The 254093-nt window shown below is 37.3% G+C and overlaps 3 protein-coding genes, 1 non-coding gene and 3 pseudogenes across 12 annotated transcripts; 3 read left to right on the top strand and 4 right to left on the bottom strand.

Moving 5' to 3' along the window:
• Positions 1 to 20378: 20378 nt before the first annotated feature.
• CPNE3 (copine 3) lies at positions 20379 to 68548 on the bottom strand. Of its 5 annotated transcripts, XM_060127600.1 has the most exons (18): positions 68485 to 68548; positions 62544 to 62837; positions 61714 to 61977; positions 52152 to 52291; positions 51701 to 51880; positions 50216 to 50290; positions 48821 to 48892; positions 44805 to 44888; positions 42726 to 42815; positions 38643 to 38741; positions 35936 to 36022; positions 34965 to 35024; positions 34282 to 34415; positions 30171 to 30225; positions 30037 to 30088; positions 27146 to 27279; positions 25410 to 25646; positions 20379 to 23806 (listed from the first exon to the last, which is right to left on the bottom strand). In XM_060127600.1, exons 4-18 carry the CDS (start codon positions 52281 to 52283, stop codon positions 23696 to 23698), a joined length of 1602 nt encoding a protein of 533 aa, XP_059983583.1. In that variant the 5' UTR covers positions 52284 to 52291; positions 61714 to 61977; positions 62544 to 62837; positions 68485 to 68548; the 3' UTR covers positions 20379 to 23695. The 5 variants fall into 5 exon arrangements, with proteins under 5 accessions (XP_059983583.1, XP_059983581.1, XP_059983582.1 ...); XM_060127598.1 differs by lacking the exon at positions 61714 to 61977 and having other exon boundaries at positions 68485 to 68546; XM_060127599.1 differs by lacking the exons at positions 61714 to 61977; positions 68485 to 68548 and adding an exon at positions 68161 to 68176.
• Positions 68549 to 68721: 173 nt separating this feature from the next.
• Positions 68722 to 106652, top strand: RMDN1 (regulator of microtubule dynamics 1). Of its 4 annotated transcripts, none has more exons than XM_060127269.1 (10): positions 68722 to 68964; positions 83651 to 83768; positions 88896 to 88992; positions 90621 to 90780; positions 96582 to 96671; positions 100601 to 100656; positions 102014 to 102101; positions 103563 to 103593; positions 105991 to 106085; positions 106522 to 106652. In XM_060127269.1, the coding sequence occupies exons 1-10, from the start codon at positions 68836 to 68838 to the stop codon at positions 106570 to 106572; spliced, it is 915 nt and encodes a 304-aa protein (XP_059983252.1). In that variant the 5' UTR covers positions 68722 to 68835; the 3' UTR covers positions 106573 to 106652. The 4 variants fall into 4 exon arrangements, with proteins under 4 accessions (XP_059983252.1, XP_059983251.1, XP_059983253.1 ...); XM_060127268.1 differs by having other exon boundaries at positions 68723 to 68964; positions 105952 to 106085; XM_060127270.1 differs by lacking the exon at positions 68722 to 68964 and adding an exon at positions 68998 to 69188 and having other exon boundaries at positions 105952 to 106085.
• Positions 86142 to 87151, top strand: LOC132508085 (L-lactate dehydrogenase A-like 6A; annotated as a pseudogene).
• A 6330-nt stretch (positions 106653 to 112982) lies between the features above and the next one.
• Positions 112983 to 230479, bottom strand: WWP1 (WW domain containing E3 ubiquitin protein ligase 1). 2 transcript variants are annotated; one of them, XM_060128606.1, is made up of 25 exons: positions 230287 to 230479; positions 206681 to 206775; positions 197604 to 197694; positions 187027 to 187165; positions 186255 to 186379; positions 177091 to 177228; positions 176928 to 176994; positions 173698 to 173882; positions 165316 to 165652; positions 156049 to 156144; positions 154524 to 154698; positions 144993 to 145047; positions 144824 to 144908; positions 144566 to 144694; positions 139351 to 139426; positions 139171 to 139242; positions 136717 to 136805; positions 132528 to 132687; positions 128835 to 128968; positions 128609 to 128749; positions 127784 to 127904; positions 122521 to 122625; positions 119898 to 119994; positions 119410 to 119482; positions 112983 to 113672 (listed from the first exon to the last, which is right to left on the bottom strand). In XM_060128606.1, the coding sequence occupies exons 3-25, from the start codon at positions 197671 to 197673 to the stop codon at positions 113573 to 113575; spliced, it is 2769 nt and encodes a 922-aa protein (XP_059984589.1). In that variant the 5' UTR covers positions 197674 to 197694; positions 206681 to 206775; positions 230287 to 230479; the 3' UTR covers positions 112983 to 113572. The 2 variants fall into 2 exon arrangements, with proteins under 2 accessions (XP_059984589.1, XP_059984590.1); XM_060128607.1 differs by lacking the exon at positions 230287 to 230479 and adding an exon at positions 224432 to 224682.
• LOC132508451 (U6 spliceosomal RNA) lies at positions 193130 to 193239 on the bottom strand. The gene has a single exon (XR_009536590.1). It is a non-coding gene; the product is annotated as a U6 spliceosomal RNA (small nuclear RNA).
• Positions 199597 to 201841, top strand: LOC132507950 (eukaryotic translation initiation factor 4B-like; annotated as a pseudogene).
• A 10436-nt stretch (positions 230480 to 240915) lies between the features above and the next one.
• Positions 240916 to 241929, bottom strand: LOC132508091 (malate dehydrogenase, cytoplasmic-like; annotated as a pseudogene).
• Positions 241930 to 254093: the final 12164 nt, after the last annotated feature.

Raw genomic sequence — 254093 nt, 5'->3', positions numbered from 1 at the left:
TGTTCAAGTATCACAGAAACATGACAACTTTTACAAAAGGTTGGGTGGTGTTTTTCAGGATTTAAGGGAATGGAGAGAAACTGTTAAATAGTGTTTACTTTATAAATGGGAGTTTATCAAGAGTGATTAGAAGAGCCAGAAAGAAAAGGTAAAAATAGGGCCTGAAAAAAGTCTGATAATAGGAAAAAAAAAAACAAAGGAGAAAAGTCCTGAACTTGTGAATAATATGTTCTCTTCTTACATTCTATGTTCTTCCCCTGTCATTTATTTCCCCTCCCAAACTATCCTTTTTTAGATATCTTCATTCTTCCAGTCTCTCAGACTCAAATCTAAGAATAATTAGTAACTCTTCCTTTGCTTAGTGTCACCAAATCCTTTTTCTTTCTTAAATCTTTCTGATTGTCTTTTCTTTTTCAACTTCAATATTAACAACTCAGTTCATATTTTCTGTTCAATTCAAATAGATGATCACTTTTTACCAACTATCAACTCTAATCACTTGTCTACCTTTCTCAATCCTTTTGCCATGGGTAAAATTAGAGCTTTATAAAATACAACTATCTTAGTCCATTCAGGCTGCTATAACAAGAATACCACAGATTGGGTATGTTATAAACAACAGAAATTTACTTCTCACAGTTCTGGAAGCTGGGAAGTCCAGGATCATGGCCCAGCATGGCTCACAGCAAGCTCCTTCTCACTGTGACCTCACATGGTGGAAGGGGCAAGGGGTCTCTCTGGAGCCTGTTTCATGAGGGCAGAACACCTCCCAAAGGCCCCACCTCCTAATACTATCATCTTTGGGGTTAGGATTTCAATACATAAAGTTGCTGAAGAGGGGGAGAGGCAGAGGTGAGGGACCCTAACATTCAAACCATAGCAGCCACTTTTGACCATGTTACTTCTCTGCTCAGGGACCTATTAATCCCTCCTAGTGATTAAATCTTATTTGTCCAAATTTAATTACCACTATCCCAACCATACCCTCCACTGAAGCTGGTCGTCTTGCTTTTTCTGGAACCACCACCTACCTTTCTTCCTCTGGCATTTGTCCATGCTACCTACCACAGTATAGAGTGTGTCTCTCCTCCATCACTCACCTCTTTCCTATGCTTCCAAATCTCTCCCACTGCCTCTAAAAACATCAACCCATGATAGTTCTAATTTCAAGGGATTATCACATAGTACAGCATTCCACTGTTCTCTAACTTCTGCTTAATTTTAAATTATAACAAGGCAAAGACAGCTCTTATGCTTTATTTGTAAATATAAAGATAGAAAGCCCAGGGTTTTTTTTAAAGGAGCAAGGATAGTAATAGTCAACTCATGGAAGCAAAATAAATAGGATACCAACATAGAAAAGATGCTTGACTTTACTTGTACTTAAAGAAATACAAATCAGAACAAAAATGGAATACTGGGCTTCCCTGGTGGCGCAGTGGTTGGGGGTCCGCCTGCCGATGCAGGGGACGCCGGTTCGTGCCCCGGTCCGGGAAGATCCCACATGCCGTGGAGCGGCTGGGCCCATGAGCCATGGCCGCTGGGCCTGCACATCCGGAGCCTGTGCTCCGCAGCAGTAGAGGTCACAACAGTGAGAGGCCCGCATACCACAAAAAAACCCAAAAAAACAAAATGGAATACTACTTTATACTTATCAAACTGGAAAATATTTGAAAGTAGACAATAATACCAAGTGCTGGCAAGTATGTAAATTGAAGTGACTATTCTGGCAGTACACCTTAGAACTTGGCAATACTACTTCAGATACATATCCCAGAAAATCCTCAAGCAGGGCCGTAAAAGAAAATGCAAGAGGAAGTGCATTGTTTGTAGTACAAAGGAACGGAAGGCAACTGGGGTGTCTACACTAGGAGAATGGATAAAAATAATATGGCATGTGGCATATGGATGCGTTTTTAAGATGAAATTCTATTCAGCCATTGGAAATAATGAATTAGATTTACACATAACAACATGGATAGATCTCTTTGAAAAACTAGTGTGGATTTTCTTAAGAAAAAAGAATGAGATCTTTAGTCATACCATGCATGTATATTTTTATTAAGCCTATCTGATCAAGACTATCAGGCACAAATCTGTAGCCCAACAAAGCCAAGTTTATTAACCTGCGGCAACAAGGGAGACCGTTCACCAGAGGAAATGTGAGTGTCCCACCGAACACAGGAAAGGACAAGTTATGATAGGATATTGGAGAAAGGTAGAGGTTAGGTAGAGTTTAAATGAAGTGATGTTTTGAGAGGCTCAGATTAAAGCAAGACTGTACGTAAAGGGGTTAACATCAGCCCTGGGCCAACAAGCAGACTCAGGGGTCCTGTTTTCTTGGAAACTACTCAGTTAAGATAAACATAGACTGTTGTGTCCAGAAAACCCTTATCTGAAGGAGTATACCTGGCTGCTTCTCGTGTCAGAATGACTTAGATTCTCCAGGCAAACGTGGAATGTTTCAGTCTGACTGATAAGATTTCAAATAGAAAAGTTTCTAACAATCTGTGATTTTAGGGAACAAAGTTTCTCAGCACTGTGTCTCTTTGTTGATTAGCAAAAGTGGTGTTTACAGTTTCACAATTTAAAAATATACAAAACACTATGTATTTCAAAAATATATACATGTCTAAGAAACTATGTTAAATGCATTAGAGATGATGGCCATGGGGAGAAAGGAACGTGGAAGTGGTAATAGGAATAGATGAAGTGAGAAAAAATAATAAATCAAGAGCCTCAACTAATGAGGATAATGTGCCATGAACTGAGAAGCACGATTAACTCAATTTTATGGACTTGAGTTCAGTGTTGTGTCTAGAAATAGGCTAGTGGAGAAGTGAGACCCCCATTAATCAAGGGTCTTGCCTTCAGCCTCTGTTACATCTGAGCCACACAGGCAGCCACTATAGATACAGCTGCTACATCATCTGCTCTCTGGGGCCTGTCCTGCCAATGAGGCTTTTCTTCTGCATGTGGGCAGGTCTCCACTTGACCCCAGCAGAGACTACTATGCATGCTTAGGGACCAGCAGAGACTACTAACCATGCTTAGTGTTAGGGACTGAATTGTATCCTCTTCAAATTCATGGGTTGAAGGCCTAAACCCTAATGTGACCAAATCTAGAGACAGGGTCTTTAAGGAGGTAATTAAGGTTAAACTAGGTCATAAGGGCATAAGGGTGGGGTCCTAATCCAATAGGATTGGTGTCTTTGTTTTTATAAGAAGAGGGAGAGATACCAGGGGTGCTGGTGCACAGAAAAAAGGCCATGTGAAGACACAGCAAGGGAACTCCCTGGCAGTCCAGTGGTTAGGACTCCAAGCTTCCACTTCAGGGGGCATGGGTCCTCTGGTTGGGGAACTCAGATACCACATGCTGGGCCATGCAGCCAAAAAAAAAAAAAAAAAAAGATACAGTGAGAAAACAGCCAGTTGCAAGCAAAAGAGAGAAGCCTCAGGAGAAACCAAAACTTCAGGTATCCTGATCTTGGACTTCCAGCCTCCAAAACTATGAGAAAATAAATTTCTATTGTTAAATACCTATTTTGTGGTATTCTGTATGGCAACACCAGCAGACTAATACACTTAGTTTCATGAACTATGGCTGAAAATAGCTGTTGGTTGGAGAAGCAGGAAACTAGAATGAGGAATACGTTGTGGAGATTCAAGAGGCAGTGATAAGACAGGCCCACGGAGATGTAAAATAACCATACCCGGGCAGGAGCTGTGAGTGACTGTACTGAGGCCCAGCCTTAAATTATATCAGCTCATTTGTTAGGTACGTGCCAGAGTTCCCAGCAACTTTGCTATGAGGAAGAACAATAGTTGAAATATGGATTTGCAACCTCCATAGATGTTGACCACACTTCTCTCAACAAATCTTAATATTACATTCATTCATTCTTCATAAAACCCCAGGGTATTATCATCTATTTCCTAATAGACTCCAAGCCCACAACCCACTCTCGATAATATTAACTTCATACTTTGCTTAAAGATGTGAAATATGTGAGGGGGAGTGTGGGAATATGGTAAAACATGGATGGGGTAGACATTTTCCCCTATGGATTTCAAAAATATTTTCTGATTAAAAATGAAAATTTTTTATAAGGTGGGGTTCCCCCCTCCTCCCCACGATAGCATAACTAACAGTGTGTATTCAATAAAAGGTAGCTGAGTGAATGGAATCTCCAAAGTAAATGTGGTACCCCTCTGCCCAGTGCTGGAGCCAGCCCCAGTCTCCCTGAGTCTGCCTTTATTACTCTGCCAGTCCTCAGTGTTACCTCTGAGTTTTCTGCTGAAATAATCTGGCTTTGCCACACATGGAGTCCTCCAGGTCTCCTTCTTCTATGTTCTCTTCACTTTTCACAGCTGAGGATTTATAAATTCCCAGGAACTGCTCACCCAAGCTTTCTTTTCCTCATCCAGATCCCCTCAAAAGGGAGGGTTGATCTTCCAGCATTCTGTACTTGATTTCAAGTAAAACTAAGTCTCACTTCTGTTGACCAAGTCTTCTAAATGCTATTGGTGCAGAACATCAACACAACCTTGTCCCAAAATTCACCAAGGGTGTGCTGTCTCCTGCCAACTATCTGCATTAGTGATGCAGCCCTGGTTTCCACTTGCTCGGTATGAGTTAGCACTGAGATCCTTCCCTGCAGGACCTCCTTCCTCCACCCATCTCCTTGCCTACACAGTGTGCTCTCCAAGGAATTCAAAATAAATCTCACATTAGCTTAAATCAAATATCATTAAGAGGGGGCAAAGTCAAGATGGTGGACTAGAAGGACACGGAATTCGCATCTCTGAACAGCTAGGGCACCTACCTGGCACTGGTGGGGGACCATGGCACCTAAGAGGACCGGATGAACCCCCAGCAACCGGGTAGGATATGTGGCATGCAGGGGAGTGAGGGGGGAGGGGAAGTGGAGGCGGGATGGGACTGGCGCCCCTGAGGGGCAACTGGGGGAGGGAAAGGGATCCCATGCTCGAAGGGGGAAATTGGGGGACTACTGGGAGGACAGAGGATCAGAAGGGAGCATGGCCAGGCTTCCCCTGCCCACTTGAGCTCCTGGGAGGCTGCTGAGATCCCAGGCCTGACCCTCTGCCCACCTACACCCCCTCCAACTGCACGGGTCCTGAGGGAGTGGGAGGGAGGGAAGGGGGAGCAAAAGTAAAGGCCGGACCTACAGGACCGGCACCCCTGAAGGGTGGTTGGGGGAGGGGAGGAGTTCCTACACCCAGCAGGGCCCACCCACGGTTAGGGGTCCAGTGGGGATGGGGGAGACGGGGGTGGGGCTGGGGGCAGTGCAGAGGAACAGAAGAGAATGCTGCCAGCGCTCTCTCTGTCCACTTAGGCACCCAGGGAGCCTATTGGGCTCCCAGGCCTAATCCTCTGCCTTTGGAGCCTCCCTCCTGCCACGCAGAGCCCAAGCCCCGCCCCTATACCCGCACCCAGGGCCCCACCTCGACACTCAGAGACCCCGTGAGACACCCTCCAACACGCTGGGCCTAAACTCCACCCACACACCCTCACCCAGGGCCTTACCTCCAAACTCCGGAGCTCCACACTCAGGAGGCCCCCCCGCCCTTGGAAATGCTGCCTCTCCCCTTCCACGCAGGTCCTAAGCAGAGGCCCCACCCCACGCTTGAACGTTGCCCTGCCTAGGCCCCACCCCCAAGGCCTTTTCCAGCTGCGTGGGTCCTTAGCCTAGGCCCAATCTCACACTCAAATGTCACCTCCCACCAGCCTAGGTCGTGTCTCACCCTAAATCCCACCCCTGCCTAAGTTCCACCCCTGCCTAAACTCCGCCCCCATAGCCAAGGCTTTTTTTTTTCTTTTGGCCTCTTTTAGATGGGGTTCTGTTTTACCTTGTTGATTCATTTATATTTTTATTTTTTCTAATAAATCTTTTATTTTTCTAATTTTATTTTATTCTTTGTACTTTGTTATTGTTCTGCTCCTTTTGGCTTGTTTCCCTCCCACCCCACCCCCCTTTTTTTTTTTTCTGTTGTGGTTTTATTTTACCTTGTTGCAGTTGTTTCAATTATATTTCTATTTTTCCTAATATCTTTTTTAATCTTTCTAATTTTATTTTGTTTTTTATTCTTTGTTATTGTATTGCTCCTTTTTTACTTTTCTTTCTTTTTTTTTTTTCCGTGCCACATGGCTTGCAGGATCTTGGTTCCCAGGCTGGAGGTCAGGCCAGTAAGACAGGAATACAGCCCCACCATCAAAAAAAAAAAAAAAAAAAAGAAATGAAATAACAAAAATATACATTACAGACGAAGGAGCAAGGTAAAAACCTACAAGACCAAATAAACAAAGATGAAATAGGTAACCAACCTAAAAAAGAAATCAGAGTAATGATAGTAAAGATGATCCAAAATCTCGGAAACAGAATGGAGAAAATACAAGAAACCTTTAATGAGGATCTAGAAGAATTAAAGAGCAAACAAACAGTGATGAACAACACAATAACTGAAATTAAAAATACTCTAGAAGGAATCAAGAGCAGAATAACTGAGGCAGAAGAATGAGTAAGTGAGCTGGAAGATAAAATGGTGGAAATAACTGCAGGGAGCAGAATACAGAGAAAAGAATGAAAAGAATTGAGGACAGTCTCAGAGACCGCTGGGACAATATTAAACACACCAACATTTGAATTATAGGGGTCCCAGAAGAAGAAGAGAAAAAGAAAGGGTCTGAGAAAATATTTGAAGAGATTATAGTAGAAATCTTCCCTAACATGGGAAAGGAAATAATCAAGTCCAGGAAGCGCAAAGAGAAACACGCTGAGACACATATTAATCAAACTATCAAAGATTAAATACAAAGAAAATATATTAAAAGCAGCAAGGGAAAAGCAACAAATAATATACAAGGGAATCCCCGTAATGTTAACAGCTGATCTTTCAGCAGAAACTCTGCAAGCCAGAAGGGAGTGGCAGGACATAGTTAAGGTGATGAAAGGGGAAAACCTATAACCAAGATTACTCTACCCAGCAAGGATCTCATTCAGGTTTGATGGAAAAATCAAAATCTTCACAGACAAGCAAAAGCTACGAGAATTCAGGACCACCAAACCAGCTTTACAACAAATGCTAAAGGAACTTCTCTAAGCTGGAAACACAAGAGAAGAAAAAGACCAACAAAAAACCCCCAAATCAGTTAAGAAAATGCTAATAGGAACATACATATCAATAATCACCTCGACTGTAAATGGATTAAATGCTCCAACCAAAAGAAACAAACTGACTGAATGGATACAAAAACAAGACCCTTATATATGCCGTCTACAAGAAACCCACTTCAGACCTAGGGACACATACAGACTGAAAGTGAGGGGCTGGAAAAAGATATTCCATGCAAATAGAAATCAAAAGAAAGCTGTAATAGCAATACTCATATCAGATAAAATAGACTTTAAAATAAAGAGTGTTACAAGAGATAAGGAAGGACACTACATAATGATCAAGGGATCAGTCCAAGAAGAAAACGTAACAATTATAAATATATATGCACCCAACATAGGAGCACCTCAATACCTAAGGCAAATGCAAACAGCCATAAAAGGAGAAATAGACAGTAACACAATAATAGTGGGACTTTAACACTCCACTTACACCAAGAGATAGATCATCCAGACAGAAAATAAATAAGGAAACACAAGCTTTAAATGACACAATAGACCAGATAGACTAAATTGATTTTTTTAGGACATTCTACCTGAAAGAGGAAGAATACACTTTCTTCGCAAGTGCACATGGAACATTCTCCAGAACAGACCATATTTTGGGTCACTAATCAAACCTTGGAAAAGTAAAGAAAATTGAAATAGTATCAAGCATCTTTTCAAACCACAACACTATGAGATTATAAATCAATTACAGGAAAAGAAAACAGTAAAAAACACAAATACATGGAGGCTAAACAGTGCACTGCTAAATAACCAAGAGATCACTGAAGAAATCAGAGAGGAAAACAAAAAGTACCTAGAAACAAATGACAACGAAAACATGACAATCCACAACCTGTGGGACACAGCAAAATCAGTTCTAAGAGGGAAGTTTGTAGCAATTCAAGCTCACCTCAAGAAACAAGAAAAATCTCAAATAAGCAATGTAACCTTACACCTAAAGCAACTAGAAAAAGAAGAACAAGGAAAACCCAAACTTAGTAAAAGGAAAGAAATAATAAAGATCACAGCAGAAATAAATGAAATAGAAACAAAGAAAACAATAGCAAGATCAATAAAACAAAAAGCTGGTTCTTTGAGAAGGTAAACAAAATTGATAAACCTTTAGCCAGACTCATCAAGAAAAAAAGGGAGAGGACTCAAATCAACAAAAGGAGAAATGAAAAAGGAGAGATTACAACTGACACCACAGAAATACAAAAGATCTTAAGAGACTACTTACTTCAAGCAACTATATGCCAATAAAACGGACAACCCAAAAGAAATGGACAAATTCTTAGAAAAGTATAACCTTCCAAGATTGAACCAGGAAGAATTAGAAAATATAAACAGACCAATCACAGGAAATGAAATTAAAACTCTAATTAAAAATCTTCCAACAAACAAAAGTCCAGGACCAGATGGCTTCACAGGCCAATTTTATCAAACATTTAGAGAAGAGTTAACACCTCTCCTCAAACTCTTCCAAAAAATTGTAGAGGGAGGAACACTCCCAAACTAATTCTACGAGGCCATCATCACCCTGATACCAAAACCAGACAAAGATATCACAAGAAAAGAAAATTATAGACCAATATCACTGATGAACATGGATGTAAAAATCCTCAACAAAATACTAGCAAACAGAATCCAACAGCACATTAAAAGGCTCATACACCATGATCAAGTGGGATTTATCCCACGGATGCAAGGATTCTTCAATATATGCAAAACAGTCAATGTGATACACCATATTAACAAACAGAAGAATAAAAACCATATAATCATCTCAATAGATGCAGAAACAGCTTTTGACAAAATTCAACACCCATTTATGATAAAAACTCTCCAGAAAGTGGGCCTAGAGGGAACCCACCTCAACATAAGACAAGCCATATATGACAAACGCACAGAAAACATTATTCTCAATGGTGAAAAACTGAAAGCACTTCCTCTAAGATCAGGAACAAGACAAGGATGTCCACTCTCGCCACTATTATTTAACATAGTATTGGAAGTCCTAGCCACAGCAATCAAAGAAGAAATAAAAGTAATACAAATTGGAAAAGAAGAAGTAAAACTGTCACTGTTTGCTGATGACATGATACTATACATAGAAATTCCTAAAGATGCCACCAGAAAACTACTAGAACTAATCAATGAATTTGGTAAGATTGCAGGATACAAAATTAATGCACAGAAATCTCTTACATTCCTATACTCTAATAACGAAAGATCAGAAAGAGAAATTAAGGAAACAATCCCATTTACCATCTCAACAAAAAGAATAAAATACCTAGGAATAAACCTACCTAAAGAGACAAAAGACCTGTACCTAGAAAACTATAAAACACTGATGAAAGAAATCAAAGATAACATAAACAGATGGAGAGTTATACCATGCTCCTGGATTGGAAGAATCAATATCATGAAAATGACTATACTACCCAAAGCAATCTACAGGTTCAATGAAATCCCCATCAAATTACCAATGGCACTTTTCACAGAACTAGAACAACAAATTTTACAATTTGTATGGAAACACAAAAGACCCTGAATAGCCAAAGCAATCATGAAGTAAAATGGAGCTGGAGGAATCAGGCTCCCTGACTTCAGACTATATTACAAAGCTACAGTAATCAAGACAGTATGGTACTGGCACAAAGACAGAAATATAGATCAATGGAACAAGACAGAAAGCCCAGAGATAAACCCACGCACATATGGTCACCTTATCTTTGACAAAGGAGGCAAGAATATACAATGGAGAAAAGACAACCTCTTCAATTAGTGGAGCTGGGAAAAATGGACAGCTACATGTAAAAGAATGAAATTAGAACACACCCTAACATCATATACAAAAAGAAATTCAGAATGAATTAAAGATCTAAATGTAAGGCCAGACACTATAAAACTCTTAGAAGAAAACATAGGCAGAACACTCTGTGACATAAATCACAGCAAGATCCTTTTTGACCCACGTCCTACAGTAAGGGAAATAAAAACAAAAATAAACAAACGGTACCTAATGAAACTTAAAACCTTTTGCACAGCAAAGGAAAACACAAACAAGACGAAAAGACAACCCTCAGAATGGGAGAAAGTACTTGCAACTGAAGCAACTGACAAAGGCTTAATCCCCAAAATATACAAGCAGCTCATGCAGCTCAATATCACAAAAACAAACAACCCAATCCAAAAATGGGCAGAAGGCCTAAACAGACATTTCTCCAAAGAAGACACACTCATGGCCAACAAATGCATGAAAAGATGCTCAACATCACTAATCATTAGAGAAATGCAAATCAAAACTACAATGAGGTATCACCTCACACCAGTTAGAATGGGCATCATCAGAAAATCTACAAACAATAAATGCTGGAGAGGGTGTGGAGAAAAGGGAGTCCTCTTGCACTGTTGGTGGGAATGTAAACTGATACAGCCACTATGAAGAACAGTATGGAGGTTCCTTAAAAAACTAAAAATAGAATTACCATATGATCCAGCAATCCCACTACTGGGCATATACCCTGAGAAAACCATAATTCAAAAAGAGTCATGTACCAAAATGTTCATTGCAGCTCTATTTACAATAGCAAGGACAAGGAAGCAACCTAAGTGTCCATCATTGGATGAATGGATAAAGAAGATGTGGCACATATACACAATGGAATATTACTCAGCCATAAAAAGAAACGAAATTGAGATATTGTAGTGAGGTGGATGGACCTCGAGTCTGTCATACAGAGTGAAGTAAGTCAGAAAGAGAAAAACAAATACCATATGCTAACACATATATATGGAATCTAAGAAAAAATATAAAAAGGTCATGAAGAACCTAGGGGTAAGACAGGAATAAAGACACAGACCTACTAGGGAATGGACTTGAGGATATGGGGAGGGGAAAGGGTAAGCTGTGACAAAGTGAGAGAGTGGCATGGACATATATACACTACCAAACGTAAAATAGATAGCTAGTGGGAAGCAGCCGTATAGCACAGGGAGATCAGCTTGGTGGTTTGTGACCACCTAGAGGGGTGGGATAGGGAAGGTGGGAGGGAGGGAGATGCAAGAGGGAAGAGATATGGGGATATATGTATATGTATAACTGATTCACTTTGTTATAAAGCAGAAACTAACACACCATTGTAAAGCAATTATACTCCAATAAAGATGTTAAAAAAAATGTAAGAAAATCTACAAACAACAAATGCTGGAGAGGGTGCAGAGAAAAGGGAACCCTCTTGCACTGTTGGTGGGAATGTAAATTGATACAGCCACTATGGAGAACAGTATGGAGGTTCCTTAAGAAACTAAAACTAGAACTACCATATGACCCAGCAATCCCACTACTGGGCATATACCCCAAGAAAATCATAATTCAAAAAGATACATGTACCACAGTGTTCATTGCAGCACTATTTACAATAGCCAGGACATGGAAGCAACCTAAATGTCCATCAACAGATGACTGGATAAAGAAGCTGTGGCACATATATACAATGGAGTATTACTCAGCCATAAAATGGAACAAAATTGAGTTATCTGTAGTGAGGTAGATGGACCTAGAATCTGTCACACAGAGTGAAGTAAGTCAGAAAAAGAAAAACAAATAACATGTGCTAACGCATATATATGGAATTTAAAGAAGAGGTATGGATGAACCTAGTGGGAGGGCAGGAATAAAGACGCAGACGTAGAGAACAGACTTGAGGGCCTGGGCGGGAAGGGGAAGCTGGGATGAAGTGAGAGAGTAGCACTGACATATATACACTACCAAACGTAAAATGGATGGTTAGTGGGAAGCTGCTGCATAGTATAGGGAGATCAGCTCCGTGATTTGTGACAACCTAGAGGGATGGGATAGGGAGGGTAGGAGGGAGGCTCAAGAGGGAGGGGATATGGGGATATATGAATACATATAGCTGATTCACTTTGTTGTACAGCAGAAACTAACACAACATTGTAAAGCATTTATATTCCAATAAAGATGTGAAGAACAGAAAAAAACAAACAAAACCCCCCACAAATATCATTAAGAAAGCAATAGTTACCCTAGTACTATTTCTCTGAACACACACAAGGGCGTTTGAATGTGACCAATAAAAATTCTAATGTTGAATTGCAGAAAAACAATAAACTAATTTTTAATTATTATGTGCCCCATCACAGGGTGACCCACTAATATGAACAATTAAGAAGCAACTATTTTCAAACATGATTTTTTAAAATAATACATGAGTGAACAGGAAACAATTACCATATACACACACATGAGAAAAAAATTTGAGGCAAAAGTAAGTCCTCCATGTTAAGTTTTCAGATAGGCTGAAACTAATAATATAGCATTTACATTATTTATAGCATTTATATGTGCCAGATATTGTTCTGTGTGCTGTGCCTTTATTAACTCATTTAATCTTAATAACCTTATGAGGTAGTTATTATTTTTATCATCCTCACCCTTTTCCAGATGAGGAAAATGGGACATGGTAATCATTAACTTGCCCTGGATCATTGTAAGTACAAAGATTTCTAAGTTAGGATATTGGAAAGGGCTCATCACACTCCACAGAGCGTACTCATACTCAATAGGGATTTTATTTAAAGGTAATCAGTACAATGCAGAAAGAGAAAAAGAGCCCAGGCAAGCACTGAGGGGTCTGGCTAACATCCCATGAACAAGCTCCCAGTGTCCTTAGTCACACAAGGATCTGATCACATTGTTTCAGGACTGAACTACCCATACTTTGTAAGGAATCTAGGCTTCAGGAGAGTTCAGAGCTGAGGTTCCCAGTGGGGGTCTTATACCCCTGGAGCCACAGATTAAAGGCAGGCCGACTAACCAGTTAGGCCACTTGAAATCCTTCAGTGAAAACCGATTCTGGGGGTCACCAGCAGAGTTCAGCACTTTAAATACCACCTCAAAAATCCTACTGCCCTTTTCTTGACCAAGAGTCAAAACCCAGACATCTAGGGGTCTCCGGAGATAAAGACTGAGCTTTTTCCTATTTCTTCTTTCTTCTCCTGCTACTGCTAAGACAACTCTCTTCTCTGGACCCTTGAGAGCCCATGTTCATTTATCATTTGACTAGTCAACAAGTAGCTGTTGACTAACTGGCTAACTGATGATGCAGTGATATATGAAAGTTCTTCCCCCACCCCCACCTGGATGTCACTTCAATAATCAGTCACCAAAGGTGTAATGCAAAATAAGCTGGTTAAAAGGAAGGTATCCTAAAAGGTCTTCAGAGAAGGAACTAGAAAGTAGGGAGGCACTCAGCAGACGTTCTACACTTTATAAACATTAAATGGTTAAAGAAGCAAAACAATGTCTCTGTACAGAAGTGATTTTTTCCCCCTGTGGGCCCAAGTGTTTACTCAACAAGCAATTTCCTCTGATTACAAGTGTTATTTGCTCAAAATGGATTACAAAAATTACCTCTTATATTACTTTCATCTGTGACCCTCAAAACTCAGCACAACCTATGAGCTGTTCTGTAGTCTTAAAAAATGCCCAGCTCCACTTTGCATTGTTAGACTGTATCAATTTGCTTTGCTAACTAAAACTTAAGGACTTAAAATAGGAATCATGATTCTGTAGGTTGCCAATTTGGGTTCAGCTGATGGTTCTTGTGGTCTTAGCTGGGGTAATTGACGCTCTATAGTCAGCTGCTGGACTGGCTCAGGGGTGCTGCTCTCGGAAGTCTCACATGGGACAGCTTGTCTCTAATCCATGTGGTCTCCCATCCTCCAAAAGGCAAGCCTAGGCCTGGAGCCTGCACAGGGTTCCAAGAGGGAGAAAGCAGAAGTGAGCAAGCTCTTGAGATCTAGGCCCAGAATTAGCACATAATTACTTCTGCCAGATTCTACTAGCCAAATCACAAGACCAGCCTAGATACAAGGGGTGGGGAAATAAAATCCACCTCTTGAGAGGACAACTGCAAAGTCACATTGCAAAAGGGGTAGATACAGACAGAGGAAGGATTTTGGCCATTTTTACAATCTGTCACCCAGGTAGATTGCCAGAAAAAATACAGTATACCCAGTTAATGAATAATTTTTTAGTATAGGTATGTCCCATGCTATATTCAGGACATTTCTATACTAAAAAATTATTCTTTGTTTACCTGAAATTCAAATTTAACTTGATGTCCTGTATTTTTGTTTGCTAAATCTGGCAACCCTACACACAGACCGTGTAAAAAATAAATAAAACCTTTCTTTATCTAAAGGAGAAAGAGAACTTTGAACTTGAAATTATTTTTAAAATGTACAACTATACCAAATGCTGTGTTAAAATGAGCCAAAAGCTCTAAGTATACCCACAGGAAAGGAGTAACTTGGCCCCTCTCCACAGTCTAGGAACCATCTTGGCTTAACTGGTATTAACTACCCCTAAAATAAAATATAACAGACTATGTTTCATTTCAGTTATGCATTAGATGAAAAAAATGCCACATTGAACACTAACAAGAGAAGAGTCTGTACTTTCTGTAATTTGGACCTCTTCTATACTTACAATAATTCTTTTACCTACCTAGGAGGAATTTTTAAAAATCTTCAGAAGATATTAATCATTATGCTACCCTGGAATTTATTATATCTAATCATACCAAAGATACCTGAAAGTCATATTTTAAGCACCTTACCCATATACTGTAGTAAAATTTGACGCTTTCCTCTATGAGTTTTTATGACTGGCTCATTTTCTCTCACTATAACTTTTGTAACTAGAAGTGACAGTGCAAAGGTCAAATAAATGTGCATCATTAAGCAATACAACCTGATATTTCTAGACAATAACTCCCTCAGATGAGGAAAGAGAAGCATACCTGAAAGGTCACAGCCCTTCTTACTGTCCCTTTGCTCCTCTGGTCATCTCTGCCCACTACATGCAATGACTGTGCTACAAATTTACAAGGACTTTCTGTGCTGGGACTCCTATGTAATACAGGATTCAGCACACAGTGTGTGCTAATAGTTGTTAAACAGGCTCGTGATGTAGTTTCTTGCACCTAGCTCTAAATAAATCAGGCTCTGTTGTTTATTCCAAAAACCTCAGACTTGAAGAGAAATTTAGAGATTCCTACTCCATGCTGCCATTATACAAAACACAAAACAAAATACTGTGTCCAGGATCACATCAGCAGATGTTTGTGTGTGATGGCAGAGCCCAAGAGCAAAGATACCACACTGTTTTTCAAACATGAAGATGATGGACAAGCTCGATCAAAGTAGCATCCACCTGAAGAAGGACTTTTTCCAATAAACAAGTACATTTCCTGAGATTTTATGGAGCAAAGTGATCGTCAAGTCTACCATGTTAGGACCATATTTATATTCCAAATTTGACAGGAAACATTAAGATTTAGCTTGTCCTTCAGAAATGGACTAACCACACATTTCACTAAAATAGGGATGTGAAAGATTAATACAGTTGTAATTTTGATATGCCATTTGTAAAAGTGAGTAAAGAGATTCAGTTATGAAATAAAAGGATTATTACAAGTACATATTCATTTCCCTGTACCAATAATGTTCCCAGCTCACCCTACTTCTACCTACTTACTACTTTCACCCTACTTACTACCCAAGGCAATCTACAGGTTCAATGCAATCCTTATCAAATTACCAATGGCATTTTTCACAGAACTAGAACAACAAATTTTACAATTTGTATGGAAACACGAAAGACCCCGAATAGCCAAAGCAACCCTGAGAAAGAAAAACAGAGCTGGAGGAATCAGGCTCCCTGACTTCACATTATACTACAAAGCTACAGTAATCAAAACAGTATGGTACTGGCACAAAAACAGAAATATAGATCAATAGAACAGGATAGAAAGCCCAGAGATAAACCCATGCACCTATGGTCAATTAATCTACAACAAAAGAGGCAAGAATATACAATGGAAAAAAGACAGTCTCTTCAATAAGTGGTGCTGGGAAAAATGGACAGCTACATGTAAAAGAATGAAATTAGAACACTCCCTAACACCATACACAAAAATAAACTCAAAATGGATTAAAGACCTAAATGTAAGACTGGATATTGTAAAATTCTTAGAGGAAAACATAGGCAGAACACTGTTTGACATAAATCACAGCAAGATCTTTTTGGATCCACCTCCTAGAGTAATGAAAATTAAAACAAAAATAAACAAATGGGACCTAATTAAACTTAAAAGCTTTTGCACAGTAAAGGAAACCATAAACAAGATGAAAAGACAACCCTCAGAATAGGAGAAAATATTTGCAAATGAATTGATGGACAAAGGATTAATCTCCAAAATATACAAACAGCACATGCAGCTCAATATCAAAAAAACAAACAACCCAATCAAAAAATGGGTGGAAGACCTAAATAGACATTTCACCAAAGAAGACATACAGAGGGCCAAGAGGCATATGAAAAGATGCTCAACATTACAAATTATTAGAGAAATGCAAATCAAAGCTACAAAGAGGTACCACCTCACACTGGTCAGAATGGCCATCATCAAAAAGCCTACAAACAATAAATGCTGGAGAGGGTGTGGAGAAAAGGGAACCCTCCTATACTGTTGCTGGGAAGGTAAATTGGTACAGCCACTGTGAAGAACAGTATGGAGGTTCCTTAAGAAACTCAAAATAGAGCTACCATATGATCCAGCAATCCCACTCCTGGGCATATATCCAGAGAAAACCACAATTTGAAAAGATACATGCACCCCAATATTCATTGCAGCACTGTTTACAATAGCCAGGACGTGGAAGCAACCTAAATGTCCATTGACAGAGGAATGGATAAAGAAAGTATGGTACATATATACAATGGAATATTACTCAGCCGTAAAAAAGAATGAAATGCCATTTGTAGCAACATGGTTGCAACTAGAGATTATCATATGAAGTGAAGTCAGACAGAGAAAGACATATATCACTTACATGTGAAATCTAAAAAAATGATACAAATGAACTTATTTACAAAACAGAAACAGACTCACAGACTTTGAAAACAAATTTATGGTTACCAAAGGAGAAAGGTGTGGGGAAGGGATAAATTAGGAGTTTGGGATTAACATATTAAAACTACTATATATAAAACAGATAATCAACAAGGACCTACTGTATAGCACAGGGAACTCTACATATTCTATAATAACCTAGATGGGAAAAGAATCTGTAAAAGAATGGATGTATGTGTATGTATAAGTGAATCACTTTTCTGTATACCTGAAACTAACATAATATTGTAAATCAACTATACTCCAATATAAAGTAAAAATAAAATTAAAAAACAAACCTAAACAGGGAAGAGGGAAGGAATGTCCTGAGGAAAGAGGTACAATTTTGAATAGGGTGATCAGCAAAGGACTCACTGGCTGATACTGGAATGAAGACTTATAAGAGGTGAGGGAGCAAGGCTCACAAGTGATCAGGAAATGTTCTTTTGGAAGGGGAACAGCAAGGACGTGCAAAAGCCCTTAGCTAGGAGGATGCCAGGCACACTCAAATAAGAGCAAGAAAGCCCAGATGGTTGCAGCAGAATGGCCAAGGCAAAGACTAGCAAGAAAGAAATCTAGGAAAGAAGTGGGGTGGGGGGGGGGGTGGAGGTCACACCATGAAGGCCATTGAACACTTAGGTTAGTGGATTGAAGGTACTGATGGAGAATGATCTGTTGGAGTTTTAGTACAGAGGGAGTAAATTGGAAAGTGGATTCTTACTGGAAAATGGAATACTTGAAATTGAGATTAGGGAGGGATTTGCAATCAATAACGATAAGGTCTAGTATATGTCCTTAGGAGTGAGGGCTGAGGTAAGGGGGAGAATAAGATTATTAGGAGGAGGGATAGAGCATGGCCTAGTCTAAGGATATGATATTCAGAGCCGGTTGTTTTAAAGAGTAGGGAAAGTTTATCTGAAAGAAGAAAGGAGGACACAGGGCGACACTTAACCTGCTTCCAAGCCCAGTGGTGGATCCGGAAGAGAAAATAACCACTTTGAGAGGGTTGCAGAGGAAGTAAGGTTCTTCAAGAGAGTCAGGTTTTAATTTGAATAGAAACATGAAGGGATTGTTCAGAAAAAGCACTGATATAAAGATTTTGCTAATGAATGACTCAGTTCCTAAGGGCAGAGTGAAAGTGTTTGGGGAGTTTGGGAGAAGTAGGGTGTGGTCAGAATATGGGTTGCACAGAGGAGCCATATGGAGATTAGAGGGAGGCAGATCATGACCGAGCTTCTTGTGAGGACAGGCAGGCTCCATCCTGGTGGTCCTAGTACTGTGGTGGGGGGCAACGAATGCTGGAGGGCGGGCAGGGAGGAGCATCTTGCCAGAAGCAGTGTTCAGGGTCCCTTCTGTACTCTCGACCATAGATGACTGAAGGCATAAGGTATAGTCTCACTCTAAGCACAAAAGACTGCCTCACCTTGCTCATTCCTTCTTGGTTTTAGCATCGTATACTGCCTCCTTTTTCATATTAGATCATAAGCTCTTTAAGGTTAGTAAGAAATTTTACTCACTTTGGCTTCACCTGTTGATTACCAGTACTAAGCTATTCAATAAATATTTGTTCAAAAACAAGTAAATACTTTTTACTGGATGGAAGGCATGGCTGAAAAGACTAATAATTTCATATTTAGTCTTGTCTCTGAGAACTCTCTAGAGCTCCCCAACCCCTGACATTCTTGAGTCCAGTCCTAGAAGACCAAGTGCTGTTATAAAACCTGGCACACTGTGAGTTTACGAAAAAACCAAAGATATTAGGGCTCTCCCTTCCTATCGTAAGAAGTCACAATTCTGCTTGTAATATTTGCCTCACTGATCATTTCCTTTTAGAAAGAAGAGAATCAGTGCTTCCCTGGTGGCGCAGTGGTTGAGAGTCTGCCTGCCGATGAGGGGGACACGGGTTCGTGCCCCGGTCCAGGAAGATCCCACATGCCGCGGAGCGGCTGGGCCCGTGGGCCATGGCCGCTGAGCCTGCACGTCCGGAGCCTGTGCTCCAAAACGGGAGAGGCTGCAACAGTGAGAGGCCCGCGTACCGCAAAAAAAAAAAAAAAAAGAAAGAAAGAAGAGAATCAATAGCCAAGACAAAGTATAATTCTCCAAGGACACTACAACCTGCTGTGAGTAGTCTGGAGAATTTGGCCGAACACAGCCATGCTTAGTGACAAATGACAATGGTGATGGTCTTGCTACAAGCAAGGGTTTGGCAATCCTGCAGATCTGTGTCATCATTAGGTGTGAGCGAGCCTTGGAACCATTAAGGAATTGATGATATGGGGCTAACAGGTGATTTGATGTGGAGGCAGGGTTGTGGCAGGAAAAGCCCAGAATTCAGAAACTGACCTAGAACCAGAACTTAGCAAGTGTGTAACCGAACAGCTGAGTTTCTGCCATAAGGTGACCACCACCAAATCCCACATCAGGGCTTCACCAAGACAAAGCCATTTTGGCCATGCAACTTTGGCAACAGGATCCCTCCTATCTGCCCTAAAATGTAAGGCCCTCCAGTTTTTCAAAAACACAACTCTGATCACATCAGTCCTTTGCCAAGTCCATTCAGTGGCATTCCATTACTTTTAGCCTAAGTATGAACTCCCTGTATGCCCCAGAGGCCCTCACAGGATGTAACATCTACCCACCACTCCACCTCACCTCTCCACTCCTCTCACCACTTTCCCTCTTGCACTTTGTATTCCAGCAAACTTAAATTCTTTCCATTCCTGAAACATTCAATGCCATAGTTCATAGATGCTTTAAACTTACTTTATCCAGTGAACTTTCAGTTCTTATCTTTCAGCACATCCTCAAGAAAGGGCTCCTTGACAGCTAGATGGTTCAGGTCTCCCCCCTACAATATGTTATATCACACACTAATCTCATGACTCTCAATTACTCATTTAATGTTTTCTCTCTCCTCCAATCCTTTATTTCTATGAAGATGGCAACTTTGGTATGCGAGAGGCCCACATACCGCAAAAACAAACAAACAAACAAAAAAAGTTAGGTGAATATACTGTCCTGCTTAACACAACTGATAAAATGTGAGCACCATAATTCTCCGGCTGCTCTCGTTAAGCTGAGAACCTTTCCCTTGGTTCCTCTGCACCCTGAAAAATATCTTGAATGCATTCAATATCTTTTAAGTGAATACATCCCATAAAATAATAAAACACCCCAAACTGTTTAATTCAGTAAAATATGGAATACAGGCTGATTAAAATACTAACTTTATTTCTAACTTTTCAATGAATAACATTTAGAGAAAGAATAAAAATGAAAACAAGGCACTACTGTCTCACACCACAAAATAATTTTATCCAAAGGAAATTCAGATGCAAGATACATTTAACATCAATTCATATATTAGTAACTTATACATTTATTATCAAGTATGAGATCCATAAAAGCATAAAATAGTCTCTCGAGATCTCAACCAAGCTTCTAGCTTACCTTATGTGTCCCTTCCACGACTATCAATCACACACATAAAGAAACTAGGAGAGGGCTTCCCTGGTGGCGCAGTGGTTGAGAGTCCGCCTGCCGATGCAGGGGACACGGGTTCGTGCCCCGGTCCGGGAAGATCCCATATGCCGTGGAGCGGCTGGGCCCGTGAGCCATGGCCGCTGAGCCTGCGCGTCTGGAGCCTGTGCTCCGCAACGGGAGAGGCCACAGCGGTGAGAGGCCCGCGCACCGCAAAAAAAAAAAAAAAGAAACTAGGAGAAATTGACTGAAGATGACTTTCCAGAAAATTTACAAAATGAAAAAGGCAAAGTATGTCAAATAAGGCAGAGGCAGCAACACAGCCCTGAATTTACTCTGGAAAGGCTGCCTAAGGCACTACCAAACGGATAGTTGTAAATCCCTAATCTGACTTTAAATTTTTATGATCTTAAACTTTTCAATTCTAAGCACAAGGTGACATGACCATGCTAATTGCTATTTTCTCAGTACAGGCAGATGTGAGAAATATTACATCTATCCAGGGCACTGTCACCCTAATATATGTTTGTAATATATCTGTTTATATGAAGTGTGAAAGTAAACTTGTTTATTTTTTCTTTAAATGCATTTTAAGAACTAATGCCAAAAAAAAAAAAAAGAACTAATGGCACTTGAATGAATGGTGGCACAATAAGGAAAAGGACTATTTTAATATAAAACAATACTATATCAGCATGTGATGAGGTAAAATGTTGAAACTATAAGAATTTTATAAAATGATAATTTGGAAATTATAAATGCTTTTATTCAAAACTGCAAAAAGGTATCAGTTACTCTAAGTTGCTGGAATCACAGGTCTTATGAATAATAGCATCTACTGATGAACCAAATCAAGAATGCATAATACAAAATTAATTTTCAAAAGGGAACAATTCTGGTTAAAATCAGAATATAAAATTATGAAGAACAAATCAATGTGACAGTGGTGACAGAAGTATTGTCATTTGGCCAATAAAAACAATGAATGCTCATGACCAGTGGTTCCAGGTGTCCTGTGCAGGTGACTCAGGTGCTGCCAGGATCTGGTTCCCGAGAGTGGGGAGAAGGCCCAGTGAGTGGGGCTGTGGACCCTGCCCCAGCTTCAAACGGAAAACCTCTACTTCTGTTTTACCATACATTGAGAACATATGTAATCGTTTCTTTTAAAGGCTTCATGTGTTTAAAAAAAAAAATTCTGAAAACCACTGTAACATATATATGCTGTTTCCAAGCACACAAAGAGAACTGAAATTAGGACATCTTAGACAACAAAGGCTCCGAACTATTGGAAGAATCATCAGTTCTTTTCTCGCCTAACTGATGTCAAGATGACTTGTCAACTAATGAGACATACTATAGAGCAACAGACTACTAGTTAGGTACCTTCAGGTTAACAACACATATCCAGAGGAGAGCTAAGTGGGAAAATGTTAACTGCTCACCTGAGCTAGGCAACCACTGTGGCGAGCAGATCCCCTCTCAGACTGACCTTGGCAATGAGCAGTTTCTGAGAAGCCAAAAGCTGTTCGTGGCTGAAAGCTCACTTGCTTCAGACATTTCAGTGAACAAGAGACCTGAGCTGTGGTGCAAGTTTTCAGTAAGACCGATAGGCTTAGGGTGCATCCATTTACAGATCCATAATAAACACGTAATTCTCAATGTTAAATTGTTCAAGATGACTGGCCAATACACAGATATGCATAGTACTTGGCACACAGCTCCTCAATAAAACGTTACTGAATCTATTCTGAAAAGGTAATGTTTGCTAAGTATTATGTTCTAAAGGATAAAAATCAGGAAAAAAATTCTACTAAAAAAATAAAAACGCACTCTATCCTATGCAGCAACTGGATTTTTTTTTAAAGTTATAACAGGTTTTATGCTTAATACAATACATTCTGGATTTAGGAAATAGCTCATTATTAAAACATAAGATATGATTTTGATTAATAACCACTATCATGAGTTTAAAAAAATCAGACTAAAAATGTTACTTAAAAAAAAAGAGAGAATATCTAAATGAATCTACACAAATGTACAAATCAATATATGGGACCTTAACAAGGAAAGTATAAACATTGCCTTTTTTAATAAGTAAAGTCTTTCATTGATTAAAAGGAAATAGAATTCTGAATTTCCCCTTATATGTTTGGTTCTTACAGTTTTCCTGGATAAACCCATCCTAACCATTTTAACAAACTCCAATTAAAATAATCTAATAATGTTGAATCTAGGGCTACCTATCATCAATGCAGATACAGAATCCTGAGTGTCACATACAATCAATGAAAAGGTCAAATCTGACCATGTTTATGGTATTCAATAATGAAAAAGAAAGATCTAGGAAGGCAAATAAAAATGGCTTACTTACATGAGGTTCCTTTTACTTGTTGATTGTACAATTTTAAGAACTGAATACGTGCCTTTCCTTCTCATTCGGTACTTTTCATGAAGTCCTATAAGGATGCATGCTGTTTTGAACTGTGCATGTCTAAATTGCAGCAAAATTCAGGCACAAGTAAAGGTAGTTTTATCCCATGGAATAGCACTAAGTATAGTTCTAGAAACAAATTCAATATCATCTAATTTAAGAAGCCCTTGTTGTCAGGCATGGACATTGGCTTATAAAACATATATTGCCTAGAGCAAAGCACAGCAACCTTCGCATCATTCCAACAATTTTCCACTCTTTCTTATTTACAAACATTCAAAAACAACATTTTCGTCATATGAAAGTAAACAACCACAAGAACAAAATCCGCTTTTCTCACACCAGTTTCTAATCCAAATAGCCTCACTGCAATTACTGTAAATCACTAGCAATCACTGAATTGATTGGGCAAAGATTAAGTTAGCACTTTCCTCCAAAAAAAGTAAAAAAGAATGCTTTAAATAGACATAATCCATAGAGAACTAGGTTTGCATCATAAATGCTGGGGTTCGTGAGAAGTGTGTAAAATGACAGATGCATGATTTGGGGTCAGAGGGAAATCCATTGCTCCACACAGCACAAAAGACTTCTCTCTGCTCAGGCGACCAGAGCTCCTTTCATTTCGTAGCCGGGTTCTTGGGAGGAAGGAGTTTGTATGTGTTGAAGTAGCCTACCACCTGCTGGGGGATCTCCGCCAAGACACATTGAGCAAGCGCTTCTTTTGGAGCCTTGTGAAAAAACAAAATCAAAGCAATTTTATTAGCAACCAAATTTTTACTGGCACTTTGATAAAAGACTAGGAAAAAGCAGTTAGTTCCCAATTCCTAGCTTGTATCTTGTCTCAGGTACTGTCCATGAAACATGGAATAAACCAATGTTACTTAAGAATGCTTGAGTATGCTCACGAACATTTATCAAGTACTTTTGTGCTGCCCGCATTTTGGCATCTAATGATAATGTTTTTGCTCTTTAACTTTTAAATGTGCGCCTTTCATTCACTTGGTATTAAATTTTTTAACTTTTTATTTTGAAATAATTACAGATTCATAGGAAGTTGCAAAAATAGTACAGAAAGGTCCCACGTACCCATCACCCAGTCTCCTCCAAAGATAACATCTTATATAACTTTAGTACAATATCAAACCAGGAAACCAACATTGGTATAGTTCACAGAACTTATTCAGATTTCACCAGTTTTACATGCACTCATTTGTGTGTGTGTGTGTGTGTGCGTGCGTGTGCACACGTGTAGTTCTATGTAATTTTATCATCTGGGTAGATCTGTGTAACTACCATCACAATCAAGATACAGATCTGTTTCATCATCACAAAGATCCCTAACATTACCACCTTTTTAATACACACCCACATCATTCCCCACACCCACCCCCACTCATACATTGGTTGGTGGGAATGTAAAATGACATAACTGTGCCAGAAAAGTTCAGCAGTTTCTTTAACAACTAAAATGCAACAAGCATACAAGCCAGCAACTGCACTTCGGGGTATTTATCCCAGAGAAATAAAAACTTATGTTCACATAACAACCTGTACACGAATGTTTACAGCAGCCTTTGTACGTGATAGATGAGAACTGGAAACAACTGAAGATGTCCTTCACTGGGTGAATGGTTAAACAAACTGGTAAACCCACACCATGGAATACTACTTAGCAACAAAAAGGAATACATTTAACAACTGGGAAGACTCTCAGAGAATAAAGCTGAGTGAAAAAAAGCCAGTGTCAAGGTTATATACTGTATGATTCCATTTATATAACATTGTTGAAATGGCAAACATATACAAATGGAGAACAGACTAGTGGTTGCCAGGGGTTAAGGAGGGAATGAAGGTGGGAAGGAAGTAGATGTGGTTATAAAAGGGCTACATGAGATAGCCTGCTATATTGGACCTTGACTGCATCAAAGTCAATATCCTGGTTAGGATTCTGGACCTATAGTTTTACAAGATGTTACCATTAAACTGGGTAAAACAGTTTACTGTTTACAATTTTCATCAAATCAACTTGTAGTTTGGTAAATTCATCATATACTTGCATAGAGTTTTTCTGTTATTACACAGGTAAGGATAAAATATATTCTAAAACATTCACAACAACATCTTTTTAAACAATTTATCACACGGACTGCAAGAGGCACACAAGTATACAACCTGAAAAAAAACTGCCAAATTTAATCAAGGGTCTTCAAATGGAAAATTCACACACTCTAACAACCCCTGACACCTACTCAACTGCCTGGTTATGGACCAGCAAAGGTCTGTTTTCAAACACCTTAGAGTGCATGAAGAGTAGGGAGGAGTGGTACTCACGCTCTGGAACTGTCTGAAAGGCACAAACTGGACAATATCCCTGATGGCTACCTCACCCGACGGGGAGCGGAGACTTCCACCATCACCATCCAGAAACTCCATGGCACCAAAGTCAGCATCTCCGACTCCGACAATGATGATGGACATAGGCAGCTTGGCAGCGTTAACGATAGCTTGTCTGGTCTCATCAAGGTCTGTGATCACGCCATCGGTAATGATTAAGAGCACAAAATATTGCTGCCAAGAAAGACAATTATGTCCACTGAGCCAGCCGAGCTCCCCAACAATAAAAGCAATGGTTAGACTCTAATAAATACCATATGCTAACATGGTATATATGGAATCTTAAAAAAAAAAAATGGTTCTGATGAACCTAGGGGCAGGACAGGAATAAGACACAGATGTAGAGAATGGACTTGAGGACACGGGGAGGGTAAAGGGTAAGCTGGGACGAAGTGAGAGAATAGCAATGACATATATACACTACCAAGTGGGAAGCAGCTGCATGGCACAGGGAAATCAGCTCAGTGCTTTGTGACCACCTACAGGGGTGGGATAAGGAGGGTGGGAGGGAGATGCAAAAGGGAGGGGGTATAAGGATATACGTATGCATATAGCTGATTCATTTTGTTATACAGCAGAAACTAACACAATACTGTAAAGCAATTATACTCCAATAAAGATGTTAAAAAAAAAAGCAATGGTTAATGACATCTCCAGCCTGATGAGTCATTTAGTCTCTTTCTTGCTCATTTTCCTTGTCAGTCTCTACCCAGGATACCATCTATATGAAATATTCTAAGATTCTCTGATGACAAGGAAATTAACTGATATAAAAACTGTAGTTTCATTAAAAGTGCAACAGACCACAAAAGAGGGCTGGCATAAATACACAGAAGCAAGACACCTAAATGTCAGAGATTAAACTTTCAGTTAGCACTGAAACATTCTGATTTAACTGAAGTACTGAATATGTCAAAGTACCTATCAAGGGAGCAAGTGGCAACTCCGTTCTTAAAAGATCAAATACGGAGGAAGTAGAATCGTTCATCAAACTAAAACATACTTTTTAAAAAATGGATATGGCTCAAGGTGGGGAAATCTTTCTCTCAATCCCATCATCTCTGATGAATCATTTTAGAGAGTGGTAAAATGTTACATAAAGTTGTACTCCATCCTTTGGGTCATTTAAGTCTAAAATGGAAAAAAGATTTATAATAGTAGCTATCATGTGCTGTGTGTTTACTCTGACTCAGGCACTGTGCACTTTATATGAACTATCTTCTCGCACTCTTTCAACAACTGCATGAGGTACTTATCGCTTATTTCTGAGGATACTGAAGCTGAGTGGGGTTTGGTATCCAGGGTCCAACAGGTAATGACTCTCTAATTCAAACTTCTTTAGTATGCTAAGTAATTTTGCAACAGCAACTGAAGTGGTAGGTCTCCTGAAGCCTAAACTTGCTAAGGCTACTTCAAAAAAATTTTTGAGAACCTACCTGAGAAAATTCTTTCAAAAGACAGAGAAAAAACTTATAAGTATACAGGTTGTTTAGTTGTTGTCTTGTTCTTAATGGTCACTAATTTAACAACAGATGTTACTCCCAAACCAAGGATGATATATCATTGCTTCATGCCCTGTCTCTGTATCTCAGCAGACCAAATAAACAGAAAAATGGCTCTGGGAACAACAACCAATCCACATTCTCCCTGCCCCCTGGCGACAGGGCACTTACAGAAGCTGTCTGTTGTTGTGTGGCTGCAGCAGCAAACCTGGCCACATGATTTATGATTGGAGAAAAGTTAGTTGGTCCATAGAGTTTTATCTGAGGAAGGCAGGCCCGATATGCCTCTATAATGCCTTGAATTCCTAGACAAAAAAAGCAGGATTAAAAATTCTCAAGCACAATTTAATTGTTTACTATTCACCATACTGGCTAATTTAATTTATATACCAACATACAGTGCTTTAAACAGTCAAAAGTTCTATATTCAGGAGTTCTCTAAGGTATACAATATTACAAAACTCCATAGCTATGCTCTATCACAAAAAAACCCTATAAACTTTACTCTCCCCCACTAGAAGGCATTTGTTTTCACCTCAGCCAAATTATTCATTAGTCTAAAGTAGGGTTGTTATATTGCTTAATTTTGATATGTTTTGGGAATAAGACTGATGGAAAAAGAACCATACAAAAGATGCTGCAGCATACAACTGATGACAAGGTAAGAAAACGTAACTGAAAAAATGGAAAAACCTTTGCATATATGACCAGAGGTTCTACAGAAATATCATATAAGGTTAAGCATGGTATAGTAGACTCTATTAATTGCAAATATTCACTTCCAGGTTATTTATCACATTTTGCTGCAGAAACACTAAAGCATTTGTTTATGGGGTGCACCTTAGGCCTGCTGGGCATTATGTAATGGAAGACTGGGCAGGCCCATTTGACTAGCTTTGTCCAGTGCATATGAATGGATATGACATTCATGTCTAAGCAGATGTTTTAAGACTCACGGTCTGTTTTTGCCAGCTTTCTTGCTTTTTCCCCTCTGCCATGGGAACAGCATATCCCAGACAGCCCGAGACCCAGAATGAGTAGAAACAGAGCAGCGCAGCAGTCTAGCCAAGCACCAAGTGATTTGTAAAGTCACTTTACAAGAAATAAATTATTGTCATTACAAGTTACTGAGATTTAGAGACTGTTGATTACAATAGCACAACCTATCAAAAGTTGAATGGCATTCCTGATTAAAGCACTGCTGATGAATCTGCCCCTAATACACAACAGAGTGTCTGGGATGTAAGTAAGAGACTAGAAATCCTAGAAATTCCCAACAGTGCCTTGCTAAGATTAATAAGAAAATCTTAAAAGACTTTTAATGTAAACCAAAACAGGTCTCTTGCTTAAAAAATGTCCAGCAGGACATAGATCAATAAGGAGGAAAAGCATATACTTGGTTTAAAAGCTTCACAAGACCAAGTCTCTCCACTTGCCAATAAACTCCTCTTAGGCACTTTGAGTTTAGGAATAAGTGGTCTTATGAACAACCTTTGAGAATGTAACTAATTTATACGTAGAGGTGATTTTACATGCATAAGGTGAGGCTGAAACTAGAGGTTAGTCAGTCCAGTAGTTACAAAAATAATATTAACATAGGCCAGCAGCAGGATCTTACTGTAATGATATATGCTATAGAAAAATTTAACCCATAACCACAGCAATAGTAATATTTTCTTCCATTTTTATCATCTAGCTTGCTTGTCAATCTCAAGGTATACAAAACTGTTAATTAAATTTCTTCATAAACATCAATTGCCTTCCATTCCTCAACTAAAACTAAATTATGCTAAAATCTTTCCACTACATCAAGGGAACAAGTTAGACATATTCTTTCTGGGCAACTAAGGTGGATGATTAATTAGGAAAACGGGATTAAACTTCCTTGTCTTAAAATAAGGCTGTATTTTTTCTGTGTAGTATTTCCTCTGTCTAACATCAAATTGATTGTTTTTTCCAGACTAAACCAAAAGCAGAAAAGCTCTGCTTGGTGGCAGCCCAAAGATGGGCTCATGTTACTCACAGAGTAAATGAACTTCTAAAATGAATTATCCCATGGTATGTCATCCATATTTACTTGCAATAAATAAAATCTAATTACAACAAATTCCAAAAATTGTTCCAATTTCATCATAAGCATGAAGCACATTTCTTGAAAAGAAAAAGATTCCCAGTTTCATATGCCTAGGGATACAAAAGGTCACAACCAGCCACTGAAAGTGCATAAAAGAACACTGAATTAGTACAAGAAAAGAGTTTCAGAAAAAAGGAGAAAATCCTAATACAAACTACTCCCAACAAAATGGTCAAGCTCTTCTACTTTATGGATATTATTTAGGAAGGGAAGGAAAGAACACTCTCTTCTGTTTTATAATTGTTAAAAGGACCCTTTGCGGAAAATTAGCTTATTGTCTACAATTTTATGCCTCTGCCCCTATATCTTTTCCTCCTCCAAACTGTTCAGTCTTACATACTTTTGTGGGAGATTTGGCATTTTAGGTTGATTGCTCAATGTGGCAAAAAGGAAGAGGCACTGGAATATTTGAGGGATAAACAGAAAAGTGAAATGAAAGAAATGCCTGTCCCTGTTTTCCACACAAAGGAAAGCTACTCTTGGAGCTTAGTTCTGTGTTTCTTTAGCCCACCCCATCTCCTTACAGAACCCTGTGTAACAAGTAATTTGATGCTAGACACTTTTTCTTCAAAGGGAGTTAACTGCTAATCTGAGAAAAGCATCTGTATACTGAATGACCTGTTTTCATTGAAGGTTTATTTTAAAATCAACTTATATGTGAAAATAATATGCATATTCTTATGGATCTACCCTCAAGATTGAGAATCTTTTGTTCTAGTAAAACTCTTAAGGTAGAAGAATTTAGCCTGCAATCTTCATCATCATCATAGTGATCTGCATTATTATCATTACCATGCTAACCACCAACTTGGGGCAAAATTCTACTACTTTACATGATAGAAAATTCAATGTGTCACAAAAAGAAACCTAGAGAGGAAATTTGAGTAGCTTTTTTCAGTTTAAAAATTCATGTTTATTTTTAACTTACCATTACAGTAGGGATTGGACGGATTAAAGTTTATTGGAAATTCATGAGAAACCTGTCAAAAGATGAAAGAAGGACTGATGAGGCTTGTTTTGCTTTGCTAGGAGGCAAAGCTTCGCAATGAGAGTTCCTCTTACCTGCCACTGAGGTGGGATCTGAGCTCCAAAACCAAAAGCTGGAAACATCTTATCACTGAAAAGAAAATTTGAAAACAGAAAAAGGTCATTTTTATCTTTATTCATAATAAAACCAATATGAGCTTATTTTCTAAAAATTTGAAATCTTAGAAAAATATAAAACAAAGATTAGAACCAATGTTAACATTTGGCAGCTCTCATTCTAAATATTTTTCTGTGCATTGAAGGAGAAAAATGTCTCTCTATATATATTAAAATGGACTTTATATTAATATTTTATAACATACTCTTTTTTATTTATACAGTTTATCGTTTCACTAGATAAATATATAAATAAATCCGTAAAGTTTTAAAAAGCACAAGTTTTTTCATTTGTTTACAAAAACACTCATTTGGCAGCAAAACCTGACCTCAACTGACATGAAGTTATCTATAGCCTTTACTTATGCCGCTTAATATGAATATTCATACATTTATAGCCACAGAAACATGGTACAAATGCCATACATTGTAAAACTCTCACATTTCTGCAACAAAATGTATGAATATTCAGCCCAAGTGTTTAGAGATAATTATGGACCAGAATATATAACACCATGTGAATGGCTGTTAAGTATTCCACTGTATAGATATTCTCCCCCAAATGATAGACACCCTATGTCTTGCCATTATAAAACACTGTAATGATTACACTAATTTTTCTACTAGGGATATTCTTTTTTATATTAATTCTTAATGGTTCTTTTTGCATTGAGGATAGAACCTATATCTTATATGTCACGATATTTTTCCCGGTTGATAGTCTGTCTTTAACTTTGTTTAAAATATCTTCCCTTTTTTAGTTATTAATATTAATAAATGTGAACACATAAAAATTCTTTCATGATTTTTGCCTTCTCTGTCTTGCTTAAAGGCTGTCCTCACTGCAAGATTATAAACAATTCATATATATTTTCTCCTAGAACTTCCAAGCTTTGCTTTTGATGTTAAACTTGAAATTCATCTGGAGTAGGATATGAAGCAGAAACTGCTACTCTACACCAGTATCCATTCTCTTCCTTTTTAATTATGGATCCCCTGGGCTACTGGCAACCACACTAGCTGTACTCTAGCTTCTCTGGGCTGGCAGTGGTTAGGTGGCTGGAGGTGTGAGTAGAATGATTTGTCAGCCACTTCTCAATCACACTCTAAAAGGGAAAGCACATGCATTCTCAGTTCCTTGGTCCTCTTCCCACTGGCTAGAGAGGATGAGAATCACAGCAGCTGCGTCGGACCCAGGGTGGAAGCTATAAGAGGCAGAACTGTCCTCTCAGTCCTGAACTACTTACCTCTAGAGATGCAACATGAAAGAGACATAAACCTCTATTTTGTCAAAACCACTTTGTTTTGGGGTAGCCATTTCAGCAATTTTGTCTATAGTCTATACAGAATATTATCCTAACTTACACAGGTATGAGTCAGGGATCCAAATCCAGTTCCTGTCCTGTTTGACAGCTGTTACAACCCCTTTCCCCCCAAATGCCATCTCTATCATATACTAAATTCACATACACTTTTGGATCTATTTCAAGACTGCTTACTTGTTTTTACTGGTCATGTACTAGTCCCATACTCAATTAATATATAATACTGTATATATGAAACTGATATAATGTTATAAACCACTAAAAAATTAAATTAAATTATATATATATATATATATATATATATATATATAGCTTTAAAATAAATTTTAGTACCTGCTAGAACAAATTCCCCTTCATTCTTCTTCCCTGAAAAACTTCTTGACTATTCTGATTCATTTTACCCTCTAGAAAATTTTAAGAATCATTTTGTCAGGGTTTCACTGCAATTCTGATTAAAACTGACTAATACAGGGAGAAATGTTATATTTTACATCATTGTGACATCTGCCTATCTAGAATCGTGGTATATCTTTCCATTTAAACAAGTTTCCTTCTTTGTCCCTCAGTACAATTCTGTAGTTTTTCCTCACTAAAGATCCTAGACCTTTTACTAAATTCACTCTCATTTTTTTTTGCATTATGAATTGTGATCTTTCATCCACTATAATTTCTTCATTTGGTTTTTGCTGGTTAGTGAAAACTTGATTTTTTATTTTATGTTTTATCTGACCACCTTTTAAACTTTCACACTTTCTAATATTTTTCACTTGATTCTCTCAGGTTTGAATTCATTCCTCATAGGTTTGGTAGAATTTATGGTTGTCTTGGCCGGTGCCTTCGTGAGGAGAGGCTCTTTGACCAGCCACTCCATTCCTTCCACGGTTCCTGGGCTATACAGGTTCTCTGCTTCTTTGAGTCAAATTTGGTAATTTACTGCTTTCTAAAAAAAATCATCCTTTAACCTAGATTTTTCAATGAAATAGCATAAGCTTTTACAGAACATTAACATAATTTTTTTTCTGAATTTATGCTTATAATCTCTGTCTCATAACTAATATTCTACACATTTTCTCTTTTTCTCGGGGGGGGTCAGTGTTGCCAAAGGTTTGCCTAAGCTTTGCTGAACTTGCAAAGAATCATCTCTCCATTTAATTTATTAATTTGGTGACTTTCCAAGTCATTATTTTGTGTGTTTGGAGGAAGCAGAGCACAGCAGAGTTGTGAGGGCATGTCCCTGGAGCCAGACAGCCCAGGTTCAGTCCTGTCTCTGCCAGTTACCAGCTGAGTAACCCTGGACAAGTTACTTTATCACCTATGCCTCAGTTTTCTCACCTGTAAAATGAAGATGATAACAGCACCTATTTCACAACTAAGTATGAGGATTTGATGAATACCATATAAAAAGGATTTAAAATTTTCTCTGACACATAATAGCTAACATGTATGTGGAATCTCCTACTATTGCAATATCTATATTTTTCTTCCTATTCTTTAATTTTATTCTGTTGAAAAGCTAGTTCATTCTATATTCAATTCTTGTTTAAAAATAAAACACATAAAGCCAGAAATTTTCCTCTATAAAGACAGGACCATGTACAGTCGTCTCATTACCCTTTATTTCTAGATAGTCTGTTATTACACTTTGATTTCCTCTTTGATCTAAGAACTACTTAAGAGTTTTTTTAATTTCCATGTGGTAAACTTTTTTTAGTTAACCTTTTGTTTTACCTTCCAGGAACCAGGCTGAGAAAGTAACCCTGTAAATTTTCTACTTTTTATCTAAGTCCCATTACAACTGTGTTACTTTGAAATTTTTATTATATTTCTAGCTATTTTCAATTGAAATATTTTGATAGTCTGTTACTAAACATGTCTACCGTTATATTTTCATTTTGGATTATATAATAAGGTGTCCTAGAAAGTAATTTTTAAATTATATTTAATGAATTTTGTCTTAAATTCTATTAGGCTGATACTGAAACTGCTACCCCTGCTTTAGACTTGTTTGCATTTGCCTGAAAATTTCATCTCTTTAAATGTCATAACAAATTAATGAAAAGCTCCATCAAATATGTAAGGGCTTTTATCATAAAATAATAGGTGAAAATTTTTACTGTGCCCTAATAGATTGAGAACAAAAAGTTAATAATGTGGATTTTTTTCCTATTGTTTACTAAACCTTCAAGAAGACCTATTTAAATCTATTCAAAATCTATCCATTGAGAATCTATTCAAAATATTTTATAGCAATTATGTCAAGTTATCCTTCAACACTTGTTGAAAATCACCATTAAGAAAATAATTTGACAATGACTGCCAAGGAAATAGACATGTTAAGAAATAGCATCTATGACTGTTTACAAAATGTGTCTTCTGGACTTCAATTACACAGATAACTTATCCCAAATGAGTAAACCCCAAGGAAACCAGATCAAAGAAACTAAAAGCCTTGCCAACTTCAGTCAGCTGTTAAAGAAGCAAGCTATATATAATACATTACAACTAATCACAGCCAGAGATTAGAGGTCAAAGGTAAACACTAACTAAGACTGTCACAAAGGGAAAAATAGAAAAGATAAGACAAGAAATTTTAGGGAGAAGGCTATTCCTCCCCAACATCCTTATCCCATCAACTACATCAGAGAACCAGCAGACGATACAGAAACTACCCTTTCTGGGGAGTTATGTGTTGGAGTCATACTCACGCATCATAATCTTGAATGACCAGTCCCACAGACCAGATTGCAGTCAAATACTCATTAACACCATTGGGGCTGATGTAATGAAGGGAGTCGGGAGACCTTGGATCACCATTGGAGCCAGTGAAGTCCACGCCCACCTGCCAAATAACAAAATTGCAGCCCTTACTGAGATGAAGGCAGGGACACCCTTGCTTGATGTCCAGGAAAACACAAACATTGAATTTTGAGACCGAAACATTCATCCCAGAGCCTGCTACTGCCATTTCCTAACAAATGCCTGAGCCTATGGGTATTTCCAGACACAATTAAACAATTAAAGCCACAGCATGAAGCAACCCGCTACCCCTATTTTTCTAGATGTCTTAAATCATGGATTATTACATCCATGGCTTTAAGCATAGGGCTTGGTTTTTTTGTATGTTTGTTTGATTATGCTTTTTATTATTTAAATTACTGCAGGATAATCACTGATTTATACATATCTGCTTTCTTGCAGGAGAAAATATTTAACAAGGCCAAAAGCTTCAGGGTGAACCTAAACAAACTCTCTGAGGAGACCATACTCAATAGATTGTATAAATTTCATCACAAAGTCAATTTGGCAGTGAAAGAAGGAACACTGCAAAATGGAGGGAAAAAAAAATCACATTACAGCCCTATTTTGAAAAATTCAGTGTGTTACTCACAGTAAAATTCAGTTGACATCCTCCCATGATATAGTCAAGGAATGTACATTCCACTGTAATCTAAAAACAAATAGTAAACTTAAAATTAAAACTCTCCTACTACATAAGAAAAGCAAATAGCTCTCCGGCATTTTTTTTTTTTTTTTTTGCGGTACGCGGGCCTCTCACTGTTGTGGCCTCTCCCGTTGCGGAGCACAGGCTCCGGACGCACAGGCTCAGCGGCCATGGCTCACGGGCCCAGACGCTCCGCAGCATGTGGGATCTTCCCGGACTGGGGCACGAACCCGTGTACCCTGGATCGGCAGGCGGACTCTCAACCACTGCGCCACCAGGGAAGCCCTGGCATATATTTTAAACCATCTATAAACTGAACAGCACATGATATAAACATATGGAAAACACCCCTGCATTTGAATTTAAGGCACCCTGCCCCTACATGTCACGAATCTGTAAGATTTTACTTCAAGATAATTATAGCAATGTGAAGATTAGAATATTAATGGCCAATGATGAAATACACACTCTGTAAGTTTTAAGAAACTAGTAATGAGTCTAATATGTTGAGAGCTTTAATTAAGTATAATAAGCAAGATTAAAAACAAAAACTCCCATTTGTTTATAAGAAATCTCTTGGATTTTTTCCCCTTCACTCATAACATCTCATCTTGAAATAATGACCAGGATAGATGCACTAAGTCAAGCCATTTCCACTAATGTGCTGGAAAAATGCCAACGGTGCCTTATATTTCCTAAGATAATGAAAAACTTTGATATTCTTTGTCCTTTGCTAAAAAGTTGTCAAACCTTGGAAGCAAAGTTACTTGGAAGATTTCTCTACTATTTCCTATTCTCTTCTTTTCCCTAAAGGTGCCCGGTTGCTCATGTAATTTTCAACTGTCCACACAAACTGTTTGTTTAGAAGAACTCGAAATGTGATCTCATTACACTATAAGTGGTCAAGAGAAACTGACCTCACACTGTTTCACACTGATAACACCTGAATTCTTGTAGCTTTTCTTCTTTTGCCTCTTTTTTTCATTTATGCACTCAAATTCAACCTGTAGGAAGAAAGACAAAAATGTTCATTATTACTAGTGATATAAGAAATGTCAATGTAAATTTAAATGAATGACTTTTTTCTCTTGGAATCAAACCACCTACTGATGTAGGTCTGTTATAAAACACAACTCTGAAACAACTGCATACTATGTCATATATATGAAATATTTATCAGTGATATTTCCAAAAAGGACTTCTAAAATTGTGTACCTTTTAAAATAGTTCCTAAGTATAAATTTTGCCTCTGTAGATCATTTCCTTATAAATGCTCCAAGTAATAACCTTTTTTCTTTATAATAAAGGATATAAAACATTACTTCTAGCTGTTACCCACACAAAGTACAAAAATACACTGCTTAGAAAAGAAAAAAAAAACAACCATCAGAAAACAGAAATATATGAAGCCCAACTCTATGGTAAAATATGCAGCAAAGATCATCTCTTTCCATTGGGAATATGTGTAGAAATCGATCTAGTATCTTACATCTTCTCAGTATAGTTTCTTCCTCCAAACAGATCATCTTCCTTTCCACCTCCTATCCAGTTATCCCTCTGTAAGGCTTGGCTAAAGTTATCCTCCTCTATAACATCAACTCCTGTTCTAGGCTTCTCTGATCTCCATCTATCTCATTAAACTTCTACAACCACATAAAATTTAGTTACATACTTGGTATTGTTGTCAATTATTTCATTTCATTAATTTTTTTCCATGGCTAGGGTATAATCACTTCCAAGTTATACCTTCAAATTCTCACTGCCTTGCCTAATAATAAGAGATACTCAATGAATACTGGATAAGTCACCTCTTCTGGTTAACAGAAAGCAACTTATATACTTTGGACAGAGGCATTACTAATTTTCAAAGAATCAAACATTTAAAAATACTTTTGATACAAAACAAAATGATGTTAAAAAAACTCCTTGAGGGGCTTCCCTGGTGGCGCAGTGGTTGAGAGTCTGCCTGCCGATGCAGGGGACACGGGTTCGTGCCCCGGTCTGGGAGAATCCCACGTGCCGTGGAGCGGCTAGGCCTGTGAGCCATGGCCGCTGAGCCTGCGCGTCCGGAGCCTGTGCTCCGCAACAGGAGAGGCCACAACAGTGAGAGGCCCACTGAAACCAGTGAAACAACAATCCAGATCACTCTTCATATTTAGTTCTTTTAGGTAGCTTGCTTTATTTTAAATGTTCAGATTTTCATTATTTTCCATTATTTCTGCCTTTAAAAATAAAAAAAAAATCTTTAAATAGAATATTTACAGCTGAATTTTGCTGTTGTTTTAATTCAAACTGTTAACCTAATTCAATCTCTGCATTTAAACCACTGAGTGTGATTTGAAAGCCTTCCTTACTTCACACAAGCACTTCTGTTATTTCTAGTATCTGGGCTTTGTGACCAGGGTGTAGGAACAGGACTAGAGATCTCTACATGACCTACTGAAAATTCTAGTCCCACTACGTTTGTTCAAAACTCATTTCTCCCAATTATTTAAATCAAATAGCTGATAAGGTTTATTTATTCATTTAGCTTTTACGTTTTGATCTAAAACTATCAGTATCCTCTTTTGGGTCAACTCACCTACATGACTTCGTAAAAAAGACCTTCCCACCTGACCATAATCTCTTACCTTTTAAACCTCATGTTGAGATTTTCAGAAGCAAATGCTATATACAGGAGCATTATTCAGGTCTCTAAGCAGGTAATAAACATTTCATATTATTCTAAGTAAGCTATAAAGAGAATTAACAACTTATTTCATTCAAACTAGAAAGGTAAGTAAGAGGGAAACAACACTCTGGAATAGTTTTTAGGCACTCTGCCTTACAGACAGAAAAGTTTCAAGAAGCAATCTTAGAAATATGTGGGGATGATAACTAATAAACTGAACGTAGGGCTTCCCTGGTGGCGCAGTGGTTGGGAGTCCGCCAGCCGATGCAGGGGACGCGGGTTCGTGCCCCGGTCTGGGAGAATCCCACGTGCCGCAGAGCGGTTGGGCCCATGGGCCATGGCCGCTGGGCCTGCGCGTCCAGAGCCTGTGCTCCGCAACGGGAGAGGCCACAACAGTGAGAGGCCCGCGTACCGCAAAAAATAAATAAATAAATAAACTGAACGTAGTTAAGGCAGACAAATGATCTTAACAAAATTAGTACCATTAGATGGCAGCTTAATATTACGTAATTTGAAATAGTGTAACTATGCTTTTATCATTCCCTTGGGTGAGGACAAGTCAGAGGAAAGCCACAGGCAGAATGTAAAAGCCAATTTGTAAAATGTCCAAAAGGAGAATAAATGAACCCAATTCAAGTCCAGGTACTTGTCTAGTGTAGATATTAATTACTGTGACCAGTGAAATGCCAAGATCTTTAAAACAAAGGATTTTCAATCAAACCATATAAACTGTCTGAAGACAAAGGAAACCAAACCTCAAAACACAAATGAAAACTCATCCCAAGTAAGAATTTTGGATCATCCAACTACTAAACAAATAAAATCCACAGACTTCAGAGCATTACATAATATAGAGTAAAAGCATGGAAAACTATTTTCTATGCCAAGAGAAAAAATGAATAAATACAGGGCCAAACTATAAGGTATATGCAAATGACAAGGATGCAACTTACAGGTGAATTTCTGGAGGCTTCTTTCAGTTTTGTCATGGTGGTTTGAAATGTTCCAATGAGATCATGGGACCCATCATTGTCATAATCATAACACTCTACCTAGAAGTAAGTATAATAAAAATATATAAAAATCAATATAATTTTGTTAAAAAGTATTGGCTGCAATAAATGGGACTTACCAAGAAGTGTACTTTTAATTAAAATTAGTGAAAATGTTTAACATACAGTCCTACTTGGAGAAGTAGGAACTAACTTCCTAGAGGAACAATACTGAAACACTTTCAAACACTCGCTATCCTTGGAATGGGGTTCTAGGACACATCACAGGCAGATGAAAAACACAAATACTGTTCAAATTCCACATTAAGCAGTTTCCAGTTCCTGTACATGCCCTTTACAAGTGCCGATAAAATCAAAATGGAATTAGACCTTCTTTCTCATCTGCTTTTTACCTTGTTATCATTTTACAATGGCTAAAGCCACTATCTCTCTGGAGGAAGAAAGGAAGTCAGTATCCTAGGCAGCTAAAAATTGTATAATTAAATTCTAGATGATTAGTAACTACGGAAAACATATTTCATTAGTTGCAGTTTGGTGAGGTTAGGCTTCTATTAGGAGTTAGATATGATGAAGTCAGATTTGCATCATTCTGAGGATCACAACTCTCACAATGAAAAGGAAAATTCCAGGAAAACAGTTTTTTATACACTGAGGAAGTATCTATACTGGGTCATAATTATTTTATTTCCACGTAAGACAGGAATCTTGGCTATGGCTCACATTAAAGGCTCGCTCTCTCTTGAAGCAGACAGAAGAGAGCTGAGGGTATTTGATTTCCATACAGTTTTGCACCAGGTTGACAGATGTAGCCAAAGAGTAAATATTCACAAGAATACCTGAATATTCATTGCAATGAGAAAATAAGGTGATGTGAACTCTTAGCAAACAGAGGTGTTCACTGTGATCATAAATAACCGATTTTTTTTTTTTTTTTTTTTTTTGCGGTACGCGGGCCTCTCACTGCTGTGGCCTCTCCCATTGCAGCCTCTCCCGTTGCAGAGCACAGGCTCCGGACGCGCAGGCTCAGCGGCCATGGCTCACGGGCCCAGCCACTGCGCGGCATGTGGGATCTTCCCGGACCGGGGCACAAACCCGTGTCCCTTGCATCGGCAGGCAGACTCTCAACCACTGCGCCACCAGGGAAGTCCCGATGTTTTTATAGTGCTTTGTAATTTCAAACATTTCTTTCTGCAAACATTTATTACATGCATTGCACACAATATTTACTGAGGCTTGTCAGGTAGGAGAAGAATTAAATAGTCTTAGAAGATGACATATCTTGTGTGGTAACCAACAATGTAAATCTGTTCCAAGGAAACTTTTGAATCCTTCTATAGCCTATGATTTAAAATAAAAGCCTGTACCTTAGAAGCAATTTGCATCTTACCCTATGCCAGTCTTCCATCCTGCTATAATCCTTTACAAAGTTATATTAATCACCAAGCTAAAATGCTCAGGATTTATATATATTCACCTAGCAAACTGATTTATTTTCTTCTCAGTTCTCTAAGAGGTGAATTGAGTGCTTATCATAACAGGAAGTCTTTCACCCCTTATATTTTCATTATTATTCAGGAAGACTAAAAATCAAACAATCAATAAATAAAACAAACAAGGTCTAGAATTGCAATTTTGAGCAACAGTAAGGGTTTTTATTTGTTCCCAGCACTTCAGTCACTGATCAATTCTGACCTGCTAACTCTTGCCCTACATATCCGATACTCAATTTTTAAACCAAAAGCCCTTTATCTGACAGAAAAGAAAATTAATCACCTTAATAACTTTTTCTAGAGGAACTAAAATTAAGATAAAGTCAAAACAATCTTAATATTTTAATAATTTCATTTTTAAGAGTTTTTTTTTATTATGGAAAACAGAATGTTACATTTTAGACTTGCACTCAGGAAACTCCAATTTATACCTAAGACAACAAGATCAAGCTCTGATAAGGCCAAGATTTTATTTAAACAAAGCTTATGCAGGAGCTAAAACTATTCATGTTTAGACTGTCCGAAACTTCAGGGAGTGTAAAAACATTTTTAAAATGTAATTCCCAATAACACTACAATAAATATATAAGAAAAGTTCACTGTTGCCTCATTAAAGGCAAATGTTTGATGCTAAAGGAAAATGTGACATTTATAATGCTGGCATATGTTCAGATACAGCTTGAGGTAAATGATGTAATGATTTGTGTCATTTAATTTCTCTTCTCAAGAATTTAAAAACTAGTAACATTGGCTGTTTTAAACAACACCATCAGCAATGTTTGTGAAACTGAAATGTATGCATATACACATATGTGCATATGTATACATGTAAAAGAATGCACACATCACACAATACTACATTCACTAAGGCATTCCCCATTTAGGCATGCATGATTATTTTTCTTACTTGCACGATTTTATGAAAATAATAATACATGCTAGAGTGATAACACTGGCACATTCATACTGCAGCAAAGAAACTGATGATTCTGACTCTACTCTCTGCTCTATAACTCTTTACTACACCTCTAACCAGTTTCCAAATACCAAGAGAATCACTGATGTATGACTTTCTGATATTGCAAAGAAATACAGAACTAAAGAAATAAAGACAGTGATGGTGTGGCAAACCAAGTTGTATATAGTCAAAACAAATGGAGAAACTTTTAAGAATTGGAAGACATTCATCAGAGAAAGCTCAGAAAATCAATTTACTTACTATAACAAAATAGCCCTGTAAGCATGCCACTGTGCATAAAAAAAAAAGTTTAAAAAAACATTGTTTCATTGTTAACATATTATTACAATCAGTCAAATAGTTACAGTTTAGGCATCTTTTTTCCCCAGCCTTTCTTGCTTCTGAGATCTAATGAAGCTTCAATTTACTATTTTTAATGTGAAAAGCAAAAGTTCTAGATTTAATAACAGTAAAAAGTAATTTGTAAAGCTACTTTTCTAGTATTTACTTTGTACCTAGACATTCACTGCTATTTGAAATATCACACAAATCACACTCATTGATTTTTAAAGTTCTCTGCAAAATGAGGACAAAATTTATGGATCTAAGAAATGAAGTAGTTTTCAATAATAACAGCACCTCTACTGTGTTTAGGAGTTTATAAAACTTTTCACTTTTATTAATATAATCCTTATGTTATTTTGTTATGTAGACATTATTTTCTCTACTATATAAGTAAAGAAGTTAGATAACCTGCCCAAGAACCCTTAGCTGGTTAAGGACCTAAGTCAAGTCTTGGACTACGGTTTGACTCTTTAAGTCCTTTGCTTGTTCCAGGCCATCACCTTTCCTGCTTTCACCATACTAATTATCAAAAAAAAACCACCAACAACAAAAATGAAACAAATAAACAAACAACTCACCTCAGTTTGCTGACTTCTGAACATAAGAAAGGGGTTCTACCTGGAATCTTACGTAACAAAGTGACTCTAGTATAAAAGTGTCTTAAAAATAATGTATCTATTTTGATAAACGGCTATAAGTGAAAACATTAAAAGAAATTCTTAGCTATCTGCTTCTGCTCCCTGTTTCCGCTCTGCTTTCCTCTAAAATCTCTAAAACTAAAGCCATCCAAATGTTTTAATAAATTTTACCTTACTCTTAAAATATCAGTGACAGAAAATGTCACCACTATTCTGCTCTGTGCTAAGGGCAGGAGGAAGCTCTGGGTTCTCAGTTAAAGTAACATCTTTTTTTATCTGCAAAGAACACACCGAAGGCAAAGAGTGTAGTTAAAGGTTCCTATTCACAGAGTAGAGGAATCTTATTAAAAGGAAGACTTAAATATTTTATTTAAAAAAATAAAAATCACAATGTTTGATTAAGGATTAGGTCAACAGATCACTCAAAATGTCTGCTCCTTCAAACTGACTACTTACCAGAAACATTTCTATGTTATTATTCATAATGTAAATAAAATTCAAACATTTCTTTCTTTAAATACTATTTAATGAAATAATTTATAAAAGCAGTGAGTGTGTGTGTATATATAATATATGTATAATTTCAAATTACCTTAATAGTTTTATCCATATCTCCATAGCACAGGGAGTTAAGAGAGATTTTAAAAGGCCTCCAAACAGGATTCAAGTTGTTTTTAATAACCTATAAAAAAAAAGATTTAAAGACAAGTTAGAAAAATATTCCATTCATTAATGCTTTGTTCTTGCCTCTCCTAGATTCCTACCACTCTCATCATTCATCTTTCACCTCTTCACCCACCCAACTTTGTCAATGAAAACCTAGCTAGGATAATATTATACACCTGTTATATGAAAAATGTGATAGATTGTCTAATTGTGATACACTGTGAGAAAGAAAAAAACTGGGAAATATATCCACTCTTTATAAGGTGCACTTAAAAATTAGAGAAGATTATTGGTTTTGTTGGAAACCAGAGTTTTCACAGCAGGACATAAGATTCAAATATGGAATAAGAAAGGCTCAGAAAGAACCTTGCTATGTTGGTTGTGAAGTGGAAAAATAGTCTAAATTCATAATTTAAAAATTTTAAAATATGTATATATAATAAACATCTATACACAAATATACATATTTCTCAGTTGTGTCCATTGAAAAGGTCTAAAAGCAATGACATCCCAGTAGAATGAGCACTCATATACCCTACTGTCCAAATACTACTACACTCTTAAAGGAATAGGGTTCCATAAGAGAAATAGCTCATTCCAGACTTGGGACAGGTTAGGTACATGTTGAATTAAGAACATAATTTCACATAAAATAAGAGACTGCTTAAAGACTAATGGAGTCCTGTTAAAAGAACCCAAGAACCATTTGAAGGAGCTCTTCCTGGTCAAATTTGGATTAATATGAGCAGCAAAAGTCATGACAGTAATGAATTATAAACACAGTGAATATACTATAACAATCCATGGGTCTATAATGATTCTAAAAATAAAAGTGAGAGAAATAAGAGTATCTGCAACCTCCAATATAAGTGATTCAGGTATGGATCATCAATGGATGCTAAGACCACTGGGCGAAATGGAGGTTAGTCATGCAGTCTCAAAGAATCACACTGCAATCATTTATTAATTACAAAGGGAAAAAGGTGAGACTTTATCATGGCACAGTCTGGTGGTCACCAGATTAACCTAGTAGCCCAGACTGGAATCATCAGTACTGGGCATCCTGACACACCTTGATGATGGAAGATACACATACTGTGTTCTAGATGGAAATGTTTGATCTGGACCTAATTGTGAGGAAACAAAAGAATCCAGTATGTTAGACATACTGATCTTGATTACTCAAGAGATTCATAGCCTGAAGGTATAAGGGAGGTAGGGAGAAGAGGACTATTTTGGGAACGTAATAGCCAAATGCAAAACGTGAACCTTGATTGGATCCTGTATTAAACAAAACAAAACATATATAAAACGTGGGAAAATTGGGGAGATCTGAAGATGAATGGTATATTAGATGATGTTACTAAATCAATGTTAATGCTCTCAGTTATGGAGGTGTAGAGAAATGCCCTTGTTCTTGAGAAATACCTACTGTAGCATTTAAAGGTGGAAAGTCATGATGTCTGCAGCCTACATTAGGATAGTTTTGCAAAAGGGCATGGATATGTGTGTGAGAGAGAGAGAGAGAACACACATGTATGCAGTTATGACCATTTGATCAATCTAGGTGAGGGATACACTGGTATACATTTTAGTGTTCTTTATAGGGTTTTAAAAATTAAGCATAGTAGCACCTCCTCATTAAAAGAAAAAAAATGAGCATGCTGACTTTGTGTCTCTGGCAATTATATGTATCTGAACTCAGATTAATATTTTTATAAATACATAATTTTTCTTTTTTTTTTTTTGCAGTATGCGGGCCTCTCACTGTTGTGGCCTCTCCCATTGTGGAGCACAGGCTCCGGACGCGCAGGCTCAGCGGCCATGGCTCACGGGCCCAGCTGCTCTGTGGCATGTGGGATCTTCCCGGACCGGGACACGAACCCGTGTCCCCTGCATCGGCAGGCGGACTCTCAACCACTGCGCCAATCATAATTTTTAAAAATTCAGATTACTACAATTCCAAAGGAAACCTCAACCCTACTTTTCAAATTCAGATATTCACCTCTGTTCGATGAACCATTAGCCAGTTTCCATCAGACATCTGCTTGTGGAATTCCAGGTATGGATCTGACTTTCCAAATAGATCCTACATTAAAATAAAAAAGCAATTATTCTCCTCCTAAACCATGTGAAACCACACTTTATACATGTTACATGTCAGCAGTACCTGAAGTTTAACTCTATAGTAAAGATATATACAGTACAATACAGCAGTAAATACAAATCCCAACACCTTCCTCACAAACATATGAGCCTGCTCAAGTCTACCAGGAGAACTTTTAAGGCACTTGTGATAAATGCTCATAATCCTGTGTATCACACCCTTACATGATGGCTTTAAAATACAGTGATCAATAGGACCCGTTATCAATACAATATGTTTTTAGCTTGTTTTCATTATTAACAGTGTTCATTCATTCACATAGCACTGAGTAGTTTTATATAAATGATCCCATACATTAGTCATACTAACTCCATGAGAGACAGAACGAGAAAATGGATTCAGAGGAGTTAAATGACTTTGTCAAGATCATACAACTAATTAATTGATGGATCTGAGCTTTGAGTTCATATCTTACCCTTCTATGTCCAATACTCCTTCAGCAATCCCGCACATTTCTTTACACACACAAAGGAGCACACACAAGTAGATATGTGGAATGCACAACAGAAGTACTTCAAGGGCACAAAGTACATTCCCTATTTCCTCTGTAATTCACCACATCACAGCACTCCTGTATAATGCTCAAGTACAATGAGTGTTCAAAAATACCCTTATCGCCATCTTACACACACACACACACACACACACACACACTCTCTTACATAGGGAGATAAAATTCTGGAAGAATGTACAAATCGTTCCCAGAGGTAAAACTCAGATAGTAAGATTGTGGATGATTTTATTTTCTCATTTTTATTTTATCTTCATTTTGAAATTTCTATACTCCTTAGCATATATTACTTATTATTTGTGAAACAGAAAGGACACCTGTTAATCTCACAGTAATATACACAGATATGTCGCTAAATTGAAGATTTTTTTCAGTCCTGAATTTACCTCAGTATTAAATTAAGAAGATAATATTACTTCCTTCCTCAGCACAATCTAATGTTAAGAAAGTAACACTATCGGCACAGTCAAAAATGTAAACAAAAAGACTAAGCAGAACTTTTAAAATTTAATCTTATCTTCAAGAAGAACCTTAGGTAATGTAATAAGCCTCTCTATGCCCCATTTTATAAAACTAAGAACAGCATTATACATAGAGGAGTTAACTTTCCAAAAACACATTAACATGCCCTGTCTCACTTATCTTAGAAATAATCTTTTGAGAAAGGCAGAATATCATTATTACCATATTGAAGGTCAGAAAACAGACCTTGTTTGAAAGTTCATTAATATGACAGTAGTAGAACTAAAATAAGAATTAAAAGTCCCTGACTCTGGGATAAGTTAAGTCAAAAAAGCAAGGTAGAGGAACGTATGCATAATATATTATGCTACACTTACTCATGGGCTGAGGCTGGGGAATATAAATACAAATACATACATACACACATGCACACACATATCTATGTATATAGATATACACATGTATGTCTATTTGTATGTTTATATATACACAGAGACATATACACACAGACATACATATGCATATGCACATGTATAGACACACACAAAACAACTTAGTTTTTTTGGAAAATGAAGGATTAAACCATAAAATATAAATTTTAAAAAAGTATTACATACAGCCAGGAAAGAGAAAAAAATATAGAGCAGACAGGGAAAGATGCTAAATTTCTTGAACATACCTTGTTTTGATTAATTCTTATTGATGCCTAATGCCTACTGATGCCTAGATTTGGCTTTGGAACCATCTTATACATGATTGTAAAACAAAATTAAATCAAAAAAAAATTGTAAAGCAATCCCTAAATATCAAAAGCAAAATTCGATTATGTGTTAATGTTACAGCATAACCATTCAGAGAAGAATTATTTGAAACACAAGAGTTGAACTGTAGAACTCAAGTGGAATATATAAGCCTAAAGACAAAAAGAACTTCAAAGAAAGCTCAAACTGTTTTCAGTAAAAATATTTTAATTGTAACATGAATATTTATATTCTTAAACTATTAGATATTATATAGGACAAAACAGATAAGCAATTATGTTAGTATCTTTGGGAATCAACATTTTTGACGTAAGTGAAAAGAGGTGCTGACTACAGAATTAAAGAAATACAGCCTTGTAATTCTACATCTAAATTGGAAATCGTTGTACAAATTTATGATTTAGTTTCCCTTAAAAAAGAAAAGACTTTCCTATATCTGTCCACTGAAAAATCCTAGAAACAATGAGTGACAACAATCAATAAATGTTAAGCACTTCTAGTACCACATTGTGGACTCATCGTAGAAAGGCTCCCTTTGATCTGTCAATCTGGAGCAGAAATCAGATAAAATAAGCCTGGAACATTTGTCATGCCACAGAGCAGGAAGCTATCCAGAGACCTCTGGGGTCATGCCAAATGGTCTCATGAACAAACTTAAATAGGTTCCCTCCCATAGGCTAAAGTTGGGATACTTTAGGCATCAATAAGAATTAATCAATATAGTTCACAGCAATACTAAAAAAATTTTTTAAAGTCCTCATTGGTCACATATAGAGGAATTTATTATTTTGAAAAATGGTAAATATGATTAAAAAATCACACATTTCAACTTGCCTTTTCTGGACAAACTGTATCTCAGAATAAATAAATACCTAATGTGAAGAAGAATATTTCTCTCTGTAGAAGTATTCTCACAAGTAAATGAAGAAGCGATGATAGCATGAGAATATCACTATTTTAAGACCCTTAATAAAATAATATATCTAGATAGTTGTCATCAATGGTCACTAATACCCCAAAAGACAGAACTTGACAATGTGTGCCTCTTGATGGAATTAATGCCACCACCTATGAAACTCATACCAATTCAAGATACCACCAGATCATACCTCTAGATTCAATTCCAGCTTACAGAAATCAGGAAATAAAGGTGGAGAGATGAACATGTTACATGACACCACAGGGATTTAATTAGCTTATACAGTGTGTGGAAACTTCTATAGGACAAAGGAGTCAGTTTATTGAATAAATTCCATGGATGGATAGGAGGGAGGGGGAGAGAGAAAGGGAATAAGAGAGGAAGAGAGGGAGGAAGGGAAGAAGTAAAAGGAAGAGAAGAATTTATAGATTAAAAAAATTTAAGAGACATATTAACCAATTATATTATTTTAAAAGTCCTTAGAGATACACCAAAACATATATGGATGAAATGATGTGACGTCTGGGAGGAGAGAAAGTAGATAGGGGTAGGGATGAGACAAAATTGGTCATGAGTTAAAACTGTTAAAGATAAGTGGTGGGAACATGGGATTTTTAAAAAAATACTTTTCTATTTTTGTATATGTTTAAACTTGTCCAAAAAAAAAGATACTGGCTACTAGTCTAAGATATGTGCACACTGAATTGTAAGGTATATGAAAATGATGAAGACTAATGATTGGATTACAGGATTACATACAAAAATCACTCAAGGAATTATTCCAAACCATGCTATAAACGAAACTGCTGTGTTCTTATGTACTGGTACTCATTCTTCAAGAAAAATTGACTTTTGAACGCAGAGAGGAAAGTCTAATTAATAAAGCATGGAATTTTCACTTTTTTCCTTAAGTAATCCAAATACACTCTCAAATGCCTCTTACAGTAACATTAATGATTGTATTAATTCTTCTTTTAAGCTATACAAACACTTTGATTACCTCTAGAGGAAAGAGGTAAAGAGAAATGGCTTCTGCTTAAACACACACACAAACAGAAAGCAGAATTCGGAAGTAACTAACACTCAAAGTGATGCTTAGATGACAGAGTTCATAATATTAATTCCATTATTATTTTCTCAAAAAGGAATCAATGTGAGGCAAAACATGATACCCTTGTTGAAATCTGCATCACCTACCTACCTTATTATCAAGTTTTCTTGCTTCCATTTCAAACAAGACAACTCTGTTATCCTTTATTTCTTCAGCTGAAATCTATGAGTAGACAAGGTAAGTGAAAGAACATGTTTTGGGGATTTTGATATACTCAGGAAGTACAGAATTATTCTGTTATCTAATGGTATATAAAGTCTATACTAATATGTGAATTCTAAAAGGTTTAATAACAAAATGGTACCATTAAGAAAGATTTATCACTATTTCTTTTATGCATGTGAAATAAATATTTTCCCAAAATATGCCTAGTCTGCATTATGCAACTTCCTTTTTAATGCTGTTGCCCAAACTGGATCTTCCCTCTTCCAGTGAAAAATCAAAGCCCTGGAAGATTGCACAACACTAGTGAGAGCTCTCCAAACATTGAGAAGCATGAGTAAATCACACACTATAAATTCAAATATCGGATCAATATTTTCATCCAAGGTAACTGAAAGACTTATTCTACTAAAAATAAATTCCAGGCTATCATGACCCCAAAAGCAATAAAGCTAACTACTGATAATGATCTCTGTCCCACACACAGAAGTCAACACCCTCAAAAGACTGAACATTCTTATGCCTCAGGAATCTAAACTAGGGCAAAACAGCTGCTCAGAGAAATGTGTTTGATAATCGCAATAATCTTCAAACACGGTTTTCTCAGAGAGCCAGCCTTCTCAGGCAGAGCTAAAGTAAAACAACTATCTCTTCAGGCAGTGATTACCTGGACAGAAACTCTAGAAGATAAAATATGTAAAAGCATGGCATTATGTAATTTGAAATCTGAAACAAGATAATGCATATATTCATTTGCCCAGGTCCAGTAATCAGCAATGGAAAATTTGGACAGCAAAGTGCAAGCACAAAAGAAACATGGTTAAGAGTTAAGAGGTTCAATGGCCATGTCATAATACGAGATCATTCTGGAATCAAAACCATTACGCAAAGTCTCTGCCATGTTTGCTTTGTTGAGAGCCAAATTGATCCATTCAGATTATTAAGTAATTTGCTTCCCACTTGGGAATTTACGCTTCCATCGGGAAGAGGCAAGCATTACCAAGATGTGCCTGACTCTATAGGCAGCTTAAAAAACTCAAAGAAGGGATTCCCACACTGCATTTTTCTTTCTTTTTGGCACAACACAGTTTCCAGTTGTGATCACTTTAACGCAAGGCAACATTCAGGATCAAATGATAAAGCATGGCTGTGGAATATTTGTCTGATATACACAGTTTCCAGTTGTGATCACTTTAAGGCAAGGCAACATTCAGGATCAAATGATAAAGCATGGCTGTGGAATATTTGTCTGATATACACAGTTTTAGCACGTCCTATTATGCTAAATCTTCGGAGGAAAAAAGACAAAAATCTTATCGTTACCGTAATGCTTCCTTTCCCTGCAGGTCTGCCATTTTTAAGCACCAGTGGTCGAGTTAGTTTCTTACTGGAAACAATCTGTTAAAATTGGAAAGTGATAGAAAGAGCTATTTCACTTCAACATGTGAATGTTTAGATTGAAATGGTTTCAAAAAGGGTTGAGTATAAAGTTCACTTAAAGTCATTAGAAATGGAAACATTAAGTCCATTCCTTAAAGACTTAGAGATTATAAAACACATCTACACCCACTGCAAAAGATTTCCAAGGAGCCAATCCGGATAGATAAAATCTCCCCACCCACTAGTTTCTTTATCAACTACTTCAAAGTTAAATCCTTCCTTGTAATGAAAAAAGAGGGCCAGATTCTCATCATATACAAATCACTGAGCTGAAATGAAACCCCTGTAGGTAAAACGTAGGTCTTAGAATACTCAATAAATGGGATTCAATTTTTCAGCTGAAACATAACTTCAGTATATAATCCCCACAAGATATCATTTTGATTAAAATAATATAGTAGACCTAGGTACTCTCAAATAGATCCATTTCTCAAATTTATTATAATTTTAGATACACTGTGATTTTTTCCCAATCAATACTTCTTTAATTTTCTCTTTGATACTATTTATCAAAGTTTGAGAAAATTGATCAGCTCCATGTTGTCCTTGAGACATAGGAAATAACATGATCTCCAAAAAATTCAACACTAAAAAATAAACTCATAAAAGACAAATCTTAGAAATAGATGTCACCCACTGAAAAAAAATGACTCCTCCCTCCTGAAGCCTTCCCTATTCTATCATAAATGGTCATGATCTCTCCTTACAAGTCAAACTGAGCTAGAAGCACAATGGTGAGCCCACAGACACACCCCTGTTCTGACCCAACCTGTAATGTCCTAAAAAAACAGACAATTAAGCAACTACAATAAAATATGGTCAGTGTTAAGGTAGAAGCGGTAGAGAGGACCAAGCGAGCACACGGAGGTGATCCAAACTACTCTAGGGCGTCAGAGAAGGCTTGCTAGGGGGAGTAAGGTCCATACCTAAGGTTAGAGGAGGAGCAAGCCAGGTAAAGGGATGGTGCTGGGGCCGGGATGCGGGGGGGGAGGTGGGGAGGGTGGGCTCAAGGGGCACCAGTCATGCTAGTTAGAACATCGGAGAAGCTGCTGTTACTTTGACAGCATTTATGACTTAAACAAAAGAACAATACTGTACTGAAATCTGCAAACAGCAGACAAGCAGTTAGAGCAATGGTATTATTTATTGAAATGTTGAATGAAACACCCATACACGCATGGTCCCTATCCTCATGAAAAATAAGATAAATTCTATAATGTTCAAGCAAAACATACTAATATATGAACTCAGTCTTTAAAGTAATTACAGCGTTTTTCAACTTTAGCAATTAAACTAATGAGCACTTATCAGAAACACCCAATTCTTTGGTTCAAATTTAGACAAAACATTTATACTATATATACTCACTTGTCCAAGGGTACATTCACATTCTCCTAGGAAGTCATCATCACTCAGCTCGATAGTTTTGTTGTCAATGTCATAAATCCCAAATTTCAATTTCTGAACCACTTCAAAGTAGTAATCAATAATAAATGTCTTGGAAAATTTGGGATTCAAGCAATTCTTAATCCTTTCTGTGCGGTCAACCTATATTCACTCCCCCAAAATAAAAAAGTTTCTTCAGATCAAAAGTGCATGTGTTTAATATCTTTACTACTACATGTAACTAAATACAGGCATGGTAGCTAAAGGAAGTGTTTATATGTGTATGAAAAATTTCACAATCAAGGACAAACTTGCCCAAAAAACTGCAATAACAGATGAGATGGTTTTATTATTTTTAACATTTTTAATAAACTCTTCATATTATCAAAAGAGCAATACAGATTGCTTTTCACCTACAAGTATTTAACATTACCTCATACCACTGTTGACCACTCGTATTCAAAAATAACACACACAAAGGGTCTGACTTTGACCCTACATCTTTATCCAAAAGATTGTCACAGGAAATATTCAGTTCCACCTTTGTGACACACTGGGCAGCCATCTCTTGAGCTGTAAGAAAAACAAAGAAATGAGAAAGCTGGTGAAATGGTGCCTTTAAGAAGCACATGCATTCCTTGGGAATTCCCTGGCAGTCCAGTGGTTAGGACTCGACACTTTCACTGCCAGGGCCTGGGTTCGGTCCCTGGTCAGGGAACTAGGATCCTGCAAGCTGCGCGGCATGGCCAAAAAAAAGAGGCACATGCATTCCTAATGAAGTATCTGAATTCTTAAGACAAATTGTCAGAATAGGATAACAGAGTGAACTTGCTAGAATAAGACTTTGTTATATGTGCTTCCAGGCAATTCAGATGTCTTATTAGCCCATGCCAGTGATATTGTTTCAGTCAGATTCTCTTGCTGGGATAAAACTCATTTACTGTGTGACAATAAAATGAAGCTTTGAAGATGGCAAAAAAGACATATTAATCTTTTCATCACTACAAATTTTACCATTCAGAAAAAGTCCAAGTATAATCTTGATCCTTCTTTTAAACATAGCCTTCTGCTATAAAACAAAACAGATTAAACCTCAACCTTAATTTTATCTTTGTTTATCTGACAAGATACTGAGTAAGATATTTGCCATTTTCAAGGAAATTTTGGCTAAGACCCAAGCCTGGGGAATAAAAGACCCCAAACACCCCTCCCCTCCTCACCCCATCCCCGCACATTTTACAGCAGTGGTTCTCAAGCTTTGCTGCTTTTGGAATCACCAGGGGAGCTTTCAAAGCCACGGATGCTGGTGTCCCACACAAAGAGATGTAATCTAATTGGTTTAGGGTGCAACCTGGGCATTGGCTCCTTGGATGATTTCCATGTGCAGACAAGGTTGACAAACCCACCATCCTACAGAGAGCATCCAGCAAATAGGCATGGCTCATCTTTCGTCAAGACTTGCTAAGAAAGACCAGAGTTAGCCTAACTTTCACCCAGCCCTCCTTGCCCCAACCTCCAATCATTATATGAAGAAGACTGGGGAGACGGAGGATTAGCTGGGGGCTGGCCCTGAGAGATGATGCAGTGTTGAGGGTGATCTACTTTCCTTCCTGAACCCAGGGAAAGAAAGGGCCTGCAGGTGTCACCAAGAAGAGGAAGAAGACATTACATGCCCCAGCTGGAAGTCCACTTAGCCACCTGTCTAAAGCAAAGTGGAGGTTGCAGGTTCTGGAGGCAGAAAGGTACCTCCTCCCCTAGAGCTGCTGGCAACATCCTTAGAATGTGGAGTAAGTAGTTAGTGCCCTTGTCTTCCACTCTGAGATTTAGCTTACATTCTGGGACTACAGGAACAAATCTACTCATCATCTTGTTAGATTCAAACAGGATTTCTGTGCTGTACAAAATGTGTGATCAGTTCTGAAATAATAAGGATCACTATTAGAAGAGCTCTTTGGCAGTGTCAAAAAACAACTCATATCTTATAGAAACTAAATACTCTGTTAGACTCTAAAAACAGCAGCAATCCTCAATGTGTGTCAAAAAATGCAATACTAGCATTTAAGATTCCTAAATTAAACAGAATAATAAGGTAGGTTTTGTAGTCTTAGTAGCTAAAAATTCCTTTTAAAAGCCATGATATATGTATGTCCCTTCACCTGAGAAGAGAATTATTCCCTAATAAGCAACAAACTTCACAAATTCCCAATTTGCTTCCTAAATTCCCTACATAGGGATGTTGTAGTAAGACTAAAACTACTATGGCCTTTTACTATGAAGTCAGATTTTTTTTTTTTTGGCCACTTTACATGCATCAAAATTATTAAGTGGTAAAATACACGGTACTGACAACCTGTACGAAAGATACTAAGGTCAAGGAGAAATCAATAAAGCAGACAGAGGAGAATTAACAGTACTAAGAGTGCAGGTGAGACTGACACTGCCCAGGCTTTGAAATCTCATTTAAACAGATGAAGAGGGAAACAGCACAGGGACAGGAAAGAACAAGACAAGAGAAGCGAGCATCTGTGTCGGGGAAAGCCAAGCAAGACAGAAAGCAGGGCAAGTTTAGAGTGTCCTGAGAGCCAGGTTGAAGGACTCAGTAGGTGCGTAAGAAGGCACCACTGCAAGTTTTCAAACTGGGGATAACAGGATGAAATGGTTTATTTTAAAATAAAATAAATAAAATAAAAGTAAATAAAATAAATTCAACAGACAAATGGATAAAGAAGATGTGGTACATATATATAATGGAATATTACTCAGCCATAAAAAGGAACAAAATTGGGTCATTTATAGAGACGTGGATGAATCTAGAGACTGTCACACAGAGTGAAGTCAGAAAGAGAAAAACAAATATCGTATACTAACGCATATACACAGAACCTAGAAAAATGGTACAGATGAACCGGTTTGCAGAACAGAAATTGAGACACAGATGTAGAGAACAAACATATGGACACCAAGTGGGGAAAGCGGCAGGTGGTGGTGGTGGTGGTGGTGGGATGAATTGGGAGACTGGGATTGACATGTGTACACTGATATGTATAAAATGGATAACTAATAAGAACCTGCTGTATAAAAAAATAAATAAAATTCAAAATAAAATGTCACTTGTGTCAAACCTCTTCTAATTTTATCTTGGAATTTAGAACACTCCAATATATAAAGAAAGTCTCTTCATCTGGTAATACGCAAAATACAGAATTTACCAAAATTAGCATGTCTTCACACCAATTTAATTCAGAAGATTAGTTATTTATTTTCTGAAATATATACAATACTAGAGGTATTTGCAATAATAGTGTGAATACAATCACCATTCTTTCTCACTTTGATTTATGAAAAAAGAAAAAGTGCTAAAAACATAATAAGAGGCAAGAAGAAACTAGTAGGAAAGGGCAGATACCTCAAAACTCAAAAGCACAGAGACAATGGTCCAGGGACTTTGAAGCTATGCACAACCATGAAGTCTCTGGCATACTGACACTGGGGCCTCATCCTCAATCTCTTCTTCCTTTAGATTGTGCATGCCTAATTCTCCTCTTCTGTGCCTTTGACTAGTACCTCTTCCCCTCCCATCCAAGAAACTGTGAGCATCCCTTTAGGCTCTGTCACCTCCTGACCTTTGGCTACCTTTACTTCTCTGACCTGACCCCTCTCAAGGCTTCAGCCATCCACTTGGCATAAGGTACTCCCAAACCTATATCTTTCACCCCTGTCCCTATGCACAATTACTTTTACCCTATTTTACATCTACTGTTTTCAGCCCTGAAGCATCCTCCTTTGATTGGCCCCTTCCTCTTCATTGCCTCATTTCATAGGCTCATATGAAGCGAGCTGGGGTCCCCCTGGGGCAGCTGGAATGCGGCCCAGCAACATCAGCAGTACATGCCTACAGTGTTTCTCAAATTGTGTGGCTCACAACAGTAATAGGTATCTCCCTCCTAAAAAAAGTGGGAAAAGGGTAACATGTCAGTAAATCCAAGAGCTGCTACACTACTTGTAAGTCCCAAGTCAAACCAACAGGTGTATATATTAAGAGGTTACTGTATACCCATTACTATGCTAAGGATGGGGGTGAGGGGCATGATACAACAATAGAAGACCTTAGTGCTCATTATAAGTGTACCAGGTGATCCAATCACTCAACACTGAATATCTTCTATGCGTTGTAAATACAGAGGGTGGAGGGATGCAAAAAAAAAAAAAAAAGGCGAAATAAATACCTAGCTATCTCTATATACATAGAAGTATAAAACTGTATGGGGCAGACAGAGAGCAACAAAAGGCCTCAGAGGTTTTGTTTGGTTTTGTTTTTGCGGTACGCGGGCCTCTCACTGTTGTGGCCTCTCCCGTTGCGGAGCACAGGCTCCAGACGCGCAGGCTCAGTGGCCATGGCTCACGGGCCCAGCCGCTCCGCGGCATGTGGGATTCTCCCGGACTGGGGCACGAACCCGTGTCCCAAACCCATGTCCCCTGCATTGGCAGGTGAACTCTCAACCACTGCGCCACCCGGGAAGCTCACATCACTATCTTTCTTAAACAAATGTAACCAGAATAAGAGCTGAATGGTTTATATTTACATCACAGCAGTTCCTCTTCAAGAGAGCCCATTAGATTGTAAATTACTTAAGGCTAAGAAAGTATTTGCTCTGTGCTAGACAGTCTCCACACACACAGATTTACATGGGGGTCATTGGATCTCAGTGTTCTCTGAGCACACTGCTGGACCATCTTAAGGGAGCAAAACTAATTCTCAGGAATACACCACACTTAATATCCAAGACTCTGGTATCAAAAAACTTACAATAAAGAAAATTACACTACGTTTGACCAGTATTCAGAAGACAGTGATGCCCACATTGTTACTTAATCCCAACCATGGGATACTAGAGATGGGCATAGGGAATTAGGTCAAATACAGAAGCACAAAAAACAGAGAAAGGGGCATGCTTTCTTTTCAATGTGCAAAAGGGACCACAAGAGGTCACTGGCTCAGGAGTCAGAAAACCTGGACTACAGTTCTGTGTCAGTCACACCATAGGTGGGTAAATGCTGCAGCTTCTCTAGGCCTCAGGGTTTTTCAATCGTTAAATCTAAGAGTGAGTCAATCACTTTAACCTGTAAGGCTGCTTCCAGTTAGTGTTCTATGACCTTAATTTAATTACAGTGAACATGACACTTGTTTAGGAACTGGTAGTTAAGGAGTAGGAAAAAAAAACTTTTTAAAAGGGGGGAAGAGAAAGTTTATAATAACCAAGGAGAGAAATAAAAGGAAAAGGATAAAGTTTTCCAAACTCAGCCTCTATCTCCCACTATTGAAAAAGCTGTATCTGAAAAAAATATTTATTCAGTTACTCTCGCACTGAAGGAGGTACCTTTGCTTGAAATTGTTATTCAATCCCCCAACCCAAGATGACTGGAAAAAATAATGCATATCAACAAACAAAACAGAGGGCCCAGTCTATTAAGTACATGCAGCATAGTAAGGAAGTAAATTTTACTACCATCCATGGAATTTCACATTATTAAACTCTCAGTTCATATCATGGCAGCAAAGGGAATCAGCTTTTGGCCACCGTGTGTTTTTTAAATGAATTTCCAGATTCTTCAGTTATACTGAACAAAATCTAAATAGATCTATTGCTGATACCTGAACATGCAGAATTGGAGACAGCAGGAGTTAATATGAAAGTGTTGACGCTTGATCACTCTTTTCTTCCTTGAACACAAGGAGTAAGTGCAGTTCTACCCTGTCCTCATTGCTACAAAGTAAGCAATCAACTAAGGCCCCTTCCTTGATTTCTCTATGAAATCTCACCTGTTCTATGATTCATAGCAGGCGACAGAATTTACTTAACATGTGTTTCAGGTTATACTGCTTTACTAATCCCTTGGCTGTTGTATATACATTTTAGAAATTAACTGATTATATTTTCAAGCGTATCAAATGAACAGTTCATCATAGGTGCACTGAGTGATGTGTTAATAAAAGTTAGAAGCAGTGGGCTTCCCTGCTGGCGCAGTGGTTGAGAGTCCACCTGCCGGGGACATGGGTTCGTGCCCCGGTCCGGGGGGATCCCACATGCCACGGAGCGGCTGGGCCCGTGGGCCGTGGCCGCTGAGCCTGCGCATCCGGAGCCTGTGCAAAAAAAGTGACAACATCTCAGTATTGCCTCACCTTACGAAACATGCATCTTGGCAAAGTTAGCTACACAGTACCTACCTCACCTACTTAAGTGAATCATCTTTTACCAAAAACTGCCTTGATAAAAATCAGAGCTGCATCCCCTAGGAGAAAATTCCAGGATGCTCAATTGAAAATTTTGTTAAGTTACAATAAAGACTCAGTAAATCTGCTGGCCAGCTGTGCAGCAGGCAGTTAGACATTATATTAAGGCACAGCAACCTGCTCAGATTGAATTCCCTTGGGGTTCTCATTCCCCTCACGGCATTTTAAGAACTTCCCACCTTCTGCAATCTCCCAGATGTTGGACCAGAAATCAGAACGTCTCACCTACCCTTATTATCCAACTGTGCCCAACTCTGAAAGAATGCTTTCTAAAACTTGGCTCCCTCCTCTTCTCAGCTGGGCACATGTACTATCTAATTGGGCAAGACAGGCATTTCACATTTTAATATTACATGCTCCTCTCTAGTTCACGGTGAACAATGACATGAAAATTCTTTCCACTTAAAACTGCAACAATTACAGAGTTTAAAAGCTTGGTTTGTCCTCAGGGTTTAAAAGTTTGTATGTTGAGAAAGAACTGTTGAGATGTTTATACACTTCCTGATTTCAAGAATATTCATTTTATGTTTGCTTAGTATACACATTCCAGCTGTTTTTAACTTTCTGGCAAATCGCTTTATATTTCCCAATCATGAACAGTTTAATAGTACTATTCATTCACTCAACACTCATTCAATAAATACTTACAGAATGCCTGTGTGTCAGACACTGTTCTAAGGGATTAGGAGTCAACAATGAACAAAACAGACAAATATCCCTGCCCTCATGTGGTTACACTGTAGGGAGATATATAGTATGATAGGTGATGGTAAGGGCTAAAGAGAAAAACAAAGCACAGAAGGGAAGCAAGAAGTATTGAAGGTGGAGTGTCATTTTAGTATTTTATCGACTTATTTTGACAATACCATTGAAAAATACTTCTTAAAATTTTCCCTTCTTTTTAAAAAATTCTGACCCCTAAGCAGATTGTACATTGGTTTTTCCACTAAGTGTTTCTAGAGAAGACAAAAGCTTAAACTTGGGGTGTGGATAAGTTAGATTGTGTCTACCAAGCAGTGCATTATGAAGCCATGCGATAAAGGCCCTGATGGTGAAACGACCTGTTGGAAAGTTGGAGGTTTGGGTGAGCTTCCTGCATGGATTGCTCAAGGGGTGTTCTTCCTGTGGACCAGGAACACAGAATCTCTAAAGAAACCCTTTGCTCTTAAGATGTAATTTACATATTTGCTTTCAGTTGAAATAACTGAAAATATTAAATCTAACAGTTGTTTGTCTAATATAGAGAGTGTCATACGTATTTAAGTTGTGTATTTTTATAAAGTAAGCCAAATACCAAGAAAGGGGGGAGAGGGAGCAGAAAAATTTCTCCTTACAGTTGCAGATATCTATTTTAACATCTACTATCACCTTAGGGTCTAGAGGCATGGTAAGCTAAATGCTCAGAGTATTCAAGTAGCCTGATGACAAGGTATATTGCAACCACACTGCTGCTTTGGTAATTTTCACAGGAACCAGACATAATACATCCACTTGGTAAGAGGATATTTCAAAATTATTTGCCAAGATTAATAGGCAGTATGTCACATTTTTCATGGAGAAACAGCGTTAGTATGCTATCCATCTAATTTATATTGGTAAATTTGACTATTACATTGACTATTTTAATGTCTTTTTAAAAATTATGATTGCATACTAATATGCTGTTATATATTAAAAGAATAAACAGTCTCTCCAAAAGAATCCCAATACCCTGCCCCCACAGCTTCCTCAAATATATTTAAACCAGCATAACTGGCTTAAATGTAGTTATCATAATCTTATCAAAAAGTAGAGTAGTGATCATTCTGTAAAGTATAAAAATATCAAATCATTGTTGCACCTAGAACTAACATAGTATAGTAGTACTTCAATTTAGTAGCACTTCATCATATTGTAATACTTCAATTGAATAAATAAATAAATAAATAAAACATATACATAATGTCTGCCTTCGATCATCATATTAGAAACTTAAATAATGTAGTCAAATAAAATCTATGATACTTTACTTTTAGGTACTAATTTGAACCTCCTTCTAGCAGTCTTTTAACAAATCTTCTACCAAGTATTCTACCTAATTGTTTGGACTTTAACCCGATTAGCAATCCTTATAAGGTAAGTAAGAACATAAAGGGAAAATATTGGTGGGAAGGAAGCTGGCCTGTAGGTAATAATGGGTACATTAAAGGAATGGCCAAGTTTGGACTCTTCAAACTTGTTGAGTGCCACCAATGAAAGTAGTATTTATCCTTGCTAAAAGATCCACCTAAAAGATCATGCTTTTGATGAGCAGTGGTGGCTAGTCACAAATCCTTGAAGGTCAAATGTTATTTAATCATATTTCACATCCTACACTAACTCTCTTGGTTTTGCTGACAGGCATACTTTCTAGCATAATACATCACTGGCTAAAGAAAGTTTTGAAAAAGAAAGAGAAAAGAAAACTCTAATAGTAAGAAAAAAGCACAGCAATAACCAAGAAAGAAAGAGGGCAAGGAACACTATGTCTAAAGCTATACCAAAAACTGACAGGAGTTAGGGTACAGTATGAATTTGGTATCTGAACCCAGGCTACAAAGGAAGTATTCAGGGCAAGAGTGATACCACTGTAAAGAGTATATAAAAATACGTAATACTTAGGTTGCCTTAAATTTATGTGGAAATGAAGACCATTGTTTATAAAGTGTTCACAGCTATAGGTAAAATTAGGAGAGGCGTTCAGTCATTAAGCAACCCTTAAAAGGCAAAAAACCATTTTGTTTCCCCCGTCCTGAAATCTCCTGTCCTTCTCCTTTCTTAGGGGCTCAATCTGAGAGAAGAAATCCTGAAAGGGAACTGCACACTTGACTGTGGGGTTATGCCAGGCACTGTGCTGAATGCTGTGCAGTGCTGAAATGCGGCTCCCCCTCAGAGGCAGAGAGCCTCAGCATGGTCCAGTCCCAGACACCTACGTCTCAGAATGTTTTCAGCCCAGAGTGGGATGCATTTCTCCAATTCATCAGCTAAAAGGAACTGCGTTTTTAAAAATTCTCACAAAGGCAAAAGAGTGGCCCTGGGTACCATAGATTAATCTATTGATGTGCCTATAATTGCCATCATACATGTCATCTGTTCTCAGTTCTCCATTCTTTTCTTATCCTTTTCTGCCTCCCTCTACCTATGCTCGAGGCCCACACAAATTGTGTTTGGCTCTAGCTGGCAGCACTCAGAGCTGGAGTTTGCTGTCCTCAATTAATGACAACAGCAGGATATATGTAGCTATATATAGCTTACCACTATGTGCCTGACACTTTGCTAAGTGTAGTCCAAAAATGATCTTATTTAATCTTTATAACAACCCTATGACAGAGGAGGTATTTTATCTCCATTTTACAAATGCAAAAACAGGCCCTAAAAGATTAAGTAACCTGCCCAAGGTCATACAGCTAACAAATATCAACGTATAGATCTCATACCTAGAGTAATAATGTTCTTTACATTAAGCCATAAAGCCTGTGCTCAGAAATCATACAAATGTGAATTTCAACTCTAATGCTACCACTTACCATTTGTGAAGTTTGGTAAATTATTCAATCTGAGTTTCCTCGAGTATGAAATGTAATAGCAATACCACTTAAGTTGGCGGCTGTGAGCACTACTAAATGAGCTAACATATATAAAAGTTGTCGGGCAGTGCTTGTGGGATACTGTAATCAATACTCACTGCGTTCAATCCCACCCTTCCTTCTATTTGATTATCAGTTATAGAGGCAGCCACGAAAAGATAACACCAAGGATAAGCAAAAATTGTGGATCATCATCAAGCACAACGTCAGTGGTAGGCTTGCTCGGTCTCCCAGAGGTTCTGGCACTGCAAAACTAATGTAACCGCACTTCCTCCACGCCCTGGTGCGGTGAGCCCCAAACAGAAGAAATTCGTAGCTGGAGCCTGAACTGGAGCCGCTAGGATACGCCATCTCGCAACCTCCTGCTTTACACCAAAATCAAGAATCACCTTTGCCCACCCCACCTACCTAGCAGCTTCCCCTGGGACCATCGCCTACTCTGAGGCCCACCCCATTCCTCTGGGTATTCGCTAAGGCAGAGCGGGACGCGTGACCCAGTACCTCTCCGGGCTAGGAGCTGCGGCAATTTCTGGGCGTGTCTCCCTTCCCTGGGCCGCAGGCCTGACTCCCCGCCTGGAGGATCCCGGGCACCGCCCGCCCAGGTGCACTAGCACCAGGTCCAAGAGGCACCTCGCGGCCCGGAGCTGAGCCCGGAACTCTGGCTACACCGGGAGGCGCGGGGCAACCCTGGGTCTCGGCAGGCCGCCGACCTCGAGTCCAGCGGATCTAGAGGCCCCGCGCGCCCCGGCCTATCCCTGGCCGCGCGTAGCCCAGGATGCACTTACAGCGCGAGGTCAGGGCGGGCCGAGTCGCGCGGAGCCTGCGGGCCCGATTCTCCCGACCCGGACTCTTCTCCTGCCCCAGTGGATCGGTGGGTTGCGGGTGGCCCGCCACTCCGGGCCCGAAACAAAAAGAAGTCCGCACTCACTTCTCCGTCTAAGGTGTAGAAGTCGCTCCAAGGTAGAGACCAGGCAGGTACACACCGCGGAACCTCCCGGTCGCCTGGGATTCACGGAAACCTGGGGCGGATCCGGCTGAGGGGAGGGGCGGGGCAGGGCTGAGGCCGGCTCCGCCCATCCCGGCCACTGCCTGCCCAGAGCTCGTAGACACTGATCTGTTCCTGTAGGTTGATGCTTCAGGGGTAGTAGATCGCTTGCTTACCGAAAACTCCAAGTTGACTTAAGGCGTTTAAGTAAGTTATTTGGTGCACCAAAATAAGTTCCTGAAAATAAAAGAAGTTATATTTGAGAAAATTTATACCACAAGCTGAACCAGGAAAGAACCAGCTTCAGCATGAAAGTAGTGAAATGCTAACTACTAACCATTCTTATTTAGAGCGCTTTCAATGTGCAACTATCAGAGTCATTTGATATTCTTAATTTCATTTAATCCTCACAAATTTGTAACGGATTAGTGCCATTATCCCCATTTCGCAAGTGAGAAAAATATGACTAACTGGAGATTTGATAGCTAAATAATTGGCCTATTTGCCCAAAGTCACAGATTCAGAGTAACCTCTAAGCGCCCCACTTGACTGCGACTTGATGCTGCTTGAGATTAAACTACTATGGAAAATATTGCTCCATCTGACTGCTTGAAGTTTGAATTTCTGTCCAAAAAAACAGGGACAAAATCAATAGGCAAACACATGGGAAAAAATATTTGCCACAAACCTGACATTCAAAAACAAGGGTTAGTATCTTAAGTATAATTGCCTTTAAAAATTGAAAAATGGGCAAAAGATAACTTTTTTAATTACAGAAGAAATGGAAAAATGAACCAAAGAAGAAATATAGACTTTTCTAAGCCAAACTTTTCTTTTAATCCAAAAAAATGCAAAGTAAACACTTTTAAGTAATCGTATCAGTGCAAATGAAGATTCATTCCTTTATTCAACACCTCCTGGGTGCCTGTTATGTGCCAAACATTGTTCTATAAACATTGTTCTATAGAGACTTGTGATAAAACAGTGACAGACAGAAGCTTCTACCCTAAAGGGAGAACAAATAATAAGTTATTAAAAAGAAGCAAAATGATTTCAGATAGCCATAAGTACCGTGAAAGGAAAATCAAAATGGAGTCAGTATTGCTAAAAGAGCTTTCTAAAATGGAGCCAGGAGTCCACTGAGGGAGTGTGACTTATGCACATCTCAGCTCAGGTGGAATCTTAATAGGCGCATCCAGAACATCTGCCCAATGTTCATGAAAATCAAGATATTTATTAGACCCTTGTGATAGCCTATCCATTAAGAACAATTATCTTCTTTTCTGCATCAGAATCAACCATAATTCTTGCCAGACAACTTTAACCACCTCGTAGTTTCTGCCTTTATAAGCCCCTGTCTCTTTCTCTTTCCAGAAACACTCTTCCGGTTTTACTCAAGTCTGTATCTCCCAAATTGCAATTACTAAGACCCCCAAATAAAGCTCTTTGTTCATTGCAACCTTGATATTGATTATTGTTCACAGTACCATGAGGAAAGTAATACAGGGAGATGTGATAGAAAGGGACTTGGGGATAATAAGAAACTTTTCAGACAGGGAAGGTCTCTCAAAGGTGGTGATATTTTAGGCTTCCCTAGTGGCACAGTGGTTGAGAGTCTGCCTGCCGATGCAGGGGCACGGGTTCATGCCCCGGTCCAGGAAGATCCCACATGCCGCGGAACGGCTGGGCCCGTGAGCCATGGCCGCTGAGCCTGCGCGTCCGGAGTCTGTGCTCCGCAACGGGAGAGGCCCACATACCGCAAAAAAAAAAAAAAAAAAGGTGGTGATATTTTATGTGAGAACTGAAAAATAAGAAAGACCCAGTCCTGCAAAGATCTGAAGGCAGAGAAATGATAGCAGGGACAAAGGCAGGAATAGACTTAGCAAACTGCAGGAACAGAAACAAGGCCTTTGTGGTTGGAACATAGTAGGGAGGAAAGAGAAGTGTTTTATTTTGTTTTTACTAAAGGTTGGTAAAAATAACCTTTTTGTTTTATTTTTGATTCTGTTTTTACATTAAAGCAAAGGTCCTCAGGTACCACTAATTTAGTTACAAGTTTCAAAATTTCCAGAATACATAGTATCAATACCCAATTTTCATCACCTTTGTCTCCACTAAAATAGGGAGTAGAGACAATGAAATGGTTTTGTACTTTTAGTACCCAATAAGCAATCTCGCAATTAAATAGACAGTGCCATAGCTATTCAATGTACTTATTCATTTTCCTCAAACTATAGTCTAAATTCCATTCTACTATTTTACTTATTCATTCGCCCATTTATTCAACACATACTGAATGCATACTATGTATCAGGCATAACAAGGTTCTAGAAACAAAGAACAAATAGGCATGGGACTTAACACCTGGTGGAGATTTAAAGGGATGCCAGAATGAATGAGATATTCACAAAATAGTCTCTTGGCGTTCTTCTACCTCACTGGTTGTTCCTTTTTATCTCCTGTGCTTTTTGATCCTCATATTCCCAGTTCTTACACTGGAGTACCCCAGGGTTTAGTTCTTGACTTTTCTTTTTTCTGTCTTCATCCACACCTTTAGTTACTTCATCTAGCCTTACAGCTTTGAAATTCATCTATATTCTAAAGGCTCCGAAATTTCCAAATCCTGAAACTCTAGATTCCAACTCCCTACTTGTGAGTTGTATTAGTTATCTACTGTTCCATAACAGATTATACCAAACTTAGGGACTTACAACTAAGTAGCCATTTATTATATATAGCCTCTTTGTTTCAGGAATTTCAGAGAGGCTTAGCTGGGTTCTGGCTTATCATCTCTCATAAGAGTTGCAATCAGGTATTATGCAGAGTTGCAGTCATCTTATGGGGCTGGAGGATCTACTTCCAAGGTGGCTTACTCGCACGTTAACAGTAGTGCTCTTTGTTGGTGGGAGACCTCGGTTCCCTCTCCAACGTGTACCTCTTACTAGAGCTGCTTGAGTACCCTAATGGCATGGCCTCTGGCTTCCCCCAAGGCAAACAATCTGAGAGATCAAGGGAGAAGCTTCGTGAGTTTTATGATTTAGCCTCAGAAGTCATATACCATCACATTTGCAGTATTCTACTGGTCAAATAGATAAGCCTATATCTAATGTCAGAGGGAATTCCACAAAGGAGTAAATCCAGGAGGTAAGAACCACTGGGGGCCATCTTGAAGGCTGGCTACCACAGATGCCTAATAATCATTTCAAATTTCAATGTACAAGTAAACCCTCCTGATCTTCCTTCCCAAATCCGTATCTCCCACAGTCCTCTTTATCTCAAGTAATGGCAAAGCTTTTTCCAGTTGTTTGGGCCAAAACACTTGGAGACATCTTTGCCTCTCTCATACCCCACCCTAACTGGTCCACTGTGTTGGCTAATCCTGTCAACTCTACCTTCAAAATACACCTGGACTCTGACTACTCCTATTTTCCAGCCTAGCCTGAGTCACCTCTATTTCTTTCTACATTTCTGTAATACCCAGTAACTGCTTCCCTTCCTGCTCCCCTTCAGTCTATTTTCAAAACAGTCATAAGGATCTAATTAAAATGTAAATTAGACTGTGTCCCACATGATCATACAAAGAACGAAAGCCAAAGTCCTTACAATTGCCTACAAGGTCCTACATTACTTGGTCCCCATCTTCTCTCTGACCTTGTCTCTTAAGGTCATTCAAGACCTTAAGAGTCTCCTTCTTGCTCACTCAATCTAGAGTGGATTTATGTTCAGAGAAAATGCCACTTGCCTTCCCAATTTATGCCTTTGCACTTTCATTTCACTTGGCATGATATGCTCTGTCCCCAGATATTTTCATGGCTCATTCCCTCTTCCCCCTCAGTGAGTTCTTCTGTGGCCACCACCCTATTTAAAACTGTAATGCCTACGCAGAAACACACTCTATATCCCTTTCTGCTTTATCTTCCTTTTTCAGCATTTATCATCATTTATTATATCTTTTATGATTTATTATATCATTTACCTTGCTTACTATCTTTCCCCAACTGGAATATATGCTCCACTAGGAATTCACATCTAGAAGAATACCAGGCATATTATAGATAAGCAAAATATATTTCATTAGTGAATGAAGAAATTGTGCCAGGCCCTGTTATAGGCAAAAGCAGACATGTCATTGAGTTTATAGTACAGTGAAGGCACACATTACTAATGCTTATCAACTCTACCTCTAAAATATACTCGATTGACAAATAATCACAAATATAAAAATGAAATTATAAAATGTGCTTAGAGCTATAAAGAAAATGAAAATATATTAAGGGGAATCAAGAAAAATTTCTCTGAGGAAGTAACGTTTGGACTGAGAGCTGAAAGATGAATAGGAATCAGCTAGGTCAGGAATAGTGGAGTGGGGTAGGGGGAAGGGGGAGAGTGCTAGGGTAGTGAAATGGGAAGGAATCCTGAAAGAAACAATATCACATAGGGAAGTCTGAGGCTCATGGGAGGCAAGAAAAGATACTGTGCCTGGAGCCAAGAGAGAAATACTACAGACTTAAAGAGACTAAAGAAACAGGACAATTAAATGCAACACATAATCAGGATTTGAAATGAGTTGGGGAAAAAATGGTTGTTATAAAGGACAGCATTGGGACAATAAGCAAAACTTGTATATTAAATAATAGTATTCTATCAATTTCAATTTCCTGAATTTGGTAACTGTACTGGGACTAAATAAGAGAACATCTTTGTTTCTGGGCAGGAAGAGTCATGATATCTGTAATCTATTCTAAAAAGGTTCAACAAAGGAAAATGATAATAGGAATAGAATATGCATATTATATGTAAAGAAAGATAAAGAAAATGTGGCAATATGTTAACAATGGATGAATCTAGGTGAAGAATATATGGGATTTCCTACAACTTTCCTAAGGATCTAAATTTTTTTTCAAAATGAAAATTTTAATTAAAATTTTACTCTGGCTGACAAATTAGAAACTCAGTCTCATGATTATGATGGCATTCAGTGGTATAAACATATTATTTAGCAATACTGAGAAAACTACCAGTAGAAATATGTAAAAAAAGAAAGTTTGGAAGATGATCTATATATCTTTTAAAATATATGTTAAAAACAAAGAAAATAGGGATATCACTGATGTAATCCTAAAGAAATATGGTTGATTTAACGGGAAGTGGTGGAAGGAGCAATCAATAGAAGAAGCATTGGACTAATTGTTAGAAGACATGGATTCTAGTCTTCTACCAATACCTACCAGCTAGGTAACCTTGGTTAATAAATCTCTTTGAGCTATAGTTCACTTGTTTATTAACTTGGGATACCACTTACTTCACAAAGTCGTTGGGAAGATCAAATGAAATAAAAGTGTTTGTTAATTCACTACATAGTATTGAAAGTACTACATAAATGTAACCTATTTTTTAAAAAACTATAACTATCTTCCCTTATTGCCCATAAAAAAATTTCATATAATCCATATAGTAGGTTTGCAGCTTGTGTTTTCTCCCACATCAAATCTGAAGTAGGATTCAAAACCTCTTCATCCTCTCCAAAAGAATTCCAGTCCAGTGAAAAAGCAATACCGACCTTACTGAATATTCTGAGGGGAAGCCAGGGGTTTTATACGACACATCCCAAAGCATACAACGCCATCAACCTTCTGTCAAGAGGCCTCCTCTCCCTAGTCTTTCTTGTTGGATCACTGTGGGCTGGTCATTCTTTGCCCGTCTCTGGCTTCTCCCTTCTCCCTGAGAAACTCCCCCTCCAGTCTCTTAATCTCTTCCATTCCCTTCTTTATGTAGAACAGTTTAATTCTAACAAGCGTTTATTTCCTAAAAGGACCCTCCAGTACCAGGATTCTCCCCACCTTAGAAGGCAGCAGAGAACTATAAATAACAAATCATTATTTACTTGCATACGGAAATCCTTGGGTCTGTTTCAGAGCTTTCAAGTCTGTTCTGGTGATCTATCCTTTAGCCAAAGCCAAAACAGACCCCCAGGACGGCTAAAAGCCAGCAGCCCGAAGGGCGCTATTTCCCTGCCCTAGTCCACTCGGCGCAGGCGCAGCAAGGCCACTAAGTCCCGCCCAATCGAGGTATTTCCCGCCCCCAGAAACCGTGGACCGGAAGCTGCGGAGAGGAAGAGGAGCGGGGCCGGAAGCCAGCCGACGCTGCTCTCTGTGGAGAGACTGGGGAGCCTTTCGCTCCGCCCCGCTTCGTAGAAGCCAAAGGGGTGAGGGGTCAGGCCTGCGAGCTGCGGATCATGGCGCTAGCCTTGCGACTCTGGCGCTCCCTTCCTTTGGGACGTAGCGCTGCTCCGGGATCTCGGCTCCCGACGGGTGCTGCTGGCAGCAGGGAGCAGTGCGTTCTTTGGCGACTCCGCGGCGCTGAGGTACCCTCGCCGTCCTGGCTCCCGCTTTCCTTGCCTACCGGCTGGGCTCCGGCGGCCCCTTCCTTCTTCAGGCTCGGTGGCCCCGTGTCACCTTAGGGTATGTGGTGAACTGAGGAAGGAGTTCGGGGCCTGGTGTGCCTGGAGCTCTCCCGGTGACCGCGACGGACAGGTCCTCTCCCTTTCGCAAGCCCAGTTCCTCTCTGAAAACTGGGGTCGGAGGAAGAGTGAGTTCCCCCCAGCCCCTCCCATCACTCCGGAGAATCTGCCTTATGCCTGTCTTTCCTGTGTAAACGCAAGGAGAACTGTAGGGGGGAAAAAGACCTTGACCTCTGTGAGATAATTTTAACTTTCGGTGACGGCCAGATACGGTAATAGCACCTGAGGCTGGCAGTCTACAGGACTTTGGGAAGTTTGCGGTGTGATCTTGAAAATTCCTACGGCTCAGAACCAGAGATTTATGCACTATTTAGGTTTAAAAATTATTTTTGAGTTTCTTGTTTCATCTGCATAACGTTAAGGAAGGATGTTGGGATGTTAGCTTGTCATCCCAATTTTCACATTTCTGTTAGACTGATTGGCCTAGGTTTATCTCTGAAAGGGAATTGAAGGGTGAGGGTGTGCATTGGATATATATCATTTGAACTAGGTGCTTCATTATTTTAAATTATTTTAAATATACATTTTTGACTGCCTGCTATGTGTTCAGAGTTGTGGGGTGGGGGAGGGTTGAAAGACAGTAAGGCTTGATCCCTTTCCTTGGAAGAGCTTATAGCCAGATGGGTTGATGTTAGATGATATGAGCAGAGGAATGGGAGGAGTACTAAGTATGAAACTAGCCTCAAGTTTCCAAATTAGAGCTTTGGTGAGTTAAAAATTTCATTTTAGTGGAATGATCCACTATTATTAGATAATAATAACATTTATTGAAGGCTTACTATAACCAGGCATTGTGTTAAGCATTACCTGGTTTAATTGTGTACTGAAATGTTTCCATGCACCCTATGAAATAAGAACTGTTATTTTATCCATTTTTTTAGAAGAGGAAACTGAAATAAGCTTAAATAATGTATCCAAGTCACACAGCTAGAAAGATGTATCTCCAGATACTCCGAGTATCTACAGAGCACATGAGCTGCATATGGCCATTGTGCTAAAAAACTGAAAACTAGAGAAGCAAGATAGAAAAGGACAGAAAAAAATCACAGTAACGAGATACTAGAGAGACTTGTAGGTAATAAAACTCTGCTCTAAGCCAAAGGCAATAATGAAAATTCTTTCCTCCCTCTAAGTATTTTGAATTTTTACGGAGGTGGAACTATTTATTATTACCAGATTTCCAATTTTTCATGTGTTTTCATAGCCTTATCATTTCTGTTTTTCTTTTTCCTAGACCTTCCTCCCTGCTTGATGTCAATAAGTTGAGTTTGAGGTATTTATTCCCCAGGGGTTTGCAGAGATTGGGGGCTACTTTTGAGTAGCTCAGACTTCATTTTTCTGTCTTTTTCAATTTGTAATCTACACTACAAAACACTCATCTCTGAACGTTTATTTTTCAGCGAATTTGTACTGAGTGCTTACTATGAGCAAGACTATTCTAAGCTCTGGGGGTATATTGAACGTGAGAAACAACCCTTTTCTCACTGATCTGACAGAAGGAAAGGTAGTTATTGAGTAAATGTAATGAATGCTAAGTGTTAGGAAAAGGGAAGCAAAATTACACCTAATCTGATCTTAAAGGGAAAAGGGAAAGTGTGTAAGCGGTTAGAGATGTGATATAAAGACTTGATAAAGGGAAGATGAGGACAAAAGAATATGCCTGTAGAGAGAGTAGCATGAGGCTTTGAGGTAAGAAAAGGTGGCATTTTTGAGGAACTGAAAGTATGACTGAAGCCTGGAGTGGAAGAGTAAACTGAAATAAACCAAGGCTGAAAAGTTAGGCAAGTACCAGTTTATTAGTTATCTATTATTGATAACAAATTATCACGAAGCATAATGTTTATTATCTCATGGTTTCTGTTGATTAGGAATCCACATGAGGTTTATCTGGGTGCCTCTAGCTGAAGATCTCTCATAAGGTTGAATCAGCCTGTTCAGTTGCTAAGGGCTCCTGCCAAGGCTCAACTTGAGGGTAAAGGGAAAATTCTGCTTCCAAGCTCATCATGTGCCTGTAGGCAGGCCTCTGTTACTCACCAGGAGGGCTTCTTCTCAGGGCTACCTCAAGACACAGTAGCTAGATTCCCCCATGGCAGGCATGCAGTCAGAAGGAACACGTGAGAGTGAGTATCAAAGATGAAAGCCACAGTCTTTTTATAACCTAATCTTAGAAGTAACATCTTTTCACTTCTGCATATTCTATTTCTTACAAGGGAGTCAGTAAGTTCAGTCTACATTTAAGGGGAGGGGATTGCACAAGGGAGTGAATAGTAGAAAGCAGGGCTCATTGAGGGCCATTTTATTTTATTTATTTTTAAATTGAGAGATAATTGACATGTATTAGTTTCAGGTGTACAACGTGATGATTCAGTATTTGTATTTGTATATATTGTGAAATGATCACCACAATAAGGCTAGTTGATATCAATCTCCACACATAGTTACAATTTTTTTCTGGTGATGAGAATTTTTAAGATTTCTTCTCTCAGCTACTTTCACATATACAATACAGTATTATTAATTGTAGTCACTGTGCTGTACATTATATCCTCAGGATGTATTTATTTTATAACTGGAAGTTTGTCCACCTTCACCCATTTCACCTACCTCTTCCACACACCCCCAGCCCCTCTTCCCTTGCCTCTGGCAACCACCAAACTCTTGTATATGAGTTTGGATTTTTTTTTTTAGATTCCACATATAAGTTAGATCATACTGTATTTGTCTTTTTCTCTCTCATTTATTTCACTTAGCCTAATGCCCTCAAGGTCCATGTTGTTGCAAATGGCAAGATTTGTTTTTTTTCCAATGGTTGAATAATATTCCATTTTGTGTGTGTATCATTTTGTTGTTGTTCATTCATTGATGGACACTTAGGTTGCTTTCATGTCTTGGCCATTGTAAATAATATTGCAGTGTAACATGGGGTGCATATATTTTTTAAAGTTAGTGTTTTTGTTTCCTTTGGATAAATACCCAGAAGTGGAATCGGTGGATCATATTGACGTTCTATTTTCAATTTTTGGAAGAACCACCATACTGTTTTCCATAGTGGCTGCACCAATTTACATTCCCAACAGTGGCGCACAGAGTGCCCTTTTCTCAAATCCTCTCCAGCACTGGTTATATCTTGTCTTTTTGATAATGGCCATTCTAACAGGTGTGAGGTGAGATTTCATTATGGTTCTGATTTGCATTTCCCTGGTGATTAGTGATGTTGAGTACCTTTTCATGTACCTCTTGGCTCTCTGTATGTCTTCTTTGGAAAAATGTTTCTTCAGATCCTCTACCCACTTTTTTAATTGGATGTTTGTTTTTTTGCTGTTGAGTTGTATGAGTTCTTAATATATTTTAGATACTAACCCCTTATCAGATATATGATTTGCAAATATTTTTTCCCTTTTGGTAGGGTGCCTTTTCATTTTGTTCATTGTTTCCTTTGCTGTGCAGAAACATTTCAGTTTGATGAAGTCCCACTTGTTTGTTTTTGCTTTTGTTGCCTTTGTTTTTGGTGTCAAATTCAAAGTCATTGCCAAGACCAGTGTCGTGGAGCTTACCCCTATGTTTCCTTCTAGGAGTTTTATGGTTTCAGGTCTTACAATGAAGTCTTTAATCCATTTTGAGTTAATTTTTGTGTATGGAGTATAAGGTAGTGGTCCAGTTTCATTCTTTTGCATGTGACTGTCCAGTTTTCCCACCACCAAAAAGACTGTCCTTCCCCCATTATATATTCTTGACTCTTTTGTCAATAATTACTGACAACATAGGCGTGGGGTTATTTCTGGGCTCTCTACTCTGTTTCATTGATCTATGTGTCTGTTTTTTATGTGAATACCATACTGTTTTGATCACTATAGGTTTATAATTTAGTTTGAAATCAGGGAGCATGATGCCTTCAGCTTTGCTCTTTTTTCCTCAGGATTGCTTTGGCTATTTGGGGTCTTTTGTAATTCCATAAAAACCTTAGGATTGTTCTATTTCTGTGGAAAACACCATTGGAGTTTTTATAGGGATTGTACTGAACCTAAAGATTGCTTTGGGTAGTATGGACCTTTTAACAATATTAATTCCTCTAAACCATGAGCATGGAATATCTTTCCATTATGTCCTCTTCAATTTCTTTCATCAGTGTCTTATAGTTTTCAGTGTACAGGTCTTTCACCTCCTTGGTTAAATTTATTCCTAGGTGTTTTATTCTTTTTGGCGTAACTGTAAATGGGATTATTTTCTCAACTTCTATTTTTAATAGTTTGTTATTAGTATATAAAAACATTTTTTGTATATTGATTTTATATGCTGCAACTTTACTTAATTCGTATATTATTTCTAACAGTTTTTTTGTGGAGTCTTTAGGGTTTTCTGTGTATGCCGTCATGTCATCTGCATGTACTGATAATTTTACTTCTTTTCCAATTTGTATGCCCCACACCTTTTTTTCTTTTCTTGCCTAATTGCTCTGGCTAGGACTTCCAATACTATACTGAATAAAAGTGGCAAGAGAGGGTATCCTTGTCTTGTTTCTCATCTTAGAGGAGAAGCTTTCAACTTTTCACTATTGACTGTGATGTTAGCCATGGATTTGTCATTTATGGCCTTTATTACGTTGAGGTACATTCCCTCTATACCCTCTTTGTTCAGAATTTTATCATAAATAGATACTGAATTTTCACAAATGCTTTTTCTGCATCTATTGAGATGATCATATGATTTTTTGGCATTCATTTTGTTAATATGGTGAATCAGATTGATTTGCAGATGTTAAACTGTCCTTGCATCCCTAAAATAAATCCCACTTGATCTTGGCTTATGATTCTTTTAGTGTATTATTGAATTTCATTTGCTAATTCTGTTGAAGATTTTTGCATCTATGTTCATCAGGGATATTGGCCTGTACTTTTTTTTTCTTGTAATGTTCTTTTCTGACTTTGGTATTAAGGTAATGCTAGCCTCATAAAATGAGTTTGGAAGTTTTTCCTCTTCTATTTTTGAAAGAGTTTGAGAAGCATTGGTATTCATTCCTTAAATGTTTGATAGAATTCACCATTGAATCCATCTAGTCCTAGGCCATTCTTTGTTGGGAGGCTTTTGATTACTGATTCAATTGCCTCAATTGGTAATTGGTCTGTTCAGATTTTCTATTTCTTCATGATACAGTCTTGGTAGGTTGTATGTTAGGAATTTATCCATTTCTTCTAGTTTGTTCAATTTGTCGGTGTATAATTGTTCATAGTAGACTCTTATGGTCCTTTGTACTTCTGTGGTATTGGTTGTGCTGTCTCGTCTTTCATTTATAATTTTATTTATTTGAGTCCTCTCTTTTTCACTTGGTGAATCTAGCTAAATGTTTGTCTATTTTGTGTACCTTAAAAGAAAAAAAAACCCAAAAAACCCGGGTCTTCATTTTATTGATCATTTCTCTTGTCTTTTTAGTCTCTATTTCATTTGTTCCCCCTCTGATTTTAGTTTTTTCCTTCCTTCTGCTAATTTGGGGTTTTGTTTGTTTTTCTTTTTTTTTTTCCCCAGCTCCTTGAGGTGTAAAGTGAGTTGTTTAATTGAAATCTTTCATGTTTGTTAACATAGGCATTTATCACTATGAACTTCCCTCTTAGAACTGCTTTTGCTATATCCTACAGGTTTTGGTATGCTGTATTGCCATTTTCAGTTTTTTCAAGGTGTTTTTTTAAAAAATTTCTCATCATTTCTTCTTTGAAGCATTGGTTGTACAGTAGCATGTTGTTTAATCTTCATATATATGTGAATTTTCTTCTTGTAATTGATTTCTAGTTTCATACCATTGTGGTTAGAAAAAATGTGTGATATGATTTTAATCTTCTTACATTTATTAAGACTTATTTTGTGACCTAACATTATGATCTGTCCTGGAGAATGTTTCCTGTACGCTTGTGTATTCTGTTGCTTTGGGATGGCATGTTCTATATATGCCCATTAAGTCCATCTGGTTAAACATGTTGTTTGAGGCCAGTGTTTCCTTATTGATTTTCTTTCTGGATGATCTATCCATTGATGAAAGTGGAGTATTGAAGTCCCTTACTACTATTGTATTGCCATCTATTTCTGTGTTTAGATCTGTTGATAATTGCTTTATATATTTAGGTCCTCCTATGTTGGATGCATATTTACAAACCTTATATCGTCTTGTTGGATTTAGCCCTTTATCGTCATATAATGACATTCTTTGTTTCTTATTACAGTCTTTATCTTAATGTCTGTTTTGTCTGACACAGCTACCCCAACTTCCTTTTGGTTTCCATTTGCATGGAATATTTTTACCATCCCTTCATTCTTCATTTTCAGTCTTTGTGTGTCCTTAAAGCTGAATTGTTTTCGTTGTAGGCAGCATATAGTTGAGTCTGTTTTTTTCTTTTTTTTTTTTAATCCATTCAACCACTCTGTGTCTTTTGGTTGGAGAATTTGGTCCATTTACATTTAAAGTAATTACTGATAGGTATGGATTTACTATTGCCATTTTGTTAATTGTTTTTTGGTTGTTTTGTAATTCTTTTGTTCCTTTCCTCTGCTTTTGCTCTCTTCCTTTGTGATTTGTTTATTTTCTGAAGTGGAATGCTTATTCTTTTCTCTTTCTCTTTGGTGTATCTCCTATAGTTTTTTTTTTTTTTTTTTTTTTGCAGTATGCGGGCCTCTCCCATTGTGGAGCACAGGCTCCGGACAAGCTCAGCTGCCATAGCTCACGGGCCCAGCTGCTCTGCAGCATGTGGGATCTTCCCGGACCAGGGCACGAACCCGTGTCCCCTGCATCTGCAGGCGGACTCTCAACCACTGCGCCACCAGGGAAGCCCTCCTATAGTTTTTTTTTAATTAATTTATTTTCTTTTTATTTTTGGTTGTGTTGGGTCTTTGTTGCTGTGCACGGGCTTTCTCTAGTTGTGGCGAGCGCAGGTTACTCTTCGTTGTGGTACACAGGCTTCTTATTGCGGTGGCTTGTTATAGAGCATGGGCTCTAGGCATGCGGGCTTCAGTAGTTGTGGCACGCAGGCTCAGTAGTTGTGGCTCGCAGGCTCTAGAGTGCAGGCTCAGTAGTTGCGGCGCAGGGGCTCAGTTGTTCTGCGGTATGTGGGATCTTCCCAGACCAGGGCTTGAACCCGTGTCCCATGCATTGGCAGGCAGATTCTTAACCACTGTACCACCAGGGCAGCCCCTCCTATAGGTTTTTGCTTTGTGGTTACCGTGAGGCTTACATAAAACATCTTAGAGTTTTAACAGTCTACTTTAAGTTGATAGCAACTTAAATTTGAATGCATTCTAAAGCTGTATGTTTTTACTTCTCCCCTCCCCCTACATTTTATGTTTTTGATGTTGCAGTTTATTTCTTTTTATTTTGTGTGTCCGTTAACAAATTATTTTTACTACTAGCTTTATAGTCAATTAACTCACCACCTTTACAACATTAGATTTTCCCAATTTTCGTATGTATTTACCTTTACTGGTGAGATTTGTACTTTCATATGTTTTCCTGTTACTAATCAGCACCCTTTCATTTCAAATTAAGGAAGTCCCTTTAAGGTTTCTTGTAAGACCATTCTAGTGATGATAAACTTCTTTAGGTTTTGCTTGTCTGGAGAACTGTTAATCTCTCCTTCAATTCTGAAGGACAACTTTACCAGGTAGAGTGTTCTTAGTTGGCAGTTTTTCCTTTCAGGACTTTAAATATATTGTGCCCAACTCCCTTCTGGCCTGCAAAGTTTCTGCTGAAATATCTGCTGATAAGTCTTGGGGTGGGAGGGAAATCCCTGGTATGTAACACGTTGCTTTTCTCTTGCTGCTTTTAAGGTTCTTGTCTTGACTCTTTAATTTTCATGTGTCTTGGTGTGGGTCTCTTTGGGTTCATCTTTTTTTGAATTCTTTGGGCTTCCTGGATCTGGATGTCTGTTTTCTTCCCTGGATTAGGGAAGTTTTCAGCCACTGTTTCTTCAAATAAGTTTTCTACCCTTTTCTCTTCTCCTTCTGGGACATCTATAATACAAATATTGGTTTGTTTGATGTTGTCCCTTAAGTCCCTTAAGCTATCTTCACTCTTCTTTATTCTTTTTTTTTTCCTTTGTGCTGCTCTGATTGGATGAGTTCCATTGCCCTGTCTTCAAGTTCACTGATACTTTCTTCCACTTCTTCTAGTCTGCTGTTGAACCACTCTGTTGTATTTTTCATTTCATTTATTGTATTCTTCAGCTCTATGATTTCTGTTTGGTACTTTCTTATATTTTCTGTCCCTTTGTTGAAATTCTCACTTTGTTCATCATTCTTCCTCTGAGATCAGTGAGCATCTTTGTGGCTTATTTTGAACACTTTATCAGGTAAATCACTGGTTTCCATTTTATTAAGGTCTTTTTCTGAGGTTTTATAATTGGAAAGGATTGTAATTGGCCCCTAATATGTGTATTTAATTAGCAACCTTCCATTTAGGCCTAGCTATGAAGATAAGTTACTAGGCCTCTGTCACAGAAGGCCTGGAGGTGCATTTCAGTCTGTTTTCTCTGTACAGTAAGTCCCCTACATACGAACAAGTTCTGTTCTGAGAGCACATTCATCAGTTCAATTTGTTCGTTAAGTCCACCAAACTTAGCCTAGGTATCCAGCTAACACAATCGGCTACATAGTACCGTACTGTAATAGATTTATAATATTTTTCACACAAATAATACATAAAAAACAAACACAAAAAATAAAGAAAACATTTAAAATCTTACATTATAGTACCTTGAAAAATACAGTAGCACAGTACAACAGCTGGCATACAGGGGCTGGCATCGAGTGAACAGGCAAGAAGAGTTACTGACTGGAGGAGGGAGAGGAGGTGGGAGATGGTAGAGCTGAAGGATCATCAGCAACAGGAGACAGAGGGCAAGCTGCAGTTTCACTCATGCCTGCCATTGATGGCACATGTTCTGGTTCCTCACTGGATTCAATTCTATCTACCCTTTTGAAAAAATTATCCAGTGATGTCTGGGTAGTAGCTCTTTTTTTCTCATCATAAATGACACGGTAGCACTGGATTGCATTCTGAATGGCTGCTGCAACCTTCATGTACTGTTCTGTGTTCGGGTCCTGTGCCTCAAAAGCTAACAGTGACTCCTCACATAAAGAAAATCCCCTTGCCATTCCCTGCATCGTGAATCTCTTTCGTTCTTCAGTTACTTCTTCCTCTTGTCTCTCTTTGTCCTTCCTCTGGGCCTCCAATTCCATCAGGTCTTCGTTAGTAAGCTCCTTGTGTTGCACAGCAAGGAGCTCAGTGAAGTTGTCCTCTTGCAGATCTAGCTCCAGCTTCTCACTGAGAGTCACTAAGTTGCTGAAGACCTCTTTGGACTCCTCATCCACCTTCTCAAATCCATGAAAACCATGAACAAACTGTGAGCAAAGGTTCTTCCAAAACCCCATTCATGATGACGGCCATAACCTCATGCCCAGCAAAGTCAGTACTTTTTATGGCCTTGTAGATGTATAGTCCTTCCAAAATTGTCACAAGATTGTTCCTGATTGATCACGCACCTTTACTGCCTGACAAAAAGTGTGACGTAGATAATGTTTCTTGAAAGTCACTGTAACTCCCTGGTCCACAGGTTGGAAGAGTGACATAGTATTTGGTGGCAGATGCAGTACTTTGACTTTGGGATGAAAGTCACCCATGAATGGGGGGTGGCCTGGAGCATTGTTGAGCAACAGAAGAATGTTGAATAGGACATCCTTCTCCAAGCAATATTTCTCTACCTCTGGGATAAAGTGGTGGTAAACCAATCCTGGAAAATGGCCTATGCAACCTGGACTTTGGAGTTACTCTTCCACACAACAGGAAGAGAGCCCTTGGCTATATTTTTAAGGGCTCTTGGGTTCTCTGAATGATAAACTAAGAGAGGCTTCAGCTTCATATCGCTGGAAGCATTGCCACCAAACAACAGAGTTAGCCTATCCTTTGTTGCTTTACAATCTGGCATCAACTTTTCCTCCTTACTGATGTAATTTCGGTCTGGCATCCTCTTCCAGTACGGTCCTGTCTCATCCACATTAAAAACCTGCTTGGGTAAATATGTACCTTCATCAGTAATTTCTCAAAGCATTTCAGGAAATTCCTGGGCAGCTACCGTATCTGCACCCTCTACCTTGCCACTTACTTTTATGTTGTGAAAGTTGGCTCTAGACTTGAACCGATGAAATCAGCCATGGCTGGCATTAAAAGATGTGCCCTCTGGTTCTTTGCCATGTTTCTTCAAGTCTTCATAAAGGCTTTTACATTTCTTTTGAATAAGCATTAAGCTTAATGAGACTCAGTGCTGATGCTGATCCTGCGTCCACACACTGAGAAGTTTCTCCATCTCCTCCATCACTTTTCCACGCTTCTTCAATATTATCGTTGATATAATCGGCACAGTGGACTTCATATGTTCCACGATCTTGTCCTTGTTCTTTAGAATTGTGCCAATGGTTGAACCATTCGGGTTATAAGAATGAGTGATGTCTACAGTTTTTTTGCCTTGCTCCACTGTCTCAATTATTTTCACTTTTGTTTCCATTGTTATTGCTTGGCACTTTTTAGCAGTACCAGCTGCATAATTGCTGCTTTTACACTTGTTTCTGGACATCCTGGGCTTGAAATAAAGATCCTGTACTTCTGTATTGTGTACAGTACACAACCACTTGTAGAGGATGCCCACACATGACAATGTACGCCAGACATGTGAACTAACTTACATGATTGGACATGAGAACGCATGTTCGAATCTTTGAAAGTTCTCAACTTGAATGTTCGTATGTAGGGAACTTAGTGTACTGTGCCCTGTGGGGGTGGGGAGTTAGCCACTTCAGAACTGTTTTTCTGTTTGTTACAGTTATGTGAAACTCATGAACATAAGCCTCATTGGTCACCAGAGTCAAGCGAACAGGGGTTGTCCCCTGGTGGCAGCTGCAAAAACCGGAGCATCAAAAGTATGCACAAACGCTTTTGGGGGAGATACTGGTTACCTGGAGCATGGCAAAGCAAGAGTGCTTTGATAGTGCCCACCCTCTGAGATCTCTGGAAATGATTACTGTGTGTTAAGTTAGATACCTGCTCCTCTGGCTGAAGATAAGATAAGCAAATAAGTGTCTTTCACAGAAAGTCTGGGTGCTTTTCAGTTGACTGTCTCTGTGCTGGGCTCTAGGATGGGTGAGTTTGCGTAAGCGCTTAAAGAATTGTTTCACAGTTTGCTATAGCCTTGTGGGTCTCATGGACACAAGCTCCACTGGCTTTCTAAGTTAGATGTTTTGGGGTTCACCTCTCAGGTACAAGTCTTTAAAGTTGGGGTGCCCAGTGTGAGGTTCAAACCCTTTGCTCCTCAGGGAGAACTCAGGATTGTGAGTTCACTCCCAATACTGGGTCTCCACACCAAAGGTGTGGTTTACGGGAAAATTTTATCTCAGCCTCTCTCCTACCTGTTTTGATGTGTTTTTTTTCCTCCTTTGTCTGATGTGGAGGAGTCACTCAGCTAGTTTGGGGGTTTCTTTCAGAGGAAATTGTTCTATATGTAGCTGTAGATTTGGTGTGTCTGTGGGAGGAGGTGTGTTTAGCTTCCTCCTATGTTGTCATCTTGAACCAGCACCCTTTGGGACCATTTTAGAGGCTGCCTACCACAACTAGACTCTGAAAACCTTGTAGACCATGTTAAATATTTTTTATTTTATTCTAAAGGTTATAGGAAATCATGAAAGAGTTTTAAACAGAGAATTCATAAGATCAGATTTGAGTTAAAAAATAACTTTTTCTGGTGTCAAGAATAGATAGGCTAGAGTGGATGCTGGAAACCAAATAAAAGATCATCGCTACAGGACAGGTGAGATAATGTGGTGGTTTGAACTTTAGTGGTAGCCATGGAAATGGAAATAAAAGGATATTAATGATGTAAACTAAGTGGACCTGAAAGATAGCTTTGATGTGGAAGTTCAAAGGAAGAAGTCAAGAATGATTCTCAGTTTTCTGGCTACTCTAGCAGTGTGGATGGTGGTACTCTTTCCTGGGATAGGACCAAAGAAAACAATTTGGAGGGTTAAAGGAGGAGGTGAGTTACCTTTTGGGGTAATTAAGGTGAATATGATGAGATAGCCAAGTTAAAATGTGGAATAGACAGTAGTTTGATAGGTCTGATTTTTTCCTTCTGATCCCTGGGCTGGAGATCGAGATTCGGAGACTTTAGCATATGGTTGTAAATGATGCCATGGTAGAAGTTGAAAGTACAGTTGACCCCTGAACAATGCAGGGGTTAAGGGTGCTGGCCCCCCAAGCAGTCGAAAATCTGCTTATAACTTTACAGTCCTCTGTATCTGTGGGTTCAACTGTTTAGTACTGTAGTACATATTTATTGAAGAATATCCACATATAAGTGGACCCGCACAGCTTAAACCTGTGTTGTTGGAGGGTCAAATGTATTTAATAGTAAGATGAGAAGAAGGCCTATCACAGAGGAATTCCAACATTTAAGAGGAGGAGGAGCTGGCAAGAAGTTAGTAGAAAAACCAGGAGATGGTGGTGACACATTCCTTTCCATCTAGTGATGAGTTTGTATATTTGAATTCCTTCTAGCTTGAAATCATTATAAATCAGTGTTGAAGAAAAGACATATCTAAGAGATAGCTTGCTTCTTTTGTTCAACAAATTTTTTTTTCAACAAATATTTTTTCAGAATTCATTGTATGGAAGGCATTGTGCTGAGTAATGGCTAAATACCATGAAGGGGAAAACTGAGTGAAGTGGGCTTGAGGGAAACAATAGCTGTTATGGCTGATACTTGAGATGCCTGTTATACTTCATGTGGAGGTAAATGTTTGGGCAGCTGAATATATGATTCTGAAGTTAAGTGGAGACCTCTGGGCTTTTTAAAATTTGCATGTTTTTGGCATGTTGATGGCATTTAAAGCCATGAAACAAAATGAGATTACCAAAATGATATGTATAGAGAAACGAAGGTCTGGGATTAAACCCAGGACACACCTGGGCAGTGAGGTTTTGGAGATGAAGAACCAACAAAAGAGAAGGAGCAGTTATTGAAATAGGAGTAAATTCAAGAGAGTAGTATTACAAAAGCTAAGCGAAGAGTGCTTCAAGAGTGAGAGAACACAGCAAGTACTGAGGAAAGGGATTGGATGAATTATAAAATGACGAGGAAATTTGGGGGATTGACGGATATGTTCATTATCTTGATTGTGGTGATAGTTTTACGGGTTTACATATATCTTAACACATGGTACACATTATGAATATGCAGTTTATTTTATGTCACATATCTCAATAAAGCGATATTTTAAAAATTTCTTATATTAACCATCCATTTATGATTTTTTTTTTTAAAGGAGGGAGTGAACAGCTGTCAATTGCTGTTGATAGATCAAGTAAGATGAGCGTTTACTAGGAAGTAGCATCCTTGGTTGCCTTAACTAGAATACCATCAGTGGAGTTGTGGGGATAAAAGTGATTTGTGTGAGTTCAAGAGAAAATGGGAAGAGAGGAAGTGGAGACAGAGCTCTAGAAAACTTTTTGAAAGAGTTTTGCTGAAAAGAGAATTTGGAAAATGAGACTGAAGGGAGATGTGAAGTCAAAAGGAAGCTTTTTGTTTTGTTTTTGTTTGTTTGTTTGTTTTGCGGTTTGCGGGCCTCTCACTGTTGTGGCCTCTCCCGTTGTGGAGCACAGGCTCTGGACGCGCAGGGTCAGCACCCATGGCTCACGGGCCCAGCCACTTAGCGGCATGTGGGATCTTTCCGGACCGGGGCACGAACCCATGTCCCCTGCATCAGCAGGCGGACTCTCAACCACTGTGCCACCAGGGAAGCCCTGTTTTCTTTTTAAGAAGGGAACAATTACAGCTTACAAAGATAGTATAGCTTGTTTTTATTCAGATGGGAATAAATTGACAGGAAAAAATTGATGCTATGTGAAAAAAAGGGAAGAATTGCTGCAGTGATATCCATATACTCCTTTGCCATTGGTCTTGAGAATTCTGGCCATAATTATGAAAATTAATTTCTAAATCTGTTTTGATATGCTCTTTATTTTATTCATGGTTTATTTTAAAACTGGGTTTCATGGATCACTTTTGAAGATAGCTTTATTTAAAGCCATGTATATTTTTTATGTGTAATTACCATATTTGATATCTTTCATCTTATCTGTTCTTAAGGTTGATATTAATTATATTGGTGTCTCTTATTTTATTTCAAGAAATTATAATATCCATGCTTCCTCAAATAAAATGTAGATATTCTAGTCCAGCACTTATCAGCATAACTGTGATTGTTACATAAGCTACCAGTATCAGCTGTTGTTAAGAATCTTTACTTAGCAGGATATGCTCTCCCTATGAAGTAATTATGTGAAATAGTTTCACTGAAGAATTTGACAAAGTAAATTTTGAGCTTCCAATACTCTTAGGATTGATTGTGTTGGGGGGTAGGAGAAAATTGATGTAATCTTTGCTTGGGATAGCAGTTTCTTCAAATTTTCTAAGTTTGTTAACCCTGACCATAATTCTTTCCATAGGTGATGGGAAACCCAGGAGCTTTTAAAAGAAGTCTTTTATTCTCTGCCTTGTCTTATTTGGGTTTTGAAACTTATCAAGTCATTTCCCAGGCTGCTGTGGTTCATGCCACAGCCAAAGGTAAGCCTAAGGTAAACATCAGGAACACTTAGAGTTGTTTGTGTTTGTTATATTTTGTTAATAACTTATTATTATTATTATTTTTGCGGTACGCGGGTGTCTCACTGCTGTGGCCTCTCCTGTTGCGGAGCACAGGCTCCGGACGCGCAGACTCAGCGGCCATGGCTCATGGGCCCAGCCACTCCGCGGCATGTGGGATCCTCCCACACCGGGGCACGAACCCGTGTCCCCTGCATCGGCAGGCGGACTCTCAACCACTGCACCACCAGGGAAGCCCTATAACTTATTATTTTTGAATAGATAATGCAGCTAACATGTTAGAGGCTAGATTATTTTCTGCTTTTCTCTACTTGTCTCTACTTGTCTATATGTCTCTATTGTGGACAGACATATATATATACACATATGTATATGTATATATATCAGACTGACAACTAGAGAAAAGCAGAAAATAATCTAGCCTCTAATATGTTAGTTGCATTATCTATTCAAATATATAAAATGTCTTCCGGCAGCTAGAGCTCCTTCAGTGAGAAATACTCAGTACTTTATAGTTTTATAGGACCCTTGGGCTAAGAATGTTTTTTACATTTTTAAAGGGTGGAGGGGTTGTGGGACTGGGGGGGAAGAATATACCACAGAGACCATATCTGGCCCACAAAGAATATTTGCTCTTAAAATATTTACTCTCTGGATCTTTATAGAAAAAGTTTGCCAACCTCTATTTTTTTAAATATTTATTTATTATGTATTTATTTGGCTGTGCCTACTTTTTAATGATACAATGATTCTTTTGTTTCCTTAATGCCGAGGTGTTAATTCTTCTTGATGTAGTTAAGAAAAGTCCAATTACTTTGAAATAAAAACATTTTATTTATAAACAGAATGCAATTTGGTACTAAATATCAAGTAACTGGCTGAAAAATAGAAAAATTCCATCAAATTTTTTATTTTTTAATTTAGAAAAGTATAGATATGTAAACATAAAATAAGACTTGCCATATTTAAAAAATTAAATTTAGTTAAACCAGTTGTGTATGTAGACAGAGCCAAAATTCAGTCTATTAGAGAAAAACTTTTTTTTTTTTTTTGCGGTACGCAGGCCTCTCACTGTTGTGGCCTCTCCCATTGCGGAGCACAGGCTCCGGAAGCACAGGGTCAGCGGCCATGGCTCACGGGCCCAGCCGCTCTGTGACATGTGGGATCTTCCCGGACCAGGGCACGAACCCATGTCCCCTGCATCAGCAGGTGGACTTTTAACCACTGTGCCACCAGGGAAGCCCCAAGAAAAACTTTTAATTTATGAGTTAATAAGCCTTTTTGTTTTTCACAGTCCTCACTTTTTAACTATCAAGAAGGTACTTGGGAAAGAAGAGACTTGATTTTGAATAGATGTTATTAAAGTTCTAGTAGATGAAGAATTTGAGAATAGCTAAAGAGTACTAGTTATTTGTTGATTTCATTTGCCCATGACTATTCTTATATTTTTAAAAAAGCAGACGCTTGAATTGCTACGTTTTTGTTTTATCTTTTCTTTCGTTTAATGTATCATTTATTTTCATGAAAGACAAAGTAGAGGACTTGGTTTTATCACTGGCTTAATGACATATTTTGGCAAATACTTAAAACTCAGCTTTTTAAAGCTCCCTAGACTTTTCATCATAACTTTAACTCTCACAGCAACCTTGTAAAGTAGTTAGGAGGAGCCATATTTTCACATTACAATATTAATTTTTTTTAAAGCATCCTTGAGAGATGTGCCCAGTCGTTGCACTTTTAAGATTTTTCTGTGTGTGTGCCCCATTATATTAATTTTTGAAAAGGAGCTCAAAAAGTTAAACTTCTTCAAAGTACCAGAGCAGAAACCTTACCTATTTCTTTTCATGTCTATCACACTTAGTTTCAGTGAGCTTTAGCACCATTACAGAAATGAGTGCAAAGTTTTAGGGCTTCCCTAGGGAACAAAATATGGCACTTTGAAAGGCAAAGTCAAAATTATTTATAGCCTTAATGATCATAGTTGGTTTTTTCAGAAGTGTCCTAATGCCAGAAAATTACTGCATATTTGGTAAGGTGCTAGGCCCCTGTGAGGCCTGCATGATCTGGGCTGTGGCCTTGCACAGACACAGTAGTAGAGGGTAAGGGGGAGTGTCAAACGGTCAACTGTTTCCTGACTTTGTACTTCAAGGTACTTTGATGTGGCTTTCCTCCATTTTCTTCCTCCACCTCTTGAGTGAATGGCCATGAACTGGGCTACAGGAGTCCTGTGGATCACCAAATGGGTAGGCCCCCTTGCCCAGAGATTGCTCTGTGTCCTAGCCAGACTCACACATCCTGCTGAGCAATGGCTGACCCTTCACTCCCGTTTCCAAGATGGCTACTGTCAAGTGTGAACTTATTAAGAATTTCACTTCAGAGGAAACCATTCATCACAATAAGATCTCCATTATAGGAACTGGATTAGTTGTCATGGCCTGTGCTAATAGCATCTTATTAAAAGGCTTGAGTGATGAACTTGCCTTTGTGGATGTTGATGAAGGCAAACTGAAGGGTGAGACACTGGCTCTTCAACATGGCAGCCCTTTCATGAAAATGCCAAATATTGTTTCCAGCAAAGATTACCTTGTCACTGCAAACTCCAAGCTAGTGATTATCACAGCAGGTGCATACCCAAGAAAAAGAGAAACACACTTTGATGTAGTCAAGTAAGATGTGCCCATCTTTAACATAATGATTTCTTGTATTACCCAGTGTAGTCCTGGCTGCAAACTGATATTTGCTTCCAATCCAGTGGGTATCTTAATTACGTAGCTTGGAAGTTGAGTGCCTTTCCCAAAAACCATGTTACTGGAACAACATGGTTTTTGGGAAGTGGCTGTAATCTGAAATCTACCCATATCCATTTCTTCATTGGGCAAAGGCTTGCTATCCACTGTGAAAGCTGTTGTAGATGGATCTATAACCATTGGTAAACATGGAAACTTAAGTGTACCTGTGTGGAGTGGAGTTAACATTGCCGTGTCCCTCTGAAGGATCTAAACTCAGATATAGGAACAGATAAAGATCCTGAACAGTGGAAAAATGTCCACAAAGAAGTGATTACCTATGGCTATGAAATGGTTAAAAGGAAAGTTTATATTAATTGGGCCATTGGCCTAACTTTAGCTGATTTAACAGAAAGCATTTTTAAGAGTCTCAGGAGAGTTTCCACCGTAAGTAAGGACCTCTATGGAATAAATGAAGTGTTCCTTAGTGTTCCTTGTATTCTGGGAGAGAATGGTATTGCACACCTTACAAAGATAAAGCTGACCTCTGAAGAGGAGGCCCGTTTGAAAAAGAGTGCAGAAAAACTTTGGGAAATTCAGAAGGAGCTCATGCTTTAAAGTTGTTAAAGCTACCATTCTGAAGTTACTGAAGAGATGGTAGTTATAGGATTGTATAACAAACTTGAATAAACCTGAATTCGTAAAAGTTGGAAAAAGGAAATGGGGTATAGTGACTCCCCTGTTTATTTAGCCCTCCAGCTTTTTATTTAGCATCCAGATGGTGGATGATACTTACATTTTTTTGTTTTTACTATTCCTATTCCTAAGTAAGTGTATCTGACTTTGTTTCCATTGTCATACCAACTGTGACTTGCTTCTTCTGCTTCCTGCTTCTGCTTATAAGGACTCTTGTGATTATACTGGACCCACCTGGCTAAGATAATTTACTATTTTAAGGTTAGCTAATTAGCAACCTTAATTCCATCTACAAGCTTAATTCCCCTTTGCCCTAGTAACCTGTACATTTTCACAGGGCCAGGGGTTGAGATATGGACTTGTCTGGGGCCATTATTTTGCCAACCACAAATATCGGCTAAGAATGCTGAGACTATTTACTTCCTACTACTTACTCTTTAAGAATCTTTGGCTTTTTATAACCCAAATATGGAAAATCAGCCACTGATAAAAATATAGAATAGAATGAAAGCAAACTTAAGAAAATTAACCGGCCATGAGAATATTACTAAACTATAGCACCTAACCAGACTGAAGTAGGATTATAGAGGAAAAAAAATCTTTATTTTAGGGTTTCTTTGCTGTTGTCATTTAATTTTTCTTAAATTAGTATAATTACATGATGATTTTAACTTAAAAAATACTTCGTTTACATAGTTGTGTCATATATTTATGAGGTTATTTTTGCTGGTCTAGATTTTAATTTTTCATAAACTTAAAAAAAATTTTAGTGCACATGTAACATATAATATTGTACACCAACTATACTTCAATGAAAAAAAAATTTTTTAGCCCCATACACTATGATTAAAGCATACTAAGGTAAATAATAAAGTAACTTTACTGAACATATTGGAATGTTGGCTTATACATAAGACTAAGTAATACAGCACCCTTATAGAAGACAAAATTAAATGTGTATGTTCATTAGTAATAATTGGAATATCTGAAATTCAGACTAACTGGGTTTTTTAGTAACTAGTTAACTTTTTTAGAACATTACACTGTCTATAAGTTTTATGGTTTTTGTTGTAATATCTAAACTCATTAATGAGTTGGTTGGAGCATAGTGCCTCTAATTTAAGTTTCAGATCCTCTGTGTAGTTAACTTCATCTAAATTTTTTGATGACAGATTTGACTCTTTTTCCATAATAATGTCTGTATAAGTTAGATCATAAAAAGAATCTAGTAAAACAGTGTGTTGCATTCCACTCAAATTAATAATTTTCCGTGCTGTAAGTGGATATCATATCATTTTCTGCAGTGGATTTTTACTTCACAGCGGCAACAATAACAAAGGCTTTGTGTGGAGGGTAAGGGTACTATAAATTCCTCACAGAAAATTACTTTTTTCATTTTTTAAAATGTGTCATATTAAATTAGTACCAGAATAAGTTTTCTAATTTTTTATTTTCCAAGGTTTTAATAAACCACTTATTATGTGTGATAGCTTCATACTTATTTCTACTATACTTACATCTCAGTTGTTCATAATTTCTGATCTTTCTTTATAGGTGATTTCTGTATCTAATTTCTTTTGCTTCTATATAAAAGTGTTCATGTTTCTTAGAATTATTGCCATCTGGCTTGGGAAGACCTACTTTATTGAGCCTTTTTCTTTTATAGTCTTCAGAGTTGAAGAAATCCTTGAACAAGCAGACTACCTATATGAAAGTGGAGAAACAGAAAAACTTTACCAGTTGCTATCCCAGTACAAGGAAAGGTGGGCTATGTATGATAGGCCTGGGTTTGCGGTTTCCTGAAATTTTTTGTTATTTAACAATTAAAATATTCTTGGTGCTTGGAATTTTTATAGTTTTTACAAGTTTTTACTTCAAAATAATACTTCTTAGAGTTTAATTTATAGTATGATTTTTTTCTTAATGTTAAGTGACTCAAAAGTGCTACATATATCTCATTGATTCAGAAAAGGTGGTTCTGCCTATTCTAGTTGAATGTTGAAATTTTTTTTCATTTTGTTATTTTGCTTTGAATACAAGGTAGTCATTGAATAGATGTTTATCTTATCTATATTGTATATTTCTCATTTATTCTAAATTAATTTCATATTGGTTTAAGATTTGAATGAGCTAGGATGATTTTTTTGTCACCATTGAATGATATCTGTGTTATCACTGTGAAGCACAGTCTCATAGAGGAACTAAAAATACCTCCTTTTTCTATTTTTAGTATTAGCTTACATGCTTAGTCTGGTGTATTAATGTGACCTCATTTTTGGGGGAAGGATGGAGAAGGAGGGAGACTCAGCCCAATAAAATAAGTCAAATCAGGCTAGATGGCATTTCCAGATCACTGATTTACCTCATCTCCTGAACTAAAAATATTGAGTCATTTTCAACTACCTTTCTTATATTCCCCAAACCAGTTTTCCCCCCAAGACCCATCAATTTTACCTCCTAAATATCTATAGGATCCAACTTTCCTTCTCCATTGTCCCCTGAGTAACTTGAGGTGGTTAGCTTGGCATTTTATAGTCATTTTAGTAATTACTTGAAAAGTAAGCTACAAGGTAGTTATTCCATATTCATTGAATTATAGATATACTATTGCTACCTTTAGTTTCATTCAACTTTATGTGAATAGTATTTTTGTTAAGAAATGTATAATGTAGTAGGCTTAAAGACAAACATTTAATAAAAAGGAATTTAAGGTTAGTTTTTCAAGAAATATTCCTAACTTTTAACCTTGGTTTCTGTTTTATTTATTAGCCATTTCAAGTCTTATATAACTATATTTAAGTGGCAGTTTTTCAAGGAGTCCAAAGCTGTAAATATTTCATGCATCATGGCATGGATGATACATTCAAAGTTAAGATTTATTTTGAGATTACATTATATTTAATCATTCATTCATTCACAGATATTTATCGTATATTTTTTGTGTGCCAGGTACTGTATTTGGAGCTGTGGATACAGCATTTTGTTTATAGAGCATGATCTTGTCTATAAATTTATGTATTTTATAGTACTGTCTGAACCAGTTAGCTGTCTGAAGCACAGTGCCACTGAAGTCAAGCTTTAAGTTATATGTTGAATTTTGTAGGGAAAGTGTTCAGAGAATTCAAATACAGATATTTTCTAAGGAAGTTAGTATTTTAGATATTATAAGTTAATGTTTATGTATAATATTGGATATTTTATAGGAAATTTTGTCAAATACAGTTTTTGTATGGTAGAAAATAATAAATTTAACATGAAAAATGGATTTTTATATCATATTGCTCGCTGTATCCTCACTGACCTGAAAGGCCATATGTATTCATTAGTGATATGAACTTTAACAATTTTAAAATTGAGCTAAAATGGTTGTTTTATAATTATTTCAAATCAGTGAAGATGCAGAGTTACTGTGGCGTTTGGCACGGGCATCACGTGATATAGCTCAACTCAGTGGAACCTCAGAAGAGGAGAAAAAGCTCTTGGTGTATGAAGCCCTAGAGTATGCAAAAAGGGCACTAGAAAAAAATGAATCAAGTTTTGCAGCTCATAAGGTGAGGTGCTTACAGTACTGTAACTGTTACCATGTACTGAGAGCGACATTGGTCTGTACTTATCTATTGTCTCTAATTTACATAGGAAAGAAATAGTTCTCTTTTAAAGAAGTAGGGAAGAGGTTTATTTTTATAACATTTTTTTAAAAAAGAAGTAGTTCTTTGCATTCTTGAACATTTATTCTAAGTTCATTAGTATGTTTGATAAATTACTTTTGTGAAGGCTTATTTTTAAACCAAAGTGTTAGTAGTTTCATGAATTACCTCTGTCTTTATTTCTAGTAGTACAAACACTGGACAAACGTTTTCTCTTTTTCCTCACATTATATTTGTTTTATGTGGAGGTAGGAGTATAGCAGCTGGACAGCTGAGATCTAGTATAACTTTTTACATGTAACTCCACTAGCTTCTGGATTTCCTGACTGGTTTAGAATGTTATTCAGTGGATACTGTGGGGAGACTAGGGGACATTGTTGGTATTTTGGATTAGGACATCACTTTATCATAGTAGACTGTCCTCAGTGGAGCCCCCAAGTCATTGTGACAACCAAATTCTGTCTCCATGCATTTCCAGATGCTCCCTTTAGGGGATGGTTCTGTCTCCCCCCCACCCCCCACTTCCACCACTACTTGTTCATATTAAGGATTAAACATATAGACCCTTTAAATTTGCTGAGACTTGTTTTATGGCCCAGAATATGGTCCATATTTGTAAATGTTCTTTTTGCACATGAAAAGAATATTTATTCAGCTGTTGTCATTCAGGTCAAGTTGGTTGATAGTGATAGTGGTGTTTGAATCTTCTATATCCTTACTGATTTTCTGTCTACTTCTATAAATTATTCACAGAGGGATGCTGAAATCTCCAAGTATAATTGTAAATTTATCTGTTTCTATTTGCAGTTTTCTTAGTTTTTGCACCATGTATTTTAAAGTGCTGTTATTAGGACTATAAACATTTAGCATTGTTATATTTTCTTGATATGTTGACCTCTTTATCATTGTAAAATGATCTTATTTATCTCTAGAAATATTCTTGGTTTTATAGTCTACCTTGTCTGATATTAATGTAACCACTCTTGTTTTCTTTTGATTGTTAGCATGTTACATCCTTTTCTGTCCTTCTACTTTTATTTGTGCCTTTATATTTAACATATACTTCTTGTAAGGAGATGCTAATTCTTTCTTTTATTTTTACTTGTTTTATATTCTTCACATTATATAAAATTCACCATTGCAATGTATACACTTCAGTGGTTTGTAGCATATTTTACTATGTTGTTCAACCTTCACCACTATCTAATTCCGGAACACGTCAATTACCCCCAAAACAAACCCCATATCTATAACCAGTTAGTCCCAGTTGTCTCCTGCTCCTGTCCCCTGGCAAGCACTGAGCTACTTTCTGTCTCTTTTAATTTGCCTATTCTGAACATTTCATGTAAATGAAATCATACAGTATGTGGCCTTTGTGTGTCTGGCTTCTTTCACTTAGCCATGGATGAACAATGTTCATCCATGCTGAGTATATGACAGTACTTCATTCCTTTTTATGGCTGAATGATACTCCATTGTATGGAAATACCATTTTTGTTTATTCATTTATCAGCTGATGGGCATTTGGGTTGTTTCCACTTTTTGGCTATTATGAATAATGCTACTATAAATAATTCCGTACAAGTTTTTGTGTGAACACCTGCTTTTATTTATTTTTTTAATTGAGGTAAATTCACATAACATAAAAGTAACCATTTTATACATTTCACATTCTTATACCATTGGCATTTATACATTTACAGTGTTATGCAATAGTTACCTCTCTATAGTTCCAAAACATTTTCATCACCTCAAAAGGAAACCCTCTACCCATTAAACAGTCACTCTCTATTCCCTCTTATTCCCAGCTCCTGACAACCACTAATCTGCTTTCTGTCCCTATGGCTTTACCTACTCTGGATATTTCATAGAAGTGGAATCATACAATATGGGATAATTTGTGTCTGACATCTTTCACTTGTTTTTGAAGTCCATTCACCTTGCAGCATTTATCAGTACTTTATTCTTTTTTATGGATGAATAATATTTCATTGTATACCACATTTTGTTTATCCATTCATTAGTTGATGGACATTTATTTCCACATTTGGCTATTGCTTATAGTGTAGCTATCAACATTCGTGCACAAGTATTTGTTTAAATATCTGTTTTAAATTATTTTGAGTATATACCTAGTAGTGGAATTACTGGTTCATGTGGTCATTCTATGTAATTCTTTTTGAGGAACTGTCAAATTATTTTCCAAAGTAGCTGTACCATTTTACATTGCCACGAGCAGTGTATGAGGGTTCCAGTTTTTCCACATCCTTGCCAACACTTGTTATTGTCCATTTTAAAAAATTATAGCCATCTTAGCAGATGTGAAGTGGTATCTCATCATGGTTTTGATTTGCATTTTCCTAATGAATAGTGATATTGAACATCTTTTCATATACTTATCGGACGTTTGTATATATTCCTTGGAGAAAATGTCTATTTAAATTCTTTGCCCATTTTTATTTATTTATTTTTTTGCGGTACGCGGGCCTCTCACTGTTGTGGCCTCTCCTGTTGCGGAGCACAGGCTCCGGACGCGCAGGCTCAGTGGCCATGGCTCATGGGCCTAGCCACTCCGCAGCATGTGGGATCTTCCCAGACCAGGGCACGAACCTGTGTCCCCTGCATCGGCAGGCGGACTCTCAACCACTGTGCCACCAGGGAAGCCCTTTGCCCATTTTTAAACTTGTCTTTTTATTGTTGAATTGTAAGAGAATATTTTCTTTATACTAGTCCCTTGTTAGATATATGACTTGCAAATATTTTCTCCCATCCTGTGGCTTGTCTTTTCACTTTCTTAATAGTGTTCTTTGCAAAAGGTTTTAATTTTGATAAGGTCCAATATATTTATTGTTCTTTGATTGCTTGTGCTTTTGATGTCATATCTAAAAAACTTGCCCAATCCAGTGTTACAGACGTTTTCACCTATGTTTCTTTCTAAGAGTTTTATATTTTTTAGTTCTTACATTTAGGTCTTTGGTACATTTGGACTTAATTTTTATGCATGGTGAGAGGTAGGAGTCCAAATTCATTCTTTGGCATGTATATATCCAGTTGTCCTACTACCATTTGTTGAAAAGATTATTCTTTCTCCACTGAATGGTCTTGGCATCCTTGATGAAAATCAGTTCAACATAAATGTATGGGGTTTTTTTTTGTTGTTTTTTTTGTTTTTTTTTTGCGGTACGCGGGCCTCTCACCGCTGTGGCCTCTCCTGTTGCGGAGCACAGGCTCCGGACGCGCAGGCTCAGCGGCCATGGCTCACGGGCCCAGCCGCTCTGTGGCACGTGGGATCCTCCCGGACCAGGGCACAATCCCGCGTCCCCTGCATCGGCAGGCGGACCCTCAACCACTGCGCCACCAGGGAAGCCCTGTATGGGTATATTTTTGAGCTCTCAGTTCTATTCCATTGGTCAGTGTGTATCCTTTTGCTAGTACCACAATGTCTTGATTACTATTGCTTGGTAGTAAGTTTTGAAACAAGGAAGTGTGAGTCCTCCAACTTTGTTCTTCTTTTGTTTTGACTTTCTTTGACTATTCTCAGTCCCTTGAATTTCCGTATGAACTTTAGGATCAGCTTGTAAAGTTCTGCAAAGATGCCAGTTGGATTTTTCAAAGAGATTTCATTGAATTTGTAGATCAATTTGGGGAGTATCACCATCTTAACGATATCTTCCAATCCATGAACTTATGCATTCTTTCCCTTTGTTTAGGTCTTTTTCCTTCACCAGTGTAATTTTTCAGCGTCAAGGAACTGTCAAAGAGGATCTTCAAAGCAGCAGGAAAGAAGGCAGGACTAGAGTAGCATTTAATTTGGAGGGCTTTTTTGTTGTTGTTGTTTTCCTTACAACTGATATTCCTAGATCTTTGTGAGCTCTTGATTTCCAAACCTTTTGGGTGGTTCTTTTCTCAGCCTTGGATAGTCCCTTCATATGCAAGCGATGATCTTTACTCAGCTGAAAAGGGTGACCCTCTGCAGTTCTTCATCTGGAGTTCTAGCTCCGGTCAGCTGTTTCTTCTACAGTATTCTGCTCTGTGAACTCCAGACACCTGGGCTTCCCCAGACTCCCAGTTCCATCTCTTCAAAGCAGAGACACTGCTTGGCCTATTTTGCCTCCCTGGGCTTCAACCTAGAAATTTCTCCAGGGCAGCCATAGGGCTCATCTCATTTGTTTCTCGTCTGTGAGATGTCACTGTGTCTGATGTGTATAATATCTTGAGAGTCTTTATTTCTTATATTTTGTCTGCTTATTTTAGCCTTTCAGGCAAGAAGGTAGGTATAGTATCTATTACCCCTTCTTGGCTAGATTATCTGTTATAAAAGAAAAGTTTTCTTTAAAAATAATGTAAACTTATTACAGAAAATAGACATTTTGGAAATTGAAAAAAGTACCAATATGGAAATAAAAATCACCCATGATCACAGCTCCTACCATCAGCTCTTGCTAGTATGATCATTAATTAACAGTCCTATGGGGCTTCCCTGGTGGCGCAGTGGTTGAGAGTCCGCCTGCCTATGCAGAGGACACGGGTTCGTGCCCCCGTCCGGAAAGATCCCACATGCCGTGGAGCAGCGAAATAAAATAAAAATTAAAAAACAAAACAAACAAAAAAAAACAGTCCTATGTAGTAACTAAATGCCAATCTAAGCAGAATGTTTAGGATTCATCCATAAGTTTGTGTTTGCTTTGATATAGATGATAGTTAAATGCATAAGAGAAGGTGATTTTATCTAGAGCCCTGATAAGTGGGAAGAGATCAGAGCACCAAATTTGAAACCCTGTATGACACCTCTAGTCATCTGAATTTGGGCAGCTGGGTGACTGTCAATGGAGATTAAATGAGCATAGTCAGTGTGGGTTTTAAATTATACTCTTTTATTTTCAATAAAAATATCAAGATACAAAAGATTTTGGTGGAGAATAGATTTAAACAGAAGTTTAAGTATTAACGTTTTTATGGTTAGAATTATTAAAATTTCACAGATGTAAGCACAAACAAAAAGAAATGGTGCGTGTTGATAAGAAACTATTGTATCTCACAGAACCCAAAGGCAAGATGCATTTAGGCTTCAGGAGAAACTGGCTCAATTGCTCTGAGGCTTCATTGTCTTTCCTCTTTGCTGTTATCTGCAAATCTTTTTTTACTTCAGTTTTTTTCTCATCCTCAGTTTTGTGACTTTCCACAGCATCTGGGTTTATGAAGCTTGGATATTTTGGTTTTGGTTCTTAGGGAAGAAACTCAGATTATCTCAGTTTGGGTCTGTATCCAGCTATGGGTATGGGGACAAGGTCACAATTGACAAATGTGGCTGTTATTACTATAACAATGCAGGTGTGGGAGAAGCAGCAGCTCCAATAAAATAGGATAAGAAAATAAAATGATAATTATTAAATTGCACATTTCTCTAAATTTATATTCATACCATAAATATGAATTGTTATCTCCCCATTGTGTTGGTAACTTTCTTAGAGATTCACTACCCTCTGCCTTGTATTATAGTTCTCTAAAAACATGTCCAAGTTCCTTAAGAGCCATGTCTACTTTTTCTTGTATATTCCAGTATATTTAATACAGTTTTTGTCCTCTGCTTTTTGTTAAATGACTACTGAGGAATAAATATCAATAGTTACTCAGTTTTACCTTGTATTGAATGGAATACTATTGAGTATTATTATTCTTACTCCTTTTTTTCCTTCTATTTTTAGTGGTATGCAATCTGTATTAGCGATGTTGGAGATTATGAAGGAATCAGGGCTAAAATTGCAAATGCCTACAAGATCAAGGAGCATTTTGAGGTACTGATGAACTTTAAAAGTCATTAGTTTTCTGAATTGATTTCTGTTTCACTTATCTCTTGCTGTATAGCAAACCACCTAAAACTTAGTGGCCTAAAACAATGACTATTTATTTCTCACAGTTCTGTGGATTAACTGTGCACAGTGGTGCTTCTGTTCTGCTTGTTGTGGCTGAGGTCATTTAGAGGGCTACATTCACCTGGACCCTCAGCTGGGACAGGAATATAGAAGATGCACTCTCATCTACAACAGTTTCTCTCTACTTTTCTTCTCATCATTTAGTAGTGTAGCCCAAGCTTCTTTATAGCATGGTAGCTGGCTTCCAAGAGTGAGCATTCCAAGGGAAAATTTCCATTGTGCAAACTTTTATCAAGCATGTTTGCATCATGCTTGGTAATAACCTGTCGACCTAAACAAGTAACGTGGCCAAGACTAGAGAATGTGGGAGAGGCTTATACAAAGTCCTGAGTGCCAGGAGGTATAGTCTCATCTAACAATCTAATATAATTGACATACCACTCCCAAAGGTAATAGTAGTGTATATGATTATGATCTCTGTGTGTGTTTTAATATTTCCCCCAAAGTTAATTTACTTATTTATAGTAAGCTCTTCCTTAGGTGCCAGAAATTCTCCAGGAGTTTGTATATTTCATGATGTGCATACACACTATTCCATTGTCCAAAAACAAACAACAAAAAAACTGCAGCTAAAAAACTGCAGTGTATTTCTTTCTTTCTTTCTTTCTCTTTCTTTCTTTCTTTCTTTCTTTTCTTTCTTTCTTTCTTTCTTTCTTTCTTTCTTTCTTTCTTTCTTTCTTTCTTTCTTTCTTTCTTTCTTTCTTTCTTTCTTTCTTTCTCTCTTTCTCTCTCTCTCTCTCTCTCTCTCTCTCTCTCTCTTTCTCTCCCTCTCTCTCTCTCTCTTTCATTTTTGGCTGGGTTGGGTCTTTGTTGCCATGCACAGTTGCAGCAAGTGGGGGCTACTCTTTGTTGCGGTGTGTGGGTTTCTTATTGTGGTAGCTTCTCTTTGTTGTGGAGCACGGGCCGTAGGTACACAGGCTTCAGTAGTTGTGGCACATGGGCTCAGTAGTTGTGGCTAGCGGGCTCTAGAGCGCAGGCTCAGTAGTTGGGGCGCATGGGCTTAGTTGCTCCGCGGCATGTGGGATCTTCCCGGACCAGGGCTCGAACCCGTGTCCCCCGCATTGGCATTTGGATTCTTAACCATTGCACCACCAGGGAAGTCCCTGTCTTTTGATATTATAGACCATCTCAAAAACACACAGGAAGAGAAAGTGATGAAAACAAACATATTTATCATTATAGTCTCAATTCCTAGTTAATGTAATGACTAGTGGAAAAGAACATTGGACTAGGAGTCAGGAGACCTAGCTTCTTATTTGGGCATCAGTAGTGTATATATATACACAAACACACAAACACACATACATACGTATATATTGATACACATACATATATATTTCAATTTAATAACATACATTTTTCACGTTTTAAGACCTTTGAAATCAGATTGCATTATATATAACCAGTGGTATCTTATAATTGGCAGTGCTTTTTTCTTAGTGGTATATAAAATAATGATGTGTCATAACGTTTATGGTATCTTAGATTCAGTGAAATATAGTAATTTACTTAGTGTCATTAGATAAATCATTTAAATTACTTGTACCTTGGGATGTAGAAATACCTGACAGATAACTTCCAATGTGAATAATGAAATGCTGCAGAAAATATATAATGTATACTTTAAAGAAACAGTGAAGGCTATAGATTATTTAAAAATAACTAATGTTTTTCATAAGTTTTCAAATGAGTATGTGTTATTTAAAAATGACAGTGTTAAGTATTTACATGCTAAAAGATCATTTATACTACTCCTATTCAGATTCCATTATTACATCTAAAGTCATAAGGAATTATTATCTTTGCATTGTTTTTGAAGATGTTTAAACTAATGGCAGAAAGAATTACAAAAGAAAAGGTTTGCTTGAGAGTAGCCCCTCTCAATCCATCCCAAAAGAAAATTAAACTGTAATGCCCCAAGGCATCGATTGTATATGATGAATTAACTTCTCTTCCTTGCATCAAAATGGACTAGCTCTGTACCATTCTTGGTAGAATGGAAAATGTAGTTACTCATATAATTTTTTGTAGGGCTTAATTTTCTAGTGGAACGCTGATTGGGAAAGGTTGCTTTGAATATAAGTTGTATATACTTTAAAATATATTTTGCCATGTAAATCATATCTATTTATAGAAAAGTAAAAATTAGGTCAGTGCTGATTCTTACCCATATTGTTGATAACAGGATTTCTGCTAAGTCATACTTGATTAGCCTTATTTTAGCTATTATCTCTTCCGTTACTAACATTATGATCAGTGGTGGTAATAAAGAGTCTGAAACTTATGAAAGGTAAAAATAATGATGATCCTGATGATAGAAAATATTACTGTGTTAAGCACCTCCTGTTACTTGTTCATTTAATTTTCACCACAACCCTATAAGGTAGGTGTACTGCTTTCTTGATCCTATGCAAGAGCAAACTCAGGCATGGAAAGAATATAGAAATTGCCAAGGTCAAAAAGTAAGAAGTCATTGAGCTGTGATTTAAACCTTGGTGGTCTGGCTTCAGAACCACTCTGGTAACCAGTACAGATATTTGAAAATGTGTATCTCACACATTATCAACTGAAAGTGAAAATATGTGTCTATAGAAAAGCATAAGCTAGGGAGTCCTAATTTTTTTAAAACTTTCTTTATCATTAGTAGCATTAACATTAATCTATGAGATTTCCTGAGTGGTTTTCAACAAAATAATGTAAAAGGAGGAGTCATTTCTTTAAAGTTATTCTGTAGTTTATGCTTTACATTAGTTCACATAGGACTTTCACATAGTAAATAGAAATTAGGGAGACTTTTATCAATATATTTTATATTATACATAATTAATAAATTCTGTGAACAAGTAGTATTTATTTTTCCTTTGTTAAGTGTAGATGGGGAAGTTAAACAAAATTTGCACATAGGAAGAGACTTTCTAAAATTATTTTGTATTTTGTTCTTTTAACAAAGAATACTTTTACTCAATAGTGATACAGGATTTGCCAAAAAGGAACTTTCTTATTTATTTTTCCTTTAATCTAGAAGAAATATTGAGAGCTATAGATTATTAGTTTTCAAAATTAGATTTGTTTACAGATTTTGTATTTTCTTCATCTTGATAAATCCTATCATTTTCTGAGTCTTTTTTTTATTTTTTAAAAATTTTATTTATTTTATTATTTTTGGCTGTGCTGGGTCTTTGTTGCTGCACACGGGCTTTCTCTAGTTGTGGTGAACGGGGTGCTACTCTTCGTTGCAGTGCATGGGCTTCTCATTGCGGTGGCTTCTCTTGTTGCAGAGCATGGGCTCTAGGCACGTGGGCTCAGTAGTTGTGATGCATGGGCTCAGTAGTTGTGGTGTATGGGCTTAGTTGCTCCGGCGGCATGTGGGATCTTCCCGGACCAGGGATTGAACCTGTCGCCTGCATTGGCAGGCAGAATCTTAACCACTGGACCACCAGGGAAGTCCCTCTGAATCTTATAAAACAGTAACCTTAGTATAAGGCATTGATAGTGTACTGAAATAAATTTAATTAAAAAATTAGGAGGGATGCAAGAGGGAGGGGTTAGGGGGATATATGTATACATATATGATTCACTTTGTTATACAACAGAAACTAACACAACACTGTAAAGCAATTATACTCCAATAAAGGTGTTAAAAAAATTAGGAAAAAAGTTGCTGTTGATTATCAGAAAAATTAAAATGCAGAGTTGCAATTGTTTTTAATCATGGTTTCTTCAGCAAACATAGTAAAGTACTTATTGGTGTTTAGGAAACAAATATGATTCATTTTCTCATTTCTTGTTAGAAAGCAATTGAACTCAACCCTAAAGATGCTACCGCAATTCACCTTATGGGTATTTGGTAAGAAAATTTCTTTAAATAAATATTTCAGTGGTTTTTAGTATGATCTTATTTTGTAGTATGTATACATATCTTGTTTGGTAGTATATAAAAAAGCAAAATATAAAATGTTTAAAAATATTATTTGGCAGTCAGGAGTGTTTAATCCATTATATTAACTAGCAGTTGTACTGGTTATTTAGTGTTTAGTATTTAGAAAATAACTAAATTTGATTGTGATCTTGTTAAACATTGTTATTCAGATCATTTAGAAACGTACTAAGACTAAAAAGGCATTGAAACTTTTCATTAGACCTTTAAATTCCTTTTTTTGGGAAAGACTATTCTTATTTACCAGACTAAATGGAATTGGATTAATCTAACTATAGTAATACACTAGGATGCCCTAAGAGGGTCTTGGTATCTTCAAGGTGTGTCAAATACAGTCTGATTCATCTGAGGTATAATATAATCTGACTTTCAGTATCTTTCCATTTTTATGTAAGCTTTGTTCAGAGCACATCATTATTTTGCTGGTATGAGCGTAAACCAATGTGTTAAATGCTTACTGTTTTGAGAGTCTTTCTTGAGACAGGTTTGCCACTGTTTTCTTTGGGTGTAGTCTACAGAGCTGAGTATTTATTGTCTTCTATGAGGGGTAACAGTGCAAAGTCCCATATCAAACTCTTTTAAAAGAGAAGTAAATATCCTTCAGGATAAAGGACACATTCAACTAAGAAAACACTTACTGAGAATTAATGACAGTTGAGGGACAGTCAGTAATTAAGATGCTGGCAAGCAAACATGAATGAAATAGTTTCATCCTCAAGGAGTTCAGACCCTAATCAAAGATCCAACATTTTTTTTCCTACTTATTTCAGAAAATTGTCAAGAGCTTTGGATGGTAAATATTTGCCACACCCTTTCAAATATGTAGACTTTAAATTGTTGGTTGCCATTGTTATTTAGGTATATCATGTTTAGTTTTGTTATTTTTTTTTAACTTCTCTGAGTTAATTTTTATGTAAAAATATAGGGGTAACGATTCTATTTCATTTAGTTATTGTAAGGAGTAATGAGAGAATCACTTAGCTCAGCACTTGGCACAAAGTGAGCACTCAAAAGGTGAATGATGTACTGTATTATCATTATTGTTATAAATATTACTTACTATTTATACTGTCACAGTATACACTGTAATTGATGGATCAACATAAATCAGTCCCTAGATAATTCAGTACAAATATTAACCTACTGGATATTATGGAAAGTACAGACTGTTTAAACATATAATAGAAGATTCCTTTTATATCTGTTAAGATGCTTAGTTCTCTTTGAGAACTAATTTGAATGTACGTGTCATTTTATTTCCCCATAGGTGTTACACATTTGCTGAAATGCCTTGGTATCAAAGAAGAATTGCTGAAATGCTGTTTGCAACTCCTCCTAGTTCCACCTATGAGGAGGTAGTGTGATGTCCTTTGTTAAGTTAGTACTGATTTCTTAACTGCTCTGTCACTCTACAGTGTCCACACATCTGGAGTTCTGATCAGTGAGGGACTTGAGCAGGTTTCTAATGATCCAGTGCAACTATCTTATCAGAAAGCCTTATTAATAATTATTATCTGTGACTGGTGAGTGTTTTTTTTTCCGTTTTAGGTGAGTGGCTGATAATTCTGGTATATTGTCAGCTAAAATAACCCATGGCTAAAATCTACCTTCATTTTCTGCTTGAAATCTATACCACATAAAAATCATAAAATAGAACAAGAAATATAGCATTTGCTTCTTAGCATGTTTTAGGTACACATTCCGTAAGATAAGAGTCATTTACCTGGACATTAAAACATGTGTTTGTATTGATAAATGAAAAGTAATTATAACTTTTTTTTCACAGCAGGTTTGAAAGGCTCATGGTCTCTCATATTTCCAAGGCCTTTTGCTTCTCCTGTTAAAAATAAAATTTGAAAGGGATTTCTGGGCAAATATTTTGGGTTTACTCATCACAAAATTTTCAGAGTAAGGAAGCAGACAGTTGAAAAAGTTGTTCCAATACTTGGATCATAATGTTTTCTGTGAAGCTATAGCGCAGAATTTGATGCAAAGAATATTTAGTTGTATAGTTAGAACAGAGTTGGGAAGTATTTGTTATTAAAAAGAATGTGCATTCTAAGAAAAAAAGACACGATCAGCAGGGAGTTTCAGACTGACCTTAAAATTTTATACAGGAATTTCAGTAATAAAGGACTTAAAAAATTCATTGGCACGACTTATGTATCACTGAATAAACTCAGCTTTTGATTTTATCTAGTTTTTATTGGTAGTCCCTGTTATGATTTAAGAAGAGAAAGGTCAAAGTATCTGAGTTGCACATGATAATGTTCTTTCCTCTCTGCATGTGATGCCAGTTTGGTATGAGTTCTAAGTAGTAGTCAAGTTATTACTAGAAATGGTCCACATAATTGTAATCTGTTTTCTGATGATTTAATATTGTTATGGTCAATTTTGCTATATTAACCTCTCACTGTTGATGAATTGACCATTATTATTATTTTTTAGCATCTTTATTGGAGTATAATTGCTTTACAATGGTATGTTAGTTTCTCCTTTATAACAAAGTGAATCAGCTATACATATACATATGTCCCTGTATCTCCTCCCTCTTGTATCTCCCTCCCACCCTCCCTATCCCACCCCTCTAGGTGGTCACAAAGCACCGAGCTGATCTCCCTGTGTTATGTGGCTGCTTCCCATTAGCTGTCTATTTTACATTTGGGACCATTATTTTAAGATTTTTTTTAAGATGTTTTAATTTACTTCCTGTCTTATATTTAATATAGGAATAGATCTTTTGAGAAAATGCTTTATTTTAAATTGACTCTGTTTTAATACTTTTCATTAAGTTTGTTTTTTTGTCTTTTTAACAGGCCTTAGGCTACTTTCACAGGGCAGAGCAAGGTAACAAATTTTTTATTTCACATACTAATATACTTAAAATTGTATGAATGCTTCACATATAATAGGAATTTTTTAAACAGAAATAAGTTATTTGTTCTGATATACTTCATAAACTTCTTTTTGAGCTAGACATTATCAAATAATTTTTAAAGTCCTTATTTAGTAAAGATCACCTGAGTAAGAAATAGACTGCTACTGAATTTAGAGCTGTAATTCTGGAATGGTCCTTCATTTGATGTAATTCAACCTTCCTTTTTGAGAGGAGGCTTTGACAGATTAACTGTTTATGTAAGATCACACAGCTAATCAGAGGCATTTATTTATTTTCATTTAAAGTTTTTATTATTTTTTAATTGAAGTATAATTGACATATAACATTGTATTAGCTTCGTGTATTAGCTTTGTATGCCTTGCGAAACGATCACACCACCAAATTTAGTTAACGCCTGTCACCTTACATATAGTTACAGAAAAATACTTTTTTAAGATGGACTCTCTCAGCAAATTTCAGATGGCACTGAAATGAGAACTCTCTGGTTTTAAAACAGGCCAGTTTTTGTTCTATTGTAGATACTGTCTTTTGTGACAAAGAGTTTCCTGCACTCTTACTTTGAAGAAATAGCCAGCTTAGAGAACATCAGCCTATCCTAAGATTATCCTTCCTAATATTAATAGGAGAAACTAGAGAAGTAAGGGACATAAGCCTTTGTTACCAAGTACACCCCCCAAAAAAAAACATTGCAAATATATTCCTATAAAACTTAATCAGAAGAAAATTAAAGACAATTTATTAAATTTTAGAGCCTACTCATATGGACTTGTTCAAATGTTTTCATGATAGCAAAGCACTTTTTAAAACGCATTTCTTCTAAAGAAAGAATTTTGTCTGAATTTTAACTCTATCTGTAATACATTAATTCTGATTTACTGTTACTACCTTCCATTGATATCCTCTCAAGATGGTAGTTTTACTATCATGGATATGATCTGGGAATGCAGTTTCCTCAGAGACTTAGAAGTGTAATTGCAAAGTTAAAATAGGGCCTTAGAGGTTTAAGGATTCGGGTTGTTGAAAAAAACATGGTCATACTCTTGTGGAACTAAAATAATCCTTGGTAATTCCAGTCATCCTCCAGGTTTTACCTTCAAGGTCACTTCCTCTAGGGGGGGCCCTTTCCTTATTATGGCCTATGTCTGGTTTAGAAGCTCCTCCTATGCTTTTAGTACCTTTTACTTCCTCCATCATGGCCCTTATCACTACATAGTATGAATATTTGTTTACATGTCTAAAACTAAATTCAGGGAAGATGGGGACTCTGTCTTCTTGCTCACAATTGAATCCTCATTGCTTAGCACATAATGCTTGGCAAATTTGCTGAATAAGTAGACGAATGAATGAAGGAATGAATTTACTTAACTCCAAGGAAACTTTAAGCACATCAACATGGCATCTCACAAATATGTTCACATTAAAGAAATAAAACAATTTTGGGTTAAGGGGCAAATGGAGTTAATCATAAATTATATCCAGGAAGAATTATGCTTTGAATATAGAAGGGTCCCAGGTTGACAGGAGGAAACTGTATAAAGAATTAATGAAGTTAGTGAGACAGTCCCATGCTTTCATTCATAGGCTTTTTGTTCACATTTTTTCTTCAGCCAAGAATCCTGCTAAAATTCTATTCAGCCTCCACGTTAGCCCAGGTGTAACCTCTTAGTTAGTTGCTTTTTCTTTGGTTTCTCATAGCACTTTAAAATTTGTACACCTATCAAAGCATTCCTTTTATTCCTTTATTACATTTAGTTGTGCTCATGCTTGTCTTTCCTTTTCATTATAAATTCCAAAAGAGCAGAGACTTTGTTTATCTGTGCTTAAACACAGCCCACATTCAGTAAAGGTTGACCAAATGTGTGTGTGTATACACACATACACATATCATCATGATTTCATTTACTCATTCAGCAAATGTATATTGAGTACAGTTCTAGGCACTGTTCTAGGCACTTCGGATGCAGGGAGCAAAAGAGATGATAAAAAGAAACCCCTTATCCTTCTGGAGCTTATATTCTATCAGGACCCTGTTTTCCATCTATTAAATAGAGTACCAATTTTATAAAATTGCTGTGAAAATGAGAAATGTGTGTAATATAGTGCCTGGCACACAGTAGACAATAAATGGTAATTATAAAATTTTTTGAGATATGTATAGTTGAACAAAAGAGAATTCTAATTAGCCTAATCATTTATTGACCACACAAGTATATTACTGGAATTTAGATGAAAAAAATTAAGCCTTTAAAAATAAGAGCAATACTATTTCATATGACATAAATTTAAATTGTTTTTCTTATGTACAGTGGATCCAAACTTCTACAGCAAAAACTTGCTCCTTCTAGGAAAGACATATTTGAAGCTACACAACAAAAAGCTTGCTGCTTTCTGGCTATCAAAAGCCAAGGACTATGCAGCGCACACAGAGGAGGATAAACAGGTAAAACATCTCCAATAAAGTAAGGCAGATAGGTTTCCACTGAGGCACATTAAGTAAAGGTGAATCAAGAACTTCTTTAAAAACGTAATTGTCCAAATGCGTATTGTTAAATAACAGTGTTTATTTCAAATGTGTATAGCAAATATTTAGTTACTATCAACAAACATGTATGAATTACTTGCTGCAATATAGAATTATTCCTGTTTGACATATATATAGCAGATAGAAAAAGATTTCTAAAACATGAAAGGCAAGGGACATGTACTAATGTGGACGAGTTCTCTAAGAGTGTCATCTCTTGAGTTCTCTAAGAAATTTTATTCTTACAGTGTGCTATCCTGGTTTTTTGGAAATTCTTAGAAACTACTTTATAAACTTGTTTCACAAGTTGATCTCTGTGCTGTACTGTTTTATAATATGTATTCTTCCATTTTAGATACAGACAGAAGCTGCTCAGTTGCTTACAGGCTTCAGTGACAAGAACTGAGAATTTTTCAGTGAAATATCTAAGCAGCAGTGCCTTTTCATCAAATTATAAAGATAATAAATACATTAACCATACTGTTCTATGGCTGTTTTCTCAGTTCTTTTAATGTCGGGACCATTTAACAAATTAAATATACAAAATTCTAGACTTCTTCACAAATAACAAGGCAAAAGAAATAATTGCTATAAGAGTGGTAGAGAGATATCCATGGCTTAGAGGCTGAGATTATTGTGCACCTGAGACACCAGCAATACAAAGGGTATGAATTGGATCACATCAGGATGGGAGATCAAGAAAAGAAAGCTCGGGCTTCCCTGGTGGCGCAGTGGTTGGGAGTCCGCCTGCTGATGCAGGGACCATGGGTTCGTGCCCCGGTCTGGGAAGATCCCACATGCCGTGGAGCGGCTGGGCTCGTGAGCCATGGCCAATGAGCCTGCGCATCCGCAGCCTGTGCTGTGCAACGGGAGAGGCCACAACAGTGAGAGGTCTGCGTACCACAAAAAAAAAAGAAAAAAAAGAAAAGAAAGCTCTGTGGAAGAGGTGACATAGGGGAGTGCATTTTCTAGCTGGATTGATTCAAAGCTGAGATCTTGCAGAGAAGGTACAGTGAATGTTAGGAGGTTAGGATGATGAGAGTTCTTGGTATAAAGTAGTTAAATGATATATCTTGGAGCCAACCTGCATAAGGAAATAAGTCATGAGAGGACTGAAAATGGAGTGGTTTCTTTTTTAAAATGTGAGGTAGTCTTACAAGTGGTTTGATTTTATCACTAGGCGAGCTCAAATTCTATTCCCTAATGGGGTGAAAGGATCACAGAACTCAAGGGGGAAATGGAAATTAAGATGTTTTAAATAGGCAGGACAGTGATACTGGGGATGCCACCACTACAAAAATCTTGTTTTGTAAAAAGTAGTATCTTGAATGCCACCTATAGAAATCTGAGAGTGTATGTGTAGGTGGATTTTTCTCAAAGGGAAAACACAGGTAATGTGGGTATGTGCTGTTTCAGTTTATCATGTATATTTTCAAACAGAAGGGAAAACTGAAAATATTGGACTCTTATAAACCCATCTCTGGTTCAGCAACTGCTAATCTTTTGCTATATTTTACTTATGTGTGATATTCTTATTTATATATATTTCTAAACTTTTAAAGTTAATAGCAGACATATTTCATCCCTAAATACTTCAGCATTCATCGTCTCAGAATAAGGACATCCTTCTAAATAAATACAAGTCCATATCACAACTAGAATGTTAACAGTAATTCTTTATCATCATCTAATATCCAACCATATTCAAATATCCTCAAATGTCCCAAAATGTCTTACACTTTTAAAAACCAAGATTCAAAGATCATAGATTGCATTTAATTTTCTGCCTTAGTTTTTTTAAAGCTAGAACAGTAACCCCATCTTTTTTTTTCTCACAGCATTGACTTTTTGAAGGGGCCAGTCCAATTGTCTTATAGATTGTCCCTCATTCCAGAATGGCCTTACTGACAGCACTTAAGGAAACACTGTTCCGGGCTTCCCTGGTGGCGCAGTGGTTGAGAGTCTGCCTGCCAATGCAGGGGACGCGAGTTCACGCCCTGGTCTGGGAAGATCCCACGTGCTGCGGAGCGGCTGGGCCCGTGAGCCACGGCCGCTGAGCCTGCGCGTCTGGAGCCTGTGCTCCGCAACGGGAGAGGCCGCAGCAGAGAGGCCCGCATACCACAAAAAAAAAAAAAGAAGTGTTCCATCTTATTTTCAGGGACTCAAGTTAATTATATGTATATTAGATCTTTGCCTTTTGTATTTATCACTTCTCTAATTTTTCTTTTACCTCTCAGTTTCATTTTCTTGGCTTCTTTCGTTTCTATCTTCCATGTCCCTTATTTTTTTTATGTTTTCTTCCTTAGATACTGTTTGTCTTCACTTCTGAGATGTTTTTGTCTTTTTCTTCAATTTTTTTTTCCTGATTGACTTCAGTTAACAGGCATTTCACATCCTCATGTTGTTTGTCCAGTTTTGAATTTCTAATTTGGATTTTTTCGTGTCTGCAGTTATTTATTTATATTTAATTCATACTAGTATATTGTGCTTAAGAATTTTACTGTTTTCTCTGTGTTGAGCATTTTCATCTGAAATTTCCTCATTTTCAGTTTTCACTTTATTTAGAGTGACTTTGAATGTTATTTTTTGGAGGTGTGACTTTTTGTGTGTGCTGAGTTACCAGCAACACCAGGTTATCAAATGGGGGAGGTAAGGGGTTTGGATTAGTTCAGTAATAAATATCCTGTACTACACAGTTTTTGTAAAATAAGGTATCTATCTTTCAGTAGTAAAGCCTTTTATGGAGGGAGGCTCTGTCTTTGATATTATATAGGGCTTTAAAAAATTTTTTTGCTTTGAAATATAGATTCATAAGAAGTTGTCAAAAAATAGTACACAGAGAGGTCCTGTGTATCCGTCCCTCAGTTTGCCTCAGTGGTAACGTAACTATGGTACAATATCAAAACCAGGAAACTGTACAGTCCACAGACCTTATTCAGATTTTACCACTTTTAAGTGATCTCACTTGTGTGTGTGTTCTGTGCAGTTTTGTCACGTGTAAATTTTTGTAACTGCCACAATCAAGATACAGAACTGTTCCATCACAAAAATTCTTAGTGCTATGCCTTTATAGTCAAACCCATTCCCTGCCATCATCCCTAAGTCTGACAACCACTTATCTGTTCTTTATAATTTTGTTATTTCAAGAACATTATATAAATGGATCATACAGAATGTGACCTTTTGGGATTGAATTTTTTCATTCAGCATAACTCCTTTTTGAGAAGCATCTAAATTCAGTCAGTAGTTCCTTTTTATTGTTGATTATATTTCATTGTATGGGTGTACCAGTTTATTTAACTATCCACCTTAGGCCATTTAAGCTGTTTCCAGTCTGGCTGCTATGAACTTAAGGCTGATATAACTATATCAACAAATTTTAATCTCTGTGGGATAAACATCCAGAAGTGTGGTTGCTGGGTCTTTTATAGAGCTGCTATCTTTTTTCTCTCTTTACAATGCAATAGCTGCCTTCTCCAAAACGTGGTACTTTCCCAAGATTCTGATTATGTGTGCTTCCTCAACCTCTTTCTTTTGAGTTCCCAGGAGTCTGATTTACCAGTTCTCACACTGGTTCTTCGCATTTCTCCACTCAGGGTGGGATCTACTACTTCCGGGAATGAACCCTGAGACCCCATTATATTCTCCTTCCTGTGCAGTCCCTACTTGACTTGGTTCTTGAGTGTTCCAGAGCTGACTGCTAGTTTGAGATGCCTTTTTCTCCACATACATGTAAACAGAAGTTTGTAGTTTTCTGTCTTTTAAACATACTACAGACATGGGCTGTGGGTGATTATAACTGCCTCTTATGCATCTGTTTCCTTTTAAGAATGAGAGAAGAAATCTGATTTGGAATGTGGCTGTTATCCTACTATAATCTGAAAGCTCTCAATTAACTCCTTGTTACCAGAAATTTTCCTATCTGAGTGTTTAATCATAGACTGTGGAACAGCTGTGGACTTTGTAAAAATGACTTCTCTCAGACTCACTTTTTAAAATAAACAATTACAAGGAGCAAACAACAAAAAAACAATAACCTAATGGAATTGTGAGGATTAAAGAACATGTATTTACCATGAGTATCAGTAAATATTTAAAAATGCTATTATCATCTGATTGTGTTCTCCTTGGTCAAGACTGGGGAGAGAAAATTTGGAATTTAGGAGATGCCTCTTTTGTTCCAATTTCAGTATACGTGCTGCCAAAGTGAGGCCCTTTTGGACTTTTACTCTTTGTTGATTGGGGGGGGGGTTTCCCCTTTTATTTTTTTGTTGTATTCATGTGGTGTTCACTATACAACCTGTTTGGACTGTACCTGGGCATTACTGGGAAGAAAAAATAGGAGGGGTTGATTACTTTGGCAAGGGCCATGAAGTTTATTTAACGAATGTCCTGTTCTGGCCCATTGCACTGCCCTGTATGTTTCTCTGTCTTGTGACTGAAGAGTATACACTAGGTACAAAGGAACCTCATTAAGGTAAAGGCTCCTCTGATGAGGTCTGGGCTTTTCCCTTGAGAGACAGACCAAATCCCCAGTAGACTTCAAGTTTGGCTTTTAAGTTCAGTGGACTTATAAAAGAACCTTTATTGTCTCATCTGCCTATTTCAACCGGAGATGATTTCTGTTCGACTTCTGTAATGCCCACTAGAGGATCTTAGGTTCAGCCAAATAGTAAGACTCAAAAAGCCCACAGTAGGCTTCATCTGGCCCCAATTTACTCAGAAGGACACAAACCATAGCTCACCCAGCAGGTCAATGTCAGGCCTCCTTACATTCAAAAGATGACCTTACAGCAGCAGTCTGTGTAGCAGCATATCCATGCAGCTCCCAGGAGTATCATCTCCCCAGGTGACAGCGCAGGAATCTCAAAGGGAAATACAGTTACAAGTTTCCACATTCTGGGAAGTCCACAGCTATGGTTTCGTATTAAGTGCCTGGAGTTTTCCCAGTCCAGATGCAACACACCAGTCGGGCCATTTTAAACAGAAGCAGCATTGCCTGACATTGTTGGCCCATACCACCCTATCTAGTTTTGAGAACTGGAAAAGCTAGGTGGTTGACCTAAGGCTGGAGGGCAAAGAGTTTTGTTAACCCTTTTGACTTTAACTGCCCTGGAAGTACTAAAAACAAAAACACCACTTGTAGCTTCTTTTCCTGGAAGACAAACAACTAATCTGATTGCTGAAACTGTGTTGTGCCTGTGACCCACTGACTGGGCTGTTTAGTGGTGGTGGTGGTGGGTAGTGGCACTGAAATGAAGTGACAGTATGAACCTGTTTCTGAGCCTCCCTCGTTTGCTGATTTCCTCATGAAGTGTCTGTGTTCAGGCACAGTGAGCCCTGCACTTCTAATTTCTCTGCCTGGCCCAGCACAGGACAGGGATGGGAAGAGGGGGAAAAAACAAGTCTCAGGTTTCTCTCACTGACACTGAGTAGGTGTATCAAGACAATAAATCCTGCCTATAGGTCTGGATTTCTACAATTAATATGAAAGATAGAAGGACCTGATAAGTTCTCCAAACCAGCCTTCTCCAGAAAGCTGGTTTGGTCTCTCCGTAGGCTCTGTGTAGCCTCATCTGTTGTATGGTAATTTCTTACCTTAAGTGAGAAGGGGGGATGGGCACCCTGAAAGCTTCCTGTCTTCATTCCAATGTGCTACATGATGTTCTCTCATGCCTCTACTGAATGACAGTAACTTCTGTCAGCAAACTTCATCAGCTGTGGTACTTTCATGGTATAATTTAAGCAGCCCTTTTGAAGACTAGTCACCCTCTATCGCATAGTCTGTTCTGTACATTAGTTTTCTTGTTTTTTGTTTGTTTTTTATTCATTAGGCATGAAAATAACTAGAACATTAATAGTGAGGATTTGGGAAAAGAGTCTATTCAAGCGAGTGGATCACGGACTTTATTTCATCTTTACTATGGATTCTGAATAAAAATGTAGAAGACCATCTAAATTAATATGTAATTTAGATGTAATGAAAAATAAAATTTTGGCAAAACAAAAACTACTGTTTAGGGAAGTTAAAATTGTATACTAGTATCTTCTGTATGTACTTAGTAGTGAAATATGTTACAGGTAGCATTCTAAGACGTCAGTTCCATGGTTGTAAAAAAAAAATTTTAAGTTAATGAAATTTACAGTACATACTGAAATAATGCTACAAGTGGAAATTTAAATTTTTATATTAATAGGGAAGCGCAGCTTGCTAAAGCAGCATTAATATTCACATCAGATTTTAACTTGTTATACATTTTTGTAGTTCAGTAAATGTCCTTGATAATGAAAAACAAAAAGTGTTATTGGAACAAAAATAGTAATCTATGTAAAAAGGAGGGGGGAGACCAAAATATTTTTTATAAGCTTATTCAGATACATGGAATTTTCATGAATTTAAGAGGAATGAAGATATGCAAACAGTAACAGAAAATCAGTAGACTTGAGTTTTCAAATGCTTATGTAAGTCTTCAATCCATCTGGTTTTATGAAACCAAAACTTTGAACACAAACAAAAGCAGAAAAGTTCACATTACCTTTTTATATGTTCCTAAGTATCAAATTGCATCAATTTATTATGAATTTAAAGAACATCACATATTTTAAAACTAAAGTACAGAAGTGCCTGATTCTTTTTAATTCCACAAATACCTAGCATCCCAAAGTAACATGTAAACAAACCTCTATGCTACTCAGTGAATTCTCTCCAATTTCTAGAATAAACTAAATGGTAGTAGATCTAGTATATGACTTTCATGTAAGTTACGGTTTCATTCATGACTCTGACTATATTAGAGATGTAGCAAAGAGGGAAAATTTTCAACTACTGTATTTATTTAAAACAAACTGACAGGTTCAAGCACCCATCTTAAGAAAAGCCAGCAGCATTTTTTAACATATTCAAAGTAAGATTTTGGCCTAAGCCCTTAATACCTTCCTGAACAGCCATGCAACAAAACACCCTCAAGAGGTGTTACAAAGGGAAAAAAAACATGGAGTAATTTGTACTTCTTCCCCTGGATAACAGAAACAAGGTAAAGCAAATCCAGATTATTTTTGAATGAACGGCTGTCATGTTTAATACACTCTGAGCTCTATAAAACTAGAGCCACTATCATATATGCTTATATAGATATATACTTATTTTTAATAAAGTCTCTTGCTTGCTTCAACTTCAAAATTTAAGGATGATTTTTTTCCTAGTCAGTCACTTCAAGGGAACAATAAATAAAGTAGAAAAGGATGAACTGTTTTGCATATTTCTGTGGAAGAACGGAAAACATTTATACTTTGAGGGGTTCAGAAAATTCACTGTACAGAATGAACAGCTTATATACACTATCTGTGCAACTTTTCTTGGCTGGGGTATTTAAATGCAAGAGCTCCTCCAAGACAAGAAGCCACATTCATTCTTGTCCAAATCCCTCTGTCTCTTCTATTGCAAAAAGAAGTTTTTCCTTTAGTTGTTCATAACTCTTATATGGTGGTAGATCCAAGCGATTAAAACTGAACAAAAACAAAAACAAAATCAGATGTGTTTTCAATAAAACAAACTCTGAAAAGACTTCTAATACAATATTTTTTTAAAGCACATTTGAAAAACTAACTGGAAGAATGTAAAAATTTTGCCAGAAGTATTCTAACACACAATTTACTACTTTATTATTTATTATTATTTACTAATTTATTACTTAACAAATATAATATTAAATATACAAATTTTCTTACAGCAGTCAATTCAAATTTAAGACCTAGTCACAAAAATATTTTAACGTTTCCCAGAGAAAGCTAGAATTAAAAATAATAATTGTAGCAATATGGATAAAACTGCTGGAATTTTTTTTAAAGAAGCACTAATTTTTCTCTTTTCTATACTATTATTGTTACATTGTGTCATGAGTCCCCCTAACTTCTCTTGGGTTAAAGAGTCCATTTCTTTCACTCACCCACCAATTCATTCATCAGTTATTTATTGAGAATCTTTAATATATCAGGTATTTTTCCAGGAGCTGGTGATACAATGATGAAAAAGTAAAGTGCTTGTCCTCACTGAACTTACATTCTAGGGTGGAGACAGTCAATAACCAAATATATATTTTTGTCTTTTCAAATAATCTCATCATATGTATAACCGTTTCTAAAATAATATGCTTACAGTCTTGCTAGACTCAAAGGATTCCCTGCTGGGATTAACTGATGAAATGTAGAAAATATTGAAAATGCTTAAAACATCAATGTATTGTTTTACAATTTACAAAGGTGTGAAATAACATTTAATTTTTTTAAGATACAGCACTGAGTAGCTGGGTTAAGATTCAGGAGTTTTGGATTTTGGTCCCCACTATTAGTGTCTAGTGAAATAGCTCTGAGAAGTCAAAACCTTTCTGTACTTTCATTTTCTCATGTGGAAGGTTTCTATAGATTATCCAGTTCCCTTCTACTACTCCTACCAGTTATCTGCCCTTATAAGAGTCAGGAAACCTGTAAATCAAGAAAGAGCCTTTTGAAACAAGGCAGCCAATTAAAATGGTATTCTTCTCAGACCATGTTATTCTGTTTGAAAAGTTGTTAATTTAACAGTAACAGTTAAGAGGACTATATATCTTCCCATTGTGTGCCCCCTCCCCACCCCTACCTTTAAACTATGCCTCAAGGTACAGTCTGATTCTGAGCTGAGGTCAGGAAAAAATTTTTCAATAGAGCCCTATACTAACCAGTCACCTGCCTCTGTCAAATTGTCATTCTATTTACTAAATATCCCCCATCTTTTCCCTCCTGATCATTTCTATTGCTACTATATTCTCCTGTATATACTTCCCCATCATCTTTTATCTAGACCATCAGTATTTCCTGCCTACTGATCTTGCATCCTTTTTTTTTTTTGTAACTTCTTCACAACCTATATAGCCTTATATCATTGCCAGGGGTACTTTCTTAAAAAGACATGATGGTTTAAAAAACCTCTTGCTGCTTCTAATGACTAAGGATGGGGAAGTGGGCAAGGAAGCCTATGCTGTTTGGTATAGCCCCTATCAACTTATTTAATGTTCTCCAAGCATACCACACACTTTTCTGTTCTATGACCATGCTCTTATGGCTCTCCTATGTTCTGGAATACCCTTTTCTGCCTATAAAAATATTATTAAGAATCAGTCCAAATGCTACAACTTCCTCCAAGAATTCTCCTTGAACATGTTATACAGACTTAATAATTCCCCTCTCCATAAGCTTTTTTTTTTTTTCAGAAGGACGAAGTAAAAATTTTATTTTTCACATGTGAGGACCTAGCAAATGCTGTAAATTCTTGGATTTGGTGAAAATTAAAACATTATACACAAACTGTGGTCATGTTTATCCATGAATATAATATGGAAGGTGAATATATGTAGAGAGTTGGCATTTGTAATACATAAGCTTTTTTTACTTCTGTTTTAGCATTTACTTTACTCTGTATTATGACTGACTGGTTTTTTTCCATTAGATTCCAAAAGCCACAAGGGCAGAGTCATCTCTACTCTCCTAACACAGATCCATTCTGTATACAGTAGACATTTCGTAAATGTTGAGTTGAACCACATAAGAAAATGTATTACTTTAAAACATCCAAAACAGGGTTCTGTTTTAAGACATCAGCCATTATGTTTTGTGCTGGCTTACAAAAGGACAAAGACATACTAAAATCTATTCATCTTTTATTGAGTACTTACTATGTGAGTATCAGAATACTATTTTAAGTTTTATTTTAGCTTTTGTTTTAGTTTCAGCTTTGAGTAAAGTTTGCTACTTCTATTTTCTTATATATAAAAAAGGAAGACATCAATACTTTTCTCATGGACTCTAAGGGAACAGTACTCTATTGGCTTGCTATACACTGTATATAGCCTGCAGCACCCCTGCCCTGAAAGCTGCCACCTCACTAAGCAAAGCACTGGGGATGAAAGCAGTAGGACCCAATCTGAGAATAATCAGGAATGCTTCCACCATAGATTATGGCACTGCTTACCTCAGTCACTACCGAAGACTCAAGTCTTTCTGGGTCATCTATTTTCATCTAAATTCTCATCCCAATACTGATCAACCATATTTCCCCTGATCTGAATTAAATCCCCACCTGTGTCAGACCTTTCCAATCCATTCTTTTGGACTTATATTTTATGATTTGCAGGCTTCTATAGTCTTAACAGCTCCTCTCTTGCCTTAACTGAAATCCAGCTAGTCTGAAATATTCTATTTCCTCTGCAGCCAGTAAACAAACTTTCCTCCTCTGAGGCAAACACAGTCTGGCTATGCAGCCTTCTTTCTGCACTTTTTGCTATCACCTGCTGACCATGTTCCTTCACTCAGTGAAATCTCTGGCACCTTCTTCATAGTCCTCTCATTCACATGGGTGACATGCAATGCCACAGCCTCTCAATTCTTGCCCTTCCTCAGTGACCTGTTCCTTTACTTCAGTATCATACCTTGAACCTTGTCATCACCAGTAAAGGAAGTTACTAATTAAAACACTCTATTCTCTGATTATCTGTCTTTCCCAACTTATTTCAATTAAAATGCCAACCTTTCTCACCATCCTATCTTGTCCTCAGACTCTTCCTATCTTCACTTTTTACTTAAGCCACAGCCCATCATTATAATTACTTTAGAGGTCATGGTCCATCATTATAATCACTACCTTGCAAATATTTTAAAACCCTCTCTCTCCTTTTTGAACTTACTCAAACTCAAACCCTGAATGAATACAACCTTCTACTTTCTCATTCCTTGTACCTTAACAGTTGAAAATTACTGCAGGGAAAATCTGACAGCTTAGGTAGATTATTGTCACTTTAGATGAACTAGTAGATCCAAGTGGACAATCTAATGTTATCCAGCATTCTCAGCCATATTTCTACTCTATGACAGCTCTCCTTTCTTTCTCCTCAAGTCTTTCCTTTCTTCACTGTTAGCCAGTGACCTCAACCTTATACTCTGAGAAAACAAACCAACGGTGGATTAAACTCTATTCTTTCACAAAATCTCAAATCTATCTATAGTTTACATCCAACTTTCCTTCCTCTTCTGTTACAACAGAGGAAATGTTCTTGTTTTTATAAAAGGCGAATTCCTTAACTCACACTCAAGATCCCAATTCTTTTCATCTTTCTTAAAGAATTTTCTTCTTTGGTTATGAACTCTCTGTCCCTGCCTCAACAATCTCTCCTCTATTGGATTCACCAATTTAATCTAACCTGGTGTTCTCAAATGTTTTTGGTCACAGGATCCCTTTTCACATCTAAAAATACTGAGAAACCCAAAGAGCTTTTGTTTATGTGAATTATAGCTGTTGATATTTACCATATTATAAGTTAAAGCAAATTTTAAAAGTAATTTACTTTGAAATAAAAGTAAAATTTTTATGAAAAACAAGACTATTTTCAAAAAAGCAGTGAAAAGAGTGACCTTGTTTCATATTTTTGCAAATCATTTTAATATCTGGCTATTTTAATAGAAGACATCTGGATTCTGATACCTATGTGGGCATTTATTCTGTGGGACTATATTGTTTTAGATTAAGCATATGAAAACTGTCCCCATACAGACATGCAGTTAGAAAACAGAGATGTACTCAAGTCATTTTTTTCAGATAATTGTGGATATTATTCTTTGATAGCATACTAAATTTGACAAGGTTATGCCTAATATGGGTTTTGAAACCATATCAAATAACTTTTTGTACTCTGTTGTATGAAATCCATTGGTTTATTTTACACTTTGAATGCATGTTTTACCCATGCATGAGTTTGTAACATCATGCATCGGTCATTTGGAAATACTGGTTCACCAAGTTATAAAGAATTTTCAAATATTAAAAAAAGTCTTGGGAAGCTGTCAAGCTCAAGATGGTACATACAAGTTTTGCAAAATTCTGATTTTTGCATGAAACCTCAATTTTATCATCACCAACAAATGCTGTTAGTGGTTTTCCTTAAGGTGACAAGTTTTACTTCATTAATCCTCAAGGAAAAAAGTCTGAATAAACAGTTTGTCTGTCACGTTTTCAAGTAGAAAAAGTGTTCCAAAAAGGAAGCAAGCTGTTCAGCTTACAACTCAACAACTGCCTAAAAGCTTCCCCTCAAGACAGCCACCAAAGTGCTTTATGCAGACTTCCCATTTTGTCATACAGAATGTTAAAAAAGCTACATACATACTTCAAGCAACAAGATTTAATAAAGTTAATAGCTTTTAATACTTCATAAAGAACAACCTTCAATAAGCCTGGCTTTTTTTTTGCTTTAAACTTCAAATGTGTGGTGTTGAAAAATGCAGAGATAGCAGTTTTGTGCCACTGCCTTGACTTGTGCTAAGTCACCAGCAGTTGACCCACCATTACTTTGGTACCACAAGTGCAAATGTCAAAACAATAAAAAGGCAAAAATGACTTAGTGTGAAAATAGTTTTGATCTCCTGAAAGAACCACGTACATTTAAGCCATCACCATCTTTTGCCTGGATGACTATAAGAGTTCTATAACTAATCTCTCCGCACTCACTCATCCAATTCCCTCTCTCCTCTGTTGCCAGACTGATTTTTCTTGGATCTCATTATCTGCTATTTAAAACTCTTCAAAGCCTTCTAATTGTTCTTAGAAACAAATTCCTTATAATAGCCGATAAGGCTCCACCATAATTTAGCCCCTGCCTACATTTCCAAATTCTTTTATCCCCTCCCCGATTCATTAAGTTCCATTCACACCAAGGCATCTTTTATTTCCTTGAAAAACGACCCTGTACAAAGAGTGCACTTCCCCTGTTTCTTCCCACAGCATGCTATTTATCAAACTCAACTTAAACATCACAGTTTCCAAGAAACCTCCTTGACCACAGAATCCAAAGGAGGTTCCCCTCTAGTTGTTCTCTTGGTTTCCTTTGAAGGACTCCTAGCATTTGCAAAGAGTTGTTTACCTGTGTGTCTTTTGTGTCCCCATCCCCAATGGAGCGCAAACTTCATAAAAGGCAGAGAGCACTTCAATCTCATTCTGTACATAGTGGGTATGCTAAATATTTGTTGAATCAATGGATACATTTCTCAAGTATTTATATTAACCAATCATTCTAATGTGTTTAGTTATAGAATACTATGTTAATCAGCCTGTTCTCAAAATTGAAATTCTGACTACTTTAATGAATAAGAAATTATACTGGGTCTTACATTAAAAAAAAAAGACTCTGGCTTTCACCTTCCTATTTAAGATTCTTGAACTTACCATGTGTGGCTTCTTGGTAACCAGGTATCTTTGCCGACTTTTTCAATGCAAAATTTTTGAGGCCCATTACTTCCTAAATCAGGAAAATAAGACAAAATTTATCTGGTCCTTTACACTTTTTGGTAACTAGTCAAATAATAGAACATGTCACATAGTCAACCTGAATGATACAGAAGAAACTACAATGTAAGTTACTTCTGCCTAGAGAAACTTCTTATTGCTGCGAAGATCCAGCAATAAGAATTACAAAGTGGAAAGATAAGTATTTCTACAGCATCTTGCTCCCTTCACAAAGCAATGGCCAACCAGGCTTTGTGAGCAGACTTTCATTTTTGTGTTACAAGTGTATTCGATATTAACCATTAATTTGTCTTTCTTCTGGTAGATGCCCTACATAAAGCACAGAAGAAGAATCCTTAGGTTCAAGTCTGTTGTATGTCTAAACGCCATTATTATCCCAAAATTATCTACAGAGAAACTGCATTTACCCATGAGCTCAGCAAATCCTCCTAGAGGTAAACGGCAGGTTCCAGTGACAAACTGCAGTAGTCGCATTCTTACTTCATTGTCTGTCTCTTTCACAAACTGTGTAACAAAATCAAATTTACTTTAATATAAAATAAATACTAGATTATCTTCAATAGTGAAAATAGTAGAGCCTTAAATTATTCTTAAATTTCTTCTGGAAACTTAAGAATTTAACTTGAAGGAGAAGAAATTTAACACAAACTAGTTTTAAAATATATGTGGTAAGTGGCTGCAGCATTCATCATTTATTCAGGCTAGGCACTATGCTCGGTACACTATCAATCTTACTTCAGTTAATCCTCACAATCACACCATAGGTTGGCCACTATTGTTATTATTATATCCATCTTACAGAGAGGAAATGGAGGCCTAGAAAGGTTGTCATTTGTCCACTGTCAGACCGCTGACCAGGGCAGATGTTGTGGCTGGGCTACACTATTACAGCTGTCACCTGTTGAGGCCTCCTGCCATGTGCTGTGCCATATGCTTTTTGTGTATTTGGCCCTTACGACAATATTATGAGATAGTTACTATCATTAGCGTCCGCAGTATACATATAAGAAAATGGAGGCCTGGAGAGGTGAAATAATTTGTCCTTCTCAAACTGCTAATAAGTAGCAGAACTAAGATTTGAACTCAGGTCTGGCTGAGCTCTAAACCACTGTTATCCTGACCCGAGCCACCTACCCTTCTCCGCTGTAAGCTACCAAAGATGAACAAATACTTCCCAACTGCCACTTTCAATAGTTTGTGGTATTTTCTTCCACTAAACATCATTTTCCCAATTCTCTTCTTCATACTTGAAAATCTAAAGTATGCATTCTTCTAAAAATATATCTAGTTCACAGACTATCTCTTTTCAAAGTAGACATAAATGGGTAATGTGAAATACTGATCTGAATTGGTCTGAGTATCTTACAACCGAAGGCAAGGAACTTAGGGAACAGTCTGAGAGTAGAAATGTATCTTAAAAACAGGGACTAAACTTTAGGTAACAATAGGACAAAATGTTGTGCTAATTATGACCAAAAATGTTTCTGCACAGAATTGTGCTGAGGCAACATATTTCATCAAGACAAAGAAATACAGCTTATTACCAGGTCTGGCATAAACCTCACCACTGTCCCCGAAACAAACCCAATTCAGAAAACACAACTATTCATTTGGATTTACATAACTCAAGGCTTAAGCTCCTCGAGTATATAAATACAAAGTCCAAAGGGAAAGTCAGGGAACAAAAGGAGTAAGAAGCTGGTAATGAGCCTAAAAGGGAAGATTACAGATACCTGCACACATTCTGTATGTGATGCAATTCTGATGTTTCAGGCTTGAAAATAGAGTTATTCTTACCTTTTTGTTTATTTCTTTATTTTTTTTTTTTACAATAGATAATACATGCACATAGTGTGGAACTCAAAGGCAGTAGAAGGGCACAGCAGGAAGAGCAGCCCACACATGCACCTCTGCTTCAATGTCAGCTCTCTGCAACTGCTGCTCGCGTGCCCTCTACCTTTACAGATGCTGTATTCATACATTAGCAGACACTCTGTCTATACAGAATATATATTCTCCTTTTAACCAAATAATATACACACTTTTTTCCCTTAATATTGTATTGAAAAATATTATCCTCCAATATTTTTGTTAATTTGCATTAAGAAAAAGAATGATGACAAGGTACAGAATTACATAATGGATATATTACAATTTATTTACTCAGTTCCCCCTGATGGACATTTAGGTGTCTCAAGTCTTCACTAGTGTACCAATAATGTAGCAATAAATACTCTGGTATGAGCCATTTTGCATATGTGAAGTGTATCCACAGGATAAATTTCTAGAAGTGTCCACACTTCTTTAAAGTATGGAGCAATAAACATATGACATGTCCTTATGAAAAGATGCAACCTTTGGAAAATCTTTCTATAGTAACAGAAAAACCCAGGCTTTTCACCTGAAAGTGAAACAGTTAAGCACAAGTACACCAGATGTTCAGTTACTAAGCTGCTCAAATGAGTCTCAATTAGTAAATTTATGTGGATAATATCCCTGGCCTAGAGATTTTAAATTTCAAACAACACACAAACAAAAGAAAGGAGAGGGAAAGAGAGAGAAAGAGTGTGTGTGTGAGAGAGAGAGAGAGAGAAAGGAGAGAGAGGAAAGAAAAGTCATTCCTGGACATTATCCTCTAGATTGTTCTAACTCCCTGGCATATTATCACCTTTAGAGGAATTAAGTATCTGCATTGACTTTCTCATTAAAAACATACTTCCTCATTTACTTCTAGAATTAAGTGGAATTTATAGAATACTTTCATACTACTAGAAAAAAAAGTTATACCTACAACTATTACCATTAAGCTATTATTTAAAGAAGATAGTCATTTATTCTTTCATTTAGGAAAAAAGCAATGGAAAATCCTTTAACAAGTATTCACACTATGCACTTCCGACTTAAAATTCAAAGACTAAATACCATGTCTAAAAGCAGTCTCAACTTTAAAAGTGAACTGTTTTCAAACCCCCATTTCATTAGAAAACATTTTCTTTGAGTACTTTGATTCAAAAAGATAAAAGCAAATACCTGCCAAAACCAGATGATCTGCTTGCTGTTTCTGGTATAATGTCGATACACCGTGTTTCTCTGCCAATCTGCTAAGTCAACCTCCTGCATGCCACACAACATGACCTGGGAAAGGAGCACAGTATCAGGTCACAGTAAAGATTTAGTGAAGAGAGTAACCATATGACTGAAATCTGCTAATGCCCAGCTATGCACATGCATAATTATGTAAACAGCTATGTGTACATCAAATAAAGGTCACAGTAAGCAAATCCAACAAAATCTGTGGCAATTTAACATGCAGAATTCTATGGCACTTTATCTTACCCATGTTTACTGAACTTAAACTGAAAACATTTAAAGTAACTATTCATCAAGAAAAACATCAGCTGTGTGCCAGAACAATCTCTTTTACTATAAATATATCCCAAATTAGACACACAGATTACAAATAAATTTCTAGTTCTTCTTTTTTTAAAATCTATGCTACCTTATCTATTTAAAATTTAAAATATACTAACCTCTTGTTATTCATCTATCCAGGCTTTGGGAATAAAATATTCTACATACGTGACATTTTCAAATTAACTCCAGTTTATTATATATGGGATGAAAACTATTTTTGGCATAATAAGATAAAAAAGTATAATACTTTATTTCTCATAAGTTAACTATGATCTATAATTTACATACAATAAAATGTGCATATTTTAAGTACAGAGTTAGATGCTTTGACAGATGTATATACCGGTGTAACCACTACCATAATCAATAGGTAGAATATTTCCATCGTGTCCCTTGTCGCAGTTAAAACCACCATCCTTATCTTTGGCTCTAGGTGATCAACGATTTCACCATAGACTAGATTTTTGAGAATATGAGACAATACTACACATATCCCCTCTCTTTTCTGTTTTCTTTTCCCGCTTAGCACAATGTTTATGAGATTCATCCATGTTGTTGTGGGTACCAGTACTTCTTTCATATTGCTGAGTGGTATTTCCTTATATAAATATACAACAATTTATTTATCCTCTCCCTTGTTGATGGACATTTAGGTTACTTCAAATTTTTGATTTTGATGAATAAAGTTGTGACAAACACTTATGGAAAAGTCTTTGTGTGAAAATATACTTCATTTCCACATGAATAAACACCTACTAGTGGAACTGCTAGGGCATAAGGCTGATGTATATTTAACACTGTACGAAACTATCAACAGTATCCCAAAGTGGTAATTCATTTAGTTTGAATTTGCAATTCCCCAATGACTACTGAGCATCGAATGTTTACGTGCCATCAGTATAGCTTCTTGGGCTTCCCTGGTGGTGCAGTGGTTAAGAATCCTCCTGCCAATGCAAGGGACACGGGTTCAAGCTCTAGTCTGGGAAGATCCCATGTGCCACGGAGCAACTAAACCCATGCACCACAGCTCCTGAGCCTGCACTCTAGAGCCTGCGAGCCACAACTACTGAAGCCTGCGCGCCTAGAGCCCGTGCTCCACAACAAGAGAAACCACTGCAGTAAGAAGCCTGCGCACCGCAACGAAGAGTAGCTCCTGCTCGCCGCAACTAGAGAAAGCCCGCATGCAGCAACGAAGACCCAACACAGCCAAAAATAAATAAAATAAATTTATTTAAAAAAGAAAAAAAGTACATAGCTTCTTTTTGTAAAGTGAGTCTTTACTTACTTTTAAAAAATTGTCTTTTTACTGAGTTACAAGTTTTTAATATATTCTGGATACAAGACCTTTGTCTCAAGAGTTTCTCTCAGTGTGTAGGTTGCCTCTTCATTTACTTAACAGCATCTTTTGAAAGGAAGTTTTTAGTTTTGATGAAGTCCAACATCCTTTGTGGGTGTGTGTGGTCTACTGCTTTACTGTGTTCTTCCTAAGACACTTCTGTCCACACTAAGATTTTTCTATGTTTTCTTTTTCACTTTCATATTTATGTTTATGATTTATTTTAAATTAATCTTTGTTTATGAGCTGAAGTAGGGGTTAAGATTAATTTTCTTCCATATGAATATCAAGTTGATCCAGCATCACTTGTTTAAAAGACTTCCCCTTTCTCCATCAAACTATATTGCTTCTGATGAAAGCCAATCGACAATATACATATGGGTCTACTTCTGGACTCTCTAAGTGTTCCACTGATCTCTTTGTCTATCCTTGCACAAATACCACACTATCTTAATTACTATGGCTTTATAATAAGTCTTGAAATCTGGTAGTTAACATCCTACAAGCTTGTCCTTTTCAAAATTGTTTTGGTTAATCTAGACCCTTTGCATTTCCTTGTAATTTTAGAACTAGCCTGTCAGTTTCTATAGAAAATTCTGCTGGGATATTGACTGGGATTGTGTTGAATATACAGCTCAATTTAGAGAAAATTGACATATTTACAATATTGAGTCTTCCAATACATAACATGGTATATCTCTCCACTTACTAAAATCTTCTTTAATTTTTCTGAGCAATGTTTTAAGTTTTTAGTGTAGAGTTCCTACAGGCCTTTGGCTAAATTTGCTCATTTTTTTTATGCTTTAGTAAATGAAACTTTGAAATTTCAATTTCTAAATGTTTGCTGCTAGCATATAGAAGACATACAATTGATTTTTAAAATCACTGACCTTGTACCCTACAGTCTTACTAAATTCACTATTATTTCTAGTAGTTTTTTGGTAGGTCCCTTAGGATTTTTCTAAGTCGACAATCATGTTATCATCTGTGAATAAAGGCAGTTTTACTTCTTTTTAATCTTTTTGCTTCTACTTTTGCCTTACTGCATTGGCTCAGGAATCTGGTACAATGTAGAACAAAAGTGGTGAGAGTGGACAACTTTGCCTTGTTCCCAATCTCAATGAGAAATATTCAAGGTATCACCGTTAAGAATGATGTTAGGGCTTATCTTTTTTGTTGATGCCCTTTATCAAACTGAGGAAGTTGCCTTCTATTCCTAGTGTGATGAGAGTTTTTTTTTTTTACAAAGAATGACTGTTCTATCTTCTTAAAGTTAAAACAGATTTTAACCTATAAAAAGGGGCATGGCATGATTATGAATAACCATTATTTTGGATAATGGTGTGAATATCCCTTATTGTGGTATTATTCATGGTTAAGAGAGACAATGAATGGGAGTAAAAGAAAGAACAAGAGGAGAAAAGTCAAGGCAAAGCAAAACAAAACAACACGAATGTCCATTTTCTCACAGCTCTGTACTATGAGCTAAAGGTAAATCAGTAATCAATAAGGGCTTTAGTCTCCTTCTCTGTGTAAGGAAATTATCTTATGGCCAAGCTATTTCACAAGCCTCTATGTAAAGACTGTAAATGCTGCCAAGGGTGACATAAAGTATGCACCTATTAATATCCTTGTCAATTTACTGTTTCAGTTTCATCTCAGCTCTAATGTCAGGCTCTTGCCGTAACATCCCTCCTTCACTGAGTGGGCCTCTAAAGCAGGAGTTCTTAATCGGGGGTATGGAATATTTTAGGTATACGCATTTTGAGTATACAAAGTTTTAAAATTTTCTTCAGATTCTTAATGAAGTCGGTGACTTAAAATATGATTAATACTACTCTAAAAAGTATCTTCCATTCTACTAATGCATTTCTGCTAATTTGTGTAAGCAAGCTATTAAGAGATGTTAACCAGGTTTACAGAGTCTACATGTAATTCAGGCTCAGAGTCCTGATTTTCATATACTTGCCATGTCAGAGTTTCTAGAAGGCTAATTCCTACGTAGGGATATTACTGTATAAAATTTAAAATGCTAATATTTCATATGCACATTTGATTACACGAACAAACCAAGTTTCTTAATAGAGGACCAAAGATGGCTGCCCCCCAAAGAAGGTGGGGGGAAATGCAAGCACCTTCCTAACGCCCTGCCTGTGTTCTAATCTAATGTGGAGAAGACTTGGAGAATTCACAATAACTAATCATTAGGGAAATACAAATCAAAACCACAGTGAGCTATCACCTCACATCCATTAGAATGGCTATTATTAAAAACAAAAACAGAAAATAACAAGTATAGGCAAAGATGTGGAAAAGTTGGAAGCCTCACATACTTTTGGTGGGAATGTAAAATGGTGCTGCCGCTATGGAAAACAGTGTGGCAGTTCCTCAAAAAGTTAACTAGAGAATTACCATATGATCCAGCAATCCCACTCCTGGGTATATATCCAAAAGAACTGAAAGCAGGGTCTCAAAGTGATATTTGTACACCCATGTTCATAGCAGCATTATTCACGATAGCCAAAAGGTGGAAGCAACCCAAAGATCCATTGACTGATGAATGGATAAACAAAATGTGGTATATACATACAACGGAATATTACTCAGTCTTAAAAACGACAGAAATTCTTACATATGCTACCATATGGATGAACCATGAGGACATTATGGTAACTGAAATAAGCCTGCCACAATAAGACAAATACTGTATGATTTCACTTATATGAGGTAATGAGAGTTAGTCAAACTCAGAAACAGAAAGTAAAATGGCAGCTGCCTGGGGCTAGGGAGGAAGAGGAAATGGGGAGTTGTTTAATAGGTATAGAGTTTCAGATTTGCAAAATGAAAAAGTTCTGGAGATTGGCTGCACAATACTGTGAATATACGTAACATTACTGAACTGTACACTTAAAAACGTTCAAGATGGTAAATTTTATGTTATGTGTATTTTATCACCAAAACAAAAAAAAAAGGAAAGAAAAGAAAAGAAAGAAAAAAAGCATTTCTGATACATCGTACTTCTAACAATTCTGAAGTACAGTTAAGACCACTAAGAACTCATGACTTAGAAATCTAATCTTTGAGGTAACTCACTACTAAACCAGGAGTTCCCCAAATAATAATTTTATTATAATAAAATTTATTTTATTAAATTAAATAATTTATTATTTAATAATAATTTATTATTATTATATTATTATTATTATTATTATATATTATTATATAATTTAATAATTTATTAAATTAAATAATTTATTATTTTTTAATAATAAAAATAATAAGGTTGCACTCACTCTTTAGGAGCCCTAACAGTTGGCACTGATTGGTGATTCTGTGCTCATGACATCAGCACATTTTGGAGAACTTAAGACCTTTACCCAATGCTGGGATTTTAGTACCCCCTGAACATTTGGATGAATGAGAGAGGATTGAAGATTGTGCCACATGATTTTAAAACTTGTGGACATTCTTTTGTAAAAGTGTGTAACAACAGTCCCTCCTCCCATTAACATTCCCTATAATAGCATAATAAAAGATCCTAACCTCCAATTCTTTTTCATCAAAGTACTGCAGCCACTGAAGGGGAACAACCTCATTAAAACCATCCAGGAAAGCTTTGGTCTGTTCTTGTACTCCTCGAGAAAAACGCCACTCTGTCATTAAACTGAAAATAAAGATGGTATTTAAAAACAGGTAATTTGTATGTGAGGTAAAAGGCTAAAAACACAGAGTACTTCTTAACCATCATTAAAAAAGATAGTGAAGAAAATCAGTATGCTGTATGAATCGTACAGAATTCAAGAGAACACAGTTTCACAACAGAAGTTGTGGTGAGCACTATTAAGAGTCAGTTAAAAAGGGAAAGTGAGATGGAATAGGAAATGAGCATTAGAGTGCTTAGGCAGGCGTGGCTCCAGGCTTGGTTTTGCTACTATCGAACAGAGCACCTCTGTCTCCTCATCTAGAAATGAAGAGGCTGCCAATGTTCTCTGATTTTTGATCGGGACAAAAGTAGGATGCATACAGCGGGTGGCAGTGGGAAAGTGAAGGTCATCATACATACTCTTATTTCAAGAACACTGGTACTGTTGAGAAGAACTTAAATGTATGTCAGAGGCAAGGGAACTGGGTTTTTTGTTGTTGTTTTTTTTTTTACTACATTTGATTTTTGAGCGGTGTCAGAGCATGTTTATAAATTGAGAGGAAGACTGAGTAGAGAGAAAAATGATTAAAAAGGCTAAGTGAAAGAGGGAATGAATGTGGAACATCTTCCCAGAGGCACAAACAAGGGATAAAGGTAAGGGTATAGATAGTTCTAACATGCTCTAGTACTTATAGAAATTAAGGTCAATCAGGTAATCACCTTACCCAATATATTCATCTTTATTCTCCTCCGTCACCAGGATATTGGAACCTCCCAACTTCAGGTCATGTGAAGTAACTTTTCCCAAAATCTCCATGTCAACAGAAAAGTACATTTCTAAGCCACATTCTTCAATATTGTTGTCTCTGGGTGATATATACAACCACTAATTAACAAAATATGTAAAACTGATTTCAAGAAAATACCTTATTGAAAGATAAATCTTCAAACCTTATCCAGATAAGGGAGTTATAAAATTCAGTATCAATAGATTCCAAATCCTTAATAGTCAGTTTTTTACTTAGCATACGCTTGTAGAAGGGTAAAGAGAAACCAGTATCAATGAACTTTCCATGAAAAAGTGCCTGCCAAGAAAAACAAAAAATGTTATTTAAAAAATTACAGAGTAACAATTTTCTTATTCAGAGCACAATGATAACAGAGAAATCATGAGGCTTTACAGGCAAAAAAAGTAATAAGTAATCAGCATAAATCATGAAAACGTAAATATTATATAAAATGCTAAGTATGAAAAACAAATTTACAGAGTTAAAACAGCATCTCTTTAACTGAGGTCAAACACTTAGCTTACCATGTCCTATCAAAAACTGTAAAAGAGGATGATAATGGAGCTTTATCAAACCCCCACTCTTTCTAATATGTTTCACGAATTACATTAACCCCACTGGATGGAGAAATGAAGGCATCTCAGGGCCACCGTGCATGCACCTGGAAAGACCCCACCCCTGCTTTCTTATCTCACAGTTGCCTAAGAGATCTTCAAGACTAACCCCGTGGTGCCTTCACTCCTATTCACAAGAGTCAACGCAGGAAGTCCCAGACCTGCAGTACCTTGACTCTCACCACGATCTGCCCGTCCACTTTGATATATGATTCCATGTCTCTCATCTCCCCAAACTCTCAAAACCACCTACTGTGTTTTGCCCTCTGAAGCTCATGATCCATCATATTAGCAAAATCCCCCACATCCTCCACTCATTCTTTGAAGATCCTTTAGCATCTTGTTGTAACACAAATCTGGCATTTTTCTGAGGACCCTGCTTCCTTTCAAATCTTCTCAGAGGGATGGCTGTTTCTCTCCTATCCTCCCTCATGTCACCAGGCCTAGGAGTGGGGTGTGTGTTGCTTCTCATTACTAATGTCACCTCCCTAACCTGCCCCAGCTTTCAATTTCAAGCCCATGCCACCCCACTGCCTTCGTGGCTCACCACCCCCAACCTCCTTGCCGCAGTCATCCTTAGGTCTCCGGGTTTCTCCCCTTTACTCTTCAATGCTGTGTTTTTTGACATGACCACCATCATTCTGAAGATTTCAACATCTACACTGATGATTCTTTTACTACCCTGGAGTTATAGTCCTTTCCATGATCTTAGTGTCTAACTTAGCTAAACATTCTCAACACCATACCCTAGACACTATGATTAGCGCTAGCTGCAATCCTGCATAAACTCAGTTCCAAACACCTCATTTGCCAGCTCACTGCCCTTAGTAATAACACCAGCAACGTTTGACTCCACTGGGATCTAAACAAATCAGGGAACCTGTTACCTTATCACTCTCTCTCTCTCAGCCCCCTTGTGAAGTTCTCTCTCCCCTTACTCAGTTTAGAGTCCACCTTCAATCATCAAAATTCCTCCCTTGTACCTTCAAATCCTGTCTCCCTGGTATAAAAATACATCAATACCTTTGCATTTCTGGCAAAATCCAAAGCCTAGCTAAATACAACTGTCCACCCACTCCACGCCTATGCCTGGGCAGTGGAACATGCCAGAAGTGTATATGCAACCATGCTGACTGGTTCATGACCAACGCCCTCAGGTGGGAGCCCACTGCATTCACAGTCTCCCACTCTCCCAGATGACTACTTCATTCCTCAAGTACCTCCTCACTCTGAGCTAATGATCTTGCTTTCTATTTCACTGAGGAAACAGAGCCATTGTAGGAGAACTTTTGTGTGTTCCACCACATCTGCTCACTGATAGCGTCTGAATCTATGTACTCTTATTACAGAGAAGCTCTCTATTGCTTCTCTGTGCAACTAAACAGATCTCCTCCTTGCTCTCCTATTCAAAGTCATTGCTCCCATATTCCCTATCTCGCTGACATCCTCAAATTCTTTCTTCTCTTATCATCAACAGAGAAGATGTTTCATCCTCCTCCTGTTCTTGGTTCCTTACGTACTTCTGGTTACTGCCCAACTTCTCTATAGTCCTTTATAGCAAGCTTCTTTAAAAAGATCTGCTTATATTTGTTGTCTCCACTTTTCCTTGCATTCTCTCTTCCTTTCACTCCCTCCAATCGTTCCTCTCCACTGCCCCTGAGTATCATTCACCTGGCCAAGTCAAAGGGTTACTTCTCAGACCTCAACTTGCTCAGCCTACCAGCATCGGACACAGTTGGCCACTTCTTCCTTCTGGAAACACACTTCCTTCTTCCTCTGTCTTCTGGAAACCGTTCTTATTTGATGCTCCTATCTCCTCCTCTGCCTCAGCTCTTTTGCTGGTTCCTTCTTATCTCCCCAGTTTACGTGTCCTTAAACGTCTTCTCTGTCCACACTTACTCTTTAAATGGTCACACGCCTTACCTTGATATCCCCTCATGGCCAGCCTTGTATATCCAACTACCTATTCTACATCTCCACTTGAGTGTCTGCAGGCATCTTAAACAAACCGAATTCCAATTCTGGACTCCCTCCACCCCCCACATTTCCTCTGGCCACAACCCTGCTGTCCTGAGAAACGGCAACTGCAACCAGACAGCTTGGTGCCGTACTTGACTCTCCCTCACACCCTGCATCTAAATGGTCAGGAGACCCTGTTGGCTCTACCTGCAGAATATATTCAGAATCCAAAGCATGCCTCACTACCTCCACTGCTACACCGTTCAAGTCCAAGCCACTACTGCCGCTCACCTGGGTTGCTGCAAGTGGTCTTCCTGCTCCTCCTCTTGCATTCCTCTGCCCTCAACTACAGTATCTTTCTACACAGCAGGAAAGTCAGCTTAATAAAACCTAAGTCACATTATGTTACTTAGATTATGTCACTCCCTGCTCAAAATGCTTAAGGGAATTTCTCAAAGATTCCACACACTACCTCTCAACCTCATCTCCTACCACATTCTCTCTCAGATACTCTGCTCCAGCCACGACATTTTTCATTCAGAAATGTACTTCCACCTAAGACCCATTTTTCTTGCTGTTCCCTATGCCTAGAATATTGTTCTCCAAAATATTTGCATGATTCAACCCCTTACTTTCTTCTTATTTCTGTTCATGTGTTACCCATCAGAGGCCTCCTCTAGTCATATTAAATAAAAGAGCAACACTGCCTTTCCTTCAGTACCTACTTATTTATTCTTTGCCTCCCTCTAACAGAATTTAGATCCCTGAGAACAGGGACTGTGTCTTTTTTTCATGGTTTCATCCCTCTCATACTATGATACCACATAGTAGTAGGCACTCAATAAATATTTGCTAAGTGAATGAACAGACAATAAAGTGCAAATAAATAAATACAAACACTTCTCAAGAAGGCCATAGTCCCACAAGACCTTCTGCAAAGCTCTGAAAATTCCAAAAACATTAATTGAGTTCAATTATTATACAACTCAGATTTTCCTGTTATAGAAAAGTGGTCATACTATAATTAGGCTTAAATGAAAGGACTTTTAAAGACCAAGTGGCTATATCAATAATCTTCATACTCATAATCTTGATTTCACACAGGTACTCAAAAAATAAACTATATATTGATACTCTCTGGGCAAACTTCCTTGGTAAGAAAATTTGTGAACACACATAATCAAGGATAATGTGTATAATTTTTTTATAAAGTCCTCTCTAAAATACTTTTGAAATAAGCAAAGTTTAAATAAATAAATAGGTAATGGAAAGTCAGGACTCACCATAGCAATAAAGCGACCAATGAAACAAAAGTATGAAAGATGGTCTGGATTAATGGTTGATGCTGGATTTATCTGCAGACAGTAGTTGTTCTTGCCAGCATACTCAAACAAGCAATACATGGGGTTCAAAACTTCATGTGAAAGCAAGAAAAACCATTCTCTACAAGAAAATAGGTCAACATTATTTTTAGCACCCATACGTATGAATTTAAAAACAGATCTTAAATACATCCATCCATACATCATACCTCTGCTCAACAGCCTTTAACAACTCTGCTGTCCAATTCCTTAGCCCTCCATTTAAGTTTCTCTGCAATGTAGCCCTCCATTCCAAGTTACCTGCCAGTTCCTGAGTTGCCAAACTATAAACTTGGTGTTTCTGACATATAGCGTGCTTCTTCCTATGCCATATTTTTGTTTGTGTATGAATCCTCCACGTCAGCTTAGCCTATGGGGATCCCACTTTCTCTTTCAAGTCCAGCTTAGATCAATTCCACTTTAGCAATTTTTTGAAGCAATTTTCAGTGTATTCAGTGTCTCAGTCACTGAATACTTTACTTTGTGGTAACAACCTCACAACAGTAGTCATTTTTCTGCACTTGACTGGCCCACTTGACCACTACATCCACCAGACTGTAAGCTCCTCAAAAACAAAAGCCATACCTCTATATATTTTTTATATCTTTAACTCTCATAGGCATCCTACAACCTATATGCAATAGGTTTTAATAAATATTTGCTGGTGATACTGAGAGACAAAGCACTGCTGCTATGGAACAGTTTACATTTTTTCTTGCCAATGCATTAAAAAAGGAACTAAAATTTTAAAAGATGAAATCTTTAAATGTGAAGGCATTCTCTAACTTATTACCACCTAGTTTGCCTCATTTTAAAAAGTCCAATATACAAAACCCAACTAGATAAAAGATTAATAATTTATATTACAAAATAAACTCAATTTGCAAAGACTCTCTTCAACAGCAATTTCTTCTAATGCAGGGTTCCAAACTCAAATGTCTACAGGTATCAGTAAGTGAGTACAAGGGGTTTCCTTCTCTGCATGGGCTGACATTCTCTACTTAGCCACAACCCCCTATTCCTCATTGTATCCCTGATAAAAGTTATCATCAGTCTTAAGGAAGAATTACTTCCAGGCATATAATCATAGTCATTAGACAACTTGGCAGTGGTGGACAGGAAGTGAAAAAGAGTATATGCTACCCTACAGGGGAAGAAGCTACTCTGATTCGGTCAACTGATGCCATGTGAGAAGTTGGGTAAGTGATTTTAAAGATAAGCCAGAAATCTTGATTCACAGGCATCTAGTGATTTCCTTTAATGTCGTTAAGTAACATAGAAAAATTTAAAATCACAATGGGGGGCCACCACTGTGCAGGTTAGATCTGGCCTGGCAGCCTGTTTACAAATGTTTTTCCAAAACTTTTAAAACACAATCTTGGAGACTTACTGAAGGGTAGAGAAGGGAGTCTAAATCAACTGAGAAATGATAAACACCAATTTATAAAACGAAATCCAGTCCCAACATAAGTAGCTGAAGCAAGTCGACTTCGCACTGTAATGAGGCAGAAGTAAGACATGTACCCAGGGAAGAGGACTGAACAGATCTAGTGAGAATGTGTTTAGACACAAAAACTAGAAATAAAATTCCCAGTTGTTGCAGATCACTTTTAGCAAACAACAGCCCAGAGAAAACTGAGTAAATTCAAAAAAAGAATGACTACCACATGGCATCTAACCTATACTCTAATGGTAAGAAAAAAGAAAGAAAAATTCTAACTAGCAAGAGGCAAAGAGTTCCCTTTCAACATATTCTTCCACACACTCTCAAATGAACTAAAGAGTTACAAGAGGTTGAAAAAATTATTAGACGACAAATGAACTAGCAGAGCCTAGAGAAGAAAACAGTAAAACCACTAACAATGAAAAATCACATTAGAAGCAGCAAAATGTAGGGCAGTACTGCAAACAGTGACATGAGGATAGGCTTCAGAAAAATCAAAACAAAATGAAAAAGCACAAAGATAAAAATGATCAGAGAAAAGATGACAGACATATAAGACTGACAAAGGAGATTCCACATACCCATGATTGATGTTCCTGAAGAAAAATGGAACAAATGGAACAGAAAAAATATTCAAAGACATAATAGAAGAAAATTTCCCTTAAATTAAGGAAGATCTTAATATGTTTCTAAAAAAAGATATAAAACAATCAACAATGAAATTAATGAACTTCAAAGAAAAGGCCTATGTGGGCACCCAGAGGAAAAAGCTTCCTACAAGGTGCTGGCCTCCCACTTCACAGTGCTTACATTCAATACTAGAAGACAGGAAAACAATGTCTACAGAGTACTGGAGGAACTAGTGTTGTGTGAGAAACTTATATCTAGTGAAGTTGTTGTTTAAATACAAAAGCAACAGAAAACACGTTCTCAAGCATGCAAAACTACAGGAATATGTCACCCTTGTGAACTCCTGACTAAACCAAAACCAATACATGAATCAAAATAAAGAATTTGGGAATAAGAAAATCATGGTGTGGAGTAACTGACTACATACATTATATGCATTAAAACCATCAAAATATAAAATAAAACCCAAACAGTTAAGGTAATAAAGGGTTCAGATAAGGATGTGACTGTTATAAAGTCAGACACTGTAAAAATAATACCGTATTTCATTTCTAAGATGTACCTTTCTTTTTAATGTCTGAACATTTCTGAAATTGAGACAAATCCCAATAGATGTGATATGAATATCCATTGTGACAGGTAGTTTCTTTTCAGAAAAAACTTAATGTTTTAGATGAGAAAATATGTTAATACAACCAGCTCTGATAATCCCACATATATACCTCCACCAGTTGTACCTAGTCCCACAACTCTTTTTAAAAGCCAGCTGTGCTAAAATTGTGATTATGTAATTCTGTACACCTGTGAAATATGAGTTCAAAAAGAGAGTTGTTTCTATGAAAAGCAAGTTTAATTCTTTGGAAATATTTAATGAAAGTGTTTTACTAAAAAATAAATTGCTGTCAAATTAGGTTTGGGCAAAGCAATTGAGGGGAAAAAATTAAATAAAAAGGATTGCCCATTCTTATTGCTTCACAAATGCCTGTTAACAATATACTTAGTGAATGTGGAAAACTTTATTCTCAAAAGGACTCAGACTGGATTAAAAACACAAACATAAAACCAGCATAAACTGACACAATAGCAAAGAATAAGAAACAACCTTATGGATGCTGATCCATTAATTATGCTATCTCCAGACAATGGAGTACTGTGCAACCATTAGTATTAGCTCTATAAATGATATGGAAAGATGTCCATGATATAAAAAAATAACAAAATCAGGCTGCTATATTGTGCATATTGTATGATCAATTCTGTTTTAAAAAACAGCAAGTATGTACGATATCACACATATATTCAAACTTATATACAGTTGACCCTTGAAAAACATGCTTTTGAACTTTGCAGGTCCCCTTTTATGTGGATTGTTTTCAATAAACATGGTACCTGTATTTTCATTTTACAAATCTTTAAGTGTGGGGAAATGTCTGTGTTCAATTAGAGATAACAGTGTGTGGAATCAAAAGAACTAGGGTTCGAGTCCAGATTCTGTCCAAATTGCTTCAGCTTCCGGCCCTTGGGTGAGTCACTTATCAATTCCTTTGTTTTGTTTTTAATTGAAATATAGTTGATCTACAATATTGTGTTAGTTTAAGGTGTACAGCAAAGTGATTCAGTTATATTTTTTTCAGACTATATTCCATTACAGGTTTGTACAAGATACTGAATATAATTTCCTGTGCTATACAGTAAATCCTTGTTGCTTATCTATTTTATGTATAGTAGTTTGTATCTATTAATCCTATACTCCTTGGTTTCTGAAGCAGAGACAGCAGTATGCAGATTTTTGACAATGTAGGGGTCAGCATCCCTAAACCCCATGTTTTCAAGGGTCAACCTAATAGGCAGAGAAAATGTACTGGATAACCAACATAATAATAATAATGGTTACTGCTAGACTTATGTGAATATTTCAATTTTTGTTTTTAAAAATAATTTTGGATTGCTGTTGAAAAAATATATCATTTCAAGAATATACCCACTGCATACAATGGAGATACACTTATTTCAAAGCAGATATGGTTTTTATTTTACCTTGCTAGACCACCATAATCAAGTCCTTCTTCTCCTCTAAATATTACATATAATCGCCTCCTCAAGTCATAGGGTTTTAATGCCATAATCTAATTAAAAACAAAAACAAGGATATTTAATCACTCACGTATAATACAAGTTTCCTCCAAAACAATTTTATTTTAATTTCATCTGTATTTTCAAAAATTACACATTTCCTTACCTTATACAACAATGCTTTTAACTCAAGAGATAACTGGTTTGTTCCACAAACTAGCAAAGATGTATCTTACTCCCCTAAGCTTTCTCTGATACATTTTCATAAATCTCTTTCCCCTCTTCTGGTATTAAATGGTAGTCCTACTTTGGGTTAGTAGCAGAGAGGAACAGTTTGACACAGAAAAGTTTTTAAGGTTAGAAAATATTCCCTCCTCTGTCACTCTCCAAATTTTACCAGAATCTTGTAAAAGGTGACTTGGAAGTTTTTTTGGCTAGCAACACTTACTGAGAAGCAAAAGTTATTAGAGGTCCTGCTTATACCACACATTCCATTTCTCAGTAGGAAAGGAACTCAGCTATTGTGAAGAATTATTTATAAGATTATAAATTTAAGCATAAAAAAGTATATCTTAAAATAGTATCTATACCAAATTTTTATAATCCTTAAAGGCTTATACTAAAGTTACTAGTAAATAGGCTTTAATTCTGGATAAAAGTGAATTACTTCCCAAAGCCAAGACTGGTCTGGGTTGGGGCACAGCTCACCTGTGCAGGCCTCCACTTCACTGGAAGTCATTGGCTCAGTCTTGCACAGCATGATTCTCCCCAGGCCAGGGGACAAAGCAAAGTAAAATCTACCATGAATTTAGATGTGCACTTACTTACTAAAACAAAGTTCACACAGAGCTTGGGCCTAGCTAAGAATTTATCAACTCAAACCAAAAGAAGTTTTGATAATAAACAGCTATATTAGTATCTTGTCCAAACTCCAACAGTTATTAAAATGAAGCTAAGGTTTGAACATCACTGACTTGAGAGAGTTGTTATTCCATTTTGGCTTGTATACATAGAAGTCCCTATGTACCTGTACACAAAGGGAATTTTAGTTCATCATCTTAAATGGAGTGCTCCAACAAGGTCTGAGATCATGACGCTTAAACAGAAACCGAGAGGAGGTAAGAATTAACACTAGGATTATTAGAGGAACATTTAAATGGAATACAGTACCTATACCAATCTAATTTTAAATAGTTTAGTAGCATTATCATGTCTTTTTTGTTTGAGTTAATAAAGTCTTAGAAAAGTAAATAAGTGTCAAAATGTATCAACTTGTTCCAGAAGCTCTTTAAGCTTTCTTTTAGTAATCTAATTCACGGCAGGATGATTTTGTCTCTCAGCCTAGGTACTGTGTCTGCAAAATGGAGATAATAACAGGAGCCATCTCAAAGGGACGTTGTGAGGATGAAGTAAATGAAATGATAACTCTAAGGTGCCAGTGCTAAGCATATGGCAGTCACTCAATGCACGATGGGGTTTATTATGACTATTATTGTAATGGACACTCAGTAAGTGGTAGTCATTGTTACAGCTGTGTTCTGAATGGCTTAACATTTCTAAGCCCTAACTCCCTTTAGATATACAGAATACAGTGACTCAAGTTGTACAGTCTCTCTCAGTATCCGAGGTACATTGGTTCCAGGACACCCCCACAGGTACCAAAATCTAAGGATGCCCAACCTATGCATATCTTCCCATATATTTTAAATCGTCTCTAAATTACTTATAATACTTAATACAATATAAACACTACATGAATACAGGCATGCCTTGGAGATATTACAGGTTTGGTTCTAGACCACTGCAATAAAGAGAATATCAAAATAACTCAATCTACACGAATTTGTTGGCTTCCCAGTGCATATAAAAGTCATGTTTACACTGTATTATAGTCTATTAACTGTGCAATAGCATTTTGTCTAAAAAGACAACGTACATACCTTAATTCAAAAATTCTTTACTGTTAAAAAAATGCTATCATCTGAGCAAGTCATAATCTTTTGGCAATAGTAAATCAAAGATCACTGATCACAGACCACCATAACAAATTAATAGTAATGAAAAAGTTTGGAATATTTCAAGAAATTATGAAAATGTGACACAGAGACACCAAGTGAGCAAATGCTGTTGGAAAAATGGTGCCAAGAGACCTGCTCAACACAAGGCTGTCATAAACCTTCAATCTGTAAAAAAACACAGTACCTGCAAAGCGAAATAAACTAAAGCACAATAAAGCAAGGTATGCCTGAATTTGCTGGCTGCAGAAAGTTCAAATTTTGCCTTTCGAAACTTTCTGGAGTCCCCCTTCCAAGCCACCCTGGAATATTTTCTATCCACTGTTGGCTGAATCCATGGATGCTGTACCTGCCGATACAGAGGGCTGACTGTACAATTTTATTCTGATAACATCTTTCTTACCTGTTGAAAGGAATCTTCGAACAATGTCTGCCGGGACACATTGATCTTTACATGACTGGGTAGTGCATTAGACTAAAAACAAAAAATAACATCGTAATATCATGTAAGTTATAGGACATGTATTGGGTAAAGATAAAACTAAATGATTATGAACAGAAGATTTATTTACCACCGTAGTACCTGGCACAAATAACGGAAGTGAGCAAGTTTCCACCTAAAGCTGCGTTCATAAGCAATCTGTGGACCACCTTTAGTTCTAAAGAAAAACAAAAACAAACCATATGTTAATTCATAATAAAGCTAGATATTTAACATTTAGCATGAAATTGGAGTGTACCAGGGTCCTACAAATGACCATAGGAAGGTTACTTGTTGGGAGAGAAGTAAAGATATATTTAGTGGGCCAACAGAGACTTGAGCAATGAGGACACACAACATACACAAAGAGGGAGATTATGTGTATGGATGGATCTTTTGTAAAGAAAGTTAGTTAATGTGCCAAAAGGATGTAACAGCAAACCTAAAAATTGTATGCAAGCAAAAGCATCTTTTGGAAAAAAAATGAAAACATTTATAGAAAATCAAAAACAGATTTGTCATTAGCATAACAAACTGAAGGATAATAGTAAAAAGTATTTTTTAAGAAGAAGGGGTACAATCCCAGATAACAGAGTGGAGAAGCAGCAACAAAATTAAATATGTTGGTAACTCAAAATAAATAAAAAATGTATAAAACAGTGATAATATGTGATAGAATTTAAATATTTATGTATATGATACATAGTCATAGTTAGCTTAACAGGAAAGGTTTCCTCATATTTGGAAAAAAATATTTCAGACAAAAGTCATAAAACATCAATTGTACTCATCAGTTCATTCAGTCCCATGTAATTAATTCTTATTGATCCTGATCTCTTGTTAGCAGTTTATGAAGCCATCAGGTTTTCCGTTAGAGTTCTGTAATTTCTTACCCAGTTTGGTGGTATGATTTAAAAGTTATCAGAAACCTGTATTTGTAAAAAAGTCCTTTCTATGAACCTTCTTGAAGATCTTCATTTTTGTAAAAGCATCAGAGTAATATAAATGTCAAAGACTTAAAATGGCATGGTTAAAGACCTGATTACAATGCAATTGACCAAGAAATTTGGTTATTTATGCAACATATAAAATCTTAAGATAATAACTAAAGTTATGACATAACATTATACCAGGACATATCCAATTTTAGGAACTGCATATAATTTCTAGAACATTTATATTAATAACATTTACCCATATAACCTAAGAAAGTTTATCATCACTCATTTGACAATGCTTCCCATGTAATTCAACATACCAAATAAATCTAATTAGTTTAATCTCTCTCTTTGAGATGTTTCAGGGATCTTCTGTAACACCCCAAATTTAGCTAGAGGTCAAAAGAATGCTTTTAGCACATTAAAGCTACCTTTCCATTGGGGGGGAAAATGTAAATCCACACAAAAATACTTTTGCCTGGCAAAAAAATATAAAAAAAAAAAATAGATAATCAACAAGGGTACAGCACAGGGAACTCTACTCAATACTCTGTAATAACCTATATCGGAAAAGAATCTGAAAAAGAATAGATACATGTATATGTATAACTAAATCACTTTGCTGTACACCTGAAACTAACACAACATTGTACATCAAATATATTGCAAAATAAAATAAAATTTAAAAAAATTTTAAAAGGGTATTAAAAAAAACCTGACAGATTTTCAAATAATCCAGCAGTCCTAACAGAGTACTGTAGGGGAAAAAAATGTTTCAAAGGGGTAATTCTTATTGGACCAATTCTTTATTGTTGGACATGTAAGTAGGTGGAAAAACTTGAAATATAAATTCCTAAAGTCTTACTCATATTATAGGTTTTAGATCTTTAATGATTAAAAAATTATAATAATGTGCTCAATAAAAGCCTTGGACTAAAAAAAAAGGGTTAATTCTCACTAACATATTGAGATTTTTATTAGAAAACAAAAATAAACTGACATTAGGATTTGCAGGAATGTAGATTGCGGGGGAGGAAAAAACCAACAGGCATGATACATGTCATCATGTAGGCATGATACCTACAATATAAAAATATAAAATTGAATTTTGTTGTAACACCAGGACTGGCAACAGGAATTGTCTGTGGATGGTATATGTTGCTTTTTCTACACTTTTTGGGAGGTCATGGTTTCAGCCACATTTTAGATTTCAACCATATATTAGATTGCAAAAATAAAAAGCTATGTTATTTAAAAAAAAAAAGAAGTTAGTTAAATAAAATACTAAAGTCTACTACTGCCTATTTTTTTTTTTTTGTGGTACGTGGGCCTCTCACTGCTGTTGCCTCTCCCGTTGCGGAGCACAGGCCCCGTGGCCATGGCTCATGGACCTAGCCGCTCCGCGGCATGTGGGATCTTCCCGGACCGGGGCACGAACCCGTGTCCCGTGAATCGGCAGGCGGACTCTCAACCACTGCGCCACCAGGGAAGCCCCCCTGACTATTTCAAAAAAAGCTTCTTGACAACCCTTAAATCCAAGGAGGAGAAAGGCTCTAGATAGAAGAGACACGAAAGGAAATTCTACCACATCTTAAAACTAATCTGAAATCAAAACAAATATTGCTGGAGAGAGTAAGCAAAGCAAAATTGAGTTCCTAGGAAGAAGTGATATCCAGTCACCCAGTTCAGCTAGTCAGCGAGGGAAGAAGCAGGGTGGGTGGCATGTAGGGATAGGTTCTAGTCACATTGAGACTAGTCACAAGAGAGAAGCATAAAGAACTTCCAGAGTCTTAGGGAACATTTTGGAATGGATGGAAAATGTTCTCTTTTGTTGTCAGGTTCAAGTGAATTCATTCAACAAATATTTACAGAATGCACAGTATGTATCTGGCACTATTCTAGATAGTGAGAGTATTATTGGTTAATAAAACAGACTAAAATACCTGTTTTGTGCAGCCTATGTACTAGTGAAGGAGATAGACAAGAAATAGAATGAATAAGTATACTATCAATATACATTCAGTGTTAGAAGGGGATAAATATCTCACTACTCCTGCTCCTCAAGAAGGAAGAAAAGGCAGTGTAAAAAGGACAAGCAGTGGGGCTTCCCTGGTGGCACAGTGGTTGAGAGTCCGCCTGCCGATGCAGGGGATACGGGTTCGTGCTCCAGTCCGGGAAGATCCCACCTGCCACGGAGCGGCTGGGCCCGTGAGCCATGGCTGCTGAGCCTGCGTAACCGGAGCCTGTGCTCCGCGGCGGGAGAGGCCGCGGCAGTGAGAGGCCCGCGTACCGCAAAAAAAAAAAAGGACAAGGAGTGAAGTAGGGAAGAATTTTTAAATTGTGAAAAGGGTAAACAGAGTAGTGTTCACAGATAAAGCAGTATTTGAGCAAAAACATGGTGGGCATAAGCCATATAGATAATATTGAGGGAAAGAGCATACCAAGCAGAGGAAATGAAAGCCGAGATGTGGAAGCCTCAGATGTCTGAGGTACAGCTAAGTGGCCAGGGAAGCTGAAGCAGAGTGAATGAGAAGAAATATCAGAGATGAGGTTGAAGAGGTAATAGGGGTCAGATGCCATAAGGGCTTGGAGGCCACTGTAAGTACTTTGCTTTTCACTCTGATTGAGATGGAAATCACTGAAGGGTTTTCTGCAAAGGAATAACTTTTTACTTAAATTAAAAGAAAAAAATTAAAAAGTCTTGCTGCTTTATGGAGAATAGTATTACATGAGGTGTGGGTAGGAAGCAGAGCAATACTTAAGAGGCACCACTCCAAGTGAGAGAGCATGGTAGCTTGGACCAAAGTGGTGGCAGTGGATGTGGCGAGACACAGCTGGTCCTGGATACCTTCTGAAGGTGTGGTAACTAGAATTCTTGATGGACTGTATGTGAGGTAAGAGAGAAAGAGCAGTCGAGGATAATTCCAAGATTTCTGGCTCAAGCACACCTAAGAGTTGCCTTCAACTGAGATGGAAATAGCCCAGGCAGAACAAGCCTGATTGACGGCAGTTATCAGGAAAAAGTTATGAACAGAGTTATCAAGTAAGCAGCTGAATATATGAAACAAAATTTCAAGTGAAAAGTGAAAAGCTAGAGATAACATTTGTGAGTCATCAGCATATAGAAATTTTTTTAAAAGCATGACACTGGATAAGATTCACCAAGAGAATGAGCACGGACAAAAAAGGAAAGAGATCTAAGGACAGAGCTCTGGGTACTTCAATGTTAACAGGCTAAAGAGAAAAGGAGGACCCCAAAAAACAGAGGAAGAAGTAAGACCAAAAAGGCAGAAGGAAATCATGAAAGTTGAGTCCCTGTACTATTGATACTTTTGCCAGGAGAGAGAAATTTTTGTCAAATCCTCCTTATTGTGTCAAAACAGAACTGCAAAACAACCCCTCAACTATGTGGAGGTCACTGGTACCCTTAGTAAGGTCAGGGTCAGTGAAACTTCCTTGTTGTCAGTCTGAGAGAGAAATTAGAAACAGCAATATAGAGACAACTCATTCAGTTAGTTTTCTTGTAAAGGGTGGCAATAAAAATGAATTTTCACTGAATGGATTTATAAGTTGACGAGTTATGGCTTTCTACTTGTTCATTTTCAATCTAAGAGAATTAATAGATGATGAGAATAATTCATCAGAGAAAGATGGAAGACAGAAATATGATCACTCATGGAGCAGTTAATTGGAAAAGAGGGGGAAGATCTAGTGTGCCACCAGAGGGACTGGCCTTTGATAGGAACAATGACAGTTCATCTTTAGAACGAAGAGGGAAGACAGATACTGGTAGGCAGATAGATGTAATGGTAGGAATTTGTAAAAAACTTTATGGCTGCTTCTATTTTCTTAGTGATGCAAAGATATCACACCTAAGAGTAAGGATGAAGGAGAGATCTTTCAAATAATTAAGCTATTTTTTACCTGGAAAATTCAATTTTGTTGAATGTCTCATTCTCTGACGTTGCATCTCTTTTAAGAGCACACTCTGTGGACAGACTGCCTTGGTCTGAAACCACTTCCATTACTTGCCGTTATGATTTTGCAAAAGTTAGTTATGCTCCCTAAGCCTGTTTCTACACTTGGAAAATAACAGTATCTACCTCAAGGAATTTTTGGAAGATAAAAAGCTAATTTATATAAAGTGCTTAAAAGAATCCTTGGCACATAGTAATCACTAAATATTTGCTATTGTTCTTATTAAGGAATTATGTGCCACAAATCCATTCTGTAATAAAGTAGGGCAAAGGCAGGTATACTAGGGTATTACTTGTATAGATTTTCTTAATACACAAAGTAAAATTTGTTGCTAAACTTGACGCTAAATTAGAAATGAAACTTTATATCCTCATTAAACAGCATTTAAGAACTTCACTTACACAGATGACTTCCCATTGCGAGGATCTTTGAATGTTGTTGTTCTTGTGTTATGATCAACAAAGTACCTAACGCCTTCCCGGGTATACCTAATTTCCCAGCCTTCTGGCAGGGGTTCTTCATTCTGTAGGCTAAAAGATAAAGTTACAGTCACAAGGTGATCATTTTCTAGGTGCTAAAAATGTCTGAATCAAGGTTTACTTGATTTCATCTTCAGACATGTGTAAGATCACTTAAGTAAGGCTGCAGTATATACATACCCTTGAGTTCTGGGATCCTCCCACTGGGTTGTTTTTGTGTTATGATTCACAAAGTAAACTCTATCTGTTGAATCCACTCTTTTTTCTAAAAACAGAGTGAGCGTAGCATTTAATAACTATTTGCTATATATACATTTCAGGTATTTTTACCAACAACATATTAGCTTACCCCAGCCTGGTGGCAAAGGCCCATATGGGTCATTTTCTGCAGCTAACATTGAAGCCTAATTGGAGAAAAGGGTTGGGAGGAGAAATTTAAAAAACAGGTTTTTAATATAAAAGCATAAACTTAAGCACTTGGCAGAATCACATTTTATAATAATTTTCTAAAAAACACGATAAAGGAATGTGAATATAATAATTTCAAGACACAAAGTCCTAAAACTGTCATGAATTAAGAGGAGTCAATTAAGTGATAAAATTAATAGTTTTTCTAAAATGATTTAGAAATAATATATCGACATCAGTACTTTAATCTCTTAGCCCTTCCATAATAGTCCACAGGAGTGAAATGACATGAGAAAAGAGCATATAGAAAATTATAGTGTTAGGGGGTGTGGGTTGGATCCCTGATCGGGGAGCTAGGATCCCACATGACTCGCCACCAAAAAAACCAAAACATAAAACAGAAGCAATACTGTAACGAATTAAATAAAGACTTTAAAAATGGAAGAAAAAAAAAAGAAAGAAAATTGTAATGTTAAAATGAGGTAACATTATTTGTTTAAAAATAAAATAATTATCACAGTTCTTTTTAAAACAAATGCCTAGATTGGGAGGAAGATGGCGGAAGAGTAAGACGCAGAGATCACCTTCCTCCCCACAGATACATCAGAAATACATCTACACGTGGAACTGCTCCTATAGAACACCTACTGAACGCTGGCAGAAGACCTCAGACCTCCCAAAAGGCAAGAAACCCCCCACGTACCTGGGTAGGGCAAAAGAAAAAAGAATAAACAGACAAAAGAATAGGGACGGGACCTGCACCAGTGGGAGGGAGCCGTGAAGGAGGAAAGGTTTCCACACACTAGGAAGCCCATTCGTGGGCAGAGACTGGGGTGGGGGGGAGAGGGGGGGAGCTTCGGAGGCACAGACGAGGGCACAGCAACAGGGGTGTGGAGGGCAAAGCGGAGAGATTCCCGCACAGAGGATCCGTGCAGACCGGCACTCACCAGCCCCAGAGGCTTCTCTGCTCACACGCTGGGGCGGGCGGGGGCTGGGAGCTGAGGTTTGGACTTCGGACTTTGGTCGGAGGGCAGGGAGAGGACTGGCTGCGTGTACACAGCCTGAAGGGGTTAGTGCACTACGGCTAGCTGGGAGGGAGTCCAGGGAAAAGTCTGGACCTGCCGAAGAGGCAAGGGACTTTTTCTTCCCTCTTTGTTTCCTGGTGAGCGAGGAGAGGGGATAAGGGGCGCTGCTTAAAGGAGCTCCAGAGGTGGGCACGAGCCGCAGCTAAAAGTGGGGACCCCAGAGACGGGCATGAGACGCTAAGGCTGCTGCTGCCGCCACCAAGAAGCCTGTGTGAGAGCACAGGTCACTCTCCACACCTCCCCCGCCGGGACCCTGTGCAGCCCACCAGGGTTCCGTGATCCAGGGACAACTTCCCCGGGAGAACGCACGGCGGGCCTCAGCTGGTGCAACGTCACGGCCTCTGCCGCCGCAGGCTCGCCCCGCCTCCGTACCCCTCCCTCCCCCCGGCCTGAGGGAACCAGAGCCCCCGAACCAGCGGCTCCTTTAACCCCGTCCTGTCTGAGCTAAGAACAGACGCCCTCAGGCGATCTACACGCACAGGCGGGGCCCAATCCAAAGCTGAGCCCCGGGAGCTGTGAGAACAAAGAAGAGAAAGGGAAATCTCTCCCAGCAGCCTCAGAAGCAGCAGATTAAAGCTCCACAATCAACTTGCTGTACCCTGCATCTGTGGAATACATGAATAGACAACGAATCATCCCAAACTGAGGAGGTGAACTTTGAGAGCAAGATATATTATTTTTTCCCCTTTTTCTCTTTTTGTGAATGGGTATGTGTATGCTTCTATGTAAGATTTTGTCTGTATAGCTTTGCCTTCACCATCTGTCCTAGGGTTCTGTCCGTCTGTTTCTTTTTGTTTTTTTACTTAAAAACTTTTTTTCTTAATAATTTATTTTTATTTTAGTAACTTTATTTTATTTTGTCGTACTTTATTTTATTTTATCTCCTTTCTTTCTTTCTCTCCCTCTCCCCCTCCCCCTCTCACTCTTTCTTTCTTTCTTTCTTTCAACTTTTTCTCCCTTTTATCCTGAGCCATGTGGCTGAAAGGCTCGTGGTGCTCCAGCCAGGAGTCAGTGCTGTGCCTCTGAGGTGCGAGAGCCAACTTCAGGACACTGGTCCACAGGAGACCTCACAGCTCCACATAATATCAAACGGCAAAAATCTCCCAGAGATCTCCAACTCAACACCAGCACCCAGCTTCACTCAACAACCAGCAAGCTACAGTGCTGGACACCCTATGCCAAACAACTAGCAAGACAGGAACACAACCCCACCCATTAGCAGAGAGGCTGCCTAAAATCGTAATAAGACCACAGACACCCCAAAACACACCACCAGACGTGGACTTGCCCACCAGAAAGACAAGATCCAGCCTCATCCACCAGAACACAGGCACTAGTCCCCTCCACCAGGAAGCCTACACAACCCACTGAATCCACTTTAGCCACTGGGGACAGACACAAAAATCAACGGGAACTACGAACCTGCAGCCTGCAAAAAGGAGACCCCAAACACAGTAAGATAAGCAAAATGAGAAGACAGAAAAACACACAGCAGATGAAGGAGCAAGATAAAAACCCACCAGACCTAACAAATGAAGAGGAAATAGGGAGTCTACCTGAAAAATAATTCAGAATAATGATAGTAAAGATGATCCAAAATCTTGGAAATAGAGTACAGAAAATGCAAGAAACATTTAACAAGGACCTAGAAGAACTAAAGAGGAAACAAGCAATGATGAACAACACAATAAATGAAATTAAAAATACTATAGAAGGGATCAATAGCAGAATAACTGAGACAGGAGAATGGGTAAGTGACCTGGAAGATAAAACAGTGGAAATAACTACTGCAGAGCAGAATAAAGAAAAAAGAATGAAAAGAACTGAGGACAGTGTCAGAGACCTCTGAGACAACATTAAACACACCAACATTCGAATTATAGGAGTCCCAGAAGAAGAAGAGAAAAAGAAAGGGACTGAGAAAATATTTGAAGAGATTATAGTTGAAAACTTCCCTAATATGGGAAAGGAAATAGTTAATCAAGTTCAGGAAGCACAGAGAGTCCCATACAGGATAAATCCAAGGAGAAACATGCCAAGACACATATTAATCAAACTATCAAAAATTAAATACAAAGAAAACATATTAAAAGCAGCAAGGGAAAAACAACAAATAACACACAAGGGAATCCCCATAAGGTTAACAGATGATCTTTCAGCAGAAACTCTGCAAGCCAGAAGGGAGTGGCAGGACATATTTAAAGTGATGAAGAAGAAAAACCTACAACCAAGATTACTCTACCCAGCAAGGTTCTCAATCAGATTTGATGAAGAAATTAAAACCTTTACAGACAAGCAAAAGCTGAAAGAGTTCAGCACCACCAAACCAACTTTACAACAAATGCTAAAGGAACTTCTCTAGGCAAGAAACACAAGAGAAGGAAAAGACCTACAATAACAAACCCAAAACAATTAAGTATTATGGGAATAGGAACATACATATCGATAATTACCTTAAATATAAATGAATTAAATGCTCCCACCAAAAGACACAGACTGGCTGACTGGATACAAAAACAAGACCCATATATATGCTGTCTACAGGAGACCCACATCAGACCTAGGGACACATACAGACTGAAAGTGAAGGGATGGAAAAAGATATTCCATGCAAATGGAAATCAAAAGAAAGCTGGAGGGCTTCCCTGGTGGGGTAGTGGTTGGGAGTCTGCCTGCCGATGCAGGGGACCCAAGTTCGTGCCCCGGTCCGGGAGGATCCCACATGCCACGGAGCAGCTAGGCCCATGAGCCATGGCCGCTGAGCCTGCGTGTCCAGAGCCTGTGCTCTGCAACGGGAGAGGCCACAACAGTGAGAGGCCCGCATACCGCAGAAAAAAAACAAAAAGAAAGCTGGAGTAGCAATTCTCATATCAGACAAAATAGACTTTAAAACAAAGACTACTAAAAGAGACAAAGAAGGACACTACATAATGATCAAGGGATCAATGGAAGAAGATATAACAATTGTAAATATTTATGCATGCAACATAGGATCACCTCAATACATAAGGCAAATACTAACAGCCATAATAGGGGAAATCGACAGTAACACAATCATAGTAGGGGACTTTAATACCCCACTTTCACCAATGGACAGATCATCCAAAATGAAAATAAATAAGGAAACACAAGCTCTAAATGATACATTAAACAAGATGGACTTAATTGATATTTATAGGACATTCCATCCAAAAACAGCAGAATACACATTTTTCTCAACTGCTCATGGAACATTCTCTAGGATAGATTATATCTTGGGTCACAAGTCAAGCCTTGGTAAATTTAAGAAAACTGAAATCGTATCAAGTATCTTTTCCGACCACAACGCTATGAGACTAGATATCACTTACATGAAAATATCTGTAAAAATTACAAACACGTGGAGGCTAAACAATACACTACTTAATAACGAAGTGGTCACTGAAGAAATCAAAGAGGAAATCAAAAAAGACGTAGAAACAAATGACAATGGAGACACGACCACCCAATACCTATGGAATGCAGCAAAAGCAGTTCTAAGAGGGAAGTTTATAGCAATACAATCCTACCTTAAGAAACAGGAAACATCTCAAATAAACAACCTAACCTTGCACCTAATACAATCAGAGAAAGAAGAACAAAAAAACCCCAAAGTTAGCAGAAGGAAAGAAATCATAAAAATCAGATCAGAAATAAATGAAAAAGAAATGAAGGAAACAATAGCAAAGATCAATAAAACTAAAAGCTGGTTCTTTCAGAAGATAAACAAAATTGATAAACCATTAGCCAGACTCATCAAGAAAAAAAGGGAGAAGACTCAAATCAATAGAATTAGAAATGAAAAAGGAGAAGTAACAAATGACACTGCAGAAAGACAAAGGATCATGAGAGATTACTACAAGCAACTCTATGCCAATAAAACGGACAACCTGGAAGAAATGGACAAATTCTTAGAATTCCACAACCTGCCGAGACTGAACCAGGAAGAAATAGAAAATATGAACACACCAATCACAAGCACCTAAATTGAAACTGTGATTAAAAATCTTTCAACAAACAAAAGCTCAGGACCAGATGGCTTCACAGGCGAATTCTATCAAACATTTAGAGAAGAGCTATCACCTATCCTTCTCAAACTCTTCCAAAATATAGCAGAGGGAAGAACACTCCCAAACTCATTCTACGAGGCCACCATCACCCTGATACCAAAACCAGACAAAGATGTCACAAAGAAAGAAAACTACAGGCCAATATCACTGATGAACATAGATGCAAATATCCTCAACAAAATACTAGCAAACAGAATCCAACAGCACATTAAAAGAATCATACCCCATGATCAAGTGGGGTTTATTCCAGAAATGCAAGGATTCTTCAATATACACAAATCAATCAACGTGATACACCATATTAACAAATTGAAGGAGAAAAACCAAATGATCATCTCAATAGATGCAGAGAAAGCTTTTGACAAAATTCAACACCCATTTATGATAAAAACCCTGCAGAAAGTAGACATAGAGGGAACTTTCCTCAACATAATAAAGGCCATATATGACAAGCCCACAGCAAACATCATCCTCAATGGTGAAAAACTGAAAGCATTTCCACTAAGATCAGGAACAAGACAAGGTTGCCCACTCTCGCCACTATTATTCAACATAGTTTTGGAAGTTTTAGCCACAGCAATCAGAGAAGAAAAAGAAATAAAAGGAATCCAAATTGGAAAGGAAGTAAAGCTGTCACTGTTTGCAGATGACATGATACTCTACATAAAGTATCCTAAAGATGCTACCAGAAAACTACTAGAGCTAATCAATGAATTTGGTAAAGCAGCAGGATACAAAATTAATGCACAGATATCTCTGGCATTCCTATACACTAATGATGAAAAATCTGAAAGAGAAATTAAGAAAACACTCCCATTTACCACTGCAACAAAAAGAATAAAATATCTAGGAATAAACCTACCTAAGGAGACAAAAGACCTGTATGCAGAAAATTATAAGACACTGATGAAAGAAATTAAAGATGATACAAATAGATGGAGAGATATACCATGTTCTTGGATTGGAAGAATCAACATTGTGAAAATGACTCTACTACCCAAAGCAATCTACAGATTCAATGCAATCCCTATCAAACTACCACTGGCATTTTTCACAGAACTAGAACAAAACATTTCACAATTTGTATGGAAACACAAAAGACCCCTAATAGTCAAAGAAACCTTGAGAACGAAAAATGGAGATGGAGGAATCAGGCTCCCTGACTTCAGACTATACTACAAAGCTACAGTTATCAAGACGGTATGGTACTGGCACAAAAACAGAAAGATAGATCAATGGAACAGGATAGAAAGCCCAGAGATAAACCCACGCACATATGGACACCTTATCTTTGATAAAGGTGGCAGTAATGTACAGTGGAGAAAGGACAGCCTCTTCAATAAGTGGTGCTGGGAAAACTGGACAGGTACATGTAAAAGTATGAGATTAGAACACTCCCTAACACCATACACAAAAATAAGCTCAAAATGGATTACAGACCTAAATGTAAGGCCAGAAACTATCAAACTCTTAGAGGAAAACATAGGCAGAACACTCTATGACATAAATCACAGCAAGATCCTTTTTGACCCACCTCCTAGAAAAATGGAAATAAAAACAAAAATAAACAAATGGGACCTAATGAAACTTCAAAGCTTTTGCACAGCAAAGGAAACCATTAACAAGGTGAAAAGACAACCCTCAGAATGGGAGAAAGTATTTGCAAATGAAACAACTGACAAAGGATTAATCTCCAAAATCTACAAGCAGCTCAATAACAAAAAAACAACCCAATCCAAAAATAGGCAGAAGACCTAAATAGACATTTCTCCAAAGAAGATATACAGACTGCCAACAAACACATGAAAGAATGTTCAACATCATTAATCATTAGAGAAATGCAAATCAAAACTACAATGAGATATCATCTCACACCGGTCAGAATGGCCATCAACAAAAAATCTAGAAAAAATAAATGCTGGAGAGGGTGTGGAGAAAAGGGAACGCTCTTGCACTGTTGGTGGGAATGTAAATTGATACAGCCACTATGGAGAACAGTACGGAGGTTCCTTAAAAAACTACAAATAGAACTACCATATGACCCAGCAATCCCACTACTGGGCATATACCCTGAGAAAACCATAATTCAAAACGAGTCATGTACCAAAATGTTCATTGCAGCTCTATTGACAATAGCCAGGACATGGAAGCAACCTTAGTGTCCATCAACAGATGAATGGATAAAGAAGATGTGGCACATATATACAATGGAATATTACTCAGCCATAAAAAGAAACAAAACTGAGTTATTTGTAATGAGGTGGATAGACCTCTGTCTGTCATACAAAGTGAAGTAAGTCAGAAGGAGAAAAACAAATACTGTATGCTAATACATATATATGGAATCTTAGGAAAAAAAAAAATGTCATGAAGAACCTAGCGGTAAGATGGGAATAAAGACACAGACCTACTAGAGCATGGACTTGAGGATATGGGGAGGAGGAAGGGTAAGCTGTGACAAAGTGAGAGAGTGGCATGGACATATACACTACCAAACGTAAAACAGATAGCTAGTGGGAAGCAGCCGCATAGCACAGGGAGATCAGCTAGGTGGTTTGTGACCACCTAGAGGAGTGGGATAGGGAGGGTGGGAGGGAGGGAGACGCAAATGGGAAGAGATATGGGAACATATGTATATGTATAACTGATTCACTTTGTTATAAAGCAGAAACTAACACAGCATTGTAAAGCAATTATACTGCTTTAAAGATGTTAAAAAAAATTTAAAAAAACACAAAAAAACAAATGCCTATTAATAAATATTAAACACTAGAATTATCTTTATACAAGTAAACTTTTACCTTAGTATTAATAGCTTTTATATATTCATACATACAGTAATGCATATACATTATTACAACCCAGAAATACATTCAAAAGGAAATATAAACATTTTACCATCAATTTTTAAAGAATGTCAAATATAAAAATCATTACCTGAAAAATCATTTCTTAATGATAAAGTGTATGTATCTTGATAAATATTTTATAACCTTTTAATAGATACTTTTAATTGTACTCAATATTATTTAGATAATAAACCTCAATCTGGCTAAAGATGTTCTGTTATGTGTAGAACACACTTCTGATACACAGCTTGCCTAATTCTGCCCTGTTTCCCTAAGATTTTCATACATACAACAAAGTCCAACCAAAACACACACACAGTACATAATTTGTTTACTATATACAGCTAACAATGGAACCTGACCACAGACTTCTGTATAAGTTGCTAAAGAACCAGAAATTTACAGCACAAGATGCTGTGCAAGCTGAGTTGGCCCACTGTCTCTCTGTTGGCTATAGACAACCAGGAGAGTGGATCAACCTGCAAATGAGAACTTATTATTTAACCTCCAAAGAAAGTGGAGTTGAATGAGCCATCCTGAGGTAGGATTCTGAAGAGTTTTCTTTTTGTATCTTTCCTAATTCCTTTCTACATTTTGGGGTTTCAAGTTGCCTCAAAACACTATCTATGCCAATATTTAAAATTTATATTTTCTACTTCTTGCGATCAAACCTATTTAACAGAAGTCCCCTCCACCCCCCATTCTTATGGATGTTTGCTTATGACAATAAATGATCACCAATTGGTCAAAGTTTCAGACAGCATTAGATTTTTTTTGGAACAAAACTACCCCCAATCCCAAGAATATATATTTGGTGGTCCAAAACAGATGAAAGCATTTCTGAGAATCTGGAATGGGAATCAGAATAGCTGGAATATGCAAAACTGGCCTTAAGTAAAATCAGGAGGTAACTGGTTTTGTTTAAAGCAAACCAAATGATTATAACTAAAAGTAGAAGACTAGGAACTGGTAACGACAAGTTATTTTATTAAGAAATTGCATTTATGAAACTACCACTTAATAAGGAGAAAACCTGATTGCATAGTTATGATAGTAAACTAGAATTAAAAAAAAAAATCTTAAAAGTGCTTATGTATGGGCTTCCCTGGTGGCGCAGTGGTTGAGAGTCCGCCTGCCGATGCAAGGGACGCAGGTTCGTGCCCGGGTCCGGGAGGATCCCACATGCTGCGGAGCGGCTGGGCCCATGAGCCATGGCTGCTGAGCCTGCGCGTCCGGAGCCTGTGCTCCGCAACGGGAGAGGCCACAACAGTGAGAGGCCCGCACACCGCAAAAAAAAAAACTGCTTATGTATATCGGAAATGCTAATTATTTACTAAAGATCAACTAAAAAATACCTTGTAATGTATAACATTTAAGAAAAATCACGAAGATAGAAAAGGGAAAAGCCTGGAGGAAAAGCTGTATTAACATCTTATAATTTCCTAATTACCGAGTAGAGGTATCGTTGGTTGAACTGTTGCATAGCTCCCTGCAGTTGGTTCCGCTGAGACTGCCACTGTTCAAAATTCCGCACAGATTCCATGGTAGGCCGCTGCCAGGTTGTTGTCCTGGTGTTATGATCTACATAATAAACTCTTCCCCGATCATCAACTCTTCTTTCCCAACTACCAAAAATAAAATAAGCAATAGTAAAAATGAAAATAAAGAATAATCTCTTACTATAAGAAACTGGAAAGTAGTTAGGTAATACTTCACTTAAATAATTTAAAAATCAAGTCCAAGAGCTAAGTTTAAAAGAATGTAAATACTGATACTCCTCAGAAAAATTATGAACATGTAACACTTGCTATCTATTTTAGCTAAACTACCTTCCCATTCTTCCCTATATGATTTCTAAGGGCTGTCTAAAAAAGAGGCCATAGACTGAACAGTAACAGTATGACTATACTTTCTCCCTCTTTTTTTGATAAACATTTACTGAGTGTTTACTGTATACCTAGCAATCTGCCTCTATCATTCCTGCCCACGTAAAGGGTTTTAACTCAACTTATATAGCTTTTTAACCTACCTTTCACGGTTACACTGCTGCTGAACTAAAGTGCAGATCGAGCCATGCTGTTCCACCTATCACCGTTCTCTGGCACGGCATAAAAATGAACCCATTCGCCATTTCAGCCTTAACTCCCTTAAGGTCTTTGAAGGGACCCATATGAGAGCCAAATCAATTACTTGCTGGCCCCAAATGTGTCATATGTTTCATTCTGTCATGCCTTTGTTTTAATATCCCCTCAGAACAGAATGCCCTTCTCTACCAGCCAGAATTCTCCCCATCCTCCAGTTTAGTTCACCTTAAGCCAATTTATGTCATTAATTTATATGATTTCAGTATCCTTTCAGCAACCAATCTCACAAAAATAACATAGTTCTTGTCTGAAGTTTCTGGACTTTGAATATGTTTTATATTGGTGGACCCTGAGTTGCATCTGGAAAGACAGTTTGTGAATGACCTTGAATGACCACTTAAGAGCATAAACTTTATTTAGTATGTAACAGAAATGCTTTTTCATTTAAAACCCTCTATTATTTTAGTCATAATGTAATACAATTTTACTTGCAGCAATCTTTTAGATAATAATTTTGAATGATACTAATATTTATTACGTAAGTGTCATTCAATAGCATAGTTTAGATCCCTATCTATGGAGAACCATACATATAAACTATCCTAAATATGACTTTCATTCCTTAAAAAATAACAAGGACTGAAATTGGATCAAAATTCTACAACTACTCTCAGTAAACTCATGCCAATGTTTGACAATCTCTTGGAAGCCCTTCAGACTACCTGTAAAAGAGACACAATGTAACAAATTTCATCTACTGAACATTCATTACTCACAAAAGCAAATCAAGGAAACATAACATGTAGAATGAATCATTTTATAATGTATTAAATAAACTTTTAAAATTACATGTATAAAACACAACTGAAGATGCATAAGATGCTACATTACCCTGGAGGTAAAGGTTGTGGCCTCTCCCATGTGGTCGTTCGAGTGTTATGATCCACATAATAGGTTCTACCATGAGGATCTTTTCTCTGTTCCCACCTTCAATGAAAAAGCAAAAATAAAAGATAACAAACTAAGACAATCTGAAAAATGGTTCCTTCTTATAATCCAAAAAATTACAGGTAAGTTTTACTTTAAAAGGTCACAGATATACATAAAATAAAGTTGTTTCTTTTTTCAATTATTGTGCTTTTTTTTAAAGAAGATATCTTTTTTAAAAAAATATTTATTTACATATGTATTTATTTAGTTGCACTGGGTCTTAGTTGTGGCAGGTGGGCTCCTCAGTTGTGGCTTGAGGGCTCCTCAGTTGAGGCTCACTGGCTCCTTAGTTGAGGCACGTAGGCTCCTTAGTTGTGTCATGCGAACTCTTAGTTGAGACATGCATGTGGGATCTAGTTCCCTGACCAGGGATGGAACTCCAGCCCCCGGCATTGGGAATGTGGAGTCTCAACCACTTCACCACCAGGGAAGTCCCTATTGTTGCCTTTTAAGTTCTTAATTATTCACCTTTCATCAACAGTACTGGCAACTCAGTAAGTACAGTTAGCAGAGGAAGACAGAATAATACGTAAAGTTTTTAAAAGTTACTAATTTACAGAATTCCAAATCATCAGAAAACAGAAATTCAATCAAGAGCAGAGGAACTTTCAGCCTAATATCATGCCCAGAGCACAAAATGTCAATGAAGTAATATCCATTTTTGCAATTTAGAAAATACACATCTAAAAGATTTTAGCAGAAATCTCCTTAAAGTATGTTGTGACACAGCTCCATGAAAATTCTTTCTTCTATCTGCATATAGTGTCTTCTTTTTGTGCACACTATCCCTCTCTTGTCTTTGGTAAGCCTCTGAGTTTATGGACATCCAATTTTATCTTTTTCTGTTCTATCTCAAAGACACTCAATCTCTGATTTTCCCCACCCTCATTTTCTCCTCTGTGATCCCTGTTTCTTCCTTTCCAGTCTTTCCTTAAAATGGTATAGAAGAAAAATTTTAAACATAAAAAATAAAAACCTGGTATTTCTGAGTTTAATATTCTTGTTTTCACCTGAAAGTAGAATAAATGGAAAATATTTTCCTTTCGCTTAAACACAAGGATCCAATTTAATTTGACTTCTTTTTGATTAGAGAGGCCTTTAATTTTTAAATTATTTTCCTACACAATGACCGTATTAAAGTTATTCCCTAACAAGGTGTACACATACATACATATCTTAAATGGCATGCAAAAAATAATCATTTGTTTAAGCTGCATCTGACAAACATTAGCCACAACAAGCTTAAACAGTAACCATGAACAATAAAGATGCCCAAGTTCACAACCGATTCAGGATCATATAGATTATTAAAAGTATCTATTATGAAACAGTGGTATAAAATCCTACACTGGAACATTCATGCTACCCTGTAACTACAAAAATTTAGATATTCCTCATAAGTATTTTACTAAAAATAATAACCTGAAATTTCAGATTTAATTCATATGTTTTTATATAATAATAAATGTTCATGGGAAGGCAGGATTTAAATATGGAATTTCATTTTAAAGACATTTCTGGAATACCTAGGACACAAACCAGTGGGTTACTTATTTGTAGGAAAGCTTAACACCCAAAAACAAATACCTACAAAATATATCAAGTTTCAAGAACTTCCTGATAATGGTACTTTTGCTATTTTTAGGTATTAATTCCTATAATCAGTTCTTGAATTTGTACTGCTATTCTATATCAAAATTTCCTGGTTTCCAAACTTTCTTTACAAATACTCTTTACTACTTTTAATTTAGCTTTAATTTTTATCAAAATTATATATACTTTCACATACTATTTAATATATATCTCACAGTTATATAATTATGTAACCTCCACACAGTTTAAACAATCAGATAGTCTATGAGGCTCATTACAAAAAAACAATAGTGCCTACTGTCCCCTAATCTCATTTTCTACTCCCCGAAGGCAACATTTTCAACTGTTTTAGCCAATTCTTTTAGTATTTACCTCTTTTTTCTTATTAACAAGCTTACTCTACTAATTTAATTTCAAGCATAATTTATTGATTTCTCACTATGAAAGGTGAAGCTGTAAGTCTCTTTCCTGCACAGATGTACGCATATACACTGTAACCTGGACCCTCCTTCCAACTGTTCCAAATACACACATATGCTGTGTCCTTCCCTTATAATTATTATGACTGTGTAAACCCTCCTGACAGCTGAGCTATGAACACACCATGATTTCTTTGTCTCCTTTCCTCCCATTTCCTTATTTTCTTCGTACTTATTAATTTAACTACAAATACTTTCTAGTTGCATAAATCTCCTCTCAAAATATTCAAGCTCTGGGCTTCCCTGGTGGCGCAGTGGTTGAGAGTCCGTCTGCCAATGCACGTGACGCGGGTTCGTACCCCGGTCCGGGAAGATCCCACATGCCACGGAGCGGCTGGGCCCGTGAGCCATGGCCACTGAACCTGCGCGTCCAGAGCCTGTGCTCTGCAACAGGAGAGGCCACAACAGTGAGAGGCCGCGTACCACAAAAAAAAAAAAAAAAAAAAAAATTCAAGCTCATTGGGTATTTTATCAGTCACACCTGCCATCAAGCTTTCCTTTCATCATCTTGCTGGTAACTCCTTTCACTTGGATCCCCCGTCCTTCACTTTTATTTACCTAAATTTGGAGAAACAGGCATCCTAGTAGCCTCCTCAGAGAGTAAACTTACATGGGAAGTAAACTTTTGGAAACCCAGGATGTCTGAAATGTATTTATTCTGTGTGCACACTAACAGTGAGACTAGATCCAGAATTCTAGGCTGAATATAATTTCCCTCAGCATTTAAGGTATATTGTCTCCTAGCTTCTTGTGTTGATTCTGAGAAGTCTAATGCTTTATGAGATTTGATGATTATGAGATTTGCTTTTTTCCATTTTTTTTAAATCTCTGGAAATGTTTATAATTTTTTCCTTTGGCCCCAATGTACTAAAATTTTCATAACAAGTTATCTTAATATAGATTTATTTTCACTTATTATCCTGAGTTTTGGTGACCCCTTTCCATAAGAAGTTCCTCCTTCTTGTTTGTAAAAGGTGGGTTATTTTTGGTTATTTTGTTAAATATCTCCTATTTTCTCTTTCTGGAACTTCTCTTATCAGACCTTCTGAACTGGTCCTCTAATTTTTCTATTTTATTTCTTTTACTTTATAAATTTATGTTCTACTTTCTGGGAAATTCATTTACCTTTATTAGCCACATCTTCCAGTGAATTACATTTCCAAGAGCTTTTTACAAACCTCATTCTTCCTTAATATGTTACATCTACTCTTGTCCCTCTTAGGATATTAAAATAGTCTGTTTTCTTCAAGAGCATTTTCTAGGTTGTTTGTTTTGATCTTTACCCTTCACATTAAAAGGTTTCCCTCAGATGTCTAATGAGTAGGGCACCAAAAAAACTGACCAGGAGCTTTGTAGGTGGGGCTTGTGGATTGTGGAATTAATTGAAGGGCAATATAATGAGGCTACTTTGTTGGTGAACAAACAGATTATCAGTATTTTAGTCTTTGGGCAGCGGCGTGGGCGGGGCTTTGACAGAAGACACTTCCAGTCTCCTGGGTGGAATAGTAAAATCCTGGTTGTCAGTATTTTGGGATTTGGGTATGAAAGAAGAATGTGGGCTTGGAAATTCACTTATAACTTTATTCAATTATTAACATCATAAAGGTTCACTTATGTCCCCTGGTGTAGTACAGTACCTTGCCCTCAATTGTGCCTGGTGTTCCAAATGCAGAGAACCTCCAAAGAAGAAACCCCTAGGCAAGGTAGCAGTCCTAGCTGCAGGAAGGAAAAGTAGGGATTCATTTCTCAATGTGACTTTCAAACAATCTTGCTGTTTACAGTGCTGTCTTCACAGCCACTTCCAAAGGTATCTGATGCTGCCAATTCCTGGGCCTTCAGGGTGGAAGCCTGAAAGGAGTTTCAGGGGCTCCAATGCGTAGAACTGGCTTTCCCCACTGACAGGCCAGAATTCAGCTCTCTTGGATTTGCAAAGTCATCCTCCAGATGACCGCAACCTCATGAGCGACACTGCACAAAAGCACCCAGCTAAACCACTTCCAGATTCCTGAGCCTCAGAAACTGTGTAAGATTATGTTTGTTGTTGTAAATTGCTAAATTTTAGGGTAATTTGTTACACAGCAATAATTAATACAAAAGGAAATACTATAAACCCATTCAAAAGGATTAGGGTTAAGCCTACACATTTAGACGAAAAGCTTCACGAAGGTTGGGCCTTGATCTATATTGCTCATCAGTGTACTAACAGCACATAGCACAGTGTCTGCCACAGAAGAGATGCTTACTAAACATTTATTAATATTTGGTGAATGTGTGCACCTACTTGTACTGACATGGAAATATGACCAAGTTTTAAAAAGCAACTGAAAAATAGTATGTAGAGTGTGATTCCATTTTCTTAAAATAATTCTACAAGTCTTTGCAAAATAGTAATTCACATAGTTGCTTTTTATCCTTTTCACCTACTTTTATCCTTCCTCTCATAGAACCTGTCACTATCTGACATTATTGAGTAGGTTTTTAATGCAAGGCCACTGCTGGTCAGCCTGCTGTAACACTAGCTCCACAGCAGCAGAGTCTTGGGTTCTCTTGCCCCTCTGAACACCCAGTGCCTGGAACAATGACCGAGAGAAGCTCGCAAATATATGCCACTGGAATAATATTTAGACACCACTCTCTCTGTGGTAAGCTTAAGGGGTACTTTAAAAGTTTCTGTATCATTTAAATGTTTTATTTGGTCGTGTCTTAATTTTGTGATCAGAAACAAATTTTAAATTAGGGGACGGCTTCCCTGGTGGCGCAGTGGTTGAGAGTCCGCCTGCCGATGCAGGGGACATGGGTTCGTGCCCCGGTCTGGGAAGATCCCACATGCCGTGGAGCGGCTGGGCCCGTGAGCCATGGCCACTGATCCTGCGCGTCTGGAGCCTGTGCTCCGCAACGGGAGAGGCCACAACAGTGAGAAGCCTGCGTGCCGCAAACAAACAAACTCCTGTCATGCCCCACCCTGTCTTCCTGGGGTAGGGCATCCCAGGTTGTGGACATGCCGTGTACCCAGTTGCCCTCTGCTGACAACGTTCTTGGGACAAAGAACTCCTGGCCCACAGGGGAGGAGCCTGGTCAGTTTCACCACCTGACCCAGTGACTCTAGGATCCCAGTGTGCTTTTCTCTCCTGCCCTGACAGCCGATTCACAGGAAGGCAGCTTGCTGAGTTTTTACTCCCAGAGAGAGAGTCTACCTTTGGGGGCATGACGGTTGCCAAGAATGAGTCCCCAGTGTGTGAGTGGTGACCAGAGCAAGCCTTGGGCAGCAATGAGGAAGGAAGGTGCTGGCAGGGGAAAAAGGCGGTACCGGGATAAAGGGGCGTGGTCTCAGGCTTGATGTGGGAGACTCACAGTGACAGCCAACTAGAGCTGTACCCGGGGGTACTATAAAAGTGATGAGCTGGAACTGGCGAGAGACTAGATTATCCCTGCAGTGGAAATTCATGAGTACCCCTCAAACAGTTGCAAATTACCAGGTCGATTGATGAGACTTCTCAACAGAATTCTTTAATTTCACAGGGATAAGTGCTAACTTATAATCGCTACACCTCACCTTCAACCATAATACTCTCCCTTCCTAGTATTCAGATGTAGCCTCCCTTTCTCATAAATTTCCAAAACCTACTGTTGAAGAACGACCTTGTTAAAATAATAAATGTGGAAGAATTTTGTTAAATATATTACAGTAAAAATGATAGAATTTAGTTGCTGAGTGGGTAACTACTGGTTTCAAACTTGGATAATGGGGTAGGTGGTAAGACTTGCCTTCTCATAAACCACGACCAACAGTTGCCCCTCTCTCTTGTATGGCTTGCCAATCTCTCTCCTGGCTCCTGCCCATCAGCAACTGACCACCATTATTAGGTCACTGCCATTTTTTAAAACAAAAAACTACTCGTCAATACTGTATCTTTTCTTGCTCACCTCTACCAAACACTCCTCTCTCCCTGTGTGTTCACAGGGAAAAAGTTTTATGCGTTAGTTCTCACTCTTTCAAAGAGTTTTCTATCACACTTCCATCCCTTCCATTCACTCCATCACACAGCAGTCTGAATACAGCTCTATTTCCCAGAAATCATTCTGTCAGAGATCAACAATAAATAATCTCTTTGTTGTTAAATGCAATGGGTGCCTTTCAGTTACCTTACTTGAATTTTCAGTAGCTTTTGACCTTGTTACCATTTCCTCCGAATCATTTACAAGCCAGGGCCTTTGCCCAATTGCTCACTCACTCAAAATCATTTAATCAAGCACTAATTCACTTATAAATATTTATTGAGTACCTGCTATATGGCAGGCATAGTTTTAGGCACAAGGAATACAGAAATGGACAAAATAAAGCCCCCTTTTCAGTCTAGTGGAGAGAAAACTGACAAAAACACAAAAATGTATGTCTCATGGTGATTTAAGTGTTATAAAGAAAAGTAATACAAATAACATCATGCTGATTAAAAGAACCCTAGTCAAAAGAGTACATACTGATTCTATTTATGTTAAGTTCTACAACAGGGAAAACTAATCTATAATCTATTGTGGAAAAAAGCTTTTAAGGAGGAACAGTGGCTGCCCCCCTCCAAGTAGGGACAGGGACTGACTGAAAGCTTGAGAGAACTTTCTGAGGTGATGATAATACTCTAATCTTAATAAAGGAGTGACAAATGAGCATTTGTCAAAACTCATCAAAACGGTACATTTAAGACTCATGCATTTCCTTCTATGTAAACTTTACCAAAAAATCTTTAAGCAAATGTTGAATTCTAGTTAATGATATGCAAGCCGAAGTTTTGAGGGGCAAAATGTACTGGTATCTGCAACTTAGTTATCAGGAAATTATATTTAAACATTAGACAAATGGAGAGATGAAGAGATGTGTGATAAAGCAGGCAGAGTAAAATGTCAACTACAGAACCTAGTGGTAGATAGATATATGGGTGTTCACTGTAAAATTCTTTAAATTTTTCTGCATGTTTGTAAATTTTCATAACAGAAGGTTGGGAAAAAATAAGGCAGGGGATGGGGTTCAGAGGGACCTGATTTGAACAGAGGGAATCAGGAAAGGCCTCTGGAGCAAGGTAACATTTGAGCAGAGACACGCAGCTATCTGAGGAATAACACTCCGCACAACAGTCAGAGTACAAGCAAAGAAAGGGCTCTAGGCAAGACGACGCTTGGCATAACACTCACTCGGGCTGGAATACGCTTCCTTCAGAACACTCGTGATTCTAGCATCTACGACTGTACTGTGTAGTTAGCCACGTAAGTTACCCAAGAGCGGACACACGGGAACTAAGAAGATTGTTGCGGAAAGAGGGTAGATGACGCAGATTGGAAACTGCTGGCTCAGATGGTCACACAAGCCAAGTGCTGCATAAGCCAGAGGGGTCACCCTTGCCTCCAGCCTCCGACTCTACCTCCCACAGCTAATTACCACACCCATCGTAACGTCGCCCAAGGAGACTAGCATCTACCTTAGTGCAGGCTGTTTTTACTTCTCACCTGGATTAGTAGCATCTCAACCTTCTAGGTAACAGCTCACAGAGTAAGAATACACTTTACATAAATGCCTCTGTTCACCCTAGACTGCTATTTACCTACAGATTTTACACACATAAGCACACATCAGAAAAACAAACTTTCCCAAAACAGTGTTTACCTAACACACTTCAGTTTTCTATTCTAGTCCATGTTGACTTACTTTATTATGTTTTCAAATGCTGGTCACAATCTATTAATAGGCTGCAACTTGCAATTTGAAAATCACTCATCTAAATCCCTACAAAATTCTCCTAATGCAAAGATCACATACAGTGGCTACAGGCATGCTGAAGCATGTACTTGGCCACACAGAATTAAGTTTATGTACTTACCACTTTAAACAGGAATATGCCCACTTCTCTCATGTATGAAACAACCTAGCTGCTATTCTAGCTTGTCCCTTAACTCCTAATCTGTCTATACCACTCCTAGAATAATTTTACTAAAATGCAAATATGACTGTGGCACTCCCCTGCTTAAAATTCTTTAATGTTTATTCATGGTTTTCAGGAAAAAACTCCCAAACTTTTAGCAGGTATACAAAATTCTTCAGAGGACTGCTTATTCTTCAGTACTACATAGCTTGCTTCCTCCAACGCTCAACTCAAGCTGTAAAAAAATACCATTTCCTGAGTTCAGTTTACTCGTTTATGGATGTTAGAAATCCGAATGTGCAGTTGGCGCCACTAAGAATGAAACCTTTCACCACTTGTGCCTCCATTATTGCTGTGCTAACTCCTACGCCTCTTTCAGAAATCCACTCAAGGGTCACCTCTTCCAGAAAGTACTCTTTATCTCAGTATAGCAGGTTACTCCCCACTAACTTCCCTCTACATATGTTCCCTCCCACAGCACCCTAAACTTACACACCTCTTGCTTAGCTTTAATTGAACTGTATAGACAATGACTATTTATTTATCTTTACCCCCACATCAGATCATGAGGTTCTTGACAGTAAGAAGAGCTTCTTATATATTGGTGTCATAATGGCAGACACATGAGACTAAGATAAATGACTAAGTTGCCAAAGACAGAAGGCAAAGGGAAAATGAGAGATTTTTGAGAGGAAAGGGAAGATACTGTATGGCCAAAAATGCTTGCAGGAAGCAGTGGAGATTTCCAGTAAGTAGATAAAAATAAGCTCAGAGAAAGCTCTGGTCTGGATATATAGATTTAATAGTTAAAATGATGGGAGAGTATAAGATTCAACAGAGGCAGCACATTCAGGAGAAGACCAAAGGCTGAAACCACGATTAGGCAATAGGCAAAATCAGATGAGCCAGTAAAGAGCACTGAGAAAAAACAGTTCAGAAAGTAAGAAAGGGTATGGACACAGTGACTGTGATGAGCAAATGATGGCAATGAGGTAGAGACCTCTAGAGGTGCAGTTTCCACAGCTAGAGAGTAGAAATTCTAACTGCTGTAAGCTGTGCAGGACAGCACTGTATACACCGTACTTTCATCACAGCATTCTCAAACTGTATTGTATGTATGTTTAAAAATCTGAGCCACTAAACAAGCTTCTTGGAGGCAGAGACAATCGATCATTAATTTAACATACCCCGATGGCAGAGTTTCTGTGTTGGCATTTCCAGACTGCTGCCGGACAGGTTCCACACAGACATCTGGCTGTCTTAATTTGGCTGCTTCGAAGGCAGAGCTACTTCCAGAACTGGAGGTAGAAGGATCTAATGTACTTCTAGCTTCAGACCCAAATGCTGCACTGTTAGAAAGAATACATTCATTGTTTTCTGAGGAGGTCAGTATTTCTTGAACTGGAGGATCTTCGACAGTAGTACTAGTGCAATTTGAAGACAAGGCGGTTTCTCCAGATACTATTGCAGTACCCGTGGTGGAAGCATTATCAGTTGGTGCAGATGAGGATGATTCTCCATTAACTGAAAGGGGAAAATTTGTAAGATGATCTATCAAGGAATGACAAAGCAACCAGTTAACTCATCAATTACATTTATTCAGAGCCTAATTTATACTGAGCAACATATCAGGTATGGACAGAAATTAAGACAGACAATAATTTTTGTTGTTCACATTTTAGAGATGAACGTTTAAATAATAAAACTTAAGACTATATATATATATATATATGTATATATATACATATATATATACACACACACATATATATGTATATATATACATATATATATATGTATATGTATACGTATATACCAATAACCCTAACTTAGAGAAAGAGAAAACAACATGAACAAACGTTTTTCCTCCAAAGAATCAATTCTGAATATCTGCATGGGTTATATAAAAACCTTAAAATGACCCCATTCAAGCTCCCTTTCCTATGCAAATGCAGCTAATATCAAAAGAACTCTTGCCAAATATAAAGTGGCATTAATTCTTAAGAAAGTACTACAGGGGACTACAAAAAGATCCAGGAACTCGTTCTACACTTTCTAAAGAAATAACCCAGCACTGGGATCCAGTGATATAATTTTCTTTATTTTCATTCTAAATGTGATTCATCCATTTCAACTACATGTCACTATAAAAGTGAGTCAAATTAAAACTGGAAAGAGAATAAATTATTGAACAAAATCTATTGGAAAATCACACATCAAAGTTTTAACTGAAACAGAAAAGGGAGACATAATTAAGAGTAATGGAACGTTCAGGTGGATTTTTAAAGAAAGATTTAAATAGTGGGAAGGACAGAAACGAGTACTATTAAAGGAATCAAACAGTAAGCACAAAAACAACAGAACCAATGAAGTTCTGTACCAACTACAGGGGAGAGTAGCTTTGGGAGAAAAAAAATTATTAACAAAATATAAAAAATAAAATGTTTATAGTGCTACCGGTACTCAACACTGTTAGATAACATGAAGAAAAGAAAAGAGAATGTGCAGAGAGACTAAATTCTGGGTCTCTTACATGACATTCAGAATTGATATATGATAGTCAAAGTGAATTTACTCATTTAATTTTCACTCTTCAACAATGCAGAAATTAATTTCCAAAAAAAGAAAAGATTAGCAATAGTATTTTCAAAGCAAAATAACACTAAATGGGAAAAGAGGAATATTTGACAAAAGACAATCCAGTCCAATAAGAAAGAATCATAAACTCTTAGGCTTACTAAAACATAGCACATGCTACACAAACTGTTAAAAACAGAGGAAGAAAATTAATTATTAAATAGCACCTTTCAGTTGTTCAAGGCAAAAACTTCTCTCCTACAACAATTCAACAATACAACAAGCGCTCTCAGCTCTTCTCTCCGTCTACACCACTACCCCTGTCCACCGTTCCTTGTTTACTCTACTGCAATAGCGTCCTAATTGGTCTGCCTGCTTCCTCTCCGGTCCAACTCCAATCCATTCTCCAAACAGCAGCCAAAATAATCTTATAAAAGCATACACAGATGTTTTCACGCCGTAATTAAACATACCCATTACAACCAGAATAAATTCCAAACTCTTTACCACAGCTCATGACGAAGACTCTACACAGTCTACTCCACAGGTACACCTGACTTCTCAAAACGGTCTCCTTTCTGTTCCTTGACTAGAACAAACGCCCTCCCATTCAGGGACGTGCACTTGCTGTTCCCACTGTCTCAGAATAGCTCCTGACTGGCTGCTTCTTATCACGCAGAGTCCAGACTCAACCGCTCCTTCAGAAAGGCAGTGCTGGGGTATCTTACTTAATGCTGAACCTGCCCCACCGCCCCTCCAGGCTACACATTAGACTGTTTTCTCACGTTCTGAAATATTTTATTTGTTTTTATTTCTTTTTCATTGAGTTCAGAAAGCAAACACTGTCAGACTTGTTCACTTTTGTATTTTCAACAGTTACAACATGCCTGGCATACTAAAACAATAAATGTTAAATAAAGACAAATCACAGAGAAAAAAGTGAACATACCTCTGTCAAAACTAGGCAGATAAAAAGAGCATTAGTAGAAATATTAAGTATATGAAGGATTTAATAACACAGTCAATACACCTGTTCTAAATTACAGGGTTAGAGAGGTAGTTTTGAGTTTCCATTATATATATATTCCATCCAAACAATCTAAGAATTCTTAGAAAAAAAAGACATGTAAGGGACCAAAGGAAAATCCCAATTCTATAATCAGAAGGTGACATTCTGACTATAATTCAATAAAACTAGAAACAAAACAAAATACAACTTATTGAAATGTTTACTAAAAGTCTGGCAGAGTTTGTTAAACATTTTTTTAAGGATTATCTTATTTAACAGAACAATGCTATGAGGCAGATATCAGCATTATTCCCATTTTACTGGTGAGAAAATTGATGCTTATATGTCCATAAAAATGACAGTTCTCCCCCACCCACAATTTTGCTTAGAAGATTAAAAAGAAAACTAATTATTAAGTTAAAGAAAAAAAAATAATGAAATCACAAACTTTAGGGAAACTAAGGGCAATGAAAATATTTGTATCAAATATTTGACATGGCAAAAGAAGTATCCAAGGATATAAGAACAAATAGCAATAAATGAGCTTAGCATTCAATTCCAGAGCTAGGGGAAAATGGTAGAAGGAAAGGAATTAAAGGAACAATAGATCAGAATTTCCTAACTTACCTGATCAGAATCAGTTGGGATCTTATAAAAAGTATAGGTCTCAGTTTCCATTCTAGAATTACTGAATCTCTAGGGGAAATCTCTAGGGAAGGGTCTGGGAATCTGTATTTTTAACAAATGCTTCAGATGAATTCTTACCAGAAAAGTTGGAGAAACCATGAAATAAACGTTTCCAAATTTTATAAAGAAAAATATAGTTTGGAATACCATGTACAACTTTATATCAACAAGTCTAAACTATATAAACTCACTCAGGAGAAAGAAAAATTGAAAAGATGAGAGTAGAAATGGAAAAGGTGATGAAAGATCTAATACTATCCTTCCAAAAGGCACCAGGCTCAGTTAGTTTTTTGAAGCCTTCAATGAACAGATTACCCCCGTGTTGTCTGAAGTGTGATAGTACATTGGTGGAGAAAAAGAAAAAAGGAGTTCCTTAATTTATTCTGCAAGGGTAATATAACCCTAAAACTGAAACTGAATAAATTAAAAGATGGCTCAATATAAGGAAATTGGGCTTCCAATTGGTGGCGCAGTGGTTGAGAGTCCGCCTGCCGATGCAGGGGACACGGGTTCGTGCCCCGGTCCGGGAAGATCCTACATGCCGGGGAGCGGCTGGGCCCGTGAGCCATGGCCGCTGAGCCTGCGCGTCCGGAGCCTGTGCTCCGCAACGGGAGAGGCCACAGCAGTGAGAGGCCCACATGCCGCAAAAATAAATAAATAAATAAATAAATAAATAAAAGCAAAAGTCTAATAAACTTGTGAAATCAGTTATTTCTGCCTGAAACTTACCAAACTGAGCTCTACTTTATTAACACAACAGTAATTATACATTAGAAAAAGTCATTTCCACTAGAAGCTAGGGGCAGGGAGAAAAAGTAAAGAAGAAAATAATATTTTCTTAAATACCACTGTCCTAGGACTATGGTAGATGTTTTAAATTTATCTCATTTAACCTTCGAAACAATCCTATATGGTATTATTGAGTATTAGTCTCTTTTTATAAATGGAGAACCTAAATTTTTAGGATGTTAAATTTGTCCAAGGTCACATGGTTAAAGCATTAAGTGGCAGAGGTGGGACTGGAACCCAGTTGTGTTAGAGGCCAAATCTAATCTCTTCAGTCATGACTGCCTCCCATTTTAGCTTAAAATAACTACCAATATTTACCAACTAAGCTGATCAAATGGATCCTCTTAAGACTCAAAAGAACAGGTTGGGGGTGAGGGGAAAATGCCCTCCCCTCCAAAAGTCCTCATGTACAATACTGTCTTTGATGAAAAGAAATCATTTGTATTCAGCTCCAGGCCCACAATCCCTTATCAGAAACTCTTGGGACCAAGTGACTTCCAGAATTCATAACTTCAGAATTCAGGAAGATAATATGGCACATATATTGTCTATTACACTAACACCAAGTCAGATTGGGGCCTACACACTAATTAAACACAGTATTACTTCTGTAGCAAAACAAAAGGATACTCACACTAAGCACAAAAAATTATAAATACCTTCAAGTCAGTTCCAGTCATTTTGCCATCAAATGAGTTTACCAAAAAAACTTCTGGTTTTAAAAATTTTAGGGTTTGGGGGGGGTCTTCCCTGGTGGTGCAGTGGTTAAGAATCCACCTGCCAACGCAGGGGACACAGGTTCGATCCCTGATCCAGGAAGATCCCACAGGCTGCGGAGCAACTAAGCCCACGGGCCACAACTACTGAGCCTGCGTTCTAGAGCCCGTGTGTCGCAACTACTGAGCCTGCATGCTGCAACTACTGAAGCCCGCGCACCTAGAGCCTGTGTTCTGCAACAAGAGAATCCACTGCAATGAGAAGTTGCACTCCACAATAGAGTAGCCCCCACTCGCCACAACTAGAGAAAGTCTGCGCGGAGCAACAAAGACACAACACAGCCAAAAAAAAAAAGATTTTAGGATTTTGGGATCACAAGTAATGGATTAAAAACATGTAATGTGTCATACACAGAATATGCACACTTCCACCCCATCAGCACTCCAACAGTGAAAACTGATTTTTAAAGTTCCTGATTAGAAAAAAAACCTATTTTTACACCAACACCTTAAAGCAGACTACCCCTTGAAAAGATACCTGAATTCATCATCCTACTAAGGGATGACAGATCATACAGATGACATTGGTTAAGTGACTGCTACCAACAGAGTAGGTTCCAGAAGTCTTTGTAAACCAGCCAATGGAATGAGGACAGTTAGATTGTTTGGTCAGATGTCACCAACAACAAAAAGAACATGCAAACACAATCACTAAGTTGACTGGGGGAATATTATTTGAAGCTTATCATGGTATAAAAGATGAACATCATAACTATGAGACACTATAAAAATCACACATATCTAAATGAACAGGAAAGCAGAGAGGTGAGAGCCAAAGAGGTGGATGTCAATTACAGCTCCTCTACTAGCTGGGATCTCTTTGTGCCTCAGTTCCTTCACAAGAAAAATACTAGTACTTATTTTGAAGAGTTACTGTGAGAGTTAAATCAGTCAATGAACATATAGTGTTTAGAACATGTGTAGCACAAATATTAGCTGTTATTCTGATTGTCTTAGGTTTCCTTGCAATTATTGTGAATGTCTTGGGAATTATTTACAATGGAGCCTTCATTTCTAGTTACCCGTGTGTGTGTTTTACTTTCACTTTGAAATTTCAGGCAAGGATAAATAAGAGGAGAATGTGGAAAGTGAATCTGTTCCCAACAGAAACAGTCTACAAAGTATTTAACAAGCTGTAGAATATAAATAAGAGATTCTACAATGAGGGGGAACTCAGTAAGTCCTTCTCTCTTTTGCATCAACATCTGAATAAGCCTGAAAGCTGAAACACGCAACTATGTAGTGGTCATTGGATACTTTCGCCAATCTACTCTAGCAGCTAAATATTTTAGAAAGAAGAGATAAATCCCCAAATTCCATATACTTTAAATGGAAGGTGATGACAAGAACGAAACAGAATGGTTGCATAAGTCTTTCTGAAATGAGCATTCAACATTCTTACACTTCTCATGAATAAAGAGTAGACTTAATCAAGAATTGGCACTGCTATCTAATTACTACCAGAAATAATGGAATTGGATCTACCATTCTGAATCCAATGATAATCCCATATAACAAATCAAGCCTGGTCACATAAGGGTATTATTTTTATTTTTTACAACTCTTTGGAGTGTTCTCAAGGAAGCTACAATGCTTATAATGTAAATTTATTTATGGGTAGATAACTAGTTTTTGTGTGTGTGTGTGTGGTTTTTGGTATGGGTAAATATGGGTAATTATTTGATAACCTAAAAATCCATAGGCCAAAAGCACTGGACTTATGTTTCATTGTTAAGAACTCTGGTACTCAGATAAGCCATTTTTCTATGTGTGATATTTAAAAAAAATAAATTTGTCCTTCCCATAGGTACTTTTCCCAGACTATTTTTTAAAACTGTAAATTTAATTTAGGAGAGATAATATAAGTCAGAGTTCTAGGAAACTCACTATTGTATTTACTCTCTTGGAATTAGTGAGAATGTTGGTCACATTATGGTACCTTTTCATACAGATTCATAAAAGATGGAATATCAGGGGCTTCCCTGGTGGTGCAGTGGTTGAGAGTCCACCTGCCGATGCAGGGGACACGGGTTCGTGCCCCGGTCCGGGAAGATCCCACATGCCGCGGAGTGGCTGGGCCTGTGAGCCACGGCCGCTAAGCCTGCACGTCCGGAGCCTGTGCTCCGCAACGGGAGAGGCCACAACAGTGAGAGGCCCGCGTACCACAGAAAAAAAAAAAAAAAAAGATGGAATATCAGGAATAGGAGCTGTTTTTTTTGTTTGCTTTTTGGTTTTTCTTGGCCGCAAGGCTTGTGGGATCTTAGTTCCCCGACCAGGGATCAAATAGGACCCTGGCAGTGAGAGCCCCGAATCCTAACCACTGGACCGCCCAGAAATTCCCAATAGGAGCTATTTTAACTGGTCTGTTCTTAATTTAGAGACAATCCTGAATAATCTAAAATGTTTCCTTTTCCCTTTTGCTAATAAATCTGAGGCAAATGTTCTTACCAGAAAGGATACCAGAATCAGAAAATAAATGCATTCTGCTCACTAATTTCACCCTGTTTATCTGTGTTTATCTTCTCTGCATTTTCGAGACACCTTAAATTAATGACTAATAAGTCTACTTATTGTGGGTACTCAGGATCTTTAAGTCTATCTTTTTTAAAAAAGGCCAGCATTAATAAACAAATTAAATTTTCAAAAAACCATTCATGTCAGTTCTCACGTTTACAAAAAACTCACCAAATGCATGGTAAATATCCCCCCAATCTTGGGTATAAATATACAATAGTCTTATCTATAAACCCATCTATTTTCATTTAATTACTAAATTACTTCCTTACATGTTTCTACTTTTTAATACTTTCCCATAAATAGATGAAGGAAAGAATATAGGCTCTGGAATGAAAAAAATAGGATTCCAACTCTAGCCCCAAGACATACGCTAGTAATCTGAAGCAAGTCCTAAGATTTGAGTTTCAAGAAATTCATCTGGGGCTTCCCTGGTGGCGCAGTGGTTGAGAGTCCGCCTGCCATGCAGGGGACATGGGTTTGTGCCCCGGTCCGGGAGGGTCCCACATGCCGTGGAGCGGCTGGGCCCGTGAAGCATGGCCACGGAGCCTGCGCGTCCGGAGCCTGTGCTCCACTGCGGGGGAGGCCACAACAGTGAGAGGCCCGAGTATCGCAAAAAAAAAAAAGAAAGAAATTCATCTAATTTATAAAGATCAAACAAAAAATGATTTATGAATATTACAGCTGAATCCATCGAAAGACAGGATTATAGAAAAAAATCTTCCTTAGGCAGTCCTTCTATAATAGAATAACAGTTACTCTTAGAAAATATAAAACTTTTGGAGAGTTACATCAGCTCACAGTACATTTTACTACTAAGTTATGTGCCAAGAAGTAAATATTTGTATGGTAAAAGGTTAGGAACCATTCATTACTAACAAATCAATGAATTCCCTCAAGTGCTTTTAGAAATATATTCTATATTATGAATTAAATAGTATTTTTTGTAGCATACAGCCTAAGAATCTAGCTATCAAGTAAGTACTTGCTTAGTGAAATGTGTGGTTATTTCTAAACTAATACATTTTTGGAATATCTTCCTAAATAATCTAGAAAAATTCAAATTACTAGAAAAAATTTCAGGTATTGCAATCTTCACGTTCCTTTTATAAAACTGAAGATTAAGAAAGATTGTACGATAAGAAAAGTACAGGTATAGATAATAAAATTTAATTTCGTTTTCATTTAAACAATGTGTCATAAGCAGCCATGCTTACCAGTGTCATTGGCAGGCTCAGATGTGAGTGGTTTTGGAGCTGGTGTGTTTTGGGGTCTGGCAGCAACCTGAGATGGAGATGAAGGTGTGTTGTCTCCATTAATTACATATGAACAGCATGAGTTTTGTACTACAGTGTTTGTAGGTACGTGATTATCTATTCCATTAGTACCTTCAGCAGCCAACCTATAAAAAAAAAGAAAAAAGAAAAAAGCCTTACTTCAATGAATTAAGTACAATTAAATAACCTATCTATTTATTTATTTTTGGCCACGTTGGGTTTTCATTGCTGCGTGTGGGCTTTCTCTAGTTGCGGCGAGCGGGGGTTACTCTTCGTTGCAGTGCACGGGCTCCTCATTGCAGTGGCTTCTCTTGTTGCGGAGCACAGGCTCTAGGCACAGAGGCTTCAGTAGTTGTGGCGCACGGGCTTAGTTGCTCTGCGGCACGTGGGATCTTCCTGGACCAGAGCTCAAACCTGTGTCCCCCGCATTGGCAGGCGGACTCCCAACCACTGTGCCACCAGGGAAGTCCACAATTAAATAACTTTTCATCAGAAGTTTCATAAGAAATATTTACCAAGTTCTTAACATTGAAGCAAAATGATAGGTATAAAGAGTAATGAACAAAAGATACCCTGATTTCTTTTTTAACAGGTTATTTTTTACATTTTATTACATACTTTGCTATATTAAAGTTTAAATTACTTTCAGTTCTAAGTGTATACACACTATAAGATAAATGTATCAATATATTGAGATATACAAATATACTAAGTCAAAATGAATTCAGTCCCTCAAACCAATGTTCAATTTGTACATTTTAAATAGTCTTAAATAGACTTAAATAGTCTTAAGAATATTAATATTTATTTTAAAATGCTCTGAAAGTATTTTCAAAAAGGTCATGAAACTTATAAAAATCAATTTCAAACTGTTTATTGGAACTTTATTGAATACTGAAAGACCAAAAAATTCTTAAAAAATTGATCACAAGTTATTATGTACTAACACTAAAATAATGAGTACATGATGATCAGAAAAAGCAAAATATTATATCCCAGAGTTAGAAGAATTTACAGTGCATTCATACTGCAATAAATAAATAAATATATCTACAACTACAAAATCAAACACTTTGGCAGGGAGTTAGGCCCTACCATGTAAGTGACCAAGAGAGCTTTTCCATATACACAAGTCACCCTGTATCTCTTCTCCAGAGAGCAGCCTTAATTTTTTAAAAAATATAAATCAGATCACATCTCAGTTGTCCCACCCCATCGATCTCTCTGATCTATTTCTCTCCAAGTTCTTCCTTGCCCACCTTGCAGGAGACATACTAGTAAATTAATTTTATATGAAAATCATGCTGAAAAGTCTTCAAATGTTTATTATAAATTATTAGACACAGGGAGTAAAATTATAATGACTTAGAAGATTATCAAAGAAAGGTTAAATATATTCTAGAGTTATAAGAGTCTGCAGAGCATAAATTAACTAGAAATAGGGTCTTTTTACTTGTTATTTCCTCTGTCTGGAATCCTCTTCCCTGAAATCTCTCCATGGATGGTACATTTTTGGCCTTTTAATTTTAGTTCGAATGGCACTTCCTCAGAGATGATCCCCTGACATTTCTCTTTAAAACAGGCTCCTTTACATTCCTGTCACCCTGTCCTGTGTTTCAATGACTTCATAGTTCTTACTGCTATCTCCAATTAGCTAATTTATTTCTTCACTTGTTTACTGACTACCTCTATCCCACCAGAATGAAAATTTCACAGGAACAGGACTGTATCCTTAGTGCCTAGACTAGTGTCTGGCACCAAACAGGCACTCAGTAAGTATCTGTACGATAAACGATACTTTCCCTTGTCACCTACATATTTGGAATGAGATGTGTTGAGGAACTTCAGGCAGGTGAAGTTTTGAAAAATTTCCCAAGTGATTTTGATTTGTACACCCCTCCCAAGACACCCAGCAAGGATCAGTGATCTGGCAGTCCAAGTAAAAGAACCCAACTCAAGTTCTCCTGGTGCTTGTAGAACTAATCTTTGATTCAAAATGTGTTACTATACAATAAACAATATTAGGTTTTAGCTTGGTAGTGATTCAAGCTCCTTTATCCATCTAAAATTGTATTTCAAAAATTATTAAGAACAGATATATATATGTACATATATATAGATGCACACACGCTAATGCATTTTAATCTACCTGTTGTACCCTTTCAGTCCTGAATTTTCTCAGTGTAAATTATAATGTGGATACTAAATAAATTTAAGCCAAATATATATTCAGAAGACATACTGATCTGTTCAAGTGCTCTATGAAAATCATTTAATGGCAATTTAGGAGTAATATTAGTAACTGCAGATTAATGAAAGTCACACTTTGTCATATACTGGCATGCTTTTTCAAATGCAACAAGTCAATTTTACAGCAATATATTTTCATATTTTCAGGTGTTCATTCCACTATATTTGAGCTATTACATGCTTTTATTCTAATACAAATTATTTCAAACAGGAAGTCTCTATTAACTGTCATCAAATGTGAACATATGGGAATCACAGAGATGGCAGAATGATCTCTGAGGGGAGACCGCAATCTGTGCACCATCTATCTTCTAGTGATTACAGGAAGCTGCCAATTCAGACAGCAATAAGATGACCATTTCCCCACATTATCTGACTCTATTTACTGATAAAATATGCCTAAATACAGATTTTTAAAATACATTTCCAATAAAAAAGAATGAAGTTCTGACACTTGCTACAACATGGATGAACCTTATGCTAAGTAAAAGAAGCCAGTAACAAAATATCATATATTATATGATACCATTTACAAGAAATGGCCAGAACAGGCAAATCCACTGAGACAGAAGATTAGTGGCTGCAGGAGCTGGGAGGAAAGAGGGATGGAGAGAGAATGTTCATGTGTACAGAGTTTCTTTTTGAAGATGGTAAGAATGTTCTGAAATTAGACAGCAGTGATGGTTACCCAACTCTGTTAACCTAAAAACCACTGAAATATACATGTTATTCTTATGATATGTGTATTATCTCATTAAAGCTGTTATTTTTCTAAAAACTACTTTGATAAGAATTCAACCAAATGATATGCTTAGATACAAGCTTTTAAATTCTATGGCAAACTCTAAACTAAGGTTAAAAACTTCATATGTGGGAAATGTTAATTACTTTGTCACAAATACTAAAATAAAACATTCTACCTGGTGGTTGTCCTTGCCGAAGGGTCTCCATTTTCATGTAAGGCATCACCATTTTGCTGTATTTCCACTGAATGACAAAAAAGAAAGACACTAGGTTTTTATATACTTCTTGCTGCTTTTTTTTTCCTTCAAATTTTGAAAACACATGAAGTTATTAGCTTACTGGTTGGGGATGAGCTGCAGTTTGTTCTATTTTCTTGCTCAATCACCAGTCCATCAAGCACAACTGTTAATTCACCAGTTTGCACAACACCATTCTTGGTTTCCAAGGAAAGTTTTAATTGTTCTTTCACTCTTTCCACTAGGGGGAAAAAAACCCTAATTTAAACACTTTTGTTATATACAAAAATATGTTTTAGAAATCAAAACTACATATCAAGAATTACTCTAATTCAGTGCTTGACGGCTACATGTGGAAAGAATTATATGTGTTTTTATCTATGGGCCCTTCTATACTACACCAGAATCACTTCCTTTCTCACCTAGTTGAATAACTCCTTTCCCTCTACCACATACTTTCAATATCACCTTTAATTGCCCCTTTGCACAGCATAAACCTCTGAGAATATACAAATATATCTAGATAATAAGCTCAGCAATTGCCTAAACTTGTTCTTTGTCCCAAGGTACCACATAATACTTGTGGTTAAGGCAAAATTTCTGCAGGAGAGTCAGGGGGTTTGGTTCTTAATCCCAGCTCAGGAACTTCTGGCTGTATTTGAGTAAGTAGTCAAAGTAGTCAAGCTACCTAAAGCCTCAGTTTCCTCATTACAAAATGGAGATAATAGAAGCATCAAACTAAAGGAATTGTCATAAGGTCCAAATGCAAAGTCACAGAGAAAGTTCTTAGCACCACATCTGACACACAGTAAGTGCTCAATAAATGGTAATAGTTTATTATTTCTTTTTCATATAAGGCCAAATATTTCTTCCTATTATTAGGATATCTAATTCTTACTTAAACTCAAAGTCATTTTGCTTCAACTTCTCCTATCCCACAGAATACATATCAAAAGTATTAGTGATCCCATTATTATCCAAAATGAGGCCAGTTACTTCAATCTGATCTTCACTTCTGAAATCATGAAACATATTTCTTCTTAGATTATGTCCTTGACTTTGGTCCCTCCTATATTTAACAAATTTGTTGGGGTTTTTTTCCATTTACCAAATGTCTAGCACAAACATATTGACTAATTACCCAAGTACAGAAAACATAAGACAAAAAAAAAATCTGTAACAACTAACCATTAGACAGGAATTCTTTGCAAAAAATTTAAAAACCATGTAATAAAGAAAACCTTGTAGAAGACCTACCCCAACCATTTTCACCACCATAAACCTCATTTCCACTCCACATCACAAAATCAACATTAATAAAAACAGAGAAACTAGAGGACATATTAATATTAAAGTACCAAAAAAAAAAAAACCCAACCCTACAAAACCATGAATTTCAGTTTTATCTAGATTCTAATAATCTATGTCTGAAGAAAACTATATTGACTACCATTCTATTTCATTTTTGTCACCTTTCTCTATTTAAAGTATCTGGAATTTGGAGGTTCAGCTCTCGTTCCTAAAATATTTAGCTATTTGAGTAGATTCTTAAAGAATAGCCTTTTACTCAATAGGCTTTGAGTAGATTCTTAAAGAATGGCCTATATGGGAAAAGAATCTAAAAAAGAGTGGATATATGTATTCACTTTGCTGTACACCTGAAACTAACACTACATTGTAGATCAACCATACTCCAATAAAAATTAAAAAAAAAAAGAATAGCCTTACAAAATCACTTTAAAGTAGGTCTCTTGGTAGTAAATTCTCTCATTTTTTTAAAATCTGTAAATGTTTGGAGTCTCATCCTGCAAGATTTGTTGGACATGCCGACTTTGTATTGATAATGATCTCTCAACTCTTTGAAGATATTTTTCCACCATCTTATCCTATTACTGCTAATTATGTAAGCCTGATTTACAAATCTTTGCAAATGACCTGTTTTTCTCCATAGCTGCTTTTTTTTGTCTTTGGTGTCATGAATTTCACTTTGATGAAAGCATGACCTCCTCTTTATCATCCTTCTTTGGATATCAATGAATCCAGGGGCCAGCAAACTATAGACCATAGGCCAAATCTGGCCCATTACCTGTTTTTGTAAATAAGGTTTTAGTCGAACACAGCCATGCTCATTCATGTACATATTTTCTATGGCTGCTTTCCAACTACAATGGAAGAGCCGAATAGGTGCAACAGAGATTATATGACCTGCAAAGCCTAAATATTTACCATCTGGTCCTTTACAGAAAATGTTTGCCAACCTCTGCTTATGGGTGGCTTCTTACAATTTGTGATCTTTGATGCTGAGTTCATTTTCTGATATTAATCTAAGGGTAATCTTTGGGCTTTAGTACAGGCGGGGTCAGTTTCTTATTCTTTCAGTGGTGTGAGGGCACCCCAAGAGTCAAAACTACAGGAGTCTAAGCTCAGCTCCCCTAGCTGGCTGTCAGCCAAAAGTGCTATCAGCATCATCCACTAAACTAACTCTAGTTCATAAGGTTTTGTCTTTTTTTTTTTTTTTTTTCCGGAAGAACGGGGTCCTTGGAGACCACCCCTGCCTCTTTGCAAAACTCATCAATGCCACAGAAACTCGTCCTATCCAGGACCTAACTGTTCTGCAGTGGGAGGTTGTTCATAACATCTAGCCTTTCACAATTATAACATGGAAGATTGGGATATAACATTTCTGAGTCATAAAATTGGGAGGACTTATCACATAAATAATTCTCTCTACGTGTGTGTTGGGAGGGGCTGGAATATGAGGGTATTATTCTATTACAGTATAAACAAGCCAACTCAGACATATTCATCCATTCAATATGTGATTGCCTAGTGTGTGGCGGATAGTGCACTCTGGGAAAGCAGGATAAACCCTGACCAGCCTAAAGTAGACCTCCTCCCTACCATTACTCCACTTATTTCCTTCAATGGACTTACCACCAGAATTGGGGGGGGGGGCGCAGCGGGGTCCATCTCCCCAACTAAACTGAAGTATCCAATAGAGCAGAGATCTTATTCAGCTAATTCAGTGATGTATCCTCAGTATCTGACAGAAGGTAGGTGCTTAATAAAATTTAAAATAAACTATTAAGATAGAGCCATCCTCAGGAAACTTACAAGGCAGGCAGTAGCTGATTATTTCCTACCTCCTGGACATTCTTCCTTAGTTTTAATTGGGGAAAAGAACAGTCTGAACCTGAGTTTCTAGGAAGCTACATATATGACTAGACAATTTATTCTTTCATCACGGACTTGTCAAAAACACACTCTCTCTGTCCCCACAGAAAACAACAGATCTTCAAAAATCTTGGTTTTCAAGACATTTTACAGAATTAGATTTAACTCAGAGTCACATTCTGAAGCTATTTTTTTCTTGCACACAGTATTATCTACTGCTAAGTAACAAATTATCCTAAAATTCAGTCACTTAAAATAACAAGAGTCACTTAATACTGCTCACAGTTTCTGTGGGCCAGGAATTTGGGAGGGGTGGGAAAATCTGCCTAAAGGGTAGCTCGTACACAGAGCTGACAATTTGGGATTGACTGCTGAGAAGAAGCCTCAGTTCCTCTCCACTTGGGCCCCTCTACAGACCGGTGGAGAGTCTTCACAGCAGTGACTTTCTTCCCGGAGTGAGTAATCTAAGAGACCAGGGCAAAAGCTGAAATGTCTTCACTGACCAAGTCTTGGAGGTCGTATACCATTACTTCTGCATATTCTATTGGTCATACAGACCATCTCTGTTTCAACGTGGGAGGGGACTACACAAATGTACGAAATAGCAGAAGATAGGAATGTATTATAACAGAATGTATTATATACATTATATAATATAGGAATGTATTATAACAGAATTTGAGAAAAGAACGAGTACATTAGGCTACAAAAGCTTGTAGTAACAATCCCAGGAATAACCAGGTCTTCTGAATCCTAAGTCTTTCTATTATATCATACTATGAGTCAATGTGTTAGGTTCCCATCTTCTATCATGTAACAAAATAAATTTCAGAATTTATAAAAGAAATTAAAGTAAAAATAAAGTAAAAAATGTGGAAGAAAATAGATAACTATTAAATATAAGGACTGGAAAGGATTCTTTGAGAATAATAACAATGGAAAATGAATAAACTTTAATGACTGAAATAATATTAAACTTCTATAAATCAAAACTGGGGACAAATATAGAGGCAAATGATTGGGAGAAAAAACTAAGAGCTTTTATAAATCAGTGAGGAAAAAACGAAATCAATAAAAAATGTACAAAGAACATGACAATCACAAATGATGAAATACGAATGATCAATAAACATCTGACTTTATTAATAGTTAAAGAAATACTCTGGTAAGAAAAATATACATTTTTTTAATCTATTAGTGGGGCGTATATTTCCAAATGGGCACTCTCAGATGCTACATTTTGTGTACAAATTATTGTAACTTTTCAGGAAAGCAACTAGACAGCCATGCATAGCTAGAGGCTTAAAACTGTTCATTCCCTTTCACCTAGTAATTTCAATCCTAAAAATCTTTCTAAAGAACAGAAATGCATTTATCACCAGTAATGAAAAAACTGTTTGTTCAAAACCTTGGCTTAAAATATCTTAGTTTGTGCTGATGCTAAGTGAATTTTAAAAAGAGAACTTAAGACTTAGTAAACTAAACAAATAACTAGTATTGACTAAGTAAATAAGGCTAAAAGAAACTGCTTTAATAAACTTAAATTTGACTATGCTCTGTCTTCTATCATAAATGACACATTTCTCTGCTCTGTTTCCCTACCATTTAATGTAAAGAGATAATTTTCACTGTAAAATCATTTTGGACATAATTCAATTTGAAGTGATTTTAATGGATTTCAAAATACTTTTGTTGACAAAAGCTACTAACACCATAAAAAATTAAAAAAAAAAAAAAAAACAGTGCAATTCCAGTGTTTGAAAGGCAGCCATCTGACTCCTCTCTGGAATGTTTAAAGTGGCTCTGTCAGTTTCAAAATTGAAATATAAAATGAAGTTCTGTATTCACTTCAACCTTGGAATTAGCTACACTATTCTTACACTGTTCACCCATGAATATGATGACAAAGATTTTCTCCTGGCCCAAATTCAATTCAGGCTCCTCTGAGGCACCTTCTCCACTAGGCCTCAACCTTGGCCCATAAATACTGCAAACTCTCAGCACAAAAGATTTTATCCACCCTACTCTCCCCAAAGTTAAAAGACTTCTAACAACTCAAGGAGACCCTAGCCAGCCTTGAAAGAATTTACTGTTTGATCAAGGCAACACCTGTGACAGGCCACCCTTTCTAAAAGCATTTATTAAAACAGCTTATAATGGTGGATCCTTCCTCTGTCCCTTTAAGATGTATATGTGTCTCCTACTCAGGGACCTGAAAGCTATTTGTCTGAAATGTAATCATCAGGAAGGATGGATCTTAGTCAGTCTTAGTCTCTGTGGGAGAATAAAATTCGCAATAATAGAGAAAGCTGGCCTAACTGCATTCACACTGATCAACTCTTGTAATTTTTCACTTCCCTAACTCCACTTAGCTTCCATTCACCCCTCTTTCTACTCCTTCATTCTTCCTTTGAAAGGCCCAATTACCTCTGTATAAACTGAAGCTGAGTTCAGATCAAGCTGGACCCTCTTCCTTATTGCAAAAGTATATTACTGATTAAAATATGTCCTTACCACTAGTGTTTGGCTTTTTCTTTGACAACAGAAGGATTTTTCCTTTGCAATTTAAGAAATAGTAGGTTTGAGAGAAAGAAATATACCTCATATATCAGTATCTAATGCTACTGACATAAAAAAAAAGAGCTAAAAATACCACATATTTCTGCAAAGCCAATGAAATAATTTCCATAATTTAGAACAGTGTTCAAGTGATCCCAACACATAACTAACTAAAGGCTGAGGTGCAAATGATGGCTTAAATCCACAGAAGTTCTGAGACAAAGTATCAGAGGATTGCATGGGTTTGGACGCCATCCAACTAGGCTGATTACACAAAACAAATTCAGGTTAAGGACTTGAAGGCTCGCTAGGATTTAAATGTGAAGAAGTGAAAGAACTTCCCTAGTAAGTTGCAGTCGGATTTTTACTGGGAAAATACAGATGGTTTTATATTGGATTAGCTGAGAATTTTATTTAAGGCTACGGATGACTGTAACAATTCATACTATACCATGAAGGTTGAAAGTAAATATATTCAGGAAAAAACAACCTATTCAAATGAATTAATCCTCTGCCCTTACCCCAAATATATCAGGAGAAGGGATACATCAAAACATGAACTTATGAGAAAAAGTGTCAAGGCCCTGAGTATAGGAAGAAATTAGCCTCATAAATTTAAAGAGAGACATGTTCAAGTGCTAAACCAAGAGGCTGAATCAAAGACAACCAAGGATTTTATCAATTATGAGTACGTTTATAAATTCTACAGGTTGTCTAGAACCATGTTAACTTCCCATTACTTCTATTCAAAATTAAGCAACTAAGAATAAGAAAACCTGTGCTCTAGTCAAAACTGCAATTACTTCTTGCTTGAGCAATTCACTTAGATTAATTTATTTAATCAGTGAAATAAGTGACTGGGATTAATGCCCACAGGCATTTAAGTCTGCCTTTAAAGCACTATGATTCTATCACAGCTTTAAATTTTTGAAATTAATTTACTTCCCTTTTGTTATAGGCTGAATTGTGTCCCCCCCCAACCCCATCCCATTCATATGTTTATCATATGTTTAAGTCCTAACCTCTGGTACCTCAGAAGGTGACTTTATTTGGAAACACGATCTTTAAAGAGATAATTAAGTTAAAATGAGGTCATCACGGTGGCCCTAATCCAATATGACTGGTGTCCTTTTAAGAACAGGTAATTTGGATATGGATACACACACGCACAGGGAAGACAATGTGACGATATAAGGCAAAGATGGCTATCTACAAGCAAAGAAGAGAGTCTTCTGAAAAAACCAACCCTGTCAACACCTTGATCTCAGACTTCTAGCTTCCAGAACTGTGAGAAAGTACATTTCTGTTGTTTAGGCCAGCGGTCCCCAACCTTTTTGGCACCAGGGACCAGTTTCATGGAAGACAATTTTTCCACAGACTGGGGGGGTGGGGGTGGGGGTGGGGGTATGGTCCAGGCAATAATGCGAGCCATGGGGAGCAGCAGATGAAGCTTCGTTCGCTCGTCCACCACTCACCTCCTGCTGTGAGGCCCGGTTCCTAAGAGGCCACGGACCGCTACTGGTCCGTGGCCCAGGGGTTGGGGACCCCTGGTTTAGGCGACCCAGTCTGTGGTATTTTGGTATGGCAGCCCTGGAAAACTAATACACTTTTCAATTTTCAAAAGAAAAAAAAAATTACTGACTGCCTAAGGTGTATAAGATGCTGCTACTACGATTTCTGAAGCCACTGACTTCAGACATGTACGAATGTTTATAAAATTTTGTTTTTCCTCTGAGCATATTCTGCTCAATTAAATCATGAGAGATAGCTTTAAGTTTATACAATTTATAAGAGTTTCAATTCCAAGTATATAGACATTACAACCTTCCTACAAAATTACTTTGGCAGATAAATATTATAATCTTTGTTATGAAGGTTCAGTACAGTCTAATATAACAGATTTGGAAACAATCTAAATGGCAACAGTATGAGCATGGTTTAAAAATTACAGTTTGTGATAAAACATTATGAAACTACTAAATTAGCTTTCAAAGAATACCACTGAATTACACAGAGAAATGCACATGATATAACACTGAGAGCTAAGAAGAACATGAAACTGAGTATGATCTCGATTATTATACACATACACGTGTAGACAAAAATTCATCAAAATATTAGCACTCATTATCTCTGGGTTGTGAGATTATGAGAAATAACTTTTGTACTAGAAAAGAGGTCCCATGCAAAAGCTTAATCCAGAGCAGAAATAGCATATAAATAGTTGAAACCAAATAATCAATTCTGAAATAACATAGGTTAACTGAAGTATGACATATTTATACCAATAATGTCATAGAGCCCGGAAAAAAGTACAAATCCAGCCACCATCAGACCAAGCAAGGTACTGTATGCTTACAAGACCTACTACTTATTTCTGTAACCAAGATGAATTGAATGACCAAAAGCCATGACATAGCAGGGAATTAAACTTTCAGTGCTTAAAAGAAGATTTTTTTTTAAAAATCACTGTACATAAAAACTAGTATGGCTTTTACATTTTCTTGACTCATATAACTCTTTATGTCCAAAAACAGATTTTTCAGTTACACATGAATGTTTTTTGTTAAAAACTTTCAAAAAATTAACTTATCTTAAAAATTAGCATTTTAACCCTTAACCTAGCACATCTGTTAGGAGTAAGAAAACTTCCAAGGAAATAAGATGAACATAAAGATTTAGAGCGGTATTAGTTTGAGTGAACTATTAGAAACCTAAATATCAAATAATAAATTAGTTAAATCATAAACTATGAGTCCAGTTTTTAATATTCTTTGGATCACACAGTATTTTGAGAATTTGATAAAAGCAATGAACTCTCCTCAGAATCAGAAATACATGTATATATCCCCAAGTTTTTGCATACCATGATAGGGAGTTTACAAATAATTGAAGCTTAAACTACTTTAAGAATCCTCACACTAGAAAAATTTAATATGATGGAAACATAACGCTCAAATTATATTTTTAAATGAAAAAAGAAGAGAATAAACCAGTAGATACAAAGAAGAAAAAAAATTTACATCTATGAATGAGAGACCAAATTATTGGGAAGGGTTATCCTTGGATAGTAAAAATTACAGATAATTTTTATATTCCTCTGTGATTTTCTATATTCTCCATATTTTCTAAAATGAACTAGTTAGATAATAAAAAAAGAAACTTTAAGAGTTAGAATTTATTTTGTACAAACAAAATTGTTATTAGCCAAGAAACAAAGTAGAGTAGGTTCAGATAATGATCATTTTTTTCAAGTCTTTATGTATATAATAAATCACTGATGGTCACTGATAACTGGGTATACTCATGGATGGCTGGGATTATTTTGTATAAATTTGTTGGACAGAGAAATGCCAGGGTAAATATTTCCTATTTCATATAATGCTATAAACTTAAAAGCAATCATAGGCAATAAATGAAGTCCTCCTTTATAAATACAAAACTTTTTTTTTTTTTTGCTTTTGGACTTAAGAATATTTTCAAAGTGTCTAAAATAAACTTTTAAAGAAACAAAGACTAGAACAAAAAACTTACATTTTCTATTGTGTATTAACAGAGCTTGTTTCAAATCTATTGTTGCTCTTCCTAATAAAGCATCTGCTTTTAAAGTGTGATGACTCCAAACTCGAAATTCCAATGTAGTCTGTGGGGTCACATTTCTGTAAGAGTAAAATTATAACAAATATACAGGAGAGTACGGTTTACTTCAATAATTCTGAAAAGCCATAAATTCAGTTTATTTGAGGAAAAAATATTATATGAAACAGTAAACCACATGAATTATAAATAAAAACAAATATTTACTTTCAAGTACATTAGGACTTTAATACCCAGATTAAAAGTTTTTGTAATTAACAAACCAAAGCACCAGCAATACATCAAATGTCTTATTAAGACTTCAAAATAACACAATTTCTACTCGAACTAATACCTAAAGATTTAAGACAGTTGATTGCATTGGTTATAACACTTTTACTATACACAAATTTATAACATTATATTTCAGAAATGCCAAATGATCTTCTACCCTATTTATTTTTATAAGACAATAAGAAAAAATATCGCTATATGGAAAACATTAGTTTGTAAAGCAAAAACAAGGACTATTACGCTTCATTTCTAAATAAAATCAAAGAAACCAAAATTTTTTTCATACTTAAAATTGTCTAGTCACACTAAAAAATAGCATTCCTTACTCTGAAGTCATCTTACCAAAAAAACCCAAAAAATACCACCAAAAGAAAAACATTCCAAGAAGCATACTCTCTTTTAAAAATTTTGCATTCTTTATATACCAGATACTTACACAGTTAGCTGTTCATCCCATTTTGGATTAGAAGAACTACTGGATTTTGCTGTTTTCTTACTTTCTCCATCTACAACTACTTCTGTATATATTGCTGTTCCAAACCAGTTCTTTTTTCTTTTTAGTTTGGCACTAGAAACTAACAGAAACATGATAATCACTAGTGAATATATTTAGCCACAAAGTAGTATAAATCAATAAAAATGGAATTGTGCGTCTTGTGCAACTCAAACTATTTTCACTGGCAGGATGGAGAAACAATATAAAAGGGCTACTGTTAATGCCTGAGAACCATTTGACTTTAACAGCTTTATTGAAGTAATTCACATAGCATATAATTCACCCATTTAAACTGCACAATAGTTTTAATATATTCACAGAGTTGTGCAACCATCACCGTAAGTAATTTTAAAACATATTCATTACCCCCAAAAGAAACCCCATATCATTAAGCAGTCACCCTCCTATTCCATCCCACTTCCTCCCCACCAGCCCTAGGCAACTACTAACCTATTCTGTCTCTATAGATTTGCCTATTCTGGACAATTCATATAAATGAAATGGTCTTTTGTGACTGGCTTCTTTCACTTAGCATACTTTCAAAGTTCATCCCTGTTGTAGTATGTACCAGTATTTTCATTCATTTTATTGACAAATAATATTCCACTGTATAGGCATACCACTTTTTATTTATCCACTCAGCAGTTGATATAGACATTTGGGTTGTTTCCACTTTTGGGCTACTGTGTATAATACTGCTATAAACATTCACGTACAAATAGAACTACCATATGACCCAGCAATCCCACTACTGGGCATATACCCTGAGAAAACCAAAATTCAAAAAGAGTCATGTACCAAAATGTTCATTGCAGCTCTATTTACAATAGCCCGGAGATGGAAACAACCTAAGTGCCCATCATCAGATGAATGGATAAAGAAGATGTGGCACATATATACAATGGAATATTACTCAGCCATAAAAAGAAACGAAATTGAGCTATTTGTAATGAGGTGGATAGACCTAGAGTCTGTCATACAGAGTGAAGTAAGTCAGAAAGAAAAAGACAAATACCATATGCTAACACATATATATGGAATTTAAGAAAAAAAAAAATGTCATGAAGAACCTAGGGGTAAGGCAGGAATAAAGACGCAGATCTCCTAGAGAACGGACTTGAGGTTACGGGGAGGGGGAAGGGTGAGCTGTGACAGGGCGAGAGAGAGTCATGGACATATACACACTAACAAACGTAGTAAGGGAGATAGCTAGTGGGAAGCAGCCGCATGGCACAGGGATATTGGCTCGGTGCTTTGTGACAGCCTGGAGGGGTGGGATAGGGAGGGTGGGAGGGAGAGAGACGCAAGAGGGAAGACATATGGGAACATATGTTTATGTATGACTGATTCACTTTGTTGTAAAGCAGAAACTAACACACCATTGTAAAGCAATTATACCCCAATAAAGATGTTAAAAAAAAAAAAAGGAGGGAGGGAACAAGATGGTCAGTAGAGGAAAGGGCTGGGCCTTCAGTAGGAAAAAAAAAAAAAATTAATATCCAGAATATATAGAGGACACCAAAAATATAACAACAGAAAGACAAACAACCTGATTCAAAAACAAGGGCTTGAACAGACATTTCTCTAAAGAAGATATATGAATGGCCAGTAAGCACATGAAAAAAATGTTCAGTGTCACCAATCATTAGGGAAACGCAAATCAAAACCAAAATGAGATATCACCTCACATCCATTAGAATGGCTACTATCGAAAAAACAGAAACAAGTACTGGTGAGGATGTAGAGAAATTAGAACCTTTGTATACTGTACATATTACCATATCATCCAGCAATTCCACTTCTAGGTATAGACCTAAAAGAATCAAAAGCAGGGTCCCAAAGAGATGTTTGCACACCTATGTTCATAAGAGCTTTATTCACAATAGCTAAAATGTGGAAGCAACACAATTGTTCATCAAAAGAAGGATGAAAGAGCAAAACATGGTATATACATAGCCTTAAATAGGAAGGAAATTCTGCAATATGTTACAACATGCATGAACCTTAAGGACATTATGCTAAATGAAGTAAGCCAGTCACAAAAAGACAAACACTATATGATTCCACTTACATGAGATACTGAGAATAGTCAAAATCACAGAGACAGAAAGTAGAATGGTAGCCACCAAGGGCTGGGGGCGAGCATGGGGAGTTATTGTTTAATGCATGTAGAGTTTCAGTTTTACAAATGAAGAGTTATGAAGATGGATGGTGATGATGGTTGCACAACATTATGAATGTAATTAATACCACTGAATGTACACTAAAAATGGATAAGACGATAAATTTTATGTTATGAGTGTTTTGCAGAGTAAAAAAAAAAAAAAAAATTGAAAAAAAGAACAGCCCTAGAAGTTAACCAGGTTTTTCCAGGATGCCTGGCAGACACAAGTGTCTTCAATAATCTTATGCATCATGATAGTATTAATACTAATATTATGAGACTGTCCTATGTGTGTGTTGTGAGATAAATAAAATGAGTAGTTATGGAAAAAAAACAAAACAAACAAAAAAAAAACATTCACATACAAGTTTTTGTGTGGACGTATGTTTTCATTTTCTTGGCATATACCTAGGAGTGGAATTGCTAGGTCATATGGTAACTCTGTTGAATAAATGCCAGGCTATTTTCCACAGTGTCTGTACCATTTTACACACCCAGCAGCAGTGTATAAGAGTTCTGATTTCTCCACATCCTTGCCAACCATTTGAACTTAATACTGAACTGCATCAAGCATCAAGAGAAAGGGAAGTGTCTTCAGATTCAATTTGCCTATGAACTTCTCTGCCAGGTAGAATTCATAACTTACCTATCTGAAATTACATAAACTTTGGCAATTTTTTAAAAAATGCTTTTCCTAGAAAGTTGATTTCAAAAAAAGGAGGAGGTATCTGCCTTTTCAAAGAAAAACTTTAAAATCAAAATGTCACTAGAAGTTAATCATAACCCTTTACAGAAAGTGAATTTTAAACTGAATTTACCTGACTTGGAGGAAGACTTGTTTAATTTAGGCTAAGCATTTGATTTTTAAATAATTTTTACAACTACTAATTCAAATGGGGAATACATACTTGCAGGGAAAAGTAATGACTACCAAGTAGTAATAACTTATCAAGATCACATCTATAATCAACTACCTATGAACACTGTGGGTCTGAGATGAGAAAGGAGAAAGCCCCCTCCATGCCATACATGTACCCCATGTTAAGAATATGAACATTAACAAGCTGATGTAAGCTTCCATTCTACTGTGAGCGAACAGTAATGTAAATCAGTAGTCGCACAAATAAACCACCAAAATAGGATATGAAAAACGCTGCAGCAGAAGTAGAGTATCTGAAATACGGTAGTCCTTAATTCACATTTGAAGAACAGGAAAAGATTCAAAGGAAATACTCTACTTAAGTACTGGCAACATAAAGGAATCAAAGAGTGTTCAATGTTATGTCTAAAGTGTTACTCTCAGGGTCTTGGCAAAACTCACTTCCATCCTTCTCTGTTCCAAACTGCATTAAATTCAACACCATTGAAGTGACAGAAGGCACAGACCTCTCCCAAGAAATCCCCCAATCAAAGTTCTTCACTCCAAATAAAAGTCATTTCCTCAGTATATGCAGGACTTATCTACACACTAGAAGAAGGGGAAGAAGGGGAAGGCACTACTGGATGGTGTTAAAAGCACAGGATATCTTTTCAATAAATGGTGCTGGAACAACTGGACATGCACATGCAAACAAATAAATCTAAACACAGACCTTATACCCTTCATAAAAATTAACTCAAAATGCATCATAGACCTAAATGCAAAACACAAAACTATAAAACTCTAAGATAACACAGGAGAAAATTTAGATGACCTTGGGCATGGCAATGGATGCCATTTTAGATACAACACCAAAGGCATGATCCATGAAAGAAATATCCGATAAGGTGCACTTCATTAAAATTCAAAACTTCTGCGCTATGAAAGACAATGTCAAGAGAGTGAAAACGTAAGCCACAGACAGGGAGAAAATATTTGCAAAAGACATATCTGATAAAGAACTACTGACAAAAAAACACAAAGAACTCTTAAAAGTCAACAGTAAGAAAACAACCCCATGGGCCAAAGACCCTAACAGACACCTCACCAAAGAAGATATATGGATATGCATATGAAAAGCTCAACATCATATGTCATCAGGGAAATATAAACTAAAACAACAATGAGATACCATTACACACCTATTAGAATGGTCAAAATCTGGAACACTGACCACACCAAATGCTGGGGAGGATGTGGAACAACAGGAACTCTTATTCATCGCTGGTGGGGATGCAAAATGGTTCAGCCACTTCGGAAGACAGTTTGACGGTTTCTTAAAAACTAAACATAGGCTTACCATATGATCCGATAATTGCACTCCTTGGTATTTACCCAAAGGAGTTGAAAACTTATGTCCATACAAAAACCTCCACGTGGATATTTATAGCAGTTTTATTTATATAACTGCCAAAACTTCTAAGTAACCACCATGTTCTTCAGTAGGTGAATGGATAAACGACTGGTATATCCAAACAATGGAATATCATTCACTGCTAAAAAGAAATGTCATCAAGTCATGGAGAGACACGGAGAAAATTTAAATGCATAATACTAAGTGAAAAAAGCCAATCTGAAAAGGCTGTATCTTGCATGATTCCAATTATATAACATTTTGGAAAAGGCAAAACTATGAAGACTGTATAAAGATCAGCGGTTGCTAGGGACTGGGGAAGCATGGGTGAGGGATGAATAGATGGAGCACAGAGGATTTTTAGGGCAGTGAAAGTACTTCGTATAATACTATAATGATGGATACATGTCATTAGACTTTTGTCCAAACCCACAGAATGTACGCCACCAAGTGTGCACCCTACTGTAAACTATGAACTTAGGTGACTATGTAGGTTCATCATTTGTAATGAATGTAGCACTCTGGTGAGGGATGTTGATAATGGGGGAGGCTATGCATGTGTGGGGGTTGGCATATCTGGAAGTCTCTGTACTTTCCTCTCAATTTTGCTGTGGTTCCAAAGCTCCTCTTAAAAAAAAAAGTGTTGGACACATCTGGGTTCATATTTTAACTCTGCCACTTGGCTAGACGTCTGACTTTAAGTAAGTCAATTAACCTCCCTGACCCTCAATTTTCTCATCTGAAAAATAGGGGAACAATAAACAGTACCTGATTCTTAGGATTGGTGAGTGAAGGGGTCCAAAGTACCATTCTTATCAGTGAATGCCTAGCACCCAACAATAGTGACTATTACTCTATAACTATTATGACTTACTGTATAGTATTAACTCTTCTGAGTTAATTGCAGACATATTCAAAATATATCCATTGTATATTTTTAATTGGCACAGTCTTCAATAATACCAGATGCTGGCAGGGTAAGGAAAGTAATTTTTAAAAGCTAATTTTTAATCTCACAAGGAATTCATAACATGCTGGCAAAAATGTGCATATATAATAAATAACGAGAATACTATGATTTTAAATAACCAAAAGATAACCGCATTAATTCAAATAAGAATTCTAATTAGTGGAATACATAAGATAGATTTTATTTTCCTATTTCATGAGTTTCCTTTGGTGTTATACCAGAATATCCTCTATTGTAAGGTTATATAAATATGGGAAATCTATCAGAAAAAGAGTCCTCTGTGCATGTGTTAGAATTTAATATAACAATCCCATTCATAATAATACCACCCCCCTAAAATCTAGTAATAAACATAAGAAATGTACATACATGAAGATAACTATAAAACTTTACTGATGAACATAAAAAACTTGAAGGGAATGACATGATTATCCCTGGATTTAGAAATTTTAACACTGAAAGATTTCAATATCGCCAATTTAATACTTTTTTTTTTCATTTGACTTTAAACCTTTATTTTTTGAGCAGCTTAGGTTGGCAGCAAAATTGAGGGGGATTTTTCATAAACTCTCTGCTCCCACATACGCACAGCCTTCCCTGTTACCAAAGTGGTACCTTTGTTACAACTGATAAACTAAAAATATGGAACACTTCACGAATTTGCATGTCATCCTTGTTCAGGGGCCATGCTAATCTTCTTTACATCGTTCCAATTTTTTTAGTATATGTGCTGCTGAAGCGAGCACTTTAATACATTATTTTTAAATGACCTAAATGAAAACACTAATATTGGGATTTTTGGGGGGTGGGGAGGACAGAGGAGAAGGGAAGAAAACTCTAAAATTCAAATGAAATGTAAAGAAAATTAGAGAATAATAAAGGCGTATTTTAAAATGTAAAGTAATAATAGATTTCTCCCCCAATGTATTTCTTAAAAGTACTGTAAAATGAAAATAAAACAGCCTGACTGTGCTATAAGGGCAGAGGTGAAAAGAAAAGAACAAATAAGATGTTAGTACATGATAATGGTAGCATTTCAAATCAATGGGAAAAGATAGATTATTCCATAAATGCTGAAGCGTCTGAAAAGAATAAAGTTAAACCCATAATTCACAGCACTCTTACAAAAATATGATACGTATCGTTACATTTTTTAATTTTAAAATTAAACTATTAAGGTACTATAAGACACTATAGTTAAAAAATTATAAATGTGAATATAACAGCCCATTAGTTTTTCAATCTCAAATCTTATCTTCTTATCCATCTTGCACACTTTGTTTCTGTCACTTTCCTGTAGAAAGCCTGAAATCTAGACTAATGAAGATGATAACACTTCTGTGTACTATTAACTCTTATGTACAGCTGCTTCTCTATAGTACACATTATAGCATGTTATGGTAGGTAGTTTTCACTTTGGCTTTTTTCTGTTACAGTTTTCCTGCTTTCATGACCAATATTCTTATTCTTATCTGTTGCTGCCAATCAGATATGGGTTACGAAGAGAAATAAGAATAAAAATATATAAGCTAGGGCTTCCCTGGGGCGCAGTGGTTGAGAGTCCGCCTGCCAATGCAGGGGACACGGGTTCATGCCCCGGTCCGGGAAGATCCCACATGCCGTGGAGCGGCTGGGCCCGTGAGCCATGGCCGCCGAGCCTGCGCGTCTGGAGCCTGTGCTCCGCAACGGGAGAGGCCACAACAGGGAGAGACCCACGTACCACAAAAAAAAAAAAAAAAAAAAAAAAAATTAAAGAAAAATCAATACAGAGGTCACTGTTACCTAATAAAAGGAGCAACAACATAAGACCTTGGTTGGTTTCTTATTACTAATGGAAGGCATTTAATCTGATTCTCAGTTCCTTCCTTGGTAAAACTGGAGTACATATTTATTACATAAGGTACTGTTAGATCAATAAGATTGTGGATTTTAAGGTGTTTTGTAATTTAAAAAACCAGGTCAACAAAATGAAAGAAAGGCAAAGGCAAGGAAAAAAGAGAGGAAAAGCAAGGCACTAAAACCTGGTGCCATTTAGCACAGGTCCAAGTTTGGTTTCCCAAGAGCATCACTGTATTTCAAAGGAGAATAATAACTGATATGTGAAATGATAAATACTGTGGAGGCACTATCTTGGCTAATTACATTCCTTTGGTCCATACCTATTTTCCAATTGGTTCTCTAGACTTCCAGTGATTCTATTAGCTACCTGACAGCTTCTCTGTAAGTTGCCTTTTGGCTCAAATCAGCTAGATCAGGTCTTTGCTACTTCAATTAAGTACTCATACATTAGGTAAAGAACAGGAAGAAAGTCACACCTCAGATATGTAGGCCACAGGTCCTGCACAAGCAACACTGTAACCAAATATACGGCTCTAAGCTTATGCAGAGCAAAAGCAGAAGTATTAGAAATTACACGTATAACTGGTTCTTAAGTGCAATACACATCAGAATCACCAGGAAATTGCTTCAAAACATGTAAGTTCTCAGTTCACAGAAAACTAAATACAAATATCCCTTAAACATGGCTCAACCTCACTTATAATGAGAGAAATGATATTTAAAATGACACGATACCACTTCTGACCTGTCAACATGCCTGACAGCATATCTTGATGAGGCTATAGGAAAACAGGCATTCTCATAGACAGCTGGTGGGAACACAGAAATAGTACAGATCCTATGGAGAGGAACTTGGCAACATAGTTGGCCTTTGACCAACAGGGGTTTGAACTGCGTGGATCCGCTTACACGCAGGTTTTTTTAAAATAAGGACATATCGCAGTACTACACGATCAGCGGTTGGTTGAATCCATGGGTGTGCAACCATGGACACTGAGGGCTGACTGTAAAGTTATACACGGATTTTCAACTGCACAGGAGTCAGCACCCATAAACCCTGCAGTTCAGGGATCAACTGTGATTGACATTATTACACGTGCTTACTCTCTGACCCAGCAATCTCATTCTAGGATTCTATCCTAATGACACGAGCAAAAATAAGAAATGACATTTGCACGAAGCTCTTTACTGTAGCATAGGACTATCTGCAATAACAAAACATGGTACCCAATGTCCATCAATAGGGGGCTAGCTGAATTAATTTTGGTATATCTAGTCAATAGAGTGCTGTGTAGCGATAAAAAGGTGTATGGAATACCCTGCTACGGATATTACTCCAGGATATTACTGTTAAATGAAGAAAAGCAAGGTGCAGAAACTAGGTGCTAAGAACTAGAGGGTTGGGAGGAGAGATGTGAATACATACACTGTGCATATCTGCTTATATTTTCAAAAAGAAGAAATGGAAGGATAAATGAAAATAAATAAAAATGTTTACCAAAAGGGCAAGGGAGAGACGGGGGAGGAATGGGATAAAGTAGCCAGACTTCTCCAAATATACCTTAATTTAATAATTTTGACTCCAGAACTGTATAAATGTTTTGTATGGTGATAAAACAAAATTAAATAAAAAGTAAATAACTAAAAGCAGTGAATCTAACTAGTCCAGTTGGTGGCATAACCAAATAGAAAATTAAGTTACTTTGAAACATGGTACTCTGACTATACATCCTAAGGAGGGGAAGCTCACAAAGAAATCTTAAAACTGTGATGAGTGGGCCTGTTACTTTCGGTAATTTTAACTTTGCTATTCTGTGTATGTTAGGATAAAACAGATATAACTGTGTTAACATCATTTAGAATTAAAATTCTGAGGTTAAGAGAAAAGAGATAGAAATATAAAGTCAAATGAAGTAAAAATAACTTTTTGCTCCTTTTAGTGGAAAATGGTTACTTAGAGGCTATAGCTATTATTTTGAATTGCAAATATCAGCATGAACTCAGGATTTGTTTTTTGCTTTCTAAGACAATAAACATTTCCTAGTTCTCGTTCACTGAAAACTCCTAGAAACAACTGACCTCACAGTAATGAGTACCATGGGAATTACAGTATATCTCCTTCTTATTCTAAGCTCAATCCTGCCCCACCTAAGGCAAATATTATTTCTAATGTTATAAGCATAGAGGCACATACAAACACCCCTCCTTTTTCACATCCATATGGTCACATACTAAACACACTATTCTACAACTTGCTCTTTCACTTAATATTATCTTAGAACTTGGCTCTTACTGGTACCCGTATTCACTTATTTCATGTCATTGTTTATCTAGAATTCCACTGTCAGTCTTTTGCTATTAAAAACTCTCTCTCACTCTCTCTCTGTTACTTCTACTAATTCATCTTGTAGATATTTATATATAAAAAAACTATATACATATATTATATATGGACATTATTTATATGCATTAATAAATAATATAAATACCTACAAAATAAATTTCTACTAGTAAAATTGCTGGTTTAAGGACCACTCCTTGATTCATTATTCCAACTAGCTAAAATAAATTGTCTGAAGTCACCTAAAAAAAGGCTCTTTCATGCTTTTACATATGCTGTTCCCTCTCTCTCTCATGCTTTTAGCTGCCAATCTAATTTGAAATGAACTCTGAGCCCTCCTACAAGAGTCAAAGTGTTACCCTCTGTGAGTCTTTCTCTTACCCTATTCTCCTAGATCTATAGGCCATCTCCAATCCCAAGCAGACCTATGACACTTTCCTCTAAGTTCTCACTGCATCCAGTTAATGATCACTTTGCATGGTAACTGTCCATGCAAAACAAATCTGTCTCAACATTATATAGTAAGTTCCTGGAGTACTAGGGCCTGTGTTTTCATATATAGAATTCCACTTAACAAATATTTGCCCAATGATTAAATGAATAGCTTAAATGGATGAAAAAAGGCTTTTAGCATCCTTCTCCATCCTAATAATCATTTAAGGACCAGCTCAATGGTGTTTATTCCAATACACAAATTCTCCCACCACCAGAGGATATAGCTTCTCTGCATCCAGCACAGGTTCAATAAACACTTACTGAACACATAAAATATTTTTAGAGGGTTTCTAGCTTTGAGGCCTATTGCAACAAATACACCATGGCATGAATCTAAAAGAAAATATACTTATGAAATAAGTCTGCTGAATTAGGTATTAAAAAGAAAGTTTCATCAAGGAACTACTATTTTAAATTATTGTGAAAATAACTTACCAGTTACCTGTAACTGTAACCTTCCACTGTCATTATTACTAGTATCAGACCTTGGTGAAGCAGTGGCCATGTCCCAAAATTCAGCTTAAACCTACAAAAAAGTTAATTTATTCATATATTAGAGATTATAATTTTCAATATGATTAACAGTTTACTTGAATTAACTAAGAAACCACACTTAAGAGAATATTTTCAACCCATCACATGTTGATATAGCCACAGCTGTCCCCCATTTAAAATTAAGACTTATTATTATTGTAAGAACTACAAGAGAATATGGCTAAGTAACCATATCTGGGTCAACTTGAGCAACAAAATAAATGATGGTACTAAGAATCCAGGGTCATGTGTTGATTTATAAATCAAACAAATACACAAATAATTTTTATATGTTTATTTTTACATATTATATAATATTATACAGTATTAATTTACTACCTGAACCACCTAAGTAAACTGTCCCTTTACTCTTTAATACTTTAGTATGTATTTCCTATGAATAAAAATATTCTCACAATACAATAATAGAATTCAGGAACTTAGCTAGTACATTATTATTATCTAATATACAGTCCATATACTATAATTTCATCACCTGTCCCAACAATGTCCTTTATCATAATCTTTAAATACAGTACCTAGAGCAGGTTTATATATTACATTAAGTTGTCATGTCCCCAGTAAATCCTGCATGTTTCTTTTTATAGATAATTTTTTTCAAGTTCTGTTTCACTGCTCCACCCAATTTTTAGTTTTTAAATAAAATACAAAGCAGCTTTCTTCTGCATGGCAAATATTTTAAGGCTAACCTTCTATACACTTTTAACCTACTAACATAAAGTAGAACATTCAGGGCAAGATTGAGAAATATTAACAAATATGTTTCTTACCCTTTATGAACTTTACATATTATGATTATTAAACAAACTTTTAAAAATTAGTTTTAGCAATAAAAGATAAAATAAAACATGGTCAAGCAAGGAGACTATGAAAATGGCATTGCATATCTGAAAAAGAATCATATAGAATTTGTTTAAACTCTTCATTTTAGAATAGTTTCAGATTTACAGAAAAGTTGTGAAGATAACAGAGTTCTCATATACCCTATACCCAGTTTCCCCTACTATTAATTTCTTATATTAGTATGCTACACTTGTCATAATCAATGAACCAATATCAATATATTATTAATTAAAATCCATAGTTTATTCAGATTAGACAGAACTTAAGAATCAGTAAACTTGAACATAAACCTAAAAAAATCATTTAGAAGTAATGCTGAAATAAACAGCTTGAAAATATGAAAAAGAAGCTAAAAGACGTGAAAGATAAAACGTGACCTGAAATATATTTCTACTCATAATCTCAGAAAATGAAGAAAGAGGAGGTCATACCAGGAGAGAAAATGACTTAATTTTCTGGAGCCATGAAAAACATTTATTCACAATTCTAAGAAATACAATATATATAAAAGAGGCAGGATAAACATAAAGACACTCACATTTGGACACAAAGCAGTCAAACTGCAGAACACCAAAAGAGAGCATGTTAAAAGCAGCCAGAAAGAAAAGTGATTACATATAAAAGAAGAGAGTAAAGTGATAGCAGAATTCTCAACAGCAGCAATGGAAGCACAAAAGGTAGAACAAGCATCTATGTGCAAAGAACTGAGACAAAAATTATTCAACCACTAAAACTCTCTCTGGGACACAGAAGGCATTAAGACTTTGCCAGATAAACCAAAAGAGAGTTTACCGGCAGCAGACCTTTACTTCAACAAAATCTAAAGGACATGTTTCATAAAAGAGTAAAATTACACACAAGGATGATCTGAGATGCAAGAAGGAAAAGACGAGTAAAGAAATTAGTAAGCATACAAATAAATCTAAATAAACATTGTCTGAATAAAATAACAATAACAACATCTTATTATGGTATTTAAATAAAACCCGTATAAACCGTTCAAATATGGAATAAGGAACAGAAGCATATAATGGAGGAGCAGGGTAGGAAGAGAGAGGATAGGAGTTGGTGATGTAAATTCTTGCATTGTCCAGCAGAGGGATTATGATCTGGTTTAACTTTAGCCTATATATTAATAGTATGTCAGCAGAATTTCAAGGGTAATCATAAAAGAATAGAAATAAGTGAGTGTAATTTCCAAACTAGTAGAGAAGAGAATTAAAAAAAAAAAATCAATTCCCAAAAAAAGGCTAGAAAAGGAAAGGAAAAAAAAAAGGCATAAAGCAACCCAGACTATCAGAAAGCACAAAGAGAGTTCAAATATAGAAATAATCACAATAAATGTATACGGACAAATTCAAAAGTAAGACAAGAGACACCTACAAAATAAAGATGCTGACTGGATGAAAGCAAAAATATGGAAAAGGACATATTAGGCAAATATAAACAAAAAGAAAGCTGGGATTAGTTATAATAGCAGAAAAAGAGCATTATTAGGGAGAACAAAGAAAATGATACAAGATCCAATCTAGTAAGTAGAAATAAAACTCCAAATTTGCATGCTTAAAAAAAAAAAAAGAAAAAAAGCCTCGTTTTGGTTCTTTCCCCTAGCCCAGCAAAGTGACCTGAGCCAAGAAGAATGGGAACCCTAACTCCCTAACAGGCTTACAGGCTGAGGATGGTAGTAACACTGGTGGAAGCAGCATCTATATCCCCAAACCAGTCAGCTGGACTGATAGAACAGATGATCTGGAGGATGTTTCAAGCACTTGGCACAGTTAGGATGACAACATGTATAAGGCACCTGCAACTAACCAATACATCCTGCCCACTGCTCCACAGGCTGCCTGGGAACCAGAGCCATTTCCCCATCTGCCACCCTACACTGCTTTTCTGGGGAACCCAACTTGTGATAGACAGAAGTCTCCATTAAGGAATTCTTTAGAGGATTAAGTATCAGTGCCGCGTATTTACCATGCGAACCCAGTAATCCAGAGAGGTTGAAAGGTTTCAATAATGCTGAGTTTGAGAACGTGGAGTCCCTGCTCTGTGTCCTCAACCTCAATAAAAAAATCTCTAGGTAACAGAATTCCAGGGGACACTGCTAATCAAGCACGGGAAAAAGACAAGGATGATCATTCTTTGGGCTGAAAAAGAAATCAGCTTTCTCACAAAATCGATACAGACTTGAGGAACTGTCCTGCCATAGACAGCTTGGATTTGACTATCCACCTAGGAGAGGTGAAGAGAGCTTTGAAGGCAAACACTGTGATCACTACGGAGGCCAGGACTGCTATCATGACTAAGGCAGCAGAGACCATGGTAGAGGCTATGACTTCAGGATAAACAATGGCAGAAATGCAAGTCGTAGTGGGTACTATAGGGATGACGACTACAGAGGAAGCAGGACCACTGTGAAGATGGATAGACAGGACATTCAGTCGTGGAGCACCAAAGACAACTGCTCTCCAGATGATTACAGGTGTGATGATAGAGGACCCTCCCAGAGACCCAAACTGAATCTAAAGCCTCAGAGTAGTCCTAAGGAAGATGACTCCTCTGCTGGTACTTCCCAGTTTAGTCAAGCAGCTTCCATCTTTGGAGCAGCAAAGCCTGCTGACCCACCTGTGAGACAGCAAGTAGAAGACCAGCTACAGAAGGAAAGGGAGAAATCGCAGCATCAGTTCGATGAACCAAAACTAGAATGACAGCCTCAGGAGAGACACCCAAACTGGCAGAGTGAAGAAAATTTAGAACAGTAATGGTCAAAGACAGGAAGTGCGTCACCTCAGATTGGGACCTTGCCACATCTGCCAGAAGTCAGACGGGGATGCATGAAGGAGAGAGAGTGAGATGTCTCTGGAAAATGAAATACTCACTAAGGCAAAAGACTGTCACTCTCCAACTTCTAAGCTTCCCAAACCTGATTAGCTACTAAAGGTAATGCTGGCCCCTCCATCAACAGAGAATGCTTGGGTGAAGTGAAGTGCTAATCTTTCTACTTGATCTCAGAGCTCAAACATAGAGCAGCAATCCCCTACAAGTGATGAAGGAAAAGTCACTCCAGCTCAACATCTCAGGAAAGATGAAACCTGGAAAGATGAAAATAAAACAGATTTGTTGAGTGTCCCAAAAGGTGAAAGTGGGAACTCAAGCATGGACCAAGAGATGAAGGAGCAAAGACTAATGGAAGAAGTCTGAAAGGAAACATAACAAAGGATCAAGAACTCCAATCTGCAGCTGAGCCAAAGAACCCTGAAGAATCCAGCTTCTGAGTTCAGTACTGTGAGTATGCTGCTCTCCCAGTTGACAATGAAAATTAAAATAGAATTCTACATACTGTGCTTTCTCCTGGTCTCTCTTTACCATGGAACATTTCTAAGCAAATCAAATCTCTATCCATACAAGGCAAAATAAAATTCACCATCTCCTGGGGGGAGAAAAGCCTCCAAAGATTGTTAGAACCACAGAAAGAAACTGACAAATTGACCATTGCCTTGGGCGATTTCAACACACACTAATTTTCCATGGATCAAGTGGACCAAAACAGATGAAACTATTTGCAAAGCAGAAATAGAGACATGATGAAGAGAATAAACACGTGGACACTAGCGGGGGAAATGCGGGGTGGGATGAATTGGGAGACTGGGATTGACATATATAAACCGCTGGGTATGAAATAGATTATCTAGTGAGGAACTGCTGTATAGCACGGGGAATTCTACTCAGTGCTCTGTGGTGACCTGAATGGGAAGGAAATCCAAAAGGGAGGGGATATGTGTATACATATGGCTGGTTCACTTTGCTGTGCAGTAGGAGCTAGCGCAACACTGTAAAGCAACTATACTCCAATTTAAAAAATTTTTTGAAAAAATAAATAAATAAAAACAAAATGATTAACAAGCAGGACTTAATTAACAGAACCTTACATCCAATTACTAGAAAATAAACATTTTTCTAAGTATACATGAGACATACAGAAAAATAATACACACACTGGGAGATAATGAAAATGTCACTAAATTTCAAAGAATATGTATCATACTGTTCCCAGGCTCTGATCAAAATGCAATTAAGTTAAAAATCAATAATGAAAGATAAATTTTTAAAATACAAATAGAAAATAATAACACTTCTAAATATTTCATGAGTCATCAGAAACCACATTGGAAATTTTTCTAAAAATACTAAAAACTAAATGATAAAAATACCACATACAAACATTTTTGGAATACAGTAAAAGTTATACTTAGAGGCAAATCCATAGCCTTAATGACTTATACTAGGAAAAGAAGAAAGGTTGAAAATGAATGAGTTGACAGTCCAGTCTGTTAAGTTAGAAAGATAATCACGAGTAAATCCAAAGAATGTAGGAGATAATAAAGAACAGAAACTAATGAAGTAGAAAAAAGGTAACAGAAAGGATCAACAAAATCATAGTTCTTAGAAAACACTAAAACAAATAAATGCCTGGCAAGACTGAAGAAGGGTAAATAAAATGAAACAACATAAAGAGTCCCCCAAAAGACCAAGTATCTAAGGACATACTCAGGTAACAGATGTAGCAGTGCAGATCTGTGGGAAAGGAGGGACAATTAAATGGTCCTAATATTATCAATATGGAAAGAATTAAACTGGATCTCTACCTCACATACAAAATCAATTCAAGATGGACTAGTGATATTATATGAAAGGCAAACTTTAAAACTTTAAGAAATTACAGCAGAAAGCTGTTGTTTTGTGTCCTCCCAGAAGGAAAGATTTCTTAAACAAGCATACTAACCAAAGAAGAAAAGAATAAGTATTTTAACTATGTGGAAACTGAGAACTTCTGTTTACCATAAAACATCATTAAAAAAAAAAAAACCTAAAAGACAAGCCACAAACTGGGAGATATTTACAAAACTTAAAACTGATTAAAGATTATTATTTAAACTATTTAAGAACCTCAAAAAAACACAAAAAATAAAAACACAGGAAGCAAATGGGCAAAAAAACCTGAACAGAAATTTTATACACAGGAAACTTGTTTGGCCAATAAGTATTTTAAAAGATATAGAATCTCATTATTCATCAGAGAAATACTAGCTAAGACCACATGAGATGTTATTTTCAAACTCACTAGAATGGTAATAACTAGGAGTTTTGACAGTACCAAATAACAGCAAAAAAAAAAAAAAAAAAAAAAAAAATGGAGCAGTGGCTCCAAAAATGGCTCTTACACATTGCTACTAGGTGTTTAAATTGGTAAAGTCCTGCTGGTAGGTGTTAAATTTGGTAAAATTGTTGGAAAACAATTTGGCATTATTATGTAAAGTTGAACATTTGCATGTCCTTCAATAAGCAATTCTAGATACATACTATAAAAATTTTTGCACTTGTGTGCCAAGTATAAGCATTCTTCATAATAACAACAACAACAAAAATGCTCAAATGTCCACTGGTAGAACCATGGTTAAAAGAATTAGGCTAACACACAATGGAAAAGTAGTGAGAATGAATGAACTATAGCTGTAAGCAACAACATGAATGTATCTTAGAAACACAATAGTAAATGAAAAAAGACAAACAGGAGTTCTAGGTATTAACATCTTCCTCTCACTTAGTCCCACCCTCCAAGATTTAACGTTCTACGTTCTACATTGAGCATCAAGGAATGCTTCCAACTCCTAATGACAAAGAAGAAAGAAATGTATTCTTCTGGCGGTTATCGTGGCCTCATCTTTTGCTATGCATTTATTTTGAAAATGCCATGATTCCATGATTGAAAAAAAATCCAGAAACATGGGGGCATTGTGGATCCTGAGTCTCAAAAGCTTATACTATCAATAAACAATTGAATGAAGCCCACTGAAGAACTGCTGAGGTCCAAAGGGCAACCAAATGACAAGCTGTGACTCCTCCAAGGAGTACACCATCAATCTAACTGAAACACTTCTGCCAAACTCAAGAAATTAGTGTGTGGAAATATACCTGCTACACTCTGAATAAGGAGCTTTCTTTCATATATGGTACAACAATACCCACACAGTACAAAAATAAGTCTCCATGATTATTTTCTTGTCATAAATGTGAATATGCATTCTGAGATTTTTCTATTATTCTTTTATGATGGTTGAATGTTTTCTTTGAAATGTATAAAGATTTATAGACATTTCTCTATAATAAAATACCATTTGTGCAAGCTTTAAAAAGACTCTAAACAAAACATTAAACTCAAAACAAAGAACTGTATTTGTGGTAATACTATTTTTAAAAAAGAAATTTAAAAAAAAATTCAAAATAGCAGTTACTTCAGGGGCTGGGGAAAGACAGGAATATGGGGTTACAGAGGTACTCACAGGCAGCTCTTTAACTGTGTTAGTACTGACCTAGTTCTAAGTCGAATGGTTGGTTCCCAAATGTTTGTTTCTATTATTAAATTCCATATGTTACATATAATCTGGAATTGGCATGTTCAAATTACAGAATTTTTAAAAATGTAAAGAATGCATGGAAGGCAAGGAAGTAGACACAGGAAAGTGTAGAGCACTAATTCATCAAATGTGGTGGTAAGGGAGTATGTCTGCAGCCTAAGAAAAAGAAAGAAAAGCTAGAGCTTTCATACAGATGATGTGTAATTAGTCTTCCACGAAAAAGGCACTTCTTCCTCTGAACAGTAAATGATGGACCTAAGGATAAGTGAATATAAGAATTCATTTGGAGGTAGATTAAAAGAAAATTGAGGGACTTTATTAGTGAATTAGACAGAAAGGTAATTGCTGAGGTTGAGAATAAGGTACATAAAAAGAATTGTAAAGTTTAAAATGCTGTGCAGACTGGGAAAATGCCAACTAGGCAAAAGACTGTTCGCTCTAACAGCTTAAAACTTTTTCTGTATCCAGATTCTCACCTCCAAGCTACTTCTCCCTTTGTCTTATATAAACCAGCCCTCAGACTCAAGAGTGCATGCCTCCAGTCACCAATAACTGCAAATTTAAACTGCAAATGATAAAGATCCTTCAAAAAATGGTGCTATTTTGCCTTAAAAGGGAAGATACACAGCAAACAAAATCATCTACTTCAACATGTAATTAGTTCTCACACTTCATTTAATAACAAAGATGTTACGGCACTTAAAATACATGTAATGTACTGTTACATACATTCTTTTTTTAATGTGATAATTTTTTATTGAAGTATAGTTGATGTACAATATTATATGTTACAGGTGTACAGTGTAGTGACTCATAATTTTTAAAGATTATACTCCATTTATAGTTATCATAAAATATTGGCTGTATTCCCAGTTTGTACAAATATATCCTTGTAGCTTATTTTATACATAATAGTTTATACCTCTTAATCAATCCCCTGCCCCTACATTGCCCCTCCCCCTTCCCTCTTAACAACAGTAACCACTAGTAGTTTGTTCTCTATGAGTCTGTTTCTTTTTTGTTATACTCACTAGTTTGTTGTATTTTTTAATTCCACATATAAGTGATATCATACAGCATGTCTTTCTCTGTCTGACTTATTTCACTTAGCATATTACCCTCCAAGTCCATCCGCTGCTACAAATGGCAAAATTTCATTCTTTTTTATAGCTGCATAAAATATTCCACTGTATTTATATGCCATATCTTCTTTTTTTTTTTTTGCGGTACATGGGCCTCTCACTGTTGTGGCCTCTCCCGTTGCGGAGCACAGGCTCCGGACACGCAGGCTCAGCGGCCAAGGCTCACGGGCTCAGCCACTCCGCAGCATGTGGGATCTTCCCGGACCAGGGCACGAACCCGTGTCCCCTGCATCGGCAGGCGGACTCTGAACCACTACGCCACCAGGGAAGCCCTATGCCATATCTTCTTAATCCACTCATCTGCTGATGGACACTTAGGTTGCTTCCATATCTATATATTCTTTTATCTGAGCATTATAATAACACTATATGAGTAGGGAGGTACTATTTCCATCTTATAGATGAGGAAACTGTGGCTCAGAAGTGTTAAAGATCTATAACCATATTTTTTATGACAATGTATTTCTCAGTCTACATAGGTATAATTAACTGTCAGCATGTATGGAGTTTAACTCCTAAATACAGTCTTAGTTAAATAAAGTTGTTAATCACTTACTTTGTACCAGGAACTGTTCTAGATACTGGAGACAGAAAGATGAGTAAGACACGATTCCTTCTTTCAAGGAGCTCATAGTCTAGTGAGGAGACAACCTATAAACAAATAAACAGCTTTCAGTGTGACAGTTACTAAAATAGATGCAAAATGTCAACTAGTACATCTGAGGTTCACAAGAGAAATGGATAATCCAACCTACAGGAATCAGGAAAAGGTTCACAGATAAGGTAACATTTGAATGAACTGTGTCTTAAAGTATAATTCTTCAAGAAAGAATTATGGAAAGTATGGCGCACTGGAGAACTGTTGGTAAGGTTGGTGCAAAGTGATGAGGCCAACAGGCAAACGGTAATCTAAACTGTATAGGATCCTATGGGATAGTTCATATGGTATCTAAAGTATACCAAGCACAGTAGTTTAAAGCTTATCCTGAAGGTAACTGATAGACACTGATAGGTTTCCACAGCAAGAACCGCATTTTAGAAGAATAACTTTGGTAGCAAGGGTCTAGATTTAAAATAATCAGTTTAGGGCCTCCCTGGTGGCGCAGTGGTAGAGAGTGCACCTGCCGATGCAAGGGACACGGGTTTGTGCCCCGGTCCGGGAAGATCCCACATGCTGCGGAGCAGCTGGGCCCGTGAGCCATGGCCGCTGAGCCTGCGCGTCCGGAGCCTGTGCTCCGCAACGGGAGAGACCACAACAGTAAGAGGCCCGCGTACAGAAAAAAAAAAAAAAAATTCAGTTTATCTGAACCAGAGCACTGGTAATGTGAAGGAAAAAACTCAGCATATGTATAAGATCTCTGACAGATGATTATGGGATAGCTGAGGCTTAGAAAGAAGAAGGATTCTGAACAACCAAAATTTCCCACTTCACTATCTGGGTGGGTGATGGAGCCATAACCAGGATAGGGAACAGAAGTGAAGCAAATTGTAGGAGACAATATGGCTCAAAGTTTTCAAGAGCCAATTCTGCAGTTAGACTACTTGAATTTCATTTCCAATTCTGCCACTTAACAGCTGTGTGACCAAGTGTGACAAAAGAAAAAACAAAGCCTGAGTTTTAACAAACTTTGAAGTGAATTGGTTATTCATCCAAATGAATTTAGGTCATAACCTATGCCCAGAGGATATGGCCAGTTATATGTAAGCTGATTATGTCCAGCTCAACCCTTTAAAAATGCCACAAAGTTGAATATGGGTTCATTATTATTCAACTGCAAAGAACAGAGTAAGAGTCCTGAATGTAGATAATAAAATACATTTCCAGTCCTCCAAGGTTACAGACCTATCAACTCCTCACTTAGAAGGTACATCTTAATTGTCTGCTTACTTCATGATGTCATTCTTAAGTCAGAAGCAAAATTTTAAAAAAAATATCAAAAGATCTGATCCATTTTGCATACTATGCATAGCATTAAAGACTGGAAAAGACAGAGAAATATCATCATATATCTATCTGCCTGGATCAATTAATAAACATACTGACTGCCTAGTCTGTAAAGTGGGTATGGCAAGGACACAAAAATGGTACAAGACAAAGCCCCCGTTTCCATACGGGTACTCTAGTTTTAAAGATGATATTAATACACAGGTAACATCTCAGTAACAAGACAGGATGGTACATACCAGTTGCTAAAGAAGTTTAGTCCAATGAATGTGGAACTTGAAAGGTTAGAAAGCCTCCATTTAGACAACAGCACAAAATTTAAAATTCAGTGAGTGTGGCAAAGATAAAGATAGATGAACAAAGCCTCCCTCTCCCTAAAATATCCAAGATTCAACAACTCTAAAGCAGAAAATAAGTATTTCATAAAATCATAAACTAGGGACTTCCCTGGTGGTCCAGTGGTTAAGAGTCCACCTTCCAATGCAGGGGACGTGGGTTTGATCCCTGGTCGGGGAACTAAGATCCCACATGCTACGGGGCAACCAAGCCCGCAATGCCACAACTACTGAGCCCGCCCACTCTAGAGCCCGTGTGCCACAACTAGCGAGCCCCCACGCTCTGCAGCCCGCGTGCCACAACTAGAGAGAAGCCCACGCACTTCAACAAAGAGCCTGCTCACCATAATGAAGATCCCACATGCCTCAACTAAGACTCGACGTAGCCAAAAAAAAAGTACCAAAAACTTACCCCTTGAAAAAAAAAAAACTACAAAATAGGGGATTTAATTTTAAACAATAAAAGAATATTACTTCTATATAGAGATCATTTATAAAAATATACTGTTGATCATTTCAATGAATTTATAGAACAGGACAGTAAACAACTCATCCTGATTTGCACAGGACCATCTAGGTTTTGAGTTCTGCTTCTTGGGAACCTCTCATTTCTGGGCACGCTGAGATCTTTTACTAAGGGTAACCTTAGTAAACGATGTAATGGCTCTAACTACATAGACAGCTTTTTGGATGTATCTCAAGGGTATTTTTCTAGTGGAATCCTGTTATAATAAAGCATAATTCTGTTAGACTTTACAATTTCTGTATGACCTAAATATTCAGAAATGAAAAATCAATTTTATAGGGACTACTCATCATTAGGCCTCAATTTCACAACCCTGGGGACTACATGTAGGGAGAAGGGAAGAGGAAGGAGCAAAAACTTTCTCAATACCCAATGCCTTTAAACTTCAGAATTGTTTACTTTTACCAAACTCTCCAAATAATCACCACTCTGGTACCCTACGGATTTGAAGACACTTCCAACTTCCTGCGTAGCCTCCAAACACTGAGTCCAACTGTTCTTCCTCACCTCATGCAGTCACCCTCACTCCAGTCTCCGCTTCTGTGCCAATACTGTATCTTGCGCACTTCCATTCCACTGACTAGCAGGGATGACCCCATGCTGGACTGGCAGGCGCTACTCTGCTCGGCATCTCCGAGCAGTTATCTCCAGCACTGCGCTCTCTCTTCAGATTCTGTCTGCCTTCAGTCCCCCCAGCTCTCCTCTGTCCTAGTAGCACCTAGTGGTGATACCATCCCTAGTTTATGCCTGCACAGCACTTCACAGTTCCAAATTTTCACATTCCCATCTCAAGGAAGTAGGCCAAGTACAACCATTTCAAATTTTAATACTGTAACATTAACATTATTTTTAATTCCTACTCTATCTCCCATGGAGCTTTTCTTACCAGGATCTCTCAACCACTGTGCCTCTTCCTCTACCTTCAAATAAACTTGGTGTTAAGGTCTCAATACATACTTTTAATTGTTTGGGATAGAAGCTAGGTGATTTCTTAAAAAGTTTACTTGTCCACACTGACCTCTCTGTATAAACTTCACTGATTAATCCTCTTAATACAAAACCTAGGAATTTTACCCTCCTGATAATTTACAAGTGCCACTGGGTGAAAAGGAATAACACTTTAAAACTGTGCCATTCCAGTGACTTGAAAAGCACTTGCATTACCTACCAGACAAAGGACAAATGAAGACAGGCATCCACAGGTACTTTTTATCCTCCAACTACAGTCTGGGTGTTTATTTTCATGTGAAAATGCCTATCTAGGGCTTCCCTGGTGGCACAGTGGTTGAGAGTCCGCCTGCCGATGCAGGGGACACGGGTTCATGCCCCGGTCCGGGAAGATCCCACATGCCGCAGAGCGGCTGGGCCCATGAGCCATGGCCGCTGAGCCTGCGCATCCGGAGCCTGTGCTCTGCAACGGGAGAGGCCACAACAGTGAGAGGCCCGCGTACAGCAAAAAAAAAAATGATATGAAAAATGCCTATCTAATCATAGGATCTAATAACCACAACTTTCTCTCTTCCATCTTTCTGCACTTTCAGTAAATTTCAAAGTTCCTTTTAGTGCACAATATATGTCAGTTTATGGGAAGAACACAGGAAGTATTTTTTATGAGGAAAATGTATTTATCTTCAAAATGCCAAATTTCCTGTCAGTATTAATATCCAACTCTTATTATTTATCCCCACCCATTTTCGGATTTTCAACCAGAGGAGGTAAATAAATATATTAATTTTCCCCAAGCCTTCTGGTTCCGTTTTCAATCATCTTCCAATTTTTACCTGTACTTTTCCAGCAACACAAATCTAGGCCTCTTTCCTTGACTTTTCTTTTTCAGCTGTATCTCATATCTCCCCTTTTGCAAGTTCATTCTCTTCTTAGTCTTTACCTATCTCACTTTCTTGTGTCCAATGAGTTTATAATCAATCGTATTATTTTATTTTTAAGTGTTATTCCTCTCAAACAATTACATAGAAAGTCTGCTTTATAGTTAACTTGTCTCAAAATTTGCCTCTCATTAATGTATGTATCTGGGCTTCCCTGGTGGTGCAGTGGTTGAGAATCTGCCTGCCAATGCAGGGGACACGGGTTCGAGCCCTGGTCTGGAAAGATCCCACATGCTGCGGAGCAACTAGGCCCGTGAGCCACAACTACTGAGCCTGCGCATCTGCAGCCTGTGCTCCACAACAAGAGAGGCCGCGATAGTGAGAGGCCCGTGCATCGCAATAAAGAGTGGCTGGCCCCCACTCGCCACAACTAGATAAAGCCCTCGCACAGAAATGAAGACCTAACACAGCCAAAAATAAATAAATTAATTAAATAATTAAAAAAAATATATATATATATGTATCTGCTGCCACCTCAAGCTAATAAGCAAAATAATTTTACACTGAAATGCACCATACACATCACAATTTTAATTTTTTAAGCACTAAATCTTGATCCATCTATAGATTTCCTTTTAACTGCCAATTTTAACCATTTCCAAACTATGTGACCACCTTGCTCTCAAAATTGTTCTGTGTAATCAATCTGCTCTTAAACTATCAGTTACATAATTAAAACAAATTTCTTTTCCTTTCTCAAATCTACAAACATTTGTATTGTTACTGCATGCCCCTTGCTGTAACAGTCAAAAGCCTTGCTGAATTTAACCTTATGCCTCCTCAAATTATCATGGCACACACCCTTATACCCGCTGCCCATTAATTCCCTGCAATTTATTTCCTAGTTTATTTCCTGCAATTTATTTATTCACTAAAAATTCACATCCAATAGCTGGTCAAACTACTTACTCAGTTCTCTTCCTCATTCTCGTAAATTCTAACCAAGGTAATTCTTGATTCTGGGTACTTTAAATTCTATCTACTTCTTTGCCTTAAAACAGCTTTCCATCACAGTAAGGCTCCAGTCACAGCACAAAACACAATCAGAGCAACTTAACTTGCTCTGATTTTCCTATCAAGGTGTTTGCCCCCAATTAATAATAGTTACAATTACCTACCCAAGCAAAACTAACAACGCACCGTTTCAAATAAAACGTGTTTCATGTGAACGTCAAGCCAGCAAAATTTACAAGGTCTTCTTCCATACAGAATGCAAATTCCTTCCCAGAAAAGCAATAAATAATTAATAATAGACTTTGGACAGAGGACTGGAGGCTAAGCTAGCAGTAACTACAACATACCAAAGTAAAGGCCAGTCCGGAGATCAAATATCAAAGATACTTCTATTCTGAGCTGACAGAAGTACTGGTTTTTGCTCTTTTCCACGTCAGAGGTTGGCAGATTTAAAAAAATTAATTTACTGCAAAGTGAATATAAAACTCTCAATATCTAGTAACGTTAGAAATTAAAGAAACCCAAGTCAGATCCTGTCAACAAGTAAGCTTTTGCTTATAGAAGATCTGCAGCCTGGCTGACAGGTGGGGTGGGGGTAGAAACAAATAATTGAAAAGAAGAAACCATCATGTGCCAGAGTCCAGTGTGAATCTGGATTTGAACTTCTGCTCCCACATTTACTAAGAGGCAGCATAACAGTGGTTGAGAGAGTAAATTCTGCAGCCAGACTGCCTGGGTTCAAATCCCAGTTCCACTACTGGCAAGCTCCTTTACCCCACAGTGCCTCAGGTTTTTTTTGTTTGTTTGTTGCTTTTTTTCTAATTTTATTTATTTTTTGGCTGCGTTGGGTCTTTATTGCCGCGCATGGGCTTTCTCTAGTTGGGCGAGCAGGTGGTTACTCTTTGTTGCAGATCACGGGCTCTAGGTGCATGGGCTTCCGTAGTTGCAGCACACAGGCTCAGTAGTTGTGGCGCACACGGGCTTAGTTGCTCCGTGGCATGTGGGATCGTCCTGGACCAGGGCTCGGACCCGTGTCCCCTGCATCGGCAGGCGGATTCTTAAGCACTGTGCCACCAGGGAAGTCCCAGTGCCTCAGTTTTTATATCTATAAAATGACAAAGACGGGCTTCCCTGGTGGCACAGTGGTTGAGAGTCTGCCTGCCGATGCAGGGGACACGGGTTCATGCCCGGGTCCAGGAAGATCCCACATGCCGCGGAGTGGCTGGGCCCGTGAGCCATGGCCACTAAGCCTGTGCGTCCAGAGCCTGTGCTCCACAATGGGACAGGCCACAACAGTGAGAGGCCCCCGTATCGCAAAAAAAAAACAAAAAACAAAAAAAAACAAAGACAACAGTACCTACCTCACAGAGTTATTAAGAGAATTAAATGAGTTAATATTGACAAATCGCTAAGAAAACTCCCTGGCACACAAATGCTTAATAAATAAATTGACATGACCTTGGACAAGTAACTTAACCTCTCTCAGCAGCAGATGTCTTAGAAGAAATTAGTATCATATAAGCAGTTTGTGAATTATAAAGTGCTGTATAAATGCTAAATTATTAAGAATATAACATGAAAAAACAATATTAAATATGAGAATGAAAAATAAAGCATTTATAGGAAAACACAGTCTTACTATATTGCAATTTTATCAGCTAATTTTTCTGAATACGGAGGTTACTTAGAAACCTAACACTTCAACCTTCTGAGACACTCATGCCATCTACCTTATTTTAAATAATTTCTGATGGAGATTCTTATAAAAATATACTACATAACCCTGTCCTAGTATAAGTCTCTGAAAATGAAGTATACCCTCCTACTTTCCAAAGTGACCGACTACCTACACAACTTTCACCTCCTAAGATATACTCCCTCCCCACATTTATACCCTCTTCTTTTGGGCACCAAACAGACTTGGGGTTTGTGTATTATTAAAAAACAACAAGAAGACAAAACGGGAAATGGGAAGGGAAGGGAGGGGAAGGGAGGGGAGGGGAGGGCAGGGGAGGGGAGGGCAGGAGAAGCAGAGATAAAAGCAGGGATAAAAGCAAGGGAGAGTACTTCTCAACATCCGCAACACAACCCTCTTCTCAAGCTTCGTAAATGCTCATCTAAACTACAGGCACATGGTCTCCCTGCTCCCACACCACATCCATCCTCTACCAGTGGTCGGAGTGGGCTTTCCAAAACAGTACGCGCCACAAAAACTGTTTCACACCCAATGTTCTCTCCTTTTAACTACAAGAAATCCAAACTCATACATGGCCCCACGTGACCTGCTGCCCCTACATTTCCTACCTCTCTCCTCCCCTCTTTTCTCTCTCACTGGCATTCCTGCCATCCCTAACCTGAATACCTTGTGCTGCTGAGAGACCTCTGTTTTCACTCTCCATCTGACAGTCCCTTGGCTACCTTCTCAGCCTTAGGGCTCCACTCAAGTATGACCCGTTCAGAAAGAATCTCTAGTCAGCCCAGGCACAGCCAAAGCCTCACTCCATCAACTCTACCACCTCACCCTATTTTATCATTCTCAATGATTTACGTTCAGTTATCTTAACCTCTTACTTCTGTCTCCAACCCATGCCGACCTCCAAGGGCAGCGACTCCATCTTATTTATTCCCAGAACCCAGGCTAAAGCCTGGCCGAGAGAAGGCCCCCCAGAAGTATTACTGACTGACTGAAACAGACCTCAGAAAATAGATACTGGAGGTAAACGTAAGCAGAGTTCAAAAGTGAACTGCAAGAGTGAACTGAAGCCACCTGCTGCGACAGGTGGTCTTTCATCCAGAAAAGGCCTATTGCATACAATTAGCAGGGAAGAGCAGTACTGAAAGGCTGAACGGTAGAGGAGAACCATGCACAGGGTTGAAGAAAACTTCAAGAAAGAATTTCAAGGAAAAGAAGAGCGGCTAGGCCCACCAAGCACCCCAGCAAGATCAGTAAAAAGAGAAAACTGTTTACTGGACTGTATGGATGTTACCAGGCCTTTAGCAAGAGCAATTTTAATGGAGTGGTAGGGGCCCAGAGGCCAGAGGCTTCAGAAGTAAATTAACAGCCAGAAACCTCTGTTCAGATGTATGATTGTATAGGAAAAGAGATATAGCCTTAAAGGGAGGCCTACATAGGTTTGTTTTTGAAGACAGAAGAGACCCTGAACATGCTTTCAGGCAGCAAGCAGCTGACGTCACAGAAAAGACAATGATTACTACGACAAGATCTCTGAGAAGTCAGGATTGGTTGAGATTTAATGCAGAGGTACAGACATAGTTCTTACACTGAGACTAGAAAGAGAAAAGAATGAGTGAAAGTGCAGATATCTCTGACATTGTCTGGGAAGAAAGGTAAGGAGGTTTTACCTGCCAATTTCTTTGGTGAAGGAGGCATTGGGAATACAATGGTCAATAAACATAGACCAAATTCCCTGTTTCAACAGGGATGTGGTAGGTAAGGAATTCAAGGCAGACAGAGCAGAGACTTGGGCCCAGGTCAGTAGTAGCAGCACCAATCCCCACAGATGTGTGATTTTTTTTTTCCAACTCACCTTTATAGTTCACGTTTAGAAGCAAAGATATGTTAGAGCTGTTTAGAACATAGGATCCAGAAGAGAAAAAGGCATACTCTAGCTACTATCAAACTACTTCCGGTTATTCAGATGCATTATGTACACACACACTCTCTGCCACCTTCGTTCATTAAAATTCAGCTAGAGAAAATAAAATAACTGGTATTCTCCAAAAAAGCTCTTTACCCAAAGCTCACTAATGACACATATTTCTAATCCACTACCAGTTTTCCTCAACCTGGCTGCATGTCAGAATTACCTGGGGACTCCACCAGGGGCCCCAAGTGATTCTCACATACACATCTAGGCACCCATGACTTCCTACATGTTATTCCCTCTGCTCATCTACCTAATTTCTAATCATCCCTAAAGATTCAGCTCAAGCAAACACAGCACTATAACCATGTTATTTCTTTATCTCCCCATTACACCAGAAATTTCTTTATTACTACTCATCTTTATAATTCCAGCCCCTAGCCCATTGCTCAGCCCTTACTATATACTTTAAAAATGTGTTAAATGAAGATTCACAATCAATAAAACATTTAACCTGTAGAAATGGTTAGAGTAGTTATGTTAAAAAAAATGTACCTATATAGCACAGAACTAAAACTTTAAAATATTATAAAGAAAATCCTATACAGGTGGGATAAACCATCTATACACTCTCCCATCTTTGCTTTGATAATTCTGAGCACCAAGTCCATGTCCACCTTACCAATGTGATTTTATCTCCACAGCCCACAGTAAAGGCTCAATACAAAAATGTCCAATACAAAAGTAAAGGATAAGTGTTACCTAAAATGTTCATTTGACTTATTAAATACTCAAATGTCCAACAGTATATATACAAGAGAAAAGCTCATTAAACTTGGACACTTTCTGTCCCTAACTAAATATTCAAAATAATTCAGAAGTCTTAAATTAATCCCCAAATTATATATCTATTGGACTCTCAAAGTCTGGGGGAAAGACGGCTACTTAGAACACGGTACAGATTTTCCCAATAGGAATGTTATAAATGGTGGTGAGATACCAAGACCAAGGCACAAAAGCCTACCAAACCCATTAAGAGCCAGACCACTGGTACTGTCCACAGAGGTGTTTCAGACCTTCCACAAATACATATTTGTGTGCATATGCAAAAATGAAAGCAAAATTCCAAAATAAATAGTTGACACTGAGAAAAAGTACCAAAAGCACTTTGCATGGTGCCTAATACATGGTAAATATGAGTATTTGCCGTAAGTTATAGTTGTTTTCTCCCAGAATCCCTGATTTCAAACTTCTGTGTTCATCAAAATAGCTTTATTTTTCTCACTGCATTCTAGACGATAAATTCCAAGCATGCAGGACAAATCCTGGCCATTGGCCATTGTATCCACCATGTCTCCCCCAAAGCCTGGCACACAGGAGTGTTTAATACTATTTAGATGATTATATTTGGATACTTGTTGTCAACGATTTGAATCTTAAAAACAACTAAGTAAACACAGGCTTAAAACCAAATAGCCTCATTTAGTTTTTAGGTGCTCTTTTAAATGAACTACGGTACTTCTCAAATTGATTTTTTTTTCTTTTAAAACTACCATCAAAATGAAGGAAAAAAGTGTAAAAATTCAGGTAGAAAATATTCCTCCAAGAGTCACCAGCTTGGAAAACACTGCTCTAGATAACAGTCTCACTAAATGGCTGAATGAGACAGGGCATCTAAACTTCTTTGGGCCTTGGTAATCCTATTGATTAAGAAATGGAGGACAGAACATATTGATATTTTCTAGCTTAGAACTGCTTGACTATAAACACTGCATATTTCATGAAAACGTGAGAGTAACAACCATCCACAATCTTTGCATCAACCTAACTCACAACTGTTTCCAGTTTTGTACCATTATTTTCCTCCAATACAGATTTTTTTTTTACAAAGTTGAAACCCTAGTGTACAAATCATTTTATTTTCTAACTCCCACCTCCCATTTACAGTAAGAACTGCTGAATACAAATTTGATTGAGCCCTTGGCCAACATCAGAGAACAATTTAATTTACGCTTGTAGTTTTTACAACATACCTTTGGCAACAATATTCTAGAAGGCCACAAGATGGTGATGTTGCTCCATAAAATGCACCTTTTAAAAATATAATCGAATAACTTAATACCAACTTTCCAAAAAATGAAATTAATAGTTTTCCTCCACTTCAAGTAAAGGATATAAAAAAATGCTTGTACTCTATTTAATAGAAAACATTAATGAGGCAGAAAATATATTCATCAAATTTAACAGCAACTGTTCTAATTTTCAAGCTAAACAGTTATGGTCCTTAAAAACAAAACAAAAACACAGGACTCTGGCACTATCACTGTGTCTTTTATCACAGGAATCTTTCCTTCCCTCTCTGCTCCATCCCCTTCCTTCCTCAGGTCATAAAAAAAAAAAATTACATTTTCACTTATTCATTGACTTTTTCATAATTATTCTTAATTTAGAGAGATAATTCCTATTTCCCTGTTTTAAAAGAATTGATACTCAAATGTATTTCCATCAACAAAAGTAAACTATAGCAAAATGAAATCATTTCTTTTCTAATTTGCTATAATTTCTCAATTTCTTATAATGTACAATATTATGTTTATAATGGCAAATTACCAAAGCTTTTCACGCAGAAAATGTTTGCAGTTGGTCATTTTCCCCATACCTTAGCAAGTATCAGTAGAAGGAAGGTTTCCCATTCCTGTGGTGCTTATATAATGTCAATTAAAAAGAAAAATCAAATAACAGCATCTTAAAACTTGAGCTCCAGACCTACAGAATCAACTTAAGTTTTAACATGTAAAAAGAGCTGCGTAAATACTCCCTAAGCAGAAGAATAAGATGACAGAGCGTAACTACCTGGGACTGGCAGCACTTACGTGTGGTGCCTAAGTGACACAGAAACATGGCCAATCTTAAACCTGGAATCTGAATCAGGTCTCTGACTCCAAAAATAGTAAAAATCACAGTGACCATTTATTAGGCTCCTATTATTTGCCCAAAAAAACTATCTCTAATGTTATCAATCACCCTTCAGAGTCATTATTTCTACTAACAGGTAAGAAAAATGAGGTTTCAGGAATGTAAGTAAATTGCCCAAGGTCACAAAACTGGTGAAAGTCAGGATTTTGAATCCAGATCTCCTGGGCTCAAAGCCAATGCTCTTTTCACTACATTTGCGCTACAAACACAGAATATAAAAAAGAAACGCTGAGCTAAACCCAAACCTTAAAATAAGCAGTTTGCTGTACCAATCTGATGTTCCCATTCTTTTATCACTTAAGCAACTTCAGAGTAGGGTGGTTTTGTGGGGCTTGTAAGCTAGGTCATTGAAAACGTTTTTCCTGAAGGTTGAGAAAGTAATCTAAAACAGCGAATGTGTAAAAGCATAAACACACTAACAATGAAGAAGGTAGGCTGCTCAGGCTGTGTTTAATAAATCATTTCCATGTATTCTGGGAAAAACATCCAGGACAACATAACATTCTCACTCTGCAAAGATCAAATTTCATGTAATTACATCATGTAACATCTCATATTTCAAAATGACACAAACATTTCCATAAATAACCTGTCATTTGTTTCAAAGTGTGGTATTTAATATAATATGTGCTTACCAGACTTTTTTCCTTCAAATCCAAAAATTTTAAAGGTTTGGTATTCTTCAAATACACAGTATTTGCTACATCTCATGAAGGAGCAGAAAGCACAGAGTCATTAATTAGAGCTGAAGATGAGGCTGAGAGCTGATTACGAGACTCACTGAGGGACACAAAGCTTCTTAATGTCGGGCCAAACCTGGGTCTGCTGACAAGGCCAGCACTCTTTTCTACACTGCACTGGTCACTAGGATAGCATGACCCAAAGTTACATTCGCCTCAAAACATGTTCTGACTGTTTCTAAATATATTAAGGCTTCTAATTTTCCAGCATTTAAGTAGCCATGGAGATTTGCTAACTCTTCAACTCCAAAGTGCCAATCCCTAGTGTGAGAAGAGCATGTTGGGTAATGTAAGAGAGTTGAACAAACCTAGGTCCAAACTTCAATTTTGCTATTCAGGTGTATTTAACCTCTCTGAGTCTGTTTTCTTACTGAGCAATGTAAATACCAACTCCGTTTTGTGAAGGGGAAAAGAAGTGCTAACATCAACTCTAGGAAATCAGAACTATTTCTACAATGGAATATAGAAAGTGCCCAATAACTGATAACTTCCTAACACCCTCCCATCACCGCCACCACCCCAGTCACACTCTCAATTACTCTGAGAAGCTCCAACATTTTTCTACCATACTTCCACAACAATACAGAGGACAGCAGGTTAAGAAGCACTTCCATCACATGCCCATGCTGCAAAGTGATACAAAGCAAACTTCCACATCCACAGTAAGAATCAGATGAAAATCACATTTAGGATTAAAGACCTAAATGTAAGGCCAGACACTATAAAACTCTTAGAAGAAAACATAGGCAGAACACTCTATGACATAAATCACAGCAAGATCCTTTTTGACCCACCTCCTAGAGAAATGGAAATAAAAACATAAATAAACAAATGGGACGTAATGAAACTTAAATCTTTTGCACAGCAAAGGAAACCATAAACAAGATGAAAAGACAACCCTCAGAATGGGAGAAAATATTTGCAAATGAAACAACTGACAAAGGATTAATCTCCAAAATTTACAAGCAGCTCATGCAGCTCAGTATCAAAAAAACAACCCAATCCAAAAATGAGCAGAAGACCTAAATAGACATTTCTCCAGAGACGATATACAGACTGCCAACAAACACATGAAAGGATGCTCAACATCACTAATCATTAGAGAAATGCATATCAAAACTACAATGATGTATCACCTCACACCAGTCAGAATGGCCATCATCAAAAAATCTACAAATAATAAATGCTGGAGAGGGTGTGGAGAAAAGGGAACCCTCTTGCACTGTTGCTGGGAATGTAAATTGATCCGGCCACTATGGAGAACAGTATGGAGGTTCCTTAAAAAACTAAAAATAGAACTACCATATGACCCAGCAATCCCACTCCTGGGCATATACCCTGAGAAAACCATAATTCAAAAAGAGTCATGTACCACAATGTTCACTGCAGCACTATTTACAATAGTCAGAACATGGAAGCAACCTAAGTGTCCATCAACACATGAATGGATAAAGAAGATGTGGCACATGTATACAATGGAATATTACTCAGCCATAAAAAGAAACAAAATTGAGTTATCTGTAGTGAGGTGGATGGACCTAGAGACTGTCATACAGAGTGAAGTAAGTCAGAAAGAGAAAAATAAATACCATATGCTAACACATATATATGGAACCTAAAAAAAAAAAAAAAGGTTCTGAAGAACCTAGGGGCAGGACAGGAATAAAGACACAGACGTAGAGAATGGACTTGAGGACGTGGGGAGGGGGAAGCGTAAGCTGGGACGAAGTGAGAGAGTGGCATGGACATATATACACTACCAAACGTAAAACAGATACCTAGTGGGAAGCAGCTGGATGGCACGGGGAGATCAGCTCAGTGCTTTGTGACCACCTAGAGGGGTGCGATAGGGAGGGTGAGAGGGAGGGAGACGCAAGAGGGAAGAGATATGGGGATATATGTATATGTATAGCTGATTCACTTTGTTATAAAGCAGAAACTAACACACCACTGTAAAGCAATTATACTCTAATAAAGATGTTAAAAAAATTACATTTTAACACTTGAGAGGAGTATAGTACTGCTAAATTCTTTGTTGTAAATACACAATTTCAAGATATTTTAAAGCTACTCCAGTAACAGAACACAATATTAATTTACTATTTACAAATACTCTTCCTAAGCATTTTAAAGCAGGCTGCTAAGTATGAACTTTCAGATATCCTCATTCTTAGAGGAAAATATTAGAATCCAAAATACACAGAAACCTTCCAAAATGAGATAATCAGTTAAACAGCTAAGACTTTATTCCTAGAATGTAATTCTTCTCAAGTTTAAAACACAGGGACACAATCCACAAATCCAAAACTCCAAAAACTATACAAACTTAAAGCTCCTTCTTAACTCATACGGTGACAAAAACTGAACTGACCTGAACTCATTTGGCAGCAGCATCTGAACAGATGTGTGACTATTTACTGTCCTTATTTATCCATAATTAAACAATTGCCAAGGAAAGTACAGAGTGCTGCCCTAAGACTTCATTGGGGTTTTATGTAACACAAAATGTGGAGTGTATTACGTTTCTAAAATTTTAAAAAAGAATTATTTCTGTAACACATCTGACACCAAAAACAAGGTCTTATAAACCCATCCTAGTGACTATTTACTCAATACTAAGTGTTAGGTTTAAGCCGTGCAATAAATCTATGAATAGGTATTATTATTACCACTTTACATGTGAATATCCACTTTACATATGATAAAACTAGGGCTTAATCTAAGGTTACCTTTACCAAGATCACTTAGCCAATAAGTAAGTGCCAGAAATCAAGTCTAGGCTTGTCTTACTTGAAGGCCTAAGCTCTTAAACAGTTAATAGTTCACAGGAAAATTAAATCACAAAGAAAGTTTTAAAACAAATTATAATTACCAAACGTTTTAATGTAGAACAATGAAATTCCTGAGTATGATGTATACTTTCCATTCTGGGTATTCATACCTAAACATCAACACCATATTTCACAGCTCGAAGGACAAAAAGAGATGAGTTTATTGTTGCTTTTCTTCCCAAAGAACTGGCCACAGTCAGGGAAAACAAAAACAACAGGCTCCTCAAACAAATGCCAACTAATCCTTTCTACTCAAATTTAGAGAGAATCATGGGTTTAGCATGTTGTTGTTTTTTTTACCACAGAATGTACTAACACAATAAAAATAAGGCTGATACAAACATAGGTTAAGTTTTTCCAAGTACAGCCCCAATTTAAAGATCTGCCGTTCCAATGACAGATATGATCACAGGACTGAGGGTTAAAGTGACATAGATGCAGGCTGTCACTACCACTGTCCTAAGCAAAAGTTAGAGAAAATAAGCTTCAAGGTTTTGTTTTTTTTCTTTTGGATTGATCGATCTAAAATTTAAACCTTCTCTTACGACTTTCTTCTCAAATCAATATCCTTATTCTAAGCAATGGCTTTTCCCCACAAGAGACAGATCATGGTCCCCATCCAACCAAATTAGACACACTTCAATCAAAATCTCAATTTCTGAGTAGCTTAAGTGAAAAGCGTAAGATTATCAGATAAATAATCCAATATCTAATTTGTTTCAGCTAAAGCGTTTTTTAAAAAGAAACATCTTCACTCATAAAAATGTATTTTGTAGAAGTATAGGGTAATTTTTTGAACAAGGAGTCCTGATGGGTGCCTCTTGCAGGGTTACTTCTCTTGCCTACTTCTTACTGTAATCACCAACTATCAGGTTTCTATAGTTTGGATCAAGTCCTTGGCAATTATCTTAAGCCTCTTTAAATATCTGAAAGGTTCAGATGTTAAGCTCCCTTTGTATTTACATTATACATGTGTATTTACTGAACAGTGTAGCTTAAAAAATGGTCTCAGAGAACACCAGAACCCCAAATTACCAATTCAGTTTATACCAGCAGTTCTCAAACTAATGTGTATAAAATCATCTGAGGTATTTACTAAAAATGAAGACTGCTGAACTCCACTATCAAGGACCATACCATAGATCTTGAAGAGTACTCAAGAATCTACACATTTAACCAATATCCCAGATGACCATGATGCAGGGACTGCACTTTGACAAATACTTATCTACCCTGTATTTCATCCAATGATGGTGTTAACAATTTCTTGTTCCCAGACTGTACGGCCAAACCATCACCAGCTGATAACTGCAGCCATGTTGAGTCAGTATCTTTCTCAGAGACATTCTTAACCTTTCGGCAACCTATTTTTTTAAGCTAAGAGGTGAGATTTGATATGCAGCTCTGCTCATGCCAAACTAAACTACAACTGTCCTTGAGAAATGAGTGGCTCACAGAGAACTGGACTACTTGTTTGAATTTTCAACTTGTTAATAATAATGAACTAAGAGCAATAAAAATGATTTAAGGGCTGTTCATGTCCAAGGGATCCCATTTTCTGCTTTAAAACATTCTTTCAATGAATCCTTACAAAAATCCAGTACAGAAGATATTCTTTACCTTTTACAGAAGAGAAACTGAGGCAACACTGCTATTAAGCACCACTGACAGAAGTCAGCTGTGCCTGGCTTTAAAGCTACAGCTCTTGACCCACATGCAGGAACGTCTTTAATTCTTAAACTTTAAGAGCAGAACGATGTAGTTTATTTACTTCTAAGATAAAGTATGCCCTAATTTATACACAGCAAGTTCATTTGACTAATTCTCCTCCCCACGCTAACTAAACACAAAGAGCAGTTCATCTTGGCAAGTTGGAGCTAAGGTTTAACAGGAATATCCCACGTCAAGTCAGGACTCAAGTCAGTTTGCTTCTACTCATCCTATGTAGTCCTAATTATGGGTATACTAAACAGCTATCAAAAGATCTTGTTTTCCTTAGTTAAAAAGGTATCACACCTACAATTCAGTTAATGCTAGTACATTTTTAAACCACTCCTGTAATTTAGGGCAGGGAGGAGAGCCATGAAGAAACACCTTAAGGTAACTCTATCTACACCTTTTTTTGTGCCCTAGCCTCTCCTATATATATAAATAATGTTTCTCAGTACACTCAATCACCAAGTCCTGCCCACAACAGCCAACATACTACTATATTCAGAAATCTGCAAAGAGTTTTGCACTAGGAGGCAGGGGCCCATCTTTTCATCTATTCAAAATTCAAAAGTGCTCCAAATCTACACCTAAATTCTTTAAATGTAATATACTGATTCATTATTCCACTCAAAAGCTATAATGTAATAACAACAAAACACACATTTTCTTCATGCCACAGTTAGCCATAACATTATTCAGCATATAACTTGCACTAAAAAAAAGATACTGCTGAGATAAAGTGATAATGAGATAACGATAAGGTGAGAAAACACCAGCTAGCAATCAATTAACCTACCTGTTCCTGGGAAGGATGAGCATTGCCTCATTCCTTACATTTCGCTAAGCAGACAGGATTTCCATTCCAGTCTCCACAAGAAAAGAATATTTTCTCCACTATAATGACTCTTCCCCAAGGAAGGGTGGCTTATCCCAAACTTTCCCAGACACTGCAAACAGAAAATACTATTTGTGAGGCACCAGTTTGCTCAAGGCTAGTTAAGGCCAGAGTGAACCGTTTCAGAGCAGCCTGGGCTCTGGGTCCTGCACTTTCTTGCCCTCAAGTACGGCAAGTCAATCCTGCCCCATTATGGTAACATACTGGGTCAAACCCCAGAGACCCAAAACTTTCTCCTCTTCTCTACCCCAGGAGTGCTGACTATTCCTATTTGTGTAATAAGCCAAACATGCTATCATTTGCACTTTAGATTCAGCTTTCCCTCTGACAGGCCTAGACTCAAAGTACTAAAAGTACCAGGCAGCTCAAGTCTCAGCTTCCAAAACAGTTCTTCCAGAAGCCCCATTTTGGGGTAATACAGCTGTGTGGTGTAATCCCGGGATTCAGATATTTTGTCTAGTCCCTTTCCCTTGAATCTGGGCTAGACCCATGACTTGCTTTAACCAACAGAATGTGGCAGAAATGAGGCTATGCTGGTTCCAAGCCTATGTCTTAAGAAGGCCTGGTTGCCTCTGTTTTTGCACTCCTGGAAGCCCTAAGCCACCATGTAAGGCCAGCAATCCTTCTGGAAAGGCCACATGGAGAGAAGTGGCCTTGAGACAAGACTATGTGGTAAAAGAGAAAGAGAAAGAGAAAGAGAGAAAGAAAGAGAAGACTAGCATGCAGCTGAAAGCCAGCTATTAAAGTGACCACCCGCAAAACCAGCAGAACTGCCCAGATGAGCCCAGCCCAGGAAAGCAAACCTGTGAGCCAAAAACAAAACAAAACAAAAAGCCAAAAATCCTGGTTGTTTTAAGTCACTTAGTTTCAGGTTTTTTTTGTCACACAGCAATAAATAACCAAAACAATGCTCACCTGGTTCCTTGTCTTTTTGCCTAATTTGTTCAAAATCCAGGAAAAAAGGAGGGGTGTAATGACAGGCAGCAGGGACACCACAATGGGTTATGAACAAATGATTTAAGGAACATCAAGACAGATGCTGGTCTTTCTTATACCTTAGGAACTATCTGACAAATAGTTTTACAAAACATACTCCAAAAAAAGTCATTTAAACATATGAATTTAAAATGTATACTAAGAGCTTTTTAAGGTAAATTTCTTTTTAAATGATAAAGCTTTTTATGTACTGGTAAAAACCACGGAATATCATGATATGTACTTTTGAAAATCAGATCCTGATTGCTCCAAAAATACAAATTTTCATAGACAAAACTTTTATAAACGAACAAACTCCATCTGTAAAAACACCTGAATTAAAAATCAACAAATTTTCAAAAGGGTATTAATCCCTACATTTCACCAATGTACTTTTGCAGACAAGAAATCACCTTTTGCTTTTTCCTTGATAGGAGGATAACTGTGATAAATACTTAAAATTTTCAAATTTACCTACCGATAGCCACTACAATGAGGTTACCATTTTCACACAAAGGAGGAAATAAACAAGCTCAGATCTACACGGTAAAAAAGTTTAACACAGATTCCAAACAGGTAAATTCAAACTTCTCACACAGAGCCTTCAGTTAAATTCCCATTTTAGATGAAGAGTTGGTGGGAAAAGAATACTGACTCAGGAACAAAAAAAATAGGTTTTAGCTCTAGTTCTAATTTTGGCCACTTGCTAGCCATATACCCTGGAAATTTTACATTTTTTAATTTCTTTGAGCTCCAGTGTCTTCATCTAAAAAGGAATTATCTCCTTACACACCTACTGATCAATTTTCATGAGAATCAAATGATGACATATATGCAACCATGCTGAAAAAGTGTAATATACTGTAATATATAAAATATGATATTCTTCTTAACGCCAGCAAAGAGTAAAAAATCATCTATGTATGTGCTTTTTGTTAGACATTTTCTCTCCACTATGTATTAGTAACTGGTTACTTCAAAAACCACTATTAAGGCTAATTTATTGCCTTCCACTGCTTGTTATAAGTATATCATATTTTTACAGAAAGAGTAAAAAAGATCCTAGCCTTTCTAATAATTACAGAATCAAACTTTCTAGGGCTATAACAGATACTATGTAATAACCTGCTCTGGTTCCCTACCAGGAAGACAATCCTATAGATGCAGAAAAGTTAACTGTTTACTAATCAAATTATGCTTTAACCATAATTAGTTTTCAGAGGATTAATCTGGCAGCAGTTTGTAGTGTGAACTGAAGTAGAGGGAACCTGAAGGTAGAACGACTTCTTTCTTCATTGCTATGGTCATAGGTGTGAGGGTCTGAACTCTGGAGGCAGTAATAGGAATTGAGGAAGGAATGGAGGAAGGAAGGACAATAGACAGAATTTGATGATGAAAGAGAAAATGAAGAAAGTAAAAATAACTGAGATTCTGGTCCAGGTTGATTGGGAGAATAGTGGTACATTTTGAGCAACATCAATTGCAATTTTTATCTTCAGCGTATGTGTGGCACTTTACAGCGGTAGTTCTCAGCCTTCCTCTGTAATAATTTAACCAGAGTTAGCTACTTAATCCAATGAAAAAATTCACTGACTAGGTCTCTGCACTTCATTATTCTGTAAAGTTTTACTTTTTACTTGATAAAGCGTTCCTGAATGAAGAAGTAGTTTCAGGGAATACCTGAACAGAGAAGATAAAAGTTCTTAAAGTTTCTTATTTCACTTACTTCCCCTCCAGCCCCACCTCTCCAATCCAAACTGAGATACAAAGGAAATAAATGAGAACATGACTGTTCTGATATTTCTATCCGCTCTCCATACACCCAATTCATCCCTCAGCCTCACCAGTTCTCCTGCACATGGAAAACAAGAAAGGTACAGATAGTCCAATAAAAATCTAAAACCCAAGAATCACAAAATGTTAAGAACTGAAAGGAACCTCCCAGGATCATCTAATCCCTGCTGATGAGGTCACTTAAAGGCAGTGACTACATCCAATTGGTGGTAAATCTGTTGCACATGTCTCCATACAAGAAAACCATCACTGTCAATCAACTCCTGATTCTACTTTACCCACTTGCTAACTGAAATGCTTGGGACAAATCATTTAACCTCTTGGATTAGTGTGTTCTGTAATAGAATAGCAAATAAGATAAGTTAGTCAAAATTCTCTGTAAGCTGTAAACCACAACACAAGTCTAAGGAGATATTGTCTCTAGGTGTACATACAATATGTCTCTACAGCAGAGGTTCTTATTGGTAAATGGAAGCATTTGAAGGTTCAATAGTTTTAAAAGGCCCCCAGTAATTCTAAGCACTGCTTCAACCCATTGGGTTCCATGGATGAGATTTAGGTGGTCCAGAGACTCCCCTAAAATTATATCCACAAAGCACAGGTGCATATGGAAATTTTCCAAGCCAGCAGATTTCTTTAGTTTCACCAAGAGTTACTAATCCCCCAGAGGCTGAGAACTACTGCTGTAAAGTGCCACACATACGCTGAAGATAAAAATTGCAATTGATGTTGCTCAAAATGTACCACTATTCTCCCAATCAACCTGGACCAGAATCGCAGTTATTTTTACTTTCTTCATTTTCTCTCTCATCATCAAATTCTGTCTATTGTCCTTCCTTCCTCCATTCCTTCCTCAATTCCTATTACTGCCTCCAGAGTTCAGACCCTCACACCTATGACCACAGCAATGAAGAAAGAAGTCGTTCTACCTCCAGGTTCCCTCTACTTCAATTCACACTACAAGCTGCTGCCAGATTAATCCTATGAAAACAAAGGTTTAATCGTTTCATTCCCAACTCAAAAATCATCTGTATAACCCTCATCGCCTACTAAATCCAAGGTCATAAGCCCAGCACCAAAAGCAATCCATAAACTGGTCCAAATTTTTACTTTAAGCTTTACCACCCATTATACTGGTACAAATACGTTATATTCCATCCAAACATACTTGCCTCTCCCTAAATGTATGAACTCTGTGCTCTCTTAGTCCCTCTCTCTGCCTGGATTACCTTTCCCAGCCTATCGAAAGTCTATAGTCATACTTCAACCCAAAGATTTCAAAAACCAGAAGCTCTATGAAATAACCCCCCATGAGATGTGAGCCCTACATCCTCTGAATGTGAATTCAGTATGAAACGTAACTATGTCTTAAAAGACAAATGAGGCATTTGTGTATAGTCTTACCTGCCTAACTAGTCTGTGAGGGCAGAAACTGTTATCACCCTCATCTTTATATTCCCCCAAATCCATCGCAGTCATGCAGTAGATGCTTAATAATTGTGTAAGGCAGTAGAAGAAATTTCAGCCTTCGCGGGGTAAGCAGATTACTATCTCTTGAAGCAGAGACCTTACATGCAACATCCTCTATCATACCAGGCTTCCAAAAACATAACCTTTAGTTACTGCTTTTCAAAGCCCTTATGTTATAGGTCATATAACTGCATTTGAAGGGAAGAACTATTTTAAAGTGTTAATAAGCCACTTCAGAAAGATCTGTTCCCCCACATACTTTACACTTCTCAATTTGAAGAGCTTCCAATACTTGGCCACTAAGTATTCAATTTTAAAAATATTAACCATTTATGAAAAGTGATAATTTCAGCCACCGATAATTATCTATTTTATGAGTAAAAACAAGTCACATAAATAAAAGAATGCTTTTCTTCTTTAAAAGGTCCATTTCGCTTGCATAATACATACAGAGACTTAACTAGACAGGTAAAGTGGGTTTATACATAAGCATGAACTCTTGCAGAAACCTGCATACAACTGTACACCAGGTATTTCAGGCAAAAGAAACCAAAGAGGGGGAAGATAACTCTGGACGTTATTCTTTTACACTATTATTACCAACAACATTTTAAGGCAGGAACTCACATTTTGCACACTAACTACACAAAAAGATAAAAACCAATCAAACAGAAAAAGAAAGCCACATCAAGCCCCTGGAAAATATTTTATCCTGGAAGAGTAAAAATGTCAAAATAACAGATACTTCTCTTCTTTGGTAATGAAGGTTTCATATAATCGCGGGAGCAAAGGGGGCTCAACTCCGTATTGATGGAGCAAAGAAAGGGCTGTGCACAAGAGTAATCATTTAAAGCCTGTAAAAGCAACGGGTAAAGTACAAAATTTTTTAAATGTCTAAAGGATGAAAGGAGAAGGTCCAAGTCACAGATTAGATAAGGACTAGCGAAAACTGCAAGGTCACTGGGATCTACCAGGTCACAAAGGTGGAGGTGGGGGTTGTGTTGGGCGGGGGGTAGGGGGGGCGGCTGCAGAGTCAGTGAAGAACCAGGAGTGATAAAAACACGGCAGAAAAAGACGTTCTAAGGCGGGGAGTCCTTGGTTTGGGACGGTGGGACTGCGGGGAAAGTCAGGGCACTGGGAGTAAGTCCATATATTAGGGTTTTCTTGGAGAGGTGTTAGAGAAAGGAAGGAAGGTTGAAAGAAGGGAAGGAAGCTTGAGAACTGCGGCTGCCGAGTCACGGAAACACTTTTCTCCGCTCCAGTATCATTAGCTCAGGCCTGTGCCAGGGCCAACTCGGGGCAGGACCCGTGACCCCACCCCAGAAAACTCCCAGCCCCCGGGCTGGAGTCGGCAGCCAGGGCGACGCGGACGGCCCCCGACTGCCCTCGGAGGGTCCCGCCCCGCGGCGGACCGTGCCGGGCTCAGGGCACCGCCGCAGAGGCTCCCGGCCCGCGCCCCCGGAGCCCCCGCCCCGCCCGCGACCCCAGCCCCTAGCCCAGCGCCGCGGCGTCCTTACCCGGCGCGAAGCCGTCGGCTCCCGGCGGCCCGGCGGCCCCGGCAGCGGCGCCTCCTCCACCGGCGGGCGCCCTCACCCTTCCGTGCCCAAGATCGCCATCTCGCAGCAGGCGCGGCGGCGACAGCCACCCAGGCGTCGGCCCCGGCAGCCCAGGCCGCCTGCAGCCACTCGGATCCCGCTTGCCGCGCTCGCCGACACCCGACCCTCCCCCCACCCCCACCCCGGCCACGCGCCACCTCCGGCCGACCCCACGCCTCCCTCCTCGGGAGCGCGCCGCGCCCGGAGCGCGCGCCTCCCTGCCGGCTCGACCCCGCGTTCAGCGACGCGGCCTCCCAGAGCCTCCAACTCCGGACCCGGAATCCGGCTTCCCGCGAGCATGCGCAGCGAGGGAGACCCGAGGATGCCTTTGGAAGACTCCGCTTCTCCGGGTCTTCGGAGCGGTCGAGGGAGGGGGAGAGCCAGCCAATGGGAGGGAGGGGGCGAGGCCTGAACCTGTGGAAGGGGAGGAGACGTCGCCGAGATTTGGGAAGAGGCTTCAGTAAGTCTTGGTGGTTGCTGCTGACTTGACTTTCCGGTTCGCGGCCAGACCCGCTCATGACTTTCAGTAAGGTCCTTGAGGCACTGGCGTTCTTTTCTTGAACGCTTTACGGCAAAAGGAGGCTGTTAATAAATACTCCTTGACCTAGCTGAGTGTTTGACTTACAACCCATTGCAAGAGTAAATAATTGCATTTAGCAGATGGTCATACCAGAAGAGTTCCAGTCCACTTTTACTGGTAACCAAAACGTTCACTACCCCAACCCCACAAGAGTACATTGATAGAACTAATACTGAGCAAGTGCATGTGTCTGTGCAATTAATAAATACAGCAGTTCCATAAAGAAGGGCCTATTATCCCCATTTATACAAATGAGTCAATTAGCCTGGAGAAGAGCTCTTGGTTCTGTGCCTTGCTTTTAGAACCAAGGCCACCCTGCAAATAGAAATCAGTAACGACCACGTTACTCATCATATGACCTGTTCCTCTACTTCAGAGAGATAAAAAAGGTCATCCAGCATGGATTTCTACAATTTTTGCCAGATGCTTCACCCAAACCCCACAAATTACCTACACCCACACCCAAGCTTACTAGTTTTCCTCTATCTCAGGCTGGCTGTCCCTGCTCCCCTCCAACCAAAACTCTCCACTGACTGCTCCCTCCTGTAAGGCCCTCCCTGGCATATCTTTAACCTCATCCTTTCTGTTGAGTACAACTCTTCCGCATAATCATGTTTAAGACTTTTCTGTATGAAACTTTCCCTTGCCTTTAAACCTCTTTCTAGTTCTCTCTCTTCTTCCGTCATAACTAAACCTTTGAAAGAATTGTGTACCAAGAACATTGGCATTCGTGAGTATTTGTAGGATTCAATAAATATCTCTTGACTGAATAAATGCAAATGCACATTCTCTTCCTCTCCACTCCACCAGCTTCTACCCTCTGACTTCCTACCTGGGTCTGATGCATACTGTATCCACAATGATTATTCTAAAACATACATCTGAGCCCATCACTCCACTGCTTAAAATCTTTCATTGGCTCATCAGAGCTTTCAAGACAAAAGTTAACATGGTCTTCAAGGCTTCTTTCATGCTCACATGCTCTGTCTCTCCTGTTATGACAAACTCTTCAGAGTTCCTGATTGTGCTCACTCATCTCTACTTTGAAGGGTACTGTTTCCTCTAACCTTTCCCTCACCTTTTTGCTTGTCCAGCTCCTTTAAAAATAAATTCAAGAACATGCTCCCAAGTGCACTCTCAGACATAACCTATGCATACCCAGCAGAGGTCTGCACTCCATCTGCAGAGTGCACACATGCCTCCTCCCACTTCCCGCTCTACTTCCAGCTCTCCCAAGTCCTCAGTTTCTGCCTCATTCAGCAGTTCCTTGTACTCACCTAGGCCCTTACGTTGACAGCAAACATTGGACCAGCCTTTCATTATTAAATATTTCTTTGGTGTTCAAATGAACACTATTACAAATATCTTTTCATCCATCATTGCCCATGTCCTTACTTACTGCCTTAATTTACATCCTTAAAAGTAATAGAAAGTGTGAACAATTTTAGCCCTCTTGAAACATATTGGCAAGTTACCTTCCAGGAAGAACTTAGGCCTAGGTTCACACTGCCTGGGATAAAAACCCAGCTCTGCCACCTGGGGCCAGATTCCTATTTTCATGGATCCTAGATACTTTTACTTTGTGGATCTCTTCTTCCATAAAATAATATTTAAAATTATATTTATAACTGAATTGTTATAAAGACAACATACTGATATTGTACATTAAAACATTTTCTTTGACCTAAGCATTCATTTTTTTCTTTCTGATTTTAAAAGAAATTAAAACATTTTATGGGCCTCTAAAAGTATGGTGAGCCTGAGGCGCTGTGCCTATCATGGCAGCTGGGTAAGTCAACACTTCTGCCACCTATGAGCTATGAGGTTTGGCCAAAGTCCTTAATCTGTGCCTCAACCAGAAAATAGGTATAATGCTACCATATGATGTTGTCATTAAAAGAAAATGAGTTGCTACAAATAAAATACCTAGAACTATGTGGCACATGATCAATAAATTACTGATATTATAATTGTCATTCTCAATTGTCCCACAGCACTATATGAGAATATGTGATTGTCCTTCTTCACTGTGCCAAAATCATCATGGTATATTCTCATCTTGGTATATTCTCATCACAGGGCAAATATGGTATCTCATTGTTTGTCCATTGTCCATTTTCTTGCTAGGATATTCACAAAAAGTTGCTTTATACAATGTAGATATTGATCCAAAATAAAATTATTAGTCTTTTCCATTTTTGTTTTCGTCTATTATTTTTTGCTTTGCAACTTCATTGCCATCCTGAGATCATGTTATTTATCTGCCTTTACTTTTTTCTACATGTTTGATAATTTTGCTTTATCCATTAAATAATTTAATCCTTTCAGATTTATTTTGGTGTGATGATCTACCTTTTCTTTCACATGGTCTCCCCCAGCTCATTTGTTAAAGAATCTTTCTCCAACTATGATGGTTTTAAAATACACCCACAACTTCATCAATACTGCCCCCTTCAAAAAGTGGAGTCTAATTCCCTTTCAAATGAATGTGGGCTGTACTTAGCAACTTATTTTTCTTTCTTTCATCAGAATTTTACTCTCAAGTAGAAACAGGATTGCAGTGCCATTACTCTGAGTTCATCCTCTTCTCCCACACATGATTATATAAGGAAAGGCATTAGTGCACTAGTGACTTATTTCTAATGAGTACAATACAGCAAAAGTGACAGTATGTACTTTCCAAGAGCAGGTCTTAAAAAGGTATTGTGGCTCCTCTCTACTCTCTCTCAGATCACTTGCTCTGAAGAAGGCAGTTACCGTGTCATGAAGACATATCAAGTAGCCTTATCAGAGGCCCACATAGCAAGGAACTGAATATCTTGCCAACAACCAGCAAGGATATGAGGCCTCCTGCCAATCTCCATGTATATGAAGCAATCCTGGAAGTGGATCCACCAGCCTCAGTCAGGCTTTGGATAATACAGACACCTTGGCTGCAACCTCGTTAGAGACCTTGAACCAGAAACCCCAACTAAATCATTCTCAAATACCTGACCCATAGTAACTGTGAGGTAATAAATGTTCATTGTTTTAAGCCACTAAATTTGGGGGATAATTTGTTATGCAGCAATACATAATAAATACACTAACCCAGTGGTTCTCAACTGGGGACTATCTTGTATCCCAGGGGACATTTGTAAATGTTGTGAGACATTTTTGATTATCTCAGCTAGGGAGCTGGGGGAGATTTCCACTGGCATTTTGTGGGTAGAGGCCAGAGAGTGCTAAACATCCTTCAGTGCACAGGCCAGCACACACACACACACACACACACACACACACACACACACACACACACAAGCAAAGAATTATCAGATCCAAAATGGCAATAATACTGAAGATGAGAAAACCTTCACTAACCTGTTTTCCCTGCACCTTAAATTTTCTTTCTTTCACATACACTTGTTTCATATCCTTTGCTCATCTGGTTGCTGCTTTACCGTGTTTTACCCCTGGTCCTAGGCAACCACCAATCTGCTCTCTGTCACTAGAGAATAACTTTACTTTTTCAAAGGATTGGTGTAAATGGAATCAGACAGTGTGCACTTTTTCGTGTCTGGCTTCTTCAGCTCAGCATATTTTAAAGATTCATTCCTGTTGTTCTGTGTAGCAGTAGTTGCTTCTTTTCTTATTGCTGACTATTATTTCTATTGTATGGATTTGCCAAATTTTTTTATATTTGTCTTATTGCTGAACATTTAATTTGTTTCCAGCTTTTGGCTATAAAGACTGAAGATTCTATGAACATTGGGTTAAAGTTCTTTGTGATGACATATGTTTTCATTTTTCTTGGGTAAATAATGCCAAGGAATGGAATTGTTGGGTCACATGGTAAGTATATATTTAATTATAAGAAATTGCCAAACTGCTCTCCAAAGTGGTTGTGCCATTTTACATTCCCACCACCAATGTATGGGAGTTCCAGTTTTCTATTTCCTTTCAAACACTTGGTAATGTCAGTCCTTTCTGATTTTAGCCATTCTAGTAGGTGTGTAGCAGTAAGTCACTGTGTTTTAATTTCTATTTCTCTGATAACTAATGATGTTGAGCATCTTCTCATGTGATTATGGCTCATTTGTATATTTTCTTTTGTGAAGTGTTTGTTCAAATGTTTTGTCCATTTCAAATTGTTTTTGTCTCTTCAGTTTGTGTTCTATATACCAATCCTTTGTCAGATACATTTGTTACGAATCTTTTCTCTCAGAATGTGGCTTGCTGTGGTCAGCCTCCAAGAAGGACCCCACTGATCTTGGCTTCCAGTGTCTATAGTTTTATACAGTCTCCTCCCCTTTAGAGCAGACCCATATCAGATTTTCCAAGAGGAATTGTGAAAGTGATGGCATGTGACTTCTAAGACTAGGTCACGAGAGTCATTGTAGCTTGCACCCTGCCCTCTCGGATTGCTTGCTCTAGAGAATGTCTTTGGGAGGATCCATACAGAGAGGAGCTAAGACCTATTGATAAATAGTCAGCAGCAACTTACCAGCCATATGCAGCATCTTAGAAATGAATCCTCCAGCCTCTGTCAAGCCTTCAGATGACTGCAATCTCATGTGACACTCCAAGCCAGAACTGGCCAGCCAAGCAATTCACATATTCCTAATCCATAAACACTGTGAGAAATAATAATTTTTTATTGTAGTTTTCAGTCACTAGGCTTTGGAGAAATTTTTTACACAGGAACAGTTAAACTCGCATTTCATTTTCTCAACAATATCCTTTGAAGAACAGAGTTTTTATTTTGCCAAAGTTCAACTTATCATCTCTTTGTCTTGTGACTCATGCTTTTTATGACATATGTAAGAAAGTTTACCTACTCCTATAGAGAAAAGATTTTTTAATATGTTTTCTTCTTGAAATTTAGTTTTAACTTTTTCATTTGAGACTATAATACATTTCAAATTAATTTTTGCATAAGGTATGAGGAAAGAGTCAATGTTAATTTTTTTCTAAATGGGTATAATATTGTTTCAACATCATTTGTTGAAAAGACAGTCCTTTCCCCCCTGAACTAGCTTTAGCAACTCTGGTGAAAACTCAGTGTCTATTTTTGGACCTTTAATCCATTCCATTTAACTATAAGCCTATCTTTATTACACTGTATTGATTACTATAACTTTAGAAAGTGTTGAAACCAGGAAGTGTAAATCTTCCAAATCTGTTCTTTTTCAAAATGATTTTGACTCTACCAGGTTCTTTGCATTTGCACATGAATTTTAGAATTAGCTATTTAATTTTTATTTTTGAAAAAATACCTCCAGGAATTTGGGATTGCTAATACGTAGATCAATTTAGGAAGAACTGACACATTAACAGTACTGAGTCTTCTCATCCATGAATATGGTATAGATCTCAGTTTACTCAGGTCTCCTCTAAATTCTCTTAGCAATGTTTTGTATTTTTGATAGTACTGGTATTGCATATACTTATCCTGAAGTATTTTATGCTTTTAATGCTATTGTAAATGGATTCTTAATTTCATTTTCTAATGGTTCATTGATAGTATATTTAAATACACTTGATTTTATTTAATATTGGCAGAGTGTGTTGAGAACTTGCTAATGAATTTATTAGTTCTAGTAGTGTTTTATAAATTTCTTGGGAGTTTTCATGTTCACTATCATACCTCTGCAAATAAAGAGAGTTTTACTTTTTCCTTTCCATTCTGTATGCTTTTATTTACCTTTCCCATTTTATTCCACTGACTAGAACACATAGTATAATGTGAACAGAAGTAGTAAGAAAGAGCATCCTTGCCTTGTTCCTGATTTTAAGGGAAAGCATTCAGTGTTGTACCATTAAATATGATGTTATCTCTAGATTTTTTGCATATGTCCTTTGCCAGGTTGAGGAAGTTCCCTTCCTTTCCTTAATTTGCTGAGAGTTTTTATTATGAATGAGTGTTAAATTTTACCAAATGCTTTCAAGGGGCATCTATTGAGATGATCTTATGTTTTTGTTTTTTTTTTCCTTTTTAGATTGTTGAGATGATGGATTAAATTGATTGATTTTCAAATATTAAACCAACCTTACATTCCTGAGATAAACCAAACTTGTTCTTGGTGTATTATACTTTTTATAGGTTGCTGGATTCTACTAGCTAAACTTTAAAAATATTAAGAAATCCAAGTTCATTGGGAATACTGGTCTGTAGTTTTCTTGTAATGTCTTTTTCTAGGTTTGTTATCAGGATAAGTTTGGCCCAATAAAATGAGTTTGGAAGCTCCTTATCTACTTTCTGAAGAAGTTGTATAAGATTTTTATCTATTTCCTAAAGGTTTGAAAGGTTTTTTCAATTTTTAGCTTATTTTTTATTGAAATATGGTTGATTTACATGAACGCTTTCATCAATGAAGCTATCCAGGCCAGGAGTCTCCTTTTTGAGAAAATTTAAATTATGAATTTAATTTTGTTTCTAGATAAAAGACAATTTAATTTTTGATTTCTTCTTCTGCCAGTTTTGGAAATTTGTGTCTGTCAAGGTTTTTTTCCATTTCATTTAAGTTGTCAGATTTATTCGCCTAAAGTTATTTATAATATATATTATTCTTTAACATTTGTTTAATATTGGATATCTCATTGTTTATTCCTCATGTTAGTATTTTATGTTTTCTCTCTTTTTCACTTGAAAGCTTAGTGAAAGGTATTTCATTTGATTGATCTCTTCAAAAAAGAAGCTTCAGTATCATTAATTCTACTGCCTGTTCCTCTTTTATTTATTTCAGCTTTTATCATCATTATTGCCACATTTGTACTTACTTGGGACTTATTTGCTCTTCTTTTTCTAGCTCATTAAGGTGAAAGCTTACATTATTCACTTGGGATCTCATTGCTTTTCTACCATAAGCATTTAGAGCACAGATTTCCTTCTGATCACTGCTTTAGATGTACCTCCAAAATTTAGATATATTTTATCTCAATTTTCATTTAGTTCTAAATATTTCCTGATAGTCCTTGTGATTTCTTCTTTGACCCATGAGTTATTAGGAAATCTGTTGTACATTTTCCAAATATTTGGGAATTTCCCAGATATCTTTTTGTTATTGTTTTCTAATTTAACTCCATTATGGTCAGAGTATATACTCTAGCATTTCTATCTTTTCAAATTATTGATACTTGTTTTATCCCCCAGTATTCTTGGTGAATTTTTCATTTGCACATGAATAGTGTGTATTCTCTTGTTGGGGAGAGTGAAGATTATTCTATAAATGGCTATTAGGTCAAGTTGGTTGACAGTATTGTTCAAGCTTTCTATAGTTTTACTGAGTTTTGTCTACTTGTTCTATCAATTACTGAGAGGAATAAAGAAATCTCTATAAATCTAGATGTACTTTTTTGTCCTTTCAATTCTTTCAGCTCTCAATTCATGTATTTTGTAGATCTATTATTAGGTGTTTACACATTAAGATTGTTATGGAGTCTTTATCATTACATAATTTCCCTCTTAATCTCTGTTCGGGTTACTTGTTCTGAAATTTAATTTTTCTTATACTAATATATCCACTCCAGATTTCTTATGATTAGTGTTTGTGTGGTACCTTTTTCCATCTTTTTCTTTAATGATTCAGTGTCTTCATATTTAAAGTAGTTTTCTTGTAGACAGCATTAATTGAGCCTCGATATTTTAGCCATAGTTTCTGTTGTACAACAAAGTGAATCACCATATGCATACATATATCCCTATATCCCCTCTCTCTTGAGCCTCCCTCCCACTCTCCCTATCCCGCCCCTCTAGGTCATCGCAAAGCACCAAGCTGATCTCCCTGTGCTATGCTGCTGCTTCCCACTAGCTATCTATTTTACATTTTGTAATGTATATATGTCAATGCTACTCTCACTTTGCCCCAGCTTCCTCCTACCCACCCCATGTCCTCAAATCCATTCTCTATGTCTACGTCTTTATTCCTGCCCTGCTCCTTGGTTCATCAGTACCATTTTTTTTTTTTTTTAGATTCCATATATATACATTAGTATACGGCTTTTGTTTTTCTCTTTCTGACTTACTTCACTCTGCATGATCGACCCTAGGTCCATCCACCTCATTATAAATAACTCAATTTCATTTCTTTTTATGGCTGAGTAATATTCTACTGTATATATGTGCCACATCTTCTTTATCCATTCATCTGTTGATGGGCATTTAGGTTGCTTCCATGTCCTGGCTATTGTAAACAGTGCTGCAGTGAACATTGTGGTATATGTCTCATTTTGAATCATGGTTTTCTCAGGGTATATGCCATTTACCTTTTAAATTTTCTTTTCTATTTGTACCATCTTGTTTCTTTTTCCTCTTTTCCTCCTTATTTTCGATTAGACAAGTAGTTTTTAATGTTCAATTTTATCTCCATTATTAAGTTATTAGCTGTAGCTCTTAGTAGTTTTTTAGTGGTTGTCTTAGGGTTTATAGTATGCATCTTTAATTTATGCAGTCTAACTCCAGATAATATTACACCACTTTGTGTTTAATGTAAGAAATTTACAATAGTATACTTCCATTTCTCCCTTTCTCTTCTTAGTGCTATTGTTGTCATAGTTATTTTAAGTTCAGCACATATTATAACCTCTATAATATATTCTTAGCATTTTTGTGTTAAATAATTATCATTTGAAAAATTAAAAAATGAAAAAACTTTTTATATACCATTTCCAGTGATATTCACTGCTTTGTGTGGATCTGAATTACAAATTGATTTCAATTTCCTTCATCCTAAAGGACTTCCTTTAATATTTCTTGTAGTAAAGTTCTACTGGCAATAAATATCTCTGATTTCATTTGCCCAAAAATTTTATTTCTCTTTTCATTTTTCAAAGGAATGTTTTTGCTGGAAAAGAATTCTAGTTTGATCACTTTTTTTTTACGTCAGTTCTCTGAAAATGCCATACATTGTCTTCTGGGTTGGATAGTTTCTGATGAAGAGCCTGAAGTAATTTTTATTTCTTTGTAGTAATGCACCTTTTGTCGTTATTATTTCTTTTAGAATGTATTTCTTTATCAGTGGTTTTGAGCGACCTGATTATTATGTGTTTTTGTGTAATTTGCTATGTATTTACTTTGCATAAGATTTGATAAACTTCTTGAATTGTGGGTTTATATTTTGTTTTATTTAGAAAAGTTTTGGCTGTTGTTTCTTCCAATGCTTTTTCCTGCCTCCTCTTTCTAGCTCCTCCTGGGACTCCAATTACATATATTGTAATTAAACATATATAACATAATTTAAATAATTACTACTTAATTTTTTCCTGTAGGCCACTGAGGTTCTGTTTTTGTTGTTGTTGATATTTCAACTTGTTTATTTCTAGAGATTTTTTTTTTCCTGTCTGCATTTCAGTTTGGATACTTTTGATTGCTATATCTTGAATTTCACTGATTTTTTTCTTTTGTAGTATCTAATCTACTATTAAGACCACCCAGTAAAATTCTTATTTCAGATATTGTATTTTTCAACCCTAGAAAAGTACACTTGGTGTTTTTAAAAATATCTTCTCTTTTCCTCTTCTTTATATTCATATTTTCCTTTAAATACCTGAACATGTTTACAATAGTTCTTTTGTCATTCTTGTCTGCTAATACCATCATTTATATCATTTCCTAGTTTGTTTCTATTGTCACATTATTCTTCTGGGATGAGAAACATGTTCATGCTTCTCTGCATGTCTAGTAAATTTTAATTGCATGCTGGACATCATAAGTGTGAGCTTGCTGAGTTCTGGGTTTTGTTTCTTTATCTTTTTTTTGAAAGAATGCTAAACTGAAATTTTGTTCTGTTAGCTAGATTACTTGATAATTGTCTAGATTTTTTTGGAATACATATTTTATTTAGAATGCAGCACTAACAGCATGATGATAAACTGTCACAGATTTGTATCAAGAAACACACAATCTTTAAAATGTGTCATTTTCATAAGTAATTTAAGTATAGCATTATTATTATTTGGTACTAGAGTCAAAGACAACGTTTAGATTCTTCAGTGTTGGGGTACTTAGTAACATCAAAATGATTGTCTAGTTAGACAGAGGAAAGAAATTCATATGCAGTTTCTTTTCTTTTTGCCAGTTCCCTTGCAGAAAGATCCATCTCCTCTCCTGAGAAATCATTAATAGGGAGAACTTCAACAACCTTCCAGGTCTTGTTCTTGATTATAACAGGGAATGAATTGAGCAGACCACTATAGAAGTTGCCATAAGAGATAACACTCATGGACACAGATTCTCCCTCTGGGATTCCAAACCAGGTGTCTCTGATGTGGTCACAGATGGCTTTTGCAGCCGCCATTGCACTGGTTAGGTTTCAAGCCTCGATGACAGCAGTACCACACTGCTGCACAGCCATGATGAATTCTCCCTTGAGCCAGCTGTCATCTTCCAGAGCTGCATAAGTACCATCTTCCTTTCCTTGCAGTTTCACCTTGGCATGGTTGACATCTGGATACTGAGTTGAGGAATGGTTTCCCCAGATGATGACATTCTTTACATCATCAGAAGTCACATTAAATTTAGCACCAAGTTTAACTAGAGCAATTCAGCTTGGCTGTGATCCAAAAGAGTCAAGCAACAAAAGTTCTTGGGGACGGACTTGAAGCAATCAGGCCATTGGTATTGACTGAGTTTCCCACCACGATAACCTTAACTGACTTCTTGGCATACTTCTTCAAGGCTGCACCCTGGCATTTGAAGATTTTCACATTTGCTTTGAGTAAATCTTTCCTCTCTGTGCCATCCCTTTTTGGCATGGAGCCCAAAAGAATGGCTACAACCAGGTCTTTGAGGGCAATCTCTTCTTCATCTGTTGTGATGACATCTTTCAGGAAGGATGGGCAGTCTTGAAGTTCCATTAGGACACCATCCAGGACACCCATCATAGGAGTAATATACAACAGCACAAGAATTATAGGCTGGTCTTTACCAAAGACAGATCCATTTCCAATAGTGTACAGCAGTGAATATGCAATTTGATCAGCTGCTCCAGTCATAAGGACTCTGATTTGTTCAGAATTTGTAGTCGAGGGCCTTCTGCTTTCAAGGGCTTTGTGACAAAAACCCTTAAAAACACTGTTGACATGATTGGGAACTGCATGGAAAATTTCAACACCTGCCTCAGCTAGATTCTTTAAGTCTTGTTTTTAAGCTTTTTTTGGTGGGTTGATTTAGAGTAGACTGTACTCTGGGTATTCAATATGGCTCCTAGAATCTGGCTGGCCAGAACTCAAACATCTCCAAGTTCTTTGTGAGCTTTGAGAATCATCCACGTTACAGCTTCCTGGTCCATTCTTTATGTAGTCTTGAAAGGACTCGCCCTATGATATGTCACTGAGTATTCAGCAACAGTCTCATGGTGACTCCTATGCAGAATTCTGGGTCTCATTCTTCATGTTGCTTTCTCCTCTCCAGTTCTTTGCTCTACAAAGTTCAGTGATCTTCCCAAACTATGTTTTCTGTCACATCAACGCAGGGGGTTAATTTCACCTTAGTATCCATTCAGTCTTCCTCTACTACTGCACCAGCAGCAGTAGAATTCCCAAGCATATGTTATTCTGTCTAAAATAACGCTCTGGGGCCACAGAAGTTCTATCTATGTTAGTTTTTGGTCCTCCGTATCCAGTAGAATGATCTCAGAAGGTGGGGTGATCTTGGTACTCAAAACTACTCTGCCATGAAAACTCCAATACCTTCACTTTTGGTGGTCATTTCACCAATATTATTTCCACATTCTTTAATCTTTTCATGATCTGGAAAGTGGATGTTAGATCTGTCTCACACAAGCATATGTTTCCATGTATGCATGTATACAAACACATGTATATACACACACACATACTCATACTCATCACACATTATCAGTAGCTGTTTTATTATCACAATAAAACATAGTAATAATGACTAAGATTTTTTTGAGACTTTATTATGAACCAGGAACTGTGACAAATACTTTTATTTTCCTCTTATGAAATATGAAGCTTAGAGAATTGGGGTAATTTGTACAAGGTCATACATTAAGTAACAGGTGAAGCCAAGTTTGAGTACAGCAAGCTTGACTCTAGAGAAAGAATTGGTAAACAATGGCTTACAGACTGCCACCAGTTTTTGTAAGTTTTATCCCAAGAGAGCCAAGCACATTCATTTCTGTAGTGTCTGTGGCTTCTTTTGAGCTACAGTGGTAGAGTTGAATAGTTGCAACATAGACTGAATGGCAGCCAAAAATATTTACTATCTGTCCCTCTACAGAATAAGTTTGCTGACCCTTACTCTAAATCATGAATTAATTACTCTCTAATTTTCAAGGCCATCTCCACTGTTACCTTAAGGTAGCTTTTCAAGTCATTTTGCTGACCATGGAAATTCTCTTCATTCATATCCTCTGCTTTCAAAGTATACTTTTCAGCATACCAAAAATAGCCCATCATTAAAAGCTATACCACTCACTTTCAAAACGTCTGTCTCTATCCTCCAGAATGGAAAGTTTTTGAAAGCAGGTGTTTTGTCTACTGTGTTCACTGCTGTATCACCAGTGCCTAAAACAGAGCCTGACACACGATAGGTGTTAAGCTGTGTAACTTTTAATGGATGATCCTTTGACCATACAAATTACTATTTGATTAAACTCAGATAGACTCCATCCTTCCCTAGCTGAGCCAATAAGGAAAGGTGGCTTCTTTCTTTCATATATGCTTCCTTTCCCATTGATTCATAAGGCTACTTTTCCTTTTTTTTTTTGAAATCATGGGCTAAATTACTACATGTACTAGTTAAATCAGTTGTCAGCTGAGGATGGTCCACCCTTTGATATTTAAAGAAAACCGGTTCTAACCACTCAGCCAACATCCTATGAGAAGTCTAATCTCCTTCCCTCCCTCCTACAACTTCTCTGAATTTTTAAGAGAATATATTCAACGGCCTCTTCGGCTGTGTGAATCAGCTTCAAATTAACTTTTGCTTTCACACATATCTCATCCCACATGGCTGCTGTCTTCTCTGCCCCACACTCTACGTGAATTTCAAGACTCTTTTTCTTGGACTCCTTCTCAACACCCTACCCCCTCCAAAAAAACTCACACAAAGTTGTTCTTTGTATGTAGCATTCTTCATTCACAGTTAGAGGGAGACAAAGGGGATTTGCAGCAATGCAAACAACTTAAAGTCTTTAGAAATTCCATGCTTTCAAAAAGCCTTGAGGGGCTTCCCTGGTGGCGCAGTGGTTGAGAGTCCACCTGCCAATGCAGGGGACACGGGTTCGTGCCCCGGTCCGGGAAGATCCCACATGCCGCAGAGCTGCTGGGCCCGTGAGCCATGGCCGCTGAGCCTGCGCATCTGGAGCCTGTGCTCCGCAACGGGAGAGATCACAACAGTGAGGGGCCCGCGTACCGCAAAAAAAAAAAAAAAAAAAAGCCTTCAGCCAACATACAGCCAGGAATTTCTCACTGGCCACCTCTCTGTACAAGCATGGTGATTCTTCCTCTCTTCACTGTCTCTTCATACAATTTAAAAAAAATTTTTTGGGCACAGTGGTTTGTCTATCTCTTTGTTGCATTATCTTCTTCCAACCTAAGGCCCCAGGGTCTCACCTTTTACCTTTATGCAATATATTAAGATATCTTTCTCAATGAAATGATTTCTTCCCCAAGAGAAATCTGGAACCAAATGTTAAAAAAAATTTTTTTTTCATCCCATTAAACAAGAATTTATTTCTGGGCCATCTATTCTATCCATTTCATCCATCTTTCTGTTTTTTGCATCCATTAGTATTACATTTTTCATTATTATCACTATAGTATATGGCTTAATGCCCATAAGGAGGGTTGATATACCAAATGTTTAACAACTGCTAAAGCACAAACATGAACCAATCAGAACAAATGAACTGACCAGTCATAACGGGGGCTGAACACAACCCATAGGGTTCCGTAAGGGTGTGTGTACAGACTGCCTTTAGGGAAGTATCCTTCATTACTACTCTCCTTTTTCAAAATTTTCTTGGTTATTCTCACATGACTGTTGTTATCAGTTTTATTAGTCATTTTGTCTAATTAAAAAAAAAAACTCGGGCTTCCCTGGTGGCGCAGTGGTTGAGAGTCCGCCTGCCGATGCAGGGGACACAGGTTCGTGCCCCGGTTCGGGAGGATCCCGCGTGCCGTGGAGCGGCTGGGCCCGTGAGCCATGGCCGCTGAGCCTGTGCGTCCGGAGCCTGTGCGTCCGGAGCCTGTGCTCCCCAATGGGAGAGGCCACAAGAGTGAGAGGCCCGCGTACCGCCAAAAAAAAAAAAAAAAACCTCATCAAGATTGTGATTGCAATTGCACTGTTCTTCCCAAATCAATCTATAGGTTCATTGCAATTCTAACCATAATCCTATTGAGTTGATTCTCTTTGCTTTGTCATCTTATCACCTCTTTCCTACTACTTCCTGAAAAAAGCAACTAATGTGTGTGGTGGAGGTCCAGGATGCTGAATGTAAAAATAGTGACAGAGTATTCAAAGGTCAGTGTACAAATGTGGCTTCCTTTGAGCAGGCCTAGATATCTTTACTGTTCTATTCTCTCTATCTTCTTTTCACCAATCCTCTCTTTTCATCAACACAACATAGTGGTGGGCCAGGTTGTTGGGAAAAGAACACACTTGGGGATTGGTGGCAAGGGGAAGGTCCCTAATAATAAAGTGTTACTTTGTTACTTTGCTCTGCTCTGTCCTTTCTTCCTGTATGTATATTACTCAAGGACTCTTCAGGAGGGAGACATGTCTGGATCACAGTTCCACTCAGATCTTCCTGGGTACCTGTAACTCCACTTTAATTTCACTATCACTTCTGTTTTGTCATTAAATATAGTATTCTTGGCATTTGTTTACATCTGTCTGTATTTCCCCAGCAAAATGTTACAGTTTTCTTTATAGAGATCCACCAGATTAAGAACTTTACTAGAAAACTATATAAAATAATATTAAATCTATACTAGTACATCAATTGCCTTTTTCAACATATCTTTCAAGATGATCAATCATTTTTCCCTTTTGACCATTGATAGGATGTATTATTATGATATTGTGATTTATAATAAGAAATATATATTTGGTCTTCATTTGTTTCTGGCACAGAGCTCCTAAAACCCTTGGAATTTCCTAAGTAATAAGATGAGAACGGGGGAATTCCCTGGAGGTCCAGTGGTTAGAAATCCATGCTTCAACTGCAGGTGGCACGGGTTCAATCTCTGGTCAGGGAACTAAGATCCTGCATCCTGCATGCCACGTGGCGTGACAAAAAAGGGGGGAAAAAAAAGCAATAAGGCAAGAAAGGTTTCTTGATATTCATAAGAAACCCCTTTCAACTACACTTAAGTTTATGTTAATGAGGTGACTTTTGGACAGCACCCAAGTATGGGGCCTGGTTCCCAGGAGAACCAACCATGTGATTAGAGAATTGGAACCCCCTTGACCTCCAAGGAGAGGAGAGGGGCTAGAGTTTGAATCAATTGCCAATGGCCAATGATTTAATCAATCATGACTAGGTAATGAAGCTTCAGTAAAAAAAACAAAAAGGATGGGATCAGAGAACTTCCGGATGAGCATGTGGAGATGAGGTGGGAAGAGTGGCATGCTTGGGGAGAGCATGGAAACTCTGTACCTTTACCCAAGCCTTGACCTGTGTATCCCATCTTGCTGTTCCTGAGTTACATCCTTTTATAATAAACCAGTAATCTAATAAGTAAAGTGTTTCTCTGAATTCTGTGAGCCACTCTAGCAAATTACTTGAACCTATGAAGGGGGTCATGGGAACTTCCAATCTATAGTCACAGCACAGGTTACAACCTGAACTTGGGATTGGCGTCTGAAGTGGGGGATGGGACAGTCTTGTAAGACTGAGCCCTTGACCTATGGGATCTGATGCTACCTCCAGGTAGACTGTGTCAGAATTGAGTTAAATTGTAGGACACCTGTCAGTGTCTGCTGAAAATGGGAGAATTGCTTGGTGTTAAAAAAGCACACCTTGGAATTGTATAAATAGGTTTTCTCATAGTGAATTGTCGTTGCATTCTTGTATTGCCTTTTCTTGTTTGTAGTGGTTTTTATATTAAATGGTCTATGGAAAGCACTTGGCAACTAGGTTACCCCCTTCTGAGAGGTCTCAGAGTGCTTGTAATACTTATACTCCCAACTGAGGGATTCTTTTTTTGCCCAATAATACCAACACTTGACAACAGCTGAGCAGAGCAGTGATGGGTTCTTAACCCAAAGACACTCATTTTTAAATTAGACTGTAGCTGAAGACATGCTTTGGAATGTGGTCTGCCAACAGTCTCCTGGAAGATGATTGTAGTACCAGACACTCAGAGAGAGATACAGGTAACAGAATGGCATGGAAACAAAGAAGCTTCACAGAAAGAAGCAGTAATCAGAAGCCATGGAGTAAACGTAAAAACAGTTAGATGGAAGTGGCTGTGAAATAAAAACTTCTAGTTTCTAGAAGGAATGAAATGGTCGTTGTAGAAGCAAAGATGTTTAGCCATGAATATGGAAGAGAACTGGAGTAAAAAGCAACAGGTACTTGGGGCTGAGGAATCATAGGATGACCGGGACCCCCAGCTGCATTACTGAAGTTGCAGAGACACTGAGCACCTATGCATCCAGAGTGGCATTCCAGTTTCTCAGGAAACCTGACCACGTGACTGTTGGCAGACTGTTTTTACATATATCCCCTTGTAGCAACTGACATTACCTACATGTGGCTTTTTGCTGTCTGAAAAAAACCCAACTAAAGCAATTATTTTCTTAAAATATTGCTAGATTCAATTTTCCAGGGTTTTTGTTTGTTTGTTTTGATTTTGGTTTTTCTGTTTGTTTTAGTATTCATTCCAAAGATTTGCCTATACTTTGTCGTGTGTTTGTATGTATGCATGTGCATGCTTGTACGTGCACACTGTGTAGGTTAAATTTTTCTCTGTTACATCCTATTTCTTTCTCCATTGGACCCTCTGTATTACCAGTCTTAATCAGTTTTACTTTGCTGGATTTGGTAAACTTTCAGTTTACCATTGCTATTATTGCATAGCTTTCCTTTACCCTTATATTTGAGGAGTGTACCTCAGATGGAGAATATATATATATATATATATATATATATATATATATATTTTAAATCTGTAGCTTTGTGAAACTGAGTGCCAAATTCCAAATCAAAATTCAAAACTTTTAAACACTGTAGTATATTTCTTAGAGAACTCTACTTTCTGAAGTATCCAGAATTCATTATGTGGAAATGTTAAGCATTCTCCTGAACAGGTTTTTAAAGTTTAGTGTCATGTAGGTTCAGGAATCCAGGTGTCCTTAGATTGGTTTTATTAATGACTCCACCTAATGGCCTCTATGAATCCACAATGTTTGTCCTGTAACTTTAAAGTTTCCTCCCACTCTGACTCTAGGCTTGAGCATGTGACTAGCTTTGGGCAATAGGATGTTAGCCTACCTGACACAAGCAGAGACTTGAAAAGTGCAAATGATTTTTTAATTATCCTCTTGTGTGATTGGGCTTGCTCACTATTCCCCCCTGCCATGCTTTGAAATCATGCCAGGGCTAGCCTGCAGGAAGAATGTGAGAGGCATGTGGAAGAGAGCTGAGTTGTTCCAGACATCCCAGCTAGGGCCATCCTAGATCAGCCCACTGCCAGCTGGCCCCCCAGATATGTGAGGAAATCCAACTGAGATCAGAAGAACCTCTCAGCTAAACTCATTCAAAATCGTCAACTTGGGGTGAACACAATAAATGCTTGTTATTTTAAGCATTTAACTGAGGTTGGGATGGTTTGTTATGAGGCACTATTATGGCAATAGATAATACCGAGGTGCCGAAATAGCAATCAATCAATGGGGGGAACTCCCTGTGTATTTGAGGTGCCAAAGATGGTAGATATTCTCATATGTTCATATCTCTCTTTGTCTTCTTCTGTCTCTGAAAAAGCCCATTTACTACCCCAGGAAGAGTTATGGTACCAGAGAATATTCCCCTCTAGTACTATGGCTGCATTTTAGACACTAGACTTGCCAAAAAAGAAGTCTGACTTTGCTCATTATGCGGTCTTTTGGTATTTGAAGTGTTAAGAAGTTAAGGATTTTATGTGATCAGGATAGTAGAGATAATGACATTCTCTGCCTCAAATTCTCATGTGGATTTAAGTTGTGGGTGAGAAGAAAGAGAATGTAATCAAGTTTGTGAACGCTTTCAGTTATGACCTTTCCTGATGTCTCATAGACTGTAGATGCCTTTTAAAGAAATCTGGAAATACAGGCTGTCAGTTGAAGTCTTTGCTCTTATATTAGGCAGATATAGGTTTATAAATAGAAGACACAGAGGCTTCAGTTCAAGTTAACAAACATTTATTGATCACCTGTTATGTACGAGGCATTAAGAATACAAAATCAGTGAAAGTTAGCCTCTGTCCTAGAGGAACGTAGAGTTCAGAAAAGAGACAGACAAATAAATCACAATTTCAATATGGTAAGCACAGTGATGGGGCATTCACACAAAGCATGTGGTGGTCTAGGGGGTGTCAGATGTTGGATGCGGGGCTGTGTTTGTGTGAGATTTAAAGAGTGAGTAGATTTAGACAAGTAACAGATGAACCTTGGTGGAAATGAATTCCAGCAAAGAGCAAGGGTATGAACAATGACCTGGAGGGTGGAACAACATGGATTATCCTGGAAGCCACAAAACATCATGTGGGATCAGGAGTTATACTTGCCAAAATATAATTAAAGACCTGTTAGGTATTTGCTTATATTGTCAAATGTGCAATTATTTTTTGGTAATAAAGTTTTTGTTTTATATTACATGTTAGGAAAATAATTTTGAGCCTTTTAGTACCTTCTGGATTTCTGTAAATGCCATGTGGACAGAGACCAAGTTTATCTTATTTACTCCTGCATCTCAGCAACCAGCACAGTGTCTGGCTCTTCGTATGGATTCAATACATATATGTTGAGCAAGTGACTGAATTCTCAAATGTGTCAGTCTCTGCCAAAATCTAGTAGAAATTTATCTTTAAATTATTCTTTTAAATATACTCATAAAGACATATTTTCTTGAATAATTTATCTTTCTCAAATTGTCTTCAATAAAGATAGCTTAATCTTCAGTTTTATAATTCTCCCCACATTTATTCTTTCAGTTTTTGAGATATAATTTACATACTTACAGCACTGTATAAGATTAGGATGTACAACATAATCCTTATTTTTGGATTTTAAAATATATGTAATTCTTGCTGTTGTTTTCTCCCCATACATCCATCTGTCTTATCATTCAACATATTCCTATTGAATACTTGATTATATGCCGGCATTGTGATACACACTAGAGGAAGAGTAGTAATAGTTCAGACCTGCTCTGGGCCCCAGTGGAGCATGTAGTCCAGTGAGGTAAACAGGCCAATATTGAACAAAGAATTTACAAGCACATTGAGTTTACAAACAAAAGTGAATAGCTTTATGTGAGTGTGTAACAGCTTCTTAAAGCCTCTATTCAATACGGATTATTACATGATGATTATATAACATGTGTATTTTATCACATTTTACTTTGTGTTCTCTGCTTTCTGTTTTATTATACTACATTTATAATTAATATGTAGCACGTGGAAAGCACACTATAAACATTACTTGATTGTATAAATGAAAGAATAAATGAATATTTCTTCATAGAATTTGCCTTTTATCATTTAATTATTATCTTGATACTGTTGCTCAAAAGCACATGTACTCTTTGTGGGAAGATGTACATATTTTTCTTTTCATGACACATCTGTTAATTGAGTGAAATGTTCATGGGAATGATATAGGTAATTTATACTGTCTACAATTAATTTGTACTGTTCAGCATTCCATTACAGCCCTGATCTATAGCTTATTGGCTTAGTTTCTGTGTAAAATGAGGTTATTGGCCAAATCTGTTTGGTTATCTCATTTTAGTCAACAAATATTTATTAAAAGTTCATGTAAGTTGGGACTTCTCTGGTGGTCCGGTGGTTAAGAATCCGCCTTCCAGTGCAGGGGACGCAGGTTTGATCCCTGGTCTGGGAACTAAGGTCTCACATGCCATGGGGCAACTAAGCCCGCACACTCTAGAGCCTGTGCGCCACAACTAGACAGCCCTCACATCGCAACTACTGAGCCCACGCGCTCTGGAGCCCACGCATCACAACTAGAAAGAAGCCTGCGTGCTGCAGCGAAAGATCCCACATGCCGCAAAGAAGATCTCGCGAGATGCAACTAAGACCCAATGCAGCCAAATAAATAAATATTTCTTTAAAAGTTCATGTAAGTTATGTGGCAGATGTGGGGAATCCAAGGAACAGGTTCCCTTATAGAAATTGCAATACTGGACAAAAATACAATAGCATGTGAGAAGTTAAAAACAATTTAGCACAAGAAAACATATGTATTATATATCTTCTAGACAAAGTATTGTGCTAGGTAATATGAGGGAACAAAAGAGAAGAGTAAGAAGTATTCCATGCCTTCAATTTGCTTATAATTTAGCTGAGGCAATAAGACAAATATACTTAAAATGAAAATAACACCAAACAATAAATGATGCATTCTGGTGCTGAAGATCCTACAAGTCTTAGGACTTCAATGGATGGAAATCTCTTAAAGGATTGGCATATTTTGTCTTTCAACCAAACATTAAAACAGTTACTCCAAAGTAGGGTGTGTATACTTCAAGGGAGCACAAGACAATCTAGTAGTAGTAATGGTAGTAGTTTGGGAAGAAAATATTATAACTTCTACTTATTTAAAAATAATTTTAAAAAAGAAAGTAGCCTTTACTAACATTTAATAAAAAGGATTGACAATGGACTATCAGTTTGTAGCCCATAGATGTATGGTATTAGTATTTGACATGGTATCACATGGAAATGAAAGTGGAAATTACATCCTCCAGAACAAAGGGATGCCTCCTTCCAATCCTTCACTGCGAAGCATTGCAAGTTATAGGGGCCACCTTAAGTTTTAACTAAACTAAATTTCATGAAATGGACAAGTCGCTTAAAAAATTCAGCAGATAAAATTAAGAACGCAAGCACAATTGAACACAAAAGAAAATCTTAGCTGTGACACTTCTTTTTGTGAATAAGCTTTTTGGCAGCCAAATTATTAAACAAGATCTAATCAGATCTAACAAAAAGCCACCTCCCCTGAGATTCAAAGTTATGATGAAACCATTTGAAATGTGGATATTTTGTTATTATTGTTAAAAAAGATCCTTATCTGCATGTATTGTGCCTTGAGATGTACTCGTGATTAACAAGACATTAAAAGAAACAAGCATCCAAAACATAAGGACAATCTTTTACAAGTTTTTCAGAAATTTTCAAAGACAAGAGTTACTCAATCTGGCATTTAATGAAGTTTCACTGAACATAATAACAAATGTTTAGAAGTTTACTTATTAGTAAAAGACCCCTTGGAAAACTGTTTTCCTTCCAGCATGAGTAAGACTGAAAAAAGCAATGAAGCGATAAGCCACAAACTAATATGTAGTCCTTTGTCAGCAGTGTTGGAAGATACATAGAAACTTTTCTGAAGACTTTGAGAAACAATCATTAGAACAAATTATGTAGCATTAGAATTTATGCAGTGTTAGAACTGAGTGGATCTATCAGCATTTCTACCATGTCTCAAAATATATTTGCTAGATTGCATTTCAGAAAGAAAATTCATGATTGATCACAATTTTGTGCCTCTAAAGGAAGAGTATATTGAAGAAGATAAATTCTCAACAGTAAGAGAATCCTTGTTGATCTTCTTTAAAAAAGTGTTTTACGGGAAGTATATGTTATACTGCTTTGATGGAATTAAAAAAATTTAAACAGATTTTAATATAATGTTTCCATATGTGAAATCTTAACTGCATCATTGATAGGCAAGTTTTTCATCAGAGAAATTGAAGTCGGGAGTACATCAACATGGATGTTTTTAATTTCAAAAGAACACAACTCTTTAAAATGACATCAAATATTTACATGACTTTGTAATAAGATAGGGAATAACAATGATAATATTTGCTACCAGAGAATTTCACTGGTTATTTCATTGAAAAATACTTAAAGGAGCCGTTGAATTTAAAGGCAAATTAAGCATATCATTTACAAAAAGATTAGTGCTGAAAATGAGTTGACCTTTTCACTGATGACAGAGTGCAACTCAGCAGATATATAAAAGCAAGCACACTTACACTTTACATATCATTAAAGTAAACGGAACTTTTTTTACAGTGAATGAGTAAGTAAACAATTTTGGGAAAAATTGATATTACAGAGAATGTTTGGAAATATTTCCATTAATATGTGACATTATGGCTGAAAAAGGATATGTGTGTCACCTATAAGATTGTTTATTGTTGCAAACTTTAAAACTTTTCAAATAGAATTTTCTACACTATTTAACATCTTCCAAATGAAGAGTTTGAATCCTTTTGTTAATCTTTTTTTTTTTTAACCCAGTGTCTACATCAAGGTGACATCAAGGTGAACTGAATTGCCTGTCTGAGTTTCAACAAGTTTGGTGTAATTGGTGTCTGGGAATGAAACACAAATTTCATATTTTAATAACTAAAGATAATGATGCACTTAATCCATTTGTATCAGCATATTTTTGAAGTATCTTTTTCATCTGTGATAGCTGTTAAAATTAAGCATTGAATCAATTGAACTTAGAACCCAAGCCCTCAAAATATTATATCACCAAATGTTATACAAGATTAAAATAAGATGATTTCACCACGCAAGGACAAAAATGTTTATATTATTAATAAACACAATAAAATGTCATGTTGGTTTTAAAATATTTATTTCATTGCTATCTAACCTTTCCTTTCAATTATTATTTTTTGACTTAGAGTTATGAGTGTACACAAAAAATCAATACAATGACACATGGATGCAATTTATTTTAAAAATGTTTGTAAATTTTTCACAAATGTACTCTCCCTCATTTAATAGAGGTATGGGTTCAAATATTTTCTACTGATCAAGATATGTTGTCAAAAAAGTTTGGAAGTCATTGAATTGGTAAAAGGGACAGAGGTGGCTTTCTTGAGATAGGTAATCTGATAAAGTAACATGATATAATAGGGAAGGAAAAAAAGAAGCAATATAAAAAAAATTAATA

This window comes from Lagenorhynchus albirostris, chromosome 17 (genome assembly GCF_949774975.1).
Source record: "Lagenorhynchus albirostris chromosome 17, mLagAlb1.1, whole genome shotgun sequence".
Taxonomy (NCBI): Eukaryota; Metazoa; Chordata; class Mammalia; order Artiodactyla; family Delphinidae; genus Lagenorhynchus; species Lagenorhynchus albirostris.
The sequence above is the reverse complement of the archived record's forward strand: the minus strand, read 5'-3'. Positions and strand labels throughout refer to the sequence as shown.

Coding starts and splice junctions, on each gene's coding strand:
- WWP1 (XM_060128606.1), bottom strand. CDS start 197,673: ATGGCCACTGCTTCACCAAGGTCTGATACTAGTAATAATGACAGTGGA. Junction 145,048..154,523: donor ACCAACGATACCTCTACTCG/GTAATTAGGAAA, acceptor TTCTCCAATTAG/GCTTCAATGTTAGCTGCAGA. Junction 139,243..139,350: donor ACTTCCGTTATTTGTGCCAG/GTACTACGGTGG, acceptor TTTTGTTTTTAG/TCTAATGCACTACCCAGTCA.
- RMDN1 (XM_060127268.1), top strand. CDS start 68,836: ATGGCGCTAGCCTTGCGACTCTGGCGCTCCCTTCCTTTGGGACGTAGC. Junction 103,594..105,951: donor CTTTCACAGGGCAGAGCAAG/GTAACAAATTTT, acceptor TCTTATGTACAG/TGGATCCAAACTTCTACAGC. Junction 106,086..106,521: donor ACACAGAGGAGGATAAACAG/GTAAAACATCTC, acceptor CTTCCATTTTAG/ATACAGACAGAAGCTGCTCA.
- CPNE3 (XM_060127600.1), bottom strand. CDS start 52,283: ATGGCTGCCCAGTGTGTCACAAAGGTGGAACTGAATATTTCCTGTGAC. Junction 51,881..52,151: donor GTGGTCAACAGTGGTATGAG/GTAATGTTAAAT, acceptor GAGTGAATATAG/GTTGACCGCACAGAAAGGAT. Junction 48,893..50,215: donor CAGGGAAAGGAAGCATTACG/GTAACGATAAGA, acceptor GTCTACTCATAG/ATTTCAGCTGAAGAAATAAA.